The sequence below is a fragment of the Drosophila mojavensis genome, unplaced genomic scaffold (assembly GCF_018153725.1).
Source record: "Drosophila mojavensis isolate 15081-1352.22 unplaced genomic scaffold, ASM1815372v1 contig_277, whole genome shotgun sequence".
In the NCBI taxonomy this organism is placed as follows: Eukaryota; Metazoa; Arthropoda; class Insecta; order Diptera; family Drosophilidae; genus Drosophila; species Drosophila mojavensis.
In genome coordinates, this window is record NW_025318822.1 from 1,147,116 (window position 1) to 1,435,473 (window position 288,358).

A 288,358-nucleotide genomic window follows, 5' to 3' on the forward strand; every position below is an offset into this window, starting at 1 on the left:
TGTCCCTGTTGCCCGTCCGCCTGTCCCTCGTCTGTGTCCCTTTTGGTGTCTTTGCTTATTTTCTTATCCGTTCTTATCCAGGGGCCGCGTTGTTTGCGCAGGCGCAACCCAAACAAATCGATTTTCAACGCAATGCGACGTCCCTCGTTACCCATTCCCGCTCCCGATGCAGTTGCCATTCTTCATGCCTGGCTGACTGACTGGGCTGGCCGGGCAGGCTGGCTCTCGGTCTCGGGCTGTGCAAATGCACAGTGAGCGTGAAAGGATTAGCGATTATTAGTGGTAAAGACAAAACTGTGGCATATGCGAAATTGGGCAACTCCACTTAAAAGCCAGCTAAATTTTCAGTTCTAGATCTAATCTAATCTGATCTGATCTGATCAGCTTCTATGTGCACTTTATCTCTATGCGGAGTATTATTTCGCTTAGCCACAAAGCATCTCCATCACTCGATATTCGCAGTGGCCAACTGGCTAAGCTACCAGCCAACTATAATCCACACCTTGGCTTTATTGCCAATAATTTTTAGCATCGGCCGCAAGAACACGAACCGGAAACATAACAAATCATAAATTAAACCCTCGTTAAGCGAACTTATTGCACTTGCGGCCCATGCCGGGCGTCTCGCCCATGCGCCATAGCCATGGAACCGGACCAACTCCAGGCCGACCAGGCCAACTCGGCCCTGGCAGCATTTGCCTCTTTTTTTTTATGCCTTATACCTTTCAATGCGTTGCTGTGAGTTTTATTTTATGTTACTACTTGTTTAAATTATATTGCGCTATTAAGCGAATTTAATGAAAACGCTGCAAGGCGAGCGTGCGAAATGCTGAAACCCAAAAGCATAAGAAGGACAGAGAGAGGGAGAGGGAGAGTGGCGGCTCACCTGTGCTAGAATGAGACGGACGTTTTATGGCGGTCAGGGTAGGTGTAAAATAAAATAAAATTTCAGCAAATCAAGCTGCTGAACGGGGGCTGGGGAGGGGGCGGGCAATTGTTTATCCAAAACGAAGAGAAGAAGAAGGAGAAGAAAAAGAAAAGGGAGCTTTAGAGTGGAATTCGGTGAGTGGCACGGATCAGTGAGACCCGCTGCATGCCCCATGCGGAATGCCGCATACCGCACAAATTGCGCTTAATCCATTGGCATTTCATTATTAAGCAATTTTCTGGGCTCGCCGCGAAAATCAAAAACTTTTGCTGGCCAATTTAAATTTTTATGCAATTTGTACAAAAATGCTGTTACTTTTGCGCAAAAGCAGCATAATTATTTCCGAGAACAGGCTCTGCCAAAAAAATAAATAAAATAAAAATAAGAAGAGAAGAGACAAAAACCAAAACATGTCAACCAAAATCATTGCAGACGACACATTATCCTCACGGCAAAATGATGCTAATCCATCACAGACCCACGTCCCGCAAAATGTCACTTAAGCATGCGAGCTGAGGGCTGAGAGCTGAGCGCTGAGAGCGGTCAGTGGATCGATTCTCCAAGGGATATCATTTAAAAGGCGAATTTGTGTTCGCAGCGAGCCGGACAAGCTGATATGCCATTGTACTCTGCCTTGTATGGAGCGTTAACCAAGTGCGATCGACGATCAGTTATGAGATTTGAACAAAAGAACTTAACTGTAAACGAGGGCACAGATCAGACACAGCGAACAGAGCGAACGAACCGAGCCCAGATAAGAGGCTGGAGCCCTAGCACGACGCAAAGTCTGGCGAAACGTGAACGCTGATCGCTGAATACTGAATCGATCTCGTACTCGATCGGTGAATTATGCGCGACATCATTTTAAATCGTTGTAGCGACGTCAAAGCTAAACACCGATCAGGTCAGCAAAAACAAAATCGCAATGCCCATTGTCTGCTGAGTTGGCAGTCGTCGGGCTACCGCCCTAATTGATGCAGCACGGCCATAAATTGTGATCTGGCTCAACGATCGTTGAGCGGAGCATCGCTGCTCGTTCAGACTTCACCCAGATCGACGTGTTGGCCTTTAATGCGAACTGCCCAAAGAACGCCCAAATATTGCCATGAATACATCAGACATCAGACATCGGGACATTGGGCATCAGACATCAGTTTTAGGATTCGCCCCAGCATTTACCCTTTATTAAGTACAATGTTTTACTTGCTTTACTTGACTGCCCATATGCCCAGAGAGAACTCGACGCCGCGCGGTGCAAAGTAGCCAAGGATCACGTCCAGCCGTCCAAACAGAAGCTGCTGCTCCTTGATCACCAGGGGGTCGTCCTTCAGAAATAGGACTGTTTGCATCATGTACGTCCTGGGCGCGTTTGGCGCAATCGAGAACAGCTTCTGCAGCTGGCCCTTGGCATTTCTAGCGGATATGTCAAAGTAGAGCACGCACCCAGACATCTTTCCACTTTGCTTGGACTTCATCTTGATCTCGGCTCTCTGGCATTCAATGTCATCTTGAATCGAACTGAGGTCCACAGATATCACCAGGCACTTCTCTGTCATCAACGATTTCTGATTCACATAGTCGTCCCACAATAGCACGTTTTTCTCAACGGCCAGCTCTCGATCTAGGGATATGCCCTGTATATAGAGATTGGCCACACTGGGAAAGATTAGGCCATTCTTCACCAGCCACTTATCACGCGCGTATAGCACCTGGCAGAATAGGGAGTCCGCAAATAGGGCATGCCTTCAATAGATAATAACTGAAAAAACTTTAATTGATATCTATAAGCAAAGAATCCCTACCCCATCCACTCGGAGACTATTATATCCACTTTCCTCAGTCCACAGGGCAAGACGACCTGGGTAATGCAGCCAGTCAGCGGCTCAAAAACCTCCGCCTTCTCTCCATTCTCCAAGACCTTCGAAATACGTTTGGCACTTTGCATGTTGCCAATGGCAAAGACCTTCACAGCACCGGCCTCAACAGCCAAGATGCTCAGCAAGCCACTACGACAGCCCACATCCAGCACAATCTAGGGAATAATATTCTATATGAACTGCTGTCTATTAAATGACTTTAAAAGACCTTATCCTTGAATAGCATTTGATTCTGCTGGAAAAACTGATTGTAGACATTGGACACGAGCACATCCGATAGCATGGCTTCTTGAATATTCCAAGAGTCCTCCATTGTCCTCTGGAGAAGTTCTATTTATTGCAGATTACTAGAGTATCACGACTTAACAGCAAACATAATTTTAATTCGTAGGCAACACAGGGTGATTCATCAAATTGCTAGAGTTGGGAGTAAAACAAAATATTCGCTACGTGTCACGAGCTATCGGTACACACACAAGCTCATAAATATAATAATTAATAATAAATTTTAAAGATGTAATAAATAAAAATAATACTAAGTAATAAATATTAAAATTAAAAATATAATAAATAAAAATAAAAATTAAATAATATATATATTTGTTCGTATTCAAATAAAATATAATTGAAATTATGAACACAAAAAATATAAATACAAAGAATGAAAATAGTTATAGGAATAAATATTCCCAATAAATAGGCCCAATCTATAAATCTTCAAATACAATTCCCAAGCAATTTGTAGTAATAAATAAACATGTATTTATTAGGTGCTACATCCCCAAGGAACATGCATCCATATAACATCTTATCAGCTTCCCAGGATATTGGAGCTGACAACAATTAGTTATGAGCCAGTGAATGACTTTGATAACGCGCGATCTTGAGCTGTTTTATCAGCAGCACTTGTTCCCAGATGTTCCACACACTCACCGACTATCTAACAAGCCCTTTATTTATGAAAGACCTGACAAGTGCCAGCAATTCGATACCCAAATATAAGAATATTCCAGCAACTGGAACAAGACTAAGAATAACAATGTACAAATTGAAATGTTTTGGGCTGTCCGCTCGGCAGGCTACTTCAATGGCTTTGCCATTGTTTTGAAGTTGGTTAATGTGCGCCACAGGGTGTGCATAGGTGTTTGGTGTTGACCAATATCAAAGATTGGATCGGTCTAGGGCTCATTTGGGTCGCCTTTGTCTGCGCTAGATACTCCCCAATATATTATAATAATGTCCAATATTGTTGTGCATATTAATATCATGGACTTATAAAGCGATTTTATGGCATTTTAAAAACGGCCATTAACAAGATACATACCATGCACAAACACAAAGAGAGCTGACACCAAACCACCATGGAGAGAGAAACAGAGAGAGAGAGGGAGAGAGAGAAATAGAAAGAGAGAGAGAGAGAGACACACATGCTGAATGTCCAAAATTATAAATAGAGCTATAAGCGCATAGAAGGCGTTCATTGTGGACACCAAGGCGATAGCTTTCACAATTTTTGTATGGGTCTATCAATTAATTGGTGGATCAGACGCGACAGTCACGTTAACAGTTTCACTCGACTCAACTGAACTTTGAAAATCCATCTAGCTATCTATCATGTCAAGACTTGCCCAAACCCAGGCCCAGACCCAGACCCAGACCCAAACCCGAAATACCGAATGCGTGCCGAAATGAATTTGTTAAGAATGCTGTTAACATTCACAAATTTTATGTCCACTTTCTAAGACGGCTGTTTTTGGATGCCTCGGGCCATAATTCGATTGCCATTTTACGAGCTGTTTTATGTTAGTTATTAGAGATATTTCAACGCATTTTATAGCACTCAGCCATAATATATGCATTTGTTTATACGACCATGCTATTGAGTGTTCGACACGCAAATGATTGCTGTTAACTATTCAAGTATTGCCCATTATAGTTGTTCTGAATTAATAATATTCGAACTCATGTGAATACCGTTAACAGCTAAGAGAAACATCTATAGCTACCATGAGTTCTACACACTCAAACAAATTATATTTTAAAATTATTATTACTTTATAAAAAACTGAACAGAAATAAAGAAATGACTATACATAATTGAGTAATATTTTATTATTTTATTGTTTTAATCCCTTTTATGAGTTGAGTTTTGAGTGCGATCATAAAAAGTTTTCGATTATGCCGCCCATATCCCAAAGTGTTAAACAATAGCTCCGCCTAATCTGTAATATTTATGGTCTAAATTTAATGACTCCCAAAAACCACTTTCGCTGTCAGTCCAAAATATAAAATAATAAAAAAAATAAAAATAAATACAAACATAAATATAAAAACATAAATTGCGCAAGTTTGGCCGCAAAATTCAAAGTTCAGGCAAGCAAGATTCATTTAATAATTCCGGATATTTCTCTGAGTGTATCATAAAAATTCTCCATATGCTATCGACACAAATAAATGAGTTCATTAATCAATTTTGTCACAAAGTAACCATAAAAAAGAGCACCTCAGATGTCAATATATGAGCATAATAAAGTGAATATCATTTTTAATGCTGCAAACTTTTATGTTAATTTGCCATTTGGGGCATAACTTAATTAGCCGAGGGGCTGGGGGCGCGACGCACGGCCTAAAAAGTTGTTCGGCTTTTGGCACAAATCAATTAATGTTTACAGCCAGCAAAGTATCCAACGAAATGGGAATGGGACAAAGACTGTGTCCCATTGTTGATGCCACCCACTGTGCGCACGAGTGCAAATAAAAATCATAGACGCTTTGCATATTGAATTCGTTATTTCTCGTTGGTGTGGCATGTTTTTGATGGCAAGCCTTTGCTTGAGCAAACATCCAATTATGAATGATGACATCGAATCGTGTCGTTTTCACCTGCTGACCCATAGAAATTTACGACTTGATTATGCATTGCGACTGCAATGTGGCCCGACTTGGAATCGATTGCGTCTGTGACACATTACATGACAGTTATGAATTGTAGCAAGCGAACAATGGGCACTCAGGGGAGGGTAGATCCCCATTCGTTTCCAATAGGGGTTGGCTTCCTGTAACCGCTAATAATCGCATGTGTGCATCGAGCGCGTTACAATGGCCGTCAAAAAGGCGCAACATTAAGTACCTGATTGACCTATCAAATTTGTTGTAGTTTATTATGTTGCGATTGGTTACACTGTACAACAAAACAGGGGATTGACTGGAAATTAGCTGATTGCAAATGTACTCAGTATGCAAACCATACCTTTTATTAGTTACAGTGTTGCATAGTGCGCCATAAAATAGAGATGTGTAATATTTTGAATTTGCTTATCGTTGATTGACAATAGTCGCTTATTAAAAACTATCGATTAATCTTAATTATATTATTTATTAATTGGTCATTAAATGTATTTTAAATTTTATTTAGGGCTATTTTTATTTTTATGCTGACCAGTGTTCATTTCACTATAGAATTCATATGTCGAATCCACCTAACTTTATCCAATTAGTTATCGTGTTTGTTTTCCCCCGAGTCTGCATTCTGCGATCTCTAATCCAGGCAAATTTAATTGCCAAAATTTGATAAATGTTCGAGGACCAAATAAACCTGCAGACACTTGGAAGTTTTAATTAACATGCTATTGTTCTGCTATCATTTATCGAGCCACCCAATTGTGCGATAACACAAATGTGTGTGTAAATCTGTATGTACATATCTAGATACACACACATTCATATGTACATATGTATATGTATGTATGCACAGACTTCCGTTTGCATGTTTGTATGTACATACATACATACATTCTTATATTCGCACCAATTAGCTGTCCATGTTGGTACGATTGGAAAACGTCTGATAAATTAGCAAATTTTAATTTGATTTCCTAACCAAATTTCCGCCAAGAGGCTTTTGGCCATTTGGGCCGTTTCGTTTGGTTTTCCGTGGTCGCCGTGCGGCTGCAACGAATAAACAAAGTAAATTTATGGCCTTGGGCTGTAAGGCACACGTGTGCGACATGCCCACACATTGACACCTTTTGGTGGCCAGATCTGGCTGCCCCTGGCAGCGCACTCCTGCTCCACGTCCGCCGCACCGTGGTCAGCCACCTGCCATCCAGTTTTCTACAGTTGCAGGTCCCTTGGCGCGCTTTGTTTTTGTTTATGCTGGGCAGGCACAAGCTGACAATGCTCCATCATGTCCAGCGTACGTGCGGCCAAACAAATTACAGGGGCACTGCGTCACCTGCAGGAATTTCCAAGTCTACATTGTCAAATGCCATCAAAAGTTGTTGGACATGTCGTAACATTAATTTGACATTTTACTGCCCTGGACGTGGGCCAAGGGATCGTGCGAATGAAAATCCATAACCAAAAAAAAAAAAACCGAAAGGAGAGTGGAACGAATTATGCGTAAATAGTCAACTCGTTAAGAAATCTGTCTAGGCAACGTCATGCCCCCAGGCGCCCGACCGCAACGACACAGGACGGCTGTCAAGGATGCTGCAGACTGCAAAAGATATCGCAGGCAGATGATGCAAGCTGTTGGACGCACTAAAAGCTCCACAGCATAGCTGTTGCTGCTGCCAAATCTCGTTGCAGAGCTAGTGAATCTGATTTGCGGTCAACTGCAACAGCAGTTGCAGCCACAGCATCCGTCTTGTTAACCCAAATATATATCTGGCCAAGCTGCCACCACAGATGCTGGCAGTGTAACAACTGCGCAGCGATTAATTTGCTGCGGTTCAGATAATTTGTTAATATTAAACACAAGGAACACAGCAGCAACTGCTCCCTCGCCCTTCAATTCAGCACGGATCTGGCTGTTTGATGGCCAGCGCACTTTTTACGATAGCCATTAAGCTAAACTATGCCCGCTCTGCAGGCTGAAGCCCCTGTCCACAGGGTGACTCGGACTCTGCTGATGGCGCACAATTTAATGCGTTGCCATTTGAGCGGCAATCGAAACGTGTATCAGACGCTTTTTGATTAACTGTGCAGCACACACACACACACACACACACACACACACAGAGAGAGATTCTCTTTGTTTGCGTCACGCAGCGGCCATTACGGGCGCAAACACGCCCACGCGATAAACACAACTGCCCCGAAATCCTTAATTGCCACGTGACGCCGGATCGCCACAAAATTGCCACGAAGCTGCTGCAATTACCAAAAAAAGAACAGAAAAGAAAAGACGACAAAAATAAACTGAAAACATGTCCATCTGTATGTATTTGATAAATTCCATTTCAACTTTGAGCAAACTTAAACAGCGTAATTCAGGCGCTCTAGTCCGAGTCGCCGGTTATATGTGTGAAGGGCACAATCGCATCGTCCGTCTTCTTCTTCCTGGACCTGGTGGATGCGGTGGCCTGATTGCGGGCGCTCTCCACCTTCGCCTTGAAGTAGCCGTCATCCTCACGTGGCCGCGCCAGCGACTTCTCTGCATGCTCCATGGCCTCCCGAAATCCGCCGTATTGCTTCTGCTTCAGCTGGCCAAAGCGCACCTTGTGCGCCTCGAAGTCGAACAGCTGCGAGCCGCGCACCTTGGCAACGTTGCAAGTGCCGTAGAAATACACCTGGTAGATGTTGCCGTCCTCCTGGAGCACACGCGCCGGCCAGGCGCGAAAGCCACGCACCTTGGCGAACACAAAGTCGCCCACTTTGATCTGCTTCGGCTCCTTTGTCTTCTTGCGACCCATTTCTGTGCGAATCAATTGTGGCGTGGGGCAGAAGCACGTGAACTTGCGCGTTGCATAAATCTAATTGCGTATCGCCGGCTTCTGCTTCTGCGTAGGCGTTGCCAGACAGCTGACTCGCATGCACTGGGGCATTTTTTAGCTTTTGGATTTTTTAAGGTCCGACTACGGCAAAAATTCGAAAACAGTGGCAAGCTTTCAGGATTGAAATGGCTATTTTCAGCTTTTTTCAAGAATTTTTAAAAATTCCGTATGTTTACAATTAATAGAAAAAATTACACAATTAAATAATAATCGAGCACAAAAAAAATTTAACAAGTTTACAACTGCTTATTTACTATGCATTTATTACATAATATGATTTAGCCTTTTTTGCTTGCCTTTCGAGCCAGATCTGGCCGTTTGTATGCTGGAAAACATGGCAACACCGCTCGCACGCTTTCGGCCAGTGTTGGTAAGCGCGCGCCAGCTCGAAATTTGTATGCCAACCGAAATTTGGGTCAAGCCGAGTTAATGTTTTCTTAATAAGCTGATCAAGCCACAGCAAACAGGCAAGAGGCATTGCATTCGCATTCGCATTCGCATTCGTATTCGCATTCGCATTTGCATTAGCGTCTATTCGCGCACACATGCGTCGGAATCGCTGGGCTGGACAATTGTGTTTAAGGTTTTCGCTCACGTTTCCCGTATTATGTGAAAATTGGCTTTTTAAATTGTCGACTTGGCCAAGCCAAACGCAACTACACTTTATGGCCGGGCTTCGTGCTGCATTTTAAACCATGCGAAAATTTCCGCAAAAACCTAAAAGCGAGCTAGCCACATAGCTACATAGACCCTTCAACGGTCGCCCCCTGCCCAGCGGCTTGTTAACTCAATTATAATTATTGTTATGGCAAAATTGCATTATTTAACAGGCGTAATTGGCACTCTATTAAGTATGTAGATTAAACTGTAGCTGGGCGAGATGAAAGCACTCAAATGATTAAGACTTTTCGGCTAATGAGTTTTATAATCGACTGACTGATAATGATTATTCATTCACAGCTGCTGCCGCTGCTGCTGCATCTGAAATCCATTCTTGCACGGCCGAGGCAGAGGCCCACACCCACTTGACTGTCACTCGGCGTGACAGTGCTCAGAATTCAATTAGGAAAAGCAATTTACGACCCAGCCACGGGACATAATACTAATACCAGCAGCGACGACGGACACCGTGCCGGCTGGACATGAGCCCAGTCGTAGCCCGCCACAAAGCACATTAAGCAAACAAGCTGAAGGCGGCACGGGGGCATAAGCTACGCATGTAATTTGTAAGTAATTTTTTCAACTATCAACGTCCCAGACAAACGACGACAACGACAACGACGACGACGACGACGATGACGGCCACGCATTGTGGCAGCCATAACGCATTACAAGCCAGGGTGGGGCAGAGCTGGGGGCATGATTCAAGCAGGCAGGCACAAGCCAGTACGCCAAGTTGAAAAAATGAAGTAACGAAAGCATTGAATGACCAACTGAATGACTCTGGCAATGCGTATGGGAACGGGAATGGCCATGGCCATGGCAGGGACAGCCACAAAGCTAGGCATAAATTATGAATCATTTAGACGCTTCCTTATGACACCAAACCGAAGAAGCCACCAGGCTCTTGCGTCGTGGCCAAGCCAATTGCCCAGCTAGGCGAGCAGGTGATTAACAGACGACTGCAGCTACAGCTCTGCTCCTCACCTCGCTAGAGGGGCTAACGCATATTTATGGCATCGCCTCGTGCCTAGAGTCTCCTTGCTTCAGTTCTCTGCCATTTCATTGGCCTGGCCATTGTCGATGCTTAGGCAATACTCAAATTGATATCAGAGTCTAAATATATAGATGTACTTCCAATCAGCAATCCTATATATTCATATTAATAGTAAAGTAAAGTTCTGCTACTAAGCAGCTAGAGGATTGTTTTTACTCACGCACTTTCAGGCACCTTGCAACAAAAGACTTAAGACACGAACTTGGCCCGCAAGTCACATTTCCTGCGCGGCACGCAAAGTGCGCGAACTGCGAACACCTTCTGCATAAATTGCAATGACTGCAACTAAAGACAATTAAAAAACTCTCTAATTAAGTGATTAAAGCCGCACACAGACATCAAATTATGGAAATATGCGAGTCAATAAAACGCACACACACACACACATACACAGACGGCCACCACACACCGCCTCCCCCTCTCTGCACCCTACGCCCTGCTTATCGGCCATATGTGCTTGCAGTTTTTCCAGGAACAAACACGCTTTTGCATTTTAATGCCATACAAATGAGGCGACGAGCGGGCATGGCAAACGAGCCGCAGCGGCTCAAATGTGTGTCGGCCATGTGGAGGTGTCGCTGTGCGCGTGTGTGCAGGTGAGTGTAGCCAGCACGCACACACACACACACACACATGCGCACGCATTGGCATTGGCTTGTTTCTGACTAATAAATGCCTTTTTAATGAATAAATCACTCAGAGATAAGCATCTCTTAATAACGTTCATTTAAAGCAGCGAAAACAAAACACACTCCAACAAATAAACAAGCCACGCACACACACACACACAGTGGCACAGTTGCTTATGTGAATCGAAAGCAGCGCCCAAAGACTTGACTTGGCGTTGACTCTCAGCATTTACTTTGAGCTACTTTGAGAGATTGGCGCTAGAGACGCAAGACCTCGCCCTCTCTCTCTCTCTCTCTCCCTCTCGCTCTCTCTTATACAGTGACTGCTGTAAGTCACCCACTGCTGATGTCTGCAAGTGCCACAAATTTATTTGTATGTCTTCTTCATGTCAGTCCACTGGCAACTAGCGACAAGGACTAGATGAGTAGGCCTGACATAGGCAGCTCGGCTGTCACAGTGCTCCGATATGATTTTTAATAATATCTAGCCATGCGGAGCACATTGCCATGCCGAGCACGCTGCACAGGTAGCCAGGCAGCCGGCAGACGGGCAGACGGGCAGTCGGGCAGCCGTTCTCAGAGTTGTCCGTTGCCGCAACCATCAATGTCAATTAAATGTTAATGCCAAATCGGAGAAGCGCGCTGCGTGTGGGTGTTGAGCAGGATATGGGCATTGGAATGCAAGGTGTCTGCAGCAAATGAAGCTATCGCCATTCCAGCAATATACTATATGCGCATGTACACATATGGACAGGGTCAGGACCCCGGGCCTTGTCTATGGAAAGGCTGCCACAATTCACAATTCATGGGCCGGCGCGTAAATCTTCAACTAACGCCTCCCCAATGCAGAAATCTACATATTAACGCCACAGCGGAGCTGGAGCCGGAGCCGGCTCAATGGCAATGGACAGCGCCACAATTGCCACAGACTGGCCGGGGCCAGGTCTGCGACCCAAAACGACGATCATTTACTTTATGATCACTTGAAAACCAATCAAGCATAATAAATAATATCGGCGAGTGGGCCAAGTGGGGCGCGGGACAGGCAGCCGGATTGGAAATTGCACTCACACACAGCAAGAGGCAGCCAGAAAAAGAAAGAGATAGAGAGAGTGAGAGTGAGAGAGACAGACACAAACATATTAAATTATATTCACACTTTGGCCCCCAGAAAATGAAATGGTTTTAAATATGGTGGAAAGCCAAACAAGCCAGAGTCATGAAGCTGATCGCGCCGAGATCAGCAAACAGTACAACAACGTCAATGGTCAAAAAAGGAGGCAGGATGCGTTCTGGCCACAATCCCATCCACAGGCCATTAAGAATGCCTCTGCATTGGCAGACACACAGACCCCAGACCCCAGACCCAGACCCAGACCCAGACCCAGTCCCCAACCCAAACACAGACCCCACTCTCTCCACTCTGCACTCTCCAGCCATCCACAGCTCTGGCCAGAGGTGAGACCTGAACTTGCTCTCGCTCCGCGGGCAGCCTCAACCCAGCACGTTCGACATGGTCCGTGCAACGCTCGCTCGCTTATCATCATAACAATAATGTTAAAGTGGCAAAATGGCAAACGTTGCGTAAAATCCATAAAATTTATATGCACTCGCCTGAGAATCACATTTGTATCCCCACACGATTGTACTTCCGCTCGATATGCGATCAACTGTTAGGATAATGCGCACGGCCCAGGCTCGGCAGCATAAGCTAATTTCAATTATCTGCCTGTCAAATATATTGGGAATGAAGCGGCTTAGGGCTAAGTATTTATCGTTATAATTATGTTCATACTCATAAATATTTGATCGTTTTAGATATTGTGCAGAATTCATATACATGATGATGATTGATATGTAAACAGTTTCTACAAGCATACAAAATTATATAAAGAGTATATTATATAAAGAGTCTCGCTGTATAAGAGAGATCAGATTTGAGAGAAAAATCAAGGAATGAGAAAGAGAGAGAGAGAGAGAGAGAGAGATAGAGAATGTGCTACAAAAGTACCTTTCTTATAAATTAAAGTAGATTTATTATGACCCTCTACAAATAATATGTATATGTAGACTTATACTTATAATGGAAAGCAACTGCAAATAATGTGTATATGAAGATATGCAAAAGATTCTCCAAATCAATAGATTAAAAAGATTCAATCATATAACATAACCTAGAAACTGTTATCCAAGATGTAACTACTTTGAATTGCTGCTTTAACAGTGCCGAAATTTGTTACGTTAATACAGAGAAGTTGAGACAATATAAAACTCTTCTTTTTGCTTACTATTTTTTAACCTATGAAAATTAAATTATTTGTATTATATTAGAAATGATAAAATTTTTAATTTTCAAACCGGACGAATCAATAAACTATTTCATTTATTATTACTATTTTATTTAGCAATTGAAAGCAATTTTTTAATGAAATCAATCAGTAAATGCAAACTTTTCCATTAACAATATTAAAAAAGTAGTGGATAAAAACAGCGAAGATATCACTTCAATATAAAATATGTATAGCTAATGTAAAAAAAGAAGAAAAATAACTAAAATCCTTTAAAGGAAAGGCGAAGCATTTGTCCATACAAAACCAGACTTTTATATTGTTATTAATAAAACCCATAAGCAGAGGCAAGCTGATGTAATAATTATAAATTTCGTTGAAGCAACTTAACCTTTCTCAATTGCAATGCCTGGTCCACGGCTCAGGTACTGCCACTGCTCTGCTGCTGCTGCGAGTGGGTGCTTAGCTCCCAGCAGATGTGGAGCCAGTTGGCAATCGCGCCAATCGAAAACTGGTAAAGACAAGTTCTATGTTCAATGGGTAGACATTTTGCAGCAGACTCTAGATGCCGTCTGGCTCTCTCGCTCTGGCATGCAGCGCTAACTTTGGGGGCCAGCAAGAGTTTTTATTGTCACCAAGCGTTTGCAGGTTGCAGACTACTTGGCTAATTAATGGAGACGTGGCTCAGTTCGCTGGCCTCTTGAATTGGCAACGCCCCCAAGTCAGAGTGGCAAAATTAAGATATTAAAGGCAGTTATCAACATTGTCAGTTTTGTTGTGGCATCTATTTAATAATCCAGTTAGCATCAAGGCGAAAGCCACACAGAGATGATCAAAGCCAAGTAAACTTGTAGAGACAAAATTATTCAAACTCGTTTGAAACACCTCAGGGGAGGAGCCGTCGCAGCTTGGCCATAACAGAAATCAAGTCACAACTAATTTAAATATTTATACACAAGCCAAGATGAGACGACTGGCTTATATTTCGTTTTTGGCGATTAATTAAAGACTCATTAAGAATTTGTTTAACTCAAGCGATTAATTAAAAGGCTGTTAGACTTGGCAAAGGGTACACAAAGCTTTCGAACAGAGCCACGGCCCCAAACATGTGTAGCCATGTGTAGCATATCTCAGACAGCCCTAATGAATAGATTTGTTTGAAATTCGCTTTCGTTATTTGAATAAGCGCTGCCCTCTTGTCCAAAGTAAAACAAAAGACTTTGGCGACAAACTTGCTGCGGCAATTACAGCAACGTCAACATTAGCATATGTTTGTTAATACCCTTCTCGAGAGCCTTTTAACTCTATTATGAAATATGTTGCTAATAGAAGTTGATTTCGCTAATAGCGTATACTATATGTATTTGTATTCAGTATGCAAATCAAAACCTAAGAAGTTCTATTGGAATGTTTCTTAAATTCTTTCATTCCTAATTTTATTGTTGAGTTGACAGCCAAATTCTTCCCAGTGTTTTTTATGGCAATACAATATTATAAATTGACTAGATTGAATTTTTATATCCGAATTTCTGCATTATCACAATCTTTTTTATTTTTAATGTATCTTAATGTTCTAGTTTTATAAAGATATGTGTATAAATCGCTCACAGTTAAGTCCAATGAACAGAAAAGCACAAGTATGATAAGGATCTTTATAAAATGTTAAGCAACTTCATGATTACATTAATTTAAAATTATATTAATTTAAGACGCATAAGGAATACAAATCGTTTGCTTTATAAGTGTTCATTAGACTTCACTTGATCTGAGTGATTTTCACATACATCTCATCTAAATCAAACATATTTTTACATTTTCTGTGCTTAAATGGACACATAATCCATTTTATTTGGCTTATATAAAAATATGTACTATAAGAAATATAGATTGTTTATTTTTTTGAGCAAGCCAACTTAATATACAGTTAACTTAAGTCTGTGAAGATGACGAATACTTCAGCTCTGCGCTGCATGAAATGAACAAGGCTTGAAAAATCGTTTGCCAAAAAGTTGAAGCAGCGAAAGAAATTGAAATGTCAAAAAGAGTTAAAAAGTTGTCCAAAAAGAAAAACGACATATGTTGCAGCGATTGTTGTTGTTGTTGCTGTTGTAGCAACCCGCATAAATATTAACACATTATAAGCAACGCGTGCGTTTGAGTGAAAAATTAGCTCAGAGAGAATCCTACATGGTTGTTGTTGTTGCTTCGGCTGCTGTTGCTGCTGCTGCTGCAGTCGCTGCGTGGCGTAAATTATGCAAAGTCATCAAGTCAACGTTATCCAAACATCAATTGCTCGGCCTGGACTCTGTATGCGGCTGCTGCCTGGGAAAATTAGCATAAGCCAAGCGATACACGAATAACTTGGCCCGTAGGGCACTCAATTCTGCTGCAGTTCGAGCGGGGCGTGGCATGGGGCAAGGGAAGCAGGCATTGCAAGAATGCGTAGTCGTTGCCACATTGATGCAGTCACTTTGATAGCGCGACATTAGCAGCAATTTATATGCAAATGCGCCAATGCAGGCGCTGGGATGCGGCTGGAGAGCTGATTGATGATCCCATTTCATAAGATGATAGCGGAATGAGTGAGCGAGCGAGACAGAGCATCATTAATGCGAATCATTAGCGGTGCTCGGCGATAAGATCGGGTGCAAATTGTGCAGCGGCAGCAGCTATGGCTGCAGCATCATCATCAGCACCAGTCGTAACAGCGCTCGTTCTTCTTATTACGCCGCGAACATGATTTATAAATTAGTCTGCACTGGCTAAATGGGGCGGTGAGTGCGTAATTATTAATTGCCAATTAAAATTGGTTCAATAAAGATGTGATTGCCACGACAGATCCTTGAGCACAACTGAATATTTAGCCATAGCATTTAAAACTGCGTTACGTAAAATATTATCATTTCATCTTATGGTGCACATTTACACAACTTTTTTTATGCGTTCCATCTTATTAATTTACTCACAAAATTAATATTCAAATAAAGTTACCACGAGTTGGCAGTGCCGAAACTATCGTATGATATCGATATATTTAGTTACGCTGTGGCGGCCGTCGATGCCCGATATACCACAAATACCAGTTGTCCGTCTGCATCTGAAGTGAAACCTTAAAAGCGAAACAAAAACGATAAAAGTATGCAATAATAATTAAGTTACTTATAGAGATGACGGAGAACATCAATTTGCTTCGAGTTTTAATCAACTGTGCAGAAAAGGCAGCAAATATTGCCCGCGTCTGTCGTTCCAATGAAGATCTATTAGCGCTGCTCGTTCAGGAGAAAACTGGAGCCGAGGCCAACCAACGTTTCGAGCATGACTTTAAGACACTGGCCGATGTGTTAATCCAGGAAACTATAAGGCATGAGGTTGGCAAATTGTTTCCAGAGATGCGTGAAGCTATTCTTGGCGAAGAATCGACACACTTCACCAACAAACTTGGCCAGGAAATAGTAATAGCCGTGGGCGACACAGCAGTCGAAACTGCTGCCGGCCTGGAAGCGGTACTCGATGGCCATACGAAAGCAGCCGAAGCATTGGCGGCCGAGGTGCATCGGAACGTCGACTACGATTCAACCCTGGAAAACATTCCGGACCTACCTGAAACACTCGATTATAGTAATTTAGGCGTTTGGATAGATCCTATTGGTATGGTAAATATTTTAGCCCCTCCCACAGTGTTAATAACAATTGTTCAATTCCAGATGCCACTGCCGAGTACATTTCCGGCGACTCCATATTTACTGACTTCCCTGGCATCACTTCCACAGGCCTGGACTGCGTTACCGTATTAATTGGCGTCTATGAGCGTGATAGCGGTGTGCCTATAATTGGCATAGTCTCTCAACCATTTGGGCAGAAGTTGAAGGAAAACGTGTACAGTTCCTCCTTAAATTGGGGAGTCTGCTTGCCCACTCTGAAGTCCCACAACTGCAAGTCAGACTCAAGCGAACGTCGCGCGAATAGAAAAATTGGCATATTCTCCACATCCGAGAAGGCCGAAATATTACAGCACTTTCTCGATTTAAATTATGAACTGGCCTTTTCAGCGGGAGCTGGCCACAAAGCGCTAAAAGTGATCTGCAATGAAGCGGACATCTACCTACTCAGCAAAGGTTCTACATTCCGCTGGGATACATGCGGTCCCCAAGCTATTCTTCGCGCACTTGGAGGCGATGTGCTCGACTACGTTGCCAGCATCAAGCAGCAGCTACCTGTGCCAATAAACTACATCGACAAATCAGAATCAGACGCGGATTGGAAGCGCAACTCAAACGGGTTGATAGCCGTGCGAGATTTGGCGATCTTAAATGAAATTCTTAACAAATTCGCTGAGAACTGAGTGTTGTTATCAATGTTTATCCTCTTTGATATTGTTGTTGTAACTGAGCTGTTGATGTTTGTACCTTATAAAAGCTAAAACTGGAATGCTCTTCATTTATCGCAAACGGCAGAATTTAACGATCTATACTTGTCGCCCCATAAATGGGTGGATTTAACGCATTCTATATACAGACTTATTTATTTTATTTACCAACCTGTTTTTATTTATGATATATTAAACCATACTATAGCTGTACATAAGACATATGTACATAAATTATACGCAAAATTTTATAGTCAAAAAATAAAAATGTACATTTTCTTTGAAGTTTCTCAGAAACAAAAGTATCGATACTTTCAAGTTACTTATATTTTAAACATAATTAAGGCTTTTCCATAGCATCCAGTAGATAAGTTTGTAAGATAGTTAGATACGTAGTAGTTTAAATCAGCTCCTTCGACAATATTTCATTCAATATCGGAATTTTAAGGGTGCGTGAGTTGGGCTCCGGTCCTTCGAGCACATCACACACAATCTTATTTGCATCGGCTAGATACTTCTCAAGATGCACAAAAGGTTTGTCTTTATCGAAACCTGTAAATAAACGGGTTTTCGATTATTGAATATTGGTTGATTGTTAAGAGCAACGAAAACTCAGTTTTAAATATCATATACCATCGATAAAACATTTTGTGGCATACACACAGTGAAGAAGTTCGCTTGAAATCGGTTTGATCTGCTCTACGGGAACCAGTTCTACGTTTCCAAAGTCGCAATACAAAATAGAAGCTTTTTTCCCAGTAATCCGCTGGCAAATGCCTCGGTACCAGGAATTGTCTTCTGAATACAAGGTAAGACACAACTCACCAACCCTGTTCGAAAGAGTCCAATTGAAATAATTGATCAGCTGGCTACATTGCATAACTTACTCAGGTAAAAAGCCAGGCTGCAGTTTATCGTCGTCACTTCCAAGCTGGGCAACAAGATTGAGAAAGTTCTGCAGACGTTCAGCCTCCTCCTCGCTGTCGAAGAAACAAGCTGTAACGTATCCCAAGTTTTCCAATCCAACAGCATTTAAAATTATAACTTCCATATTCTCGCCCAGGGGCAAGAGACGACGTTCCAGGTCATTGTAGTAATACCGTTGGACATGCTTAGAGGACTTCTCACTATTCTCACTCTTGTTAGTCGGTGGTGAAGTTGGTGGTGAAAGTGGCAACGGAGGTAGACTAGCCTCCTCAACATTTTGAGTAACTGAAGATTTGAGTAGCTCTCGCTCAATTGCAGACACCTCAGGAAAGTCCTCATTCAAAGTGGCTGAGGATTTCATTAGGTCTTGCTCCATAGTGGATAAACTAGGTAAGGTCTCAGCCGGGGTTAGCTCGACTGCAGTAGGAGTAAACAACACTGGAAGCATGCGAGTCATCAATGAATGCGGCTCGGCCGTTAAATCAAGCAAATCGACAGTATTTCTATCGGAAATATCAAATTTCACAAGCATTTCCATATTATTTTCATACAGTCTCTTCAGTATCTGTAGGGCAACTGAATTCGGCGGCACTGCTTCTGGCGGTATGTTGCAGATGGTTTTTATTTTGACTCGGCAGTGGCTAACAGGTAGATTCTCAACAAACCGACAAGGCCTGCGTAGATTGGCGCCTACCACGAGATGCATGGAGCCAGTGTCAATGTTTCGAACACCAAACTTATTGCTGTCTAAAGAAACAATCTGCAATATATAATACAAATGTTGGATCGAATACAAATCGAAAAATGTTTTTATTTTTAACTTGCCTCGGCCCGGTAGTTGCAACGACTGGAGCATACAACAAGTACAATGTCTCCAATGCGTATCTCTTTAAAGTCGTCGACTGGCAGACATTTGGTTTCCACGCCATTGAATATATTTCCGTATTGCTTGCAGTGCACAGAGCTAATGCAGACCTCCTTGTAGTTGACAACGTGCGAGATATACACCAAGTCGTCGTTCTCAATGGGCTGCCGCCAATACTTGAGTCCGATTAGGTTTATTACACCCAGGAAGGACCTTGCGCGCACTGCGCACACCTGCTTATTCTTTGAGTACAGCGCTGCCTTTGCAGTGCGCAGCTTGTCTTTCTCCTTCCCCATCAGGCTGTCATTGTTAAACTTAATAGATAGATCCGGACCGCACTGCTTTAAGTGATTTTCTAAGGTGCCTGCCTGGTTATCTTCGAGGGTGACGGAAAACACGCGCAGTGGTAGGCCGACTAACTTACTGGGAATGTGGCACACCTCGCTAGTCAAAGAAATGCATCCCTCGTCCATCTCGTAAACCAAGAACAACCTAGGCTCCTCGATATAGTCTATCAGTAGAGCACGCCGATAGCCTTGATTAGTTCGAGCTGCCATATGGATGGTCGATGCGTTGTTCTGTGAAGGGACTTCCGTAAATAGCTCGCCAGGCAAATTCTTCAGGCTGGCGTTTAGCTCATCATTTATATTACTCATCGCTTTGAGTTGCAGCAAAGCTACTTGCGGTTCCTCGAGCAATACGTTACGGTGAAGAATCTTTACGACCTTCACTGCCGGTTCCACAGCCATCAATTCAAAGGGTAAACAAAGGGGAACCATCAATTTCTGCTTCAGTTCTGCCTGCTCTATACCATCGACTGTCTTCCTACCCAGCAAACGCAAAGTTAGATTCTTGTTGATCTGCACGCCCTTGTTGTTGGGCAGTTTAACCCGGAATGAATGAGCTTTGTATTGCGACATTCGCTGCACTGCCCGATAAATGTTCTGCGACATGCAAGAAACCACTGTGCCGTAGTCTATGAGGCGCACGTCAGCATATTCGGCGGACACATTCACCTTCAACACCTCGGCCCTATACATTTTGTGGTCAACAGCGGCGCCAACCAAGATGCCTGCAGATAGATCGTGAATTGAGAACGATTTCTGCTGCTGCATGCTGCGCGCAATGTTGTTGGTCAGACGCTCCAGGCTCTCAATATTGGCCACATCCATTACCCAAATGGGCCCTTCCGTTTCCATGCAAGTGACGCGACACTCGAAGAAATCATTTGTTGACGGCATCATAGAATTACGCCATTCTTGACTCCACTGACTTCCGCTTGATTCTCCAAATGACAATTTCCTTACCATAGATGCCAACTGTTCATTGGGATATTCCTTTGGAATAATTACGTTGTGGGCAGCAGCCATATCGTGCGCCACAGTCGCCATTGGTTTGATGGGCCTTATGCTAACTAAAGCGCTACAAAAAATCAAAAATAATTTAGCATTTATTTAAACTTTAAAGATGGTAACATTAAATTATTTAAAATTTTCATAATATGGGCAGTTGTGGGTATAAAGTATAACGTTTCTAATTTCTATTACAGTAATAGATAAGGTAGTAACAAGACAGCATAAACTAAATTTTACGTTAAAATTACTCATTCCTAGCTATTCCAGGAAAAGTAGTTAAGATTAACATTTCTAGAATTGCATACATACATATGTTTGTATGCATATGAATGTATGTATTTTGAATGAATTTTTTTTACACTTACGGCATCAAGGTGCAAATATATTTATGACGCTGCCAATCTTTGCGCTGGCACACGTCGTTGCAGTAGGGTTCTCCGCAACGCTGGCACATTAAGTTGGCAGAAATGCCGCAAATTGTGCACAACAGTTTATTAATGTCTACATCCATGATGATTGCGAATACCCGCGATGCACAGAAATAACGTTTCTGAAGTAAGAGACAAAGAGCACTGTTAATACAGAAGCGTGGAAAAATAATATGGCCGATATAACGGTTGTTCACGTGACACAAGCCCGAAAAAATATGTATGAAATCGGAAGCAAATAATACGATTGACAGAAATTGCAGAATGTGCACTACGCACTGTATTTCAAGTAACTGTAGAATTTGCACTACGCACTGTATTTTGAGTAACTCAGTTATATTTTAATTTAAATGCAATTTCTGATTTTTCGACAATCGGTGAATACAGACACGCAGAAAAAGAATATGGCTGATATAACGGTTGTTCACTTAACGCGAGCCCGAAAATTAATATTTATGAAATTGAAAGCAATTATCAACATGGACACAAACTATAGAATATGGACTGCCCACTGTATATTTAGTTATATTTTATTTTAAATATTTAAATGTAAGTTCTGCCTTTTTAACAATATCAGACAATTTAACTGCCGCAACGCTTCTTCTGTAGCTTCGAAGCATTTACAGCGGAAGTAAAAATGGCAAAGTATCGATACATTCATTTTTTCGCCCGCAATCTTTATACATAACATTTTACTCAACTGGCACTGTTTTATACAGCTGACTGTTAGCGGATTCTGTTATGTTATAATTCCGCCGAATCATTAACCATGGTTATTACACTAACCAGAGAACACATAGACTAGACAACTAGTGGAAAGCTTTTTGCACGCTTTTTTTGAGGCTTTAACACCCCAGACAGCTTTGGACTCTATGTGTTCTATGTCTATGTGTTCTCTGGTTAGTGGTTATTAGCAGAATGTAGGTATTTTAAAATGCCACTGTAAATGATGATTAATAATAAGTATTATTTTGCATTATTTAGAATTTAAGTTCCCATGACGAATTATATTAAAATAACTACTTGTTTTACACACACTCAATAAAGCTTTTTGGATTGTAAAGCTCAAATGCTTGCTAATAAAAGCATCTGGCAACTCTTGAATTGCAACGGCTGATACAATTCCTTTGGAAGTGCTTTAAGTTTTCAATTCAAATCAGACGTACACTCCACTCTGTTATTCATAACTGGACACCCTAGTAACGGGTATATGAAATCAAAAGTTAATTTGGCTCTATTTAATTGCCTGATGGAAAGGAAGCGAAAAAGAGAGCGTGATTGTGTGAGTGAAGTGCTGTCAGGACATTGTGTTGTTTAAGCTCTGTGTTCCTCTACATTAAGGCTGTTCCAGTGGTGACAAATTGTTTTTGGTGGAAGCAGTCAACAAATGAGTGATTTATGAACACACATGCGCACACATACATAGGCACATTTATAGTCACAGATGATAATTGCAGGCATAAAGCCTGATGCATGTCAAATTAACAGAAAACTGTTGTGCATATGCGTGTTTTATGTATGTGTGCGGTGTTTACAGTACGCGTAATTATTCATGCATACTAAGGTTACAGTTATATGTGTGTGTGTGCATGTATACATTGAATTCAATTCCCTGCATTCCTACATATCAGCACATGAATAGCTGGACAAAGTGTTATTAAGTAGCTTTCCATTGGTTACAGCAACAATGCGCTAATGATCTGTACAAACCGCGTGAGCTGTAGAGCTGCAAGAGTTGATAAAGCCTTCGGTTAACTTAAAGCCGAGCACGCACACACACATGCACACACACGCTCATGCACAGCGACACGTTGGTACACACACACACATACACACGCACGCACAAAGCCGCAAACAAACAATACACGTAGTGGCTTTAATTGCCCTGCCTCTGAGCAAGCTTTGGCACGGACTGCGCCAGCGGGGTGGGGAGCTGGCGCTGCCTGTCTCGTTCGGCGTCGCACGTTTAGCAGGCACTGTTGCTTGGATGGGATTTATGTTTGCTTTACATGCATGTTGTACAAACAATTTACTGTAACTGTGACATTCAAATACGAGCACACACAGACACATACACACATACATATACGAGCACCCAATTGGCGACCTCCATTTAACACCAAACGTGTCATTTGTGGCCATTTGCTCGTTGATGGTCCTTTCTTTTCCCCCCCTTCTCTGTCTCTTTTTTTCAGCATTTGCTTTACGGAGTTTTGCAGCTTTTGCGGTCTATTAAGTGGGCCGCAAGAGTAAATCAAAATGCGTACTGCATAATCTTTTTGTGGCCTGTGCAGCACTCGACGTATGGGTTATTTGAAGCACATTTTGTTGCCCCGAGTGTGCAACAAGCGTTCGTATAACATTTTCTGCTCAACTTTCACAAAGTGCTAACAAACAGATTTATGAGCTTTAAGCAAGCAATATAAACTGAAGTTCGTTATAACTATAGGAAAAGAGCGGGAAGCGACTCTCACAGCAGCCAAAGGACATGCAACAGTGCCAGCAACAGATACCAACGCTACATTGGACAAACACACAAAGTAAACTATGGCCGGAGCATAAGTTTTATAGAGTTACAGGCTGATAAATGCGCTATATAAATGTTATGTACAATCAAACTTTGTTTTGCTGCAATTTATCGAGTATTATTATTTGCAATTTAAAGCATTTTTATATGATCACATTATGATAATTCTGTTTATTATACCTTGATAATTTTTACAGTGCATCCGGACACGGGCAAGAAATTGTTCATATACATTGGACTAAAGCAACAGGAAGCCGCAAGGACAAACAATTACACAAACACACACACATATGTATATGTATATAGACAGTCATGTGTGTGTATGTGAATGGATAGGTTAGGAAGCGTGCCGCAGTGCATAAAGCTGTCTATCTAAGACTCTCTGCCTGTGTGCGTGTGTGTGAGTGTGTGCGTGTTCGTGACTTTGTTCGTCGGGATATGGGATGCTGAGCTCGTATTAAAAGCCCATAAAAAGTAACGTTTAAAAACCAACGTGGAAAGGAGCATCGCGACGCGCAAATACACAAATTAATAAAAGCCAAATAATAAAAAAATACACAAAAGCACGACAAACAGAACTGAAGAAAACACACAAGAAAAACACGAGTCATAAATTAAATAGAAACAACGAAAATTACTTACCCAAAAAGAGGCCGCCCAGCAACAAATGTGTCCCCTTTGCTTTGGCTGTCAATTTTTGTAGCATACACACAGGCGCGCTTCAAAAGGAGTGGGCGCCGGTGCTGCAGGGGGCGTGGCGGGACGGTGCGCCGACTGGCTGCGGCAATGGGTGCCAGCACGAATAATCTACTAGCGATTTATTTGTTGCTGCCATCGCAGTCAACGTCGACATCGCTGCCATAGCCACTGCTATTTTTGTTACTTCTTTTTCATATTTTTACTTACTTTCAACTAATGCCAAACGACGCTGTGGCAATGGGCCATAAAGCAACTGCTGCTGCTGCTGTCGCTGCTGCTGCTGCTGCTGCTGCTGCTGCTGCTGCTGCCTTTGCTGATGCTTTCGGTATTCGGCTTTTCTAGCTCGTCACCATCGGCGTTGGCGTCGGCGTCGGCGTTGGCGTCGTCGTCCTCATCGGCGCCGTCGTCGTCGTCGTTCTCGTCGGCGTCGTCATTGTCGCTGTTCGTGTGGCACAGTCGTGCGTTATCCTTTGCTCCTATCGGTTGTGTACGGTTGTGCTTGGCAGCTGCCTGGTGCGCCTACTACTCGCCAATTTGCTAACTTGGACGCGCGACACGTCCAGCGCGCACACCTGTGCGCGCCACTAGCTGCTGTTGCTCCGCCAGCCACTCGCACGGCACAAGACATTTTTAATTTGCACCCAAACTGCTCGCAGCTCGAAGTTATCTGCACCAAATTTAGCACGCGCGAAGTTTCTGTGTTGTTGTGTGTTGCCCTCTGCCCGCGGACTCTGCTGCTTTTGTTGCCGCCGCTGCTGCCGCTGCTGCTGTCGAGTGATTTTTTGCATGAAGGAAGGAGCAGAAAAATACAAAAAATCTCAGCTAAGTGTTTTACAACTTGAAGATATTAAGTTGCCCCGTTCGGTGTCCTGCGGCCACGTTACAATTCTTGGTAAGCATTTCTGTGTTCTTCTCTGGCCCAGAGCCCTTTAATTGTTCAAAACTTTTTGGTTTGAAATAAAATGTTCATTGTTTACATGAAATATTTAGCGTTTATTAAACACTTGATACACAAAACTCGGCGTGTAAGCACTTAAATAAGTTTTCGCTGTGCGGTTTGATGACTCGCATATACATATATAAATATTTATTGTACATAAGTATGTTATATATATATATATATATATATATATATATATATATATATATATATATAGATTGCAGCCTAATCTTAAAATCTATTTTGGTGCTCTCTACTCAAGTATGTGGTTAGGATTTGTGAAATTCATCCCTCGAGCTAACGATTTGCTGCCTTTAAGGAGCTTCCAAAGTATCCGAACTGACTTCCACGAGGCGTCACCTTGTGGCACCTGCTTGCTACCTTGCGGCGACGACAGCATTAACATGTTCCCTTGCTAAGCGCCTGCTGCTCGGTGCGTGGGTGTAGGCCGCTATTCACGCTCCGTCTTTCCACAATCAAAGCAGTTCCGTTCATTGTGTGGCTCGTGTTGTTTTTTCTCATTTCCCCGCATAAATTTTAATAGTTTTCCTATGCTTTAAATGGCCCGCAAATATAATGTCAGTCTCTCTCGCCTTATCTCACTTACTTGCCCTCTTTTTTCTCTTCCTCTGCCTGTCTGTCTGTCCACATTATTTGCCCTGTGTACTGTCTGCTTTGAAGCTTGCCCACTTTAGCTGTCAGTAAATTTATATTGTGGTCAGTGCCTAAAAATAGCATACGCCATGCACTTATCCTTGAAATGGAATGGAAATTTAAAAATAAAGCATATACAATTCAAAATGCCAAAAATAGACATGTGTAACCACACTTATACACACATATATAGGTCACAGAGTGAAAGCAAAGCAACAGATAAGGCGGAGAACATGAATTACATTTGATAACTTTGTTTACTTTTACAAATAATTTCTGCAATGATTAAAGCTTATTATATACGAAGTTTCTTTAATGGAGATGTGTATTGCATTTTAATTTATGTATAAGATAATGATACTTAAATGACAAAACAGTTACTATGATTTTGTTAATATAATTAATTTTTTAGGGAGTGAAAGATACATATAAAAAGTGGCATTTAAAAATAAAATAAAATAAAAGCTGTACAGAAAAAAATTATAGGAAAATGTGAGTGAGAGTGAGAGAGCTGAGGATGAGAAAAGCGTAATTGACACCAAGAGCCACTCTAATATATTTATTAATGAACAACTAATTATATAAAGCACTAGAAAATTAAGAGCCTTACTTTGAACGCAATTATGTATATTTAATTAAACTCTTCCTCTGGTCACTTCAAAATATTAAAAAAAAAAATATTGTGAAAGGCTATAAAAAGGGTATAGTGCATAATGTTCTTTAATTTAGGTCTGAATTAAAATATTTATTCACATATAACCAACTTAAGAATTTGCTAATGAAAAATTAACTCCCTGAAAAAAAAGACTTAAAAATAATTTTGAGCTCTTTACCATTGAACGCAGTTATTAAGCATCAATATGTTTACACATATAACGCATATAACGTAACACACATGATATAACAAGCGCTTACTTAATATTTTACTACCAGCATAATTTAATACCCATTGTAAGCAATTCCAAATCAGATTTTCCCCCACTAATCAGCTTTTGTAATTTACGTAGTAAACGCTTCTATTCGAGCGCCCCGAAGTGTGTGACGTGCTTATCACTTCTCAATTGGCGGCTTGTGTGTGTGTGTGTGCAAGTGAGCTTTCCATTAGCACTTTTCATTTTAATTAATCTGGCAAGTGCTTTTGCACTTTCGTTCGATTTATTTTGCATTACGATTAAGCAACGTGCTCTAATTCCACGCATCCTTCTCTCCCTCTCTCGTTCTCTCTCTCTCACACTCAATGAATTTTATTTGAATGTTATTTACCTGTGCTCATCGAGAGACCAAAAGGTTGTTGAAAACTCTAACAAACTTCGTAGTTTTTCGGGCAATTGACTGCCGCTTAGCCCAGCAAACATACTCACACACACGTACTCACACACAAATACACACGCACACAAACTGGGAAATTCGACTGCAAAATTGTTCGCCCACCTGTCTGCGTGCTCTACCGCAACCGTGCTCCACTTTTGTTGTTGTTGCTAAACAACCTGAGCACCTGCAATTGTATTTGACACAATTCGGTTATGTTGGTCAAAATTCAAGCTTGAAGCAAACAAATTTACCGACAATTGCATCCACTTATACGAATTTTCCAAATTTTATTTAAATGAGCTGTATCAGTTCGATTTATATATTTATTTAATCTACCGGTTGACGTTGTCAGAAAATCATAGAAAAGCAAATATCAAGCTACGATTAAGTTATAGAAGTTTTTAATCCGTTTAAATGCTACAAAGTGTAGAATTTGTATATAATTTTTTTTTTTTCACATCACACTTTTAGCAGTATCTGCTAAAATTGCTTTTGATAAACATTAATATTTAAATTTCAATAAACACTAAAAAAGAATTTAAGTTAAGTTCATATTGTATGAACTTATAAATTACTCATTGTTTTTTTATAGAATGCAATTAATCATTTTATAAATTGCTCATTGATTTTATTTAAGCTTGACTTTCGTTTTGTTTATTTTTAATAGTCTGAGAATATATATAATAATATGATAAAAGTCAGTGCTTCTTAAGCGTTACAAGATCGGCACATGATCTGATATTGAGAGCTTATATTAGGGGAAGCTTTTAGAAGAAATAATAATAATGTTTAATAGTGAAACCCGTTGCTGCTTAGGCGATTATTTATCATTACTCATGTATATATGCTTCTGCGAATTGTTTGAAGCAGAAAAGATCAACTATGCAATATAAATGGGCAGTCCTATTTCATAAAGTTGATCTCTTTTACATCCTGCTTATTTAAAACATGCTCACAAAAATCAACTCACCGTTTTATTCTTTACGTTCTACTTGTGAAATCTTCCGAAAAATTCACATTCCTTTACTCTCGCTCTGAATAAAAGATTTCGGCTCGGCTCTTTTCGCTTTTGAGATCAGTTGAACTATTCGTGTGATGCTCAACAAAAATGAGACTAAGTCAATAAATTTTTTTTTTTTTTTTTGGTATATTTATTTTAAGCGCTGAATCTGTACAATGCAAGTATAGTACCTTAACAACACAATTAGATTATTTATATAGGACCTAACCTTCTGATGTATTCAGGAGGACTTACAAATATATATTTACAAATATCCCTAAACTAAACTTATCTAATATTTAGTCAATAAATAACAAAGATGTTACTGCACTCGGTTTTCACATTCACGTACACATGTACACCTTCGGCTGTGTCCGACTCGCTCACATACCTATACATATGCAAATGACTTTTTGCTTCACTTAACTTAACCAAACGGTCGGAGAACAACCAAGGCATGCAACAGATGTTAGGTAAAGAAGACATATGACTTTTCTCGAATTCTCTTTGTTAATTGTATATTATAATGTTTTTACTGAGACTCACTCGCCATAATGAATAGTCCTTTGATAATCATATCGAATATTAAAAATATATATTTTGTCATTGACTTAGTTATAACATGCTGTATATAAATATTTATTATTCGTTTTTCTATTTGTTCTATTGGTTTAATGATTATTTTATTCAAATGACAAAAATATTTGTGTAAATTACGAATGACGTCAAATATATATTGTATTATACATTGCTTTAAAGTAAAGTAAAGTACGTAAAGTCGTAGTAGTCTGAATTGAGATGTAATATTCCGAAGGAATTGTGATACAAACTTGTATTCAAACTTTTCTTGATATATGATATATTAAAATAATATTGATCCATCAATCTTAAAAAAAAAATAAACTTCATAAGTTACAGCTATCTCATCTATATGTGAAACTTACTGTTATAGAAACAGTTTAAGTCAGCTATTTGACTTTGTCTGACACCTTTATTACACTAATGAAGATATTATGAGAAGGAAGAAGCATAATGGGTTGCCCAGTTAAGCTGGATTTGTTTGAGTTGCTGCTGCCAATTGTTGGCTCTGAAGTAGTTAATTAAGTGATTGGCTGATTGACGACTCGCCAGTCATTCCCTGGCGAATCGAGCAGAAAACGAGGATGTCTACGTCAGCACGAGTTGCTGATTTGATTTTCATTGTATCGAGTATTTAGTAATTAGTTCGTCTGCCTTGGGTTTTTAATTGGCCACAACATGTAAGAGGAAGCGCTCTAACAAAGCTATTAGCCAGCAGCGAAACAGCAAAAACAACTTAAAGGGGACTTACGAGTGAAGTGCTCTGTCGACTGCAAGTGCCAGGGTCAATTAGGAGACCCATAACGAAATTAGCCTTGATAAGTGTGCACTGCAATGAGTGTAAAATATGCAGTGGCAGGAGCAGGACAGCCGACGAACAAGCAGCTAGCAGCTAGCAGCCAGCAGCCAACAGTGGCTGCAATAAATGTGCTCCCTTCTTTGATTGATGGCCGAGCCAAGTGCAAAATATGACAAGGATAACAAGGTTACTTGGGGCAGAGCGCTGCACATATTGTTGGACTTGTGCGTCGTTTAATTCAATATTATGCTCCAGCTATAAATAGACACAAATGTTTATTCAATAAACATGCAGCGTACATCGTACGTACATACAAACATCGTATAGCCAACGAACATTCCTCAGTTGCCATGTGCACTGGAATGGTGTTCATAGAAGACTGCGTTCTTTGGCCCTAACTAACCTATTTATTGTCCAATTACATTAAATTGTTACTAACTAAACTAAAAAAATTGTTGGCAGGAGTAAGACGTATAATTCACTCTAGCTTATAAACAAGCAAGCACATATTGAAAATCTTAGCCCGTGAAATCTTTATAATAAGCATTGAGTCAAAGCAGAATATTCTCTCCTTAGATATAATTTTGATTTTATGTTTTTAGGACAAAAAAAGGTTTCCAAAATGTTGTCATAAAACGTGCAAGTAATCGTTAGCTGGGGTTAATATTGATTTTCATGAATATCAGGCAAAAGCAAACTTAACATTCACGTGCTGTCTGTTATGAGCAGACAGACAGAGGAACGGACAGGGGAGTCACACTCAGCTCAGGGCGAGGTCTTCTGCCTGTTAGAGAATACCCCAAATTCCCTGAGATTGCTTTGATGGTAAACATTCCAAAGCTTAAGCCAAGTAATCTACCCAAAAGCAAGCCGAAATATATAATTTTCTCTAATATATCTCTATTAAGCTAGAGTCTTAAGCCAAGTATATAATTTTTCAAAATGCATTGCGTATCAATCAAGGCAGCTTGATAAGTCTGCTGGCTAATTAGTAAAACAGTCATTTCTGCATTTTCATCAGACAACTGACGAAGTTCTCACAGACCAAAATCGTGCTCTTAGTACATACATAATTCAGAGCTCATTTCGCATAACTCATACGCACGGTAGTCCACGACATTTCGGTTGGCATTCTTAGTGCCGCACGGGCGCAGACAGAGGCGCAGCCTACGAAATGGCTGAATGATAAGCAGAGAGTCGAGAAGGCACAGAATGTGAACAATGCGATACTCGGGACCCATTGTAAATGTGTCGCCATGGGCGTCCGTGTCGTATGGCCTCTAATGGCTGCGCAGCCAATGGTTTGTCAGTTTGAATTTGGTTAGTCAAACGTTTTGCAACATTTGCTGCACGTTTCGGTTTTTGCGTCGATGTCCTGGCTGTTGGCTGTTGGCTGTTGGCTAAAAATACAAGGCCATGGCGCCATCATGTTTGTGTATCTGTGAGAAACACTTCATCATCGTAGCTAACCTGGCGTATGAATGAATAGCTCGACGGGCTACCGTGCCTGAGCAAAGAGATAACCAGAGCAGCGATCTACTGTCGCATTGTGAGTAGCAGCTGGTTGACTACGAGACTGACTGACTGACGGACTGGGTAACTGACTGACTGACTGCTGCGGTTAGCAGCAGCAGCAGCAGCGTTCCTACTGCTGCGCTTATCTAATTATAGCTTCATTAAGGCAGCTGTGATGAACTTAACGAGCAAATGGAGCGAGCCTTCGTAGGTAGCTGAGCTCAGCCAGCCATTCTCGACAGGCTGTTGCTGCTGGTGTTGTTGTTGTTGTTGTTATAATGGGGCTGGCTATGAAGCTCGACGACATGTTGCTAGCACTAGCTACCGACTCGACTTTGGTAACTAGGCAGTTTATTTATTTTCACCGTTATTGCTGACAATGTGACAGCAAGATAGTTTTATCCCAGCTCTGACATGCCTACCCATTTCATTGTATGATATGATGCTGATGACATTCTAATGATATTGTAATCAGGCTTAGCCTCAGCCCCAATTGCTGTGCCATACCAATAGTCAAATAATACTCATTAAATAATAAGTCCATACTTATAGTTGTCAGTCAACATAAATTGGGTTCGTTACCTCATATGTCTATATATGTATATAGATGTGTGGGTAGTTGTGTGTGTGTATGTGTGTGTATATATATTTTGTTGCCATTGAAATTTCGATGTCATAAGTATTTGCAGTCAGCCATCAACAGCATCAAATTGAAAGCTTTTTCTCACTTTGGCTACATTGGCAAATGGCAGCTCAAATGACGGCTGACAGCGCATGCACACACCCACGTACCCACCCACACTCACACACACCTGCAATCGCTTGTACTTGTGATATATTTTTTCCGTTCTTTTCGTGCTGTATTTTATTTGATTCACTCTCATATATCACAGACTCAGCTGCTCAGCTGCTCAGCTTTTGGCTTTTATTGTTAAATCGTTGGTTCAATTTTATATATATATATATATATATATATATATAATTTTTTTTTGTAGCTTCATTCGTCTTTTATTTTATTTTTGTGTTTTGGCGCTTCGCTTGACGCTGATTGAATACAAATACAAACGCAAATAGAAATACAAATATAAACAAATGTCGCCCACCTGCATGCAAATATAAACAGCATCTTTAATATGCCATCAACAGCAACGACAACAGCAGCAGCAATGGCAGCAGCAACAGCAACAGCAACAGCAGCAATAGAAGCAATAGCAGCAGCAGCAACAGCAGCAATGGCATGTCTGGGAACTGCTGTTTCTTCACCTAAACAAGCGATGCGAGAAAATTCGATTTTCAATAATTTTCCGCTTTTTTCCCCACTTTGCTGATGTTGTCTTTGTTGTTGTTTTTGTTGTTGTCTGGATGGTGCCATCATCCGATTTTGCTATACTCTGCACCCGAAATTCAAAACAAAATACTTAATGGCCCGTTGACAGCTTCTGCTGAAAATACCCTGTAAAAAGACAACTTAAAGCCAACCTTCACATTTTATGCAAAATAAATGTATATCGTGTATTTGATATTCTGACTCAATTATGTAAATTCCCTTTCAATTTCACTTAGTTTTTCAATACTCTCACAAAATTTCTCATAATTTTTAATCAATAAAACACAGCACTTAGCTATTAAGTGCTCAATGAACTGTTCTTAGAAATGGAGTATGCAATTTACATTGAAATTATAGGGTATTTCATTGTAATAGTTGTGGGGAAAGCTCTTGGTCCTCGGGCGTTTGGCCAACTCGACAGTCATTACCTTGAAATTCCCCATGGAGCATTTGACTTTAATGGCGTTGGGAGTTAAAGTATATTGACATGTTATGATGCGTGGCCAAAACAGCGGGTGTTTGCTCAGCCCATACCCCACACATGCACACGCACACACACACACACGCACACACTCACACACAACACACACATACGTTGATTGTGTGGCGCGTGTGTTGCAGACGTTTTACAAGCGCTGCGTGCGTTGCTTTCTAACGGTCGCTCAGCTCCATGGTGCGACCCATTGATCTGGTTTTTAGTCAGTTGGTCACATTTTGTTTTTCGTTTTTCTCTCAATATTAATTTAATCACTTTAGTTTCACAAGCCATTTTACGCCACGCGCATTCATCTCGCTCTCCTCTTTCTGTTTCTTTAAGGCAACTTCAATATCTCAATTTGTGGTTTTGATTTATTTTGTAACAGGAAATAGCGACCGCCAATCGAATAGCAGAGAAAAGCCATCAGCCCAGCGGGTCTCCTGCTTGTCTGATATATGTTTGTACTGACGTGTATTGTTCGCTTTGCAGCTGAGAATAACGTGATTTTTTTCTTGAAGCTCATCGTTGCCATCAGCCATCAGCGTGGCCTGTCAGCCAAATAACAAATATGTATGTATTCTCCTCTTACAAGCATTTTGCACAAATGCTGCTCTGTCTGCGCTCAATATGCTTGCCAGACCTTGCAAGGTCGAAACAAATAGAGTACGGGTGAGGAAGGCGGTGCGGCGGTGCGGCGGTGAGGCGGTGGAGTAAGTTAGGCATGACCTTTGCTGACAATCCGAGACCGAATCATATTATATACATATACGGAGCGCCAATAAAAGTTAAATTGTGCGCCGTATACCGAGCATTCAATATGGGATTTCATATTTGTGTCCTTAATATTTCATCAGGGCCGTGAAAAGGGTAGTTACCGAACACCGAACACTGAACACCGAACACCGGACACCGCGCACCGGGCACCGGGCACCGGACATATCGAAAGTTCAAATTGCTTTCCCCTCATGGATAATAGACAGCAAATTAAATTGAGCTCGGACCACACAAAGAATTCAACTCACCAAAATTGTTTTGCTTATTGAATTTGTTCAATCTTTACGGCATTGAAACTGCCCATATTTTGTTACATATCGGATAGACTCTTGCGCATTCCAATAAATTTTGAAAAGTGTATAATAATTTTTTATATGCATTTTGGCAACAGTCGTGGTATAAATTTCAATATTGATTTCAAGTGCAGAAGTTCAGTTTTCGTTTGGCTTTATATTACTTTTCAAATTATAAATAGAGGCAAGAGAAGAACTTTTTAGGTCTGACCGGAGCTGTTGGATATTACTTAAAACGCTTACATCTGTGGATGTCATATAGAGCTACAATTTAATCTACATATATATTATGATTAATAGGAGTAGGCTATAAATTATTAAAATCGATGCAGGAAAACAAAATCAAATTCATATACCATATTACCTTCAATTTCAACAGAGAATAAAAACTGGCTTAATGAAAAACTTTTTACTTATTAAATCCAACAGCAAAACGATGTGAACAAAATGCGACACAGAAAAAAATTCATAAAAAAAAAGCTATAAAACTTTTCCAGACAGTTGCTGACAGAAAATTAGCAAAAAATAAATCCCATTTTTTAATGTTCTAGCTTAATGCTTAATATATTTCCGAATCTGATACAAGCATATCAATATTATTTATTATTATTTCATCACATCATTATATAGCTAAACAGTCTATGTATTATTTCTATAAATTATTCAATTCACATTTTTACTTATTTTTATTTATATCAACGTTTTATCTGGCAATGGCAAACAAGTTTATTATAGCTTGATACACTGACGTTGACATTAAGCTCACATGTCTTAGCCAGAAACAAGTAGACAAATCGAGATAGAATAATCCGTTTTTATTTATGTATGCTATTTTATTGCTGAAGCGCAGTGCAATTGATGCTGTTATGCTTTTAAATATGAAATATTATTTTGCAGAAATTGAGTAAACTGTAAATATAAATAAGGAAGAAAGTGCTTGCAGAAAGATGAAGGATAAATTTTAAAGAATATATATATAAATATGTATATATTTATATATACGTATTAATATATAAATTTATTGTATACGTATTTATATTTAGATACTTTATCATTTTGACAATTATTATATATATAGTAAAATCTTTCAATTTTACCTTGGTGAACTAAAATTAGAAAATGTGAATTTCCATCTCAAATTTCTATATTGGTTAAACACTTCTCTGATAATAAATTGCATAACTTAGTTAGTAAAACAATTAAGAGCATTTAAGCATTTATAGCAGATGGAAAACGTTATTTGGAAAACTCATCAATTTCAAATTTAATAGACACAGTTTAGGTCAGGCTTTTTTTTTATTCTTTTTTGGCTTATTAAATATGCTATTTATGTGTAAACTGCGTGGGCTGTGCTTATTGGCTCTGGTCATAGTACGAAACACACTCTAATATAATCAAAAACATACAGATATTTACGCACACACACACCTGCATATATATTGGTATTTATAGGTATGTAAGTACTCGAGTCGATAATGTGCTCAATTTGGCAGAGCCAAAATAGTCGAAGGCGGCATATAGGCGCTTCTATTTAGCTGCCAGTGGGCTTGAATACAAAATTAAATATTTATTGAAGCGAAAGAGCCGTAATCAAATTCGATTCTCTGAAAAATACGTAATTGCCGCTAATGGCGGCAGCCCGTAAAGCAAGAAGAATCACATAAAAAGGAAAGAGAAAGCAGTGTGAGGGCGGCAAAATCAGCTTCCAATCAGACATTCATATAGGAACATACTTGGCATAAGCGAGCGCTCGTATGAGTGCGCGTGTAAGTAAATAAAATAAGTATAAAATTGCAGTCATATTAGGCATCAAAATGCCATAAAATGTGCCGGAGTTCACACACTCGAGTGTACTGAGCTACGTTCCGCAACAGCCATAAAAAGGCCATTGCCTAAAGAACAAAAGGGCTCCCAAGCTGGGCCGAGCCAAGGCGCACAGGGCATACGTTTTATTTTTGTTTTTCTTGTGGAGGAGGGTGGGGAGGGGAGTGGAGGGGTGTAGCTCACTTACATTTATAGCATATATATAGTATATATAAGCGCATTTGATGTGCAATGCAAATGGCAATTGACATTCCTTTCGACCGGCAGGGGAACAATGTCAAACCCAATCGAAGCCGAAGGTCGCGTGCCCTTGCCGCCATCTGATTGACTTGAAACGAAATCCAGACCGTTTCGTGTACGTGATGCCTCGATAATCATAGTGCCGCTGTAGCTTAGCTGCATCAACAGCTCGGCAAAGTTTTGCAAAGCCAGGACAGACTAGGACAAGCCATGTGGCGAGCCAGCACTCCGCACTATTTGCCTGCTTTGTGGTTGTCTGCAATTTTTCGCTTCGTTTGTCAATGGCGTCGCGGTAACTTTGTCCTCGCGTTTTCCTTCTTTGGGGCATGTAATCAATTAACACTAATGAAGCTGAGCATGCTGTAGCTGTGTCTGTGTTAAAGTTCTTGTTTGTATTGCATACTTTGAGGCACTGCAATCAGCTGCAGACCGTCTAAGCAGCGCCGGCACTGAAGGTCGTGGTCTTGGGCAAAAAACAAAAGCCAAAAAGTGTGTGCGCCTGATAGGCGCCCGTTCTCGGTCACGTGGCGCAGGTGGCAAAGCTGCAGCCAGGTAAGCATTCCGTCTGCAGCAGCAGCAAGACCAACCACTCGTCGCTTCCTCTATATACGCTACCTATGTACCTCTACATGCACTCTCACACAGACACACACGCACACACACACACTCGTACACACAATCAGCAGCAAAGTAACAACAATTGAGAAAAGTACTTTCCTGTCCTAGCTAGAGCTGTTTTCGCTCTGCCATTGCCAGAGATCCGCCCACATAATAAGAGCAACAGAGACTGCGACTGCGACTGCCGCTGCCGCTGTTGCTGCTGCTGCTGCTGCCTCAGTGTGCAATTGTTTGTGTCCTTGATACGGATGCTTCTTTTCTATTGTTAGCATGGCATTTAAAACAAAATGCTTTCTCTTTGGTATTCACATTCAAACCCAGCGGCTTTTAAAGTACGAACAGGTCTGCCTTGCCTGGCCCCGCCCATCGCCTCTGACTGCACCAGTGCATTTAAAAATACAAAATCATGCGGAAGGCAGAATCAGTGTGGCGGACACATTCAACGGGGCCAGCTGCTGTTTTGTTGCCCTTGTGGCCGTGTATCTGACATATGTATGTACATATACATATACATAGACATATATATGTATATACAAATATATGGGAATCCGTGTTAATATTCAGATGTGACCCTCACGTGGCCAAATGATCCGTCATCCGATTGCCGCTGAAATATTTCCGAGGCATTCACACTGAGCACACAGCACTGCGGAACACGTTTCTGCAGTCGCTGGAATATCATAATTTCCAGCGCTCATCATCATTTAATGCAAGTAATTTCCTATGCATTAAATTTCACAAAATAAACCTTCGTGCGTGCGCGCGTACGTGCGTAAATTTTGTGGTCATAGGCGAAGCGTGCTGTCCAAAACAACAACAACGACAACAACAACAAAATACAAACAATACAAAAAGGGAGGAGCCGTAATACTAAATTAAACATTGGCATTACAGCACAACAACAACGACACGGAGGGTGTACAAACACCTGTACCTGACACAGTGTCCGGCGTCGACTTCTTTGCACTTTAACATTTGTCAAATAAACTATGAATGCCGCCGCTGGCCGCTAAATAAGTATTATACAAATTACAATGGCAAACAACAAACAACACACTGAGGTGGCCCAACAGCTCCGGGAAACGCGTTCGCGCTGTCCAGTGTACTGGACCCACACACTCAGCATAAAAACTGCAAACAAGCTGAAATATTCAACAGCTTGCGCGTTGGCACAGAAACGCCGCCCTCGAAAGTAAGCTACGAAAAAAGCTAACGGCCCCGGATAGAGTCCATGCGGCGTATGCGCAATTTTCCAGAGTTGGCCAAAGTTTGTGATGGCACACGTTACACGACACACGGTGCACGATATTTTACTTACCTACCCTACTTTTACTTTTACTTAATTAACATTTATTTTCCGAGTTTTTTTTTTATTTTTTTTTTTTTATTTATATTTATTTTAAGCGCTGAATCTGTACAATGCAAGTATAGTACCTTAACAACACAATTAGATTATTTATATAGAACCTAACCTTGTGATGTACTCAGATATATATTTACAAATATTTTCCGAGTAGAAAAATATTTCTCTTCTTTTCACCTGCACGCATTTATATGAATATTCTGCTCATCTCTAGCAGCGATGTTGGCTCCCAAAATGTTTTGGTGTGGCTGCAACAGGCGATATTAATTAAAAATTGCACAAGTGGCATTTTGTTTAATATTTAATATTAGTTTAAAAAGGACAGTGGAGGTCAACCACGCACGACTTTAAGTTGTCCTTTTGCTGAGCTCTGTTAAAAATTCAATAGCATTTTTGCAATTGACAGCGAGTAAAATTTTCACGTTTGTATAAATATTGTCAAACCTTTGACTATAAACAATTTTCTGTCAGCTCAGCCATGCCTTGAGCTGATTAATTATTCCATGCAACAATGCGGACTATAAAGAGAAATATCTTTTAGATTTACACAGCTGCAAATATTTTAAATATTTTTATTGGGAATAATATTACTACTCTACTTTCCTTGGCATAACCCATAAAAAGTCGTTGTCATGCGAAATATGTATACTTTATAAATATTTAAATATTTATTTATTTTAGTCTGGCTGTCGTTGCTGTTCTTTGATGCGTCTCAAATGTGCATATAGACGATAAAATAAATCAATCCAATTTGTTATGCTAAATACTAAGTGGGCTGCCTTTTAAAAGAAATAAAAAGTGGTACTCAATGCCTATACTTGTTCAAAATGCAAAAAGGGTAGATTAGTTTTATATAAAATAAACACATATATTTTAAAGATTATCCTAATGAAGTTACAAACTGGATCGACTGAATTAGTCGTTTGAGAGCTGTTTAATTAATTAATTAATTAATTAATTCTTTAAAAGACCTATTACTGTTTCATTTTGGGCTTCATTTTGAAAATAAACTTTAAACCCTCGTTAAAAATACATACGTAAGTGTAGAGTGGATATGAAATGAGACTTTGTATGAACTGTGGACAAAAATGTATTTAAAGTTTATTTAGTGTAGTTGTACGCGATGACTACAGCTATAACCCAATTTTGCTTCTTCATATACAAATGAGTTCATATTACCTACCTCTCGCCCTTCAATTGAGATGCAAGAGTTTTCAGCTTGCGCTCATTTCTCGCTCTTCAATTTAAATTCAAGAGTTTCCCTTTTATGCACAGCTTTAAATATCTTGTTTATTTAGTTTTCTGGTCCTTGAATCCTTTTTCTCAGCCTTAAACGAGCATTATGCAGTCGGTAGGGTGCGACTGCAACGTTGCTGCTGACTTTTTGTTTGTATTTTGTTTTTGTTTCTCTGCTGAGAGCCTCTTTTACTTGCGATTGGTTCTGTGATGCTTGTTAAGCATCGACACGTGGGCTCGTTCATGCGTAGCAAGTTCAAATGTCACATTCACAGACACATTTGCCAACTGTAGAGCGAAACTGATTTGAATTCGCTGTTAGCCTTGCGATGGAACTTTACCTTCAATAAATGTCGAGCCTGAAATCAATCATACGTAGAATAACTTAAAGCCAAAACGGGTTGGCTGACACAGCAAAAGTTTTGCCCTTTTGCAGCAGGGAGGATTCTCCTTAGGTCCTTGAAATATATTTCATATTGTACATTACTGATCATTGTACATCAGATGACATTTGATTTGTCAACTGCCTGATGTCACTAAAATATATATGTGTATCTAGCTAAAGAAACAATCTCCTGGAAAAGGTAGTTCAGTTTTCTATACTAAATATATATATTTCTTAATACATTTGTCATATACATACATGCTGTCCTTTGTGCCTTCCTGTCACAGTGAGAAACAGGACTCAACTGCAGGACTTTGTGTTGCTATCGTTGTCATCAGACATGCGAAAGTGCTAAGCCACTGAAATATTTGCCTCAAAATGTCTCAATGTCTTGTTCAGCACTGTGTATTTGTGCGTGTGTGTGTGTGCATGTGAGTGTGTGTGTGAGTTATGTAAACTAAATTCAAATTGTGTACAAAAAATGTTACTCAGAAATTTGTAACGCGTACTTGAGGCCATTTTGCTGGCAAATGCAAATGTACCTATTGCTGCAATTTAAAATGTAAATGCCCGAGGCCAAGGAGATGGCCAATTTGCAGTTGGTCAGCAATCTGCATGCTTGTGTGCGTGCCGTAGATGCCGTGCCCCATGTTGCATGTGGCTCCGTCATAATCATGCAAAGCAGCACAAAACAAAAAAAAAAAAAAAAAAAGAAAAACTGCTGGAGGGTAGATGAATAATTGAACTGCTACTTCCGCACTGGCAGCTGATTGCCCGATCCAGTTCGCAGCACTCGCAAGGTCAAGGGGCACACTCTCCCACACACACACACACACACACACTCAGATAGATAGCAACACATACGCCATGTGCTGTAATTCTTGTATTTCATGGGCAGCCCCAAGTCTCGCTGTTCCCTTTTCAATTTGATTTATCAAATGGTCGCCATAAACCGAAATTTCCTCAACTTGTTCTCTTTGGCTGCCGCGACCTTTCGGTCCGCTGACCACAGCGGCTTTATCTTTGCATATTTCAAGGCGCCCAATTAGTTTCGATTCGTTGGCATTCGATTTGTTTACGCTTTCGGTTCGATTTGCTGTCGTTGGTAAGCAAAAATGTTCGCTTGATTTCATCTGTCCTTCTGCTCGTCCTTTTATCTGGCCTCGCCCTTTGTCTTTGCCATTTTTAGCACTCAATTAATTCGAATCTGGACAAAGACTTGGGCAATATATTTGAATTTGTGTGCCCCCGTTCCTCTTGCTGTCGCCCACATTCATTCAGCTGTGATAAATGACCCCAGTTCGAGAGCTCTGGGCGCACAGCTTGATCAGTACTTGGGTACTTTGCCAAATCGGTCTGTCAGCTAAGCCCCACTTTTGGGGTAAAATCAATTAGCGTAAGCAAAATCAGAAAAGAGAACTGGGAAATTCGCTCAAAAACTTGTGGTCTGCATTAATATAAAAAGTTAATTAAAACTGTCGAAAATTATTTTTAAGAACCCAAAGACACCGACACAAAGAAAGTAATTAAAGCCCAATATAGAACCAACCAAGAGCGTTTCGGTATCTCTAAATATTTCTCGAGTTGATCTGAAGGTACGTGTGTGTGTGTGTGTGTGTATTTATGTGTTTGTGTTTAAGTGAATTGCGTCTGATATCCAACGCAAACAGCTGCATCGCCCAATGCTCACCTGTAAATAAACACCGGCAAATTCAAATAAGCAAGAATAAGTACGAATAAATAACTTATAAGCCAACAAGAAAAAGAATATCCAACAATTGTGACGCAGGTACCCACCCAGGTATCCATTCAGGCTGCCAGTCAGCCAGGCAGCTATTCGGCCAGCCAGCGAGTCATTCTCCAATGCACCACAACAATGGGCAGCCCGTGCCACAGTCGGAGCCCAAGTGAAATGAATCACATCCCGTCACAATATGAATGGCGCGTCGTGTGACGACCCACTGACCCACCACTGCCCAAAAACTCAAGAAAAACCCAACACTGGGGGCAAAAAAACTAAATTAGTTGTAAAACTAAACGTATAATATATTAATATAAATATATTTATTATTAAATAGAGATTACGACACTTAAAAAATAAAAATAATAATATTTGAGATTGACGTCGAAATAAAAATTATTATTAAAATAATTTAGAAGAGGATCCCATTTTGTTCCTTTGGCGGTCACACATATGTTTTAACTATGAAAAAAAAAAACTGCTGTATTTATTTATATCTTACAACATTATAAACATGTATGTAGCTAATATTACACTGAGTCTGCACTAAAAAATACTTATCTGTGCCATTGTACATTGACCTTCTATACATAGAATGAATGAATCCCAAAAGCAAACAAGCTCTGCCAAATCCCAGATACTTTAACAACAAATAAAAGACGAAAAGTAAAAAAAAAAAAAAAAAGGAAGGAATGGAAAAGAGAAAGAAAAAGAAAAGAAAAGAAAGCGTAAAAAGCGTTCGCGAGTTGGCCAACAATCTGGACTAGGACTGGGACAGCGACTGGGACCACGGCCACGGAGTGAGTTGGCTGAGCCGAGCTGGTAACTGTGACTGTGGCATATCCTTACCTTGGGCACTCATGTTGTTGTTGTATGCCGAGGTCTGGGCCTGCGAACGGCAACCAATCTCAATCGACTTCATACATATTCCATTCCTCCGGCGACAACTCACCTCTCCCCCAGATCCACTGGGCACTTCTGAGACAGCTGCAGCTATTATGTTGTTCTTCCCGTATTGTTGTGAAGCATTGTCATGTGGTTGACAAAAGCACTTGGCAAACCACAGAGCAGCACCGCGTGACATATTTCAAGATTTTCATTTCGGTACTTCTATTTTTTTTTGCATTTTTTTGTTATTGATTTAAAGTTTACTTCAGATGTGGAAATGGGAAATGGAAAATGAAAAGCGTGCGCGCACGCTTTTGTGTGCAAGTGTCCTTGTATGCGTGTCGACACGAAACTCATTTACCTAAAGGTAGCGAGCACCCAAAACACATAACGCATTCCCATCAGCTTTATACTTTGTTAGCTAACAAACACAGACACACACACACACACACAGAGTCTGTCCTGTTTGTTAAACTTCAGGGAGTTCCAAGTCAAAGCCACAAATGTTTGCTTAACCGGAAGTAAATCAAAAGATACCCCACAAAAACACACACATACACATGCACACATACACATGCACGCACTAAATCACTTTTGTAGATGGCAACACTTTAGCCAAGAGCAATAGGATATTTATCTAAGAGGGTCTTGTCGGCCTACAACTTGGCCTTCTTAGTCCCTAATAACTTTTCTTGTATGTTTTATTTAAAAACCAACAAAAAATCACGCATTTCCTCGATTTTATCGCTTCAAAAATACATTACATTAAATTTAAAGGGTGAGTCGCAAATTGAATACATATTAGTCAAATTGTCAAGCAAATTCCGGAAGTAGGTTAAGACTTATATTTATCAAAATATAAAATATGAAATATAAAATATAAAATGTAAAATAAAAAATAAATATAAAATATAAAATATAAAATATAAAATATAAAATATAAAAAATAAAAATAAAATTATAAAATATAAATATAAAATATAAAATATAAAATATAAAAAATAAAATATAAAATATAAAAAATAAAATATAAAATATGAAGTAAAAAATCATTGCGCCTAATTACTTTGCCTTATTAAGCATTAAAATAATATGCGTGCTATACGAGTAATGCGGAGTTTAATTTTATGATCTACTACAATCACACCTTAAGCTAATTTCATTAAATTTAATTGCATTACATACTAATTCATCGTTTAGTTAATTAAAAACTAAATATAAGTACAAGCACATTCATGTTTCATTCTTCAATTTTGTGGGCAACATTAAATTGTTCATATTTCGCTCCCCATTCCTTGGCGGAATTTAGAAATTTCGCTGAATTGATTACAAGCCAGACGCTTGGCGAATTGCAAAAGTTTACATACGAGTCAGAGAGTTGAAGTACGAGTGTTGTAGATAATTTGAAAGTTGACGCACGCTAATGATAAGGATAAAACATTGACAGGCAACAGCTGTCGGTAAGCAGTAAGCGGTAAGCGGAAGGAAGTGAAATTTGGTCGCTTTTGCTGGCGCCACACAAAATGCTGCTGCCAACAGACACATTGGCGCTATTTATGGCAAATTAAGCCAATTGAGTTGAGAGAGATTACGCTGGGCGTTTGTAGACCAGCTTCGACAATATGAGATCTTTGTGTAGGTGGGAATTTCATTGGCTGCTCTCAGCCAAGGCTCAGCTCGGCTCAGCTCAAGTATTTTTTCCATTTTGTTTTTTTTTTTTTTTTTTTTCTTTTTCGTCTCGTGTTTTCGCTGTTGTTGTGTGCGAATTGGGTAGAGAAATGCCCGGGGGCTATAGAATTTACACAATGCCATCAAAGGCACAAGGTGTTTATGGGGCTGGTTTAGCATTTGCATGTTTCTACAAATTGTGGGCGTCTCGCCAAGTTCCCTGCGCAGCCCGCAGGCCGCAGATGATATTGTAGATAAATTGCTAGCACGATGTGCTTCATTAAACTGGCACAACAAATGCCAAATTGATACAAATCGAATGAGGATAGTACAAATGTAGAATTCAGTGAGGAAATAAATGAAATATGAGCACTAATAAATCGTCGATATCATTTCAATTGCAGACTTGCCAAGCGAACTTCTCTGTCAGCAATAAAAGGCAACAACGACAAATGACAGTTACAATCAGCATGTCCTGCGCAGCGAGCGCCCCTTACTGTGTGTATGCCATAGGGCAACGAGTCATCGGTGAATGGCAGGCCAATAATTGCATTGCATCCAAGGACTAAGCTCGGCCCCAACACCAGCCAGGCGACAGCCACAATAACGAGTTGCCCCACACCATGACACTCCTACGCAAGCTAACGGCAACGGCTTCGACGGCGGCAAGGACGCTGCTCGAGGATGCGGGCGCAGGGACGAAGTCACAGCCCGTTTACATGCCGCTGCTCCTGGAGGCAACGGCCACGCTGCCCTCAGCAGCGAGATCAACCTCGGCGGCTGCGGCAGCGGCAGCAGCGGCGGCTGCTGCTGCGGCTTCCCATGCGAGTTATTTGAATTTCGTTGCCGATGGACTCATCGATGTGGACGATGCCACCGGCAACGGTGGCAGCAGCTCAGTTTCCCTGGAAAATATTGCCGGCGGCCAGGCGCCGGACAATGGCAGCTCGGCCGCGACTGCCGCCGAAACGGGCAGCGCGCACCTGACATTCGTCATCGTCAAGTGTTTCATTATTGGTTTCATCATACTGGCCGCCATACTAGGCAACATGCTGGTGATTGTCTCCGTCATGCGCCACAGGAAATTGCGGTGAGTTGTAATCACATAGCCATAGCCAGGTGTTATAGCAATCACAAGTCTGATAGCTGTACTCAAAGTTCTCTATACTGCGAGTAGGTTGGTGCCTAGCTTATGTAGGAGTATTTCCTTGAGGAACTTAAAATTATGGAAAATGGCAATCCTCAAAATAATGGATTTGCCTGACTTATTGGGATTGACTTGAACCCCCTCAACCGAACTGTTGCTCTGAATATTATATTTCGTTTTCTTTAAATATTACTGGCGCGCACACACACATAAGCGCTAATACATGCACACACACACCCACATATGTAAAGACCGCAGTCTTATAGGTAATGAATATTTAAGTGATTTCAGTGTCCCTTGCCCGATCTTCATGAAATATTCCGCAATCAGGTGAATGATAAATGGCTTCATATTATTGCATAGTTTTGTTCGAAATTCTTAAATCAAACCATAATGTTATAAAAAAAGAAACGAAAATATCTATATATGTATCTATCTCTATACATTTTTATTAATCTCTGCTCTGTGTTCATAATCCCTCTCGATTCATTGTCAAATGCACACGCTAATATTATTGAAATTTTTTTCTGGCCATACATACTCAAATTATCTTTAAGCTCTTTCTCATCTTATAGTTAATAATAATAATTAATATAATAATTGAAGCAATTTCGATTTCATGTCTGATTAGGCACAATGACTATTTCTAAAACAGTATTTTTTAATACCAAAATAAATCGAACTATATTATCAATCTGGGCTTTTGTCCAGCCTGGCAACTATAATATATTTTATAATGCCCAACTTCCTCTGCAAAAGTGAATCGAAGTAGCACAATAGCAGCAACAATACAAACCATTCTCGAGCGTGTTTCATTCATTTCCTTTTTCAATGGTTCGACCAGCTCGAGGCGCGCTTTTCAATACTCGTTTGCTTCAATCGAACAGAGTATATTCGTTTAGTTGTTTGCTCGTTTCTGTCTCGTCTGCTCAGGCTGGGCTAGACATAAAAGTCTATATATGTATATGAAATAATATGCATATGAAAATAAAATAACTTTTGTTCACTTTTATAGCTGCAATAAATTCGAACGAGTATGCCGGCGTCAATAGCACCCGTTAGTAACGTGCTTCCACGTTTATCATTGAATTGTTGGCCACAAAGCGCCATTGTCATCATTGTCAGCGCGCGTATCAAGGACATGGCCAGGAATTTGTGTCTATGTTGCCTTTTTCGCACAGCCTTTGACCGCCGCCGGGGCGTTAATCCTGTGCGCCTTAGCGTCCATTAGTTTGCCATCATTTATCATATTTGGGCCGTTGCGTTGCGTGTCAAGAAATTTGTCAACTTTTCTGCTATGGCTCGCACCCATTACCATTCCCATGCCATTCCCATTGCCCTTACCCATATGTTGGCTTGTGTCTGGTTTATAACTTAACCGCCCACCCGTTGGCATACTTCTGTGCGGCACTGTCAAATGTCGAAAACGTGCGTAATTACATCGAATATGTTAATAAGATGAACGCATTTAAATATTGTGGCCTTCTTAAAAGGGCGCTCAGACAGACGTTGCCGGGTTTGGCATTTTATTTACGACGGTCCATATACATTTCGTTTTTTTTTTCTTTTCTGACAGCTCCAATAAGCCTTAATAAATAAGAGGAGAGTGTAGACGACTAAGAGTTTCACTAAATGCTGTAGACTTTACATAAGTAGCGTGAAAATAATTCTATAAAAGTTATTTATTGATTTTATTTATTATTTGAATAATTGTAGAAAATTTAAAATTTCATTCTACGTTTAATATTCGACAATATACATTTAAATATGTGTATGGGTATTTCTAGTATGGAAAAAAGGTAAACTCAAAAATTATATTTACAAAATAAGTCGAAGAAAGTATTAATACTAATGTCTAATAAATAAAAAAAAAAATATTTAAATAAATATTAAATATTTGTAACACATAAGCTACGTAGCATACCCTCACATCTCCTCATTTATTGAGATCAGAGTATTTTAACAACAATACTTACTCAACACTCTCTCATACAGTTGAAGATGTCACCCTGTGCCCTGTGTGTGTGTGTGTGTGTGTGTATGTGTAAGTGTGTGAATGTGTGGGTTACGACAGTTCTTCATAATTTCGTACGTGTTTCAGGCTCAAATTCATATGCTGTATTTGGCTGGCATTTAAGCTACATAAAGCGCACACACACTCACACTCACACCCGCACACCCACTGAACGGTCACGCTCATAACCACGCCCACACAAGAAGCCTTAGGGCGCTCAATGTCAAGGCATAAACCTTTTAAAGCAGCCCAAGAAAACGCTCACCTTGGCGACAGCCCAAGCAGACAGACAGAGAGACAGACAGCCACCTGACATTTAAGGGGCTCATTTAACTTTCGTAGCCTGCAAAGCTGCCTGAATTCTGTTGCCAGGCGAAATGCTGGTGTAGGAACTGAATGAAGGTAACGAAGCTCCCGAATGACTATTATTGCTAGCTGCATAAAAATTTGTATCTTCCCTGATGCTCTGCCTATGACCCATTTCAACTGTTTTGCGCCGCTGCGCAGTTTAAATCATTATGGCAAATTAGGCCTAATTATGCTTGACATGCATTCCTACTTTATCCTCTCGCCAGTGTAAATGTGTGAGTGTGTGCGTGTGTGTGTGAGCGTCTGTGCAAATCACAGGTGTGTGTCCAACTCAAGGCTCGCATTAAGCAAATTTTCATGCGATAATTTGAGCCTCATTTAACTCAGCCCCCACCTGTGTCGGACTCCGCTCGTAGCTCAGCCTTTCCCAAATAGATGGACGTTTGTGCGTGTGCGCTCGGCTGACTTAATATCCGGTCCACTAATTGAACCAACTTTCGCACGGCCCATTAAGGTGGAGCAAACTAAAAGTTCAGCTTGTCGAAATAAGCCCATATAAGTTATGTACTGCGCCAAGATAGAACGCACCCCAATATATTCTAATTACAATCGTGGTCTGACTGTGCTACAGAATTTATGCCGAAAATGCGTGTGAAAATGCATAAAGCAAATTCACAAATTATGTTTGCTGTGGTGCACAATCTTTTGTGAATATATGAATGAAATATTTTATACATACTAATCAAAGAAAATAAATAACAAATTCAATTATGATTGGCAAGCGAGTCCTTAAAGCCTAATCCTTTGTCATTATTGTCTATAATCTTAGCAATTCATTAAAAGAAAATTCGAAATATTTCTATAAATAATTGTTTAGCAGCTTAAAACAAATTACTTTCACCAATCAATACAGTTTACTTTGTTGCAGTCTCGCCTCTGGCATGAAGCCATTCACAGTTCACAAATTATCAACAATAAACTCAATATGAAAGTAAAATATGAGCAGGCTCTAGCTAGTTGACGTTGGCAGTCATAACAAGCTTCCCCATCAATTGCTGTGTTTGGCTAATGGCCATTAACAGTGTGTACTTTGGCATTTTAAAGAGCCACGTTAAAGTGCTGGAGGTCTGGAGCTCTGACAAGCTCATAAATCTAATTAAACTTATCATCTATCGGAATCGACATGGCTCCGTTTGCAACTCTTCTGGGCTGCCCTCGTCTCCTCGTGGGTTTTAATCGGATTTAAAGCGACGCCTCTCTTTGCTACTTATATTTTCAGTTCTGTTGTTGACGCTGATGTTTTGCCTTATGCCTGGCCTGGCACATTTCTGCGGTAGTTAAGGCTTGCCAACAACTGTCCGTTACTTGCCATGGCACTGCCCTCGTCCCGCACTCACCCTCCATGCCATGCCCCAGCCATCCCTGACGTCTGCCTTCCGAATTCTGGCATCACGGCTGCGGCTGGTTCCTGTGGGCTGTAATTAAGTTTGTGCCGGCTTGAACGTGAGGCTGGTTCATTGGCCTAGTGTAAATTGTGAGATATGAAAATGTAATTGCCTCTCGCTTCAAGCTCTGCCCATTAAAGCTGCAATGAGTTTTAGAGTTGCGCATACGCCATGTGTGCGTAATTGAGTTGAGCCTGGAGTCTGTGGGAAGAGTTTGTGGCATTCCGGCGCAAATAAAGCATATTATCAATTAATGCATTAAACTCCGACTGCACTCGCATGCTGCCTATATATGTATGTGTGTCTGTGTGTCTGTGTGTGTGTATGTGCGAGCAGAAGTTTCTGTCTCATAGCCACACAGACGAGCTATTAAGCCGATAAGCCGTACATGTGTATAATACTGACATAAATGTGCATTGCGCCAGGCTGATGATTTGCAAAAGTTTTCAAAAATTTGTCAACATTTCCCGCTGGCATCCGCTGCTGAAGTTAGTCATGCTCATCTCTCATTTACAGCATCATTACCAACTATTTTGTGGTTTCACTGGCGGTGGCCGACATGCTCGTTGCGCTTTGTGCAATGACTTTCAATGCTTCCGTGGAGATATCTGGCAGATGGATGTTCGGGTCGGTAATGTGCGATATCTGGAACAGTTTCGATGTCTACTTCTCCACGGCCAGCATCATGCATCTGTGCTGCATTTCGGTGGACAGGTGAGGCGGCAATTAGTCAAATATCATTTGGCAAACGTTTGCCAAATTATTCTCATCTCATTTCAGGTACTATGCCATAGTCCAGCCACTGGACTATCCACTCATAATGACGCATCGTCGGGTCTTTATCATGCTCCTAATGGTCTGGCTATCACCGGCGCTGCTCTCGTTCCTACCCATCTGCTCGGGCTGGTACACCACGAACGAGAACTGGAAATATCTCAAGTCCAATCCCCATGTAAGCTGACAATATATTTTCTTAATTTTCAACTGCATCACAATTCAACATTTCAACAGCTTCTACTGTCTATGTGTGCGTGTGGGCGTGTGTCTGTATGTGTGTGTGCGTGTTTGCCAGAGGCTGGCATGCCAGACATGCAGTTTGCTTGCCTCTACCACACATTGGCCACAAGGTGTGCCATAAATTCGTGCCAACAGCTGCAAGTGAAGCTGGCACATTGACTTTGGTTTAGATGCCAGACTAGAGCTGAGCACGTGCCCAAATCTCCTTAACACGAGACAATGCGCAGCAGCTTAATACTAATTAGTTAGTCAGCTAGTTCGATATACCTTCATACGGATAAACATATATGTATATACATATATTTTGAGTTATACCACAAGCTAAATATTGACATTTACATGACAACTTTATAGATGGTGGCAAGATAGTGGACTGTATAATTGCAAATTATATGAATCCCCTGCAACATATGAATATAATCTTCTCCTGCTCTTGCAAGTTCATTTACCATTAACACTTCTTCTCCTTCCATATGCATGCTTATAAGAGTCCAACTTGCACTTTTCCCATATCGCATACTTCCATTACGTGAGTCTATAATTTATATATTTTTTATCTCCGCTTCATCCCAGCCATCCTCTCAACGCATGCCAATTAATTCACTCTCATACTCTTTTCTAGCGTTTTTCTATTCATCTCTTGCACAATTCTTTGTACATTTTTCTCCGTCATTGTTTTTAAGTTTAACAATAATGCATGTTTTAACAATAAATGCATGTTTAGTAAAAAAAAAAAATGACTTGGCATCTGTTGAGCTAACAGGAATATTTCAGAATTTATTCTATCACAAGAAAACGACTTAATTCATTGGTATATTCATTTATTCCATTCCATTTAGATCCTATTGATGAATTCGCAGAAACTGAGAGCAAGAGACAATGTATATGTATAATCAATATTGATAGTTTGTAGATCTCTCGACTCAAGTGCATTTGCACCAATCAAACGATAGTTAGTTTCTCCTTTCTAGCACTACGGGCGCCGACTCAACAAGCCGAACGCCATGCGAATGAATACGAATATTGAGAGAGACTATGGTACGAATAAACCCGATCTCTTCAGATATATAAATCTATCAAATTGCGAATCTCTTGAGTCAATTTCTTGCAATGCTAGACGTAGCGCTGGTTGCTGAACTCCTGAGTTGCAGTAGTAGTAGTAGTAGTAGTAGTAGTAGTAGTAGTAGTAGTAGTAGTAGTAGTAGTAGTAGTAGTAGTAGTAGTAGTAGTAGTAGTAGTAGTAGTAGTAGTAGTAGTAGTAGTAGTAGTAGTATTACGCTTAATTTAAAATTAAAACTAACTTAAGATTAAAGACTCACAGTAGTCAGTAGCCCCAGTAGGGGCCTTCCTTCGGTTTATAAATGGAATATAACCCCACGTAGGAGTAATCAAGGGTCCTATGTAAGTGTTCTATCAATCTAGTAACCATGTTCACTTGTTAATCCAAATCAACTATAATCTTACCATATTCTTTTACCACTTTATCAATGACAGTTCAGGAATTCAGCTGCTATCTTAGCATATATATTTCATTTGAAAGCACTTCCAAGCCTTGTCTGCCAGAGTATTTAGTTATAAATGAGCTGAACCTGGACCTGGTTCACTCGAGCGTAACTCTATTTGCCTCACAAATGTTTCACATTCAACTCAAATAACATTTACACGCCAGACACGGCACGACACGGCGTCCAGCTCTGTTGGCTTAGACTAGAAAACTAGGAGACTGGGAGTCGCTGCAAGGAAAATAGATTTATGGGGGGTGGGCAGCAAAGGCATCTGTGGTGTTTTTACGCCTTTTTAGGTGCTCAGCCGACAGTTGGCATATTTATTACCGGGTCTGCTTTATTGGCCATTTTGCGACATGAACACGTCCTGGACCAGCTAACATATTTGTTAACTTCTCAAGCAGCGCCATGAACATGAAATGAAAGTGGCTCAATACCTGGCGCTGCTGCTGCCGTCCTTTCTGCTGCTGCTACTGCTGCGGCGTCTGCCTAACAACTGTTGCCAGCTGCTGATGTTGTTGCTGTGCGTTGTTATTGCGCAATACAAATGCTGATGTATAAATAAATGTAATTATATTTGCGTTTGCGGTGCCTGGTCCTGCTGTCTTGGGCTTGAGCATGAGCCAGCGCCAGTGCCAGCTCTGCCTCTGCCATTGCCTCTGCCTCTGCTTCTGTCACTGCCTCTGTCACTGCCTCTGCCACTGTCTCTGCCTCTGCCAGGGATTGTGCCGCCTGTGCATAATTTTCGACTTCACACAAAGCGTCGACTCATTGAAAGCCCTTTGCATACATTAGGCATTCAAGTTGAGCTTTAATTAGTTTAACTTAATGTGGTTGTCATTGTGCTTGTTGATGTTGCTGTTGTTGTGGGTGGTTGTTGTTGCTGATTTTGTTGTTGTTGGTGTTTTTCATAGCTGACAGCGACAGCACCGCGTCAACTCTCACATAAATCTGATTAGATGGCCTTGAGACAACGTTAAGTGCCTGGGGGCGTGGCTGCCTGTCATATCATAGCTTTAATGCATGCCATAATTGCTTCGCTTTTTATTGCTCTCGCTTCAGTGCAATAATCGTATTACGCATACGCAACGTTGCCACAAATTTTACCATTGTCTGTGCCATTCCAGTTGCACTCGCAGTTGCAGTTGCATTTACAGTTAATTGACTGCACTTTGCATATTATCACATATCACATACATTCTAGTGCCTATGGCTGACGGCTGCTGGCTGTTGGCAGCCCCATCAATTTGCTGCCGTTGTTTTATTTTATGAGCTCAACCATGTATTTAATGTGATTTATTTGATGAAATTACACCGTTTGAATTTCAATTGCCGCACTCAATAACAATGGGCGTACCGTAATGTAATTGAATTGCAGATATGTGAGTTCAAAGTGAACAAGGCCTACGCTATTGTGAGCTCGTCGATGAGCTTTTGGATACCGGGAATTGTCATGCTGTCCATGTACTATCGCATTTACCAGGAGGCCGACCGGCAGGAGCGCCTGGTGTACAGGTAAACCAAATTATTTGTTTGCCGCAATTAACGCTAATTACATGCTCCACGCAGATCCAAAGTAGCCGCCCTGCTGCTGGAGAAGCACCTGCAGATTAGCCAAATACCCAAGCCACGGCCCAGCATACAGGTGGAGCAGTCAACCATAACGACAATGAGACGCGAGCGGAAGGCAGCCCGCACACTGGGCATCATAATGAGCGCATTTCTGCTCTGCTGGCTGCCCTTCTTCTTATGGTGCGTACCGGATGTCAGCAGCTTGCGAAGATTTTCCAAATACAGATACATGCATATATACATAAAGAAACAAACAATTTAAATATCGAGCCTCATGCAAAGTCCTCTACAGCTCTTTCTAATCAGCAATTACACCTGCCAATCAAATTCTTAATTTATGTGCTCATTGCTCCGGTTATGCGACTCTTAAACTGTGTTGCTTTTTCTGTTTCGCCTAAACTTATGCAACGTTTTTCTCGCTTACTTCTTAGCCAAGTCAAGAAAAGTTGCAAAGCAAAAGTTGGCAAGAAAAGTTGCTCGCTTCGGCTTTATGAGTTCGCAATTATAAGCTAACTGGCCATTGGCAGGGCAGAGTTACTTAATAACTTGAAAGATAAAAGAAAGGAACAAAGAATACACTATGCATATTAAAGGCCCTCTGAGTGTCTTTCTGTGTAAGTGGAAAGCCGTTGTTTGATCCGGGCTGCTGCTTTCGCCTCTGCGAACAGAATATAAGTTATTTCTATTTAATATAGAATAATACATTTTGAAAGAATAACTTGCACGAATAATTATATAAATAATAATTATATTGAAAGTCGCTGCAGATGGCAACGAAATTTTACTAGGAATTCGTCTAATATGTACATAGATGTGATATGAAAGGTCGAAGGGCGCATATTGTTGCCGTTTTAATTTACGTCTGCCAAGTTTTCTTTTTATATAAACTTTTACTTTACAACTTTATTATTTTGTTTCTCAAAACTTATTTTGCTTTAAGGGCAGTAAGCGGAAAGTCTTAAATTTTTCTTATATAATTTATAATTATATCTACAATATATTTATGCCCTTTTCAGGTACATCACATTCACTCTCTGCGACAGCTGCAAAACACCGCGAATCGTGGTCGGCATATTGTTCTGGATTGGCTATTTCAACTCGGCGCTGAATCCAATAATTTATGCATATTTCAATCGCGATTTCAGGGCCGCTTTCAAAAAGACGCTCAAGGTAAGCTCACTGGGGTGGGGGCAATTGGTCCTATTTATATATTGATTGGGCGGGAGCTCTGTGTTAGTTGGCCATAGTCAAGTAAGACCTCTTATCAATACATATTGCTTTTAAATCAACCTTCGAACGAATACCCAAATGCCGCTCGCCTTTCGTCTTTCGCCCCTCGCCCAAACTTAGTGAAAATCAGCTACGGCAGCAATGGGAAGCACAAGTGCAACGGCAACAGCAACAGCAACAACAATAAACACAGCTGCAACTGCAACCGCAACTATAAAAGCGCCAGCATTCAGCGAGACTTAAGCCAGACTGCGCATACTTCGGTAGCTATATGAGTTTACTTGGAGCTGCATTGGCAACTAGTGCCACTTAGCTGTAGCTTGAGCAACTAAAACTAATACGTAGCATACATATTAGCTGACTGAGTCGACAGCCAACTTTAAACTGTCAACTGCAACTGCAATTGCAACAGCTATTGCTTGCCATGTCCTTGCCACATTTTTTCATTGCTGCGAAATTAGATAATGCCTGATGAAGATTTCTATGCACGACCTGCTTGCCTGAGCTATCTATGTATGCCCCTCTGCTCTCTCAATTGTCTTCTATCTCTCTTAAGCAATTCCATATATATATATACATATATCTGTATCAGTTTCTCGGACGTATCTAATGTACATACTTACATATATTGTAAATTGGTTTTCTATCTCTCTATCTTTAATCTCATCTATTCATCTTTTCCATGCACAGCTGGCTTTTGCCCTTCTAAAACGTTGCCTAACGCTCAACAAATGCTAAGAATGCCAAAATAAAAAAAAAATAAAAATAAAATAAAAAACAAAAACAAAAACATGCAAACAGAAATGTAATATTCAAATTGAAAAGCTTTTGGCTGATATAAGTATATCATACATAATATGTACATATCCAAATGTGAGTGTGTATGTATCATACTCTTTCACATACACACACACACTGCCCACACAGAGCACCTGTTACGAAACGGTCGCCACACAAACAACAACAAACACTTACGAATGCGCATATTTTGATGCTCCGAGTTTGTTTTGGATAAAATGTGGGCTTTGTTTCATTCCTTTTTTTCTGTATTTCACAGACTACTCTTTAACATCGCACACATTCGCACTCACATCCACACGGGGAGTCCTACTTGTTAAATGATTGCGCCATTTTATTTTGTATTTCACTTGGAATTTTCCCTTTTTTTTATTTTCGTATTTTTGCATTTTTTTATTTTTTGTCGTTTGTTTTCCGCAAATAAACTTGCTAAAGACATGTGCCCAGCCGACCACAGCCACAACAGAACACGCCCCACACAGCCTCAGCCCCCAACCTCCAAGTATGTGCCACTTTGTCTCTCTGTCTTTATCTATTTATCTCGCTCGCTGTGTCTGTCCCCAACGTCGTTTAAATATGCCTAACCTTTGACTACGTAGCCAGCATTCTCTCTACGCCTATTTACACTCATTTGGCTCTTGTTTATATATGTGCCCGTTGTCTTTTTCTTTTTTTTTTCTATTTTTTCTCCTGCAGAGCTGTTGCCCCAATGCGCTCATCAATTGTCGCACCAGTTTCCGGGCAGCTGGAGGCGGCCACGGTATAGGCGGCGGCCAGAGGAGAGCCAATGGTGCCCGGAACGGATCCGCTGAGCTGCCCAACTGTATGAACTCGACGGCCTCGTCGGAGATACAGATGAACGTGATGCGTGCTCGACAGTATGCGGCTGGCACGCCCACAACGACCGGCGGGGATCCGCTGCAGCTGCATCCGCTCTACACTAATTGAAGCATTTGAACCCTATTCGCTCTTTCAGCTCTTCTTCAGCTAAGTGTGTGCGTGTGCAGATGCTCAACACAATCCATGCCTAAAGGCAAATAGGTATTCCGTATATGTATTACTAATATATAAAGCTATCTACGCCCAAAAACTATGACCACGCTAAGCTACAGTAAAAATGGGTTCGAAACGAACACGACAATCCCACAGTAAAAATTGAGCCTTCAAAAGAACAAACAAAAAACAAAAACAAAAAAAACAAAAACAAACAAAAGAAAAATTGATGTGCAAATATATATATATTGATATATACATATAAACTAAAAGGAATATGAAATATAAAATATGAACAATAAAGACAACAAATTGAAATATTTACAAATTGAATTTAAAGCGAAATTGTTGGGCAACACCATTGAAAGAAAAGAATTGAAAATTCCTAGAATTGCCATCAACGATTTCAAGAGCAACATTTGATTGGCATTTAGTGCAGTGTTTATATATAGTTTACCTACCTATTTAATATAAATATATATATATATATACATACATACATAGTGTATTGAATGTTTGATATACGTATTGCTATTTGATGTCCCATAAATATTGATACATACGTGTAAAATGAATTATATAAGCGAAGAATGTCTTCTAACAGTACATGATGCTAACTAACTGTTCCCAAGTGAAGCTTAAATATATGGAAATCGAGATAGTGCATGTACTAAATATATAGATATATACATAAGTACTACATACATATATATATGTATACAATACCATATTTGTATGAGTAACATATCCACTGGGTCTATTAGCCAGTGTACTTGTAGTCTCTGACAAAAACAAAGAACAAAAAAACAAATATATATATATAAAGTGTGACTTAAAGTCTCATCAAAACAAAGCTGTTAAACAATATATATACATATATATATATTTGAGCATGTCGCATTTTTGAGCGCATTAGTTAATTGTTGTAGAATAGTAGCGCTCAAATACTAAATTAGTAAACCTTTAGCAGTTAAGTATATAAGTACCAGACGACAGACAACTAACTGTCGATACTCTACTGAAGGCTATTTACATTCCATTTAACAACTCGTTTCTTACGCCATTTGCAAATATTAATTTAATTGCAATTTTTTCTACTGCAAGTTTTTCTATCAATTTACGTATAAACTCGTATACTTCATATCTTAAACTTAAAATTATGTATATACAATATAAATAATTGATTTCTTACAGTTGTACTAATATTCTTTTTTAAATATGTTACATAAGTAATCAACAAATTTATAAATTCTTTTTATTATTTATTTTTTACATTATTTTATTATTAATTTTTTTTTAATGATTATTTTAAATATTAAAATATTTTTGTAGGCATATACAATTTACAAAATAAATTATAATATATTTAAATTTATATCATTTTATTTTTTTTTTTTTCGCCTGCTAAAATATATTGTATTTTTTATTTTATACAGGTTTAGGTTTTTTTAAATATTTTAATATTTTTATTTTGGGTTTTAGTAATCTATTTATATTTTTATTTTATATTTTTCACTTCTATATCGAAAAATATTTGCAATGCCCAGACAATCTTATCTATATATATTTTAGATTACCATCCAAAATTTAAGAAGGTGGTAAACTTCATTTCATTTCTCTTGCGGCTCTCCCTCTCACTTGGCTTTCATTTTCAACTGGCTGTCGCGTTCGCTTAGACCAAGCAAAGCAATTATTTACACAGTTAGGCTTATCAAAAACTCGCTTTGTTTGCCTTAAATATCAAATTGTTGTTGGTGTGTTATATAGATTTAATGCATGTACACTCAAATGTATATACCCACTTATATATCGTATATATATATGTATATATATGTATCTTTGGCAAATCATTGCCATTATCTAAAGCGCCAGATTAACGGCTCAACGCAATAGACAAATGAGTCTCCCATCCACCCCTCCCGCCCTCTTTTCTGTCTGCTGTCCGCGTGCCTGTTTGAATACTTTAGTCAATATTTATTTTATTTAACTTTGACACTTTGATTAAACATAGAGCCACCCATTCGACCTGTTATTTCGTTAAAAACTTAAATTGAACGTCAGCTAAATAAATGTTTACAATAAATTCAACTCTGACTAATTAAATGGTGTCAATTCAATTAAAAGTGCAAGAAAAAAAATTGCTTTAACTATTTATCTATTACACATATTATTTTTAATTGATTTATACTCGTAAACAATAATTTGTAATTTTCAAATTACCAAAATGCAGCCACATTTCATCTAACTTTGTGTAATTGGCCCGTCAACTGCTATTATTAACTAACTATTGACTAAGTATTGACTAACTATTGTATTGTGTCATTATGCATATATCAACCACAGCAGATGTTTATCAGTTATAGAATTTCCACTTATTTCCACTCAGTGCCAAAATCTGGCATTATTTATTATTATTTATGCAGATATACAAGTTTTACGATATGTTTTTATGATTTATGGCAAATGGAAATATGGCAGCAGTTAAAATCTACTCACTTCAGCTTGCAGCTCTTTTACCCAAACACAGAAGTAAACCTATGTATTATAGTATCCCGCTGCGCTCCCCACTTATGACTTCAATTAAGTCTCTTTGTTTGCCTGCAACCAAATACTCTTCTAATAAGCTCATCAACTTTATGTACCCTAACACAGAAGAAAACATATGTAGAGCTCTCACTACTTCTGACTTATATTTATTGCCTTTGTCTGTCAAACATTGTCTCCAAACGCTCAGCAGCTTTCTTATCTTTTCCCCCTACAATTTTACTTTTTCCTACAACAACAGTATTATTATTATTAATATTCACTTTACATGAAAAAGAAAAAGCAATCTTAGTGCCATAGCATATGCAAATATTTTATATAATATACAAAATTATTGATTATCCCATTTCTCCAAAAACTCTTTCGTATTTCTTGAAGACCAGCTGCTGCTGCTGACCTTAAATTTAATGCATCGGCCCCTATATTTGCTCTGGACAAAGGAGGACTCTCGGCGCTTAAGCGCATTGGCAAACACTTTAAATTTGAAAAGTCGATTCACATGCTTATGAAATCAGCTTTACACAGCTTTTTCACAAAGAGAGAAAGAGAGAGTGACTAAACGTTAGTGAGCACTAAAACCGCCATATTAATGCCCAGTTTGAGTAGTCAGCGTTTATTACCCGATTATCATTAATTTGCGCGAGTAGAGGGTATACCTAAAGCTGTACATTAATTATTCACATGCATAAGTACAGGTGTTTGTTTCCGTCTCTCAAAATACACAGCACAGGCCCCGATAACTGTTATCCGCTGCAAAAAATATCATTCTCTAAATGGATTTCAACAGCAAAAAACAAAACTCGTTTTGAGTGACACATAACTGAGAATATACTTCAATACACTGAGCATGAATGCAATTGCATAATCCAAGACGAAGCCGATTGCGTGGAGCAAAGACAGTAAAACATGCGTGTGCTCATTCTTATTCTATTGATCGAATCAGCTGGTTAATAGCAGCAATAACAAAGACAACAACAACAACAATGATAGAAACAACAATAACAACTGTCACTACAATATTATTCTTATTGTTTGTTGGCATGTTAGCTGACAGTTGCGCATGTGACTTTCAGTTATAAATAAAATATTTTGTGCAAATATGAGGGCATATAACTGAGTTATGGCAAACACACACACACACACACACACACACAACTAAAAGACACTGTGAATCGATCACAGTAAAGCTTAAAAGTATGCGCGCCGTCAGTCAATTGATAAGCACTGTCATACAGTTTTCTTTACATTCAAAAACAATTATGTTAAGCCTTATGTTAACTATATAAATATTTGTCTGCTTTTTTTTAAGTTATTAGCATTTGTATATGTATAACCTTATCATTATCGTTATCATTATCAGTATCAATATTATTTTAAGCTAAACTAGAATTTCTCAAAGATCACGTGCTGGTTTATCACAGCTATGCGGGCAGCTGGAGTTTATTTGAAGCTCTGTGGCTTGGTTGATTCATGGCAAATTTTAAATGGAATTTCCCTATCCCATTGCCCTTAAATACTTTTAGTGTCAACCGCTATGGAAGCATACACAAAAAAAAAAAAAAAAAAAAAACAGAAGGAATAAAATACGATGAAAGAAAACTAAGCCAAATGCAATCGTAAATGTCCAATAGCTTACGTGCGAAGATTAAAAAAAAAGAAAAAGAAAAAAAATTAAAAAGTAATATAATTACCAAATACAAAAAGAAATCGAAAAAGAAATGTAATTGTTAAATGTGTTTATTGTGCAGAATTGTTGATAAACAACCGAATATGTATGTATATGTATATGAAGAATTTATATAAAAAAGAAAACAAATGAAAAATGTTGAAATAATGAAAACTGTAAACAGAAATCGTAGTCATATAAAAAAGCAAACAAACAAACAGAGAAACTTACCACATCAGCTCAAAGTCAAATCAATTTAGAATTTGTAAATGTTTACAGGAGCAGCTGGAGTAGGTCTCAGTTGTGTAGTAGCATCGGTCAATTTGGGAATTGCGATATGGTCGAGTTTTAGATAAACATAGGAGAAGGTATGGAAAATAAGTGTCTAGCGCCTAGCTATAAGATAAATGTGTTAAAACGTGCGTTTCTCTCAGTGTACAATTGATGTTGCTACTCGGATAATGCAAAACATTGTGTATATGTATTGTATTTGTATATAAATATTATTTATGTATGTATATCAAATACATATGATACAAACTAAAGAAATGAAGCAATTACAATCGTATATTATATAATAATAAAATAAAAAGTTCAAAACATCAAGCGTATTGTCGACGTTAAAAACTCTTTTATATAAGTACGACGTTAGCTCTCTCCACAGGCTGATGAGAGGATGACAGAGTGGCAGGAGTAGAGATGATGATCTTGGCGACTGGCGACTACGTGACGCAACGTCATTACGAGTGATTGCCGTTGGTGTAAGTTTCTTTAAACTTTTTCTGTATTAGCTGATACGCGTTGTATACACTTTATATATATTGATAGATTTACGGCCGGCACAGTGTGATAACAGCCATTGAATCCAAACAAAGCGGGACCATAAAAGAAATCAAAGTTTAGTTAAATTTCACAAGCAACGAGATCAAAGCTTACCGCTCTTTCGCCGCCTTGAAGGACTTCTTGCGCTGCTTGAGACACGTCGCGTTCTGCTCGGCATCGGTTTGAGGCAGATCGTTGGGAGATATCATTGTAATATTGTCTGGATGGCAGAAGAATGCAATCGAGTGCCGCCCACGGGAGCGTATGTGCTCCTGCTCGGGTATGACGACGCGGTGTTGCTGCAATTGGAATGGAAAGAGATCATTTGATTGAGCTGGCATATTCGTACAGAGCTGTTGGCTTACCAGTGCGGGATATCGTTCCCTTGTCCATATGGACAAGATCTCGCCACAGTTGACTAATATGGCACCCGGCAAGTGACCCACACGAGTCCACTTTTCGCTGCCCGGCAGCTTCACCTCCAGGCCGCCCTCAGAGTCCTGCGCCAGCAGCGTGAAGGTGCCGTAGTCGACGTGTGCGCCACAGCGGATCACCTCGCCGTTGGGCAGCTTGTGCTCGGCAATCTCGCCATCTTTGCCATTGGCTTGCACATTGTCCGGCTCGTCCTCCAGGGGATTGCGCTCGGGCCGGAAGTCTGGCTGATCTGATAAGCAACGCTGGTAGCTGTACTGGCAACGGCCCTTGATGACCTCGTTCTGGCCATGGCCAGGCTCGTCGTCCACTATGGGCGGATAGTAGAGCATGCGCAGAGTGGTCATGTTGTCGTGATCGCCGGACATCATGCGCGAATGCTTTTCGAGGAAGAATGTGGGCGGAATGTCCAGCGAGACGGCCAGCGCCTGCAGTATAAAGCTGGCCAGGGCCTTGAAGTCATTGGCCAGTGCGCTTATATGATCCGTAAATCCGGGCAACGGCTCCTCTGGCAGATTCTGGACATTCAGTGTGCAAATGTTGAATGCATGTCGCAGCTCCGGTGTTTTGCCATCGAAGCGCTCGTTGCCCGGACTCACATAGCCGTGATTGTCGCCATCGCTGCGTATGTAGAGCTGCTTGACATCCGCTTCCAGGTCGACAAAGTCGTCCAAATGGTCCCAAGCCGTTTTCAGCTAAAGAGAGTCAGACAGAGTCAGATTAAGCATGACTGAAGCAACTGAGAATTGTAGCCACCTTTTCGTCAGAGATGCCATGGTTGACCAGCAGAGCCATGCCCTTCTCGGACAAGGCCTTCTGCAGCTGATGGCCCACGCGATTCACCACCGATTTGACGGGCACCTCCTCGGTACCTGTAATTGTGGAAATCCCATTAGAATCATGAGTTCAATGCGTGTACGAAATGGGGGCGAAATTGCTTTATTTTTAGACGATTGGCGTGAATAATTTCATAGAATTTTCAAAACTAATAACAATAACAGCTAAAGCCTCGGCCAGCTGCTGACAATAACCATACATCAAATTCTCGCACATCGCCAACGGTTTTATGATCCCCCATTAAAGAACAAAAAACTCAAACGTATTGGGACTATATGACGAGCCGCAGTAAATACTTTTACGAAGTGCCACACGCCCAGTAACGAGCAATCCACGTGCCAGCACAATAATCGCTAATTCGAATTTATAATTAAGTCTTACAGCGCGATAAACAGAACGAACGAAAGGCTGGCGGATGGCATAATGGAATCAATATAATATAAATGCGATTCAAGCAATCGAACGAATAGTTGAGTTCATGCATCAGACTCAATGCGGGCAAATGCAATACGAGCAAATGCAATAAAGGTAAATGCAATCAATTTCAATGCCGTTGCAGCGACAGCGACTTGGTTTTTCCAGGCGGAAAATCATAGAGAAAAATAAAACTGCCTTTCATAACAAGCGGATATCTGCGGCGCGTCGAATCAGAGATACCCTTTAATATTTTATTAATACTCTAATATGTATTATATTTTATGAAAAAATCTATAGGAGAGGAAAGTTAGAATATTTCAGATGACTGTCAAGCCTTTAAAGAATCTAGAATCTATATAGGATTTTATAAGAACTACCTTAATTTATGAATGATGGATGACATGACATAAGCTCTCTCCCCTCATATTACATATAGAGAGAGTATAGAGTATATATATTTTCAGCTAGCTCTAAGAGTCTCCCTCATAATACGTGACAAAACAGTTTTCTCCGACAAAGAGGTATAAAAATGAGCAAACTCTCAAGCGGAAATCAAGTGGAGGGGATTATTTATAAAGAGAATAAACTCAAGAGCTTTCAGGCACTGTAGCAAACAGTGTGAAGCAGCTTAGAGTCCAAAGTTAATGCTAAATCTTATCTCATTATACAACAAAAGAAACAACAGCAATCAGATATAAGGAGATATTTTGAATTTTAAAATATATATGTACATATATATAGTCAGATAGTAAAATTGTGATAGGGAGTGGGAGAGAGAAAGAGAGAGAGAAAGGGAGAGAGTAATACAGCAATATGTTAATTGCTCATTCCGCGCCAGCCATGAATGAATATTAACAATTGAGAATACATTTCCACACGTTCACGTTGGCGCACACGGCGTATAAGCAATCTATAAATAAATAATTGTCAATTTCAGTTGAACGCACAGCGCCGCCGCCGCCGCCCGCCTACTCGACAATCCGAACAGCCCAATCAGCCCAACCACCTCGACCAGCTCGACCACCCAGCTGGCCTAAGCCCCTAACGTAAAGCCCCATAGCACCCTAATCAACACCATGACGCACTGTTTTTCAGCTGATAAGCAGCAGGAGAATTCACGGTTAATAGTAATTACGTTGTATGCCAGAGTTATCAGTGCGTGTCGTGGCTCACTTTTGCAGAAAACAGATTTCTGTCACCAGGCGACAAATACGTACAGTAGTACATTTTAGTATATTCCATGGAACTTTTATTCAGTTCGACTTACATTCATATACTACATGATGATGAGATAGCCATGCGAGAGGGCAGGCAGGCAGCGAGCTGAATGGAATCAATTGAAGCGTAACGACGCCTTTCGATTTCATTTGATTAGATGTACAGAAGTGTATATACACACATACATATATATGTATATATGTAAGTACATATACGGACATGTAGCGTTGCTTGAGCTGACGGAGGCAGCGACACAGTCATTGGGGCCGACATTTGCTGTTTGCATGCACTTCAATTAGGCGCCAACTGTATTGTAGGCGCTTTTCAATTTGCGGCTGTTGACTGTTTGCAATTTTACAATTTTGTACAGCTCACATGCTAGTAGCTAACTTGCTGCTAATTTATCTATATTGAGGCTAATTAATTGAGTCAGCAGTCGACAGTCAACAGTGAGCTTTTGGCAGGAGGCCGGTTGAAGATCATCGCATTGCCACATGAGGCAATAGAGTTTTTGATTTAGCTGGCTTTGAATTTCTATTTCTAAATACTTGATTGGCATTAGAGTTCGATCGGTTGCCAAATTGTTTGTGTTTACAAATTGCTATATGCCATAAGCATTTTCGATATTTATGGTCTTTCAATTCGTTTCGATCTATAAACAAATGTCGGTGCGTTTCGCTTTGTTTTCTACACTCAGATTATTTTGTTTGTTATTTGCGGAATTTCTATTGGCATCGCGCCGGCTGTTTTTAACAGATACCCATTGCAGGCCGCTTCAGCAAAGGGTATACACATGTACATACATATATATATATTTATATGTTTGTATATCTATTTACTCTGACATGAGATATTTCTCTGCAGAGTTTTTCTGAATCGATTAATTTCATTTTATGTGTGCCACTTTAATGGGTATCTGGCATTTGGTTAATTGAAAAGCTAAAAATTGATTAGCTTCGCGTCTATTTTCAATACACGCATTTAATTAAAAATATATACTTGTATAAAGCGCAATTTTATATGTATACCCTCAAATGTCTGCACACAGCTAAATAGAATCGATTCATTCGAGGGGGAAAACCACATACATACAACTCTGACTATACTTATAAAATATTTAAATGGACACAAAAGTTTGAATTAGTCGAAATATTGATGGCCAAATAGTCGAGAGTGGGTAAAAAAATTATATGAAATATTATGCCTTGATTCACTGAAAAATGAACTAAATCAAATGTATAATGGCAAAAAAAAGGAATCGCTAGATCAATTATTTATTTAATTAATTAATGCAAAAAACAAATCTCTACCAAGTGGATTTCGAGCATTATTTTTGAATATTTCATACAGCGCTTTGGTGCTCTGAGCCAATATCGATACTTCGTATAAATATTTAATGTGTTTGCTTATAAGCGCTGAACATAGCGAACATAAAGAATATTCTGCGTAGAAAATTTGAAAAAGAAATACATAAGATCTATTTCAATTTAAAAACGAAAAACAGATTCTATTTTCAAACATTTTAAAATTATAAAATCGAATTTTCGACGTATTTGATTGTTAGATAAGACACAGACAGCCATGCCAAGCCTTTCAAAGTCTTGTCCAGCATTGATATAACATTTTGGCATCTGTTAGGCAACATATGGTTATTGCATTGCAGGCAATTTTTTATCTTTCAGAGAAGCCAAATATCTAAATACGAAAGTTGTTTAAATTGTTTTGCACTTTGGCGAATTTTTTATTTTTTAAGGAAAAACCATTTTGTCATTATTTTTTATAGGCGTTTGCTACATTTTATCTATCGTTGTTGATAACATTCTGCTGCTGTCATATGATAAATACCACATTAAAAAATATTTATTTGAATTGCTTTCTATGAATAGGCATATCTATAAGGGGCTTTCAAAAAGTTCACTTTACGAAATTTGGATCACTTCTGAAAGTCTTTTTATATTAACTAAATCATTTGCTCATGTCGTGCAGCACATTAACCTTCTTAGCTTATGCGAAAGTTCTGCCAACAGCTGTTTAACAATTGGCCGAAGTGAAATAAATTTCATTCAACAGCTGCCCAATGGCTACAGAGATAAAGTTGCCTAGTTAATCAAAAATACAGGTTAAAGCTAGATTTATTTGGATTTAAAGCGCGGCGCTAATAAAACGACCAGTTTGTTGTTCTTATTATCGTTGTTGTTGTTGCTGTTGTTGTTGTTGTGGCTGTGGTTGTTACTTGTGATGTGTTTGCCTGGTACTCAGCTGTTGTGACGATGCCGCATGTTTCAATTAAGTTGACAATGGACAGTGTGGACGCGGGCTTGGTGACGCAGCTGGGGATTCACTTGCCAAATGCGTCACTTTTCCGCTGACGTCGTTTGAAACGAGCAGCGGGCTTGTTTGTCAGTTTGTTACTCGGCTTGTCTTGAGCACTGTGTAAATATATAGCAGTCTAAACAACAATTCGAACAATGCTGTCAAACCACTGCACCGACCGAACGACCGCCCTCCCAGCCCCTGCCCACTGGCAGTAAATAAATGCAGCGAATATCGCATTCAGATATACTATATAAATATGTCAACACAAAATAATCAATTCAACGACTGCCAAGTCGAAAGCTAAATACGCTCGCTAGCAATCTGATAAGAAGATAAGTTTGAACGAAAACTTTAATCAACACATTTTGAGCATTCTAAATGTGCTGAATGAATCATAAAGGTGTAATCTTCCGACAGTCAATAATTAATTTTAAAAATAGCAAAACTACCCATGAGAAACCTTTCATTTATTGATTTTTCCATATAAACATAAAGCGAATTATTTATTTATTTATATCTCCATGATTAAGTATATAAATAAATAAAATACTTTATACAAGCTGATTGAGCTTAAAGTGTAAACAAAAATAATTTTGAAAACAATAATTGCGATTGTTTAGGAATGGAAATATTTTAAGTTGATAGATGCAGTTGCCTGAAAGCAAGCCTGATTATAATACCCACTGAAATATACAGTAAATAAGCTCAGCTCACCTAAATCAATACACTTTCTAGTGGCTTACAAATATTTTCCATACGCGTTACACAGTGCGCAACAAAAGTTAGGTACCCTTAACAAGTGCTTAATAAATATAAATAAAAATAAAAATAAAAAAGCCAAAGAAATCAAGTTTCCCAAATCAAATCGTAATAAAACTTGAATGTAAATATTGTGATGCAATTTGTTTGAGTTTCCGCACAGTTCGAACGAAGTTAAATTTGATTGCATTGGCATTGACTAAACTATGGGGACTACTTGATATGTCTTATGCATAGTTCAAAAACCTCTCGAGCTCGAAAGCAATTTAAGTTCCGTTGACACAACTGCGCTGCGACTGACTATTTACTCGATTTTTTTTGGGGGTCAATGGCTGAAATGTTTGGAAACAACGACGTCGCGCGAAGGTCAAGTGCTAATCCCAAGGTCAACTGGGCATCGCTTGGGCATGGCGCGGATGCGAGCTGCGTGTATAGCTCCCCCAAGCACATAAGCTGTCAATTTGTCTAGCAAAGAATGCGTTGGACGTGGCACCACCCAATGTGCTAAATACATGCTCGAATCGAACAGATAACTTATGTGTTAACAATACCAATTGGCGTGCTATCCATCTGTAATAAGTGACACCCCGATATAAAGCATATTTATATATAACATTTTTCTTATTGGGATTCGAAATATGCCATCAAATCATTTTGTATCACTATCTGTCAAATAACACTTGAGATGTCAGCTTGAAATTCTTCAATTAGTCTTTGATTAATTTGATTTTTATACTCTGGAAATGCGAAATCAGGCTACAATGGTTTTATTATGAAGTATGTACCAGGCAGAAGGAGGCGTGATAGACCCTATCATCTTGCATCTTGCATCGATTTAGTCCGTCCGTCATCTCTACATGTAATACGGATACATGATGTATATTTGAGCAATAGCAATATGTATGTATAATCTCTTTGGTAATTACAAAATATCAACACAAAAAATTTTTGCTGGCATTCAATTTATACACAAATTATAGTAATTGAATAGCCGTTGGATGATATAGTATATCATATACGTGCTGCATATTTATGATAATATTCCGAGATAATATGTTATTTGTTGTCCACCGATTATCAAAATTCACCAGCCATGACATAAAAATAATTGTGAGCCATTAACATGCTAAAGCCGCTTTAGTGCCCTATAAAGGTTTTGGGACTTACTATTTTATCGCTTTTATCACTAAGCCTTCTGATAAACATTTGCAAAATTTATGAATAAAATATTGATTAGTCATTCCAAGAAAACAAAATATTGATGTTAAATATTTTGTCATGTTATGTTACTTTAACATTGACTTAACATGCGGCATAAATTGTTGTGAGGTTTCAGGTGTCAGTTGCTCAAGTTAATAAATAAACCTGACTGCAATCAGTAGAAGCGTTGAACAAATTTAGCAACTGCAATTACTAGATACAGAGATCATTACGAAAGAATCTCAACCGCAACAGCAGTTGCTAATTATCCAGCAATGAGCAATGAGTCAGAGGGCAAACCATTCATTGTTGGAGCTGCTGGAGCGTGCTTAGCAACAGCAAATTTCGAGGAGATGAATAGAGCGCATTGTAAATTTAAGTACATGGATAATTGCCATGGGTGAGTCGCACTTACCGCAATGCGCCAGATCGATGATAGGCACTGCAGATCTCGAGAGCAGCGTATCCAGCTTATCGTCGCTTGTTTTTGTTTTCAGCATTTTGCTTTTGTGTGTATGTGTGTGTGTTTATTTATTTTAATAAGATGTGAAAATTTTGCAGTTCTTTGGCTTAGGAATTCCCACTGAACAGCTCTCGGCGCAGTTTGTGGTTCACTTTATCACTAATTTTGCTCGATTCTTTTCGATCAACTTTAATATGTTGGGCACTCGTGTTGATTATTGTGGTCTATGTCTTTGACTATCGAGCAACTGTAGTTTTACTATAATAATTTTAATTGTTATTACTATAATGAATATTATTATTATTGTTGTTCCTGGTCTTGTTGTTGTTTTGTATATGCCTCGCGTGGCTGTTGGCCAGCCTCACGTCAAGAGTTGGCAATATTTATTATATATAAAAATTTATTTATACATATAAATATATGTTCAAGAGGCAGATATCACATCGAAAATAAATAAGTATGGCTATCAAATCCAATTGGAAATGAGCGGTGGGCGAGGGGATGGAACGGGAATGGGAACGCGTATCGTACGCCTCGTGAAAAATCGCGCGTGTTTGCTATGAACGACGCTAAAACGAATATCAACGTTGCGCTCACGACGCGTTTCTCTGCTCAACTGATCAGGTATAAAACCGAGTTGGCGTTTTCTTGAACATTCCCCCAAGTTGCTGCGTCGCAGTCGCTCTGCCTCTGCGTCTGTCTCTGTCTCTGGCTGTGCTTATCGCACCTTTTGCTTTGCTGCTGAGAGAGAACCTTTTGATGAGAAATATATGTGTGTGTGTAAGTTTGTATCGTCGTTGTACTCTTGCATGTGTGCCGTAAGGAGATAAAATTTAATCAAATCAAAATTGTGATAAGTAAATTAGCACTTGCCATTTGTGCAATGCGGACGGCGGAAAACAGACGGCAGACAGTGCGGCGGTCGAGGTGTGCATTGGCTAAGCACGACATTTGCACTGAGATTCGCATTGCCGAAACCACAAGCAGCAGCGAGTGGCCTCAGAGTCTCATGTCGCATCAACAGGTAGCTGACAACTAGCTTGCGAATCGCGCTACTCAGGTACGCGCACACACACATTTGAATGTTCAAGCACACATACACACAATGGGCGTGTGTGTGTGAGAATGAGTTTCTTTGTGTATTTCTCTTTGTGATATTTATTCGTATGGCAATACAGATACTATTGTCAAGGTGTGTGTGTGTGCGTGCTCATGTGTGTGGTTCGCTAACACTGGTGCAAATGTATCTGACAGATCTCGTTTAACGGCACTCGCACACTTGGACTCAGGTGCTGTTGCTTCTGCTGCTGCTGTTCCCCTTGGCGGCGACCAGCTGAGCTCAAAACACCAAGCGTCGTGCCTTTTGCCTTTGATTTTGTTTGTGCTTTTGCTTTTGCTTATGTTTTTGTTTTCGTTTGTGTAGCGTCCATATGTGTGGCTCAGCTTGGTCTGGCTGTTGCCAGGCGGCATCACAGGAAACGCCAGATGAGCAGATGAAACGGCTATGCAAAGTCTGCAACGGTTGCATCTAGAGGGTTGGCAGCAGAGACTGAGGGAAAACTCCTCTAATATGTGTGAGTGTGTTTGTGTGTGTGTGTGTGAGTCTCGCTATATGTATGTGTTCATTTGTGCATGAGTAAGCGATTCTTTATCATTCGCGTTATATGAATACACAAAATTTATACAAATATATATATAAAAAAAAATCTATTTATAAACAAAACTTATACACTTATTCATATACGAATGAGCTGATTTGTTTGGGAGTTGGCTTTTTTTTTTCTTTTCAACAAAAACGCTTTCTTTTTCGCACAGATTTCATTTAACTGGTTCCAACGTCACCAAAACAATACAAAGCAATTCGATAGCAATGTTTTTGTTTTGTTTTTATTTCAAATCTGAGCATGTGTGTGTCTGTGTGTCTGTATGTGTGTGTGTTTCTTTTTTAATGTGTTTTACTTTTCACACACTTTCCAACATTTTGTAACACACACGCGAACGCGAATTTAACCTAAATACAGTACAATAAAATGCGCACGCCAACAGTTGAGCCAAATGAAAACCTATATACTACCTGGCAACAGCAGCCAGACCAGCAGCAACAACAACAGCAACAGCAACAGCAACCGCAATAGTAATAGCAACAACAACAACAACGTTGTGTCACTTACAACAAACAAAACGCAAACGACAACGCGCCAACGAGCGGAAGGGACGCGTCTGTACTTCACCACATTTTCGCCAACACTGCGAGGCGAGTTTTAGTTTGAAATACAATTTGCCTGCAACTTCAACATACATACAGATAGATACGTACAATTGTTAATACATATATATACATACATATTTACCATGTATCATACATACATATATTCAGATATGCTGGCATACTTTTAGTCTGTCAATGAAATGGGTTCGCTATGAAAGGGAATAGAAATATATGTAGATCGAAATCTAATTAATCTATTAATCAATATAATTAATTTTATAAATACTCAAAATTATTATTTAAAAAATATCTTACGATAATGAATGCAATAAAAACAAAATTAATTGCTTTTTTTTTATAAAATCCTTTTCCCCAAATGTCTGCTGTATTATCCACCATAAAAACAAAAACATTTAAAGTTTAACGCTTGGCAAACCCACATGCTGTTGTTTTGTGCATTAAAATTAAACTCTTTTCTCAGAAAATTAAACTTAAATACTTATACAAAAATCCCATCATAAAACGCAAAGCAGCTTTTTAAACTGACTCGGCTACACACGCACACGCCATCTAGCGAGAATATTCAATACTAGCTGCACATCATTGAATATCTTGTAGCATACTTTCAGGCATGTTGAAATGCATACGATTTGATTAAATTTTTTATTGTTTTAAAATCTATACATATTGTCATATTTTACACAAATAAAAAGTTTCTCAATGTACAATAATAATATTATTTTAAAAATGGCAAATAAAATTGCTGATAGTGACAATTTGGTGTGATGCCATCTGCTGTATGTCTTAGAGTTTTATTGCACGCGAATCAATAAAATAAAAACTACATACGTCTCGATGAACTAATCTACAATATTTGGTTCTATTATACTTGGCCAATACGTCGCGTGCCTTGCACATGCACTGCGCAATGGCAACCGTACAAAGACTGTTCACATTCTCATACTTGACTTTAAATACTACTACGAAACGAAACTTAAGAGCTAGAAAATGTAATATCCAATGTACAGACACCCAATTTGATCTACGATATACCTAAAAAGGGTGTGAGCTATGCCCCTTGAAATGGGTCTCTTCACAGTAGACGTGTACAGGCTATAAACCTAACTAACGATTGCCGCATTCGCATTTGGTGATCGTGATATTAAGGCAAAAAAATAAAAGCATCAACTGTAATCCTTTCTCTACTCCAACTTGGCCGCCAGCTTAGCCTGTGCCGCCAGCTTGGCCTGTGCCGCCTGCTTGGCCTCCTTCTTGTAGTTGTGCACATAGAAGGAGCTGAACATGTAGGTGAAGAGGCCGGCATTGAAGGTCAGTAGGGCTGCAATCGATTTGGGGAAGTTGCAGTTTGGCTGGAACTGGATCTGAAGCGTGTGCACAAAGATGATGAGGAATTGTACCTGGTAAGCGGGGGAAAAGAAAATGGTTAATAAAAAATATATACTTATTCAAAGCTAGAAGCTTACTATCTGGAGGATGGTGATGTACTTCTTCCACCACAGATACTTCTGCACTTTGGGTCCCATGGCCGAGAGCAGATAATAGGCATACATGATGATGTGGATGAAGGAGTTGATGAAGCCCAGCAAGGTGCCGTGGCCCCCGGCAAAGTACTTGACGCCGATGAAGGCGCAGACAGGCATCAGGGTGTGATGGTACAGATGGAGGAACGAGATCTGACGATCCTTCTTGCGCAGCACAAAGAACACCGTGTCCAGCAGCTCCGTGATCTTGGCAATGTAGTACAGCCAAACAGCACGCGCCATCTAAATAGAAACCGAGGATTTAGTCTATGTCAACTAACTAAACAGCTCGATAAAAGCTTACTCTCATGGAGATGGGATCCGTGGCATAGGTGACGGGCTGGCACCTGAAGTTGTAGTGACCGCCCCAGCCGCCCTTGTAGCCCTCGTAGAAGAGCACCCAGCTGAGCAGCACCTGGACCGCATTGTAGATGAGCAGCGTGTTCTTCAGCTCGAACGGCTTGCGATCGCGCATATAGCGCGGTCCGGCATACAGGCAGAAGTACAGGTAAGCGCCGAGAATCATGAACAGCGGTCCAGGTGCATTCGAGAGGAACCAGCTCTGTAAATAAAAAAATATAATTATATATACATATATATATTAAAACGTTCATCTCATCCAACTAACAACTTTTACAGACCTTTGTGCGCAGATCCTCGTGCTCCACGAAGAAGTTGACCATCTTGTCAACAATAGTTTGTGTCTCGTTCAGTCTGACCGACATATTGCCAACTGCAAGTACGATATGGGAAACGCAAATATCATCAGACAATTCTGCTTAGGATTAGCTAACTTATGCAAATACCGAGTGCTGTAATATTAGCACCTAAACTGTCTTTGAATCTATTTGATAAACTGATATACAGCGGACTAGCACGTTAATCATAAAGGTATACAAAAGTCTGACAGCCAAGGCGAAGCCGCGCCCTCGCTTAGCCCATGCGGCGCTATTAATGGGATGTTTACTATAAATAAGCATCATAGAAATATCATCAATTCATATACATTTTTATGATATATAAATATGTGTTTACTGCACTTGAGTGCACATTTTCTAGCTAATAAACGTACGTGTAAATTAGGCAAAACGTAGCCAAGTTCAATTCATATACATTTTTATGATATATAAATATGTGTTTACTGCACTTGAGTGCACATTTTCTAGCTAATAAACGTACGTGTAAATTAGGCAAAACGTAGCCAAGTTTTGTGGCATTAACCTTACTTGATTTATGCTTAATCAGTCCCTTTTATTTCATTTTTTTTTTAAATACACTTTACACTCTACGCCTGTCTCAGCATTATAAATGAATTCTGTTTTCCCATACAATGAAAATGTTTAAAAGCTTTTTTGTGGTTGTGGGTAAAGACTAAAGTTACACGCTGCCGGGAATGCAAGCTGCACAAAACCAAAGAAACATTTAAGAATACAGAGCGATACTCGGCAGAGCGACGAGCCAATACCCTGGCTATATACTATATCTATAATACTATAATACTCCTATAATAGTATTGCTGTTGTTGAAGATAACTTATGGAGATTTGATGGCATGACTTACGCCGCGAGCCATTCAACCCTTTTGTCATAACTACTGGGTATATACACATAAGTTCATGTATAGAGCTCGAAACTGGTTTGCAGTCGTATGCCAAATTATCATTGTTGCCGCTGGACGTCGATTTTTATTATCATCTAGTTTTTGTGTGAGCTGGGGATATTCCAGAAAAGCCAGCGAATCGTGGCAGAAGCTGCCGTCAGGAGCAGGATAGTTCAAGGACAGACAAGCTCGAGGCATTGTTCCCAGCGTGAGTGAGAGACAGATAGAGAAAGAGAGAGACGGATGGGGAAACCAGTTAGTGGCACATCTATATGTGGCAGAAGGGGCACGATAATTATAAGCTAGCTAGATGCAAGATAAGAGCTCAAACAGGTCCTTTGTCTCGCTGACTCAACTGCTTTGATTGCCTGCAGTTTTGCACGCACTGCGGTTAGCGGCCAGCCTGGCAATTTGCGGTGGCAGAGCTGCAATCGGGCAACCAAAATTGAGCTTACCACAGCCTTGAACTGTTTACTCATTTTGGTTTTGGTTTTTTTTTTTTTGTTCTTTGGAGTCGCACTTTGCATACCATGCCATGGCGCAATAGCTGCACACACACTCAACAATTGCCATGTATTTTGGGTAAACAGCAGCTATGACAAGTCTTTATTATATTTGCTGAGAAATTATCATGCTGATGCCTGCTGCCTGGTGCCTGATGCATGGGGCTGCCGCCGTTTGCCGTTCTAATTACGCGGCACGCTCATTTGCCGCCTGCAACTCGGCTCTTGACACTCGGCAGGCGATTCATGCAAATCTGCCCGTCATTCTGCACTAACTGAAACGTATCAGACCGTGGCCCAATCGAAACGAGTTGGCCCCCATTTTTGTGGCCAGTCATCGTTTGTTTGGCAAGCCGCGAGAACTTTGTTTTCGTACGCTCTCAGCCCGACCCGACACGTGCATTGTGTCTGCATTTCGCCTGCTGCCACAATGGCGTTTGGTCTTCCATCGGATATCGACAGAATTAAGCAGCCTATATCGAATCTAATTTTCTGCGCTGCAAGCACCTCGCGACAGCCCCACAGTTCAAATCATGTTTGGCAAGAGTTAATCGATAATCAGTTAAGTGTTGCGAAAATACCCATTCATAAGAGTGCACGCCCCTATGTATTTAAAGCTGTCGACTTTTTGAACAGTGTGAAATATGTGTGCTATCATAGGCAAACCGGAATACGGATTAAACATTGTCTTCAAGCTATTTTTATGCTTCTACATTAAAAACAGGCGTGGCTGTTGTCACATTTGATCTTTAGCTCATTTCACTGAATAATAAAGAATAAATAAGATGAACTGAAATGAAGGAAATAACTGAAGAAATGAATACATAAAAAATAAAACATTATTTAAACCTTGGTGTTAACTGTTCTAAATAAAAGTTAATCATTCGTAAACTGTGCTTTAATCAATTTACATATTATCTCCATTATGTTAAATACGTTCATGTTTTCTGTTCACATTTCACGGCTGCCAATTAGGGTAAATGAGAATCTTTACTTGGACAGTAGGATGATAAAATAAGGTAGGCAATTAGTAGGATATAAATATACTAATTATTTCATTATCCATAAATACGTATTACTTATGTTAATTCAGTTATCAAAATAAATCATTTGGTATTTGCCAAACTTGTTTTATCTAAAATCTTTAAAAAAAAAGAGTAAAGTAGTCTTTTTATTGTAATTGCACATCTCTACGATGGAGTTTATTGTTTTCTAGAAAATTAGCAAATTTTTCCATATAGATATAGCAGCTTCTATAGTGAGATACAGAATAACTTTATTTCTCCTATAACAAAAGTGCTATGCTGACTGAAGGCGTATCTTTAACAAATATTTAATAAAAATGGAGAAAGAGAGAGAGAGAGACCTTGGCTCGAATGACATATGGATATAGAATAGATTGGTGAAGAGAGCGCTATCCAGATGATAAGCAGTTCAGATATTTGTTTCACTCAAAGCCTAGTATTTACTCGATAAATTGCCTTAATAGGTATTGATATTTCAGACAGTTTGAAGATATATGTTAAAAAAATGATTGCACAATAAAACCGAGAATGCTAAATCTCATTTATTGCCAAAAGCTTCCAGGCGTTACCATTTTGCACATGCAAAGCTGGCTGTTTTCGGGAGTGGACCTGTCTAGTCTTGCCTTTCAGCTCTTTAAAGGCATCGTCTAAGCTATCATCATTGTATAAATCAAGTCTAAACCTGTCCACATACAGGTACATATGTGTGTATACATACATATTTACTGCACACATTTGTCGGTAAATATACAAACTGATGGCTCATTCTAGGCAAACACCTCCGAGAACTTATGCTGTAAATTTTGCATATTTATTTATTTAGCTATTAATTTCCTAAACCTGAGCAACGTTCACATGCAAATTAGTTTCCATGTATGTATGTGTGTGCGTGTGTGCGTGTGTACGTGTGTGTTTGTGTGTTTGTGTGTCTTTGTGCGGCATTCCCGAATGCTTAAACGCCTCAAAATAGTTAAAGCTGCTGCTTTGCATATGAATTCTATAATTTGCTCATCCCGATCATTTTCGAAAGGTGGTGCCGAGAGTACATGCGCTAGCCCGCCCACCACACGATGCTCTATAAATATTTGCAGGTGCTTTGCATAATGTTGCAAACAAGGCACGGCAAGGTGATCGCGGCCTAGAGATTGGTCCGTCAATTAGCGTGGCTATTGCCTAATCTTGAAAATGTAAGTAAATAGGAATTTTGTTCGATACCAAACTGCTCGTGCTCGCTACTGTTGCTGCTGCTGCTGACGTCATCAGCGCCGTTTCTTATTATGCGATAACCAGCCGGGCTTGATACCGAGCGATAAATTCTAGACACGCATTCGCACAAAAGAACCAAACCTATATTAATATTCTGATTTTTTCCTCGTTTTCTCGGACTTTTATGTACACTCAAAGCGTGCTTCCAGCTTTGGAAGTGGCGCACATGTCATATGGCTTTCAGCCATTCAGCTCTGATGGCGGCCCAATGCTCAGACCATTCAATTGATAAGAGGCCGAGGCGAAGGCTGCATAGCTGTTACATGCGTCGCTCTCTATTGATACGAAAACTCGTCAAGTCATTGGGAGCTGATTTCTTGAATAACATTAACAATAACAACATTGAGTATGTGTGAGCGGAAGATACCCAGTATTACGGGGCCAGTAATTAGCACTTAGTGGAAGTCTTATATAGTAAATAATTTATTTATATGTTAAGTAAGCTGATTATGAGGTCGAAAGACGCATAGGATCGTTGACTAGACAGAGAAGATATCAGAGATGCTGCTATACACTGAATACCCATGCAACCAATACGCTCTGCTTACCATTTGTACAGGGTACAACACAACAATCAACAAAATGAACAAGTGCAACGCATAAAATTAATCAGCAGACACAATGTCAGTGTCGGCTCCAGCAACATATGAAACGATCAAGAGGCCAGCCAAAGATTGGTGCTGTTGCTGTTGCTGCTGCTGTTGCTGCTGCTGTTGCTGCTATGGGCAACAGCAGCAACATCAACAGCCGCACCAGCAATGGCAACGCACTAAAAATCGACCACAAGGTCGTACATTTTCGAGGAAACAAAACATAATCGAGACTAACTGATCGGCGTATATGTCTCCCCTTGATGATGTGTGGCCAATGGCCGTTTGCCAATGATAGCTCCATCGTTAAGATCTCCCTCTAACCATTATCATTGATATGTCTATTATTTACAGCATCGTTTTGAGCCATATTGGCCAGCCGCAGCCCACAAAGAGAATCCAAATTTATTGACAACGCTCTATGCAAATTTTTGACGTCTTATTGAAACTTGATTTTTATTGCATTTACTATATAGATTAGTTTAGTTTTTTCTCTTTTTCTCTTTTTTTATTGTAGCGCGCTGACGTCGCCTTGAACTAGTGCGTATACGTTGACTAAAACTAGTATAATAAATAATAATGAATTAAACAAATACCAACATATCTTTCACTCATATATCAGTCCATAAACGATGTCAAGTGTTAACACTTCCGTGTGGGGTTAAGCAAATGCAACAATCTAATCCCTTTTTTTTTTTTAGCCAAGTAAATATGTGTAGACTACGTGCGCTCTAAATGGTATTTATAATGAGCAGGAAAAATTTCCTAATAGATGCAAGGTCTCGCAGCTGTTCAGTCAGCGCTTAAATATGTTATTTATTCATGTTTCACTAAGTGCCTTAAATGGCTAATTCAATAGAACGAAGATTTTATTGTCGCCGGCTAAGGCAATATAATTTGGCTTTTATTTATTTGACTAAATTTTACAGCTACCCATCGTCTCTCCAAAACTGAAATTTATGCAAGTAAACTGACGAAATTTCCTCCAATCGACTGACGACATTGAGTTCTCACTTCCGCCTTCCAGTCTGATTTTATTACAGCTAGTTTGAAGCCCATATCGTAAAGCTGTCAATCGAACGATCGGCTACAAATCCAGTTTTTACAATACATTTTACAGAATATATTTCAGAATAATTTATGTATGTTCCTATCAAAATCTGATTATCAATGACAAATCTTGAATATATTTTTTGTACAGAAAATTAGCTTAATTATTAACCCACTGATCTACATAAGTCGCAATTGACGAAAATCTGTTGAAATTCCTCAACTCATAATAGATATCTCTAATCTTTGGCCTGCCAAATTTTTATTATATTTTGTTGTTGATTTATCTTAGCTCCCTGGCTTTGTGCTTTACTGTAATTAGAAGCAATTTGTTAATAATGTTTGTCACCTTCAAAATGAATTAAAATGTTAATTTGCATTCATTATTTATAAAGTGTGCCCCGTTAAATACAAATATTTTATGCCTGATTTTCAACCTATTAAAACTTCAAAACGTCACGTTTGATAAAAAAAAAAAAAAAGACAATAATTATAGAATATTATTAATTTTGAATTATTGCTTAAAATTTTAAAAACTTTCTATTCGCAATAATATATTACGCGTTTCATTAATATCCAATCAATTAACATTATGGACATTGCGCACTCTCAACAAGTTCAGAGTTCGTTGCCTCAGTCTTTCGTTTAATATTGGCTAGTTGTAAATTTGCATAAGTTAACAGTAAATAGCTGTTAATTGCGACACAACTAAAGGCAAACATCTAGAACCTACAACCTACAATCAATTATCGCACCGGCACTCAAACAGCAGAGATGTGCCTAAGGCAAGTATCAAAATAAAACACAATTATTAGATGCTCCAAAGGGACTGCGAATGCAAAGGCAATTCGCAGCCATAATCAAAAGGTGGCTTTAATGAACAGTCATCTATCTGCTGGCGACATCATCATCGTCATCAACTCTTATTAATATTATTGTTTAATATTATTGCAATGGCAGTTGGCAGTTGGGGCTTTGCAGTTGCATTTTGACAAATCATTTGCTCAATACCAAGGGTGTAGCGATTGACCGAGTCATGCGCAGTACGTAGCTAAATCAAAGGGGGTGGGGGGTAATGTCAATATATAAATAAATATATATTAATATATGCTTTAGACATTAGCCAAACTTCTGGCCTCCAATATTTGGCGCTGTCATCGTTGCCGTGACGTTCTGCCCAGCCAGCTTCCCTTGCTCTCTTTGGGTGTTTCACCTTGCCATTATTGTCAAAATGTTGAGCGACGACCGTGGCCACTTAGGCAAATGAAGTCAAATTTGAAAATCAGCCGGGTACAATAAAAAAAATAAATTGAGAAACTCAAACATAGTTGAAATGCAGATGATTTCTGCGCGAAGGTGTGACCGACCACGCATGTGACCCCAATTGGACGCAAAATTAAAAATACTATGTCACAGAGTCGGAGCCAGAGCCAGAGCCAGAGCCAGAGTCGGAGCCAGATGTCACCAAAAAGACCACAAGCTACACATAAGAAACTGTGTCGCCCAGCGCTGTACTTGGCCAACGTGCGAACGGATGTGCAGCACAAATCTTAGCTGTTAGCTATTTGTTTTCGTTTTCGGTTTCTCTAGCTCCCTCTCCCTCTCTTTCTCTCTTTCTGGGAGTCTTTCTCTCTGTCTCTCCCTCTCTGCTTGATAGTAAGATAATTTAACTAGCCCGGCAGGCAGGCGGTCGTGCTGTTTGCGCCAAGACAACAGCTATAAAATCATAAATAAATAAATTGCGCGCATGCGTTACCAACGCGACGTCAGCGCTGAAGCTGAAGCTGAAACTGAAGGGCACTCGGCCGATTTTACAAATGTGAGAAATTGGTTACAGTCCGGCCAAAAAGTTTCGATTTCATATGGGGGTACAGACAAGACATTCACGCATTTATTTGCGTACTGAGTAAACAGTGTATCTTGCCTTTTAGCACTTGGTGGCCGCTTTTTCACAAACCTCGACCAGATTGCTCCCAAAAGAAAGATATATACCTACATATATACATATTTTGTCGCTTTTCACGATGATATAATGAATGAAATGAAATTGGCATCTGCCCAAATTATGTGTGGTATGTATTTACAGCATTAACATCAAGTTGTTACTGTTGCGTGGTTGCATCGAGTAAGTCAACAATCGACGATCGACGATTAACGATCATCTGCCGCAGCTCATTTCGGTTGATCAATCACCGTAAAGAAAAAGAAAATCATTTACATATCAGTGATTGACTTCAGTGATTGACTCGGCTGCAGCTCACGACTCGGGCCCCAAGCCTGACCACCTCTACTCCTCTACGACATATGTATTACAACTAAAACTTTAGTTCATGTTGTAATCTGGTTTCGGAGATGCCCAAGCTGTGTTATTTTTGTTGTTTCTCTTTTGTATACAATACATTTTCAGGGGAGCTCGAAATTGGTCCACAAACACGCGCGACTCTTTCGCAATGAACCAAAGAAAACAAAACTGGCTCAGTTTTGAAACATTGTTGATATGAAATTTCGATTTAAACGCATCTCGTATTCATATTAAATTCATATTTTTTAAAAATTCATATAAATATTTTAGGTTTTTCTTTGTAAGTTCTGCACTTGCCTTTTGCTGTATTCGGATTATTAATATTATATACTATATATATGTATATCGATTTATATATAGTGGCACGACACTGCACACGGCACTATTTGAGAGCACAGAGAATCCTTAAGCGCGCGTTTCGTTATCCTCGCACAATATTATATAAATTTGTTATATCTATTCTAAATTCTATGGAACACGCGGCGCTTCACAACAACAGCAGCAATATGAGGGATATTAGTTTTGCCAGTGGGGCCAACTTCACGCTTTTGCGCTTACTTTGCGGTTAAAGCGCCGGCAACAAACTAAGCGACATCCGGACGCGACAAGCCGTCTTCTATGCGCCGCTGCAAACACAGACACACAGACACAGGTGCACACACACAACAGACTCGATCGATCGGACACGAGACGAGGGCCGAAGCCGATCGCCGATCTGTACCAGCTCGTTAATTTAGCCACAAGAATGTATGTGGCGACCGCGTCAGTTCTGTATAAGCGAACAGGTAATCATTCGTGTGTATGTGTGTGTGTGTGTATGATTGTATAATAGCTCATGTGTGTGTGTGTCTTTGGTTATGCTATTGGCATTGCATGTTTTTGAGGGCATGTGTTCTAGGATTTTATAATATTAATCGATCGGACCCTAAGCTGCACACAGTATTATAAGGTAATTATCGATCGGTGATTAGCGTTAAGTATATGCATATACATAAGTTATTATTAGAAAGCAATAATTTCTATCTATTGTTGTCGAACGTTGTAATTATCAACGCCTTCAATGAGTCTGTTTTTTTGTTTTTTTCGTATAATTTTATTGCAATTTTACTGGCGTTTGACTGATTGAGTATGGCATAACTTTGTCATATATCTTCGCTGACAAAGTAGCAGCAGCCAGCTTCCGAGCCCTACTCTTGGGCTGGAGTCGAGTGGACCAGGCAGCGCCCACAGGCAACGCTAAGTGTGCAAATTATTGTGCAATTTAATGGCACCAAGAGGCCACAACCACAAGACCAAGCCAAGCCGACTGCGACTAGGTGAAACCGCAGACAAGGCAATCCAAAACTTCCAGTGGCCACTTGCAACTTTAAGCAACGTCATCAATAAGCTGGGCCACGGTGTCATTATGTAGGCGCTGGCATGAATATGACTGCGACGCGAAGTGCTCAGGCCCTGCCCATTAGAAGGCACCACACTAGAAACAAAGAGAAGTCCACAATGGCTGGCATTTGCCACCAGCCAAAGAGCCAGCCCCACAATGCGGCGCATGCTGCAATTCGGCACTTGCCGGAGTTGCCTTGGAACCCGTTGGTGTTAATAACTCAGAGAGCTCATAGCGGCTGCTGATTGATGTGATGTGTCGACTTCATAAATAAGAATTTGAATGCATTACTTTTAATTTCGATTTCATTAACGATTCATTCATAGATTTTTGAGCAGCGCCCAAATCGGATTTTGGTTACGTTTCAGCTTCCGCAATTTTGAAGGTGAAGCCCAAGTTAATTATGCCAGGCGCGTGTGTGTTGTTTTGCTCGTAAGTGTGTATGTGCTTGCCCAGCTCAGAGAACAATATTATTTTTTTGGATAGGTAGGAGGGGGGGATTCGTTGGCGTCGTACATGCGTTTCATTTCAATTACCAAACAGCTGCTAGTCACACTTTTGTCGTCAATGTGCGCATAATACCATATAGAGGTGAACGAATTTTGACGCGTGCCTCAGCTGCTTAATCTGTGCGCCTAAGTTTAAAGTGTGCCGCTAGTAGCATCACTATAATAATATCATATAAGCCTGATTGAATCATCTGAACTGGTCTATGGCAACTCGATTTGGTTTAAAATCGAAAATCGCTTACAGCATTTGCATATGTTGTGCTCTTATCGAGCATCAATTAAATCAGTTTTCAACTCAATGTCACACGTTGGAAACAAAAGACTTAAGACACAAACTTGTGTACAAGCTACCATGTGTGAGTGTGTGTTTTTTTTTTTTTTTGTGTGTGCGTTTGTGTTTTTTGTACCCCGCTATAACGACTCATACGATTAGTGAGTTTTTTTAGTTTATTTAAATAAATACACACACATACACACATGTGTATACACCCATATATCTTATAGCATCTTTACAAAACATAGAATCGGACAAAAATTGGCAGTCCGCAAGCTGCCAAGCTCGAAGCAGCTCCGAGGCGTTTTCTTTTTACTGCTCTGTCCGTCTATTATACGCTTTTAATGTTTTTGAACTTGAACCATAACTTGACTTCTTTCCCATTTGATAATATGAGCTCACTAATTGAGATTACATTAAAAATCTATTTATGAGCCATATTAAATGGCGGGATTCAGTGGAGTGAAAAAAAAAAAATAATTGAGAAAAAAGCAACTCGCAATTGTCACGCTGATTAGAAGTCACACACACACACACGGACTTGCAACGACTTTGGGGTCTATTCAGCCTTGACCATAACACTTATACGCCAAAAACCTTGAAAGACTCAAGTTGATTACCGTTGCCTCTGACTGTCTGTATTATTGATTTAGACGCATGAAATCGGCTGAAGAAAACCCATTAATAAAATCATAAAATCAATAAAATTCAGAGGGTCTTGAACTCCATGCACAGATACCGACATTGAACTACGCATTGAAGATCTATGCAGCTTCCGAGTTGCTCAGAAAGCATATTTAATATAAAAAACAATCAGAATTAAATACAACGAATATGCAATGCCCTGACTGAGTAAAAGGCCATAAAAGATAGAAGGAAAACATTTGGAGAAAATTTATATGATTTAATTGAAAATTGATATGCATGGGTGCCTAGACCTGCTAATTGAGTTACTAATAGACCTCCTAATGGATTTGGTAATCAAAAACATCTAAAGTCATCTTGATTCAAATTTCATCCCATTCACATTTTCAAGCTACACGCATTCAGCATGCCTAAGTCTTGATGCCCAATGCTAGGTCTATATAATGATCCCATTTGATTGTCGCATTAAATATAATGAACAAAATTATAGCTCACGCGTATCACGTACAACTTAATTGAAAGTGAAAGCCCAAAATTTTTGCCAATTGCCATGTGGTAAGCGCTGTTCGACTTACATCATGGACCAGCACGAGATTTACAATACAATAGTGAGCTATAACTATTATATGTAGTTATAAGAGACCGAGAACAAGTTCACCCTTCGCCGCAGGCGATGTCCCAGATAAGATCATACACGACTCTAAGTTTAGCCTCATGTTTGACCTGTATGTAAAACCGAAAAGAAATACCTAAACGCCAAAACGAAAATGTTTTATGCATTTATAAAGCTAATCGTTTGCAAAAATTTTAATCGGATGAAATAACTGTAATTTGTAAACAAATCTCATATATGTATATGAATAAGCTTTCAGCATCAATTTTCTCTATTTCTCTTGAATAATTTATACTGAACTTGAAATGTAAAAGAAATACAAACTAAGTTCTTTGATACATAAGTAGCTGTTACTAAGACATTAATAATTGCATAATTAAGAATGGTGTTTTAAAAAAAATTATATATATATGTATATATGCTTAATGATCTATCATATTGTCAAGAAAGACGAGAAACTTGAAGTAGAACCAAAAAGAGCTGAATAATAATAACAGACTGGCAAGTCAGATCTAACGCAGTCGATCGAGTCGATCCGGCGGGTCAAAGTCAACTCTTGAGCCAAATTTTTGCCAGTCATTAGCAAGCAGCGCGTTGCCCTCGATGTCTAACCCAAGACCAAAACAAACAAACCGCCAGTATATGAACTAAACTAGTAACCCGGTCGCACTTGCAGCCAAAGATTTCGATATGACGAAGCTGGAAGGTGCGCATTAAACTGAAGTAATGAAGAGCATCAATTAAGAACATCAGCATTAGATGAGGAAACTCGTCTACGTTCTGGCCCGTTGCGATTTCACGTGAGCCAATATGTTTGCCAACACATCAGGGCCTACTTCACCTTGAGAGCCTAAGCGACTTCAGTTAGAAGCAAAACCGAACAAAGCAAACCAGCTTTTAGTCAAAACTCTTTTAATGCATGCAGAACGCAATATTTCCATTCGAGTTATACTGACAATAGATGATAGAATGGCATGGAATAGAATCTAATCAGACACATTGATAATAAATAAGCAACGCCTTTTATAACAATGTTTATTATTTTATATTTTGATTCACGGAAATACTATTGCTTCAAATATGATTTTTTTTTTTTAATTTCTGGATTTGAAGGCTTAAAGTTAAGTTGCTAGCTTGGCCTTATATACTTTATAATATTTATACCCTTGACCGCAACGCATGTTTAAATGCTTTCTTAAATTTTCTTTGCGATATCTCCAAAAGAAAAAAGAAAAGTAAAATATCAAATTACAGCATTATCAGCAATGTGTACGAAATATTCAAAGATTATCGTATAATTCTAAATAAAAATATGTAAAAGATAAATTTTATAAATAATTATATTAAGCTACTGCAGATTTCATTCGATTATAATAAATGTGGTTTTCCTAAGTATTTAATAACGTAAGTTTAGCAATCACCATTCCGGAAATAGATTATACTTCATCCATCATGAATGTTGGCTTTTTGTATGAATCCAATTAACAAAGAACAAATGCGTACCGAACGCTAAAATGGTTGCATTGTCAAACGGCGCTACGTCTCTCAGTTTTGGTGCCTGTATGTGCAGATGGTTTGTTTTCTCGGGAGTGCGCGTGTATGATTGTATGTGACGATTGTAGTTTTTGTAGTTGCTAGATTCTTTAGAATGTTATAGGCTCGATTGGCACGGTGCATTCGCCGACTGTGACACGATACATAGCCATTTCCGAGATGCCATGGTAATGCACAAAGGCTGCCGCTATTACGAGCACATGGAAAATTTGATGTGACTGAAACTGTTAAAGGAAATTCATTCGTGAAACTATCAATTAATATATATGAAACAAAATAGAAGAGAAAGCACACATACCCAAATATCAAACTTGCCGGGGAACCAGCGCTCAGGGACGCGAAGAGCATATAATAATGCACCCAGTATATAAAGCAAGCCTGAAATCAAGCAAAGAATTGAGTAAACACATTAAAAAGTTACCATTTCTATCACTTACCCATTAGTATAAGCCAGCCAAGACTAGCGCGGCTAATTTGGCTAAGCCAGCCCTCCATGATGCTATAGTGAATGGCCGGAATGACGCCAGACAGCCCAAAACTCATGAATACTCCAGCACGTAGCGGACGCAAAGCGGGCTCCGAAAACTTATCCCACAGCGAGACAATGATAGACAGGCAGCCGAGCACACAAACCACAGACAAGTATATCACCTTTGGCTGGTAGTGACAATAAAAGCCATAGTAAAGCCACGGTACAAAGGAGCCCATTATGAGTAACGCAATTCCACAATAGTCCAGTCTTAAAATAGAAATTAAATTTCAATTAATAAATATTAATAGATAAGGGAATGGGTCTGGGGCTTACTTGGAAAACAGTCTTCCAATCTCTACAGAATGGCAACTTAATGTATGAAAAGCGAACGAGAATCCCAAGCAAATAATGGCGCCCATAAAGAATGTGCCGAATACCAATTTTTCTTGAAATTGTATCTCAACCGTGGGACGAGACACAAAGTAGAGTGCGACGCCAATGAAAGCAATGCAACCAAGCAGATGTGTCCAGATGTTGCCAGTCTCTGTGTGGACGCGGAATATTGATTTGAAGCATGCGCGGAACGAGGGTAATGGCGGACGGTGACCGCGATGCAGGAAATCATTGTCCTGCAACCATTTGGGCAAGTTCCTGTAGTGGCAAACCTTCCAGCTGGCTTCCCAGACCTGCGAACAAGCAAAATGTTTATGAGCATCACGAAATTGCATTGCAAATTATATTTATATAATTGATTTATACTTATTCAACCAATAAGACTGAAATAAATGAGAACAATTTGTTAACAAAAATATTAGTATATTTATTTAAAAATTAGGTGAGCTTGCGTTAGTTCGATGTGTAGATACATGATGATTTAAATATACATTTTAAATGAAATGAAACAATAAACAGCCAGTTTTTATTTGCTTTAGCCTTCAGCTTACCTTGCGCACAAACTCTTCGGCCTGCTCGGCGGCATTGTGTGCCAGCGCACCCAGATCGATCTCATCTGAGAGTACACCTGCCTTTAAGACTTCGGTCATCTAAAAAATAAATGAATGTGATTAAGTTCTAACACAATCGGAAACTGATTAAAAGCCTTAAAATTAAATACATTTAGCAATTCGACTAACATTGATTTCGCTTGATTTTAATTGATTTGAGTCTTCATAGGGTTCTTGCTCAATTGATTCAGATTCCTGAGTTCCGCTAACGTTAATGACAGCATCAAATTCAGCCCGCGACTGTGCCATTTGGCAACCAATAAAATTTGATTCGAAATAATGAATAGAATATAATTTGCACAAAAAGGCAAGTTTGTACTTTGACGCGCTTCTCGCTCGCCTACTGTTTTTTAAATATTGTGAACAAACTTAAAGCGGAACCAGAGAAAGGCGAACGAGGGACGCGATAAGATAAGAGTGAGCAAAATTGATAGATGAACGCAAAATTCTTATCTGCGTCATATTTGTTTTAGTATAGCTTTTTTACGTTTCTGTTTTTAGCTTTTTTGTACCTTGTCGGCAACGAGCGCCCAAATCTAGTGCTCGTAGCCCAATGCGCACCTGAACCCGCAAAGCGTGCAGACAGCAATAAGTTATAAATATATATATTTGTTAACTGTATATACAGGTGTGGGTGGGTGTTTTATCGAAGAGAACTCACAGGTGGCTGCCTGGCGAGTTCAACGATATGATAAGCTCGGTCGCGGCACTCAAAGTGCGAGCAATCGATTGCAATACGAATGCTCAAATACATACATATATGTATATTGTTATATATTATATATATTTTGCATAGGCAACAGTGGCCACTGGGTCAGACGGAGATAACGGAGCGCGTGCTGGGGCAATTTAGTCTTGCATACAGCTGATTGTGGCTGTGACATTAAACTTACCTCGGCCTCTATCAGCTGAGTGTCCTCTGGCGTCGAGGGCAGCGGGCAACCGGCATCATCTTCTTCAACGAGCTCATCGTCATCCTCGAGCAAATCTAGATCAAGGCCACTGGGACTGAGAGAATCCTGTGGTCCCCAGCCACGTCGTTTGCGCAGTATCATTGACACCTGTTCAAAAATATCCTCATCCACATCATCGGCAGCGGGGCTCTGCGCCACAGGTGTATTCGTCATCTCTGCCGACGAGGCCAAGCCAGAATCCTGATCGTTGCCGCTGGGATTGATGCTGTTGCTGGCCGTCTCCTTATCGCTGCCAGTGCTAATGCGCTCCAGCAGATTTGTAGAGGATTCCATCACAATTGTCTTAGCCTCTAAACGAATGAGCTGAAGGAAAAACAAAAAAATATACAAATATAGGTATTATTAAAATTTAAGACAAACTTTTAAATGGAAAATTTTTTTTTTTTTAGAAATTCGTATACACAGAACACACACATCTAAAATTTACAATAACACTCTAAATCGAGAGTTGAAGAATCATCAACACAACAACAAAATTTACATCTTACAAATATCACCGTAATTCGACCTTTGTTCCGCATTTAATTAGTCTCATCCGTGAATATGTATGTATGTATGTATATATACCAGTGCATGTGTGTATTTACCTGTATTATTGTTAGTTGAACATTTAGTTGGGGCAGGCAGGAAAGAGGTGTGAGATGTGGCGAAAGCAACAAATTACTAGAGCTATACTGCTGTAAGCTGTAGCGCTTAGGTGGCAATTAAAATATTTAAACCTTTATATAAGACCCTCAACAATTTTCGTCGCCAAACGCGTCAGGTGGGCAAAGAAAATTTTAGGATGAATAGAATCACCATTACTGGCTTGGAATGTATCCACTTTTGTTAACGTCATTTAATTAATATTCATATTAATATTCAGAATATTTCATCTTATATGCATATTTTCAAGGTTTTTGTGTGGATACTGGATATTTTTATCACGTTAAGGGAAACTTCGTCGACTTCAAACCTGAGCTCTGTCTTAATACTTAAGCGTATTGATAGAGTAACGTTTATGTGTTTTTTATCAACTTACCTTTTTCCTTACTATCAAATATGATGGGCTACTCCGTGGGGGAAACGATCCGTATGGAGTGCAAACGGAAAGTTTTATTAAAAAATTAGGCCAATTTGCGTTTTCCTCCTTCTACAATATATAAAGAGTGTGGCCATACATCAGTATCTGGTGCAGCTTATTTAGTTCGACTTCAACTTATCGATGGTCGGTCGATATCTACTAAGCCTTTTCCATTCTGAACTAAATTTGTTTTATACATCTTATACCCTTTTAATATTATGAGCACAACTTGAACTTGTAAGCAAATAATATGTATTTAATATTAAATAACTTCACCGCATTGCCTTCCAGTGCTGGAAAGTCTAATGAATGTTTTTCGGTATTTTCCACGTTCCAGTTTGCGGCCCTACTCAGCTCAAATAAAAACAAAGTGGCTAAAAATAAGATATACTACATAACAAATCGTACTTCCTAACTTATGTGATAATCTTGTAAAATATGATAGCGTCAAATAAAGTCATCAAACACATATGTAATTTACTCTTTGTTAATTTATCGATTGTTATTTAATATGCTAATTGTTAATCGAACAGCTGTTACCAACAACCAAAACAAACATTAAAATTTCCGCCATTTCAAAGAGAGTTCCCGCTCTTTTACTATTTTCGATACGGATCGTGATCGGTCGGAGGCGTGTTAGTTCGGGAAATCTGTCTTACTGTACAACAGCTGCATTTCCTCATTTTTGCAATTTCACGAATAGCTTCGTTTGAAGATCTGCATATAGACTTACTTATAGAATACATATATTTTTAACGCACAGATTCTAGTTTGGCAGCGATGATGGCCACAGCAAAAGGAAGCGCATCCAATGGCCGAAAGTACGCTGAGGGCACGCAGCCTTTCACAGTGCTAATTGAGGGAAATATTGGCAGCGGCAAGACGACTTTCTTGAACCACTTTCAGAAATATGACAAGGACGTCTGCCTGATCACAGAGCCCGTTGAGAAGTGGCGTAATGTGAACGGTGTTAATTTGCTTGAAAAAATGTACAAAGATCCACAGAAATGGGCCATGCCCTTTCAGTCATACGTCACACTAACGATGCTTCAAGCCCACACGGCAGCCACTGACAAAAAATTGAAAATCATCGAACGCTCCATTTTCAGTTCACGGTAGTCCGAAAATGATGAACTCTAATTTGAATTCCAACTAACTTTATTTTATTGTGGCAGGTATTGTTTTGTTGAGAATATGTACCGCAATGGATCCCTGGAGCTTGGCATGTACAATACGCTGCAGGAATGGTACAAATTCATTGCCGAGTCGATACACGTGCAAGCTGATCTGATTATTTATTTGCGCACTTCGCCTGAGGTAGCATACGAACGCATACGACAGCGTGCACGCTCCGAGGAGAGCTGCGTACCCCTTAAGTATTTACAAGAATTGCACGAGCTGCACGAGGATTGGCTAATACACCAGCGTCGTCCACAACAGTGCAAGGTTAATTAAAGACGAATTTATTCGCGTGGTCATAAGAGTTGCTAAATGGCTTCTGTTTTTCTAGGTCCTTGTGCTGAATGCGGATCTTAATCTAGAGAACATAGGCAGCGAATATCAGCGCTCTGAGACGAGCATTTTTGACGCAATCTCTGGTGCGCAACAGAACCAGCCTGCAGCTGTGCTCGTGTCGCCCAGCAAACGCCAAAGGTTATCCAGTTAACGAAATGGTTTAACACGAGTTGGCTAATGACTCCATTTTAATTTGTTAGACTGCGATAAGTTAAATGCTAGTAAATGGAATCGTAGCTGAAATTCGCCAATTCTTTTAACGTAGAACGTAACTTTCCTATTTCACATTTATTTGTAATTCCAATATACATACATATGTACGTTTCAATGTGTGTGTGTGCACGCAGAAGATAGTTTAATTTGTAATTCAATTTATGACGCCTGCAAACCTGCTTCGCTATACAAATATATATCAACTGTATGTTTTATAAAACTAAACTCTAGTCTAAGCTAAACTATTTAATAAAAATATATTCGCCTATTAATTAAGGTTTATGTATCTTTATGTATCACAAAATGTATCTCAAGTAGCTGCATCTATTTAACAATCGATCTCTGCGCCGCCGTTTTGTAGAACTGCCTCCACACGCCATGCCATCGTCTCGTATAGCTGCTCAATCTTGTTGACCAGCTCCTGATCGCTGTGCCAGATGTCGTAGAGCACCGATCGAAATTCGTTGACATTTTGAGGTGCCTGATCCTGTATCTTGGGCTGTATTATGTTCATTAGTTGCTCCAACAGATTCAAGTCTTTGCAATCACCGCAGTCCGGGCCCAGCAATGTGTCCACATATATTTCCTTGGGCATTGTGCCCATCGTAGACTTGTGATCGTCCATGTTGAAGATATTGCGCCAGTCCTGCACGGTCCACTCCGCATGAGCGCGCGCCCATTCCAAGCGCCGTTGCCGAACAGTCGCACTCAGGGTCCTGTTCCTTGCCGGAGACTGGCGCGCCCTAATCTCACTGATGCGTCGTTGTAGAGTGCGCCGACTGACCTCAATGCCAAATTGAGTCATTAGCTCGCGCTGCACATCTATGGACGTGTAGTGTGGATGCTCACTCAGCATCTTCTCCACCAATTTGCGATTCTCGAACACCTTCGGCCGTCCCACCTCTCGTCTATTCTGTAACTCCGGCAACGGCCGCAGCTTTAGCTTTGGCATTTTGCTATTGCTAAGTCCCGTTTCCGTAATGCAGCTGACCACGCTCTCCACATCACACTCCAGCATTTGTGCGATTTCCTCGTAGCTATAGTTATCCTTCAATGACTTTACAATGTTCCTCGTCACAGTATCGAGCACCATCGCGACTTGTTGGCCGTGCCAAAATCAAAGATCAACTGCCTTAGCTTCAGACTCAGCGGCATCTTTATATATACATATATCTGTTTGTAGTTGCAGGTAAATTTAAGTTTAACTTGCATCTGCTTGGGTTTATGACGTGCAAGCTGTCGAGGATTAACTACATATTTTATGACCCACATTTGCAAGCAGGTAATAACGGTTTCTACTTGATCCAGCCAACGTATACGATTTTTCAGAGGTCCGAAACTTGGACAATATTTTTGTCCAGATTATTTTTGGACCCTTGTATTTTCTGCACAAATACAACGATTAGATGATTAAGTCTTCCATCAAGTCAATTATCTCCTTAGAGAAGATCAGCATAACATTAACGATCGAAGTGTAACAACATTCATGCCTGATTCATACAAAAAGACTCAGATTTGGAATTTCTTTTCCGTACTTGCCATTTAATGTGAAGACGATTTCATGTTGACGTATTCGTAGAATTACAAAAATAAATGTAAAAAACTTGTACATGTGAGTTAGTTATTTCTACAATAGGAAATGCATCACTGCCAAATGTCAAATATTTTTAAAAATATATATATATGTTTATATATGTATGTATGTAGGCCAGTTATGTCTTTTTATATGCACACATTCATTTGCGACGACTGCCATGCGAAGTACTACTATTCATATTGTGCCAAAGGCCTCAAGGCCTTTATAGAACGTATAACATAGAGGGAGGGCTGGCTTTTAGCTGGGCACTAGTGTGTGTTTAAATATAAATGGAGGAAAGGCAACCACATAAGCTCTTAGTGAGCCCATCTATATGCCAATGGGTTTGGGTGAGGATTGTTAGGGTTAGTAGCGGTAGCTCGATTGGAATTATACAATTTAATAAATAACGATAAAGTATGCCTAATTGGATTCCTACATTCATGTGGCTAGGTTTTGATTTGTTTTTGTTTTGTTTTTTGTTGTTTTGTTTTTTTTTTTTTTTTTTAGGTTTTTGATTGTTTTTGTCCCGGCGCAACCAAGTACCAAGCAGCTGTGTTTGATAATATTCTGTCGTTTGTTGTGGGCGCCACGTTAGTCATCAAGATCAATATCGGAATCATCGGAGTCATAGCCGCCGCGTATTGTCTTCTGTGCGCGATTTATGAACGGTTTGCGCTTAACATCTGGTGGTTGCATTAAGTCACCTTTGTACTCAATGGCGCCTGAGTGGGCGATGCGCCATTCAAGCATCTCTGTGGAAAAGTCATCGCAGTTACCCAAATCGGTGAAACCTACGATGAAGTCCTTGGTTTTACTATCCTTAACCAAAGCTATTGTTGGCAGCACTTTGATGCGTAGACGTTGTGTCAAGAATGGAGTCTTCTCGGCGTTCACCTTGCAGAATTTGGCCTCTATATGCTTGGCAGCGAGTATTTTCAGATGCATGTCGACAATGCGACTGCGTTCAGAGCTATCTCTATAAAAGTGACACACAATATTTGGCGACTTCTTGGAAACCTCGAAGAACTCCTTCTCATCGGCTAGCTCAGAATAGGTGCCATGACCCTAGAAGAAACATAAAATTAAAATTAAAAACAGAGATGGGATTCTTTCAAACTCACGTTTCTTAACCACTCCTGCTTTTTATTGTTTAGCTTTTTCATTTCCTGTATGCGCTTCTCTCGCAGGGCTTTCAAATCATCCGAGTCAAAGCTGTCCAGACGATCGATCTCCTGATCCAACTGCTGCTCAATCGCTTGTGCCGCAGCAAACAATTGATTTTCCACTATTTGCGCCATGTCTCCAATGTGTGTTCGACTGTGTAGGAGGTGCACTTGCTGCTGCTGCTGGTGGCGACTATATTGTATCTATTTTGACTGCTGATGCCTGATTGTGCTTGTTTGTGTGTGTGTCTGAGCAGTACGCACTGCGTGTTTACGTGTGCGAGTGTTTTACAAATGTTGTTTGGTGTATGCGTGTGCATGTGTGTTCATGTGTGTGTGTGCGTGTGTGTCCGGCATAAATGAAAGGCGTATCCAAATGCAGATGCGTCATGTTTTGTTGAAAATTCAATAAAGTAACCAACATTAATACAAAAGAACATTGTATGTGAGCTGAGGTTGCCATAAATCATACACGGAGCAAATACTTACATTAATTTCACACTGATTTCATTGATTTTTAGAGAAAATTCGAATAGCTTATTTATTAGCTGTGTGGGATGTCGATTGTACAAGTGAATCGATTACCTTCACAATCGGTGTGGCTGCATTCTGAAAACATAAAAATGTCGAATTAGTTGTATGACACACAAGAAGTATTTAGCAGTAAAAGACGGAATAAACATGTCATGCCAGCCCAATCTTCATGTTGTTTTACACCAAAAATTAAGCAGCTAAACAGCTATTAGAAATTAAAATAAATGATAATAATAAAAATTTAAGACACTAACCGCACCAAACAAAAAATTGATTTGATATGAGCTCACTAATATTTGCTGATTTAAGACGACTTGATGATTGTTTTTATATGCCGGTGACACAAATCTCCCTGTGAATTTAAACATGACCTATTTGAAAATAAAACTTGGTATTTTTATGTACGTTGTATGTGTGTATTTATAAATTACTGCCCATTTAGTATGGTAAGTACAAATACAGTATGAATATGTATAATTTTAATTTTTCAACCGTTACCCATTTGAATGATAAAAATTCGAAAATTAGCCTTTTAATCTTTCCATTAGTCCTACTTTGTCACGTAAGCTCAAATCGGGGTGCCGACTGGAATCTTAGAATAATTGTCTAACTTTAATAATTGTTGATCACTTGCACATAATATCTAATATTTATTCCATTCCCTTGGTCGATTGTAATGGTTATGCAGCTAGTCTAAAGACACTTTAAGCCCGATTGACTGACGCGGGACGCATTTTTGTAGTGCGCGCTTTATTTAAATTTGTATAAAAATGAATCACGTTGATAAAATGATAAAAAATTAATCCCATTAATGCAACTTTATCCAAGTACAAGTATTTATATATTTTTTCTTCCATATAATCAAATATAATATTATATAGATGTATCGGTTACAGTTAGCTATAAATTGTTTGATGTATTGTATTCGAATGGGGATGCGATTGGATTGTCTACTCACTCTCCTCATTATCTTCTACAGACCGCTCCAAGCGATTGGCTAATTTAAAATAAAAATTAATAAATTAATAATTAATACATATAACTAAATTTTAACTATTTTTCATACTAAATGAGTTTGTTATATCCTCACGAATGGCATCTGTTAAATTGGTAGCTGCTGCGGTAAGTTTATCGATCACAGCTGAAATACAATTCAACATATCGTTTCGTTGATGTTCAGTCAATTCTGAAAATAAATTTAGTTTCGAGTCCCAGAAATATAAAAGTTTTCCATTCTTGCCATTCGGTGACAAACAATTCTCCAGCTCTATGAACATCTGCAGGAAAAGAATGAATTTTAAAAAGTATATATTTAGTATATATTTAGTGATATGTGTATAATCCTCACATCGATCAATATTTCATGGAGTTGTTTGGTTTTCCAATAATTTGTTGGCCTCGCATCTATTTGCCAGAGTAGTAGGGTTTTGATGTAGTAGCTCTTCAGGGTGCTAAGATTTTGCTTTGAGTCGCGAAACTTCTTCATAAGCCTGATAACCTCCTTTAGTTTATAATTGCCTTTCAGCATGGCGCATTCGGCCTCATCGTAAGAAGCCCTAAAAAACACATTGTTGCCCTGGAATTGCTTTAAGGGCTTCGGAATCGCGCTCCAATGGGAGATATTTCGAAAATATTTCCAACGCTCTTGGGCCAAAACACTTTGTTCTGCTTTCAGCCTGATGGCTGGCACAAAGTCCACAGAGTACTTCATATTGCGCTCATTAATAAACAGCGTAAATGCCGGTCCACATCGCCTATAGACGAGTGGCGTCACTTTACCATCGACTTCGATTTGTTTATTCATCTTATTCAAAGCTCGCGTTACAGCGCCGTTTATCAAGTCCTGCAACTTGTTCTCGACCAGAAAATTTTGACGACTCACGATGTTCTTCAAATTCACGAAGGTGACTTCATTATGATGTTGCTTGTGCAGCACTTTCAGCACATTCGTCATGTCCAGGATTACATGGCCAGCTCTAGTTTTGTTCTCTCTCACAATAATCTTGTCATTCTCTGGAAATGTCAAGTGCAATACCAAATCAAACTCATCGGGCTTGGTCACTTTCAGCTTATCTGCGTAACTTCCTGTGTGTGGAATACATAGAGAAGACGTAAGGTTAAGGATAAGATGAGAAGGTCATCAAGAGATGATAAACGTTTCTATAGACCACACACCACCTAGCTTATGTCCGCATAACCATTTCCCCAGTGGCTCCTCCTGCCTTAGCATGGAATAAAGCTGATCACGTAGCCTGCCATAGTGATGGGTGTACGATCTTCGATTTGCGTCAATATTTATAAACTTTGCGTTCAATAGCTGTAGATGTTGCTCCAAATTGGCCATTTTTGACACGCCAATTGCCTATATCGATCCTCACTTGAACAAAGCCAAATGCAGACTAAGCGCGGCTGGTAAACAAAACAAGAGAAATATCAAATATGAGTGCTCTATTCAAAACTGCTCGCCCTGTTCAACATTATTTATACTTTATGGGGTCTGTTTCGTTCTCCTTCCTTCTCCATTTTACATACATTTTCATAAACCACTATACCCTGATTCGCATTTTGAATGGGTTCGGCGTATAAGAGCCAATGAAATTCGAATACAGTTATTGTTTACATATGACATAAAAGCTATGAAATGAGTATAGCTTGCTTGAGCTTCACAGAAAATATTAAATAACATAACAGAAATATAAATAACAATTTTACATGGTAAACATTGAGTTGAAAATCAGAGGCTACAACAGCTAATTGGGAATCCCCCCAATACTGTTGAGCTTCAATAAGCCTCTGTCAGTCAGTCAATCAGTTTTTTCATTTTCAATATATTATTGATCGAGTTCATTCACAAGAAAAGCAAAAGCCAATGCAAATACAAGAAATGCTTTTGAAATCTGATAATTGATAAGAGTATGAATAAAACAACTGATGCATATATACACACATGCATGTATATATATTCACATACATATATCTCTGATAAGCCCATTGATCTGTTGAGGCCCCCCAGAAAGTACTTGAAGATGTTCATAAATAAAAATGTTTCAAATTCTTTGCATACAGTTGACATTTTTATGAGCGCTCTTTACGATGCCAATTAGAGATGCTTATCCGGGCTTTGAGCGGATTTCGCTGGCATAGACTCCCCGTCGCAGTGGTCCCCAAAATAAACAAATTAATGTTATTATTATTTGCGTATACATGGGCTGCGTGTTGCCCTCAAAATGATAACGTACGTTGGGTGGCAGCTGAAGAGCTGTCGTAAAACTCTCCGTTCGATAATCGGGATCCAGATAATGGAGCGGCCTGGGAAATATAAGGCCTGCACACAGCCTGGGGTGCACATAGTGAAAGTGAAATTGACGAAATGATGAAGTACCTGCTAAGCGCCATACTCCTTCTGGCCACCGGTCTGCAGCAGATCGAGGCGCACGGCATGATGCTGAGCCCGCCGAGTCGGTCCTCGCGCTGGCGCTTCGACGGATCTGCGCCACAGAACTACAACGACAACGAGCTCTTTTGCGGTGGCTTATATGTGGGTCACGCAACCAGTCAAAAAAATGCTCCCTGCCCAAAACTCACATTCTCTACTTTTCATTTCATCCATGCAGACCCAGGAAAACAATGGCGGCAGATGCGGCCTGTGCGGCGACAACTTCTCGGCTGCGCAACCGCGCCCCAACGAGATCGGCGGCCAGATTGGCGGCAATGGTGTCATTACCAAGAGCTATCCAGCTGCCAATGCCATCACAGTTGGCGTCAAGATCACCACGAACCACCTGGGCCACTTTGAGTTCCACCTGTGCAACTTGGATGCCTTTGGGGGGGAGTCCGAGGAGTGCTTCAATCAGCATCGCCTGCGCTTTCCCGACGGCAGCGATCGACTTGAGATCGGCACCAAGGCTGGCGAGTTCGATGTGACCGTCATCCTGCCTGAGGGTCTCACCTGTCACCACTGCGTGCTCCGCTGGACTTACGTGGGTGGTAAGTGTACTGCTCTGCTGCAGGTATATCATAGACATACATATTTATCCATTTAACATCTGTGCAGCCAACAACTGGGGCAACTGTGGCGATGGCACTGGCGCCCTGGGATGTGGTCCCCAGGAGACCTTCAAGAACTGCGCCGATGTGAGCATCTACTGGGGCCGCAACATGCTAAAGGAAATGGCCCGTTCCGCTCCCGTTCCTGCCGTGCCAGAGGAGATCGACTCCGTAGAGGCTTGAGTAGGGCCAATGCCTGAACATTTTGTACTGAAAAGAAGCCAAATATTCAATTAAACCAAAGTTGTTTACTGTCAGCCTATATATATTTAAACAAACTAATTAAAATGATAATCGGCTTATCCAAGACATGAACCGGAACATCAATTGGTACATTGACCTAAATGTTGGTATTTTATTTATACCTTAGAGTTCAATTGATTACCCAAGACATCCACCGGAATACTATATTCGACCCATCTGTCGTTCTTTATACCTAAAATTTAACTTGCATTGAACTGCTTTTTTTGCGTAGTCAAGACACACACCCAAATTATTTTACAAGCAAACTTGCTTATCCAAGACATAAATCAATCATACATTCAAGGACAAGCTTAATAGAATATCCTGACTCTTTATTTATACCAAAGGTACCCAAGACATACACCAGAATATAAATAGAAATTGGAATAAACGAATTTATTGCTTCTATTTCCTCCAATTATTTCCACCAATTATTTCTTCTAAATATTTCTTTAAAGTATTTTCTCTAAGAATTTCCTCTAAGAATTTCCTCTGAGAATTTCCTCTTTGATGCTTAGCTGAACGGACATTGAATAGTTGCTTACACTTCACTTCACTTAACTTTACTGCACTGTACGAATGACTGAAGAAATGCTGCCGCTGCAGCCCTTTATATAGGGAGACTTTCACTCAAACACAAAGTCGACCTCAAATGTTAAGCCCGGTGCCAGGTCGGGTTCGTTGCAGCCGAGCCTTAAGTGACCAATGGGAACACTCTCTACTCTCTCCGGCTGCTAGCAGTTCGTTTTACTTAAATAAAAACACGAAACGAATACAGCTGCACACTTCTGTAGTCCTTCCGTGCCTCTTTCTTTTATTAGCCAGAGAGGGAGAGAGGGAGAGGGAGAGAGAGAGAGAGAGAGAGAGAGAGAGAGAGAGAGAGAGAGAGAGAGAGAGAGAGAGAGAGAGAGAGAGAGGGGGGGGAGAGAGAGAAACGGAGAGCCACTCTGTGAGATAGACAGGGACACAGACAGCGAGTCAGATATGCAGACAGACATACGAACAGATCATAGAGATCAGCTTTAAGTGACCAATGGGAACAGTCTCTGCTGCTGAAAGCAGTCGAGGTTTAAGTGACCAATGGGAACACTCTCTGCTGCTGTGAGCATTCTAGCATAGTTATACTTAAATATAAATACGAAATCAATACTGCCGCATACATATAGACAACTTGAATGATCATCTTTAGTTCCTCTGCTTCCCTATCTTTTGTTAGGCGGACAGAGAATAAGAGAGACTTTTGTAGAGTTCTTCAAATACTTATTATACGTGGTGAGCAAAGAGACGCAGAGTTTTTCCCCTAAGTGTGTGCACACATACACTCATGTTTCATGTTTGTATGCGTGCATTCTAGCATAATCCACGAATCACAATTGTTATTCAATATTATTTGTGTTGACTTTGCATTTGTATTTGCCACTGCATTAGTTTCTGGTTCCCTTGCTAGGCACCCCGACTAGAATTTTCTTACTTTTTATACCCTGAACCCATTGAAAATGGGAAATCAGGGTATAATGGTTTTGTTGAAATGTATGTAACAGGCAGAAGGAGGCGTGGCAGACCCCATAAAGTGTATATATTCTTGATCAGGGCGACGAGTTGAGTTGATTTGGCCCTGTCCGTCTGTCTGTCCGTCCGTTTGTTCGTCTGTCCGTATATATGAACGCGTCGATTTCAGAAGATATAAGAGCTAGAGACTTCAAATTTTTTTTTTAAATGTCCATAATTAAAAATCGATAACTCATCCCGTTTTTTTTATCGATAAAAACCCTTATCGAAAACCAGTTATAAAATTATATCTCCTACACCTTTATTGTTAGAGTCTCCAAATTTTTTATGTATGCTTATATGCAATTTCGGATTTTGCTAAAATTTACCCCCCCACCCCTATATCCCCTCACCGTCATGTTTGTAATAAGCGTATTTCAAATACTAGAGACTTGTGCTTTGGCAAATACATGAATATCTATGTTGTAATCATAATCTGAACGTTTCATGAAGATCGTATGTCCACAAAAAAAGTTATTAAACAATTAAGTTCTCATAGTAAGCGCACACTGCAGCCCATGCGTGGGTGCTTGTGTGTGTATGTGTTTGTGTATGTGTGTGTGTATGTGTATGTGTATGCGTCTGTGTGTGCGTACGTGCGTGTGTGTGTGTGTGTGCGTGTTTCTTGTGTAAGCTGAAAGACGCGAAAAATGATTGAAATAGCTGGTGCTCCAAGGGTTCAGGGGATCTCGTAGTCGAGCAGTCTCGACTATAGCTTTCTTACTTGTTTTTTATTAATCTGTGGTATAGATATCATGTATGTAAAGGGGAAGATAATCAAGCGACTCAGTTCGCAAATGGGGCAAAGCCATAATGATTTGTTATTCATATGTATGTATATAATGAAATCACAGTTATAACTCGCTTATCGACATTGGTGGCAATTAACTGTGAATATTGCTTGAAAAGATCAATAAATTCAGAAATAATATTAGTTAAAATATGAATTATATCAATAACAGTTTCTTCTCTCGAATATCCACTGTACCTAATATAACCCAAGATTCTCCTATATTAAAGCAATTCGGATATGTCAAATCATGTCGCAAATATTTGTTTTGTTTATATGTGTCATCGTTGTTTTGGAATGGTTCCTGTTCCCAGATATTACGATTCTGCAAAAATTGGGCGATTGTAAAAGCCGATAGAAGACACCGATAAGTGGCCAATAACGGTTATACGATCGCTTTGACGGTTGATAACAGGTGTACCAATTAGAATCAGAAGTCTTCACAGACGATAAGGCCTAGAAATGTGCAGATATATAAGACTCGGTGACTGGGACTTGGAGACCAGTGAAAAGAAAAGTTGAAAGTGAAAAGAAATGATAAGCCCCAAAATTATTTCCACTATTGCGTTGATGGCGTTGCTCAGTTGCCTGGTGAGGCAGGCCGAGGGACATGGCATGATGCTGAGTCCAGTGGGTCGATCCTCTCGCTGGCGCTACGACTCCTCAGCGCCCCAGAATTATGACGACAGCGCCTTGTACTGTGGCGGCTTTTGGGTAAGTGGACCTCAGCTCTGCTCCAGCGCCAGCTATAGATTCCCTTTTGCAGAAACAAACCGAAAACAATGGCAACTGCGGCCTGTGCGGCGACGACTACAGCTTGCCCACGCCACGCCCCAACGAGCTGGGCGGCAAGTTCGGTGCTGGGGTCATAGTCAAGAGCTACATCGGCGGCGGTGTCATTGAGATAAACGTGCTGATCACGGCCAACCATCTGGGCCACTTCAGCTTCCACCTGTGCAGCCTGGACGAGTTCGGCACCGAGTCGGAGCGCTGCTTCGACAAGTATCCCCTGCAGTTCCCCGATGGCAGCACCAAGTACTACATTGGCTCACAGACCGGCAGCTACGATCTGAGCGTACGGCTGCCCAGCGGCCTCAGCTGCAAGCATTGCGTGTTGCGCTGGACCTATACGGCGGGTAAGAGTTGCTATTTACATGCAGAGATATAGACTGAGCTCTAGCTGCTACCTTTCTCTTCAATTCTTCTTTTATATATTTTTAATATTGGTTCGTCTTTCATTAATCTTCAACTTAGGCAACAACTGGGGCATTTGCGAGGACGGCAGCGGCGCCATGGGCTGTGGTGCCCAGGAGAACTTCAAGAACTGCGCTGATATCACCATCTTGAGCTCAGCTCGAGGCATTATTGAGGACTTGGCGCTGCCAGTGATAGTGCCTGAGGCAGAACCAGAGCCAGTGCCAGTGCCAGAGTCTGTGGCATAGCCAGCACTGCTGCAGCCAAATAAAATCTGTAAAATCTCAAAAAGTTGTTAAGTTTCTTATATGTATATGTAGAGAGAGATAGATAGACCTTTCTTATGAATGCATTTATCATTTTATTCAATAAATCTTTTTTTATAATATATGTATGTGTATATATATACTATGTATAAACTTTGTTGCTTGTGAATTTGTTTCTGTTACTGAGTTCGTCTGTGTGGGTGTGTGTGTAGGTGTTTATGTGTGTGAGTGTGATTGGCTTGTGCGAGCCGTTTTTGTTAATTTATAAATTTTGTTACTCATTTTGGCGGCTAACCCGTGCATCTAATGACTGCAGCCTGTTCCTGTTCCTGTTCAAATGCAAATATCCTGCATCATTTTGTTGTACATGAGAATTGTGAATGGGAGGAGCTTGGAAAATGTGCAAAGGTCGCAGAGGGCACTTGGCTCTCACTCTCTGCCTTTGCACTAAATATTCAATATGAAATATCCGTATGTATGCTAATGCATAGTAGATGTACATGTATGTATATATATGCCATTGTATATATGTATATGTATATATGCATATGTATATGTATATGTATATGTGTGTGTATGCAATATTTGTAACTTGTTTGCTCGCTTACAACTAGGTTCACAATAACTGCTTAGTAATTAGGTTCACAAATAAGTTCTGTAAATGTTAATGTTAATGTTAATTCTTTCTTACAAAGCGTTCAGGTCGTTGGCAAATCAAAGAATCAATTATCCATAATATCCATTAATTCAATTAAGTAATTTTGCTACTGTCGCATCCTCGACTCGAGTGCCTCTGCTTAAGAATTGTGCAATCATTCACTTAATATAAGCACACGTCTGCGGCTAAATATATTTGTTTAACAATTAACCAAACAAATCGCAAACAACATTTTGCAAAGTTGACTTTCTCTCTTGGGTCTATTCACTATTTTTGTTTTTTATTTTTTTTTTTTTATTTATTTTTTTTTTTTATATTGTATTTTATCGTTTAAGGATTGCCACTAGTAATTTCATCAAAGTGTTAGCTCTATTTGGATTAATGTTCGTTAAAAACTCTTGTAACCCCAAAAAAACTACTTAAGTACATATACATTTCCAGATTGTTAAAAACTATCAAAACAGCTCGGCTCGTATTTTATTCTCTCCTCAACCCATCTTCTTTGAAACGGTGCGAATTGTTCACAACTGAATTATTTTTACTTATTTCTCTTTTTTCCTTTCTTTCATAATATTTGTTGTTGTTTTGGTTACGAGTGTTCTTAAAAGCCTTTTTAAAATACAGTTTTTGTTTTTGAAAAAATATAGTACATATACATACGTATGATTTATACACTTCCAAATCTGGTTTCTACAATAATTTTTGTTGTTGTAAAAGCACGTTGTAAATTTTGAACAAGCTTATGTAAAGTTTACTCACATTTTCTTCTTCTTATTCATTTTTATGTTTTTTTTTTTTTTGTGATTTTCCTTTTTTATAAATAGTTAAATATTTTATATTGTTTTAAAAAATTTAACATTATACAACACTATTTGTTTTTTTTTATACCTGAATTTTAGAATTTTGTATCCGAAACGCCATTTTTGCTTTAAGTGTGTGTGTGTGTGTTTGTGGGTCATATTCAAGTTTTGTTACTTTGTGTATTTTCTGGTAAACTTCTTCTTAAAAAATTTTGTCAGGTCGAAATTGTTTGTTGCCAAAAGTTTCTTTTTCTTCCTTGTATACTTTATGCCTTGTATTGTATAAGTTTGCTTCTTCTTATTCTTGTTGTTGTTGTAAACTAGAGCGTGTCAAAAGTTGATTGGTTGTGATTTATTTATTTTACTTTCGTTTGTTTCTTTTACATTTTGCGAATTGCCAAAATATTTGCGGCTTGCGCTTATCATAATTGACGAATTTCAATGCCGACAGAGTTCTGGAAGGATGTTGATTGGATTATCCGTAGGCTGCTTAGTTCATTTTTTTTTTTGTGGATTGGGTCTATTAAACTAGCTGGTTTGTATTTTACGTATTAAGTTTTAAGTTGTATTTTGTATACATATATATACATATGTATATATATTTGATAATATTTAATCATTGGCACAAATTCGCTATCTGAGTTGCTGTTTCTTTAGCAGTTGCTTGTTCATTAGCCTGGGATTATGTATATTGCAAAGTTTTAACAAAATTATTTAAATTATCTTGCATATATTTCATGTTTTTTATATTTATTTGCTGTTGTTGTTGTTGCAGCTGCTGTTTCACTGTAATAATTCACACGTCTCGTTTGATAAAAACTTTGTTTTATTTGTTTGTTTTGTTTTGCTTTTTTTTTTATATAAACATTAACACACTAAAATTTAATTATTTTTATCATATAAAATTTTGTTTTCAACTATATTCATAAAAAAAAACATAAAAGCTAAACGAAACTAGTTTGTAAATTATAAGTAAGTGCGGCTTTAAAAAGTTGTAAATCAATTCAAATTGGATTTTAACCTTTCTTCTCTTTATATATATATATATATATATATTTTTTTTTTTTTTTTTTAATAACTAACTATTACACAAATAAGAAAGTGTGTGTGTGTGTGTGAGTGTTGTGAGTTGACTGTCAAATTGAAAGAACTGATGCAATAAATAAAGCAGAAGACTTTCATTGTAAATATAATTATGCTCTACATAAGATTGCAACCAAAAGGCGCAAATTATCCCGTGACAGTTGCAACAGACACAGCACGATAAGTTGAATGCACACACACCAGATAATACAAAGTTGCTGGCATTTTGCGTCTCATAAGGTTGGGCCATTTGAATTGTGATTTGTTTAAAGCTTGTCTACGAACTAATTTTACAAACTAAACAGATGTTGGTATTGGTATTTGTTTTTGCTTTTTGCTTTAGTTTTCGTCTCTGTTGAAAGCCAGATGAATATTTAAAATTAATTGCAGTCACACACTCTATTTATGAAATAATATTAAATAAGTGACGCTACAAGGACAACTAAATTTAAACATATTATTAATAGTAATGGTAATCATAAAAACAATTAAAACATTCATAATTCAAGTGTATATAGATATATATATATATTGCAGCAACAGTGGAAGACAGTTTTCTCTGGCTTTTGCTTTTTCCATTTTTGTTTCTTTCTTCATTCAAGTTGATCAATTTGTTGATTTCTGTTTCATTATTGCTTTTTGCTTTTGCTGTTATTCTTATTGTTGTTGTTGTGGTTGTTCTTCAATATTTATGTGCTGTATACAATTTAAACATATAAATTTCATGTAAATCATAAAGAAACAACGATCTAAACTAAGCTAATTAATTATATAAATTAGATTTGTTTATTCAAATTAAATAGACAACAGTGTAAAAAATAGGGCCAGATTAATAGTAGAATAATGTACATACAATTTAAAAAATGAAATGTTTCCATGAAAAAAAAAGCTGACAATTTAAAAGCATTTTTACGTGCGGTTTTTGTTTCTCTCGAAAACCTTTAAGACTAATTAAATATATATATATATACATATACATAATATATATATATATATATATATATATATATATATATATATATATATTTATTTATATATATATATATATTTTGTATAAATATATATAAGTATGGTACAATACAACTACAATTTCGCCACACCGCTTACAAATTGTGTTTTGTTATCGATTTGTGTGTTTTAAGTTCATTTTTATACAATTCTTTTTTTTTTTTTTTTTTTTTTTTTTTTTTTTTTGTTTTTGTTGACTTGTGCTAAATACACTTCAAAATTAATGTGCAATTCGTATTGGGTTTGTTTTTTGTTCTTAATAATATTATTTCTTTTTGCTTATATTCATTGTGTTTGCTTGTTTATTGTTGTTGTTGTTGTTGTAGTTGTTTGTTGCTTGTTCGCCTGTAAATTAATAACTAAGCCATTATACAATAATGTTTCCATACGGTATATACTTCATATATTCTTCAAAAAGTTCTATCTTCCAACTGGTAACTTCTTCAATTCTGGATTTATTAAGCTGCTTAATAAATTCATTCCTACTCTCTTTCCTTCTCTACTGTCTCTCTGTCTCTGTTACGCTTGTAGTAAAAATGCCTATTGCAATTAAAAATTTTAATATATATTATTTTGTTTTTTGTTTTTTTCATCTCTTCGATTTTGCTTTGTTTCAATATAAACTATTTCTGTTGTTTTTGTTTTGTTTTACTTTCACATGTATCTCATACATGTACAGTATCTATGTGTGTGGGTGTGTGTGTTTGGATTATTTGTGTGTGTGTGTGCGCTGCTGCAATTATAAATTTTGTTATCCCTATTTCGTTTACTAATTTCAAGTAATTTGTCACTCGCAGCTCGATCCACTCAGATCCTGTTATCCTGCTAAGCACCGACCTTTGAGCTCCTTTAAACGTTTCCTGTGTTGTAGACAAGTTTATTGCTGTGGTTGCTGTTTCTATTGTTGTTGTAGTTGCTGCTCCGAGCGTCGTTGTTGCTGTTGATGTTGCCTTTGTTGTTTCTATTAGTGTGGCTGGTGCATACCTGTCGCATAATAATACGAAAAAACATCTATACAATGTTTTCAGAATAGAAAAGGGGAATTCAAATTAACAGTTTACAAAGAAAACCAAATGGAGAGGGAAACGTAAAAGGAGGGAGAAAACTTGGCTAAGTTGGGAATATTTTAACGTTTTTTTTTATACCCTGAACCCATTTTCAATGGGAAATCAGGGTATAATGGTTTTGTTGAAATGTATGTAACAGGCAGAACGAGGCGTGGCAGACCCCATAAAGTATATATATTCTTGATCAGGGCGACGAGCTGAGTCGATTTGGCCCTGTCCGTCTGTCTGTCCGTCCGTCTGTCCGTCCGTCCGTCCGTCCGTCTGTCCGTATGTATGAACGCGGCGATTTCAGAAGATATAAGAGCTAGAGACTTCAAGTTTTTTTTTTAAATGTCCGTATTTACAGCGCGGATATCGAGTTTATCACTAAAAATCGATCAATCATCCCGATCTTTTTTTATCGATAAAAACCTTATCGAAAATCAGTTATAAAATTATATCTCCCACATCTTTGGAGCTACAGTCTCCAAATTTTTTATGTATACTTATATGTATTTTATACAATTTCGGTTTTTGTCAAAATTTACCCCCACCTCTAATTCACTCCCTCACCCTCACATTTGTAAAAGGCGTATTTCAAATACTAGGGACTTGTGCTTTGGCAAATACATGCATATCTATGTTATATTCATAATCTTAAAGTTGCATGAAGATAGGCCATCCAGAAGAAAAGTTATTAAACAATTAAGTTCCCATAGTAAGCCAACACTGAAGATAATGCGTGTTTTTGCGTGCCTACGTATATCTGTGTGTGTGCGTGTATGTGTGCATATGCGAATAATTATTGAAATACAAGTTGCTCGAAGGGTTCAGGGGATCTCGTAGTCGAGCAGTCTCGACTAGAGTCTTCTTACTTGTTTTTTTTTTTTGTAAATTGTGATATAATTTTGATTTATACATATTTGCCATAATGAAAGGAAATAAATCTATCTGAACTGTCTTCATTGATAAGAATATTCATATTAAGGTATCTATCATCAAATTGGAATGAAAATCGTGTGAAAAGTAAGTTGATATTAAGGAATCTATTAACAAAACAGAGTTTGAAAAGTAGGTTGAAAATGTTGGAAGGGCATATAAATAGAACTATATACGTATAGTTAAAAGATAATTTATATATTTAAATATTACATTATCTGCAGAAGATAATGAGTAATAAACTAGTTAAATACTATCTATATTCTGCTCCTTTCACTGCGACAATCTAGTAAATCAATGGAAACTTAAATATTTGACTATGAATATTACATTCTCTAGTGCTCACAGATCTTGATATACTTTTACATGCACTCTCTCAGTGCTCAGGTGTTGCATTTCGTCAATTACCTGCCGACCCTCCAACGTTTGTTTGGCTGTTCAGATTGGCGCTCAGCGTGGCCGATGAGGGATTGGAGTCGGATGGCGTGTTGGGACCGGCCGAGTGCGGCGTCCTGGGCGGATGGCCCATGTTCTTCTGGCGCACCTCGCGTATCTTTAGCTGCAGGTCCTGCTTGCGTGGGAACACATCAATGTGTTTGGTCTGTAAGAGATTCACAGCTTTTAGCTTGAGATACAAATGATTTTTCTCTAGTTACACACCTGAAAAGCAATGGTTGCCTGAGCGGATGGGAAGACGCCGTGCTCGTTGAACAGTTGCATAACCAGATTGCGACGCGTTTCGAGGACCTTGCGGTGTCCCTTTTCGCTGACATCGGAGCGTGCGCTCTGCAACGGCGTTTTGGGTGTGCGCGGCGAACGGCCCGCTTGATCGCCGGTCTCCAGTTCTGCAGCAAATGGATGATTAGTTCCGGTTGCGTTTGTGTAAATGTGCGGACTACTTGGTCTTAGTTTACCTCTCAGATCATTGTTGAAGTCGGCGCCAAAGAAACGCTGTGTGGTTGTCGGCGGCGCCGATGCCGGCTCATCAATCGAATCATCTTCGCCCGCTGAACGAAGCAAAATTTGTATGAGAATATGCATATATGACTATATAACAGAAGTCTTCCTAGCGCATACGTACTTAGTTTTTGCACCGGTGGCTGCACGGCATTCTTTTTGCGATAGTTCGTGCCGTAGACACGCGGCGGCGACGGCACAGCAATGGCGCTGGGCGATTGGCAGTCCTCCGGCTTGAACTGCGGCAGCGCCTTGTACTTCTTCTCAAAGTCCAGTAGCACACTTTAAGGTTTAAGGAAAGGTTCAAGGTTTAGTTCTACGTAAAATGCAATGGGCGTGTCCCAACTTACTTGTTAACTTCATCGCTCTTCTTCTTGCGCGACACCACGGCGGGTGCAGAGGCCGGCACGCACCTAATGGGCGACTTGGCAGCCTGACTGTTCACATTGTTGCCGTGGATCGGGGGCGACAGCGGCTGCTGCTCGTCACTGTTGGGCGTTGTCGTCGATGAGGTGGGCGTGGGCAGGGCGGAGCTGAGGCTGCTGCTGTTCACCTCCATCATTGTGGGCGAGTGCAGCTTGCGTCCAATGTGCTGGCCATTGCTGACGCCTCCATAGCCGCCCGTGCTGCTGACCACGTTATCCGACTTGCTTTGAGCTGCATTTATGGACAGAAATGGATTACAATTGTCATTCAATAGAAATATCCAGCTGCTGGCACTTACATAAGTTCTTGCGCCGCTGCAGCGGAGCACATCCCAGCTGCGCTGGCGTCGGCGCCAGCACGAATTGCTGCTGGCCATCGGTGTCCACCTCGACATCCACGTCGGCGTCCTCGGCAGCCTCACTGCTGCCGCTGCGCTTGCCCGACGAGTCCGGCTGGGCGCTGTGATGATATGTCGCCGATTTGGGCGTCGAGGGCATCGACTTGAACGAGGGCGAGCTAGCCGGCTGCTGCTCCTGGCCGTGGCCACTGGCCGGGTAGCCGTGCAGGCGCAGCGTCGTCTGTGCCACAACTGATGGCAGTGGCGGCGGCGGCGCACCCTGCACTCCCAGGCCGCTGTTGTGCTTCTTGAAGAGGTAGCCAGGCGCAAATGCCTCCAGCTGCAGGTGCTCCAGACCGGTCGAGCCCTGCTGGTGCGGCGGCGGCAGCAGTGGATACTAAGGATAATGCAATTGAAATTCAGTGTTAGTCAAAGGGCACGGTAATTAAGTCAACCTGCTGCACTTACCGGATGGCCCATGGTGAAGAACATTTTCTGAGGTGGCGCCGGGCCGCCAGAGCCAAGAATTTGCGCTGGCGCCGAGGCGGGCGGCGTGGCAATGTTGGCGGCATGCCCCAGGCTGACGGCCGCCGGCGAGTTGGGCACACAGGCCTGATGGGCTGCGGATGAGTTGGAGTTGATCATAAGAATGGTGGTGGCATCGTTGTTAATGCTATTGCTGTTGTTGTTGTTGTTGTTGCTATTGTTGTTGTTAATGCGTTTACTATGATTATTATTATTATTATTATTATTGTTGTTGTTGTTGTTGCTGTTGTTGCCGCTATCGACAGTTGCTGTTATGGTTAGTTCATTGGCTTTATTAGTACTATGATTTGTGGCCCCCGCTGCCCCCGCCGCCTTGGTTAGCACCGTCAGCGTGGGCGTGGTCGTGGTAGCCGTTGTGCTCAGTATCCGCGTATTGGCCGGCAGCGTGATCTTGTTGCACGCATTGATGCTAATGAACGACAACGGACGCAGTGTTGCGCCCGACGTGGACGCCGCAACATGTGTCTGATTGTAGCTGTTGACGTCGGTGATTAGCAACATTGTTGCTGGCTGCTGCTGCTGTTGCTGTTGCTGTTGCTGCACAGTTGTCGCCTTTATGGACACTTGTTGCTGTCGTTGTCGCTCCATCACATGCTCAGCACTGTTGTCGTTGTCGTTGTCGCCGCCCTCGTCATCATCGTCGTCGTCGTCGTCGTCGTTGCCGTGCAGCGTGTCCAGCACCAAGGCGTCGTACAGTATGGCTGCTCGTCCGGTGGCCTTGTTGCCGTCTTGCAGTGTCAACAGTTTGCGTATTATAGACGTTGTTGTTGTTGTTGGTGGTGGTGGTGGTGGATGGGTATTAGTATTGTTTGTTGTTGTTGTTGTTGCCGTTGTTGTTGCAGCAGCAGCATTATTGAAATTATTGGGAAATTGAATAAGTTGCTCGTTACAGTGACTAGTTGTTGTTGTTGTTGTTGTCGATGATGTTGTTGTGGTGTTGATGGTGTTGGTGTTGGTGGTTGTTATTGAACTTGCTGTTGTTGTTGTTGTTGTTGTTATTGTTGATGGAGATGGGGTTAATGCTAATGTTGATGTCTGAGCTTTTGAGCTCTTGAAAAACAATGGCGGCGGTGTGGTGTGTTGTGGTGTAACGGTTCTTTGTTGTGTGCGTATGATAGTAAAATGATTTCGCGGCAGCGACGCAGCCGTCGCAATGATCGTGGACGTCGGCGTCGACGTTGGCGTCAGCGTCGGTGTTGGCACGCGCGTTATAACCGTTGGCGGAGTCTCGACGCGCCGCTGATGCAGATGCTTCAGCTGCTGGTGTGGTGAGTTCGCCGGCTGCAGCGGCGTCAGCGAGCGGACTATGGTGAATTGCTTTCGCTTGAGCACTGACGGCAGCACCGTGGGCATGGGAGTGACTGCCTTGGGAATCGCATACGGAGCAATTTCATCGAGATCTGACGTGACGCTGGCCAACTCTGCCATAAATTGCTCATCGTCTTCATCATCATCATCGTCGTCGTCGTTATCTTCTTCGTCTTCGTCGTTGTTATTGTTGTTGTCTTCGTGGATCTCTTCATTGGCTGCTGCAGCGTCCTCGTCCGTTGCTAGATCGGTGCTGGGATTGATTATGTCTTGTTCTTGTTTTGGTTCGAGTTCAGTGGCTTTTCGAGTTTCTTTTCGATGAAATGTGCGAGAGACAGAGCAGAGAAGCGGGCGATGTGTATAGGTGACAAAGTGGACGTACGTGTGTTTGTGTAAGTGTGTGTGAGAGGATTATGCAAGCGTTTTGGAGAAATAGAGAGAAAGATGTTATGCATAAGGCTTTCGTTATAAACAAAAAACTAGAACCTCTTAACATGAGCGTCAGTCGGATGCGAAATGGGCGAGGTGAGGGGCGGCGGGTGGTTGGGTTTAATTTTGTCTTTGGTATACAATATACAAAAATTGATCTCAAATCATATAACAATATTTATAGCACACAAATCATAGTCGAAAATAAAGCCAATATTTCTGGTAAATACGAAACTAAGCAGAAACAACAACAAAAGGACTTCAACGGACTTGTGTAACAAATAATAATAATAATAATAATAATAATAATAATAATAGTAAAATAATAATTCAAATTAATATAAACAACTAAAATCGCATTTCGTCATCTAAATCTTGCTCTAGCTGTAAACTCACCTCTCACGTCTGTGGGACTGCACAGGGTGTGCGGCAAGGGATAATGGTATTGCTTCTGGCTGAGGGCCGTCGCTATTGGCACATTGAAATTGAAGATGGCGCTGCTGGGCGGCGGTGCGCTAATTACGCCCCCAGTGGGCGCGCCAGCGCCGCCCCCATTCAGCTTGTATGGCGATGGCGGCTCCTGCTTGATGTCCTCCTGCTTAATGTGCGCCTGCAGCTGCTGCTCATCCGATTTGCAGCCAGAAGAGCTGCTGCCCTTGGGACTGATGGGCATCGATTTGAAGGCGCCGCCTAATTTATTGCAAAGAAAAAAAGAAGATAAGAAGAGTACAATGAGCAACTGTCGCTGGGTCAAGAGATTTTCTTTTTGTGCTTGCTCGCCTGTGGGTTGGAATGGTGTTACACCGATTGGATTCTTGGGACTAGTGTAGTGCGTGTACATGGGCATCTGCGGATACGGCAGCATGGTGCTCTCCAGTCCCGGATGCGCCTTGATGGCCTTCGGCTTCAATGTGATCTCGCGCTCTGCGCTAGACGACGGAGCGGACATTGTCTGGCCATTGCAGATGTTCGCATGGTCTTCCTGAGTGCGCTGCAAAAGGAGAAGACAATATGAATATAAGGCATATAAAAATGGAGGAAGGGGTCTATCTCACCTGTTCCGCATCCGTTTGGAGCTGTTGCTGCTGTTGCTTGCGATAGTCGTAGGGCGTGTCGTCCATGTCCAAATCGTTGACCCGCTCGAGGCACTGCAAATCCAATTTCTTAGCCGGCTGCTCATCCTCAACAACGACCATTTGCTCGTCCTCATCGGACTGCAGCTCGTTCTTCAGCTGCTTGGCCTTGCAGTTGCCCTGCGCCTGGCCAGCAATGGTCGTGGGCGTCTCGTCGCACGCAATGTTATACGTATCGATGGTCAGTGGGATGATGTCGCCCTGCAGCTCCGTAGCTTGGGCGCCGCCACTGCCGCTGCCACCGGGCGTGGAGGGGCACATATCATCCAGCGAATCGGAGCCATCCACCGAGACGAGACGCTGCTTGCTATCGGCTGTGTTGGCATTGCCCGCGGCAGCAGCGTTGCCCTTGCCACCCGATGTTGAGGACTTGCGGCGATCCTTGGAGCACCATTTCCAGTCCGGATGCTGCTGGAAATGCTCATCCTTCATCGCTTTGGCCAGCTCATGATACTGGGCCTTCTCGTCCGGCTTCAGTGCGTACCACCATTCGCCCAGTATTTTGCTAACCGTTCGATTGTCCTGGTTGGGATGCTTCTTGTGCACCACCTTGCGATGCTTCTTCGAGAAAATCATAAAGGCGTTCATCGGTCGACGTATCTTCTTGCCAGCTGCTGCCGTGGACTGCTGAGGTTGCTGTTGCTGCTGCTGCTGCTGTTGCTGCTGCTGTTGCTGCTGCTGCTGCTGCTGCAGCGCACTGAGCGACTGACTGCGTCGCTTGGCCGCCGACGTCGCCGGCGCACCGCCAGCACCATCGCTGGAATCATGGCATTCCTCCAATTTGCGTATGTTGCTGTTGTATGTGGGCAGTCGCATCGTTGCCGTCGCTCCCTTCTTGCCATTCGAAATAGCTGGCGCAGAGGGCGTGCTCTCGAACACATCATCGTCCAGCTGCTCATCGGGCTCCTCAGCCTCGTCCGTTGCACTGGTCGAAGCGGTCGCTGCTGCTGCTGCTGCAGCCGCCGCTGCCGCTGCGGCCACCTTGGCATCGTTGATGGAGCAGTTGAGTGGCTTGCCAGGCGACGACAGCGGCGCGGGCACAACCAAATGATTGTTGTTGTGATTAAGTGGCGAGTGTTGTTGTTGCTGTTGTTGCTGTTGCTGTGTTGATGATGTGGTCGACGACAACTGCTGAGGATGGTGCTGCTGCTGTTGCTGCTGCTGTTGCTGCTGCTGCTGCTGTTGCTGTTGATGGTGCAACATGGCCACGCTGTAGTTGCTGTTTGTGGTTGTCGTTGTCACGGCAGTCGACGGAGTTGCTTTGGTCACGGCTGGCATCTGCGGCAGTAGCTTTTGCCATGGACAGCTAGCCGCATTGTAGCCTGCAAGGACATGAAACGATAGGAGATCCATGAAAATATTATAATTAAGGAAAAGACTTTCTTATAATAAGGGTCAGTCAGCTCTAATGCAAACATTAAAGCTATGGGTGGGTCTAATGATTCTTCGGTATTTAGAGATTTGCACATTAAATATTCAAGGAAATTCTTAATGTTTTAAAAGTATATTTAAAGTCAACAACTACCTATAGTTTTCTAAAAATATTTAAGTTTACATAATTATAAATTATATATGTAGAATTTTGGTTGGAATTCCTTAGACATGTTTAAAGTCTCAAGAGTAAATCTGAGAAATTTTCACTAATAAAAAATTAGAAATAAATAATTTTAAATGAACATATTTTTTATATTTTTATTTAAACTAAAATTTTAATTTAAATTTACTCAAAATATTTGTATTTAATTTTTATGATTATTATTATTAATATTTAATAATATAATAAAATATATCCCAAGATAAATGATGTATAAAATATTATTATTTTCATCAAAATATATATTTTTCTTATGTAAATATGCATAAATTAAAAAAAGTCCCAAACATCCTTTAAACTGATCGAAATTGAATCGATAATTATATATCGGTAATAAGGGGAAAACAACTTCCTTATCGATCGAACTTGTATCGCCCTACTTTAATCAGTCGACAAGTTCTAGTTAAGAGTCGATTGGGCACTTACCGTTTTTTGGCAATGACTTGTCCTGTGCCGTCGTCCCAGCCACTGCTACGGATGTGGGCGTGGTTGGCGGATGTGGATGAAATGCGACCGATGTGGGTGGCAGCGGCGGCGCCGGTTGCTGCTGCTGCTGATGTTGTATCGGTTGTTGCTGCTGCCCAACGGAAACAGCCAATGAATTCTGCGAATGAATGTGCGACTGTTGGGCAGCATTCACAATGACAGGATGAAACGTTTGATGGCCGGCTGTGGATACTACAACATGTTGTTGTTGTTGCTGTTGCTGCTGCTGTTGTTGTTGTTGCTGGCTGCTGGAGATGCGTATGACGCTGGTCGCATGACCGTGACTGCTGCTGGGCGGCGCTGGTGGCGCTGGCAGCGCATTGAGATGAGCGGCAGGTGGTTGTTGTTGTTGCTGTTGTTGCTGTGGCGGCGGTGCATGCATTACCAGCGAAACGGCCGCCGTTTGTGGCGGTGGCGGTGGCGGTTGTTGACTGCTCTCCCAGCCATTGTTGTTGTTGTTGTTGTTTGCGTTGTACAATACCGGACTGGGTGTTGTCTTCCATTTGCTATCCAGCGGCACAGCAGCAACTGCTGTCACATGCTGTTGCTGTTGCTGCTGTTGCGACTGATTCGCAATGGGCGTAAAGAAATTTTGCCTATGATTAGACACGTTGACCGGGGAGTGGGCGATGGCGTTCAGCGGCGAGGCGCCAGCATGATTCACGGGTGATGTATACGATGGCGTTGCAGAGCGCGAGCTGCTCAGTGACACTGCGGAGTGAGAGAGTAGAAGGCACAAAATGAAAGAGATAGAAAGAGTGGAAGACAGGGAGAGGGAGAGGGGTAATTGTTAGACATTTGTTGCAAGCACAATAGTTTTCATATATAGTTATTATTACATAAGCACTGTAAATATAATTTAGCGCCCAGCTCAAAATCCTGGAACGCATTCATATTCGCTGCTGTTGCTGCTGCTGCTCCTCCTCCTCCTCCTCGTGCTCCTGCTGTTGCTGTCTACTGCGACTGCCGCCTGCCGTTTCTCAGTTAAGAACAAACACTTTGATTGGCATCACTTTCGGCACATATTTTCATTTTCTGTATTTAATTTGCTTGAAAACTTTTTGTCGTCGTTGTCACATTCGTTTTGTCTGCTGCATTCGCATCGGTATTCACTTTTTTCTTCTTTTTTTTTTTTGTATTTTATTTTATTTTATTTTTTTGCTTTTGCGCCGCTTTCTGTCTTCTTGCCTTGCCTTTGACAGTTTTCAACATAAAATGCGACGACGACGACGTCAAAAGAACAACCAGCAAGCACTTCAACTGAGCGGCCAGCGGCAGCATAAACTGAGCGCCGCTCTCTTTCTCTCTCTCTCTCTCGCAATCGTTAGTTGTGTTCGTTGGCTACGCTCTCATGCGCTCACTCGGTTTTTGGGCTCTTTGGGATCACGCTCACACTCACGCTCTTGTCGTCCATGTTTGTTTACCTGTTGTGTCGGTCTGTGCTTTGACTGTGTGGGTGCTGCTGCTTGTCTGTGTTTCTCTCTCATTGTGTGAGCGTGTGTTTACATATGTGTGTGTGTGTATGCGTGCGTGTGAGCGCGCTCTCTCAAGTGCATTTTTGTTTAGGTAAAAACGAATCACAGGCAGGGCAAATAACGAGAAAAGAAGAATCGTTGCGATCCGCACGCAGCGCGCTTTTGTTTCGGCTGCGCAGCATTGTTCGTTTCAAGTGGCTGCGACGCTGACGTCGCGTCGCTGCTTCGATCGCATGCAGGTGCATTGGAATGCGTGCGCGTCGCTGTTGCTGTCCACGTCGGCGTCGACGTCGCTGCGTCTGCATTTTACGCTTGCGTGTAAATCACGCTGCGGTCACACTTTCAAGTGGCTAGCTAACGTTGTTGTTATTATTATTGCTATTGCTGTTGCTGTTGTTGCTGCACGCACACCTCAAACAATAGCACCCCTGATCAGCCACGGCCCCGAGAACACCTTAACAAAACCAACGACCTTTGCCCAGAGCGCTGTGCGTGTGTGTGGGTTTACGTATGCATGTGTATGAAATGGTCAGCAGCGGCGCTGCCATAATAAAACTTTATGATAGGCATTTTTATAGAGAATTCGAAATGCATTCGAAACAATGTGAAAGTCTAGGCAACACCGACAACTTCATTGCACTACAAATTAGTTTGAGGTCTTCCAAATTTTTAGTATTCTTTACCTTTCGAAAGTAAGTCGTAATTGTTGTGATTTAAGTTAGAGAATAAATCTAAAATCTATCAATTAGTCATTAGTATTTGCTCAATTTGAATTATAAACATGTTTTCCATTATTTATATTCTGGAATATGATATATGATGAATACGCTTTATATTGTATATAATAGATATATCTAATAACAAAATTTTGCTTTTATAAATTACATACAAATTTAAAATGTTTTTTTTTTTTTTTTTTTTTTTTTTTTTTGTTTTTATACATATTTTTTATATTTCTTTAATCAATTTAAGGTATTTATCATATTTTTTATATATATATATATATATTTTATATTTCTTTTATCAATTTAAGGTATTTATCATATATTGGATTTGTATTATTTTGTGTATTGTATAAAAACATATATTTAAATATATATACATATTTCTAAAGAAATATTCGCAATTCAAATTGAGCAACCATTACTTAGTTGATTTCATTTTAAATTTTAATTAATTCTCAAGTTCCATTACAGCGCATTTGAAAGTCGCTCGTGCCGAAGCTAAACGCATATCTGCAGAAGCGCCGTGGAAAGCAGGCCAGAGAACAGCCTAGATGCAGCGAGAGGCTGCGCTACACAGTGATCTTAACTGTTTTGCAGCTGTGTGGGTAATTGCGTGAACACAGGCAGATTAACAGCTAAAGCTGGCGCTCATTTGGGCATTGAGAAGGAAACTCAGCTGAGGCTGGGAAAGCCAGCCTTGAAAATGAATGCGAGCTAACTATGAATAAATTTCAACAAAAAGAACAAAATAATGTAAACGTGTTGCTTTTATGATTCCAGTTCGAATGAGTAGTAGGAGGAGGAGAGTCGACAGCGACGGCGCAGCGGTGTCATAAAAAGTCAAGAGGTGTGAGTTGCACGTACCTAACATGGCGGCCACATCGGTCTCTTCCTGATCATACCGACCCGTGACCCGATAGTTGGGCGATGTTTCCGAATCGCGAGAGTTGTCCTCATCGTTTTGGGTTTTGCTGCTCGAACGGCTATCACTAAAGAGAGAGAGAGAGAGAGAGGGAGAGAGGGAGAGATAGATAAAGAGAGAGTCATGTTAAATATATATATAGAAAGACAGAGGGAGAGAGCATCAGCAATAGCTGAGCTGGTAAAGCTGTTAGGTTTATAGCCGCACCTGAGAAAACGACCCGGCCCCGTTGATGAGGGCAGCGCATTGTTGCCCTTCTGATTCAAATGTCTGGAACAAAAGCCGCGCCGCTGAGATTCTTTCATGCACAGCGTGCAGAGACGTCGCCATTGCTTGCCATTGTACTTCTTGCGCACTCCGGATTCCGATTCCACAATGTCGCCCTTCTTGAAGCGATGCGGCGTCGTTGCCTGAGATCTGTCAACGAAAATATTCTCCTTAATACACGTACACACACTCTCAAACATTGATATCCACATACATACACCGTAGATTTGTATATGTATGTGTGCTTGTATGTAATTAATAAAATTGCATTAAGGCAATGCTCAAAATACTTTAGCCAACAGGCTACAACCGCAGACAGCGCAGTCGACGCAAGCAGCGCTATAGACATGCCACTCTTAATAAGAAGACTCAAGAGAACATTGGCAAAAATTCTAAATATAACGGGAGTATTATATTTATAGATTAATATGATTGCGGTGCGCACAGGTGCAGAGCCGTTAATACCCTGCAGCTAAAAAAAATTGAGCGAAAGTTAGGATATAAAAAGATTGTTAATAAATATAGTAAACGAAATAACAGTTTCCACAATAGACTCAAGAGTATAGTAAATAGAAAATCATATTGGTTAATGGATATATATAAAAGAATATTAAATAGAGACTGGCTTAGTATACAGATGACTCCATTCGTTAAATGATATATTCAAAGAATATTAAATATGTATTTATCTATAAAAGATTCAATTCGTTAAATAAAATTTAAATATACTCAAAGAATATTATTGACTGTTAATGAGAAGAGTGTCAGAAACTATTCAGAATGTTCTCTGTATACTCAGAAGTTAGGAATGCGCTTTTATAATGTCCAGTGGTAAAATAAATATTAGTGGTTTCTTCCAAGAAGTAAGATAACTATTTCATGATAAACATGAAATATTATGCAAATGAAACATTTAAAAATATCGAAATAATAATTCACAAATTTATTTCTAGGAAACTCTCATTAGCACAAGAGCCAAACCCTTTCCTCTTCTCAACATTGCCGGCCTACCTTGGTGTTGCTGGATGAGATCGTGGTGTCAGCCTCTGATCGATTAAGCTGGATGTGCTGCCTCGACTCTGCATGCTGCTGCGCTTGCTGCAAGCGCTCATCTTCTCGGCATCCACGTCCCCGGCAGCCGGGGAGTAGTCGATGCCGACGCGCTTCAGCTCATCATCGGAGTCGTAGTCGTCGTAGCCGCGCTGCTGCTGCTGTTGTTGTTGCTGCTGCTGCTGCTGCTGCTGTTGCGCTGGCGATGGCACATGCATTTTCAGTTGTTGGTGGTGGTGGTGCTGCTGCTGCTGTCCATTGCTGCCCGGCGAGATCACAATGTCCGGCAGTCCATTGGCCTGCTGGTGCTCCACATGGCTCAGAGGCAGCGGCGGCGGTGGCACTGCGCCGCCCTGGAACGGCGACGTTGCAGCCGCTCGATAATACTCATGTTTCTGCAGTCCTCCATGACCAGCTGGGGGCGTGCTCGTGGGCAGCTTGCCATCGTAGCGTGTTGCCACAAAGGCCTTGGAATAGACGCCGCCGGTAGCCGGCTCCGATTTGCGTTTACCGCTCACAGTTGGCGTTGCCGCTGGCGCCAGCTCGTTCAGCTCATCCCACCAGGGCGGCAGCAGCAGGCGCAAATCAGCTCGACGCACAACTCTCGTATTGGGCTGTAAGAGAGGAGCCAGGAAAGGACAATAGAAAATACAGGTACTGCATATATATGGATGTATGTAGCATATATACGTATATGTAATAAATTATCCATTGATATCAGTGAATCGTCGTGGTTTCTTACCAATTCCTCATTGATCAATTGCACGGTATATTGCTTGGTTCCCTGGTTGATATCCATAATTATGCCCTCCACATAGACGAAGTCAACGGTGCGTCCCTCGAGACTTTGGCGCACACAGACCCGAGCGTCCAGCGTGATCTGTGGGAGGCGGGGATGATGCATTAGCTGATGGTCTTGAAGTGTGTGAGAGTGGGTGAGTTTAGTACTTACATCTGCCATGGGTGGGCTGGCGTCTAGTATCACATTGTAGCGTCCCTGCTGCAGCACATCCTGATACAGTTGCTGACCAAATTCGGAGGCATCGAATTTCACGAGTATTGAGGGGGGCGTTGTCGTGGGCGTGGCTGTGCCCTCGTGCACTTGCTGTATTTTGCCAGGTGCATAGCACTTGCCAACTTTGGCCAGGACACGCGTATTAGTCCATTCGCTGAGATCAAGTAGAGCAACAGGTTCGTGTTGTTGCTGTTGTTGCTGCTGCTGCTGCTGCTGCTGCTGTTGTTGCTGCTGCTGCTGCTGCTGTTCCTGTACATGTTGCTGATTGTGTGAGTTAAAGCTAAAACGATGTTGCCCCTGTTGGTGGTGCTGTTGATAGTAGACGGGCGTGTGTGTGCGCGAATGGTTGATTGCTGCATGACTGTTGCTGTTGCCGCTGCTGTTGCTGTTGCTACTGGCAACATGTTGCTTGTAAGTACTGGGCGCATGTTGCAGCGGTGAGGCGATTATAATACGTTGCTGCTGCTGCTGCTGCTGTTGCTGTTGCTGCTGTCTGATCTCATTGCTGTTGCCGGCGCCTGCACCTGCACCAGCACCTCCACAATTCATTGCTGACGGTGGACTGACAATCATATTGCGCAAAGCTAACGTATTTTGCTGCACGGCAGCAATATTGCCATTGGAGAGCGCATCGCTGTTGCCATTCGTCTCGGCGGGTTTCTGTTGCTTGTACAACGTATGCTGTTGCTGTTGTTGCTGTTGCTGCTGCTGTTGTTGTTGCTGTTGCTGCTGCTGCTGCTGTTGCTCATCTTTGTCCAGCTCAGCTGGATCAAATTTGCGCTTCTTGGGATGTTGGCGCGGCTGTGTGGGCTGCTGAGGTGTTGCTGCTGCTGCTGTCTGCAGCTGTAACTGTGGCTGGAACAACACATGTTGCTGCTGCTGTTGCTGAGGCTGCTGCGGCTGCTGCGGCTGCTGCTGCTGTGTATCAACTGTTGCTGCTGTAGTTGTTGCTGCTGTTGTTGTTGTTGCTGTTGGTATACCGGCGGCTGCAGTCGTTGGTATAACCATTGTATTGGCGGCAACAACAAAATGTTGCTGCTGCTGCTGATGGAGGTGTTTATTTGTTATGACATAAGTTTCGCCAGCGGCAACTGCTGCTGCTGCTGCTGCTGCTCCGGTGTGTGTTGCTGTTGCTGCTGTTCCATTGGCAGCGCTGAGCATCGTAGTTGCTGTTGCTCTCCTCGTTGTGGTCGTTCCAATTGTAGCAGCAACATGTGTGTGGCTTCTTCTTGTTGCTGGCGTCTCGTTGCGTTTGTTCCTAATATTGGCTAGTGTTGGTCGGCTTATTGCTCTCGCTAATACAATAGTTGCTGTCGCAATTGCTGTTCTTGTTGCAATTATTGTTATTGTTGTGCAACAATGGCGCTCGCAGCATTCGCAACATCATTTGGCATCACCGTCTGCAAATGGAAAACACAAATTGTTCATTAATCATGTGAAGTACTGTGGCAGCCATCCGACTGGTCGAAAACCCATTTCATAATTAGTGCAATTCACATCCTGACAATTCTCTGACATCCTTCGGCCATTGGCGCCTTTTGCCGGGTCAATAAATTTCAATCTCTGACCAAAAATACGCTGCGATACATACAAATATACACATACATATATAACTTGCTATGCCTATATGTTTGTGTATGCGTGTGCAAGTTATTGTGTGTGTGTGTGTGTGTGTGTGCGCTACGTCGACAACGGAAACATTTTAATTTACACAGTCGTCCAGGCGTGGTTGGGATCCTGGCGTAGGAGGCGTTTTTTCCTCTCGCGCAAAGAGTAAAAATAAAATGCTCGTATAAATGATACTTGAAACATTTTATACCAATGCCCATCAAAACGCCCACACAAATACACGTACACGCACACACACATACCTTCAGACTCATCTGCACAACAGCTCAGTACAGTTGCATACAAAGTCCAAATCATCTGGCAACCCCGCACAGAAAGAAGCAAACAGCTAAAAAGCTCGACAAACCAACTTGCCAGACAGTCAGACGTTGCGGGCGACGTCAAGTACAATGGGCCGTTTGGTGGTATTTTTGTATAAAATATATAAAATTTGTGACTTGCAGTTAAGCATAGGAAAATATATTTTACATACCGAGAATAGATGTATTTATATATTCACAATCAATCAATAATAATCGATAATTATTTTCAATCTATTTTCATTTTCGATAAATTAAAAAAAATTAAAAATTCGGCTTACTTAAATTTTATTTGAACTAATATTTTTTAACTTTTCATATTATTGACAATATTTTTATTTTAGGGTTTTTGATATATATATATGTTAACATAAAATTATAAGTCTATTCTATGATGATATCGTGTTTTGCGACTAATGTTTTTATATAACGTAAATAATTTCAGTAACACCGCAAGTTCAATTAATTTAAGCCTTAATTCGAATAGTTAGCTCCACTGTGCTTCGCTGCTGCAGCCTCGACTTTGACAAACTTGTGCGTCAGGCCTTCGACGAGTTGCCAACCACCGTCCACCGCCCACCGCCTACCGCCCACCTGCCGGGTAAAGAGTGGGTCGACAGAGGTCGGTCGACTTATATTTAGATTATTCGTTTGCACACGCCGACGCCGATGCCGACGCACAGAGTTACCAAGGAGGAAAAACGAATTGTGGTTTTCACATAAAAGACTATATTCAATAGAGGCAGAAAGCCAGTAATCAGTGTGCCGATAAGAAACTAGTTATTCAAGAACGAATCGCCAAGACAGGTGCGTAGCTACTTGATTGACTATTTGTTGCTATTTGCTGACTTAAGCAGCAGCCATTATTAAAATTCATTAGAATTAATATGATATAATAGTGATATCATTGAATATCCCTGCCTATCTAACTTTCTCACCACACACTCACACATTTAAATACGAATATCTGTTGCATACTCCCAGGCTGTACGTAAATATCTGCCACTGCACGTGCATGCATGCATGTGTGTGTGTGTGTGCATGGACCTTTACGTAAGCTGCTCGTTAGACAACTGCAGCGTTACCGTATTTTCTCAAAACCTGTGCAAATCGGTTTATCATTCACTTCACTCAAAACATTCAATCTTTCTCTCGCTCTATCACACTCGCCGCTGAGCTGTGTGTGTCGGCGTAATTGACGGAAATAACTGCCACGCCCATTGTGGGCGATGTGAATCAGCACGGCAACAACGTGAAAAAAGTGTTATACAAAAATATAGATGGAAAATGTAACATGGCAACAGGATCTATCGTAAGACGTTGTTGCTGCTGCTGCTGCTGCTGCGGCTGTTGCTGCTGTGAGGGACAAGTGCAATGATTGCTTTATTTTTATTTCATTTCTCTCTTTGGCTTTTTACAGCTTTTCTTTTCATTACTGTTGGTTGCCAGGCTGAATCGCCTTGCAGCTGTGTGGGTGTATAAGAGAGAGCGAGCCAGATAGAGAAAGAGAGAGCGTTTCTTATGCTGCGACTGCTTTTCATTCTCATTCTCTCTCCTTCTCCCTCTTCCTCTCCCTCTCTCTCTCGCTCTGCCTTTATTATTGTGTTTTGCATCAGCTATGAAGAAGCTTCTCCGTTTTATTGGTCAGCGTTCATAGGTAAAACAGCAATCTCTGTTGATTTTCCATGCCTGGGCGGGAGTTTGCTCTGCTTTGCACTGTAGCCGATGCGTGCTTAAGTAAATCTACCGTACGCCCGACTGGCTATTTGGTGTGACCTGCCCGGCTGCACTCCGCCGCCTTCTTTTCGAATGTGTCCAGTGCAACCAAGCCCGCTCGTCTGCCAATCATTCTGGGCTTTGCGTTAGCTCAGCTTCTGATACACTGCCGTTCCGACAGAGTTGACCCGCCCCATAACTGTTTGCACACGCTGAGCGAGTGTATTGCATTTTAACAAAAAAGCCTTTGGAGGAGCCCATGTTTGGCCTGCATATAACGGTTTCATTCTGGCCCCCCAAACCGTTCTATGTGCATAATAATTGAGGAATGATATACGTGTGTACATACAAAACATGCTTATTTATTTGGCCACTTCTGTTTCTGTTTGTGGCTGTGGGTCAGTCACAGTGCGCTCTATTCATTTCATGTTTTGACCATAGACCAAATTGTGATTATGTCTGTGTGTATTATTACAATTATCTATTCATTGTGCTTGGCGCCAGTCCAAAAAACCTGCGCTTGTCAATTTAAGTCGCTTCTATGCCCTGTAATTACCTAATATGATGACTGGATGATTGGAAGATTTCCTCAATGGTAGAGAGACTCAAAGAAATCAAGCAGCGCGTATTGAATACTCCATGAATATTAATATTCATTTGATTTCAACTAAGTAAAAGCAAATATAGAGTATACAGGGTATCTTACAGCACGGCATACTTTGCTGTTATAGCATTCATAGTCATTATACAACTGCAGTTGACATGGGTTCTTTGTTGCTTTTGCTGTTGTTGCCTATAGACATATTCAGATTTATGATATATAAATGCACTCACGCTCGTTACGAATGTGCGATTGATCTCAATGCAGTCATGATAAATTCTAAGCAAAGCAATTGCAGACGTAGCACACGCTTACACACACACTCACGTACACGTGCATATGTGTGCACACATTGTGTGTGATATTAATTTGTTATGAGTCGTATGAGTCGTAATTAGACTAGAGAGTTCTTTGAACCTTAACGGTAGTTGTTTTCGTATCGTGTTTTGGCGCCAAACGAAAGCGAAGCGAAGAGCAAAAGTGTAAATTGCACTCAGATAGACGCACAGACGGAGAGGCGCAATCGCTGCGCAAAAGAAAAACCAAAGCAGAGCCAAAAAATGCGAGCCGCAAATTAAATGCAGACGAAGCGGAGCGTGCGTTGTAGGCGCTGCTGCTATCGCTCCTTGCGTCCATCCTCCTCCCCATTTACACACTGCATTCGCCGCTAACGGCGCTGCGCGCACGCACTTACATTGACATACACACGGGCATACATGCATAAGCACACACACCCATACATGCATACAGGCGTGTACACGTACAGGCAGAGCAACGGTAGCAGTCTGCCCTGTGCTTGGCTGCTGCAAAGTCAGTAACCCCACTCGTTGACAGCGGCAGCAAACAGCAACAACAACAAAGGCAATGGGAGCAGCAGCAGCAGCACTAGCCGAAAGCGCGAGAGTGGGGCAGACAATAGCAGAAGCGGGAGGAAGCCAGAGAGAGAGAGAGAGAGAGAGAGATAGAGAGAGCGCGAGAGCAAGAGCGAACGCTCAGTTAGCATGCGAATTTGTGTGCTGTGATTTTTATGTTGTTGCCAACTCGTCAGAAGTCCTCCCATTCTCCATACAAACGACTGACGTAGCAACAAAACTCTTAGTCATTCAAAGCATAGCAAAATGGAAAAACTGCAGCGCAGCAGCAGCATTATCAAGTGAGAGTGAGATGATGATGATGTTGATGTGCGCAAATGTTTTTGAGGGACGGCGAGGGAGATCATCTACAGGCGCCGACCAAAACACACACCACGCTCGCCCACTCTCCGCATCTACACCTCCACCTTCAGCTCCTCCACGAAATCCCCCACCCAGCATCAGCAGAGCACACCCCACCCTTGAAAACAGAAAAGCGACAACACCGACGCCGCTCATTTGCGTAGAGTAAACGCAAACAAGTCGTGTATTATTCGTCCCATACGAGAGTCACACACATGCCCACATACACACGCGCACGCATGAATGCAATCCGCGGCGGCGGCGGCGGAACAGCGAGAGAGATAGAGAGAGAGTGAGAGAGAAGTTACTTTGGCGCGTGTAATGGTTACAAACAGTAGCTGTGAAAAAATAGTGTATATGCAAAATCAGAGTGTGTGGTAATCAATATTCAGATTAGCCGCACGCCTAAGTGATGTACGTCCAAACTGTTATTGGGCCCGTAAACTCTTCACATATTGTAATTTTAACACAATTAAGTCGTCGCAGCGGACACAAATATGTCGACACGTTTTATTAGCCATCAGTGTAGGTCAACTCGTTGCCTGTGAGCATGCAGTTTTATTATTGCTTCCCCTGCTGCTGCAGCAGCCTTTTACTCATTTTTAGCTTTTTGCCATGGCGTAAATTATTCGTATGCGCTGTGTTTGAGCTTATGTTGTAGTTGTTGTTGGCAAGTGCGGGCCGTACAAGTCGAAAAACAGAGGGAAAAAATTGAAAAAAAAAAAAAATAAAGCTGTATAGAAGAATGAAGACTGCCAGGGCGGAATGCGACGCTGATTAGAGGAGCAGTTTGGGGGTCGCAGTGCACACACAGCCGGTGCATGTATGCGTGCACAAGCGCATATGAATGTATAGGCGTGAGGGATATTTTGCGTGTGTGTGCGCTGGTCGGCTTTGCCTGCCTGGTAACGAGTATTGCGAGAAAAGTTAACTAAAACTTGACGACAAGGAATATGGCCGTATGGGAGACGTACGCGAAGTGCGATTTGTACAACCAGCCAAGGATTGTGAGCGGACAAAGGCAACGACGACGACGACGATGACGATGGCATTTGAAGGTGTGCTGTGCGAGTTTGCTGATTGCAATGGCTAAAGATGAGATGATAAAAAGAAAAATGCAAAAGAAAATGACATTCGTGGAATACTCAACAATTGAGCAGACTAGAGATACCCATTGCTAATTGCCTACATATCAAATTTATTTTTAAAATAAAAAGCTACAAAAAATTGTGTGCAATAGTTTATTAATTATGTTTTAGTAAAATTAGTAGTGATAAACCAAATCAAAACGTATATAGTTTTACTGTATATAAATATTGTTATATAATAATTGAATTTACTAATCTGGCTTTTTTTTTTTTTTTTTTTTTGAAAATATAATATTTAATTAAATAATATGACATACTTTCATTTTGATAATTTATTTTCACTTTATATACCTTACAAGGACATTATTGATATACTGTTTTTCTGTATATACTAACAACTCTTACTAATTCATCGTAAAAACAGGGTATTCTTATGAGCGTACTCGCAATCGCGCGTATATGAGAACTTTAACGGTAGCGATGTCTACTCACAAATTCTCTGAATCTTGATTACAATTACAGCAATGCGGAGAACAACAACTAAAATAGCAACAACAACAAGAAATCGTTGCCGTGGCGCTTGCTTGCTTGTTCATCCTCGTCTTCCCCTTCTGCTTCTACTTCTTCTTCTTCTTCTTGCTGATGCTGCCCGTTCGTTGCTCTAATTGGCTTTAATGCATTTCGATTAATTTGCGCTGATGTAGCTCGAAACTGTAGCGCACATACTAATTAAAATTGTTGTCCTAGCGCGCAAAAGAAAAAAGAGGCAAAAAATCATTCTTAATAGCAGATCGCATTGTGTATTGCGTCCCATGACCGCCTGCCGCCCGCTCCATCCCTAGATATTTCCAGTTAATTGCAGGCAATGCCATTTGGTACATTAAAACCCAAACAGCACTTGAGAATTATCACACTTGAATTGTCGCAACTTGGCTATGGATCATAGAGCTATATATTTTTTATAGCTGCACATTTATTCGCAAGTATATACACATGCATGTGTGTATATGTGTTTGTATATATGTTTCTGACATTTATGATAAGTATTTAATAAGAGATTGCAATATGTTCACTGGTTCGTCTTCTTTGATTCGATGGAGCTCTCATTTGAAAAAAAATATACAGTTGTTAAATTGAATAATAACAAGAAATACATTATTCAAAAATATATTAATATGCTTATAGTTTTAATGTAAATACTTTGTGATTTTCTATAAAAAGTAATACAAATTATTTTATCCTAAAACTTTAAGAGCTATTCCAAATTAGGACCAAGTGAATTTAATGCTCCATTAATAAATATTAAAGCATCTTAAGTATGCACTATATAAACACTTCTAAGCCACAAAGAGAAAATAAGTCCATAGCGTTGCGAAATGCATTAAAGAAAATACAAAATTGAATAAATAACGATGCGAAAGGCAGACAGGAAGAATATCAGACGATGATGCAGATGACGATTTATGCTGTACGTACGTATGTATGTATGTATATATGTATGTATGTATTAAGGTTTATAAATTTAAAGTGGGAAGAGCGAGAGAGCAAAATATGGCGCATAAAATTTGCATTAAATCATTTCATATGCCTTAAACTGAAACGTCAAACGGTAGCCAAAGCCAAAGAGCTCCACAAATTGGAATGTGTTGCAAATTTCAATGCAGTAAAAGCCCATGCCGGCGATGAGTCGAAAGAGAGGAGCGAAAAATGCGAAAGAGTTGAGCGCAAAAAAAAAGTATAAAGATAAACAAAATAAAATGAGTTCGACAAGAATAAACATAGTTGCGTCGTTTTGCTTTTGCTTTTGCTTTTGCAGTCGCCGTCGACGTAGCCGCTGCTGCTGCTGCCGCCACCGTTGACTGGTCTGTTGACGTACTGAGCATAACAGTGATGCTAGCGTGCTGCTCATCGTATGCCTCTCTGCCGCCGCAGGCATCGACGCGAGGTAACGTTGACGCTGTCAATAGCTGAGCCACAAAGCACAACTGGAGCTGTGCTTGAGCTCAGAAGGAGCGAGTGAGAGCGAAAGAGAGGGATTGAAAAAAAAAACAACGTTGTTTACAGGCGACAGCCATAGAAGCAGCAGAGCAGCAGAAACAACAACAGTGCAAACAAATGCATTAACTGTCCAAGTTTCGCATTGTTGTTGCTGCAGTTGCTTTGTGCTGTTTTCTGCTGATGAAATTGATTTTAAATAGGACACAAAACGGATCAATTTTCCATTAGCCCAAGAAACAGCAAACAATAATCAATAATATAGCCGAGATATTCTGCCTGCGCAACAGCCAATCACCTGTGCTTAATTCAAATCTGGCTAAATATGAAAACGTGCCTCATTGGAGAGTTGCGTTAATACTGAATAAAAGACAAAACAGAAGATAAACAGCTTGATCTTATTTTATGCTGCAAATTCAGCTGATTTGAATGCTAAATTATATATTTGTTAAACATTCGAATTTCTACTAAATTATGTTTGCTAACTCAACCTTTTAGAATATAGACCCTAATCACGCTTAAGCCCTATATTTGACTAGCATTTCAAGGTATAGCCATAACTCATTACCAATCAGAAATGTTTCGATATTTTCAATGGCTTTGGAGTAGTAACTGAAAGAAATTCATTTAGAATTAAAATTGGTCTTAACTACGTTCCAATGGCAAAATGTGCTGCCACTTAAATAATTTCCCAGCCATTTAAGTTCAGGTGACTTGGGAGGGAGAACCTATACAATTACAATTAATTATAATGCTAGGAATCGGGAGTTCAAAATCGATAGCTGCCGAACAAATGTAGTCGAGTCGATGGGCTCCCACGCGTTGTGGGTGTGAAATGTGACAGGTAATCTCAGGTATTATGGCTACTGGTGAGCCTCGCTTAAATTATTAACATTATTGTCTTTAGCCGGGGTGGCAACTCTGGTCAATTCTGTTAGCATTCTTGCATTTTATCAGCACACTTATGCAATGCCAAATGCCATTAAATATTTATGAAAAACAAGAAAAAAATCAAAACAAAAAAAAAAAAAAGAACACAAATCTACAAAGTTTAAAATAAATGCGTTTCGTATATGTTATTTTTTTTTCACTGTTCGTTTTTTACAACATGCAAATTGCATTTGATTGAGCTCTAAATGCAAATTTCTTGCGCTGCTGTGTTTTGATTTCATTGTTATAAACGCGTGCGCGCTTTAAATGAATGTGCAGCAGCAACAAAAACAACAACAACGACAACAACAGCAACAGCAACAGCAGCATACGGGTATTTATTTAGTTTTTATTTCTCTTATTCTGTTTGTATTTTTATTTTTTACTTCATTTCCTCTCTCTAATATTTTGCATTGTATAGAAAATGTGGCTATTTGAAAATGAGCCACGCCATATATGTGTGGCTATATGTATAAATAAACGAACGGGCGGATGGACAGACGTGTTGGGCTGGATGATGCCATATGGATGACTAAACGAACAAGCGAATATACACGCCGAGGCTTTTATCGCACACATCGACTGCACACGAAAAGCGCCGTTTAAACTCAAAGTGCAAAATAGTGAAACAAAAAGCCTAGGCGATTTAAAAGGTTCTAATGAGTCAGAGGGAGAGAGAGGGAAAGGGAAAGAGAGAGAGAGACAAAAAGAGGGAGAGAGAGGGGAGGGAAAGGAAAAGAGAGAGAGAGAAATAAAGAGAATAGAGAGAGAAAAAGTGGAGACAGAGAAGAAAGTGTGAGGACACATGGCGATAGAGAAGAAGAGAAAAAGAAGGGAGAGAGAAGGAGAGAGAGAGAGAGAGAGAGAGAGAGAGAGAGAGAGAGAGAGAGAGAGAGAGAGAGAGCAAGTAATGCATTGAATATATATAAGTACATATTAAAAGTTCTTCTTCTGTAATAATAAAAACTTAAATTTAAAATTTAAAAATTCAGTCATTTATTTAGATTTAATTTAAGTCAGTTAATAATTTTTAAAGAATGTTTAATGTATTAATAGAAATTATAATATTTAAAAAAAAATTATAACCTTTTTTAAGAATTTTAAAGGTTTAAAGGTGCATAAAAACAAAATAATAGTTAATAATGAGTTATCATTATACAGATATATATTTATATATATACATATATATTTGTGATAATAACAAAAATGCCAGGAACAATTCTTTTCTCTTCTCTTAACTGCGAGTGATGTCAAAATGAATTCCTAGGAAACTTTGGAATTTAGTTTATGAAATTTTTTAGATATGGCATTCAAAGAGTAAGAGAATAGTTTTGGAATTGGTTAACTTGTTTGCATTTTATGAAGGGGAGAAGGAAGGTTTTCAACATATTAAGCGTTGCGCATATATAAAGTTTAGGGAAGAATATTAAGGAGCACCCTAGAGTTATTTTACTTCAGCACAAAGTATACAGAGGAAAAGGGTCAGACTTCCATCAGTGGGTCCTTCATAATTTTTACCAGAAACTTCATACAAGATTTTGTAATTCTTACTGTTAAAGTTATATTTAAATAAAGACAAATTGATCTCGAATCAATTATATTTTATCGAATGCGAAAGAGTTATCAACGATTAGATATTAGAAGAGGTGGCCAATAATAGGAATATATATTTATCTCCCATTTTCAAGATATAAAATATATATTTATAAAAATATTTTAATTTACTTAATAAAAATAATTGAGTAATGTATTTGAAAAGATTAAAATACAAATACAAATACAATACAATTAGTATAACAATTAGAAGTTAACTAAGCAATGGTAAATCAGAGCAAACTGTGCTCAACATTAAGTATGGTCAAGTTCATATTTATTGCTAGAGCCAACTTTCAGAATCGTGAAGTACTGTGGAAACTCTCGCATTCGTATAGATATAAATATTAAACATCTTGTCTCCACGCCTTAAATACTGGCAGGATACTCAGTTTCGTCTCGCCCCCGGGAACATTCCAGATGTCGACGAGCATTTGCATAAAATTGATTTTTTTGTTAGCAAATTAGAGAAGCAAATTGCTAACAGGATGGCTCTGGACCAATGCGCCCCCTTTGGGACCTGTCAACGGGAGCCAGCAGCAGCATGGCTGCTGACTGGCTTGGCTTAAGAGCTTTCGCATTGTCTGTATTGTCTGAGCAGTGTTGTGTTTGTGGCTCCATTGAAATATTTTAATAATTGGATTGACTTATTAAATTTGGCAGCGACATGCTCAATGGCCTATAAACTTTTCTCTGCCGCCCACCGATCGGTTTATGGCTGCATATGTTTCAATTTACGCTCAATAAATAAATCAATAAACCCTCTAGTCAAATCCGGCACAACCCGAGCCAAGCCAAGCCACGCCCCCGCAACGAGTCACGGTTAAACTTTATTATCAAGTTAAAGTTCGATAGACAATGCTAATGAGGCGCATGGAAAGAAAAGTTGCCTCAGAAACTTTCAAATTATCGAACAGAGGCGTCGAGCATTGTTTGTGTGTTTGGCTTTATTTCTATGTATCTGTGTCCAAAGGTGCGTGCCAGCTGCACTAAAAGCTCATAATACAAAAAGTTGCTGCCTAACAAATTGTCGGTTAAGCAACACTGGACAATAATTATTTTGCTACTACTGTAAAGTGATATGATTCGAAGACGTAAAGTTTTAACAAAGAAAGCTTTTGCACTTAGATAATTTCAATTATAGTTGGATTAGACATATAGACGAACATAAGAGCCAAGATTCAGCTTTAATGTTGCCTTAGTTTTTAGCACGAAGTAAATATATTCATTTTATATCTATTATTTTACATTCTTTTTTTTGATTTGTATTGATTTAAGTTTAGGCAATTTTAATTGCAAGTTTTTATAAAAAAAAAATTAATTAATAGTGGTTTTAGTTAGATATTATAGCAAAAACTAAATAAAATGTTATAGTGGGTAAATAGTAAAATTGTCTATTATAAGGATTACAAAATTATACTACCTTATCAATCAAAGAAACCAAAATATATGATGTATTTATTATTTCAATAAAAATGATATCATAAAGTTCATATTAAGACTAACATTACTGGGAATCATATTATATTCATATCATAAAGTTCATATTGAGACAAACATTACTGGGAAGAGAACACTAATAAATAACCAACAAATTAAATGAGCAATTCGAATTAGAGTACTAATGATAATAATATATATTTAAGTAGCAAATCTGGCCGAAAGTTAGGTGGGACATTTTTCAATAAAAAGATAATAAAGATCGATAAAATCAATATTTATATTTTTTTTATGATATCCTTCTTGCTTCTACAAATAAATAACGAGCTTCAATGCATCTGCATAAACTTTTCAGCATTCTAGCAAATTACAAATATAACTTAATGTTGCACATAAATATGTACTATTTCGTTGCCTGTTTAGAGCCTAAATAGGATTCGAAAGTAATTTGTATTGATTAATAGTGACTGACTGGCTAAGCATATTAAATGGAAGTTAATATTTAATAATATCGCCTATGCCCATTTAGTGGGTATTTATGATGGGGCTCAAAATGGTTTCTGGCTTTGACAAAATATTAATGCGCAATAACCTTAAATATAAATCAAACCCTCTCTCACCAGCTAAAGAGCGTGAAACCCTCCAAGAACTCGCCGCAACATCAAACAACCCACTTACACACACACACACACACGCACACACACACTGGTTGCATATATGTATATACATTCCTCGCGCACACACTCACATGAGACTCACGCGATAAAACATTTTATGAGGCCTATATATAAATATATATACCCATACACACACACACACATTTATGGAAAAATGTCAAACTTGATATGTACATAACAAAATTGTTGTTGGGGCAGCTCTGAAATGCGAAAAAAGGAAGCAAAAAGCATTTCAATTGGCAAGAACAACTAACAAGCACACAGACAAAGGCGACAAGGGAGAGGGAAGGTAAGAAGGAAAAAGGTATCTTTAGAATTCTTTCTTAAGTAACCGCATAAAACGCTTACACAGCAGCCGTCTAAAGCGATGGGGGCTGGCTGCAAAAGCTTGAAACCATTTGCAATGATTAGGGTTACCATCGCCCATCGCCCATCGCCCATCGCCCATCGCCCATCGCCCATAGTCATAGCCCCTGGATGGTTGCTTGCCGAGACAAGTGTCAAAGGCAGGCGACAGCCCCAGTGCACATTGGGGGAATGAACTATGAACTACTCTGCACTCTTCTGTTCACATTAGGGAACCCTTGGAACCCTTTCGCAATTGATTTACATAGCACATGCTTTAGCACAAGCCTGGCAGTGGATGATTATGTGGCGGGTAGTTTTTACTAATCACACATGGATATATATCAATTTCTTTTCAAATTTATTTAGAGCACGTGTTAAATTGGGAAAAGAAGAAGCTGAACAGTTAGTTTGTAGGGGAAAAGCCTATATATAAAGCAATATATATCTGCTCAAGTATTGAGGGTCATATTCTCTAAGGAAAATCATACTTCATTATCTATAACTAAGAATGAGACTCATATTTCATTATTTATTGTTAATAATGATAAATTCGCTTCAATGTTCAGCTCGCTGATTACTCAAAAACTAAAAATATATATAGGGAAAAATTGAATTGATCATTTATAACCTTTCTTGTCCTTAACCTCTGTGAAAATATGAAGTTAGCAAATTTCCGCAATCACCTTTAATGTGTTAATTGCCTTAACGTTGCTGCGTTTGCATGCCCAGAGGCAGGAACATTCTCAAGGTCATGCTACTAGCATCCGGCCATTGACAGTTCTTGTGGGTATGAGTGTGTGTGTGTGTGCGTGGTAGGTAACTAAGTTCCCGTTATAGTTGCCACAGTGGACAGGCATAGTGCCAGTTGCAATTAGCTATAAATAACGAACACGACGGGTCCAGAAACTTGGCGAGGTTTTGGTTCAAATGCTACTTATAAAAAAAAAAAAAAATAATAATAAATACATAATTATGAAGTAACCTAATTAAATAGGACCATAGACCAGTAGCCTTGGGCAGAAATTTGCTCCACTGAGTGATGCGAAAAACAATTTCAAAGTATGTAAACGTGTTATAAGTGGCTAACGACCAAAATATTTTATGCAGTTGGAGCATAAACTAATATGCTTCAACTTTATTAATTTAAGCATCCGCATTCAAAAAACAAATACAATTAAAACCCGTTAAATGTCGCACATTCGATATGCAATTATATAAATCTAGATAACAAAATATTCTATATATCGATACTTATATGCTTTGTATGTTTAGAGATTATATTGCCATTACTCAGAGGTCTATCTCTCTCACTCTCTCTCTTTCTCCCTTGTGTAAGGGCAGCTAGAAAGCTACAGTAAAGCAGCGCTCAAAAGTCAAAGTGTGTAAAGGTAAATAGAAAATCGAAATATAATATCATGTAAATATTTGACACCACTTAGCAAATGCGTGTGCGCACTTTGTTCATTTTGTTTTTGTGCACATTAGTATACCCTTGACTCCAGAGAGAGAGAGAGAGAGAGAGAGAGTGCGAGAGAAAGAGAAAAAAAAAGAGTATTATGTAGAGAGTATTAGAATCTTAGCTCTAAAAAGTTGTATACGTATTTCTATAGCGTAAATTTCTGTTTTACAATTTCAGTTTTAAGCTCTATTTCAGCAAGGGTATTTGGACTTCGGTGTGGTAAATCAAGCTAGTTCTTTTGTATGCTACTTTTTGTTTTGCTTTTGGTTTTGTCTTGATGATCTATGGAAGATACATATAAAACTGGGCGAAACAACAAGGAAAACATAAAAACAAATTGACGCAAAACCTGTCACTGTGTGTGTGTGTGTTATGTGTGTTGTTGATCCAACTTTTTGTGTGTTCGCTGCTGCTATTTGGAGGAGCTGTTTCCCTGGGGCTTGTCAGTCTATATATTTTACCACAATGAAGTGAGAGGTGAGCCTAGTGTGATGCCTCGCAGTTGTTGTTGTTGCTGTTGTTGTTGCTGCTGTTTCTATGTCTGTTTCGGTTTCTGTTTATATAGCCACTAATTGATTGTGCCTTATCTTGAATTTCAGATCGGAGCACGAGGCACTAAAAGTGTTTGCTGCTGTTGATTTCGTTCAAATGATGCGTCGAACGAAAAGAGTTCAGCTACAAAATAATAAATAAGTCAATCGGGTGTACAATTCCCAAATAACAGGGAAGTATTATTGCCTTTTCCATCTGTTTTGCTAAAAAAAAATAAAACAAATAGTTTTAGCACCCGTCACAACGTGATATACATAATAATCTCTAGGTCAGCTATTTAAGTGCTATAAGAATGTCAAGCAGGTCCCTTCAAGTACAGATGAACTATAGATTTTTAGATATCTCTGCCATTTTTAAAGGCATTTGTGTATAGCTTAGTTCTGAGTAGATATCTGAATGTTAAACAGAACAATTCTAATATATATATATTATTTCTGATAAGAAAAAGTTTTATCGATAGATATTTTATCTCAGTTTTTACGTTTGTTATCAGAAATCGTTTCTACAAGATATTTTACAGACTCAGATTGAGTCGATATATAATAAAGCAATAAGATTAGATTTTCATTTAATTAGAACATAATTATTACAAACATTTCTTGGATAGAATAAACATATATGTTTTTAATATTTCACATAGCCTAGCATATGCATATACCAATTTTTTAAATTTGCTTAAAAATTTTGTTTTACTTTATTTTATCTACCAAAAATTGGCTTAACAAGATTTTTTTACTGAATTTTAGCTACCAAAAGCTGTGCGTTTAACAATTTATATATTTAAGCTGTTTATTTATTTTAATTTTTTTTAGTTTATTGGATGACCCCAGGAAAAGGCCTAAGCAAATAAGCGCGTCGAAATGGAGAAGTCGAAGAAAAATACATACACATATATATATATATATTTGTATTCAAGCCTACATAGCTTCCCTTGGAGTTAATATTTTGTGAGGTTTTGCTCTTTTCTTGCTGCATTTGATAATGTCAAAGGCCTATATAAAGTTGGCCATGAAGGACGTTGAAAAGGTCAAAGGATTGCTCATTTGATTTGCGCAATCTCGACACTTGTACTAAACGGCCGATATTATAATTTTCAGTTAGTAAACTTGATTTGAGTCACGCCAAATCTCGATTACACAAAAGACCTTTTTGACATCGTGCAATAGATGAAAAACTTGTTCCACACGTGGGTGAGTCAGTTAGCCAGTTAATCTTGGCCAGCCATTGTGGATGGAGCCCAGACGCTCCAGCCAAACGTCGCGACGCGTTTCGATTTCACAATCTCTGGAAATTGAAATTGAGCTGCTGTTCAAATCGAGTGGGTTACGATACGATAAAAGTATGTTGAAATTGCTTTGCTGATTGAATCGAATGAATACATTATCACAGACCTTGACAAAGAGGACTAATTAATTATGAGAGATGTATATATTTACCTATGAGCGCAGTAGAGTATCTGTATTCTGTTCGTGTAAGTAGTATAAATACAGCTGTCAAAATTACATGTCGAATGAGTTGTAAATATGTCTTTGAATATATTGGCAAACTGATTAGAGCAAGTCATAAAAATCCAATTAATTTATGCATACTCAGATGATGCTAGAATTAACCCAAAGTATTTTAATTTTAGGTTAATAACTAATTTTGTAATCATAATGATTTTAGATAGGTTTTAGGCTAATGGGAATATCAAAATCTCTTTAGAATGTTGTATAAGGGCTGACACTATATCTCTAAACTTATTTTAATATATCTATATTAGCAAAGCAAAGCATTAACACTCAAAAATTTATACACAATATGATTTTGACTCCGATTTTCTTTATAATTTGTTTATACGATTAACTCTTAATTAATTTGAATTGTAAGAAAATCTAGTTATTGAAAGTAGTTGAATGTAATGTAGCCACGATTTTAAATTAGCAAATTGAAATATTGTGCGCTGTTTTATGATGAAAACTAAATTTATTTAGTTTATAAGTTCTAATTAAGAGCTTAATCAATTAATTATGCAGATTTTGTTGTGTAAGAGCATATGCATAGTAAAAATGAGCCAAGTCATAAGCAGATTTTCAGATTAGCCTTAGGTCATTCGATCTCTTTTCACAAATTCGTTAACCCAAAACAATAAACGTTAACTCCAAAAACCTGCGCATACTTATATATGTCAATGTGTGTGTGTAAATGTATGAGTAAATCAGCTTCTGCTGCTGCAACTGTTGCTGTTAGCCCTGATGGAGGCACTTGTCTGGAGCCCACGCTTGAAGCTCAACTAAGCATTAATTAATTTCATTGAATTTAATTTCTTAAGCTCTCATGGCATTGTGCTAATAGCATAGATGATTCCACTCCCCTAGCCTGCCCCACCACGCCCCCAACCGGCTTACTATGCCACGTATACCCTGTTTGTCGTGTCATAGTCACAACATTTTGTGTAGGCTGCTCTCGGCGCGCCTCAATCTTTGGCTTAGCTTGGCTTGCTCTGGGCTCGGTTTGGGGTTGGGTTTGGATCTGGGTCTGTCCGGGGTACCGGTTCATGTGCATGCGTGGGCCGGCCGGTTCCTATATTAAATTACAACAAACGCATACACATAATATATATGTGTATGTATACACATATATATTTATTCTCTCGGAAGAATTGTGCATGTGGCCACATACTACAAACGTAGTAAATTAAATGTGCAATCACGAAACCCAAGCACGCCGCTGGCAATGCTATAGTAACTGATTAGCTGGTTAAAAAACTGTGCATGTGAAAAAAAAAAAAATAAAGCAACTGAAAATATTGTTGATGCATGTGAAAAATACAATAAAAAAGAATGCAAAAATAAAACTGACCGAAAAGCAAAAAAAAAAAAAAAAAAAAAAAATAATGTAAAAAAAAAATGAGAAAAAAAAAAAAAAAGAGTCAACAAAATGTGCACGGAAAATCAAGGTTGCACTTGAGCCACATAAGGAACGTGCCTATGTAACGCCCCAAAGTTCACATAACTTCAACTGAAGTTACACATCCGAAAGAAAGATAAAAAATCGCGAAGACTGTAAACTCTTAAGCTCATCAATTGCAAAGATTCGAAATATTAGGCAATAGATATGCATGTCTAATCAAATTGTAAACATTAAACTTTACTTTTAAATAATATTTTAATACATTTTGTTTGGGTATATATAATACCTATAATATATGGTTATATATAGCGAATGTAAATTTTAATAAAAATTATTATTCGCATGCTATTTGATTAGATTACGTGTAAACTTCAGACCTGAATTTAGTAAATCTGCTCATCGAGATTTCTCGACTGAAGCAGTCTGCTCTGTCTGTATATTTTATATATATACATAGACACGAATATATTTATTTTCAGTTCAGTTTATATAAATGAACTTAGCTCTATATTCTAGACGAATAATTGATTAATAAGCATTTGTTTTATTTTCTTTATATTTTTATACATTTGTTTTCATTTTTAATCGAAAAAAGTTTAATCATCAGCAGATTGAGCTCACGACTGAGCATCTGAAAATAAGCGGGTCTTTCTTTAAAAACCAATTAATTCACATTTGCCGCAATTGAGTAAGAGTAGAAACCAGACTCTTGGTAACCTAATATAAATATATTGAGAAGTATTTAATATATGAAATTAGCGCCAACGATTGCAGCTTGAAGAAAATCAAAGTTTGCAGAATGTTTCTAAATTAGCAATATATAAAAAAACTAAAAATAATCTACAATAGCATATGAGCATTAGAACCATTTCAAAAACTATATAAATGAAGCTAATCTTAAATATTATTAACTTTACTCATAAGTTTACTCGTTTTACTCTCAATTTTTACTAGCGATAAAATACATAGATATAGGCATCGTTTTATATTAGATAATCCTCTATCGATGCAAACCCACAAGATCCGGTTCAGTTTTTTTTTCGATTTGTGAACAATAATATAATTGTTTTATAGTTAAATCTTCGATCTGTCCGCTGACAATCAATTCCCATACAAAAAACTCATTTAGTTTCCAAATAATATTAAGTATACTCAACCCACTCTCTTGGTTTATCCAAAAACAGCTCGAAAATGTCATTAAGTTTTTCAATAAATTACCTGAAAAATAAAAGAAAAATATATTGATTAGTAATTTATGGCACATATAGTTCACAATGCGCTGGAATTACCAGCAATAGCTTAACAGTTCGGTTACGACATATTGTTAATTATACTACTACAGCACAAGAGTAGTAAATTGAAAAGACAAAGTTGTTTTTATTGGTGACATTCTGGCGGCAATATTTATATATTTATGTATATATACGATTTCTTTTCCTTGGCTGGCCATCACAACAAACCGCAAAATACCTTTTAAGGCATGTTTTGTATGGACTTCCAAGAAATTTGCAAAATAACTTTTGCCGCTTATAATTACAGGCTGTGTTGATTTAAATACTTATGTATGCATATACACATATTTTATTTATGTATGTGCAAATATATATGTATGTATATATAGTTATATTTTGTAGATTTTTGCATACTTCTCATATAATAAGGCAGCAGCTGTGGCTGGCATATCGTGTGCCTGAGTGAAACTTAACACAGCTAAATTTGGTCAAAAGACATTTGACGGGTACAACAACATCAACAACAACAACAACGGCAATAACGAGTACAACTATGTTATAGATATGTATGTCCGATACATATATTTAATCTTTATATAAGTTATGCATACACACACACACACATGCAAAGCAAATATGAACTCTGACTGATGGCGACAAAATGACGCCTTCTCACTTTGTGTTGTTGTTGTTGTTGGCATTGTTGTTGTTGTAGTGTAATTGAGTGGCGCCAACAATGTATAGCGTGTAAAAATTATTATTCAGAAATCCCACAAGTTGTAAAAGACTATATTTTATTACAAAAAAAAAAAAAAAAAAAAAAAAAAAAAATTAAACTTTCATTGCTTTTTCAGGCAAAAAGAAAAATATGTTCAAAGTATTCATAAATAGCCAGAATACAAATATTTTTGCCACTTACTGACTGACCAACTTTCAGATAAATACCAATGTAACCATAAACATGAAAGTAAAAATAAAAATTCCTCAATGTTTACTTTCCATAGAATCAGTTCGTTCAATCTGATTTACTCTGATTTATGAATTTCGCAACAATATATATATATAAAATTTCTGATTTATGAATTTCGCAACAATATTTAGATATAAAATTTAAATGAATTATTTGTTTCTTTGTAATATGATAGGATATATTCTGATATCTGGGTCGGTAATTAAATTGAAACAAATATGTTTTTGCATTTGACTGTGAGAAAATTAAATTTATATTTGGGAATTTTAGTACACAATTACTATATTTTTTAAATTATTACTATATATTTTAGTTATTTAATTTTGCAATAGTGAACTACATTGTATACACAAGTTCATGGGATATTTACAATTCAGTTTGTCATAAACAATTCTGATTGGTCACTTGTTTATGATCGACAGCTGAATAGGTCTCAATATTATACATGTGTATATTCATAGTAGAACAGCTGAACAACTCAATAAAACGAGTCGTTTATAAACGTCTGAATAAAACAAATCGTTCATGAACGATTGAATAATACGCAATTAATATTATTCATGATCGACCTAATCATTCACGGATTATCGAACAGGTTCAATGGTTTATTGAAGTCTATAGGAAGTTAATTTTAAATGTTTCAAATATTATATCAATTTTTTATGTTGGAAAACTTTGCATTTTGAGTCAAATAGAAATAAAAATTTAATTAAATTGCAAATCGATCAATTGAATTTAAAGTACATTTTGTGTTAATAATGCTACAATGGCTAAGTATTTCATGAAAGGCATAAAATAGGAATGATTTTGTATACTCGCGTTGAGTTATTTTTCCGGTATGCAAAAATATTTATTTTCATCAAAAGAAACCAATATTCAAATGAGGGAGGAAAAAAAAAACACTAATTCAAGCGAAATAAAGAATGAAAATATTTATGTATTAATTTATTTATTTATTTTCTTGTATCGCTTTGCCTTAATTTGTGTGAGAGAGTGAGTGGGGAGAGAGAGAGAGAGAGAGAGAGAGAGAGAGAGAGAGAGAGAGAGAGAGAGAGAGAGAGAGCGTGGGGTCGCGGCAATTGGTTCGTTGGCATTATTTACGCAGCATTAAAATGTATTAAGAATTTTGCTAAAATATGTACCCACCAGGTGGGTGGGCGGTGTTCGGTGGTGCCGCTCCGCGAGTGTTGACGCGTGTAGAGCGCACAGCGCACCATCAAAAACAGACGTCAAAGGAAGGCAAAGATATTGAAATGTTTCGTCCAGCGATTAGCGCATGAATGAAAAATCACACATCATTGCTCGCACCGAGTGTTTCGGCTTTGATTCTGCTGTTGCTGCAGCCTTATCGATAACGCTAAAAAGCGTAGATATGAATGGCTACAGACACACACAAATACATACATATATAGGCCAGCTATATCATTAACAGTTTTACTATTACTTTTCTAGTTTCGTTTCTTGGTTGCTATTCGACTATGAGCGAGTATTACGCTGTCGGTTGCACCTGTTCGGCAATGTTTCTGCTTTTAATTATTTCATCGCAAATTTTCTTTATACATTCACTGATTATGTGCTTGGCGTAAAAATAAAATCAATATACGCTATACGGAGACATAAAATAGAATTGAAAATGATTCAAGATAAAATGCATTTGTTGCTGTTGTTGATTATTTATTTATTTATTTTTTTTTTTTCGTTTTTGTTTTTAGCAAATTTATAGATAGACACACGGCTCGCCGGCTGGCGTAGATACATATAGTCATTAAGAGAGTGTGTGTTTGGCTATATCAAAACAAATATAGTTATAAACAAACGAATATGCCATATGCCATACAAAGATGTGTGTATGTGTGTGTGTGTGTGTGTGTTGTTTGTATACATATAGAAAGCCCACACAAACACAGATACCACTGTATATATAACTATGTGTCTCTATGTATATTTTGTAAAAATGTTTTATTTTTCAGTTGCTATTTTATTTTTGTCGTCGTCGTCGTCTGGCAGCTTGAAATAAGTTTCATGAATTAAAAATGAACGAAACGTGTTGTACGTTCCAGATATACACATTAAATATACATAAATACTTATATATTATTTATTTATTTTATTTATATTTTGCACGTACATTTTCGTAGATCGACAATATTATTGAGAATATTTATTATTTATTTTGTTATTATGTGACTGTCATATATTTATTTTACTTAACGAATTTGTTAGTTTTTTAGATAACTAATTGTTTTATTTTTATAAGACTTCAGTTAAATTGTTTATTTAATTAATAAAAAATTTCAGTTAATTATAATTTGCACACTTTGATTATAATTCAATTCATAAAATGTTGAACCAAAAGGTTTATTTAATTTATTTAGCATATTCATTAGCTTTACATAATTCATTATATTTACTTTAAGAACACTCTAAAGCTTTTTCCCCTTTATTCTGATACAGTTTATTTACGATTCGAATACAGCGATAATGGCCATAATTGATTAGTTTAGTTGTGTTTCGTTCTACCTTAACGGCTACCAGAATTCGTCATGCTGATCGTCGAAAAATTTCTTGAATTTCTTGGCTTTCTGTGCAATTCATAAATAAATAAGTTTTAAAACCGGTTGCACACATACACACACATATATTTTCAGGCAAAGAACGCGTCGTACCAACTAAATCAAACTACCAGAGAGCCGAATCAAAGAAATGCCGGATGACGTTGTTCCTGTTGATGTCTCTGGTGGACTGACTGACTGCACAATTGTTGGCAATAACAAAACAATTTTTATATAAGTATTACGATAAAATGTGTGAGCATGTGTGTGGTGTGTGTCTGTATGTGTCTGTGTGTGTGTGTGTGTATCGACTCTCATTCCTTTAACACATCACGCTCACGCAGACACAACTCTTTGCAGTGCTTTTCAGGTTTGCTTTTACGTTTTTACGCGCGCGCTTCTAAAAGAATTTTTACGCATACGCTGCCGACGATAATGATGATGTTGATGGTGATGATGATGACGATGATGCGAACGAAAATGATGGTGGCAACAACAGATCCCAGTGCCAGTCCAGAATCGTGGAGCTTCTCCACATTGCCGCCACGCCCCCCAGAGCCACAACGAGGAGCTGTGGATGCGTTGCGACGCGCATGTATCTAGATAAGCAGACAGGGCAGCGTGCCACAGCGAAGCAAGCAAAAAAAAAAAAAAAAAAAAACATTGAGCAGTTGTAAACGGCAATGACTGACTAGCAGCTACCCTGGATGCATATATTTGTAATACACTCGATTGCATATAAAAATATCAGAGACTATATTATTCGTATAAAGTTTATTTAATTTAATGCTTGCAGAATCTGCATATCGATAGGATTTAATTGACTTTCTTTAAAACGTAATTCCTGCAGCAACTATTGTATTTTTTTTTTTTTTTTCACATTTCCAAAACTATTTTGCCAATAATATTATAGTTTGAAAATATGGCTATACAGCCGGCCGATCTGACAAAGAAAATAGCACCATATGCTATTGTTGACATATCTCTCTGTTCTCATTTAGGCTTATTTGGCTGCTATAACTTTAAGTTGACTCTCGCCTTCTTAATTTATTTTAAATAAATAAATATATTATTTTTTAATTAGAGAATGAAAATATATAATACTTTTACAAAATAGATTATCATATTATTATCGAACATTTAAGGGAAGGTTTTTTTTTTGACATTTCCTACAAACAATCTCATGTTTGCTTCACAAATAAAAGTCCCTTCATTCACATCACCTCTAGGGTATCACAGCAACAGCAAACGACGGGTTGCTTGGGTCCACTAACAACACTAACGATGCCTTCCTTTTGCTTCTTGTTGTTGTTTCATTAATACATTTTTTCCTCTTATTTTGTTGTTGTTGTTATTATACGTTGGCTTCTTCATCTTCTTCTTATGCTTCTTACCAGGCAACCAATTTTTGCTGGCCGTGTGTATTTTTTACGCGCATTTGTTTACTATAGATACACAACAAACAACACTCACACACACACACACTCACACTACACGCATGGACAGCGATATACACACAAATGGCCAAAGTTTTCGATGCGCTACTTAATATATGTACACACACACTTGCACACGTGCACACGTATATACATACGTGTATACATTAAGCTTAAATAATACCAATATAAATAATGGTTGAGCACAAAAAACAACAACAGCACTGCAGAAGAAGAAGAATTACAAGTAGTAGAAGAAGTAAAAGAAGAAGAATTGTAAGATTTTGTTGTTAGTTAAAAAACAGAAATCCCCCCCAAAAAAAAAGTATCTAAACATGTTGCAATCGTTCTTCAGCAGATACTTTGGAGTATTTACTGCCGCATTTAAGTGAGTTTTGTGTCCATTACATAAAACCGAAAGTTAAAGGCCAACTACGATAATAGCCAAGGGGTACGCTATGCGCGCGTATATATATATGTGTGTGTGTAGTTGCTACCGTTTCGAGAAAAAGTACACACACGGCTGCAGTTCGTTTCGAATGGAGTGGGAGGCTGGTCGGCACATGGGCTTATTTACCTTTCAAGTGGAAAAGCAGGAGGTGGTAACTGTATATATGTGTGTCCACATACACACGTATGTGTGTGAGTGGGTTCACTTAAGTGTTCCTCATGCTTATTGTTTACCTTACGATTTAACAGGTAGCTCGAAGCAGTAAATTGTGTGTGTGTGTGCACTTCTACCCAAAAACCCCCAACTGACGGGTTCATGCTAAGGAACTTAAGTCCATACCCTAATTAGATGTATAAACCTTACAAATGTCGACGACATATGGCGGCTGAGTTGGCATGGAATGTGCAGTCAATCGTAAAAGTGCTCTAAATGGAATTAACACTAACCTTTGGATAGAATAACAAAGTATATTTCTTATCAAAATACACAAATTGAATCAGATGTCGTATACAACTATTGGGTGTTATCTCTAATCTTAAACTGTCATAGTGTCGATCATCTTTCTTTTATAAGATGTATCCTAAAGTGGTTTTTTGTTCTTTGATAATTCCATTAGTAACTTAATATTACGAGAAATCTCAGAGGTTAAGTAAGCTGTAATAGGTCAACAAGTTGTTAATTTAATAGCTTCAAGTTAATGTACTCAGCGATTCGAAAAATTCCCTTTTTCACCCACACACTCAAGCAACAAGATAATCTTATATAGATTTCATTTGCATTACTAAGAAACTATAATGTATAGTTTAATGTGTACGAAAGAATATTGGAAGCCGAAAATGTAAAGCAGAAACGTGTCTATTATTATTGGTGCTTAGCTTGGAGTTGACACCACTTTGTCTTGATATAAAGTAATTTATTATATGATTTATTGGCCACTTGATTGATGAAGTCGTTTCGAGTTGATTGCACGATGATTTTATTGTTCGACTCATGCATTACTCTGTTTGCGTTCGAAACCAACACGGCTACAGCCAAGACCGATACCTAATATATAGTTCGCTAGCTCAGCTCAGCCCAGAGTGATTAATATTGGGAGATTAGTTAGAATCAGCAAGCGCTCAGAGAAGTAGTAAACAAATGTGGGTAGCAGAATATTGCATAGGAGATAAGCGGATGCTCCTAAATATAACTTAATTTGTGAAAATCGAAATGTTAATAAGTAAACTCCATTAAAGAAATTGTTTAAAATAAATAATAAGAATTTCTCATTAATTCCGATTGGCTAAAAGATAAATATATTTATTTTTAGCCTTTTAATGATAAACATATATTACATATAATATTAAAAATATACATCTTTGTTTTATTATGATTTAAGACTCTTCAACTCTAAAAAGAAAACACCCCTCTATATAGAGTACAATGAACTTTTTATCAGTGTACAATAATAGCTGCAGCAAGAAAGCAATGCAATTATAGTTTTCAATCGACCGCAAGAAATTGATTGCAGCCCATTCAACTAAATAATTATAATATCTATGTTTAGATCTCATTGAAAGTTCTTGGTAGACATAAATAAAATTAATATCGAAAAAGGTCTTGCTATAATAAATAAAAATACTAAAGTAAAAAGATAATCGTTATAGAAGTTCAATAACAAAGTTGAAATTAGCTCTTAGTTTTATAAGCACCGTTATATGATATTTCCTAACTACATATATTTGGGCGAATGCCATATTTATCAATACCCTAAAAATGTTATGAAATTATCAGAAAGTCATTAAATAAATTCTAAAAAGAAAAAAAAAAAGAAAAAACCAAAAATGCTTTTTTTTTTATTTCTGTTTAATTTTACGCTTTAAAAAATACATTCAGTTATTGAAGTGACAATCAGACTATAAATATATTTAGAGCCATAGAAAACCACACCTGATTTATGTAGATTGTCATGTTAGAACGGAAATCAATAAAAATGAATAGGCGGCGAGGGGCGTGTGCTTGAAAAAGTCGTAATTCTAATTGTTGTTAAACGCATTTATTGCCATCAAATCGAAAAGAAAAAAAAAACTTGAATATGGCGTGAAGTGGGGGAATATAATCGAGAGCTTATAATAAAGCCAGTGCTGCATACACACACACACACACACACACACAAAGTTTTGCAATTTTCATAATGATGCACAATTTGCATACGTGAATTTGAAATAGTTTAGTCACCGCGCAAGAAATGTTGTTCGATATCTTTAGAAATTGCATGTGTTGTGCACACACACACACATTTAACATGTGTATACTTTGAGCACTCACTGTATAACAATTGACATCCAAACAACGTATTAATGAATAACTGGCTGCCACAACTCGACTACAGCGACAGTTTAAAGCTTATTACCGAGCAAAATAATGTACAACTACTGCCGGCACTATAATGGCTTTTATATATACTTATTTATTTATACGTACAACAGCTCGTACTCTAACATATGTATATACGAATGTATATAGTTAATATATACATACAAATAATATATATATATATATATACATATTATATATCTCATGAGTGTGCACAGCACTTGAAATGGCAAATGAATGACACCGCTGCGTACAAATGAGCGACCAACTGACTAAATGACTGACTGACTGACTGAATAACTGACTAACTGACTGACTGTTCGTCCAATCAGACGCCACGCCGCACGACAGACGGACGAGTTAAGACTAATCAGGCCCCCGCGCCATATATGTATTTATAATACTATGATATGGCAAGGCAACAACAGCAACAATAATGCTTTAAATGCCATATCAGCAAAGAGTATTGCTGACTGCAAATTATACACTGGCGAGGGCTGTTTAGCAAGTTATGATTAAAGCAATTACTGGAACAATCTAATCTAGTTGACAACAACAACAACAACAACTGAGACTATCGAATTTATACTGATTGAGATTCATCGCAAGAGATTTCGTAATCCAAATTGTTGTAATTAAATTATTGAGCTGAGTATTTTGTGGGCTTGTTCAATGCAATCTGTGGAATTGTATTAAACTTGTTTGTATTATACGTATTAGTATATATATTACGAGAACAGTTTTATTTCCGCAATATGCCGTTTGGGATATTCTGATATTTTAATAATATTAGTTATTTTTAGAATACTTTTATTTGTTAGTATAATATGATGGATGATCTTGGTTAAGTCAAATAAATTAAATTCATATATAAATATGTCTAACTTATTTGCATTGATTAGGAATTTATGCAAACTAAATGATTTAAAGAAAGTTTACTTAAAGCAAAACGGAATAATATTTAAAGTAAATATATTTATATATAAATATAAAAACTTGATTTTAGGTATGCGAATAAAAAGGAATTGACACTAAATACATTTGATTCATGACTTAGTGATCCACCCATCAGTAGGGCAAAACATACCGCTGCTCAGTTCAGACAAATACACACACACGCACATCTACACACACATAGTCTCTGTCACCATTAACCGCACTTTTATAGATAAAGTAACAGCCGATTCTCAACGGCACCCAACAAAAAAAAAAAAAAATATATATATATATATGTATATATATATATACACACACAAACGGCAAGATACTCACAAACAATCACACAACGATAATCGAGCAAAGTTGTTGTCAACAAGTTTACGAGGCAACCGCTGGAGTCTTTACCGAATTAGCCATCTCCCCCGCCCAATCACCCCCAATCGAACCACATGGCCCATAACCATGTGCGAGTTTCTTTTGCTTTTTAAGCATATCTTAATTTCGAGTTATCGCTGAAGCTTCGTTTGTATTTAGTTTTCGTTTCGTTTCGTTTTCGTGTCTCTGCGTGTGTATTTTAATATTTTATTTATATTTGTTGTGACGTGCCGTGAGTAATAAGTATAGATATGCTATATGAACCAATATCCATATACATATATATATATATATATTCTATACACAAATATAAATATAAATATATATATATATATGCATGCATGCATATGTATGTATGCATACCTGTATGAAACGTGTAGAAACCCGTATACAATTTTTTTTTTTTTTTTTTTTTAGCACTGTGGCGCTTTATAGCACGCACAACTCGGCCAAGACGCCAAAATAGTCAAGGAAATCGCTTAAGCGCTCTGTAAGCTATATATACATATAGATATACATATAGATATCTGTTTCTTTATATTTATATATCTGGGCATTTGTATGCACAAAACTGATGATCAGTCACTAAACGAGCAAAGTTACCATCGAAATCATTGAGGTTACTTTTGTACAGCATTTTATTGACTCTTTTGCATGGCTAATGTGTAAACGCCTTATTAGAATTTCAATTTAGTTTAAGGCATTTGCTGATTTATAATGTTTGTTGAATTTTATTCATTTTTTGCTTGCAATTGAATTCTTTATACGAAATTATAGATAAAAACACAATTGACTAGATTTTCTTCAAGATCTTGAAATCCATTTCGAGTTGTTTGTAAATTAATCTAACTATAAATTATGTTAGTTTCATTGTAATCGTTAAATTATCATATAGTCTTCTTAGAAGCTTTTAATCTCCGATTTGCATACCTCAAATAATTTAATTTGATTCGGAATTAAAACTATATACATTTTAACACCAACTAATATTTGCCAATATTTTCCTCATTTATATACGAATTTGTATAAATAAAACTTTTACTTCATTTAATTTGATTCGCTAAATTTTGACATTAATAGATTTTGTCGCATTTTCATCTAGATCACACGAATTGCTTAATATACTCAATCTAAATTCCCTTCAGCTGAGTGCAAAAGCAGATTGGATGTGAGAGAGTCGATGAATCTAATTTGCCTGAACGAATTATTGATTAAATAATGAAAACTTGTTTGGACAATTCTAGACATTCGTATAAAATATTTACCAATTCCTCAGTTTTAATGAAAAATTCATTAGCAAAATGTGTTTATTATGAAAAAAAAAAGGTTAGATAATTTAATTGCATGTCTTACTTAATGATTAGATCATTTTTCTATTGCAATCTTGATTTATGAATTCTTTCAACAAATGCAATATAAAACTTGCGATTCAATTGGTGAAATCGTTTTCAAGTGTTTGATGTAGGTGCAAATTTTTAAGTGTATTAATAGGCGTTTATCTATATATAGGACAGAATACACTTAATACTTGAAAATGGAATTTGCCGTCTCTGTTCAGAGTTGAAAAGCTACTGAAAACAATACATTTTATGACCCGAGCGCCTTTCATTCATTTCGCTACAGAACAGATAAAACGTTATAATAAATATATGTATATAAACACACACAATTATCAGTAGATGTGAGCATGTGTGTGTGCATATACATATATATAAACGAGTGAATGATGTGCTTTTCATTAAGAATAAATTCATCGCATGTGTGTCTATATGCTTAGGTTTGTTTGCATTACATAGATACAAATGTACACACGTTTATAAACATATATCAAATATATATATTTATGTGGCAGAGTATAGAGTTAAAGAAGTTGAATTATATTTATAGACAGAGAGCGCAATTCACTTACCCTAACACTTGGAGCTTAATCACATTAGAATTTGCTGAAATATATACGAATTTGTATCTTAATTCTATGTAACATGTGTGCCGGAGTTGGCATGGGGTGAGAAATACAAACAGATACAGCCATGTCAACGTATTTCAATTCAGAGAAACTGATAGCAGAAACCAAATTGATTGATTGATTGACAGAATGACAAACAATGTGCCAGTATTAACTTGATTTTCCGTCTGTCTTCAATTGAGCATCGTAGTCAATAAAAATCGTTGTACACACGGAACACGCGTCCATACATACGTGTGTATATATACATATATACTTATCTTTATACATACCCTATACCTAAAGCACATATGTATGTATGTATATACATACATACCTACTCAAAGTGTTTGTGTACCGGCAGCTTATCATTATAAAATACAAATTTAAATTACATACGAACTTATCAGCGTGTTTTCTTTCGATTGTTTCATTTGCTGCCTCTATATAATTCTTGATTATTTCATTTCATTTCACCAGTTTTTTTTTACCTCTTCTTTTTGATTTGTATTCATTGAACATATTCCAGATACACATATGTATGTAAATATGTATATGTAGTATATATTTGCATAATGTGCCTTTAAGGCAATATTTGTTTGTGCGTATTTCTTTCGCCCAGGCGAAATCTCTATAACCGAACAAAACAAACATCTGCTAATCTGTAAAACTATTTGCCAAATCGCAGAAGTGTGTATACTATAATTAATTGGGTGTGTAATTGAATGCCTTGAAATAGGTACCTCGTAGTGGTTTATTTGCTTTTTTCAGAATTGTGAAAAGTTGCGAAGTCACAGACTCGTTAATGAGTTTTCTATCCACCTTCTGTCGGTCCTTAAACCGATTTAATTTATTTTCCTGATGAAAGTGTAAATAATATTTTATGGTTTAACAAGGATTTATACAATTGCATGCAATATAATATAAAATTTGTATATTCTCTTGCAATTTATATATAGCTCAGAAATAATTGATGCTTTTTCCGACTGATACGACCTAAACTGCTCAAATTGAATAAAATATTTAAAAATTTTTTGCACATATATAATATTCAAAAATATATCATAAATTGGAGAATATATAATAATTGAAGATAAAATTAGTAAAGTTGCGAGTTGTACGAAATAATAAAAGAAATAATGCGTCAGTTAATACTTTACTTACATACATATATATCTAGAATAGGCACTTACTGATTAATTAGAAAACATTTTAAAATGAACATTTTCTGCTCAGCTTATGAATAATTCAAGTTAATCTAAATTAGAGGGAATATAGCTGAATATGAGTTTTTTATTCTACTTATAATTAAATAAAAATAAAATATATTTTTTAAATCGTAAACATTCCATGCACAGTGTGCATATTAATTATTGCCAAACGTAATAAGATTATTATACCCTGAACCCATTGAAAATGGGAAATCAGGGTATAATGGTTTTGTGAAAAGTATGTAACAGGCAGAAGGAATCATCGCAGACCCCATAAAGTATATATATTCTTGATCAGGACGACGAGCTGAGTCGATATAGCCCTGTCCGTCTGTCCGTCCGTCCGTCCGTCCGTCCCTCCGTCCGTCCGTCCGTCCGTCCGTCCGTCCGTATGAGCAAAAGGATCTCAGAAGATATAAGAGCTAGAGAGCTGAAATTTGGCATGCATACTCGTGTATACCATAGGCAGTACGAGTTTGCTTTATTTTTTCGATAACTCATCCGATAACTTTTTTATGGAGAATAATCGAAAAATCGACATGGTTTTTTCAGCCTAGTTTGAACACTTTTAAACTTGGAGACTTCAAATTTGCGTTGTATATAGAGTTAATGGACACAAAGATTTTGTAATTTACAGATTTTGGATACCACGCCCCCTTCGCCCCCAATTTGTAAAAAACGCATTTCAAGTACTAGAGACTTGTGCTTTGGAAGATCGTGTGTCTACAAAAGAAATTATTCAACAAATAAATTTTCATAATATTGCCTACATTGCAGCGCAGCCCAAGCGCAGCCGCTGCTTACCGCGCAGTTTGCAGAGCGCGTGCTTATAAGTGCATGTGTATGTATGTGTGCATAAAAGAAGTGCAGAATGATTAGAATATCAGCTTGGAGGGTTCAGGGTATCTCCTAGTCGAGCAGTCTCGACTAGAGCCTTCTTACTTGTTTGTATTATAATTGGATGATACAGAAAAATATTTATGATGATATATACATATATGCATATAATAAATAATGATCTCTCATTAATAATATATTTTTAAATATAAATTATACTGTATTTACAGGTGAAAATCAGAATATAAATTTAAATATTAAGATGGGTATGTAATGCTTATTTATTATTTTACCCCTTGTAGCTATTGATTACCAAATTTGTAAGCTAAAAAATGCTGTTCATATTTAAGGCATAACCTGAAAGCCTCTAACCAAATTTTGTTGTTGCTTTATTATTTGGCTACCGATCAGATCGATGATTTCCTGTATGTTTGTGGATTTATATTACAGCACATTAGACGAAGACCGGTTTGTGAAGAAAACCAAATTCCATAATTTATGATATTGTGCTGGCAAACATTGATTTTTTGTTTCGTATTATTTGGAGCCGGCATTTGAAACAAGTTTCGCGTTTATTTTGGGATATTCTAGGAAATGTGCAGCAAACTCGAATTGAGGCTCAAAGACAAGACCCAGTAAATGCTGCCTTCTGATATACACTTTGTTTTATTTATTTTTTTTAAGATTTTATTTTTGAATCAAGTCCCTACCGGCTTATCAACTATACAAAGAAGTATGCATATATATATGGGGAGAGAAAAAAGAGAAAACAAATAAAATAGGGGCTTTTAAGTGTTGTGAATAATGCTCCAATGCTAATGAGGGCGCGCGCTTACTCATCGCTGAGCAGGCGGGGGTAAAGGGGAGCTGGGGGAACAGGTCAGCAGCCAATAAAAGGAGAGTATAAATAGGCATAACGCATGCCTCAAATATTTATGCGTACGATTTATAACACAGAGAAGCAGCGGCTGCAACTGCTACAGCAGCAACAGTGGCAGAGGCTTAAAATGTTTGTAGATAAAAAATAAAAGAAAAAAGACTTAAGCAGTGCAGACTCAACAAATGCCCTAAGTGCTAGAGAAGGCGACAGATATACATGAAAGAGATTTTCATAAATTTAATTAGTAGTGAGTTAGCTGCGTATAACCTGATTCTCTGGGTCTCTGCGTGATTATATTATTGAAATTCTCCTAAAAAAAAAAGTATCGAAGTTATAGCAGAAACCAAGCATATAGCAAACCACCTAATACATCGTCATAGTTACAGGGTATCAGAGGCGCAGCCATAAATAGAACTAAAGAGATTGCAACCAATCGCAAGTTGGAGTTTGGCTCCAACTCGAGTTCCAGTTCGAAGCAGACAAAGAGCAGCCTTTGTGCAAACAAACAAGCACACACGCTCACACACATACATATATTCTAATACGAACGTTGAGCCGATCGCAATAGAAAAGACGGAGACTATGTTGGGATCGAGCGACAATGGAGAGCAGGTCTGGTCTCTCCTGTCAGTCAGTGAGTGCCAGCTTCTAGTTTCCTTCTTCAATATTCCGGTTCTGGCTGCCAGCCATAGGAGAAGAGAGAGAAGGTAAGAAAGAGAGAGAGAGAGAGAGAGAGAGAGAGAGAGAGAGAGAGAGAGAGAGAGAGAGAGAGAGAGAGAGAGTGAGGGATCTCGCAACAGAATTATTGGGCGACAGAGTCAGACGTATGTAATTAATGATCCCGAAAACGCTGACAGCAGCGCCGACTGAGATTGTTGGAGTCTGCAGAACGCATGATTCGGGTTATGTTGAGTGAAGTCTTTAGTCTTTAAAATGGAAAGATGAAACGAAATACAGGTGCGGATTAGGGTCACTCAGCATGACGGAGACTGGGGAGCACCATAAACTGTGTGATTGAGTTTGAAAACAGCCGAGGACTTGAATAGGGCTACAAAATAACAATAAATACATAAACAAAAGTTGCATTGAATTGGATTTTATGATATGAACTGCACTTTAAATGCTAATGGATTGCCACAATATTTACATATGAATTGGCAAGTTGATTTTGTAGACGCTAAAAAGCAGATTTAAACCAGGCTTTGACTATATTCCTGGTTTCACTTTTAAATGTGGCATAAATAGTTTCATTAAACTCTAATCCAAGTTGTAATTCAAAATATTTATTCAAGGAATTACATGCATTAAGTACCACGAGGGCAATGAATGGAATTACCGTGGCTCCAAACGTAAACTTGAATCAGAAGTACAACAACTATGGAGGTTGAATGTTGATTCATTTCTGTAAAGTTCTGAAACAATATTGCTTAAGCATTTATAAAACTAAAAGTGTTGATAAGAGAGAACTATGACTGATGCTGATGTATCTCAACCCGTTCTCTCTCTGCATAATTTGTTGAGGTTTTCTGATATTGTGAAATTATTATTATTTCATTGCAATTTAAGAATCAACTAGAATTAATTGAAAAAGGGAAAAAACATCAAGTTCTGATATATTTTGATATATCTAAAAGTAAAAAAAAAGCCATGTCTTTTATGTTTATTTAAAGTAAATTCTTTAAAATAGTTTATTTTTAACATATAACATATATCATATTTTGGAAGCTACTATTTTGTTAACATTCTCATTCTAATATATTGCTTTGCTTGAAACATATATATATTTACACACACATACACACACATTGGAGACACATCAAGATTTTTGTGGAGAAAAAGAAACACATTATTTACAGACTCCAATGGTCGAAATGTGGTATAAGAAGTTGTAATACAACTGGTTGCTGTAGTATTTGTAGAATGCTGCGGCGGCCAAACGAGCAACAATGACAACAACAACAGCAACAAATAAACGTATCGACAAGTTACACGTACTACAAAACAACAACAAGAATGTCAGGAGCTACGGAAAACGGCAACTAACGCAATGTGAAACCGGTTCAAACTTATACAAACACGAACGTGTGTATTTGTGTTTGTGTGCAGCGCACAGATCCAAACAAAATGACCAAAAGCCAACAAGAAGATGAAACGAAGAAGAAAAGCACCAAGAAACAGAAGTGCGAGAGGCAGCGAAGGCGACGGCGACAGCGACAGCGCTTACGAGTTATACACGCTCATATGTAATCGCCGCCAGCGTTACACACACACACACACACACACACATATGGGCACGTGTGTGTGCGCGTATATATAAGCACTAAAGTACACAGAGAGCATGCGTTGGCAACATCATATAGGCAGTCGGCTACCTTTTTTTTTCGTTTAGTTGATTTTACGCGTTTTGCTTTTCATATTCTTGAACTTCAAAAAAGAAAGAAAAAATAACACACAAAAAAACAAAAAGAGGCAAAAAATCGAACAAAAACCAGCATAAAACAAATAAAAAAACAAAGTAAAAAAATCATCAACAACAACAACAACGCATGGCGTTGTCGGCAGCCAAGCTGTCAGACAGCTACTGGTGTTAAACGTACATAGTACATACTATACTATAGTATGTAGTAAACCAACAGCAACAACAACAAAAACAACAACAGCGGCAAACACAATGGCGTACAAACACACTCTGGCATACATACATGCATACACCTACACATACATACATCGAAATGCCCAGAGGCAGAGGCTCACAACGCTGCGTATACGCTACGCGATGCGTCGCTGCTTATCGAGACTGTTTTTTTTTTTTCTACTTTTTCTTTATTTGTTTTTTATTTATATATATATATTTTTTTTTACTGCTGCTGGTTTTGCCGTAGTCTCCCCGTTGCTGATGTTGCTATCCGCAGCTTACGATGGAGCTAACGCTGGCTGCTGATTGTGGATGAGATCCGCGCAGAGACTTGAGGGCCCAATGTGCCAAGAGATCATTTGCTGCTGCCCTCCAGCCATAGACATTACAAATGATACTCAAATCAACGTGCTATAGCGGTGACGGCGCACTCTTAAATACCCTTTCCCAAGCAACTATTATATATTTTTAATAACTAATATAAAAACAAACGGAACTTGTTAATATTCCAGCTGGAACTATAAAATATATTTTATATCATAATAGATACCTTAATATTAGAGCAGAAAATGTTCAGCAATTCAGCTGTATGTTTAACTCTTATTTTATAAAATTCATTTTCTACAGATCGCATATACCCTTTCGCTATGCCTCTTAAAGAATGCATCATTTAGTTGATTTACTACTGTCTGCCTTTTGCTGTCGGTTCGCTGCTTCGTCTTCTTCTTGCTGTGCCTGTTCATATGATGCCATGGGCATTTGGACTCGAGCATGAAGTTTTTCTTTTTTCTTTTTTTTTTTTTCTTTAGAGTCTGAACAACAAAGCTCATCATACACATACACATATACCAAAAGACCATTACAAATGCTTTTCTTTTCATTTTGTGTTTATATTTCTGTTTTATTTTTCTTCTCTGTCTGTCCGTCTGGGGCCTGCGTGATCTTGTTTTGCTTGGGATTTAGGCAATTTCGAGTTTTTTCTCATCTGTGATAGATTGATATTGAAGTTAGGCATAACATATATATACATATATATGCATGTATATATGCATATAGATGTGTACATATGTATATATTTGCTTTAATGATCTTGTGTTGGCAATGTAAATAATAATCTGTTGTCGAGGATTATACGAGACGCATTGAATAAATATATGTTTTTGTAGGTCTAAGTCGACAGCTCCAAGGCTTTAACCAGATTAAACATATCATAAATCTGTTTATATATATATTGACATAATTTAAATAACTGGAGGTGTAACACTTAAAGGCGTACCTAAAATACGGAAAAGAAGCTGACAATGTTGAAATTTTTAATTGCTTTTTAATTCATTAATTTGAGACTCAAGGAAAAAAAAAATAAAAAATAAAATAAAATAAATTAATTAATTAATTGATAATAATAATTAATTTAAAATATTAATGTATAAATGTCAAATATCATATATCGTTTTGATTTCCTACAATTGTTCATTTATTTGATTTAGCAATGTGAGCTCTAATTTGTTTAAGTGTAGCTGAGAAACTTGCAAGAGACCATAGACCATAAGCTCAGCACTTGTCCTGCCATAAAAGGCTCGAAAAAAATAAAAATAATAAAAAAAAAATAATAATAAAAAATATCAAAACGTGCGCCGTATAATAATCTCTTTATTTTTTCAATCACGTTAAGTTAATAGAAGAAAAGAATGTTTAAGTAAAATACTTTAATATATACAAGATGCACGAAAATTGTATAGGGTACTTTCAAGCGTGCGCTCTCAATCGAATCGTTCTTGATTATTATTATTATTTTTTTTTAATAACTTTTTTTTATGCAACGACGACATCGGCGATTGCGCCGAGTGTCGCAGTCGTGTCTGGCGATTGTTTTAAATTTTATCAATGTCTGTGAGTGTGTGAGTGTGCATATGCCAATTGTGTTTATATGAAACAAACGGTTTCTTTTTTGTTGCGAGATTCATTAAAATTCCTAGAAACTCGACCACTTCGAATGTTCTCTAATTACAAACGATTGCAGTGTGGCAACAACAAAATACGAATTGTTGCAATAATTTTTTGTTGCAGTTTAATTTTCATGTATTTTTATTTTTTATTTTTGCATTGCCAAACAGAAGCAGCAATCAAACACACACATACACTGAAAGGCATTCGTATAAGCTCACAGAAGAGTCAATCAAAATAATTACAGCAGCAACAAAAACCCAATTGGATAAAGAGCGAGTGAGAACAAAAACTCAAATAATAAATGTCAATTGAGCACGCGTTGCTCGCTTGCCGTAGCCTGATGTACATATATGCTGTTATTTGCCACTGGATTACTGTCATTGTTGTTGCTGTTGCTAAGTGCATTTGATAATTTACTGCTAATTATCACTCACGCACAATCAAATGTAAATTAGAAGGAAGACAGAGTGAGAGACAGAGAGAAACGATACACAGAATTGATGCAGTTGTGTGTGTGTGTGTGTGTGTGTGTGTGTGTGTGTGTGTGTGTGTGTGTGTGTGTGTGTGTGTGAGTGTGTGAGTGCTAATTATACAAGCACTTGCACACACACACACACACTTGCACACAAAACGATTGAGTGAGTTGCACAGTGGTGCGTAGGCTGATGAACAATGATGAACCCACACTGGCAGGAAATCTATTTGCATTGGCCTCCAATTGCGCTTTTATGCTTTGTTTTGCTAATTTGAAATTTATTCTAATGAATTGTCACTGTTGTTTCACATGCAAATATATAGAAATATACACATCTGTGTAAGCAAGAAGAATTAAAATAACTGACTTTAAGTTCGGTAGCTGCTTTTAATAGTTAATCGAATAGTCACCGTTCTTCGTTAAATATACGTATGTATGTAGATAATCTGTGCATTGTTTCCCAGAATTTTTACGTTTTTATCTATTTGTTTTTTTTTTTTTTTTTTTTTTTTTTTTTTTTGTATTTGCTTTAAAGCTGACAAGCTGTTGCGGCTTTTGTTTTCACCACAATATTATGCGAAAATTGTAAAACGAAAAAATAATAATGGGAGATAACAACAAATGGACAAAAATTAGTATTGTTACTATAATTTGTATGTTAATAAAACACAGACAACAGCAACAACAATAATAATGACAATAGATTAGTTAGAACACCAAAATCGCTATTTTTTCGGTCACACTCTCTCTCTCTCTCTCTCTATGGCCTGACCAGCTACAACACAAAGCAGATGCACTATGGTCACTCTATTTTATCCAGCATGAGTGAGCAGACGAGCGTGAGAGAGTGCGAGAGTATCACTATTTACGCCTGCCTATGCGTGTTTGTGTGTGTGTCGCAACGTAGAAATGAATGAAGCGAACACTGTCGACGTCGCTGCCGCTGCCTGTCGTAATAGCAAGTGCAAGTTCCTATGCTTATGTGTGTGTGTGAGAATATTTTCGCGTGTGGAAAAACAAAGAATGAAGAAATTTTCCAATTGGCAAATATACAATACAAGCCCGACCATTAAGAGAGAATAACACAGAGAGAGAGCTGGCAAGAGAGACAATTTTGACTGAGCATTTCGCTTACCGTTTGGCTTATTGACGTAGGCGTCCGTCTGCTGCTGCTTCTGCTGGCTGCGTACACTTATGTTAGTCTTTATTTGTGTGTGTGGTTTTCGTTTTCCTTTTTTTTTTTTTTTTAGATTCTTTTTCACTCTTGTTATTAATTCTGCCCAGGGGCTGCGAACGTTGTGGTTTTTGTTATGCAAAATGATAGAGAATCATTTTTTTTTTTGTGTTTTCTATAAATATTTAGAAATTATTTAACTTTGCTTCAGGTGCTCCCGCTGCCACTGCAAATCTGCACGAACACACAGTTGTACAGTTATAATAAATAAACGTATGTACTAGGCGTGACAGTGTGTTTATTTATAATTTAAAACTGGATGGAGAGGTTCAGCACATTAATGATATTTGTATCTTTTATTTTTATTTGTTTGACTGCGCCGCGCTGCTCGCGTAAACAGCAAAACAACACGACTGCGACTGACGCAGCGACGACCACTTTACCGTGAAAAATTTTCATTCATTGAGGAAAATTGAAGTGAGCGAACGAACGAACGAGCCAACCAGGCGAAATAACGAGCGAGTGAGCAAGTGAGAGAGAGGAACGACCACGACACGCAGCAGCTACATGTGACAGTATTTGTTTGTGTGCGCGTGTGTGTGTGTGTCTGTTTGTGTTTGCGCTCGCTAACCGTGTTGCCAACTCAGCAGCGCTCACAAAATGCTCCCAAAACGAGGCACAAACATTTAACATGCAATTTATATCAGAATTAAATGTTATTACTCTTATTCGTTTATACGCCAAGCGGCAAGCGGTACTCTCCTCCAAACCCAACACTCACACTCGCACGCACACATTCACGCACATAGTGAGTGGGAGATAGACTCTTCACTCTAGCCATTAAACAGACGGCGCGTCGACACTGGCAGCGGCACGTGTGTGTGAAACGTAGATGTGTGTGCGTGTGTTTACGGTTGCTTTAATTTTTTTCTCTCTCGCTCTCTTACACGCGCATTTCGTTTTTGCTGCTTCGATTCGATTTTCTTATTGTTGTTGTTATTATTTAAATTACTTATTAATTCAATATTCTGCAATTACCCACTGCATTAAATAACTTGTCGCTAGCTGTTTTTGCTCACTAGGAGAGTAAATTCACACACATACTCATACAGGCACCACCGCGATATTATATTTTCTTGTTGCTACATTTTTCACTTTAATTCTGCTTTCATGTTGCGTTTTAATGTTCGTACACTCTTTACATTCGCACGATACTGTTGTTGCTGATATGTACATACTTTGCTATGTATGTATGCATATACATATGTATTTTGAGTTGCCAAGTGTTAGAACAAAACTCAATTGTTGCTAACTACCACACACATACGTATGTTCACACCACGGATGTCTCTAGCAAACTGAATCGCAGTGGCAACTCTAAGCCGACGTCATGTAAGAAACAAGAAACCGAACTGAAAATACCAAAAACGCGTCGGAATATACTAAATGCGTAAATATTTAACGTAGCCCTGGAATATCTAAAAATATTGTGTACATTATTGAAATTTAATTAGCTATGCTAAAGTTGAAGTTTTAAATTAAATGTTATAATTAAAGGTATGCTATGAAACGTCACAAATAATGTTAATAAACTATTTTGCCTGGCGATGAAATATAAAATGAAATGTGGCAACGCTGACAAATCAAATATTCTGGCGGCATATTTAAATGTACGCATATATAAGAATTTTTTGTATTATTTGCGAATAATTAAGTTATATTTTACATCAAGAAATTCGAATTCGAATTTCTTTTTGATTAATTATATGATATTTCTGGCATAAGATATATTTAAATGGCAGCTCGTTAGGTAGAAAAAGTATGACCGTTTGCCGAAGCTCGATGTTGGAAAGCTTTTAACCGACATCAATTCAAATAGTTTTTGTTTTTTCCTAATGGAAATTGAATACTATATGTATTTGTAATTATTGCTAAAAGAAATTTAAAAAATAGTATATTATATTTGTCATTTTTATTTGAAATTAGAAAATATTAAATAAACAATATACGGAAGAACCGTTCTAGCTCTCTATCAATGTCTGATCAATAAGATATATTTAAAATTTCAAGTCTATAGTTCTTGTCGTGCGAATTCGTGCAGATGGAAAACGAATACAGCTAAAACGAATATAGCTATATATTAATTTCATATATAATATATGGCACCAGGCACACCTCCTTCTGCTTATTACAATCATTTGGATTAAACAAATATACCCTGTAATCAAATGTGCAGGGTGTAAAAAAAAAAAAAAAAAGCTTAACAATCAAGAACTACGCATTCGGGTGTAATCGACTGACATAATATCTACTGAAGTGCCAACAACAGTTTTAATGGGCGAATCCCAAAGAAAGAAAATTTAAAGAAAATCATCTGTGAAATATTCATTTTTTCTTAGCTCTAAGAATGTTTAAGCTTATGATATACATATGTATTATATTTATCAATCTGGGGTTATCATTAACTATTTATATAGTATATAAAGTATGTAATATATCCCTATATTCAAGCGGAATGGCAGAAAAAATTACATTGTACAGAACTAATATGCCCATTTGGACTCTGTGGGCGGGTATAAAAACAGCAATTGCTTAATACGTTTATTTTTAGACAAGTTTTTGATCTTCTGTCTGGGATAAAATTGAACTTCGTCGTCGGCTTACCTATATATATATATATATATATATATATATATATATATATATATATATATATATATATATATATATATATATATATATATGTTACACATGATATCGGGCATATCGGGTGTGATTGGTGCAAAAGACATTCATCACATTTGCGGGCAAAAGTTTTTAGATATTTTTAAACCACTTAGGCGACCCACGCAGCTGCTGCCTTCTATTCTGCTTTATGCTTCAGCTCGACATAAATTGCGCATACGTCATGTAAGCCGTAGGAGAATACACAATTTTACACCTTATGTGCATTGTTGTTGTTGTTGTTGTTGTGAAACTTTTGACTTTTATGCGGGCGGCAAAGTCAGTGCAAAAGAAAAAAAGTCGCAGCTATTAGATGTAAAATTTAATGACTCGCATCGAGTAAATTGAACGTGAGAAGTTGTTGAAAAATATGTTGAGCACAATTAATTAAAATTATGTGCTGCAAATTACAGCAGACATCTGTGCAGGGGAAATGTGTTTATGTTACGTAGTTATATTAAATACTGAAAATTAATACTGATTAAATTAAAGTATTCAAGTATTTAATATCTGAATATAATAAAAAATAATTAAATATTTATGACGAAGCGACTGTTAAACATTAAAATATTAATAATAATAAAAAAATTAAAATATGAGTATAATTAATATATGAATAACAATTAATGAATTAAATATTAATTTTAAATACTAATTATATGAATGGAAATTTGTTGTCATAATATTTTATTTTAATTAATATAATTTATTTGATATTTATTTTATGTATATTATATTTTAAAAGTAAAATAAAAAATTTAAAAAAATTAAGGTGAATGAAAATGAAATTAGTTAATTAAAGCGAATAATATAAATAATTACAACACGAAGCTTTTAAGAAAAACGGAAATTCAAATTATTTTTTAAGTACATATAATAATAAATAAATTGAAATAGTAAAATAATCAAAATATGAATCCCAATAAATTCATAAATTAATGAAATTAATTAGATACTACAGTAATGAATTGAAGATATTTTTATTTATCTTGAAAATATCATCTGTAGCAATGAGATATCTAGCCATAAAAGTGTGTACCATGTCTATGTGACAGGTACCATATAAGCCATTGCTTTAAAAGCACACACACGCGGTTTTTATCTTTCAATTTAAATAAAACTTTCATCCATTTGGGCGGAAAAACAACAATTTACATATAGGCATTTCTTCCCACGTAAAACACGCTTCAGATTCTCCCAGAGTAGGTCTGAGCCTGGCCTGCCACATCTTTGATCGTTCGTGTTGCATTTCGTCCCACTATCGTTTGCCTCGCTCACAGGTTGCCCGCCACACGGCTGAAATATCTCTTTGTTGTGTTGGTGCTTTACATTTGTATTGCTTACATTTGTAACAAACCCGCACCAAGAAACTGCTTAGGTATGCTGTAATTATTTTGATTTATTCAATAGCACTTCTGAAAATTAGAAACATATAAAAACTGGCAATATACGAAGTGCACATAACATTATGAGGGTCAAATTGGTTTGGGGAAATTATTCTTCAGCCCAATAATCATCGTAATGTTCCATATACTGATTAATAAAATCTCTGTGGGTGTAAATGTCTGTGACTTCAATACTATTCGAGCAATTATCTGTATCTAATCCACGTTTTGCATGGCTCACCACGCCGTACAAACAGATGAAGGAACTGTTTATATATATATATATTTTTTTATTTATTTATTTTTTTTTTGGTAAAATTAATGTTATTTAATTATTGTTTACTTCTATGGAATTTTAGTGTTTTAGAGTTTAAAACATTCTCAGCAAAGCCTATCTTTTGTTTCTTTAATTCGCATTTTCCTCGTATTTTTCGTATCTTATGGCGGTTCAACTTTTTATATTAATTATCAAAATAAATATAATATAAGTATTATATATTTTCAAAGAAAAAATTTGGTTGGCATATATTATAATGTAAAATGTATGAGCTGATGATTCCAAAAATGTTTTTTAATGCATTAATGTTAATACAAAAAAGAAAAATAAATAAAAATAAATAAATAAATAAAATATTTAAATTTTCAGTGATTATAGAAAATGTTTTTATAATCTTTGTCTACTTTCTTGCGCATGCTAAAAGTGAGCAAACAAACATGTTTTGTTATTACAAAGTAAGGAGAACTCAATAGACCACGACAAAAGAAAGTTAAATAAAACAAGTTGAAAACTAAGACATACTCTTTTCCAACCCATTCAATGCCAGATTTCCACAGTATAAATAAGAAAGTTTTTCGCCGAGAGGGGGAACATGAAAAGCAAACACAAAAGCAAATTGATGGCTGGCTAGGGGTATTCACGTGTGTGTGTGTGGGTATGTGTGTTGGTATGTAGATAGTAGGAGTTTGGTATCCCGACTTGGTATTTAAAATAATAATCATAATTTGCTACACCTGTCGTCAACTTTTTATGCGTGTCATTTACAATGGCAACGACAATGTTTTTGCATAATTCTCATAAAAAGTAATTTGGAAAATTTCCAACAATAAAACATTTAGAATAAAAAGGTCCTAAGTGTCAGCTTGAGTATGCGCCCGACAGATCGGAAGCACGAGAGAGAGAGAGGGAGAGACAGAGGGAGAGAGGAAGAGATAGGGATAGGTGGAGAGCGCTTCTATCCAATCATAAAAAAACTCATATTAGGAACTAACGAGTTCCCCTATAAGTCGGCTCATCAAAATTACGGTATATCTGCTAGTTAGTTGAATTTTCAAATTTCACAAAATGATTGCGTAATACGTTAAGTCGGCAAATTACAAAAACTTGCAATGAAAATTAATCAAAACAAAGATAGCTATAGAGAAAGAGAGAGAGAGGCATAATATAGAATGACTTGACATGAGAGAGATATGGAACGAGGGATAAAAGGGTAGATGAGAGATAGATAGAGAGATAGGGAGAATAGGAGAGATAGACACAGAGTTATAGAGTGAGACAGATAGGGAGGGAGAGTGGAAACCAGAAATAGATAAAGGTAGAAAGAGAGAAGGGAAGCCAGAGGTGTGAGTGAGATATAAATAGAGAGAGAGAGAGAGAGAGACAGGCAGAGAGATAGAGAGAGAGAGAGAGAGGAAGACAGAGAGCGATAAATTTAGCAAAAGTGAAGGAAGGATGTAAGTGACATTGATATAGAGGGAAAGAGTGAAAGTCGAAGAGGCAGAGAGGGGGATAGAGACAGAGAATGAACAGCTTATATGATTCAATTTATTTTATGAGATATACAATGAATCGATAATAATTATTTTTTGGTTAGTCAGATATATTCAATTTTTCCATTTCCTTTTTGGGAAACTTATTTGTGAAAGAGAGCAATATAAGGAAATGGGATAGAAAATGGAAAAGTCCCTAAAGAGTGAGCAATGCCTGGCATAAAATTTGTATTCGCCTTTTCTATTTATTTTTTTATATTTAAAATTATGACGCTGATGTAAATTAAATGTAAACAATGTTTGATTTTAATTGAAATAAATGTTAAACATTATTATAAATAATTGAAAAAATGTCATACGGGTATATCCGTTGATTGAGATATTGGTTAAAATCAAATACAGTCGACTCTTGTTATTTCAAACCTGCGTTATTTCGAACCTCTCATTAATTCAAAGTTACCACTCAGTAATTCGAACTAAAAATCATTGCTAAGACACGGTAATTCGTACTCACTCGAAAATTCGAAATATTTTAAGAGTCCCTTGAATTTCGAAATAACGAGAGTCGACTGTATACATACATCTTCCATAGTTCTTAGGGCCATGAATTCGAAAGCTTGACAATTCTAATCTATAAACAAATTGAAGTTCTCTTAAAGCGTGAGCGAGTATTATGCAGTCATTCTTGTTGATTTTTGATTTTTTATTTGCTATGGGCAAAGATGACAAGCAATCGCAATAATGAATACCTTAAATAATGGCAACATAAACATGAAAAACGTTGTTAAATTATATAACAGCGTAAACAGCAACAACAATAACAACAATGGGAAAGTGTTGAAAAACGTAAAATTGCAACTTTATTTTAGATGCGGAGCATCCATTAAAATGGCTCAACATATTTCAAGTGTGTTTAATTTTAAATTAATTATGCCTGCAAGCAAGCATGTGAGAGTGTATGAGTATGTGTAACACACAGACACACACACACACACGCACACATACTCTTACATCAACACAATTTAAATATGTAATGAAATTTGCGCATAAAACTTTAGCTTTGGCAGAGCTTAACTTTCAACAAAAAAAGAAAAGAAAAAAATATAAAAAGCAGCAACAAATAACATGTAAAGCAGACGTCGAGAGTGAGAGAGAGAGAGAGAGAGAGAGAGAGAGAGAGAGTGTTCGACTAGCTAATACCCTGTATATTGATAATGTAGTATGAACTGTTATTTAAATATATTTGATAATATTTTAAGGAATTTGTATGCCTCACTAAGAGCTGAAAGAAAATGAAGCTTTCATGAATATGTGGACATTTAATCATTTAAATCTAAGTCTGTGCTCAATTTATTACTTTGCTCTTATTTCTTTATTATTGTTAGTTATCAATGTCAGTACTTTAAGGTCTTTTGCATACACTGCTTTAATTTGATTATACCCTGTAATTTGCCTGTCTTTGAGGGTTCAGTGGGCAAGCGAAAAATGGGAGAGCTAACATAATAATGTTCGTAGTCTCTTTGGTCATGTCGCATGCAACAGCAACAACAAACTAAACAGCAAAGCCTTTGGGCTGAGGGCCAAAGAGACAGCAACAATAACAAACAGTGGGCCGTTTAAAGTGTTTTCTATATACATATACATACAGTGTATATATGTATATGCTTAAATTGCATTTTTTGTTAGCTGGCAATTTAATTGGAATAGTTTTGGACAAACATCAACTGACTGGGGCTGCTGCGGCTACGGCAGCTCCATGGCTGTCCACTGAGCTAATGCAAAGGCATTTCCCGCCAGGCATTAGCCGAGATTCAACTTTTAAGGCATGTTTGCATTCGCCAGCTGAACTCGGCTCAATAATGGTTGCCATGCCCTTGGCAACCTTGAAAGGCATGCAACACATGCACCTATCTCGCATGCCCCTCTCCCCCTTCACCCAATTGCCAACTCTTGCTGCTACCCATTGTTTTATTGGGCACATAAAACTTTATTTAATAACCGCTGCATGCTGCGAGCCGAGAGCTGCGAGCTGGCCATAAAAAGCAGCTATTAAAATTGCAAAACAGAACGAAAAGCAGCGAATGAATAAACGAAAACATTTAAAATAAAATCATGCCTGAGCCCTTTTAGTTGGGCATGGCAATGGACGAAATTTATAGTCTTACAGGCTTTATGCATTCCCTCTCTTTCTCTCTCTCTCTCTCGCTCTCTCTCTTTCTCTATCTCTCTCCCGCTCTGATGTGTCAATGAGGACATCGCCTGGCCGAGTGCTGTGGCAAATAATAACGTCAAGGTTTTGATTGAAAGGATTATTGTTATGATATTTTCATTTCGACTATAAACCATTTGATTTATAGACTTGTTTTTCGAGAAACTCAACTGAAGTCTTGATGGCAGCGGATATAATCAAAATTTTTGCATTTTTTCTTAAATAGGTCGCAGAGGCAAGACCTTAATACGGAACTACATACTATTAAAGAGTTAAGGTCAGCTTCAATTAGATAACTGCTTTATGAATACATCAAGATTAGACTTATCTATATGTATATCCTATATAAAGAAGGACATGCATATGGAAGTTGAGAGTTGATTTTATTATCAATATGATAATTAGTATTATCATAGCCACATAGTATATAGTATAGTATTACATTATAATTAACTATAAACTTTAGCTATAGTTTAGGCAGATGAAATAATAGTATCTCGTTAGTAATATCAAAGAACTTAGCTGTATTATTTATGTATAATATAGATAAATTCCTTGATCTGCCTGTTTGTTGTCTGTCTCTTCTCATGGCTATCTATGGCTATAAATGTAGTAAACATTAACTACAATACCAAGTTTACCTAAGTATAGCCTATTTCATTAATTATTATGCAATTTATACCATTCGTAATATGCAGCTATATCTATACTGTACTCAGGTACAGGGAGAGCAAATAAAACGGGAAGCTTCAATTGCTGCCCCTACAGATCTAAGTCATGTGCCTCTCTTATCTCTCATAATTAATTGTTACGGTGATATTGGTATCGTTAGCCGTGCTCCAAAGTTGTCGACCATATGTCCCCATGAGTATATCCTTCTATATAAGCTTATTGCTCAATGCAAATTAGAGCAAAACACAAGGCCAGGACTTAGGATGATAGACAGGAATAATCGACGATATTTTCATTCGAGAAAATAAATATAAATATGAAGATGATCTTTTGTTATCTTGGCAAATTAACTTGAAGATTTCCGGGTGCCAGGTATATAGTTTTTGCCAAATTCCCACATTATAATACTAATTTTTATTTTTATTTTTTTTATTTTTTTTTTTTTTTTTTTTTTTTAGCCTGAAAAGAGTTTAAAATAAATCTTAAAAATTTAAGTTGAATAATATTAATTCATTAATAAATACTCGTTCGTTTCATTTGTTTATTTGATGCACTTTTTTTATTAATTCTTTATTTTGGGTTTACGTTTCATTATTAGGACTTAACATTATTAATTTTTTATATTTGTAACTAGACGATTATAAATTTTGCCGTAAGTACATTTATATATATATTTATATTTATTTTTTCATCTGTTTTCATTTTAATTGAAAGTAATAGAACAAGCGAACAAAATGTAAATTAAAATATTAATTTTGAGTGATTAAAACTAAGCTCTTTTTTGTTACAGTTAGTTTCATGTATGTATATGTATATGAGCAAAAAAAAAAAAAAAAAAAAAAAAAAAAATAGAGAGAATACAATCATGAATGTTGCAGTCGGGTGTTACCGACTGTGATATACTCATTCATGGCCAAAAATTGGCCACACTTTCAATATTTTTTATGGAAATCAATAAAGTAAGTTAACAGTAGTTAAGTCGTTAAATTTTCTCAAGCTCTAATCCCAATTTGCCACTCTTCCAATTGGCTATATCTAGAGTCAGAACAGAATCTCAGACGGACAGAAATGTGGACATTGCAAGCAATATACTCATTACACTTTCGTGAATGAGTAATAAAATTAATTTATTATACAAACTAAACTCTCGAAATGTGTTTTAAGCACATGAATGTAATTAATTTGACTTTAATCCATTTTTTGTTCTTATTTTTTTTAATAATTATAAATTAATTGCCAAGCAAAAAAATACATAAATATATGAAGAGCCAGCTAAATTGATTGCCTGTTATTGAAGCTCAAATTAGGGCGAATCATAAATCAATTAAACACAACTTGAAAACGCTAAAAAAAAAATTTGCTTTTTATGCATTTCATTGAGCCACTTTTTGTTTTCTCATTAAATAATGAACTATTCATTTGCTTTGATTTATTATAATTTTTGTATTATTACATGAATTGAATGCAGTTTGCGCTGAGCTTTTGTTTAATACTTGAATTGTCTGCATTTGGAATTTTTTAATATTCTCTTTACGTTTACGTTTCTTTTTTTTTTTTAAATTTTTTTTTTTTACTTGAAGTAAATAATACCACAATTTAGTTTAAGTTTTCATTATTAATTTTTGTTTTTTGTTGCTATTATATACACTGATAAATTTCGATTTAGTCAATGTGATTTCCAAATCTTCGATCATTATCATTTATCGTTTACATTTATATATATTGGCTAATTACTCTTGCTGAATGGTAGAAAAAATGGTGTGCTACACTTAACGATAAAATATTCCGATTTATATACGTATGTAGCTTGACAGACACGCCATATTCTTATATTCAAATACATGTAATTATATTCATTAAATTCACAACGGATCTAATTGTTAACTAAACTAAACATTGACTAACATCGCCCGCTAATCGACTATATATATTTACAGTAACTTATCAACTGACATATTTTAACTACATTTTCTACCGCAATCTTATGGTTCGCTTAACAAAGATTTGATATAATTTTTGTTTTTCATCTCCATTATTTGTTTCTCCTTTTTCCGCTTTTATATTTTGCTTATTTCGTAACTCTCAACCGTTGCTTAAACTATGAAAATGTTGTCTTAAATCTAAACAGAGCTTAGGTGCAGTCTAGTAGTTTACGAGTACTTTTCGGCCTAATCCGAGAAGTTTTTCTCGTCGGAGAAGCGCACATGATGCTGCTGCTTCAGGCGAACGCCGGCAGCGTTAGCACCCGAACCGCGCTTTTTCAATGTCGCCATTTTCACAATCCCGTTTCCGTTTCCGTTGCCGTTTCCATTGCCGTTTCCATTGCCGTTGCCGTTGCCGTTGCCGTTGCCATTGCCGCTGCCAGAGGCTTTCGCATTGGCACTTCCAGCCGTCAACGTTGGCGACATAGTCGCCGATGTGGTCGTGGATGCGGGCGAGGGCAAGTTGGTCCACTGTTCATCGCAGGAGCAGTAGCCGCGCGCCACATCCCCGCCCTCGAGCGCCAGAGCGTGAATTTCTCGCTTGAACTTGAGTCTCCTCAGCTGTAGCTTATGCTCTATGCCATTCACTGCACTAACGCCACCGACACCACCACCACCACCACCACCACCGCCACCTTGCCGTGCCGTAGCCACTGTTGTTCCGTGTGCTGCATTGAGTTGGCTGTCATCGGGGCCGTTCAGTTTTTGCGCCTCTTTGAGGGCATAGAACTCCTCAGGCGTTTCGACACGTAAAGTCTCTATGGACCTGTAAGTGGTAGAAAAGTCAAAAAGAAATACGAATAAAAATCTGTGCTTGGCAAAAAGAGAGGTAAAAGTATGTTAATGCCTGGCTAGCAGATGCTTTGGACTTGCATCTGTAGGCTAGAGAATAAGGACTTTTGCTTTAAGGTCTGTGAATATATTTTTAAAGTACTTTGTCAGTTTAAGCTACCTAAAAACACTTCAGCTAATATACCCTATTTCACTAATTTGCAATGGGCAAAGCCTTCAAAACGACTTTGGCTTTGTATAATTGCAAACCCTCAGTCAAATGGCAAACCCTTCAAAATTTGTTTGACTCCGTGAAAAAGTTAATTATGAACGAATAAAACATAACAAAAATAAAATATATATATACAAAAATATAATAAATATTAACTACGATTGCAGCACGGGCAAACGAATTTTGATAAGGGTCATCAAAACTGCAGCTAATTAATTATATTTCTAAAAAAAAAAAAAAAAAAATATATATATATATATATATATATATATATATATATATATATATATAAAACTACATGGCCAAATAAATATGTGTGCATAGAAAATTAAAGGCATCCATTTTCGCTTAATGTGATGATTTGATTTTTGTATCACATTATTCAATTACTAAATATTTATAATAAAAATATACATATGACATACGCAAAAACATTTATTAATTATATTTACTAAATTGCATCAAAACAAACATTTAGAATGTTAATCAATTCAATAATGATAATAATGTATAACATTTCAGAATTTAGTTCGTCAATTTAAAGCGAAGTATGCCTGAATATCCTGAACAGCTCACCCACACTCCCCTTTCTCCCACTGGGCAAATTTCTGTCAACAGGCAATATCAATAAATTATTTGTTATATTGGATATACATATTTCATTCACTTAATGCTTCTTCCTTTCATATAAATTTCATTTTATTTAGCTATTTTATATTTAGTTTAAATTTTATTTATTTTGTTTTACATTAATATTTATTATTTAGTATTTATTTTTGTTCATAGTGCCGTCGTGACAACGAAGACAAATTTCTTGGTCAAAGTTTCAAGTTGAAATCAACAATTTGTGAGTTATGAAACGCTGACGCCACTTAGCACTGGGCTATGCAAAGTAGCCTCTGAATAAGCACAGCTCTTAGGTATCACCGATGACCTTTGGATTGTTTGCTGTTTCGCTGCAGGCCCACTTCTCTGTGTGTGTGTGTGTGGGTGTTTGTGTGATGCTGTTCACTGTTCACAAAGTTTACGAGCTATGTTTATGCACAAGTTGCCTTGAGAGCTGCCATTGCCACGCCCACGCCCACGTCCACGCCCAAAAGCACGCGCTCGTATAGACGCGACTGCTGAACCACAGACTCAGTCAGCATCGCATCACTCTGTTCATTTGTGCCTGGCCATGAAACGCTTTGTTCTTGCATTTATATCTGTATGCATGTCTGTGTGTCTCTGTGTTTGTATGTATATATCTATCTGTATCTGCAAACTAGTCCATTTGGCGCTGCTTTGCATCGCATACTTCATTGCGCTCTGTTGGCGTTTTCCATTATGCTTTTGTATTTGGTTTAAAATTCAACGGGAAATCTTGTACAGCAATGCATCTATCTAGTTTGTCCCCCAACGCCCATTCCTGGCCACTTCTCCCACACCTCGCCCTGCCTTTTTATACTCATTTTTTTTTGTGCGTGCTCATTTTTGCACTACAGTAAACTCAGTTTGTGCCTGGTCGCGAGAATTTATGCAAAGAAAGCGAAAAGTGCAAACTAAAGTGCAGCTACAGAATGCGCGGCTGCCTTTTGTTTTGTCCGCCTGCTGCCACTGCTCCTGCTCCTGCTGCTTCTGCTCCTGCTGCCGCTGCTGCTGCTGCTGTCAGGATGGCATTTTCCGACGGCTCCTCGCATCTTTCCCAACTCTCCTGGGGTGTGGCCTGCTGCTGTACGGCTGAGCGCACAATTTGCCGCAGATTGCCAGCAGGGGTGGCAGAAAGGGGCGGGGCTAAACTATGTAGGCGTTCGTCGGTGCGCTCAGACTTGACTTCAGATACACTAAAAAGCTGCAAAACTGAGCAATGCCCGTAATGCAAATCTTAGCTACAATGTGTGCATTGTTGAGGAACGGGAAAGAAAATATTCAGCATTTGCATGTGTATGTGCATGCGTGTGTGTGTGGACCATCATTAACGTATTACACGCGTGTTTGTGCAGCCACTTTGCATATCTTGTGAAGAGAATAACGAGCATAGACTAAGGAGGAGGCATGGGCTCAATTTAAAGCTGTTCACAGTGAATCCGTAATAAGAAACTCTTTGGAAAATTCATGCCAACATAGCTGAGAAAAGTTTTTACAATTAACTTAATTGAAATGTAATTAGCTTGACTTGATAAATACATTTAAAATAGCAGTTAATTAAATTGAAAGCTCGTCAAAATGGAAAAGAAAATATTCAATGAATTCAAACAGAAAAGACATCAATTTCTTTTACTTGTGACACTTTATTGAAGACAGCTTAATGGATCAGGAACTATTTGATTTCTATAAGTGAAGTAGATTGGAATAGATGAAGTCATTCAATGCAGCTAATAAAAATTGGCATGCAGGAACTTGGATTTTTTTTTTTATTTTATGTACATATTAAAAGAAAGTCTGATACTCATATAGAACTATGCATAAATAACCACATTTAAAAAGAATAAGTAAAATGTGCGAGGAGTAAATTTTGATTAAAAATGTATATAATAAATAAACAAGTTTACAAAAAAAAAAAAAAAAAAAAAAAAACAGTGCTATAGTTTTCAATATAATACTATTATTAAATTTTTTTTAAACAAGTTTAAGTTCCATTACATTAGGTACGAATAAAAAAATATACATATTTTATAGAAAATTTAAATAAAATCTCTGTTCCTATAATCCTCTATTTAATAATTTATACAAATTCTCTGTTACTATAATCCTCTATCTAGGGTAAGTTAACGAATATTTAATCGACATTCTATTATAAGCATACGTTAATCAGGCAACTCCAGTTAATACCTAGCATGTCGGCCAAAGTCTTTGCAAGCTTTTGGACTAATTACCAAACACATTTATCACACAAGCTAAATACCTATCTATATATGTATGTATATATATATATATATATTTACTTTAATTAAATTACAAAAAAGACTTTTCACCACATTCCTACAAGTCTCACCTAAACTTTGGCCGAGAAATGTGTGTGCTATTAAATATATAATTTAATAACTTTTGCGAAGAGATCTGAATGAGAGTATATGATTTATATATGTGCCTTAGTACAATAACTTATGCACATCAATTTGTATTTAGCTAATGCATTAGAGTATGCATTGCTGTATGTGTAACTAAAATGAATCGATATGCTTTGAAGACGATAATTCTAGATAATTAATTGGGTTTCGGCAAGCTATAAATTTCAGCTTAAATAAATTTAAATTCTTATGTTAATCACCAAGCCTGCAGACTTTAACTTAACTAAATATATATGCATATTAAATATTCAAATAGCTTAAATTAAGGCGTTTATTAATACAGATTTATGTATGCATAAATACAGCAAGCGAAATGCGAAATTAATCTTTTCTACTAATTGACGTTGATGACGACAACAAACTCATTCAGCGCTGCTGCTACAGACCAAGCATGAATTTCTTGTTATTTGATATTCACTCAGAAAACAAATTCCATTGAATTGAATTCGATAAACGTTCAGGTTCAGGTTCAGGTTCAGGTTCCTGCATTGTGAAGATGGTGCGGCAAGTCATAGCAATTGATAAATCAATTGAGCTTTAGTTGAATTACTTTTGATTAAAGTGTGTCTTCAACTGGGAGCGAGCTTTACTAAGTGCAAATAGAGAAATGAAATGCTTAAATTAATGCTGAATAAAAAAATGGAAATTGTTGCTCAGAAATATTAGCTGACTTATTTAGTAAAGATTATTGTCTAATAAAATAAATGCAGTACTGAAATAGTTCAAGAGAATTTTAAGCCTTAAAAGCATAATTTTATTTAGCTAACTACTTTTATATTGGAAAGACTTTGTTTATGGTATGCAGACCCCTGGAATTCATTTATTAGACCCTTTCTCTCTAAACACTCTGAGAATAAATTCAGTGAGCAGCCGAATCGCCGATTGGCGGAGCAAAGAGTTTGCTGCGTATGTATTTGTATAAATACGAGAGCTATTCTCGCTAAACACATTAATAGCGTAAGTAAATTGAGTAAGTGTATATGCATGTGTGCTTTCATTAACTTTTAAAGTCACTTGGTCTTAGTCTCATTGTGTTAATCGTATCTCTCCTTAAATGATATTCGTGAAAAGGGCGAATCGTGAATATTTCAACTCAAGTCGCTCAACAGAAAATAAAACCGAAAATACACGAACAGAACCTTGTATAGAGCGTACAAAATTAAGTGGTCCACTCCTATTTTCAAGCTCTGATTCATAGTTAATAAATTTCATTGAGAGCTTTATTTTTACATGTTCACAAATTGAAATGAGTATATTGGTGTGCATTATCTTACATGGTATTGACGAGCACCCTCTGACGCTCTCAAGTGGGCTGTGGGTAGACATTGACGTCAACATAATGGAGTGTAGGTATATGCGAAACACACTTGAGATTGTTCAGATTACATGCCGTGGGAAACCATGGCAATAGACATATGCTATTACTCAAGAAATTCTAATAAAAGACATCACTCTTCGGAGGGTAATTTCTCTCTCTCTCTCTCTCTCTCGCTCTGTATATATATGTATATAAGGATATTGTATGATATTTTAAGCGTATATGCTCTTGTGTGTTCTCGTTTGATTAAGGGAGTGTCAAGATTTTCATTTAAAAATTTGAATTATATATGAATAAATTTAATTGAAATGTTAAGCATAAATACGTTTAATGGCTACAAAAATATTATTATTAAAATATTATTATATTTTCGCCTATTGATACAACACTATATGAATTTTAAAGAGTGCTATGTGAGTATATAAATAATTCAGCACATATTCCCTCATGTATAACTACATTAAAAGGCAACGCTTTAACTTCATTTCAATTCTCCATATAGTATATTTTTTTCTGTTAAGCCAATTTGAAACCTTTGCATCTCACTAAAAAATGACTGTAACTATTTTAGATTTTTTCTTTTGTTTCTATGCTTATCAGGGAAGTAGCTCTTTCTGTAGCGACCATTATTTAAACAAGTGCCAAAATATGCACAGCTGGCAACAGGAAGAGCTGAAACAAAGTGTAAGAAATAAGGAAAATTAATGTTTATTGTGCTCTTAGCACATATACACTTCGGCAGAGCTGGTCCAAAGTTTCCGCTGCTCGTACACAAGTGTACCCAACCCTATATATGTGTGTGTGTGTTTGTGTATATATTTGTGTGTACCCGCCATATATGGCGGGTGTAAATTTACATAAAGGTTACCACTTGCTGCTGTTGCTTTTTTCTTTGGCAGGAAAATTGCATTTCCCCGAGCACAAGAGCAAAAGAGAAGAGCGCAAATGTTAATCAGCTAAAAGTCATGAAGGTGGCTGCTGCTGCGTGGACTACAGCTACTTTTGGCCAGGTGTAAGCAAAATGGGGCAAAAAAGAAGCAAAAAAATGCTGAATGAAATGCAAATTTAATTGTATGCCAGCTGAATTAATGGGCAGCGCACAAACTTGAGCATCCGCCAGCCCAACAACAACAACAACAAGAACAGCAAGCACAGCCACTTTTCCGGTCTATGGTAAACTTAAGTGGACAACGTGGCATGCGGTTAGGGTATCTGGGTTGACATATGCCCATCGACTACCGCACGTCTGGCTGCCTTTGATCGGTCGGTAAATGTCTTCTGTATCGATGGCAACCGAATTTAACAGCATTATTATTATTATTCATTTATTCAGCAATTGTGCAATAATTTTTTTCAGTGGAAATAGTTAATAAGCTATGTAGAAGGCAATTCTTTATTTTAACTAGTTACTATCAGGATTATATATATTCAGGTAATGTTAAAAGTAATGTAATTGAATTCAATTTATATTTATAATAGATTTATTTATATTTTTTTATATTATAGTTATATATTATATATTATAATTATATAATTTTATATTATAATTATTTTTTCTATATAAATTGTATTAAAATAATTATAATTTTATGTAATTTAATTTCTACTATTTATTTTATTACTATTTGTTTTTTTTTGCAATTAAAAAAACTTTTTTTAATGATTTAACATACGTATTTAATTAATTTATTTTATTTAATTATTCATTATTTTACATTTAATAATATTTTATTAAATCAAATTCTGGTAAAATTCTAAAATAATTTGAAGTATGTGCTGAACATATTTTGTCAATGCTTTTAAGAGCTGAATCAGTGTTACCTCTCTATTCATCTCAATTCTTACTTCCGACAGCCTGCTGCTACATGTTTTATAAAGATCAGACGCTGTTAATTTTTAATTTGAGTCCAGTTATATTTATGAAATCATCGAATGACTTTCATATTTGATTTTGCTTGGCATGGCACAGTTATATTTTTGTTCAGCTGTACAGCTATTAATTTGGAAAAATTTTAAATGAGGAACTGAGAAAACATTAACTTTTTTGTTTGGTATTCTTTGGTTTGTTGCAATGTCAAAGTTCATTCGACTAGGATGTCAACTTGTCCGTTATTCACACGACTTTATTGCGATATTTTTTTTAGCTGAAGCGTTGTTTGTGTTTTTTATTTATTTTTGTTGTTGCTCTTCACATTATTCCATGTCAGCAGCTGTGACATTTGAGTAAAGGGTCTGTATGGGAATTTCAATTCAATCTCTTTTATTTTCATTTATATGAAATAAAAGAACAGAATTTCCATGCATCCACATTCGTGTGCCATGCCGTTTGTTATATTTAATCAGCACAGGGGACATTTTATTTTTTTCCACCATCATGTCAACCTTGTCAATTGCCCAACCATAAGGGCTTAACATTTTTGTCATATTCGTCGGCACCGTTGGCATTTTAAAGATGCACGACGTAACATACATATATGCATATGAAATATGTTGAAATATTTAAAAGAATGCCGAGAGCATTTCATTGTATGGGGTTAAGGTATTGAATGTATATGTATGTATACATATGTATATATGTAGTATCGGTTACTATGGGATTTCTTGATGCAATAGTATTGAGAAAAACTGGCAATGCGTACTGATCGGTTGATTTAGTATTTTAGTGACAATTAAAGGATTCATTTTACTAAGACAGAGACAACTCGGCTGTCGCTGGGTGAGAGCGAGAGGGCTAATTATGTCCTTCACACAGGGTCGCTATGCTTTCGATTAACTAGACTATGTGACCAGTAATAGAGGTTTTTATAGAAGAGGTGAGAAGCTGTGGTGAAAGAATTAACCGGGAACTCGTTTGTAAGCACAGTTGTAATGGAAGCCAAGAAACGTAGCGGCACGACATACATATGTATATGTGTAATAGTTTCACTGATGTGGACAAATTTGAAATCTAGCATTGAGGAGCATAAAGTTACCATAGACATTTCTAGCAACTATTTAAGGCATATCCGCACTCTGAAACTAGTAAGTACAAAGAAACAGAATCAAACAGTATAATTTCCAAAAACATATTTTTAACAAATCAAATAAAAACATGACGAAATACACATATGGGTATTATCTGGTTGAAGCCATGAAGGAGCTGACTCCGCCCACCCATTCATATAAAATAGTGGCAAGAGCTCTCAAGAATATCAATAGCAAAGGGAAGCGCAAATACAACGAAGAGCAATTGTACAAAGCTCTGGATATTGGACTACGATTTGGCATTATACGGGAAGTCGACAACAAGTATTACTTATATGAGTACGGGCGTTTCAGTGCGACAGGTGAGATCATGTATGACTTCAACAAGAAACCAATCGACGCTGTGGAAGCTCACAGTGAATCTGAATCTGGGCACAAACTAACATTTCCAATGAAACGGAAGTGTCAGGACGATGGTACCGATTCTATAAAGAAGTCGAAGCTTTGTTAAAATTTTGTTTATTATATTATTTTCGATGTGACAAAAATTGTTCAATGTTTAAAGTCAGAAATTAATCCAGTTCGCTTGAAATTAGATTACCAGTTTAATGAAATGTAAATTAAAAGAAAGAAAAAAATAAATGAAAAATAACTATTCAACTTAAGTCAAAAGACATTGTTTTAATAACAGCCTCGCTCAGGTGAGTGAACTCATTCTATTCTCATGCCTTTTCAGGTTTTACCCTTAAAGTACTCGTGTATCAGCTGCCTAAGCTGGTCAGCCTAAATGTTAGCTTACGTCCACCTTTGTGTTGGTCTAGATGCAGTGGCAGTAATTATGCCAGCTGCAACTAGACGCCTGTTGCCTACGGTCAACTTACCCCGTTGATGACTATAAGTCCAACTCAAAGACCGACACCTATCAGACGCGCATCTCGTCGATGGCTGCCTGTGGCACTTGCTGCTGCTGCTGCTGTTGTTGCTGGGACGCCGACAATGTGGAGCTCATGGCTAAGCTCTCGCCGTGGGCGCTCGACATGTGACCGTGCGAGTGGGCGTGTATGTGTCCCTTGGAGGAGCTGGGCGCACTGCTGACTCCGCTGCTGCTGCTGCCGCCCGATGGCGTCTGATCGAGCAGCATATTGCCACCGGGCCCGGTTGAACCCATGACAGAGTTGATGCTGCTGTTGGTGGTGGTCGTTGTCGATGAGGAGGCAGTACGCATCGGTGGGCGTGGACCACGTATATAGTGGGGCTGCATGCCCGTCAGCACCGCCCCGTTCGGCTGATGTTTACCAACCTGCTGCTGTTGCTGCTGCTGTTGTTGCTGCTGTTGATATTGTTGTAGTTCTGGAATGGAGATAGAGCAGGGAACTTGTAAGCTACTTATGTCGTTATGCATATGTCGGCATATTATCGAGCAAATGTTTGTAGACGAGCGGCGAAGCTAGCAGCAGCAGCGAATGCCACAGGCACAGGCACAGCCACAGCTTCAGCCACAGCGACAGCCGCAGCGACAGCACCAGAACAAAAGTCAATTTGTGAACAACAACAGCAACAACAAAAACAACGTTAAACATTAAACACACATCGTCATCGTTGTCATCATCGTTGCCTCATTGCCGTCGACATCATCATTGGCTCTGCTCCGCTTTTTATGCCATTCAATTGCCAACCAGTTATTTTCCTCTCTAGCCTGCTACCGCTTTCACTTCCCTCCCTCTCTCCCTCACCCTGCTCTCTGCTGCTGTTCCCGTTTACACTTCATGTCGCTCCACTCATCGTTCAAAAATGGCAAATGTCTGCAGTTATTGACGCTGCTAATATTTTGATGTTTTCCCTTGCCCTGCGACCGCATGTCAAATAATGTGACACTAAGCCCTCACACCCCCTTCCAACCCACAATGCCCACTCATATGCAATATGGACTACCATCACTATCTCTCTCGCTCTCTCTGTCTCTCTGTGTGTGTGTGCGTTAGTTAATTTGTTTGCTTGCTCTATAAATAGAATGCACTTTTATTGCCGAGCTTGCGAAAATGTCAAGCAATATGAAACGTCCTGTCGACTAATAAGCATAAGCGACAGACAGTCGCGCGCTGCATTATAAAGTTGCTGATGCTAAACTAACTGCAGTAATTAGTTGCCAAGCACAAGTAATTAAATAACGCTGGCGATAATTTATATATATATATAAATATGTGTGTAAAAGACTCTTGTTAAGCAATTACATATGAATGATGATGAAAGGAAAAGAGAAATTATAATAAAATAAAAATAATAATAACGTTTAACGTTTAAAACGTCATATTTAGGTATTTATTCTTATTATTTTATACATCTGCTGTTTAGTTTATTAAATAAAAATTAGTTGGGCTGATACTTCAATTATTTATAAATAATATATTATTTAATTTTGCTCATTTCAAATTCAGTTCTTTGGTGTTTCCTATTAAAATATTTTGTATATATAAGGTATATACAAATATTTTACGTAATATAAAATAAAATAAAATTAAAATATTTGACAAATTTTTGTTAATTACTAATAATGAACTACGCTAACTGTAAATATATGTATATAATTTTTCCAAAATGAGTGACAAAATATAAAAGGAATTTTTTATTACATTAATATCATGTAATAATGCTAATTAATATATATTATACAATAATTTTATAAATTTTTTTGGAACACCTTAGTCAGTCAATAATATAAGTAGATAGAATTACTAACTGAAATATTTGATTTGGTTATTTGATAAATAACATAGCCATATATACATATTAAATGTTATAGCCATCACTATTTCTCAGCGGATACAAAGTAAAATCGTGGGTTACAGCCATGCCAAAATCAACTTATCGCTGTGTGTGTGCCTGTGTTGTGTATCTGTGTGAGAGCTGTTTACTTTGAAATGTATTTGTGGGTGTCTCTCCAAGGGCAAATAAAGCCTTAATAGCCGCACCTTAGAGAGCTGTCCAATTAAAGTCAATGGATACTTAAGATGAGGCTAGAAAAGGTGGCCAAAGTGGATGCTAGCTTAGCCTAAGATCAAAGCGAGCAGAGGCTTTATATAAGTAGTAGGTAAGTAGTGGCCATTTTCTAAAATCTACGCCCATACACACACCCACACATAAGCACACACACACACAAGTACACTAAAGCAGAAACACGTGCTGTTGCCCAAAATGCATAATAGAGTGGATGGTCAAAGGAAGTACTAGTTAGAGTGGCAGTACGAGAACAATTTCATTTTTGGGGCCCGGCGAGAGTTGCCATCAATTCAGAATATGAAATTAACAGCGGTGCGTATGCGTAATATGCGCAATGAAGGCAAACGGCTGAGCTACGTGTGAGTCTGTCTGCCTGACTGTCCATTTGAGTGTATATATGTGTGCGTGTGTGTGTGTGCCTTCATGTATACGTGGCATGCAATAAATCTACAATTTCCCTGCATTTTGTTACATTTTGTTGGCCAAAATGCGATCCGCGGCGAAGCAAATATAATTTCCATGCGCGTCACTTACACGCATTGTTGTGCAAGTGCAACGAATTCGACCCGCATGCAATTAGAATGCAAATGCTGCAACAAATGGCTATAATAGAATTGAAAATATATTGCGCTTTCGCTTGGCCCAGCACAAATTCAAATCTGACAGCTACCGTCGGTGTGCCCCACCCCCACCACCGAAATAATGTACTCAAATTTTTTGGGCAAAAAGTAGTTAGCGGATGTTGATTAGTATGAAATGACAAGGCCGGATATGCTGCATACATAACGCGATGAAAACAGGGCCGCACGCAACGCTCAACTTCAATTGGCAAACGTGACATGGACATGGACATGGACTCAGTTGACCACCGCACAGGGATTTGGAGCAGCGCACCACTGGCCATTAACCACTCGCCGATGTGGCATTGCGGCTTGCCAGCGCCCTTCGCAACTAAGTGGCCCAGCACAAGTGCAGCCAATTGTGCATTGTGTGTGTCCTCAGAGGAGCGCATGTGTCTCGTGTGTGTGTGTGTTTCGCATTAATGAGCTGTCCCCAGTAAATTTGCTGATATCTATTCTTGTTTTCTGCTTTTTAACTCTGAGCTTAGCCATGCGCTGCCAGCAGACTGTACTGCACATCAAAGGGGGCCAAGACATGCAATTTATGGCAAACTATAGTGAAGTGGACGTCGAACAGCTGCGCTTAATGACCAACAGCACTAGAGCTCAGAAGTTTTATATCGCTCGAGTAGCCTGAGTAGAGGAGAAGCAAATGGAATATAAAGAAAATTTAATCAGTGGGATCAGCTATCAAGAGTTAAAGGGAAACCCAATCGAAACTAAGCTTTACATATGTAGTAGATATCATGCGTCACTTCTACATATATATAAATTGTTGTTTCTTAAATTAAGTAGTTTTAATTTGATTAACATTAATTTTAATTGAAAATGTGTTTTAGCAAGTAATATTATATTATACATATTATATGCTAAGCAAACGCGCCATACATAAAATAATAATAATTAATTTATATATATAATTTATAATTTATATATATATATAAGTTAAGCGCTCCCGTACTAGAGTACTAGTGATTGGGGGACGCTGTGTTGGGTTCTTGTGAATATATAACAACTTCGTGTTCAATGAAATAATATATTTTATATAATTTGGAATATAAACTGAACTAAATCTGTTCAACTGGTTAGGTTCTCCCCTTGAATGTCTGACTGGACTCTCCAGCCTCCTTAGATTGTCGAAAGTCTTAACTTATATATGTACATATATTTTCATATATTTTTGTTTGTTTTTTTTTTTTTTAATATTCATATACTAAATCAATCCCTGCTATTCATTTCCTTCTGTGTCTGTTTCTCTTTAGCTCATCTGATACTGCTACAGGTAGAGTTCCATTTTCTTTCTAGCAAATAACTGATGACTGCTTCAAAATGTCCTCAAATAAGTGTTTTTTCCAGATGCTCCAGATGCAGAAAAAAGTCAGCGAGCAGCCGATTGTGTCGCTTCGTCAACGAGTTTGTTCACGATCGACGACATTTGTCTTATTTCGCAAGGTCTTTTGTGTATGTATTGCTATGTATGTGAGACTTACGTTCGCTGAGCATATCGATGGCATTCGTCTGAAAACCTATGGCATTGATTTTATGAGTTATGTAACGCTAATCGCATCCTCTCTAAACGATTTTCCTTCAAAGAATGTCACAGTCACATAGTTCAACTCAAGCCGCTCAACAGAAAACAAAATCGAAAAGAATCGTAGGCTCTTGGTCGGAGCAAGAACTTATGATTAATTTGCGAGCTATAATTAAAAATTTGTTATGAAAATCTAAAATCCATTATAAAATCTTTAGCAATCAAATATGCCTTTACTTTATACACTATACTATATATAATATTGAATAACAGAAAGCGTCAATCGACTGTGGAGTGCCATTATTGAGTGGCTTCATTGCGAATAGATGATATGCAGTTATTTAGACCGCACACATAAACGGCTAATGACATTCAAATTATCAATCGCTCAGTCAAAGTGTCAAATGAGCTAGCCATTTAAAATCAATTGGAGCGCCAGCTATACAAATGGCCCAGTGCCAGGCCCGATTAGCATACAATTTCAGGCTTCTCAGTCAAACATAAATCAGAGCGAGTGACTACTGACTGGACCCGCCGAGCACAGATACAGCCACGTAACAGGGCACAACATACGCTTGGCAAGTTCCTGCCAGTTGGCAGAAAATTGTGCGTAGTAAATCAGTCAGACAAGGTGAAGCTTGACGATGGGCCTGGTGGAGCGTGGCAGTGCGGCAGTGCGGCAGTGCGGCAGCAGCAGGCGAAAGCAGTATAAAACATCTATTTTTCAAAATGCAATTCGAAGAAATCAAACGGATATCGAGGGAAATTTATGTGCGTCTATTTAGCTTTGAGCTGGGCATTGAGCGCACGAGCGAGCAAATATTAAGTATACGCAGTGTTAACGTTGACAAGCGCTGTTTGTGTGCGTGCGTGTGTGTGTGTGTATGTGAGTGTATGCAGGCAAGTAAGCAACACAATTAAATTGGATTTATGGTGCGCGTGATTACAAAATGAAGTTAATGTGCATGTACAAACACAATGGACAAAGAGCGAACTTTGAGGAACTGGGCGTCAGCAGAAGAAAAATGGTTCTCGAACTTTTTGAGTGCACGGAAATCGTACCTTGTTTGTCATGTCATCAATAAACTACACGACGAACGAGCAGCAGATGAACAAACCCAGTCAAGCCAAGCCAAGCCAAGTCAAGCCAAGCTATGGCAGGCCAAGCCAGGCCAGCCAAACAGATACAGAGGCGAAAGCAAATTGAATGAGCATATTAAAAATAAAAGGAAAAGTAATATACGAGAATATTTTTGCGAGGAAGTGCCAAGGAAATGGAAGTCTGCACGCCCAACTGGACATGTTTCACTTATAAGCAGCAGCAGCAGCAGCAGCGACAACAACAACAACAACTACTACAACAACACAATCAACAAACTGAGCAGCGAAGCGCATCAATGAAATATTTATGAGTACCCCATGTAGATTTATGTATGTATATGCTGCCTGAGTGTCCGAACGGCGAGCGAATTGAAAAATTTATTAGCTGGATTAGCCGCTGGGCTGCGCTGTGCCACTTGGGTTAAAGTTGTTCAAGTCTGCTTGCCGTGTGAGCTTTACGGAATATTTGATACGTCGACAGCCGCATAAGCTGCTTTAAAATGTAACTACATGTTGTTAACTTTTGTAAAATTAACCACACACAAAAAAAAAAAAAAAAAAATCAACCAAAAAAAATCATTAAATTTACAGCATCAGTTCAGCTTTGAATAAACTAGAATAAATAACAAATAGTCCTTAGCATTCATGTACATAAGCATATAATGTATGACAAAGGTGTATTATTCTGTAATTCTTTAACTAAATTATTTTATTTAATAGTACATTGAATTTGTTGTAAAATTCGTGTTCAGTTTGATTTAGCTTTTATTTCTTCTTTTATTTCTGATCAGCTATGACAAATATGTAAGTTTAAGTTTATTTATGGCTGCCATAAAAAACTCATGAATTGATATAATTAATTAATAATATATAATAAAAAATATAATAATAAAAATGATTAGTTATAAATTACCTTACTTTAATTTAGTTATTAAAAATTGAAAAAAAAAATAATATATTGCAATAGAGTAATTTAATTTAATTACAAAATTTTTAAATTAAGAAATATCAATAAATCAGCAAGAATTGGGGACTTATTATTCCTTTATATTATTTATGATTATTTTATATTATATTATGTATACATATATATGTATATTTTATATCTTATTATACATATTTAAATTGAATATGTAAAATATCTTCATTGATTGAAAGTAGCTGAACATAGATATAAAAATTCGAGCCTTTTCTTCAAGTTTCTTTCAAGTTTAGTTGCTTTGTTGTTCCTCCAATTTGGTGCAGTAAAAATGCTATGCTGTTTGTATAGTAAATGAGAGTAGTAAAGTTGCGACTGAAAAGTACAATACAATCCAAGCATTTGAGGCGTACAAGTTGACTGGCTAAGCTGGCTCATGACTAAAGCCGAGACCTTTATTACATCAAATTGTCTGTCTTACTCAACCACAATGGAGAAGCCAGCAGAACAACCGGCAGCTTCTACTGACCACTAAGGATGCGGCAACGCACTGTGCCGAGGCAATAAAATAATATTGTTTTATCTAACTAGCTGCGCAGTGCACAGCAACAAAGCGGAAGACGGACATGAGGACAGCGACGAGGCAATGAATCGGGACGGCCATCCGAAATGGGGGTACAAAACTAACATCCCTTGGCGAGCGAGTAGCGAAAACTACATGTATAGGCAAAGTGACATCTGTATGCCCGCAGCTCCATCGTCTGTCGTTTGGCCGAAATCATCAAAGCGAAGACCAAATAATAAAACTAGGGAATGCGAAAGGAAAACACAAAACTGCGGAATCAGAAGCCACAATGCGGCAAACAGATCGAATAATGCTCCGCAGCCGGCCGGGCGATGGGCGAGTCGACTTTGCTTTTAGGCTGAGACTGAGGGCAAACATATGTTCATGGCGTTGGCATAAATAAGGCTGAATGCGGCTAAGAGAGGCTGAGAGAGGCTGAGAGAGGCTGAGTGTATCCTACTATATGCGCCATGCGGTTGGCTTGCAAATAGATTTTTCATCATTTATTTTTGTCTTCTCTGCGTGGCTCACACGGCGTATGCGTGATAAATGTGTGTGCTGTGTGTCTACTGTTGAAATTTCAATAATAACATTTGTATGAAGCTGTTTATGTCCTCGTGCTGGCAATGCTGGCGTTGCTGGCGTTGCTGCTGATGGTTGACAATGTGGATGACAATCACGTCACATCTGGGTCTGAATTTAGCTACCCTCATTGCTCGCTCTCACTCTCTCTCTCTCTCACTCTCGCTGTCTGTGCTTCTCTTTTTGTCTCGCTTGTGTACTTGCTTGTACTTACTCGTGTTGGGCTTAGTAGGCGAGTCGCGTTTGCCTTTTGTTTGCTGCTTTATTTTTATTATATTCATTCGTCCCACATTCTCTCACCCCCTCTATCTCTCTCTTTCGCACACACACCCGTATGCCCACACATGTCAGCAAAAATCGTTTACGCTTCATTGTTTTACTCAATTTGGTTGATTTTTGCTGGCGGCTTTTTATTTTTTCTTGCGGCTGCTCGTTTTGGCGTCTTTTGAATTTACTGTGAATTGTATGCAAAGTTTTTGCCACGTTTCCAACATATCAATTGAAAAGTGTTAAAAATAAAAAGAAATATGAAATAGCTTCGCTTTCAGTGCTTGACTATGCAGCTATCGCGCCCATTGACCGAAATGATTATGGAGCCAAAAGGCAGCCGATGGTATTTCATCGATTGATTTATACACAAAGAGCTGACTGCTGAAATCAACTTTTCGGCTTAGTCCTAAGTCGATAATCAACGTTCTTGCTTAGCCCAGCAAATAAACCTCTGGCTGTCTTAACTAAAATAAATTGGATTTCTTATGACTTAAGTCGGGGTTTTAATATTTTGAATATGCATTCACTCGATAAACAAAATATGACAAAATGAATGGAGACAAAGTGTCTGGTGTTTTGTATCTGAATGTGTTTGATCTTAAGCCTCAAATATAAGGCTGCTCTATCGTAACTGAACAAGAATTCAATATAATTAAATTAATTTTCTTCTCTCATGATTTCTTTCTTTTAATTTGTCAGCCTTGAGCTTGAGTGCGACAGAGAAGGAAAAGTGATAATAATAAAAATGTGAGCCGACAACGTAATATGCTTAGTGGATTTAATTATAATGCCAAATGCGAGCGGCTCTCAGGAATTATAAACATAATCTCTATAAATGCTTTACGCTTGAGCGATGGTTGAGATCGGGCTAGTTCGAGTCAAGCCACTAAGCCTAATGAGGCATTAAACTGCCGTTAAATAACATAAGCGCTTTATATAATCCAAGGGCTTTAGATAGCAACAACGACAACAAATATTAATGCGCCACTTGAGTGCACAGAGTCACAGGAAAAATAAAAATAAAAAAAGAGACGAGAGAGCACAAAAATCGAGTCAAGACAGGCCAAAATCTCGGGACAAGCATTAATTACGCGAGGATTTTCGCGCAGACACAAGCTGTAGTTGACTTTAATATTTATGGTCTGCGCAAAGAAGAAAAATGTGCTGCTTGAATAAATAACTGGCTGGAATGCCGAGCCGAACCGAGCCGTGCCGTGCCGTACCCTGCCGATGGCAAACAGCTGGCGGGCAATGGCAAGGAATGCGCCCACGCATAATTATACGAAAATTCGCAATAATTATAAATAATGCAGAGCGCGCTGAAAATGTTAACGCAGTGCGAGCAGTGCCAGTCGCCACATCCGACAATGCCAGCACCTGCTGCCAGAGTCAACGATAATGGTGAGTTCGGCCCATCGGCCAGCAGCATCCCCAACACTCCCGCCACCCGAAATCAGTGAACACCCACTCAGCAACAGGAAAACATTTCCGGTTCCGTTAAGGCGGCACGAGCTTTGGCTGAGGCGCGTAAAATTAAATCAGCTTTGACAGCGCCAACAACAAGTGAGCACGAGTGGAAAACACGCTGCTGATTATATTTCCCAGCAATTTCGCTCAGGTTGACGCAGTGGCAAATTCTATTTGAGCTTTTCACAATTTTCTCAGTGCTGCGCTTCTCGCATAGCAATTAGAGCAGAAGATCGAAGTGCATAAACCTGCTCAAGTAGCTAAAAGGCGAACTATCGCCCCATGCACAGTAAACAAATCTCTGCAGGCTTTCTCAACTGGAAGCCAAGGATGAGAGCTCTCGACTGCTGCAGCTGCTGTAGGCTGTCGCTGCAACCATAAAATCAGCGAAATCAAGAATTTAATGTCAAATGACTGTGACTACAATATATATTTTAACCTTAATGAAGCTTATCGAATCGCGAGCAGCAGATGCATATATCTCTTAAGGCTTGGGCTTATGGGACTTTAACATGTGAGAATGTGTGAAAATTAAGCAGATTAAATGCATTTGCACTGATGGAAATTATTAAAGAAACGTAAATGGGAATACCTGATTTCCCATTTACGTTTCTTTAATAATTTCCATATTTATATTTAAACTATAAGTATTTTAACTCTTAATGTGAGTTGGTTTCGCCTTTTGAGAATATTATTGAATTTCTTAAACTACAATATAAATTTTGTACATATATCAATATACTCTTATAGGTATATACAACATAAATTGAATGTTTATAGATTCAATAGAGAAATAGACAATTTAGATTGCTTGGAACTTGCAGTGGCCAACTACGAGATACCCTGTATATAAGCTAACATAGCTTACTACCTTCAGCATTTTATATCTACTTTCTAGCTTCTTCTAGCCATACATACAAAAATCATACTCAGTTACACCTGCAGCAGAGCACATATATGGACATATGTATGCATTCACATGCCACGTCTGTCCCTTTCATCAGTAATCAGACCTGAGTAAACACGATTTCAATTCTTATCAAACACAATTCAACTGTAACTATGATTTCATTAGTAGAGCTCGCAATGAATGTATGCGTGTACGTGTATTAATTACAATCAGTGATTGTCTTTTGTCAATTGGCCACACGTTTCAGTTCATAATTTCTGTGCCATTAAAAGAAGTTCACTTAGATGTTCTGCATCTATCTGTTAAACTGATTGAATATTAATGAATATTTAATTAATTTAAAATAATTTTTTTTTTATATTTAAAATACCAACGAAATGAAACATGTGTAAAATATACATTAAGCTAAATGCAAAATACGCTCTATTTATATACTTTTATTTTTAAATTAATTTTTGACTGAATTTCGATATATTTTTTAATTTGGTGAATAAATTTAGCTATTGTTTTTAATCGATTGCTTGGAAACGGAAATAGCTACGGATTATTAAAAACAAACTTAATCTGCACGTGCCATAATTTCAAGTCTCTAAGGCACATAGAGCGGGATTGACTCGATTGCTGATATCAAGCATACTTCAAATTCGCCTACTCATCCTGCCTGTTATATATTTATACTAGAATATTAATATTTACCATGTTTCATGGAATTTCGAGTAAATATACGCTATCTAATAGTTTGTCAGAAACAGAACTTTGTCATTTAAATTGTGCGCATATGACTGAAAAGCGAATCATTTCTATTTTCTTCCTCCTTGTTGTTGTTTTTTTTTTCACACGATTCAATCTCTGTGCGGATTTAATAACATTTTCTGCCACAGTGCACGGAGTGCCGACTCTGTTGGCGGTAATTTGATTGCCGTGAAACAGACACATCCATAACAATACAATAAACAGATACACACACCCACACACATGCGTGTAAGTCCACCCACTGCAAAAAATCTGTTGTTTTGCTTATCGCATGACCATTTCATAAACAGTCGATAAACAAAACAAAAAAAAAAGAAAAAATTGCGAATTGCCCACTCGGCCGTTACCTGTGCTACGAATTTGTTATTTGTTGCAATGGATTGCTGGAATTTTATTTATGACTAAAAATGTCAACGCCAGATGCCCAGTCCGCCGTCCAACCTCCACCCCTGGGCGGGTCGACCTCTGCGGGTGCCATAATAAAAATAACATAATACACTGCACAGGGCTACGGCACCCGTTGGCCTCGCTGCTCCTTCAGGGCCATGGCCTGATTGCTGGCTTGGCTTTCGCTTTATTGTGCAAGGGTCGCGCATTAAACTTACAACAGTTTTATGCGGCTTTTTATTGTTTTTTATGCGCAAAGTAATAGCCCCAACTGTAAACGTTTCATGACTCACTGTCTAGGCAGAAAACTATATAAAAAGCATATCGGTAAATGGGCTCCTGATCGAAATTGAAAATCTAAACGTAAAAGCACGCCAGGCTACGTAAGCGAAATGCCGTCCGCGGCATTTATCGGACCAATCAAATTTATCAGATGTCACGGCAGCTCAACTGAAAATTTATTGTTGCGGGCATATTTTTTGAAGTGCCGTCACGACCTCCATGGCGTGTGGCTCCAGCGGAGAACTGTCGATAAGTTGCGGCAACTGCACTTCACCATTCTTCATTTAACAGCTCATCAAACAAAAGCAATACAAGAAAAGGCTCTGCAGCAAAAAAGAAAAAAATGCCAACTCTCGGCTTCCGACTGTTTGCTTACCGGTTGGCCGTTTCATGTCAGCCATAAATATTATTACAGTTGTATGTTTATGTTTAATACAAACTGTATGTATAAATAACGAAAAATATGCCTCAAATATGCATATACAGATATAAGTACATAGTTAATTCAGACCCAGCTCGCCAGGTGAGTTGCTGTGCTAGACTGAGCTCCAGAAATACTTTTCCATACAGTTTGTCTACTTTGAAATATGTGTATTGCTTTTAAATTCCCTGCAATTCCGAATGGAAAATCAAAAGGCAAAAAAAAAAAAAAATAAAATAAAAAAAAATAAAAAAAAATTTATATTAAAAATTAAATTTGAGATTTTGAGATTTGATATAAAAATAGTAGACAATAAGCTCACAAAGGGGTTGCTGGAGTAAAATATATATATTAAATAATTTTATAGCATACTTTTATGGGCATCATTGAAATGACACTAAAATATTATTGTTGATGTTTTTGTTAATTCTTTTTTATATTTTATTTTATTAAAGCCATACGGGGTAGTTTAGTAACCCCTTTGTGGGTTTTTTTGCTTTTCATTCAACTTGTAAAGCTGCCAATTAGGTAGTAAAAAGCCTGTTTAAATAATATAAAAAAAAAAAAAAAAAAAAAAAAAAAAAAGCTTCATATTGATATCAAATGTAAAAAATAATAAATTTTGATTTGTAATTCCCTGGAATTCTGCATACGAAATTAACATATGTGTATGGATATTGAAGAAGTTATATATTTCTATCGCATAGTTTTGTGAGCAGCATTGAAATGAAGCTTAAAATACTTATTCTGCACTGATAATATTTAATACGCATAGATATAAGATTAAATAAAAATAATTTTAATAATAAAATTAAAAATAATTATAATAACAACAATAATAATAATAATAGTATTCATAATCACAACGTTAGCATACCCTCTAGCCTGTCAGCCCTACACAGTATATTTCCGTGAAAAACTTGGCAATCAGTGGAGCATAATTTGTACAACAATTTCCGTCGTGGCCATCAGCTAAGCAGGGAATTGGATTGGACTGAACGGATGCCAAACTAAAGCTGGTTCCACTACCAAAGCCGTAGCCGGACACACGGATGGGCTACGGGCTTGGAACGGCTCGTTTACTGTCTGCCTGCAAAACTGTGGTCAGAAGTCGCAAGTGCGTTGAACTTCAGCGATGCGTAAATGTTTTCTCTACCCTGGATTCTTTCTCTGTGTGTATGTGTTTGTGTGTGTGGGTTTATTCTCTTTTTGTGATTTTTGGCTGTAGTTTTGCGTTTTGCGCCGTAGGATATTTGGCTTCCCATGGACAGCGCAAGAATAACGTTACTTGGGCTCTGTGGCTGATTAGTACAATTTCAATTTTCGCGCGGACATATTTGTGCATAGCCAGGGGTTCGGTTTATGGTCTTGTCAGACCCCGTACAAAGGTCACTTTTGGTTTGATTGAGCAATATTTTTTTGTTTGCTTGGGGTGATTTTGCAGGAAATTTATGTGTAGCTGGCGTTCCTTCACAATGTTGCCCCGTCATTCATTTTTCAAATATTTCTTCCTCATCTTTTTTGTTTGCCTTTTCTTTTAGTTTTCTTTTTCTCTGTTTCTTTTTTTTTTTTTTTTTATGATGAGCAACCTAACAAGCAGCCATACCACCAGCTGTGTTTCCAATAGCATATTTATAAACGTAAGGTATACGGTGTATGGTATAAATACATTCATATTTATTATGCGAGTCATTTCTTAGTGACAGATTGAACGCTGAGCGTGCCTCTTTCGAAAGCCTAAAGATATATTTTTAAAGGTTATACTCTAAAGGCTACTGATTAGAAAGACTGCGTGGGTTTAGCTTCTATATCACAAGCTGCCGAAAAACCTATTGGTTAGAAATTTGATTATTTAAAGTGGAGCAAAAACTTCTGTTTTTTAGATGTTTTGAACATTTTAAATTTAGTTTATTTATTTATTTATTTATTTATTTTTTATGTTAATCAGACCTTAGAAGTATTCATTTGAATATTTATAATGCCCACGATTGTAAATCTCGGCCATGTATTTAATCGTCTTTTATAATTTCATTTTGAATTATTTATATTTGATTTCCCAGGTGCATTTTATGCTCTTACACACACGTGCTCTTCTTTGAAATCATAAGCTTATTCAATCACTTCGTACAGAAAATATTTTCCTCTCACACTCCCTCTCCCTCTCCCTCTCCATCTTCCTCTTTCTCACGCTCTTCCTGCGGTTTGTGCTTTCATTCAATTTGAGAATGTGATTTTTTTATATAGCGTTTTTTAATCGAAAATAAAATGCAAGCTGTGCGCTTTTCAGCCAGCAGCAGGAAGACGTGCGCCCGCAAGTAAAGTGGAACAAAAATGAAAAACAACTCATAATGTAATGAAATCTTAACGTATTATGGTCTGATTGCTACCTTGGTGCAGTATTGTTTGGATGCCCTATGCTACCTCCCATCTTGTGTGTATTTGTGTTGGTGTTTGCATTTTTGCGGCGAATGCTGCACGTAGCACTCGAAAAGAAAAGCGAAAACGTGAAAAACCAGAAAACACTTTCATCTTCTGGTTGGCCTGGACTGGTCTGGACTAGTCTGGGCTGGGCTGCATCAAAAAGCAATTCGCCCAATTGCATTTGCAGCTTAAATCTGTTGCGGGCTTCACGAATAAGTTAGTGCTGAACTCACCTGTAGTTGGATTGTGTCGATTGAGATTGCGTGGCAGTGTCATGCAGTCGGTAGTGGCGCCACCAGGGCTGGAAGTGAGGAGGACATTGCCGCGGCTGTCCACCAGGGCGGTGCCGCCACCTGCCAAATTTAAGGCGGCTGTGTTGTTGCGTGCATAATTCAGAGCTCCGGAATGGTGCAATTGGCTTGCCTTGGGCAAAGTCATTAGGCCGGGATTGTAGCTAACGCTGCTGCCTGACACAACAACAGAGGCGCCACCACCGACACCGACACCCACCGCTGTGCCAGTCACATTGCTGTTGTTGCCAGCCGCACCGCCAGCACCACCGCCTGAGCCGCTGCCGCGTCCAAAGGTCTGGGTGCCCCCACCACCACCCATGCTCTTGATTTGCATATGCTCGCGCTGTTGTTGCTGTTGCTGCTGCTGATGTTGCTGTTGCTGTTTGGTGCTGGTGCTGTAGGTGACATTGGCCAAGTTATCCGAGGGCTTAGCGCCATCCATGGCCATATTATTCAGCATGCTTCCACTGCCGCCTGCCTGTTGTGCTTGCTGTTGTTGTTGTTGTTGCTGCTGTTGCTGCTGCTGCTGTGTTTGCAAGCCCGTGTTGGCGCATATATGCGGCGGCGGTGGCTTGGATGCCTCGTTGGCTGCTGCGGCGGCAGCGGCGGCTGCCTGCAGCAGCATGGCGGCCTGGCCACTCTGATCCTGGCCATGGCTCTCGACATCCACAATCACATTGGCGCTCTGCGAGTGGCCCATGTGATAGTGGGCATGCTTGATGGGCTCCGGCGGATATGGTACCTGCTGATGCATGCTGCGCTGTTGATACTGCTTCTGCAGCGTCTTCACCTCCAGCCGCGTCTTGTCGCGCTGGTAGTACACGCCCGCAAATATCAGCACATTCAATATGAGCAGGCTGCATCCGATGGCAATCGTTACGCTCAGCGCCGTCGAATACGCCGCATACCCGGCTGCCTCGAAGCCGGATGCCACGGTCTCCGTTGAGGCGTTCGCAAGTGTTGTCGGTGCATATACGCCGCCTCCTGTGCCCGTGTAGTTGCCGCCAATTGGTATACACGTTGTGTACATATTGTTCGGTTCTACGGTCGTAACTATAGTAAGAGAGAGAGACAGAAAGAGAGAGAGAGAGAGAGAGAGAAGTTATGAGTAATTGCGTACCATTGTTGCATATTAATATGTTGCTGTTGTTGCTTCTTGTTTGTCGCATGCAGAAAGACAATTACAAATTAGCCACCCAGTGGCTCGCATCGTATGCGCAATCTAGTTCCCTTGGCTTAATAAGCATATGACGCGTACGCCTGTCTCTATCAAATGTGAATCAAGACGCATTGCACGCATCATGCGCCTCTACAAATTCAAATTTGATGCCTTACAATGTTATTTGGGATTATTAGCCTACAAACCAAAAGCTAGAGCTACATATATATACTAGTTAAATTTTGCTAGCCCCTTGGCTACCTTAAGTTAAATATATGTATATGTTGGTCGACGGCCTGAGTAGTTGCTTAGTAGTCAGTTGGTTAACTTAAGGTTAAAATAAGTAAATAAATAAATATAATATATATTTAAATAAATAAAGAAATAAATAAATAAATAAATAAAGAAATAAATAAATAAATAAAAAAATAATATAAATTATGAATTTCTGTCAAATTTAAAACCATAAAATTAAATTATTTTTATTTTTGTCAATGTTTTAGAATTAGAATATTTAAATAATCTTTCTCATCTCTTAAACCAGAACGACTCACTCTGCGCAGCTTGATTTTCCATCTCGCTCGCACTCATACAGAGTGAGAGTCAAGCTCACTCGTATTCTATACAAAATCACATTCACATACTAATACAGCTCGCTTCACCAGCAGCTCCTGGATATCTAAAGACGAACTTCTTGAAAAATTTTCAGTGTTTGTGGGCTGTTTCCAATTTATTCAAAAATATTTTAGTCCCACTCTTCCTTGATTAAAAAATTTTTAATTAAATTAAAGCTCGCTTTCAATCAAGGCACTATTCTTTATTCTGTTACTCAAAAAATACTAAGAAAAAATTTCGATTTTTGTTAAGGCATATTTGAATATTCACACGTATATTTTTCCATCAGATATCTGCAGCAACATCAAACTATTTTTCGTCAAGTAAATATTTTATTTCCAGTTTTCTTGTATTCCGAAAAAACTCTTAGATCTTCATCAGCTGGCAATACAGTCGTATTTCTTTTATGTCAGGCTGGCAGGTAAGCTTTAAATTGAAATGCAAACACCTGCGAAAAAGCGATGTGCTTCACTGCTTTTGAAGTTCACTTCCTTCAAAATGTATTTCACAATGTGCTCGAGTCTTCGAGTATTGTTTTGTTATTGTTGTCGCTTTGTTTCTTGTTATTTTCCTCTTGCTTTGTGTCTGACTGTCTCGTTGATGTGCCTCAAGTGCTATCTACACTTGGCATTGTTTTAAGCCAAGACTATATACACTCTCTGATGCATGCGCCTGTCTACGTGTGTGTGTGTGTGTGTATTGAGTGTCGATGTCGTCTGTCTCAAAAGTTTTGCCTTTCAATTTTCTGCATATCAAACAATTCGGCAAAGTTCTGCACGAGATTAAAGACTTGGGCACGTATTTGCATAAATATTTAGACAATAAAACAAAGTGCCATAATAAGCATTCTCATATTGTTGTCCTCTTTTTCAATATTTCGTGAGATTCTTCACAGCTGCCAAGTGGCAACTGGCTGTCGAGAGGTTTTCAATTTGCCTTTTACAATGCCATTCAATTTGGCAAGTTTTTGTTGTCGACTCTTCGCCAAATCAACTAATCCGATTTTCGAATCAATCAACAAAAGTCAGTATCTGTGCTATGGGAACATTATAAAGTTTATTTATTTTTCACACCTTTTCTTGACTCACTCATATTTTTGTTATTAATAATTGAAATCATTGAAGTTGTATTTCCAGTAATTCAATTTCACCCGAAGGTGAATAAGCAAGTCGTTTACTATTTATAGCCTGACATTTGCCCCTAGGGCATTGAGTATTTACAATTTATGATTAGGTCATTCTTGGAATATAAAATTGAATCATGAAATTCATGAAGAACATAAAAAAGCGTACACAGCCGGGCTGGTTGGCCGATTTTAGGGAAAAATAGCTAAGAAACAGCTAGGTATTTTTGGCTACAGCTCATTTAAAGAAATTTTGTTCATTATTTATTATTTTTATTTATCTTAACTGGCATATAAATAATGCTCAGTACAGCTCAGTACAGTTATTTGAACTGCAATAATTCTTAATTAGTTCTATAAGTATATATTATATAAATAAATGCTATTTATATATGTCATATATAGTAATTTTCTTATTTTTCCCAACAGTATTATATATAAATTATTTTTATATTTGTCATATATAGTAATTATCTTATTTTTCCCAAAGGTATTTCTAACCCTAACTTGTCTATGCACAGCGTCAATGGCCATTTGTGGACCCTCAACCTGTCACTTGACAGACTTAAGGAGCAAACACTTTCGGCCCCAGCATCAGTTCGTTTGCAGTTTCATGGCTAAATGGCCTAATCAGATAGCTTGCGACCGCAGTTAGAAACACATACATAAAAGAAGAAAAAGTCGAGCTATCGTAATTTGTTAGAGCATTTCTAAACGGACCTTAACTAAGCTTTTTATCAAAACGCTCCATTTTGCATTTATTTTCAAGTTGAAATACGCTATTTTTGCCATGGGTAAATGTTTTATTTTAATTCCTTTTAATTTTAATTTTTATTTTAATTTTAGCTTTCGTTTTATGGCAAGCACCGAGCGCTTGAGTTAAAGTCACAGCACAGAGGACAACAACCACCGCCCGCCTGCTCTCTCAAGGACCCTAGATAATTATGTACGAGGACACACGGCCGGCGTAGCTTGAGTCAGATAACTAAAAGCCCGAAGCCCCAAACAGAGATTGCCTTGGCCTGGTGCAGAAACAGAACCAGTGCCAGAGCCAGAGCCAGTGCCTAATGCCTAATGTGCCTTTAATTAGTGGAATGACAAAAAACCAACCATAAAATCAACTTAGGCTGCACGTGGCCCTCCCGTTGCTGCCCCAGCCCTGGCAAGTGAAATGCTCGGCATGCAAAATGTTCGCAGTGCTGCGTAGCCTCAATTAGATGACCTTGCTTCAATTAAATATCTGCCCGGGCAGCCGAGGCGAGCGACTGTCGTTCCCCCTGCGAAAGGGGGGGAAATATCTAAACATTTAAGAAGCGATTACCTCAAGAAACGAGCAACCAGCTCCGAGGCGTTATTTCAATTTGTGTCGACTTAATCTAGCTTAGAGTTTGACATTTCATCACCGAACGCCACCTGAAAGTTGGCTAAGCCTTGAACTATCAGCTCGGGCCGTATGCAAATGTCAAACTCAACAACCAGCGGCATTTCGTGTGTTTTTCTTGCTTTTTCCGGCTTAGCTGCTCTTGGGCACTACAAACTTTTTGTGATATTCTGCTGCTATCTTATATATTTTCATTTTCTCAAAGTTTAGATAGTAGATTAAAAGGAAGTAGTTTCAAGTATGAGAATACATATTTAAATGCAATCTTAAATCAATCAATATAACGGGCACTAGAAATAGGCTTAGGGAAATCTTTTCGTTTCTTATTCTATGCAAGCACATTTCAAGTACAAGTTGTCGATTTTAAGCTGCAATAGAAAACATTCTTTTACAATGGATTTTCCTGAAAATCCATCACACATGCGTAGAAATGTGTGCGTCTATCTGAAGGCACGTAATGCACAATTGAAAGAGATTATTTTTTAAGACATGCTCACGTGAACAACTTGAATAGCACAAAGATAACAATGACAAAGACAACAATGTTCCAAGTAGAAAACTAGGCAAAGTGTTTAAGCGTGCAAGGCTCGACTAGCAGATACTCTATAGTCAACGATGAGCTGTCATTGAACGAAAATGAAATAATGAAATCATAAAGTGAATATCTTGAAGTTTTGCAAGTAATTTATTAAAGCTAATCCATTATCCTTATAAATCCTGTGAAAGAAGAAACTTCTCTTCTTCTATAATAAATTGGATTGACGTCAAGAAAGTCAGAGTTTTATGACTTATCGTTGCCATTATTAAGCTAGAAAGATTTTGCGTGCAGCTTTAAGTCAATTTAAACATATTTTAGGCACAACACATTTACTTAATTGATTGTATTGTATTTTATTTTTTATCGACAGCAAATCTTTATCCGCTATCCCCCAAAATTCTATCTATGATAGAGTAATTCAAAGCTAATTTTTAAGAGCTGTTGACGCACGATCACTTGCACGAATCGAGCTATGCAGAGTTTCTGATTTCTTAGAGTTATGAGCGCTGGCTTAGCACGATCGCGCCGCTCCGCCTAGAGAGCCCACAAGAATGCGAAGATACGAGAGAACAACGAGACTGCAAACTCTTTGCAAATATAAAATCTTTTACAAGACCCACTGCTCTTAATCAGAATATTCAATAACAAATTAATCATATTCATTTTCAATGTTACAGTCGCAAATGTTTGCTACCTTCATAGGGTGTACAGCATCCCATGTGCTTATCGCAAAACTTTTTTTATGGCCCATACTAAAAGTGGGAGGAGAAAAATGTGCAGCTCGACAGTTCAACACATTTTTCATGCTTTTGCCACCGACTTCAACTTCAGCTGTTGAACTGTTTTTGCAGTCTTTCGTTTTGTTTACAGAGAGTTTTCTTTGTGGATATTTCGGTCTTTAGTTGCATGTTGGCTGCGCGTGTTTTTATTTTCATTTCGTTTTTGCATTTTCGCATCAACTTTAGCTCGCTTGCGTTTGTCTCTGGGCCAAAGTCACGATGCTGAGGTGCCAACAACAGCAACAGCAACAACAACAACAACAACAGCAACGATAACGGCAGAGACAGTGACAAACCAAGGCGCACAGTTGGCACAGTCAGCGTAAATGAAAACCATATCATAGTGTGTCGCCATGATACTGTTGCTATTGCTATCTCTCTCTGTCTCTCTTTGCCTCTGCCTCTGTCTCTTTCACTGCCGTGTTCTGTGGCCTAGCCTGGCTTTTAGCCCGGCCGCCAGGCGCTGCGCCCTGCACTGTCAAGCTGACAGCTGTTTGTCGCATTTCAGGCATTTCAGCCATTTTATCATCTTTTGCTGCTGCGTTCGCAAAGAGTTTGCCTCAACCCTCTCAATGCTTTTTCGTGAGTTTACTTTGATGGGGCGGATTTAGTTTTGCAGCCTTTCCTCCTCTCGCACTAATTGAAAAGAACATTTTGTGTATTCAGACTGCCGGAACACCCTACTCGCACCCTCCTCGCACTCACCCAACCACAAGTCCTTTTGGGCGCGCCTCTGCTGTTTGTTCTCTCCAGATATTTTGTCTCTATGCCGATGTGGTTGCTGCTTTGCCTTTAAGATACAATCATAAGTTTTTCCGTTTAGCTCAAATGTAAGTCAGGCCTTGAACCCAGCTCGTTTCTTATTTAGAAAGACCTTTAAACTCAGATTTCTTGATTGGCATTCTAAAACATGTACATTATGAAAGTACATCAGATCTTCTATCGTTCTAGTTGGATTTGCAATGAAGAAGCAATTATCTATTTTGTTTGACTATTGCAACTTTGATTGCCATATTTTGTGGGACGTCAAAGAACGCTGGCACTTCCTAAGGTACCCGCAAGTAATTTGTACAGCAGCTAAGCCAACACTCCGATAACTTTTAATTTGCACAACTTGATGGCAACTGAGCCCCAGTGGAAACTCACACAGCTGCCACGCCTGAGGCAGCGGCACTGTCAACTAATGCATATTGCATTAACCGACTTAAGCGCACAGCGAGTAGCAAGAATTTCGCTTGAAATTGACTGTCTTTAGTTTTAACTTTGTGATGGGCGAGACGGGCGGAGCGGAAGCCGCTGCTTGTTTGAGTTGCATTCGACTTGCAGCGCTGAGCAGCAGAGCTTAACTCGAGCTGCTGTGTGGACAGCGAGCGTATGAAAAACGCAAGGACCATCAACAAAGTTTGCTGTTAATTTAGGGTAAGTGTTGAATTAGTTTCCCAGCGAGTTTTAAATAAACTGGTCTAATGAGTTTTTATACCCTGAACCCATCGAATTGGGTTAACATAGAGCGTGATAGTTACTAGAGTAAAATTATTGAAAATTCTTATTTACGTCCAAGTTTGGTTAACTTGTCTAACAGTTGGCATCGACGTTTAGGGTATCTTTTAGTTGAGCATTTTTCAATAGCCCAGCTGGGGCGCAAAGTAAATAGAAATAATGCTTAAGTAGTTTGCGTTTGCAGCAGACGCGTCTTAAGATCAACACAAAGGACAAACCCCAAAAGCAATGTAAGCCAGCAAATTGTTGAGCCTTTGTCGAGTGCGATTCGCACAATGGACCACATGAGCGTTGGCAGAGAGAGAGAGAGAGAGGGAGAGAAAAAACGATACTCGGCTACATTGTAGACAGTGGTAGCATAAACAGAGAGCAGCTCGAGCAGTCACATACTTAATACAGATTACAGTTGAGTGCATTTTCAAAAGTCAGCACTCGACACAATATAAATTCAAAAGCCAAAAGCAGCCCGCCCGGACGCAATTTCAATAAGCAATGGCACAGCTGGGGGTCGAGAGCCGGGTCAGTTGGTCACACAAACGGAAACGTCATGGCTGAGGCTCACATATACAAAATGCCAACTTTGCAATTTGCAATTTAACTTGAGGGACCACAAGCTGAAGTAAACACAGCCTCACTTGTCCCAGCCGCTCTTCAAGTAAACAACTTTACACACACTCCACACCCCACACACCTAGCCCCAACTCCACACAGCTAAAGTGTTGATTTTGAACGCACTTAAGTTGGGGGGGGGTGCCCGAAAAAGAAAATATCAAGCATTTTGGGCAAAGATTGTCCCCTGAATTTCGCATTTGACATAACGTGCACAGCCCTTCGCCAGGTCTCACATGGCGTATGCGTAATATTTGATTTGTTTCCCTTACTAGTTAGTTATTAAGCTGTCACATGTGCGCACAGCTCAGACATTATCATTTGATTTACGCAAAGGCTACAGCTAAAGCTCAAGCAGAGGGCAATATTTCCAAAAACAAATTTCATGGGAAAGGAAAAGCAATATCCGCTAGTCACAGATGATTTAAAATGTAAAATCTTTAAGAGTTTAGTTTTTGATAAATCCCCTACTCAGTTGCCAAATCGATGTCTATTACTAGAAAGTAATTTTAGATACCAGAATATGACAATTATTGATAATAATATTGTCAATCTATTTTTGATAACCCAATTCTCCGCTGTCATAAAGAGGAAGTGTGATTTGTCTAATGGTTTACCTATTGACTCCTATGGGACTTTCAAAAAATTGATTATGTAATATGTATTACTCATAATTATCGCCTTTCATCATACTCTTATTTAGTTTAGTTATTTTCCATTAATGTATATATAATCTCCATAATAAATATATATATATATATATATTTTTTTTTAATTATTTTAAAATATTAAATTGCTAAATGCGGAACATCTTAGCGTAAATTAATATTTACTCTAGAATGTGCAACATTTGGTAATATGATAGAGAGAGTAAGATAGAGATTACTTCATCTCTCAGTTGAATTTAATGTCGAAATTGAACAACAGTGAGTTGTATGGATCATATTTCAATTATTCCACGTCGATTCAGCTAATTTAATTTAAGCTGTGTTGGCTATGTCAGGTAGCAAACTCTGAAACACATATATTGAAACATCAACTGACTTCAGGTCCGATGCACAATTGTATCGCTACGGCTTCAGGCGCATTGCTTTGTGTACCTTTGTCAAATTTACTTATTAAATGCCAACTACAGCAAACACAAGGCAATCCGCATGAGTTGAGTGGGGCGAGTTATGATCAATTTGGAAATACCCTGCGGGCAAATTATTTCAACTAAAATGACAAGTAAATAGATTGCATACAAATTTGTGACTTGACAATGCCTGCAGCAAGGGTTAGTAACTCCCGCTATCTATGGCAATGTAAATTCAATTTAGATGTTTTAGATTTAGGTGGGCTGCTTCCGCCTCCGGGCACAAGGTTTCACATGCCAGACATGCCTTGAATATAATTCGCTGATTTCTTTTTGCGCCTGAGAGCGGATGACAAGCCCAGCATTCTGCTTAATGCTCAACGCTGTCTGACTGATTGTCAGAGGCGCAGCAGTGATAACCCATACGACCGTTTGGCATTCTGCTTGCCACTGACAATTACAAAAGACGGCTGTTACCCAGCAGATGTCATGGTTGAGTCAGTTGTTACTTACCCCCCAATATGCCATTCAGATAGGTCGAGCCATTTAGGCCGCGTCCCTTCTTCATCATCAATTGCTCATCGATAAGCAGCAGGCGCGACGAGGAGGACGATGAGGAGCCAGATGAAGACGATGATGTTGCTGTGCCTGCTGAGAGACCAAATGGATCTGGCTTAACGGGTCCCTCGTACAATTCCATATCGTCGTGATTGCGAAACAGATTGTGCCGGGCTATCACATCCTCCATGCCAGCACGATGTAGTTCGGGTATCAGGCGCAGCCAAATCGAGAGTTGGTGAGCCCGAAAGTGATTCTTAATGCGCGGCTTCATGCCTTCAAGATGGCCACGATACGAGGGCACCAAAATAGAAGAGCAAACGGGAAACAAAAGCGTTAATATACACAATTTTATTTCTATGTCATGGGCGGCATTCATGCATACAAATTTCAACCGGTGTTAACTACGTCGCCTACCCCACCACCCCCCACACCCCACACCCCACACCCCTCTCGTCGACCAGCAACTGTTGCTGTTCTGTTTGTTATTGAGGGGCACTTTCAAGACATTTGCATGCTACTAGCTGAGCTGAGCCACTTCGCAATTGAGGACACCTCTCATCCGCATTCACCTGCTTGTCTAGTTGGATGTCTTGTTTATTTAACTGACTGAGCTGCTTAATTTTTGATGCCGTCAGTTGGGTCACACGCTGCCGGTCTTAGCCCATTCGCTTTTCTATTTTGTTTTTATGTAGCCTCCTCTACGGCTTCCGTGTCAGTTTGTTTATAAAGCAATCAAATGATATGAAATACTTATGGGGCGTTGCCTATGTACAGGGCTTAGCTCTTTGATAAAACTACTTAAAAGTCGCATATACTACGGGATGAACTATAACATTTTAAGAGACTCTCAATGTATCAGCGTTTGGCCTTTAATTTATATTTTATTTAAGCGACATTAATATTTAATGGTCGCAGCCAAACATAAGTGCGAGGATGAATAAATAAATATATGTTATATATCATTTAAATGTATTGAAAGGATATTCGTGCCACTTTGCATATAAAAAGGAAGAGGATAAGAAGCATACGAAATCTGTGCAAACGATTCGCTCCACTGCAATTGACATGTCGTCTATAGAAGTCGCTGAATAAATATGGGTGATGCATAATTTACGCAACAGAACTTTCAACTTTGACTTCAATGGAATGTATGTGTGTGTGTGTGTGTGAGTGGGTGTGTAGGTGTATGCGCGTGTGCTAACATTTGTGCGCGTGCAGCTGTTCGCTGTGTATTCGCATAATTCGATTTCGATTTCAGGTTTTCAGCATTTCAAATCAAAATTCACAATAATGCGTGGTCTTTGACAAACCTCGTGCAACTACATCCATTGTGCGTTCAAAACAAATTCCAGCATTGTGCGTGGGCGTGCGGTGGGCGTAGGTGGGCGATATGGGTGAGATGGCTTGAGATGTCGTTTCTGGTCTTGCGTTTTCAATTAAAATCAAACAGAAATCGAGTTATATTTTTAAGGGCGCAGCGGGGCGTGTGCGTGCATGTATTTGCCAACTACACTTAAGTGGATTTCTGTGACATGGATGTGGACTCGATATGAAGTAAAATACACGTGTTGGCCTCTGCAACTGATTTCCATATACATTTTATCGAAGCCTTATGAAAGAAGGAACTTTTTTGTTCTCTTTTCCGGCAGATACACAGATACCATCTGGATAAAGGGCTTTCAAATTTCATTAGAATTGCTGTAATATTTTGCTGTATTGAATTTGAATGGCTGTCTGTCTCGGCTGTTGGTGGTGATAGACACACACGACGTGTGACAAATGTGAAGTTAATAACATTTGCGCACATTTAATATGACGCGATGGCAACATTCTTAAGGGCACAGACAGCTTTATATGCCCGACGTTGTCGGATACTCTACAAAAGGAACTAGTGGCATATCAGCAGTGTAGAAAATCTAGTTTGATTTAAAAAAAAATATTGTAAAAATTTTAATTCAATAATATTTTTAAATGTCAAATTTCTCTAAATTGAATACAGTCGAAGTCCAATAATTCGAAATGGCAAGCGGATCAGTTTTTGATTTACATAGAAATTTAAATTATCGAGAATTATTGCGAACGATTTTCTTTCAGGGGGAACTTTTTTTTCGATTAATCGCGATTTTTTATTTAGCTGGGCTCGAATTATCGAGACTCGACTGTATACATAATTTGTATAATCCATTTAGAGCATATTTCAGTCGACTTGCATTGCCCGTTGCTCTCATTTGCTGTGATAGCAGGTGCCCTGCTTGTGTTATCTTCAGCAGGTAACATTCAACTGCCACTCGGATATGGCCTTGTTTAGCCGTACATTGTACGCCGTGCACCGTACGCCGTCTCGCACAATTGTAATGCTGTAATTTTTTGCGCTCCCACTTGACACCACTTCCACCATCCACTTCGCAGCAGACCCGCCCGCCGCCCGCCGCCTGTTCGCCTGTATGAGCTTTATTTTTTGGCTGCTTTAAAATTTAAATTAAATTTGATTCGCATTTGCGAAACGAACATTTTAAAGTATCTTGCAATTTGTTGCTTTTATCTGGCCATTCCAAGGATTCCATGTTACCGTGTTAATAATTTTTTATGGCACTCATACATTGCGTGTCATTTGCGTCAATTTTATACCCTATCAGCATAAGGCAGCCATAAAGGGCATATGAACTAATTTGAAAATGCAAACAATGCCTTTCTGCTTATCGTCAATGTCAAATTTGTCATTATTTAAGGATATTTGATATATGTATAGGATCTGTGATCTATCTATTCATATTAAATTAAAGATTCAAAATTACTTTAGCTCCCAGCATAGTCTTTCACAAATACTAATCCCATTACTACACAATATTAAATATATTTTATTATATATTAATATGATATACGATATTGCATTTTTTTTTTAAATAAGTTGAACAAATTTATAATTTTTTTTATTAAATATTTATATATACAAATAATAAATAAAAACAAGTAATACATTAAAAATATATATAAAAATATTTTTAACAAAATCATAAATAAAGTAAAATAAATCGCTAATAATCATAATCAACAGTAATTTGTACACATCTAATCTATAATTTGTAACCTATGAAAATTGCCTCTTAATAGGCAACGTTTGTTATTTTCTCACCAATTTCCAAATACTTTTGATGCAATGGATCATAATTCTCCCAAGTGATGCTGCGAAAGCGATTGCGTTCCTTTGAGACGGGCAGCACAGAGTCCTGGCGATGATGTTCGTTCGGGTTGCTAAAATCGGAAGAGAAGGGGAAAGGGAGAAGGAAGCGAAATATGCACACTTTAGTTGAGTATTTCAGAGAATATTCGTTGCCCGCTCCGGGCATTTTGTTGTCTAAGGGAAAAGTCTTCAAGTTAGGTTTGTTCGCTGCATAGGTAGTCAGGCAGCAGGTGCCGGAAAACTGCTGCTCAGCTGTCCATGGAAGCACTTTCCTTTACTTTACTTTCCTTTCGCACACTGACAATCAGTACTAAGTGATGCACACGAACGAGAAGTGTTTAGAATAGCAGAAGCACTGTCGCTTGGATGACTTGAATTACGGTAAGTGGCTAAGCACTTGGATGCTGTGTGATGGGGGCGGGGGAATCGGACAGGCAACGGGCCAATGCAACTACTTAGCTTACCCGGTGCGCGCAAAATTCGTCCAGTATATCATGACGGCCTCTGACAGCGCCGTCTCCGACTTGGTGTAGTTTTGCGGAAAGTGGCTGAAGCCATCGACGAGCGGTGCGCCAAATATGTAAGGCAAGTCCTCGCCATGCACCGTGCCCATGCGCTGGGGATAGTCCCCATCCTTGGTCTGATAGTCGAACACATAGAAGTAGCAGCGACCCGCGGGCTGCGTAGACGCCGCCAAGGTCGAGGCGGCGGCACTCGCCGCTCCACTGGGCGTCGCCGAGCTCACCGGCGGCGGCGAATTGGCCGCCAATATGTCCCCAGTGCGCACTATGGGCGCCACGAACTGGGCATCGGATAACGCGGCGACAGCCGTATCGCGCGTGTTAATCGGATGCTGTGAAGTGCGATCCCAGTCCGTGTACTCGTTGACAATCTGAGAAGCAGAGACGAAATTGATTAATTCACAATAATAATGCTGCCTATTGAACTATTGATGTCAGTTATTTAAGCCACTCAATCACCATTTGCCTTTACGCTGGTTATTTTCTCATTTTCCTTAGAAACAATTTATTTCTGATATGCAATTGTCTTCCAACATATCCATGAGTATCTCGATATATAGTATTAAAATTGATTATAAAGATTATTGCCTACAAAGAGGAGCCATGATGTATTGATGTCTGACACTTGAAAAGTTTTGTCTCCGGTGCAGTTTTATAAACATTTCGTTCTGGTTGCCTACTCAGCCCCCAAAATCTTATGCCACATCCGAGCGCGTCCCAGTTTGAGTAGATCTGCAAACTATGTTGGCGTAATGCATGCACAATTCTGCTTGTACAGCAAGTCAAATCCTGGCAGGATTACAGCCGGATTTTTGCTGCTGCTGTTGTGTTTTGTTTTCTGTGGCTATTATTATTTTTGCCACGATGTGTGCGGCTTTTAAAAGGGATCACACAATGCATATGCGAAATCGATGTCATGTATAATTTAAGGCTCGAATTGACACAACTATTTGGTTTTTTGTTTTGTTTTTTGCATTAGTTTATATTCTAAATTCACATATAAATGGAAAAATACATATATAGAAAACAAATAATGAATGTACATCAAATATTTGTTTAAGTTTCAGTTTGCTTCTTATTTGATGTATAAATTGTTTCATTATTAAAGTAAATTAATTTTAACTGAATTTAAAGTATTTTTGAATATCGAAAGATACAAAGTAATGTAATCAGTCAGCAAATTAACAAATGATAAAATATTCTTTAGAATTTGCCTAAAATATTCCTTATGCAAATTCATCTACTCAGAGTGTAGTCATCATATACATATTAAGAGTTCCATATATGTATATAATTCGGAGAGTTTTGCATTCACATATTCTGCCTACGAATTGCTGTTAATTCATCTCGCTGTCAAATACTTATATATATAGAGCAGAGAATTTATCATTTCTGCAGATTCATTTCTTAACCCTCGGAGCGAAGTGCTTGACGTGGTATTTACATGAATGCTATATATGCCATTACTGAATGCATTATAAACCTCATCGCTGAATTGCAGCGAGCTTGACATTTGCCGGCGGCAGCGCACGGGTATAAAATGAAGTAAAATAAATACGAATGGTGTGTATGGTGTGTGCTATAATCGTGATATATGCGTTGGCAATTTACGGCTCCTTGATGTATGCATGTGTGTCTGTGTGGGCTTTAAGTGCAGGCACACATACAGAGAGGCACACACACACACATATACAGAGAGACACGAATACTTGGTTTTAATATGGCAAATGGTGACAACGTCGACTGGCGTTGATGAGGATGAGGATGAGGATGAGGAGGGATACGACTGATGTTGTTGTTGTTGGATGCTGCTGTAACTGCTTTCACTGATGCTGCTTCTGCTGCTGTTGCTGCTGCTGCTGCTGTTGCTGCTGCTACCGTGATTTGGGTTAAGTGTAGTCTGTATGCTTTTAAGTAGGTGTGTGTGGCACATATATAGATATACATATATACATCTACATACAGATACATGGCTATGTACGAATGCAAGCAACAGTGTCCTTGCCAATGCTTACACAAATACACACACACCCCCACCCACACACTCACACACCCCCACCCACACACATACAAAGTTATAACAGCCTTACACATTTGCCAAATAAAGCGTGTTAATGTTTTGGCTGCAATGGCGTGTTAACTGCCTTCCATTTCGCTCGCTTGCGCATTACAAAACAAGAAATGAAAAAAAAAAAAAAAACAGAAGGAAGAAAAAAACAAAAGCTCATATAAAATAAAAACAAACGAGATATGCAAAAAGAAATAACAACAAAACACAAAATAGAATAATATGTTGAAAAGCTGCAGTAACACAAAGTAAAATTCAGCCTCCATTTGTGTTTATTTGCTGTTGCGAATGTTACTCATACGCACTGTGTTACGTACGGGCACTTATAATTACAGTAACATCGCGCAAGCGAACATTTCAATAGACTTTTTTTTTTTATTTGCCTCACTTATGCCCATTTTTTGTTCTTCTTTTTTTTTCGCTGTTGCTGCTTTTTATGGAAAATGTGTTTATATCGTGAGTTTTTCACGCTAGTTGAAGGTTGACCATAGAACGATACCTTCATTTAAATAAAATGGGTGATTGTGTAATGCAAATGTTGACCTTTATATATATATGTTTCTCTCGTACATGAGTGTATTGGTAATTTTAACTAGTCGAATATTATCGCAGACTTTTTAAATCCTTCCTTCCCGCCTCACTCCTCATGCTCTGAGACAACATTTTGTATAAGTTGCGATCTAAAGTCTGCAAAGTTTTTGGTGAAATAGGAAAAAAGAAGTAAGTCCAGCAAATAAACAGAAAAGTCGGCAACAATCCCAAATGGAAAGAGCCACGTAGTAAATAAGTAGTCTGGAGATAAGGTGCACCACTAACTGATTCCAAAAAGCGCCTGTCGAGCGAGCCCGAACAGGGAAACCCACTGGGAAGCTGCAATCTGATTACAAGATTTATGTGACGGACTGCAAGCCGCAGACCTCGAGCCGGAGCCGGAGCCGGAGTCGGAGCCACAGCCGGTTCCGGTCCGGTCCGGTCTGGCAGTTTTTGGCAAGGCAAATGGTGAAGTTAGCTGAGAATATTTATAGGCAGAGCGTACTTACCGTATAGAATATCTCATTGAGATGGTAGTTGTAAGCGTTGCGCACATAAGTGCGTATAATTTTATCTCGTCTCTCGCCCTCGAAGCCATTCTGTATGTCGTGAGCGCTGAAGCGCCAAATGGACTCGCCCGTAACAACGCCGAAGAGCACATCATAATGGCCACCAATGTTGGCCGTGGCCGCGCCTCCTCCAAAGTAGCCAGAGCCACCGCTGAAAGCGGAGCCACCAGTGCCGGATCCGCCGCCATTGCCACCGGCTGACTGGGCGCCAGCATCGCCTGCAGAGCGCTTCGAGTTGCGCGTCATTAAATCATCAATATCGAGATTGGAATGTCCGGGTCGTATGACAACGCCATCAACCTAAATTAAAATTGGGACCCAGAGGGAAATAGATGAAAAAAAAGGCGAAAACAAATGAGAAAACCAACAGAAAACAAAAATGGGCAGAAAAGAGAGCATTCAATTGGTAAACCTTTCAGAAGCAGCCCAAAGCAAGTGAAGTAAGTAATAAAGTCCATTTAGGCGAACAGATGATCGAAATCAGCGTGAAAAAATTTCAACTTAACACACACAAAATAGCACAAAGGACAGAACAACGAAGCTACTCGAGCAACTGACGCAGAAGTACTGCAGCATCAGGCCTCTGACCGAATAGGCAATAGGGATACGGCATGGGATAATAGAAAGTCATATCAACTCGATTCTTTTGTGAGCGCTTCAATTGAGGATAAGCTTACATTGTATTGCTTAGGGCTGCTCGAAAAGTTTCTAAAACACATTTTTTTCTCTTTTCATATGTTTGAAAAAAAAAAAAAAAAAAAAAAAACAATAATAAAAATAATAAGAAAAATATTTTTTTTTTTTAAGGAAATGAAGAAGTCTCTTACTTTTTCTTGTAAAAAAAAAAATCATGTTTTTTTTTTCAATTTAAATAAAAACTAAAAAAGTCCATTTGCTTCCAATATAAAAGTAATAATCCTTTAAAGTAATCTCTTTTTTGTTTGTAAATCAATTTTTTTCTCTTTACATAAATATATAAAAATAAAAATAAAAATAAATAAATAAATGCTACAAGATTTTATTAAAATTATTTTTTTTTTTTAAAGTTCTTACAGAATTATTCAATAAATAATAATCTATTTTTTAAAGAATAAAAATAGATATTTTCTATTAAGAAATTAATGATTTTTCTTTTCATTTATATCAAAATTAAATAAATCAATTCGCTGCCAAACTTGTCGCCAATAAAAGTCTGAATGGATGAACTTACGGATGGGCCAAACGATGTTAGGAAGTTGGGTGCCTGTATATCGGCGGCATATAAGTCCTCCAGTGGCACATCCCGAAGGCAGTCGACAATTTGCTCGTGATGCCTGTTCAAGTCCTCGGGAATGGTGCAGTTAACCTCCTTAGCCAGCTTAATGGCGAACAGGACTGGATCCTCGACGAGAGCCCACGATGAGTACGCCGATCCAGACATCAGTATGGCGCGATGAAAGAGTCCGCGCACCATTGTGGGCGAGGTCATCAGATAATTGATGCAGGCGGCGCCCGTTCCGTGGCCTGCTAGGGTAACAACGTTGGGATCGCCGCCAAACTTTTGTATATTCTGCTGAATCCAATGGAGCGCTGCCATCTGGTCCATGAGCCCATAATTAGCAACACGTGCATGAACATGCGGACTGGGATTCGCATTGAGAAAGCCTGTCAGACGACGATGACCAGGGAATTGTATTGGGGCCACAGACAGATGAATTGCAATATGCTTACCCAGTATTCCGAGTCGGTAATTAAGCGTCACGACCACCACTTCGCCATAGCTGGCCAGCACGCTGCCATCGTAGGGATTCCCACTGCTCCACTCGAATGACTCGCCGTGTATGAATACAATTACGGGCAGCTTCTTCTCATTGGCGCCAGCTGCTGAAACAAAGGCACCAAAATGACACAGCGGCAGCAAAAGCAAATTTTATGTAATAAAACAGGCCGTTTTTACGTATTAGCGATTAAGCATAAATCCTCTTTATGAATAAAAAAAAAAAATAAATAAAAGTATGATTATAAATTCAGTTCACCTAAACCAAATTATTTGAATAACTTTTCAAACTTTATGTTAACAACTGCACTTCAATAAAAAAAAAAAAAAAAAAAAAAAAAAAACAACTGTAGTATTATTATTATTTATTCGCGCACAATATATTTTAGACAGATATTATGAGGGTCCGCTATTGGTAAAATAGGAGTATCATAACTTGGAAATCGTGGAGCCTTTTATATAACTTACTTCGATGTATGGTATATTTGAGTTTTTAGCTTTTTAATTTATGGAATAGATTCGGTGTTGCTTAATCGAAATAATTATAATACTACGAAATATATATAAATAAAATAAACATATATATGTACATTAAGGAAAAAGAACAAAGCTGCAAATTTGAATCACAAATTCCAATTTGATTTTGTACTGCTCAAAATAATCAGCTGCATATTTAGTTTAAAATGTGTTCAGAAAATACGAGCCATTTTTATTTGTATAAAATGATTCACATCATTAATTTTTACTATACATTAGTCGAGTTCCTATAATTCGAAATCGCATGCATTTTTCGATTTATCGCAATTTTGAAATTATTGAGACTTGACTGTTATATTATAAAATTGGTGCATCTACATTAGAGACTTACCATTAACAGGCGAAAATATATTGAGGTATAGGCAATCTTCGGATTGATTTTCTAAAAATGGCAGCAACCTTTTCAGGTACTCCAGGCGTCCCTTTGGCATCTTCTCCAAGGCGGCGGTCTCATTTTGTATATTGGGCAACCGTTGCGGGCAAACGGGACTGTATTTATCAGAGATACGTATTCCGTCCCACGGTGCTGGAGCACGAGTTGGACTGAAGCTACAGTGCATATCGAGAGATTTGAGAGAGATGGTTATAGATCTTTAAAATTCCATTTACTCTTTGGGGCACGTACCGGTTTTGTTTGATCGGAGGCGTGGCATAGGGCACGCCCAAGAACACTTCCACTGATCGTAGATAGCGAAAGTTGTCCAACGGCAGAATCATTCCATGTAAGCGTCCATATCGGGTCTGCACGATCCGATGTCCCGGTCGCGCTCCGTTGTAGACATCATGCGTGGAGGCTGTAGCGTGATCAAACCAGCCAACTGATGCAACCGATAATAGCAGCATCAAGCGCAACAGGCGCAGCTGCAGCATTGACCGAGGGCAATTCCACATGATCTGCGAGTCTCGATTCTCCTTAACGAACTTGAATATCGTGGAATTGTGTTGTCAAAGCTTCCGTGTGGAATACACTATCTATAGTCGACTTCTTGACAGGCGTGGCCTTGATTGTCTGATTTCAAGTGCATAGTACTCATTTTTCAATATCTTTCTCGGAACTGAAATAGACAAAAATTTATTATATACATTTGCTTTTATTTTAAACTATATATAGTATATAATCTAGAGCTATATTAAAGACGGAACGAGTATAAACTTTTGCTGATTAGCATGGCTCCAAGGCCGAGCTGACTCTTATCGTGAAACATTTCTTTCGGCTTCAGTTATAATGCCCAGCTTAGATCGGTTGATCTCGCGCAGTTTGGCAATTTATTTCAAGTTATTAAAATGCTCGCTCGCAAATTTGTTATATTTCTCTTGATAAAACTAACATTCGGCTCTCCGTTTCCCTTTGAATGCGAAGAAACTGGGCAGCAAATAGACTTAAGCTTGGCCTGTGACGGTTTTCGTGATGTCCGTACGGCAGCGATGAGTCATTCATGGTGTGCAAAAATTTGAACTATTTCTATTAACAAATAAAACGGAACCACACTCAATCGTCAAGGACTTGCAAACAGATCAACTTTGTGCTATATGCTTCGCATTGCGGTAATTAAAATAAGTGTGAAGCATAATATGCAACTGATTTATACGACTGGGAACTTCAACATCGATGCTTACTTACTCTTGATATAGTAGCTTATGTAATAATGTGAGTCAATTTCATCTCAACTGATGGGACAATCTCAAGTTTTCGGTTTTTTTTTCAGGGGATATACTACAGACCCCATAGGTGGGGACATAGCTCTGATTAAATTGCAGCGAAGTAACAAAGACGGTCAGATGGACACAGTTGAATCAACTCAGTTCATAGCCTTGAACATGAATATATATGATATGGGGTCTGCCACTCCTTCTTCTGCCTGTTACATACAATCCTCATACCCAGATTTCCTATTTTCAATGGATTGAAGGAACAAAAATAATAAGAATTTTAAGCAATTTTAAAGAAAAATATAAAAAAAAAATTATATGGTTATATAAATTCTGTATTTAAATTAAAGTCAGCTCCGAGTGCACTGAAATTCACTACAAAATAAAAATAATATACAAGAGAAAATAATAACATTTGGTACTCTAGTGACTAATTCACTTTTATACACTGATATAGCGCTAAGTTATTTCAGAAATATAGCTTGTCCGATATTTCATGATCCAATTGGCGCAAATATTTATATTTATTATATATGTTTATTTTTTGGATGCCGGAAGTGTTGAATTTAAATAGCGACGGAACGGATGGAGCCAGTGAGCGCTGATTACCACGAGGCATCAAGGACGAACTTACTCTTATTGGATTAGATCAGTTGAGCTCCAGCAGTTGCACGAATTAGTTCATAAAATGTGCGTTCGTATATTTATTATGTTTCTCTTGATTAAACTAACATTTGGCTCTCCGACACGGAAGCTAAGCCGCCCATAAATTATATGATTGTACAGTTTTCTTGTAAGGTCAATACCAAACTAGTGCCCTCCAAGGCGAATAATTCCCAATTGCAATGCGATAATAAGGAATGGATAAATAAAGGCTTCGACGAGGATATAGAATGTAAAAGTAAGCGCGATTAAATAGGGAAAATAGGTACTTTAATTAACCGTTCTTTTATCTTAACGTAGAGCAATGCGATGGCACCCAAATATACTGCTACGACGTGCTAGTCCCGCACTGCTTCAATCCGATTGCAAAATTGGTTCGCGGAAATCGCCAAATCCATTGAATGTGTCATGTCAAGAGGATGGCACCTGGACTGACAGATCAGCGTTGAAGGACTATTGCACAGAGGTTTGCGGCAACATTGAGGCAAAATACACATTTACAAGTAAAAATGTTCTTAAGCTGTCGTCTAATTTGTCACCCTGGACGGTTCCGATTTACATATCGAACGGAAAAATCTTCAGTCGTCAATGCATTGGACCTCGAACAAAAAGAAACTTGGTGCTGACTGCTGCGCATTGCGTTTATTCGAAAGACTCTGGAAAGATTCGAGTGGGCAATGCGACATCGGTGCATACTATAATGGACAAAGACCATGGTCTAGATCGAGTAGATCGCATAACCATCTATGGGTAAGTCAATTTCAGCTCAACTTTTGGATTAATCTCATAATTCATTCCATTTTCAGGGGATATACTACAGACCCCTTAGGTGGGGACATAGCTCTGATTAAATTGCTGCGAAGTAACAAAGACTATGTTCCAAAAGTGATTTGTCTGCCTTGGATTTTTAATATTGATTAAAATCCAAGCATGCTGCTCAACATTACCGGTGATATCGTTTCATGGGAAACGTCTGCTAATCTAACCCTAGCAATTGTCGAGATAGTACCGCAAGACCCGCAGCCAATGTCGGATTTATTTACCGTAGAACTCAGAAGTTATTTTAGTATATGTGCGGGAGACAGTGGAAGTGGCTATATGGGTGGTTGCCATGGAAGATATTCCCAAAACAGTTCCTTCATCTGTTTGTACGGCGTGGTGAGCCATGCAAAACGTGGATTAGATACAGATAATTGCTCGAATAGTATTGAAGTCACAGACATTTACACCCACAGAGATTTTATTAATCAGTATATGGAACATTACGATGATTATTGGGCTGAAGAATAATTTCCTCAAACCAATTTGACCCTCATAATGTTATGTGCACTTCGTATTTTGCCAGTTTTTATATGTTTCTAATTTTCAGAAGTGCTATTGAATAAATCAAAATAATTGCAGCATACCTAAGCAGTTTCTTGGTGCGGGTTTGTTACAAATGTAAGCAATAGGCAGAGTGGTTCAGTTCAAAAAGCGACGTCTGTCCTTCTGTCCGTCTGCCATACGAGAAACCGCTACTTGACATAATATGTATAGTTGTTTTGACGTAACATTAAATTTTAAGGAAAGTTCCCAACGCTGCTCTAATCATTATTGAAGTTGAATTTCGACGATATAGACTGCAATGCGAAAAGTACTGTACTTTCTCGATACATTACGAAAAGTGCGGCCTCTGCCCAGCACGGACACCTTAGCCAGCACCAGCACAACTAAAGAGATATTTCAGCCGTGTGGCGGGCAACCTGCGAGCGAGGCAAACGATAGTGGAACAAAATGCAACGCGCCCGATTCAAGATGTGGCAGGCCAGGCTCAGACCTACTCTGGGAGAATCTGAAGCGTGTTTTACTCATGTGCAGAGGATACCGGGAGCCGCAGGCAGCCATAGCAAATTTTGAGAATAAGGAAGTCCTGGTAGATGTGCTGGAGGCGCAGCGATTTGTGCGTGACGTGTTTGCGGCCATGGATGTGCCGCATGAGGCAGCTGGCGAAATGGCTGATGCTCTAATTGCTGCCGACTACATGGGCCAGCGGAGCATGGGCATACATCAGCTGCCTGCCATTACGGTGGACCTGCACAACCTTACGATCGACCCACACATGCAGCCGAAGGTGCTGAGCGAGCGCGATGCGCTGGCCCTGGTGGACGGCCAGAATGCGCCGGGGCCGGTGGTGGCCAACTATTGTATGGACTTGGCCATGGATAAGGCTCGCAAGCAGGGCCTTGGCTACGTGGCTGCATGCCGCTCCAACTCAATTGGGCTGGAGTCGTGGTATGCCAGTCAGGCGCTGTCCCATCGCTTGATCGGCATCTGCATGTCGAATGGACCGGCCACCCTGGTGCCCAATGGCGGCGTTGAGCCTTTGCTGGGTCGAAACTCGATTGCCTGTGCGGCGGGCAGCACTCGCGAACAGCTCCTCATGGAAGTGGGCATGTCCGCCTATCCCATTGAGCAGCTGGAGCTGGAGTATTCCAATGGGTATTTGCACGACTTGCCCGACAATGTGGCGCTCAATTGCCATGGCATGCCCACAACCTGCATCGTCGAAGCGTTGCGTGCCCAGCGTCTGCGGGCCTTTACGCCCGAGCATAAGGGCTTTGGATTGGCCGCCATGGTGGATATACTCTGCGGGGTCATGACTGGGGCCCGATACGCATCGCAATTGCGACGACGCGGACTTTTTAGCTGGGAGAGGGAACAGGCTGACCTGGGCCAGGTCTACATAGCGATAGATCCCATGCGTTTTTGTGTCTCCTTCGAGGAAAGGCTCGCTGATTTCCATCAGCTGCTGCGCAGCGTCATACCGTGCGATCCTGCGCAACCTCCATGGCTGCCAGGCGACAAGGAATTGCAGCATATGCAAATGGTGGATGATCAAGGCGGGATACCATTGCTGCCCTGCACAGTCTCCATTCTGCAGGATCTAAGTGATCGTTTCAACATAGAGCCGCTCAGGATTAACAATATCTCGAAATAAATTTTATATGTGAGCAGATGGCTATAGAAGTAATATCAAATCATTTCACTAAAGATTAAATTTCTCCGTATAGTACGAAATTCAAAATGATTTAGAATTACACACTCCCTCTACATATATTTAGAGTGAAATAAATCATTTCAATAGAATATATTTTAATTGTTCTCAGAATCATCTTTCCAGTAACTTTTGGAATATACATATATAGGATATGCATATATAACTTGAAGGCAATTCTTGAAACAATTTATCACTGTCTTGGTCTGCCCCAAAAAAGAATCAATAGTATAGTAAATCTATAGACGATAGACTTTAAATGTTAATATTTATTTATTAACTTTTCTGCTGTAATACTGTAGGAGATTTAAAATTTGCTTATGCGCTGTACATTTTAATAGGGGGTTGTCTATCCTAGTATATGTTCCAAATTTAGTCATTAGCCTATCAAAGAATAAATTTGTCTCTATTATTTATTTAATATGTAATAATTATTATTTATTTAATATATAATAAAATTAATATTCTAACTAAGTATATGTTAAAATTAATATTGTAACAAATGAAATTATTAAGTGGTTATTAAGAAGTATTAATTATTATTAATACTTGTACTTTTAATATATCTGAATATTTAGCAAGTCCAAGACAATCGTCCTTATTCCTTTCATTGCTTATTTTTAAACGTTTTGCATGTTAAGAAAGCGACAGAAAAAATACGGATTACGGTAATTTACGCAAAATGGGAAGTCGACTCGAATTTTAGCGAGGGAAGCAGAGCACCTGCCGTTATTAATATTGCTGTTGTAATATAAAACAAATTCGCAGAAGGCCTAATCAATAAAATGAAAAAGAAAAAGTGGAACATAAAGAACATAATACATGAATAATTTGAAATCGACGCAAGCACAGCTCATTCGCCTCATCAGATGACGCGGCGTATGAGGGATAAGCCTAAGCGTGTGTTTTGGAATTCTTGTAAATTATGGCACCTTCCCTTTGACAGCTTGTATCATGCGCGTCATCGATAGTCCCCAAATTACTGCTGCTTGGCGCTGCCTCACCTGGGCATCGGATTCGCCGCATTTACCGCCACCCACTGATGCTGTGCACGTGACTGGGCCGTCTGGCAGGACGGCGCTTGGACTACTCATATTGCTGCTATTACTGTCGTCGTTGTTGTTGTCGCTGTCTAGATTTACGGCATTATAATCGCTTATTATTTGTGGCAATGACAAGTGAAAGTCGAGACGAGTCTCGGCAGCACAATATTGGCGCCTAGGCACACACTTTTAACTAATTTATCATCCTTGAATTGATTTTTGGTCCATCGACAGTGTGGCATGTAAGAAAACAGTTGATTGATATGGTCAAATGATGATTATTGCAGTACCAATAAATGTACTTCCCCCTCACAGCAAAGAGCTGCCAAAAGTCGACAGCCTCATAGGCTTTCTATCAAGCTTTTGGGTTGATGAAAGTACACAAATATACCAAAATTATACCAAATTTAATACACTGTTTAATTAATGTTTGTTAAAAATAAAATACTAAACAAAAACTAAAATAGATGAAAAAAAGATATAATTATTTGTTGGAATTATAATAATAACTAGAATTATAACTTAACCGTAAAATAAGAATTTAATTGCAGCTATAATATTGTTAATCCATTTGAAAAAAAAGTTTTAATTATTTGTTAAAATTACAATAATAATTTCGTGAATTTTATAATTTTACCGTAAAATCAGAATTTGACAGTTGTTGTAATATTTTCATTATATAATATTTCATTATATAATATTTTCATTACAATCAATTGGTCAAACGACATTTTTCAAATTCATTTTATTTAAATAGATTTTTGCAGTTATTTTTAATTTACAAAGCCTATTTGATATAAAAGGGCAAAATAATAATCACGAAATGAGTCGACTGTTATAAACAATCCTACATTCTCATTTTTCAATCTTTTCTGCTCTTTTAGAAAGATATAAATTTTTTAATATTTATATTTAAGTCGAAATGTTTGGCATTAGGAAACAAAACAATGCTAATAAAGTTCATACTTTTATTACCGAATTCGAACAAGGAAACAGTTAGGAGCTTATGTTTATAGCCATAAACGAATGGCCTTGAAATTACTGTTAACATGAATCGCATTTCTGATTCACAAAGCTCTGGTAAATGTTTTTGACAATGGTTTGCATTTCAATGAAAATTTTAGGTTCATTTCGCTTTGTGCTTTGTGTTCCGTCTGCTTGATTTACCTTGTGTTAATGCTTCCTCCAGGCGAACGCATATGAAAGGATCTGGCTTCTGGCCCTGATGGCCATTGCTGACGCCAGTGCTTTTCTTTTATGGCAGCTGTCAGACGACGTTGTTGTTGCTCTTGTTGCTCTTGTTGCTGCCTTTCGATAATAGTCCACAGATCTAAGGCTGGTTGTTGTTCTTGATTTTATCAATGTCCGGTCGCAGCGATAACAATCCTTTTATTTCAAGTCGTATCGCGTATCCTTATTTATATTATTTTTATTTTTTCTTGTGCTTCAGTTATTATTATCATTCAGACAAATATTCGCACTTTTGCACACAAACACACACACACGTGCAAACATATTTGAGCAACGTTTTGTATTATGAAACCGTTTTCAAATTTTTCCGAAATTATCTTTTATTGCGTTGCATTTTCTTATGGATTTTTATTGTGATTATTATATTCTCTGAAGTTAATTTAAAAATAAATAAATATTTAACATTGTATTGCAAACAATTTTGGAAATAAAAAAAAATAAAAATAAACAAAAAACAATAAAAATAAATATAAACAAAATTTCTCGACTCTATAAAATTCTGAACCCACTTTCAGAATTGTTTAAAACGCACAATAAAATATTAATAATCAATAAAGTTACAATATTTTCAATTTTCAATCAGGTAGTGAATATCCTTAGAAGTCAACTATAAAACAATCTGTAGCCATGTGCGCGTTCTTGGCCAACACGTGCTTTGGCTGTTGCTCCGTTCGCGTTTCGGGTTGGTTGCCTTTGGCGTGCTGAGTTGTTGTCTGGGCAGCGATTAAAGTTGCATGCGAGGCACAGGGAAGCAGCACACTCGATGTGGCATGCAATTGCTTTAATTAAATGCAAACGTCAATGACCGGAAAGTGGGCTGGCCGAGTGTGTGTAAAGTGCTCAGGCGGGGGTGGACAATGCCATTGCCTGCATACTTTTAGACGCCAGCGCGAAGACGGCGCGAGCCAGCAGCAGGCGGATGCTGTGGTGACGCGGCTTTGTTACGAAAAAGCTAACGGTAACGGCAAAAGAAACGGTAATGGTAACGGTACCGGCAGTCAGACGCGCCTCAAAGCATGAAGAACTTTTTGGCCATTTGTTTGAACGCTTTAGTCGCTCGAGCAGCTGGCCTTATTTTTTTCTTTTCTTTTCCATTCGCTAGTATTAGCCGCCTTGTGCCCATAAACTACACACAGGCACAGATATACGTACACACACAAACACACACACAGAGAGAGTAATACTCATACAAAGATACTGGCCTCATGCACGGGGGCTCAGTTGTGACCACGACGCCCGAATGAATTCCAACGACTGAAGTTGGATTCTTGAGCCAACGGCTTCAGAGTCGACTGTCGAACGGAAGCCACAGCAGCAGCAGCAGCTGGTATGTGGGTTAAGTTTCAGAGAAATTGAGAGCGAGAGTAATACGGAAGCCGAGCAGAAGAGCGCACGCACACGAATGGAAGTGGAACGCATTCAGCGCAGCGAGCTTTCGCTCTTACGCTCCACTCGGTAATCGTTCAACAGCTGTTCACCATCGTTTCCATTTGTTCGCCTCTTTGGCTTTGCGACCTTCTCTCAGCAATTTCCTTGCCTCGCCTACCGATTGCGAGAAATCAGCCGTTGGGGCAGGTAATGGTTGACGACCCTCACTTGCGTTGCTTTGTGTGCATTAAAGCATTTTTTCTGATTAATTTGACAAATCAAGTTTACAGTATGGGGATTGCGAATAGCGGGATAAATCTGACAAAATTCTATATTATGTAATGACAAAAATGTTAAATGATGACGAACTTCCAGGGATAGCTGTAGGAAATTTGAGCTTTAAATATTAAAATGTTAGACAATGTTTGTAATATTACATTTATAAGTTACTTAGGTTATATTAAGCAATATTTATGTTATATATATATTTATGATCTGCTTTATTTCTTTCCTTCAGGCTGAATTTTGATGAATGTTTGAAATGTTAACGAATCGTATATCAATATAATACACGCTTTGGTGCATATTATGCCAGAGCACGAATAGCAATCCACTTAACCACTTTAAGACAAATTTCTATGGACATGTAAGTCCTTTGGGCGCCACCTTGCCTCGGAGTAGCCAGCACTCCTGGTCAGTCAACAGCTTAAATCAATGGCAACGAATCGAGTATTGCGGGCCAAGCGTGCGTGTAATTTGACCACATTCTCTGCTCTGGCATTTTGAAGTCCTGTCAGATAGCGGACAGACAAAAAGTTCAAGGAAAATCACTGTGCGGGCTGCCAAGGACAGCACATAATTGAAAGCCAAACATAAAAAGAAGGAAAGCGAACCGAAAGAAAAGAGCAAAGTAAAAAAATAAAAATAAAAGAATAAATAAGTACGAAAAGAAAAGATAATCGCATCGCATATATCAATGCGACTATTTGGTATGATAAATTAACGATAAATAAATATACGAAGACGCTGGCAGCGTTTGTAAAGGAGAAAAGCATTTGCACTTACTTTACAATTATTACACATACGTCATGTAGTCCACAATGCGTATATACTTTTGGCTTATAAGCGGACCCAAAACTCAGCATATATTAATGGGTGTGTGGTAAGATGCTTCGGTAGACAGATTAAGACCCTGACTAAAACGCAAACATAATTAAAAAGTTTTTCTTTTTTGTTCAATTTTGGATGAGAAAAGCCAAAGACCATCCGGCCTTCTTAAGCCCAGAAATGCTGCGGCAGCCACATACGAAAAGGCACGAAAAGCCACTTTTGATGACGCATATAGCATACAGTATACATAGTCATATATAACTGTGCGTGTGTGCGTGTGTTTCTTTAATTTATGGACACATCAGAGCCGGGGATTAAAACCACGAATTGACAAAGTCCCTCAAGCTTTTGTGTTCAAGAAGTCCAAGTTAAGACGGGACTCGCATTTTCTATACTTTCCTATACTATTCGGAATGTTTATTCGTGTCAAAGGAATAAAATATAATTACTTATGTGTACTATGCTATCCTATGTGTGCCGATGCAAATTAATTCTTCTAATTAAATAAGTCGTATCTTAATTGCTTAATTCGTTATGCTAAGGAAAAAATTGTAAATGTCTTAAAATATCTCTGTTGTACATTATATTTATTTATTTATTTTTTTTTCTTGCGAGTATTTATTAACGTAATGAATTTGGGTTAATCTTATATAAGTTAAGCGCACCCACACTAGAGTACTAGTGATTGGGGACGCTGTGTTGGGTTCTTGTGAATATATAACAACTTGGTGTTCGATGAAATAATATATTTGATACAATTTGGAACAATAGGTCTGAACTGTGTCTGGTCCGAATATAAACTGAACTAAATCTGTTCAACTGGTGAGGTTCTCCCCTTGAATGTCTGACGGAACTCTCCAGGCTCCTTAGATTGTCGAAAGTCTTAACTCTTCCCCATCTAAATATCTGCGTCCCGCAGATCAGGGTGCATATGTCCATTGTAACGATATTCATCCAATATTAATTGTCCAATATAATGATAATTATCCAATATAAATTGTCCAATATAATGATTTATCCAATACGATATCCATCCAATATAAATTGTCCAATATAATGATAATTATCCAATATAAATTTATTATCCAGAGTCCATAAATTAGCATAAAGAGGGCCATCGATATCCACCTTCAAGTTAATTCAAAGCATTCATAGTTCCATACATTTAGTATTCATTTGTTGTTATGACAAACATCCAACATTGTAAGCGCATTTATTTCATTCCGTCTGGCATCTCGGAAATCCCTATTGCCATGAATGATCGAAACTAGGAGGGATATACCACGTGTAAAATGCTGTGGATGCTATGGGTGCTAAAGAAGTTAAGGAAGAATATAATTAAATGTGCATTTTCCTTTTTTTCCTATTTTCTTAAATCTGATTTATGAAGAATTTTTCCAGTTTTTGTTTTGTTGATAATCATTAATTCCACGAGACATAGTCCCGTTTAGTCCCCTTATGAAAACATCTAAAGCTCTATCTCTATATGATTCTATTAATGCGGACAATACTACGACTCATTGTTCGCTTGTTTAAGGCCACAGTCCGGCAATGACGAAATTTCATTTAATTCAAGCTCCGAACGTGGACGGGCCAGTGAGATTTGTTGTTCTTCTATTAATAAAGACTTATTAGTATCCTTATTTTCCAATTTATCCACTTTATTATTCAATTGCTTCAATTCTCCTTTTAGACTTGAAAATTGATCGGCTAACACCGTTATTGCCGCGCTTAACCCTTGCAATGTTTCATTTATATTTTCCATACTGCCTACGAATTTAAATTATTTATTAGCAAATTAATCTCACTGTAAATGTTATTTTAAACAAGAGCATTTTTTTATGACTTACTCACCCGTTACCTGGTATTTTTTATTCTATTTATTTATATAATTTTTATTATTATTATTATTACCTTTTTTAGTAAGATTTCTTTTTAGGTTTTTTTTATTTTTTCGTAAATTTTTCAAAAAATTTTTTTACTTACGGCTTGAGCTCGGTGCACAAGTGAACTAAATAATTTTAATGTCGGAAAACTTACTTACTATTCGACTCGATGCAAGGCCTACTATGTTATCAATTTAATTTTTCGACTTAATTTTTCTACACTAAATCAGTTTTTTCATTGTTTCCAAGTTACTGCTATTTTCCGTTTCCAATTGAGATAAGAAAATCATATTAATCGTCTTGCGGAATTCCTTGCTGTGGAGATAAAACGTTAGTAATGTTCTAACAGTCTTTGTAAACACAATTTTTTTAACACATTTTTTTAAATTGTTGATGTGAATATTTATATTTTGTGAATATATTTCTTTAATATATTATTTCATCGAATTACCAATTGTATTATTACGTGTGTTATTGTTTTGTCTGTTGTAAAATTATTTGAATTATCAATTTCTAAGTATCTTTATATGGCACTGTCTCATTTTCTGGTTTCTCTCTTGCATTTATTGCATTTGCATTTATTTATTTAAATAATTCATATTTGTATATTTGCATATTTATGCTTTGTTTGTTGAGACAGGCCGCCTTTTAATTTTGTTATATTTTCAGTGCTTTAAACTTAACTCCTTTTAATTTATACGGAAACCCATCATTCAACACAGGTGGAAATTGTGACGTTTATTTTTTATCATATTTGTCTTACGGCAAGGATTTGAACCTCGATACGAGAATCAATCTGTACCACCATTTAGCCTGCAAAATTGTGACGTTTATTTTTTTATCATATTTGTCTTACGGCAAGGATTTGAACCTCGATACGAGAATCAATCTGTACCACCATTTAGCCTGCAAATTTCTTGTATTTCGTTTTAAGGATCGTCTCTACAAGGATTTTGCTACGATTTCTTTTATGTTATAAAATTGTCTAGCTCTTGCTAGAAATTATGTTATTTATTTTATTTTAATGTTATGGCATGGTGTTTCACCCATTACTTTGCAAATCACAGAAGTACCACTTAATTTTGCCAACAATTGTCCAATCCAGCTTTTAGATTTGAAACAATTTATTTGTACTTGCTTTTTTATAAGTTATTGTTATATTTTGTTATTGACACGTCACGTCACCATTTTCCTTTTGTGAAGAATGTGGGTCCCTGCTCGGGCGCCAGTTAAGCGCACCCACACTAGAGTACTAGTGATTGGGGACGCTGTGTTGGGTTCTTGTGAATATATAACAACTTGGTGTTCGATGAAATAATATATTTGATACAATTTGGAACAATAGGTCTGAACTGTGTCTGGTCCGAATATAAACTGAACTAAATCTGTTCAACTGGTGAGGTTCTCCCCTTGAATGTCTGACGGAACTCTCCAGGCTCCTTAGATTGTCGAAAGTCTTAACTTATATTATATAGAGATTTTGACTAAAGCAATAATCAAAAAGAATTTTTGTGATAAAAGGTTCTCATAATTGTTCGTATTATGTTAATAGAATTTTAGTACACTCTGATTTTGTGAATGGTATTTTACAATAATTTAAGAGCTGAGGCTTGTACATAAGCCTTTTTTGCTATACACTGAATGAATACTCTATACTTTATTGATAAGTGTTGTGCTTTACATTAATATATTTTTTTTTAGTTGGCTCCAGTATTCCAAAACATTATATTATTATTGTAAGTAAATGTTTTGTTTTTGTTTTTGTTTTTTTTTTTTTTTTTTTTTTTTTTTTTTTTTTTTTTTTTGAATATAAATAATACTATTCAACATATATGTATTTCCTTATCATAGAAACTCTATAGTTGTTTCCTTTTGCTTTTTTGGGGTTTGTGTTTTGCTAGCCATTGCTTGAAGGTCACCCGTAAATAGAATAATGATTATGATAAATGTTTTGTGGCACATCTAGGCAGCGCAGAGCGTAAGCTGTGGGGCCCACTCAAACAGTTGATTTATGTGGCAAAAATTTGTTACCGCGACAGCCGAGAGCGGGACTGAAATCAGTGCTGGGAAAATCAGAGCGCGAATTTAACAACCAAACGGGTTTGTTACAAATTAAATTTTTAATTAATGCCATTAATAAGAGATGGGCCACGCGAGGGGCGACAGAGCAGCAGCAGCAGGAGCAGGAGCAGGAGCGGGAGCAGGAGCACTCTGTGCACTGTGAAAGAGGGCGGCCACAAAATGTCGACATGGAAAATTTAACGCGCAATTGAAGTTTACAGCCGCAAATTGTTTGCTGGCCTACAGCGATTTTTGGCTCCGAGGCAGCCGGGCCGCAATGCGAAACTTTGCAATTTGCTATAAATTGAAAAGCGCCAGAAAGCAGACAGACAATGCGCGCTTAATGCACAGCCACAGACTCAAATCACGAGCAGCACTTTAATTGTTCATTATGCCAATACAATTTGCTTGCAGCTTCATAAAAGATTCAACTCGAAGAATTTGCCATGGCTTGCACAGTCTGAGGCAGCAGGCAAAGATGCCAAGGCTATCAGCCAGAATGGATCAGACGTGAATTTCGTTGCCACAAAAAAAAAAAAAATAAATAAATAAATAAAATAATAATAAAAAAAAATAATTAGGAGAGCGTGTCACATATTGAGAAGGGAGACTTTCCTCTTTTTATTATATGAAAAGTGAAATTTAGTAATTGGCTTGTCAAGCGGCACAAGGGCTTGAGACTGTGCTAAGGGAAACTTTAGTGAACACATAGTTCATTTTTTACGCCATTATTTGTTTGCATAGTCAACAGTATTGAAATATTTACCTTGCTGCAGTTGGTGGTCTTAAAAAATAAATTCAAGCACAGCTGGAATTCGATTCAGAATTTATTGTGGCCAGCGTATATATTTACAATAACTGTGGCACTGTAAAATATCAATTTTATCGTTGTATGCAAATGATATAAATTGTTCATAAAAAGTCTTTAAAGTCTTGTTTGATTGCCATCATATGAAAAATAAAAAATAATAAATAAATTATGCGAAAAATGGCAACACACATACAAATTTAATGTACATGTATTTTATGTACAAATAAGTCGAATTGTTGTTCAACTTAAAATAACTTTGTCCGAAAAAGTATTGGCATAACTAAAATGTTTTGTAAATTCAGATCTTAGAAAAAAAGTAATTGAATTTACAGAATTTATATGGCATGATAATATACACAAATTTATCGACAATCATTTCCCAACTATTAAAATATGCAATAAATCAATATGGAAATAAAAATTATGATTTACGAGATGACAGCAGAGACCGCTAACAGTTTCAGCCCCCCAGCGAGGCGATAATGCGTCCATTTCGCCAGAGTCAGAGTCGTAGCCAGAGCCAGAGCCACATACATATATGCATAAATAAATAAATATAGATGTATGTAAGCACACAAATGTAGTATATACTTACGTCGGTCCGCATCGACATACCGACATGTGTAATATTTATAGCAGTAGCAAATGCGAAATGTTGCGTATGCAAATGGAGCCAAGTGGAAGGCGACAAGCACTGACTGAGGGAGCTCGCAATAGGCAATAGAACATGCGAGGAATTGTGACCGAATAGCGCTACGAATTCTGGGCTCAATATTGGCTGGTGTTTCCGCTGGGGCATTTGCTTATTGGCGCACTTTGCTTCTTTTACGGCTGCACGAATTTTTGAGCAGCTTCACTTCCGGTTATAGCATCCGGAAATTGCAACTGAAGTGCACACACGCACACACTAGCGCACACTCACACTAGCGAACTAACACAATGATGTGGCGGCATATGTATGGCATTTGTATGCAAATTTCAGGCGAATGATTTTCATATGCTTATATGTGTATGTATGTACTGGGGGCACCACGGTGCGTATGCGTGTGCTCTATGCCTGCCTGCTATGCGCTGCCAAAGGCGTTTTCAGTCTATTTCAGTTATTCGCTTGCATTGCCAACCTTCGTGCCTGTTCCTATGCAAGTCTATGGCCTCCCGGACCCAGTTCACAGGCGAACATCCTGCTTGAGGAACATATAAAAAAAAATGGCAAATTTGTGGCTGTGGTTGAGTGATTTCTGGTTGCGGCCAAGTAGATTCAGTTTGCGCCAGTATGACCAAAAAAAAAAAAAAAAAAAAATACACACACACACATTTGCATATTTTGTGCTGAGAGTCCGAGAATCTCAAATATCCGCTGAATTTCCATGAAATCTGAATGCTTCAGCCAGATGAGCCCGACTAGGAAATAGCACTACTACATTTGCTCTCTGTTAGACTATAAATAGTATTGAATGCTAGTGCTTGAAATCCTTTAAATTGTTTTACTTAAAGTTGGCTTTCTATCAAGAAGCGGAGACATCCTCACAGACCAGCAGTATACAATATTGCGCTAAATGCTCAGCGGTATGCTTACAGGAATTGACATAATTTAGAATATGGAAGAGCAGCCGGAGCAGAGGCTGTTGATGTCGAGCATGGGCTGAGAAATACGGGGACCAGTCTGAATGGGGCTAATAAATGTCCTCCGACTGCCGCAAGAACAAAGCGGAACGGAAAAAAAGTAAATGGCAACAAAAGTAATTGTGAATGAGGCGTGGTGCGTAACGCCGAGTCGCGGCCAAGAAGAAAACGCCGATGTCGTTGCGTCGTCAGCATAAAAGTTTTATTAAATGATTAAGCCAAAGCGGCCGCCCGAAAGTAGGCAGCGATATTTGTCAAAATTTGCTTGCACACACACACAGACACACACCCACACACAGATGTGAGGGACTTTTGAATTTGTGATTTCTGTCGCTGGCCGTCGGTCGTCGTTCCATGCCATAGCTTATTAAATTTAACACTGCCTTCACTTTCATTTGCGTCCCGACGAGGCGAAGCGAGGCCAGGCGAGTCCAGGCGACACTCATGAATTATTCAGTGCGTAGTCCTTGATCCTTGCAATTTCTTTTGTCTTTGCGGCATCGCCTGGCCGTCAACAGTTGCCTCATTTACCCCCCAGCCACATCTCCTTCTTTATATTCTTGTTATGGCTGCTCTTAATTTTCATGTAAAAAATGCACTGCAATTTATTTGAATGGGCTTTTTGTTAAAACAAAAAATATTTCCCTTCTCTGCTTGGCTGAGTTCGGTGCTCGAAGTTTTTTCTGAGCTCATAATCTTTGCATAACTTACCTGTCTCTGCCGTGTTTCGGCCGAACCTCTGTGTCCCTTAAATTGCATTCAAATGCTGCGGAACGCTCCTGCATATATGCATAAGCAATGGCTGTGTCCTTTGCGCGTCCTCGCTCGCTCGCCGCGTGCTCGGCCAAAGTTTAATTACCTTGAAAGCTTTGCATTTTCCGATGTCACATAAACTTAATTGTAATTTTATTTTGTGTTTTTTTCCTTATTTTTACATCTTAACTTGGACATCTCAAGTTATTATATAGACTTGATTGAACGTAATTAACTTTTAAGTCGTCTAATTATACGCAATTGGCAATAAACTAAGTAATCTCAAGGCACGTAAAAGCTGTTTAAATATTATTATCGATTTATTTATTATTAAATAATTTTAATTTGCATTTAAATTAAGTATTGATGCAATGCACTGCATATTAAATTCTGGTCGCATCTGTGCATGAAAATAAATTTGAGAGCAGAGATTGCTTTGGTTCTTCAATGAGTTTGTTCGCGGTCGGCGTTGGCCTTTTTGTATTATGTCGCTCTGGTTCTTCCCCAATCAGAAAGCAGAAAGTCTTAGGTATATGTATTGGTATGCATGGGAGGGTTCCGCTTTCGAACTCATCTATAGCATATGTGAATTGATTGTGTGCATGTGTATGTGAGTGTGAAGACTGTTTGCATTGCTTAGTCTGAGTCTCATTGTGAATATGTCGATCGTATATCTCCCCAACGATGTTCGTTAAAAGAGCATCATACGAATAGTTCAACTCAAGGCACTCAACAGAAAACAAAAACGAAAAGAACCGAAGGCCCCTGCTCAGAGCGTGAGTGAACGAAGAAGAATTATTCAGTTGATTTCGTGAATAGAGCGTTGATAATAGAGAGAAGAGAGAATAGATTGTCAACTATTATTTGCAAGCTTTGATTTAAAGGTTTAGTTAGAATCAATTAGACTAAAAGAAAAGTTGTTCACATCTACATTTTATTATATTATATTATTATATTATATTATATAACTTTTTTTTTTATATACATAATTTATATTAATATATTGTTATTCTTTATTACTTATTTTCTTTGCTAAATTTAATGGCTGTCAAATATTTTTCATGCTTAATATAGAGCAAAGATAAGCCATCGTCTAGTAAAAACTCTGGCTGTCTGTCCGCGTGTCTCCCCTGGTGGATATTAATGTTCCTGGTTGATGGCTGTCAAATGACAAGCAAAAGTTTAGAGCAGCGGAAACAAAACTGACGCAGCCTGAAACTTCCGCCTAGCGGCCATGTGAAACTTTGTGGGTTTTGCGTATAAAAGCGGCTTGGCCCTCGTTGCTTTAGCCAAGATTAGGCGAGCACTCGAATCGTGGCGCCAGTTAACGGTGCACAACTTGAGCTTATTTCCGCTTCCGGCCGCTTGCTGACTACAATTAGCATGCGCGCCGCATATGCAGCAGCCACGCCCACCAGGGCCACTTGCTCGGGCGACGCCTGTCGAGTGTTTGGGGCAGCCAACAAAAGCCTTTGCATAAATTATGAGCAAAGCCGCCAGATAAGTGCGATAAATTATCAAACACCAAAAGAGCTGAATGCAATCTGCTGCAGTTGCCCAACCTTTTTGCTCTTCTCATACGTTGACTGCTCTCTCGATGTCTTCTCCACACACACTCGCACACAGAAACAGACACATACACATACGCTAATACACTTGGCATTAGAGCAGCGCCCATGGGTTTTGCTTTGGGTGTCAAAAAAAAAAAGAAACACAAACAATGTCCAAAGCACACACCCACAACATACGCATACACACACACACACACATATATCTATTGTCCTTTGTTTTGTCTTAAGCAGGCTTTTAATACTCATTGTTGTTGTTGTTGTTGTTGCTGCAGCTGTTGTTTTGTTGCTAATACCAGAGCCTGACAGGAAACGGAAGTTTCAACGCGCAGCGGAAATTATTGTTTAGCTTTATTGTTTTGACTGCTTTAGAAATTTGTTTGCCGAATCATTTTCATTCATTCAGTTTCATCGTTTCGTATTCAAGTCGACTGCCGCGCCCCCACGCTATTGCCCCTCGGCTGCGTTCCTCGTTAGTTTTCACCGCCTAATTTTCTGGGCGTGTTTTATGCCTGCAAATTTATAGCTAGCAAAATGTGGGACCGGCGTTGCGTGTGAACATCGCCCAAGCTCACCCACGCACACACCCACACACACATCCAGCATATACACAGTTAGTGCCTAGAATAGACTAGGCTAAGCTCATAAACATTCCGATTCATATGCAGACATGGCTTCCAGGCACACTTAATGCTCGCCACTTAAAAGTGCTCCCTTATGAGCGATGAGCTCTGCGAGAATTGCCTAGTGTTTGGAATCTTAATAATATACGAATTTCTACACTGTATATCTAAATTATTATGGAAAGAGAAATAAGTATTAGAAGATCTACAAGACTATTAATATCTATGTATATTATAATAAATGAGTATCGGCTCAAGATGGAGGGGATTCGTAAAATAATTTTCTTTATTTATATATTTTTTAAATACAATCTCAATTTTCAATAAATAGTTTATGAATGAAAGTACATAATAATAATATGATATAATAGAGATTCTTCATCAGAAAATGATTTTCGTAGTAGAGAATTTCTACTTCGTGTCAAAGAATCGAATATCGAGACATCGCATCGTGTTGATGCATAAAATATAAAAAACACTCAAGTCTATTTGATAATCCACTGCGAAGAGGCTTAAAGAGTAACGTTTTATAAATACGTAAAGTCGCTCAGATTACCATCGAGATTTAGATGGAGTAAGACTCTTGGCATGTACATGTGTGTATATATGTGTGGTATTTAAATGAAAGATAGAGAAACGACTGTGTTCTTCGGGCGCACGCATCGAGTCGACATATTCTCATAATATTAGTGTGTAGATTCAAAGAGTCTAGAGCAATAGTGTTAGTGTGTGTGTATGTGTATCCTCTGAAGCGAAGCTGTCGCCGAGTGAGTGTTTATAGCGAAGCTGTTGATGATAGCTGCTACTAGAAGGAGCCATCTCTCTGTCGCTGTGGCTGAGTATAAACTGTTGGGTGGGTAACTCGCCTGAGCGTTTCCACCGCCTTCAAGATAACAGAGTAAAACAAAGGATGGAAAAGTAAAGAGTTGTTTTTATGCAACACTTTTTGTTATAAGGGCTCCGCCAAAAATAAAGAGTTCAATCATTTGAACTGTGCTTCTGGAAAAACTCTCTCCTTAATACTCAGAAGCCACATGACCAAAGCCAGACCTGACCGTTAGTAAAAGTGCATGAATAATAATGTAATATTTTCAATTGAAATTCAAATTTGTCTTGAGTTTAGTCAAGGCAAGGCAAATGCAATGCGAAAGAAAATGAGATGCGAGATATGCCTGATTTTGATTGGCACACGAACGAATCAATTTCGGAGCACAGACAGTCGCATTGATTGATTGCAGGGAGGAATTGGAAAAGAGCGTATGGAGAGCAAAGAAGCTGGCATTGAAGTGCATTAAACTCTTAAACTTGTTTGCAATTACAGTGAGAGCCAACCGACTGAAGCTAGCTGATTGTAACTGACAATGGATGCTAAATGTGGCCCACGTTCTGCATGAAATTAGTGAACTTAATGGGCAGGCTGTCTCTCGCACAGCGCAAATTGTGAGGGAAACAGGGTCAAGCCAGAGACAGCGAGAAAAACAGGCACGCAAACATGCTGCACTTTAAGCTATTTAAATATTTATAAAAATGCACACATGGACCTAAGACTATATTGGAGAAGCGTAAGAGGGGCAGAGAGGCGAGATAAAAGTTGCATTCCCATATCCCGCTTTCCCATACTTGAGCCAAATTTCGTTTTCAATTTGTGTCTTTCGTCTTTGGCTGTGCGTTTCGGCTGTCGCAAGGAGAGCTGTACTAAATGTGACAGGGCGTCCGTTCTCATCCCCAGTTCGGTTCCGGCATTGCCAGCGAAGGGTCTCGGCCCCTCTTCAAGACTAGAGCAGCCTCTTCAGTGCGCGCACTGACATTTTCTTCTATTACAAAGTCAGCAGCGCTGGTCCATCTCAGCTTCCATTTGTGCTCTGCGAGCTCGTCTGTCCTTTGTCCTTTGTCACTTGCACAGTGTAGCAGCCAGCAGTTGGCAACGCTATGTATTTTGCACCACTTGACATCTGTCTCTCTCTCTGTCTCTCACACTCTCTCACTCTCTCACTCTATCTCTCTTTCTCTGTCTCTTACTGTTTGCATGCTTACACTCTGGCCGTATTTATTTGCCATTTCAACTTGATCCAATTGTATTTCAGTGTCCTCATTTGTGGCTCAACAGTGTGATACTTTTTATTCGCAACATGTGAAATGCATTATTTAAAATCATTAAAAGTCATTAAAAAGATTTCACATTGTACAAAGTGACAATTAAAGTGCAATCTTCTTATATGTGTCGGTAGTATTACGTAAGTAGATAGGTCTACAGGCCTGTTCATATTCGAGGAACCCATATTCGACGGGTCCATATTTTCCTTATTGTTATTATTATTACTATTTTTTTTTATTTTGTCGTTTATCAAAATATAATTTGGTCTGCCTATTATTCACAATTTCACAATCATGACATGCTACCATTATTTTATAAATTTAAGCATATAAATAAAACAATAATAATCTTACATTTGATTAAATCAATAATTTAAAATTTAAGTCTTAAATAAGAATGAATATTGACTGACTAGGAGAAGCACACAGGTCTGCAAAGAACTGATATCTGATAAAGCATCCTCTGTACATATATGGAAAACTACATACTATATATATAAAAGAGAGATCTACTTCCCTTCAGAATTAATTTAGTTCATTAATTTAATCATAAGTTGATCGACCGCAGCAGAAATCTCCATCATGACAGCCGCTTTTGCTATGAGGATGCGAGGAATGAGAACTCCATTGCATTATCTGGTGCAATTTATGTCTGTCTATAAATAACATCAATTTTAGTCACTTCCGATGTGCAAAAAAAAAAAAAAAAGAAGAAAATAGAAAAGGTCGAGCTAAACTTACAAAAGAATTTCTATTGCTGCGCCATCTATAAACTGTGAGCGAAATTCAAGCATACATATGTATATATTAACCTAGTTACGGCGACAGTTATCCGCTTATTTAACTCGACGGACACGGACGTTTGAGCTGCAACAATATAATAACAGTAACAATATCAACAACAACAACAACAACAACAACAACATCAACATCAACATCAGCAGCGCCACAGCAACACCAAGAGCTAACATGAATCTATGGCCAAGCACAAATAATGGCGTTTACATTTGATGCATATAAAATACCAAAGAGTGTGTCATGTGTGCGTTTGAGAGAGACAGCAGAGAGAGTGAGAGTGTGAGAGAGAGAGAGAGAGAGAGAGAGAGAGAGAGAGAGAGACAGAGAGAGTGAAAGAGAGAGAATACCATTTATCCTGATACAGCATGCAGTTGTGGACGTTGGTTGCATTGTGGGTCGCTTTATGGGATTTACCTATGTTTAACTTGGGGCGTAAATTAAACACGGCAGCTGCTGACATGCGACGATGGATCGGCACAACGATTGCTAAAAAGGGCTGACGAGGGGAAATATTTGTGCCAGTTTTTATGGAGCTGCAGATAGTGGCATAGCTCACAGCATATGCCATAGGTAATTTATGCTCAAAACGCGTGCTGCTCCACAACCTGTTTGTGTGCATGCGTCAGGATACGTTTGTGTGTGGGTGTGTGTTTGTGTGTGAACTGACTTGTATTTGCTTGAGCAAAGCTATGTAACGGTTAGGTCAGTAACAACAAATTTCCCTTACGTTGGCTGTTGTAATTCTTTTTTGCTAAACATTATTAAAACAAATGATTTTTATTTATTTCTCCTGCTCGCTCTTGTATTTTAAATTTATAAATTAATGGATAATCACTTGACATTACTAAATCGAGTCTCTACATCTCTAAATATATTTTATAAATTTAAATTACTATTATGATAAATTGTTGGAAAAACTATTCTCATTCAGTCATACAATTCTACTTGACTTCATTCACTTTGCCTACAAGATTTTTGCTGTAAGTCAACTGCTCCTCATTTAAGGCTAGAAGGCTGCTGAATATTTGAATATTTAGAAAGGTATTTAAGTCCATCTGAGGTCTTCCACGGCCATCCTGCAGTTGTTAAAGAGCTAAGCTAGTGCCTTACACAATGTCACAGCACAGGACTGCAAGGACATATCGGCTGCATACCAATGAGCTGTCAAGCACTTGTATTACATCAAAATCCGAGAACGGAAGTCTTCACGGATGCGGCTCCTAAATGATGTCCTTTGTTACCTGCCCAGGGGCCAGCGGTCGGAGCGTGTCAGGTCGCTGGGTGTAGGGCGTGGTCAACGGAGTTGTACGAGCCACAAAAATGTTACACAGACACATTGATTGCGGTCTCGCTCGTTTATTGATTTCTTTAAAATGCTGCACAGTTTCCGCTCATTGAAAGTTTAGGCAACAATTTAGCCTGCAGCTTCCGTACATTGTGTTGAGTTGCGAATAAATTGAACTGTTTAGTGTTCGACGGACGTGGCTGGAGTCTCCATGGTGATGTAAATACATTGTGGGTCAGCCTGCATGCGCCAGCTAGCTGCAAAAATAAACAGAACAATATAAAACAGAGCTGCTGAACAATACAAAAACCTAACCGAACACAACAAGCTTAAACATTTATGCTTTCTGCCGCATGCGAATATGGACGATGATTTATGCATTTCTCCTATGTGCCACATTGTTGAAATCTACAAAGGACTCATACACACACGCACTCATGCATACAGCTGTATGAATTTTCGGTATACATATTCAATTCACAGACACAGACACAGAGAGTCTGCTTTATATGTATGCAAATTTATCGACATGGGTTTGAATTTGATATGAACAGTCGCCCCAATCCGAGGCACACACAAACACACACACATGTATGTATCTTGGAACTGCATCAGCCGATAGTTGCACGCTTTCTACGCATTAATCGGCAACATTTTCAAAGCTGCTTAAATCATGTTGCTTTCATATTACAAGCTTAGTGCATAAATCTCGCACAGCTGATGCTCAAAATAAACATTTAAATATTGATAAGAGTAAAAATATAGTTTATTTAAATACGACATTTTCGATGAAAATTGCTTTGTGGATTTTAATGCATTTTTTTTTTTTTGTAATTCTAGCTGTCTAATGGGTTGCGTTTTAATGCTATTGATTTTTTGCCAGAAATCAAGTAAATTGAGTGCATCCGAAATAAAAACAATTTAAAGATATAAAAAAAAAGTAATATATTTGATATGTCAGCATATACTTTATAATCTCTGAGAGATCCTGTATAAAAGCCTGATTTTTATTTTTATAAAATACATATATAGAAATTTTATTCTACTGCACCATATTTATCAGTTGAATGTCGGTTAAAGTGAATTCAATTAAACAATAGCCGAAGAATTTTATAGCTTAGATTTATTATGTCTTGTATTAATTTAATGGTAAGGGAGCCTGCGCTAATCAAATTGTTGACCAGAAAGCTGCTTCTGATTTGAGGCAAAAGTAAGGTAGAAATGCTACGTGGTTGGACTGATGGAATAAATGCACTCGCAGCCAGGTAATCAAGCAAACCAACCGCGCAACAGCAGCTACAACAACTAATACAGCTGCAGCTCTGGTAATTTAAATGCAGCGGGAAGTGGATAGCTCTGAATCCATCCACATGGCCATGGGTCGAGCTCGCCTGTTTGCCTTGGCTTGGCTTGAGACTGAATGAAATTAAAAGCAAATGTCAGGAAAGGGCATAAGCGCTAAATTCAATTTATTTAGCTCAGACTGTAGCAAGGCAAAAGGCAATGGCAAACGGCAATGGCAACATCAGCAGCAACAGTAGCAACAGCAACAGCAATAGCAGCAGCAGCGGCAGCTGCCACTTGCCCTTAGAGTGGCTGCCTTCCATTTACTGCAACTTGCAACTTGGCTCGTTGTTCCACCGGAAGTTGCACAGCCCTACGCTGTACGCCAATTTGAGCTGCGCAAGGAGAGACGTAACGTAACGCAACGTAACGAAACGAAACGAAACGAAACGAAACGTGAAACCGTTTCCATCTACATAATGGGATCAATTCAATTATAAAACCAGTTTGCCCTGCTCTCACAGCGCCACATCGTGAACCATCATCCTATTCGAGTCCTAAATCTTCCATATTCAGACACTATTCGGCGTCATCCTCGTTGATGTTGCTGTTGTTGTCGCCATTGCTGTTGCTGCTGTCGTGTTGCCGTTTTCTAGATGCGGTTTACGTTAGGTGTGCGATTCTGCCGCGCACCCGCTGCCCTATGATGAATAGCCTCAAATGGATTTGATTCATTTAACTGTTGCCGCCTGGCGTTGCGAATATTTTGTCTGCTGTTGCACACAATTTGTGCAGAGCGAATCACAACGTATTCAAAACAGCAGCAGCAGAAATCAAATTGCCGAGGCTGAGAGTGTGCTGAACGGCTCGATACCTTATAACATGCTCGCGGTTTGGGCATGTAAATATTTCCAAAAGGATTGGAATTCTTTTCACGGGCCTTATAATTCAATATTGAAATCAAGTTTATTATATAATTGACATTTCAAAGAATGAAAGCAGCACACCAATAAAATTGAGACTTTTAAATAAATAATATTGTTAAATTCGGAAAATAAATAATTCATATAAATTTGTAAAATATTTAGTATTATCAATACAAATTTTTTAATTACAATCAAATTTTAATTTTTTTATATTCTATAATTATATTAGGTTTTTATTTTATTTTTTTTTTTTATTTTAAAAATAATAAATAATTGAACTAATATTTCTAGGCATGATACGTAAATATAGTATTTAGTATTGCCTTAATTTAAGTTAATTTTTGTACAAAATCATAATTAAATTTTTAAAATAGAAATTATAAAAAAATAGGTATATAAATAAATAAATAAATAAATAAATAAAAGTTCGAGTTAAATAATTTTATTGCTTAAATAAATAAGCAACTCAAGCATTAATAGAGATATCCGTTGCGGGACATATATGCTAAGCAGATTTTAATATATATATAAATAACGTTTTTTCTAAATTTAATTTAATATGACAGAAAATCGTAAGTTTTAAATTATCAGCTTTAAATGAAAAGGTATTTTATTTGGCAGACGTTGCGTATGATTAATTAACTTAAAACTCTGCTGCTGCATTGCACATACGACACGAGAGCCCGTCGGTTTGAAGAGTGTGCTTTATCCACTCTTGCCACACTCAAATGGGCTTCAGCACCAGGCGGATGCACCAAAGACCATACAACTATCAAAACTGTCTTCAGCAGCAGAAACTTTAAACTTGCTGCCAATATGATGTTTTCTCTGTGTGTGTACGTGTGTGTGTGAGAGTGTGCTTTGAATTGCTAAAGTTTGACTGAAGCCCTTAGCCCTGGTGCAGCCACCAAAGTTGCTTTTTGTGCGGTTGCTCAGTCAACAAAAACCAACAGCAGCAACAACAATAGGCTGAGGCATGCGCAAAAAACATTGCTCGCCTGCTTAGAAACAGTTTTCAAGTCAAGCAGCTATTTTAATTGATATGGCAGCGTCATTGTTGTATTTGTTGCTGTAACTCCAGACACACACATACACAAAGGCACACACACACACACACAGACTGGTATATATAAATACTTTGTCACCCGCAGCACTTCCAGCCAGTTGAAAGCAGCAGGGCATATGCGTGCGTGTTTCTGATTGCTGACTTGTTTATTATAAAAATGTGAAGCTGCTACGCTTTTTTCTCTTCTTCATCGTCTTCTTCTTCTTCTTATTTGAGTCTAACAAAATAAAGTTCAAAATTAATTTTGAAAGTTTTGACCATTTGGGTGAGTGTGTGTGTGGGGGCGACGTGTATGAGTCGCCTCCCTCAAACAGAGCAGAGCTCCAACAGGGTCAGACGGCACCCCGGGTGGCTTTCACATTACGAGCATATTTATCGGCCTAAAAATTCTTGATGCCATGATTTGTTGTATTTCTTTTCATGTTCCACAAATTAAGCGTCTTTTCGTTCAAGGCAACAGCGTTCCATTTAATTAGAAAACATTTCGGGTTGCGTTCTTATTCATTTTTCCTAGCTCTAATTTGAAATTTTATGCGCCCCCTAGCGGTGAATGGAGCAAACAATAAATAATAAATAATCGGCAAAGCGCTCTTTATACATTTGTCGCCTAATTGGAATTCCACGTAGATATCTCAAGTCGCACCGCACTGGCTGAGCAGTGTTGCGCTACGTGACACCGCCTTGAACAGGCTGAGTAGAGCTCGGCATTCTTGACAGCCTCGTCATGCGCGTGCCTCTCATAAACAACATCGCAAACTATTAAATTGGCTAATTAGGCGGCTGCTGCAGACTCCACCTCAAATTATGCACACACGCATCGCCATCAAGATGCGCCGCCTCTCCTGGCCCATGCATATGAAATGCTGCCCCTGCACCCTGCTCTTGGGCATAATTTCAGCTGACGCATAAAGAGCTCCAAGAATATGCGCAACTTTTATTAGACCCTCTTGGGTCTGTCTACAATATATTTTATATGCTAGTTATGTATGTACATAAAATTTTATAACACATAATTAAGAATATGCCTTTTGGATGTAGATAGAAATATCAGCTTGGGGACAGCACTAATTTACATTATTATAATTAATTTTTAGTTATTAAAAGAATATATTATCTATAAAAAAAATTTATATAATAAAGTAAAATTTGAAATAAAATAAAATTAAAAAAATAATAATAATAAATAAATAAATAAAAAATAAATAAAATAAAAAAAAAATTGAAAAAAAATTTTTTTTAAATAAAAATTAAAAAAAAATATTTATAGTCATAATGATAATTAATAATACAACAAACATTAAATCCTTAGCTACAAAAATTAATAATATATTTAATAAAAAGTAATAATCTCCTTTAAAAATATTGATAAAATATATATTTTATATGAATTTATATATTTTTTATCATTTTATTTTTTATTAAATAAATAATTCAGTTTTTGGCTATTGAATGTTGGTCAATCAGGAATCATCAAGGAACAACTGACACAATTACAAATACCCAAACATTTTCGGGTCGAAAAGCACACTAAGTTCAGCCGGAATTCAATCCATGGCTACAATTCAGGCAGCCACAGGTTCTCTTGGTCGCTTTGGGCCCAGAAAGGTAGACAGCACAAAAAAATTTACCATACATGGCAATTAGCACGCAATTCCGGACGCAGCTCCCCGGGCCAATTGCACGGCCATCGAAATCATGCCGGCAACGCGAAAAGTTGCCAAAAGGCAGGATTGGGCGCAGTGACACGTCGAGAAGGCTGCGTTTATAGCAGCGCCCACTGTAGCGTTCATAAAAGGTAAAGTCAGGTAAATCGAGGGCCTGACCTGGCATAGCAACTACCGCACTTTCAATGCGGTCCCGGCTCAAGTTGTGAAATCCCTCAGATGTAGGCCCATGCAATTGCCATTGGTAATAGCGGGTGCCGGGGGCAGCGAAAGCGCATCATTTTCCGAGCCAAAGGGACGTGCTCCACAGACAAGTGGGGCGGGTGGGTAATGTAAACCACCGAGAACCAATTATGGCCACGTGGCAGTTGAGGTGAGTGAGCCCGGTGCCGGCCAGCAAAGGTCGGCACAACAGCTAGAGCCACGCCAAGTGGGCGAAATTCTCAATTGGTAACCGGAATCCGGAATTGCACCACCTGTCCATCCGCCGAAATTGTTGATTGCGTTCGCTTTCGGCAGCTTTTGTAGCTCATCTACCATATTGACACAGTGAGCGCACCAAACTCGATGCCTTTTGCTGTTAAATCGATAAATATCGATATATTGAAATAACTTCAAGATTGTGAATCTATAACTGTTTATATATCACGCAAATTGTTGGAATATTTAAAGTTCTGCTGGAACTGGAATAAGTTGCCCTAGCATACAGAACTTCTCCTAAAAGACTAAACTCTGATTATAAATTAATGTTTACAATAAATTGGCTATATCTTCATCATCATGTCATTTATTATTTATGAACCCCTCCACATTGTTGTTCCCTTTCGAGTGAAAAATTGTTATAGATTTGGCAGCAAAGTGGATCATTAGTCAGCGTAAACTAATATGGCCTGCTTATCGCAGGCTCAGCTCTTTACTGGTTTACCAGCATTGTTCTGCTAATCTCGGTGCGAAGGAGCCGGACCTAGGGGAACTCAGCTTTTCGGTTGCTTTCCCCTAACGAAGCTAATGGCTGCGCCAGCTCCATTCAAATGCTGTGGACCGTTCACGCACTCAATCGAGCAGTGTGGCTTGACCCGAGCACCAGGACAGGTTGATTTTTGAGCCCAAGGTTGAGTGGGTCGGGTGGCCGGTGTAAAAAGAACTGTGCAAGTAAATGGAACATTGTTCGGAGCTCAGTCAGTTGCACAGCTTTGAGTTGATTTTGATTAATTTGTTTGCGTTCACTAAGCAATTTGCACGCGGCGCCAGCATGGGCCGCAGGACAACCGACTCTGGCTCGACCTGCTCATAGATGGGACAGATAGCAGATAGAGTTATAGCCAGGTGACGGCAATGGACCAGAAACAACTCTGTATGCTTAACACATTTGCTCAGCTGCAATGCGTATGTTTGCGCATTGCGTGTTGGCCAGCAGGTTCAGCAGAGGAGCAGCTCCTCTTGTTTGCCTGGCCTGGTAAACGGAACGGGGGAGGAAGGTGGGGAGGAAGGCGTTCTGCTTTGAGCCGGGCAACTGCAGCGGTCGGAAAACGGATGTGCGCACATTTGTTAGCTGCCAGGGGATTATACAACAAGCGCCAGAGTATTTACCGCTGCTATGAATGACCCGGCCACGCCCCTGCCCCAACTGCAGCTCCTCCACTTGTTCTACTCTGCCCTGGTGCTGTTTGCCAGCTGCGATATAGATTGGGGTTTGCATCTACAAATTGCCACGGCGCTGCATGTCCTTGCCATTGCACTGACAGCAGCCTCACCCGCGTGCTAGACAATTGTTAACAATGTAGTGCCACGCCCGATTTGCCCCCTCTCTCGCAGGACCCATCAGAGCTGTCAAGCTGACGAAAGTGAATTGAATTCACGCGCTGCAACAAATTAATATCATATTTTTTGCACACATACACAGCTACACACATTGCAAGACTTTTCACGAAAATCTCTTTTTAACACTCGCAGCTGAAGCGCCGAAAAATATTCATCGATAAAGTTAATCACGGCTAAAAAATTGCTGTTGAACTCTGAAAGTATATTCAATATAAAATTTCTATCTTAAAATAGGTTACATTAGCTCGATTATTAGACTATGGCATACCCTATAAACAAAAGCAAGTCAATAATGAATATTGAATAAGCATAATATATGTATTTCTTAAAGATATTGACAACAATCGGGAGTCAACATAAAATGAATTCATTCAATTACTTTGGTCTACCCTAACCGTCTATTCCTGCATACTCACATCTATATATATATTTTCGTACAGGGTATTCTCATATTTTGCTCATGATATTGCTGTTGTTGTTGTTGTCGTGTCCAAACTGCCACTTAATTAATTTTGCAGCCATCAATTGACGGCAACACCTTTTCTATGTAAAGTTGAAAAGAAACTTTGACAGAAACAGGAACTTTTTGCCTTTAGCTTAATTTGACTTTGATTCATAGAATTTTATGCGCCGTCCCGGCTTGTTAAAGTTAATTAATTACGAAACATACGCGTTTTCCAATTAATTACGTGAAACGAACAAAAACTGTAACGTGTTTTGAATTCAAAACAAATTTTCATCAATTTTTTTGTATCAATAATGCATTTGTTTTTGTTCATTTAAATTCAGAGCGACCCAAAGACTTTTTGAAACTTGAAAATTGTTTATTCAAGTGAAGTTTACAGCGCTTTCGCTAAAATTTAAGAGGAGCAACACCGGGGAATTTCTAAGAGTTCCTTCATATATAAATATCTTAATAAAACGTGGTTTCTTTCGGCTGAAATTTATTTCAATTAAAAATGTAATTTGGGTCAACTATATTTAGAATGCACTCAGCCTTCCATCGCAATTAAAATAAACTCAAATGAGCACTGATTCTTGGAACTACGACAGCAAGTATGTAGTCGATATGAAGCGAAGCTTAATTTCTAGATAGCATTGCTTTGCTATAGATCAAACGCAACTGCCTTTTCCCATAGCGAACATTTCGCTAATCAGCCACAGCACATTTAAACTTTGTTGTTGCTGTTGCGGTTGTTGTTGTTGTTGTTACTCACCTTTCTCTCTCGACCTGCTGGCCGCAGAGTAAATGCCGATAAACGCTCGTCGGAGCGCATAATCAGGTCCCGACGCAGCGCGCTCAGAATGTGGGTCGTGCAACGTGCCGCAATATTTTTGAGGCAGCGCAAGAACAAATCGAGCGCTAAAATCAATGCAATCAATAAAAGTGTGCCACACCTCGTCGGTCGCCACGGGACGTACCAGCTGCTCCTCCTGCTACTGCTCCTGCTCCTGCTCCTGCTCCTGGCGTGCCATGTCAGTAGTCTGTCCACCCTCTGCGCGCACTACGACTGCGACTGCACTGCGACTGCTCTGCTCTGCACTGCCAATCAAGGCTGGCGTATATAGTCGTATTCATTTTCTATATACTGCAGCTCTTTTTCAGGTCCTGGCAGGAATTGCCGGCGTCAGCCTGCGGCGGCAGGGCAAGTCGGCGAGCTGCGACGTTGACTGTGTGTGTGTGTGTGTTTTTGGCCTTCGGTTTGCAATGCTGTTAAGACTCAGAATTTGTGTACGCACACACACACGCACGCATACTGATGTACAAGCATATGTGTGTGTGTGTGCATGTGTAAAATACACACCTGAGACAAATTTCAGGTAAACACACTTGAGTTGCCTAGCGGCCCGACTGCCTAGCAGCCCGAGTTCCTGACTGCCAAAAAAAAAAATGCCCCAGCAGCAACAGTAGCACCAACAGCACCAACAGCAGCAGCAGCAGCGACAGCGGCAGTCGATTCGATGGCGTGCCAAGGACACGTGAAGGATTCAGATTCATTTTAGCGCCACAGGAGTCTGTAAAGCTATTAGTAGCTTTGCTTATAAAGATCGTCAACCGGTTGCCTGCTGCTGGTCCGTTCTCTGCTGAGGTCGGCTCCGACGGCATCTAAATTAAGATAAATGTGCCGTTGCCTAGCAGCTTTGGCCCGCACACACCTTATCGATGTCGTCAGCCCCGGCCCCAATCGAAAGTGGCACGTGGGAAAAATGAAAATGCTAGCGTGAAATATTTGATGACACTTTTCCCCGCCTCGCAGTTCCTTGCATTCAAATTTATATAAATGTTGTCTATTTGCGACGTAATTTGTTTTGCGGTTAAAGTGCCAGCAGTACTTCAGTAACCACGCCCCTTTGTCCCCTTGCCACCTGCCCCCTTTGGCATTTGCCACAGTCTTAAAGACCGCGACACCATTTTAAAGGCAGCTGCAGCTGTGTCCTCCACTCCATTTGCATTCGCATGTGCGCTGTGGCAAAATGCGTTCCAAGGATTATTTAAATATTTGTTGATTTGCATAGGAAAATGGCGTGCTGGCGGCGCTGCACACCTGGCAATTGCTCCTAGCACCTGTGGGACTGCTACACTGACCAAGTTTCTGACTGGGCTGCAGACGGGAGGGCTCGACTCAGACATGCCTCTGACACAGGCCCAGAGCGGCTGTAACCAACACTGGAGCTCAGTTTTAAATTCAAGCACACACATACAGAGATGTAAACGGATGTGTATGAATAAATATATCTTAACTGAATAGGTTAGACATTCGTCGAAAGTTTTATGTCTTTAACGAAATAAGTTTAATGAAATAAGTTTAATAAAAATATATATACAAGAAAATATATATACATTAAGATATATGCATATACATATGTAACTTAAGACAATATACTATCCATATGTAAGTTTTATAACAATAATTCTGCAAGAAATTACATTTTTTCTTTACTCTAATCAAATGAATGTGATTTGCCTGCAATGGCTTTAAGCCAGCTTTGGTTTTCGCTTAGCTGCGTTTAAAATTGTCAGCTTTGGTGACGTTGCATGTGTCTTGCAGTTTAAACTTGTGGATGTCAGCATTCCATGGATGCATCACGACATCCTGACATCTCTGCATCGAGTTTCATCCGCGTCCGTTACGACCGGCTGAGAAATTGTCACGCAAACTGGACACGCAGCGCGGATGCGGACATGCACCAAATACGTGCAGCTTCTATCCGTCTGTGGGAGAGTGTAGGTAGTCCCTTCATTTCCTGGACTCACTGCCGGGCACTGGCAATGCAATTTCAAAATATTTTGCATATTTGCAAATAATTGTAAATGGTCTTGTATGCAGCAGCTGGCCAGATTTTCACAATCGATCTTTTTACTTGTGAGTGGCTTTTTTAGGAATTTAAGTTGGGTTCGGAGAAAACTCTTAAATCGATCTGGTGTTGTATTTACTTATTTGTATAACTATTTTTTTGTTTTTCCTCTCAGCTTTCGTGGTCTCGTCTGCATTCCCCATAACAATCAAAAATCAACGTCATTTCCATGAGTTGCGCTTTCAAAGATTTTCGGCCAAGCTCGTTTTGGCATCACATGCAAATTGAATGAATGTGAATATTCGACGCATGACTCGAGAGCTACGACTTTTGCGAGGGCAGCCACAAATGGTATTGTGTATATGTTAAGATGAAATTTTTGAGAACTATCAAAACATTTTTGTAAATAAATAAATAGGAATATATGTAATTAATATATATATATGTATATATTATCTGCAATTCTTTTATTATATGAAAGTTAAATTACTCTAATATACAAATAGGCCAAAAGTTTCTCAGATAAAAAATGACTGAATAAAAATTCAAATTTGTCGAACATCAATTATAGTTTGATGAATCATTGATCGACGTTTATAAAGTTTTATTGCCACCCACTAGAATGCTGAAAACTGCTTCGACTGCGGCAACTTTTATAGCAGCCGACGCATACCAAATAGGGCCACTTACACATGCAGCTAGCTGTATGCCAAAACCTGACAGCGCAGAGGTGGAACAGTTTCGGCATAGCAAACGACTTGCATCGAAGGTTTTTGACAGCTGTCATTAGGCTAGACTTCTGCCTGGCAATCTATTCAGTTTGGCGTCAGTTCCCCGCTGCTAACTTTGCCGTCCCTTATCACAAGACACAGACAATTAATTTAAGCCAACACCTCAAAGACGCAGAGAGAGAGAGAGAGAGAGAGAGAGAGAGAAAGAGAGAGAGAGTGGGATAAATAGAGTGAGAGTGAAAGGGTGGAAGGATGGGAGATAAAGCGAGCGCATTTCATTGATGGCTGAACACGAGAATTGCAACGTGCAGTGGCTTTTGATGGAATGTGAGTGATAAAACTCACTCGATGCGCTACGCTTGTGTCTTTGAGCATATTGGGAATCTTCTTATAAGGAATTAAATTATAATATGGAAATTAAATTCAAGGAATTAAATTATAATATGGAAATTAAATTCAATTTCGATTGTAAAAATTTGTTTTCAACTTCTACATATTTTGGAATAACTCTTGTGAATCTTGAATCTAATAAATATCTTATTAAAGACCACATGTAGCAACATTCACAGTCGTTGTTGTCGGATCTTTTAAGCCCTTAGCATTCGCCTGCCTAATTGTCAGCCATTCCACTGCCAAGTTATCAGCGTGTAGCACAGGATTATCACGCGCGCTTGTACTTGGCTTGTTGATAGCTGCAATTGCAGCGGGAAAAGCACCAATGTGCAGTCAGACTTGCCATGAAATACTTTACCAGCTCTGCTCCAAGCAAGGAAAGCTGTTTGACTAAGCACGGCATCAAGTGCCAAGCTCTACCCTAACTAATATTTTAGTCTTCAATCCTGGCGCAGTTGCAAGTCTGTTGGGTCTGTGCGAATTTAATTCACTTGTGACTTGAGAACATGTTTTATGTCTTTGGTACGTGGATAAGTGATATATGGATAACATGAATATGACTTTGTATAAAAGGTCAACTCCAGCAGAGTCAATTTAATCATTGTAAATATAAAGGACAAAGTCTAAACAAATAATATAAATATATCAAAATATATAAGTAATAATATAAAATATATATGGGCTAACAAAAATAATACATATATACAAAATATCAAAAATATAAAAAAAAAAAAATTAAATAATTTATTTTAGATCAATGACAATGAATTGGTTATAAAAAATACAAGTTATTAGCTATTCCGCTAAATTAATATTCATGAAAATGTTTACATGTCAGATAAATCACAGAGAAATTCATTGAATTCACATGGGCCAAGCAATTATTAGCACATTACGAAATGAGCAGATAAATCAATTTGAATTCGGCATCGAAAGAGCGCATTTCAATAACGAATTTGGCTCGCTGAAACAGATTTTGCCGGATGAATGCAAATGATGCTGAACTGTGTTCAGTGGCCTAGCACTGCATATGCGAGTATATTTAGAGCTGAGGCAATTGTTGACGAGTTACGAGAGCCGTTTGCACATTGACATTCAATGTAAATCCTTTTCCCCCACGTAATTACAATTAAAATAGATGAGCCCAGCTCGGCCTCGGCTGGCGGGCTTCAGGGAGGGCTCGGCGGGCTCAGCGCGTTAATTGTAAATTTATTGAGGGCAATAAATGTCAGCGGATCTTGAGGTTGTCAAGGCTTCCAACGCCTGCACATATTACGACAGTGGCCACTGGACTCTGAATTAAATTGAATTGTGGCTTTGATTCAGCGAATGACAGTCAGAGATTAAAATGAATCGATGCATCGCCAGGCAGCAGTTGCTTAAATATTTTCCATACTGTTTGAAACGGTAATTCAATCTTAAATCAGCTGAACATTGATTCACTTTCGGGCCCATAATGAATACCTTTGTGAATACCAGAAACTCTTTGAGAGCAGGCGCGGGTACCATATGGGATACAATCGCTCGATGCACCGCAACAGCTTCAATTCTTTTGGCCAACGTTAAGCAGATTCAGTTGCAAATATCGCCGAACCACTGAATGCAATTAACGAGCTCCGAACTCCATGGAAACCCCGAGAGTGCACAGTCAATTGTAATTACGTGCAATAAGAATAACATTACCATGCACGCAGCTCACCAAATGGGATTAATTAAAATTGTTGCATGAACCGCATGTGCGTACGATGTAACGTCAAGAAATTTGAGAACAATTGAGAACTGCTCTCCTTTCAATCGAGCCAGTTTCATGTATGTTATGTATTTGTATGGGAAATGATAAGAAAAGGTATGCTATATATATTTCATTAGTAACTCAAATGGCCTCTTTTAAAACTAACAAGTAAGAAAGCTCTAGTCGAGACTGCTCGACTACGAGATCCCCTGAACCCTTGGAGCAATAGATATTTCAATACTTTTTCGCGACTTTCAGCTTACACAAGAAACACGCACACTTACACACACACATACGCACGTACGCACACACAGGCATACATACACACACACGCATACAGACACACATACACACACACACGCATACATACACAAACGCATACACACACACACACACACACACATACACACACAAGCAACCACGCATAAACACGCATGGGCTGCAGTGTGCGCTTACTATGAGAACTTAATTGTTTAATAACTTTTTTTATGGACGTACGATCTTCATGAAACTTTTAGATTATGATTATTACATGAATATGCATGTAATTGCACAAGTCTCTAGTATTTGAAATACGCTTTTTACAAAAGTGAGGGTGAGGGGGTGAATTTAGAGGTGGGGGTAAATTTTAACAAAAACCGAAATTGTATAAATTGCATATAAGCATACATTAAAAATTTGGAGACTCTAGCAATAAAGGTGTAGAAGATATAATTTTATAACTGGGTTTCGATAAGGTTTTTTATCGATAAAAAAGATCGAGATGAGTTATCGATTTTTAATGATAAACTTGATATGCGCGCTGTAATTACGGACATTTTAAAAAAAATTTGAAGTCTCTAGCTCTTATATCTTCTGAAATCGACGCGTTCATACATACGGACAGACGGACAGACGGACAGACAGACGGACAGGGCCAAATCAACTCAGCTCGTCACCCTGATCAAGAATATATATATACTTTGTGGGGTCTGCCACGCCTCCTTCTGCCTGTTACATACATTTCAACAAAACCATTATACCCTGATTTCCCATTGAAAATGGGTTCAGGGTATAAAAACATAAAACATATTAAGTCAACAAGGCGTTTACAGTAATTTATATTCGGTCGGGACTTAAAAATAAATCGAATAAATGAAACGAAAAAATATATCGATAAAAATGTCAAAAGTCACTTGAAAATGAAAAAAGCCAATTTCTTACCTTAAAGCTGAAGTGCTGAGCTTTGATTATTGAAAACGAAAAGAAAGAAAAAAAAAAAAAAGAAAACGTCCCACGCATAAATCAAGTCATAAGCTGTCTCTAGATTATTAATATGCTCAGCAAAAGAATTTCATGATTTATTGGCATTAGACAAACGCCAAATGTGCAGGTCCCAACTCTGCTTGGCTATAGGATTAGCAGGAGGCGGCAGCAAAATGCCACAACGGATAACAATCAAGCACACAGGTGAGTGTGTGTGCGGCCATGTGTGTGTGTGTGTGTGTGTAACAAGTCAATTTGTAGTGCAAATTTGCTCAGTTTATGCAGGCACAAATCATTTTTGTATGCTGCACGCTGGCCACAGCAGAACTGCGCGAATTTTAATGAATGTTCTGCCCCAAAAATTGTGTGTACGCTCGTATAAGTTTGTGTGTGTGTGTGCTCCTGTATTCCCTGTGGCAACAGAGCTGTACGGCAGATGTATGCAGTAGCCCAAAAGCAAATGTAAATACATATGTGAATTTCTGGCATCGAAAAAAAAAACTAACTAATAAACATTTTCGGTTTCCTATACTTATAACATTTTTTATCTCTTCAGCTTTGTTCAGATATTTGATATTTTACATTTACATATTGCTTCAACTCTGAGAGTTTTCTACTTCTGCTGTCTGTCAAAAATTCATTTTTATTTTACCCATTTTCATTGGAGCATGATGAACACAGAAACAATATTAGTTGGGGTCAACTAATCATCGTTGACTTTATAAATTTTGTCTGCTTTTCAATCATATCAAAATGTTGATATAATAATCATAATAATATAATATCACTTTTACTATATACATATATAGATATATATATTATATATAGTATATTATATATATAATATACTCTTATTATCATATCAAAAATATCTCCCTATTGGAGCACTTTTTAAGTTTCACCGAGATATATTCAGTGTCACGTAATCTCTCTCTCTCTCTCTCTCTCTGTCTCTCTCTCACTCTGCTTTCGAGATTCGTAGGGCATTTGGTGGTCGGTCAACAGCGGCGTATTCAGTTGGTACATGGATTTGTTGCCTGGTTTTGGTTTTGTTGCTAAGACTCTTAACTGGCGTTTGGCGCAGTTGGAGTTGGGACAACAGCAGAAACAGCAACAGTAACAACAACAACAACAACAACAAGAAATACAAGTGCAACCTCGACTATGGTTCCGGGCTTTCGTTGTGGTTCTGCTTCTGGGCTTATTATGATTGCAACAAGCAAGTTGGCTGGCAATTATAGCCCGGGTCGCCTGAGCACTAACAGAGTGAAACGGGAAGAGGGAGTGAGGGAGAGAGCGATAGAGAGCGAGAGAGAAGAGAGAGGGGGAGATGGAGCTATGTAGGTTACGAATGACTGTTTAATGCGCTTGCTCTGGTGCCATTTGCCACAGTCCCTTGTTTACAGTCCGAGGTCTCGGTGCAATTGAGCTTGAAATATGTTTGAAGTGCTTGCGCCCATTTGCAGGTCCTGGCGAATATTCGGCTTTGTGCAGATCACAAATGCGGTGCTCCAAGTGCCAGTCGCCCACAATCCGCTTAAGAACTGTACGCACCTCTGCTAACGCTTCAACGAAAGCGACAATAAGCAAAAAAAAAATATATATACATATATATGTCGAGTTTCTGCTCGATATAAACTGTTTCATTTACTGTGCAACGAGGGGGGAGTGAAGTATCGAAATCGCTTGTAGCTAAAGTTTAACCACCGCATTGCAGCTATAAATTGTTACAAAGTTTCAGCAATTAGGTAGAAATATTTTGTGTTAGCTCGGAGCTCGGAGCGCTGAGAGCTGAGCTGCTCTGCTAACCGCATCACCGAAAACAACTGCAATGTGGCTAGCACAAAATAAATGCCCTTGCATGTTTAAGCCAAATAATAATAAAGAAAACAGCTGTATTTGCCATTGTATTTGTTGCTGCCATTAACTTTGGCCTGATTGCCAGCCCCTCGCCCCCTCATGCACCTCTGCCACCACACCCTGTGCTTGCCTGTGTTTCTTTGGAGAATTCGTTAGAACTTATAACCAACAAATAAAGCTTAGGCAGCCAACGAACTGGACAGGCGAAATGCTAAAAACCACTATAATAGGAAGTGAAATTAGCCAAACTGCAGAGATAAGCCAAAATAGAAATTAAACAGATCATAAAGTGCGAGTGCTGGCATCAGCTTTCTATTAATATCAGGCCAAGTTGTTGCCAAGGCAACGGTAAATTGGAAATTGTGGCTAAAATATCCAACCCAAGGAAAAAACATGGTTAGAAGCTTGAATATTAATTTGATATATATATTTATTAATATTTCAAATGGGAGAGAAGTCTTCTTATTTTTTATTCTTTAATTAAAAACAGGAAAATCTAAAGGAAGTTTTGGCATTTAATTTATTCAAGTGTTGAGTAAACAATGAATGGTAAATATGGCTAAAATATTATTTATGACTTGTAAATATTTGTGATAAATAATTGTGACAATAATGACAATAAAATTGCCAAATAAATTTTATCGGGAGAGAAAGTCAATAAGTAAACAAAACAAAAATCGTGCAGCCATTAATTTCTAAACAAACAAAAAATTAATTCAAATGATTTATGACAATTTTTTAAGCATATAATCACAGCAACAATGCATCAGTTTAATGAAATAAAATAAATACGATAAAGCGGCACTAAATATATGAATAGTAATATAATAATGGTAGTTAAAACAGGGAAGACTAGAGCTACCCTATGTTGGATATTATAAAAAAAATAAATGAATCAAAACTTTAATTGTTGTAGTTTTTCAAGTTTAAGAGAGAAAATAGAGGAAAACACATATGTATATCGTATATAGGTGCCTGTCTCTATTTTTGCAAGGAAATGAATGCCTCGCTGCTTAACTACAGGGTATATCGTTCAAAAACAAAGCACTTCAGTGCAATGCCATCGCTATTAATAAAAAATATAATAAATTATCATTGAGCGGACGAAAAAATATTACTACATACATAAATTAGACAAATGCAACAAATTGACCAACAGCTACAAAAACAATTTGTTCATACTACGCCCACAGATGCTAAGCACACACACACACAGCAAGCGGAGAAAGTCAACAATTCTCATTGTCAGCTTCGGCTTTGAGCAATAAATTTTGCTATCAGAGAAAACTTTTGTGGAACGAGACGAGAAGAGAACTATTTGTAATATAATGAGCATTTGTCTGGCCATGTCTATGCTTATAGCATACTCTTTGTGCGTATGTGTGTGAGTGGGTGTGTGTGTGCATTTGGTATGTTTGTGAACTGCTGTGCTTATTGGTTGCATCAATTGTCAACATAAATAAAATTAAATGTTTATCCCTGGTGTGTAGCGAAGACAGGGATAAACTGACAACTGTCATACACACATTAACAGACAGACAGAGCGACAGACACACACACCTGTCGGTGGCTGTCAAATTGACCATTTCATTTCATACAAACACATCGTTTGCTTGTTTCTGCCCTCGACAAGTGGAAATTAAATACAATTTTCGCACGCACACACAGTTGACTGGGTCACGGTCTATCCCCCTTATTCTCTCCCTCTCTCTCTCTCTCTCTCTCTCTCTCTTTCTCTCTATCTAGCCCTCTTAGGGAATATAGGAATTGCTCCAAATCGCCATAAGGTGGCATTACCTTTTACCAGCCACGCAAAATTTCCATTCGCTTAGCATAGCATATTTGTTTAGTCACCTTTACTTAGCTCGCTGTTGGCGGTTTTGCCCTTTAGTGTGGCCTTAAAAAAGATGGGTACACTGTTACAAAGAAAGTGTAACTAATACTGTCTCAGAATTGTAACACATGCATACGATAATAAATTAGAATAGAAAGGAGGCCAGTGAAAATACAGCTAATGAAACTTAACTTTCATTTTTTTTTTTTCTTTTTTTTTCCTATTTTGTTCAATAAGAACTAGATATTTTAAATTTATAGATGTATGATATTCTATTTTCTAAAATATGATTATATGATATGATATGATGATGATATTGATGAATTAAGTAATACAAATAAATTTAATTGAATTTTTTTCCATATTGATAACAATCTCAAATCAAGATTTGTACTGTTTTGTTCAACCCTTCCAATATACTTGCTCTGGTTTTTGTCAGTGCACACAATCAGTTCTCGCAAAGTATACTCTGGGCATTTGAACGAGAGAAAGATACAGTGAGAGAGAGAGAGAGAGGGAGGGAGAGAGAGAGAAAAATGTCCTTGACATTTCTTATGCTTATCGTTGTCAGGGCAGGCGTTGAAATTGTAATTTGTTTAATCTCAGGTGGGCAACGAGCAGGCACACCGAAGACAAAGAAATAATGCTATACATCGCCATGTGTGTATGGGTGTTGATGCTGGGGTACGACTCTATTCGGATGTGGTCTTTAGAGGTACGATTGGGTGTGTGAAAACCACTTAATCCGCGCGACAGCTGCGTCTGCGGTCGTAGCATGTTTTTCCTAATTAACAGCTGAATAATGCTAATCCAATGGGAAGGCAGCAAAGTACATTGCGTGGCAGAGAGCAACTTGATGTTTATATTAAAATTAATTTATTTATTTATTTCATATTATATAAATTACATTACCGAGTGGCCCGCGATGCGTTGCCAAAAATATAAATGTACAAATCAACTTTCTTTTAACTAATTTGTTTTTGGTGTAGTTGCGTGGGTGATTGTTGATATTGGTATTGGCGTGTGTGTGCGTATGCGTGTGCATGGGTGTTAATTGCCGTTTTACATGTGGCGCGTGTTGCTGAAGCCGCCATGGCCCGCCTGGGAGGCACCCTTGTTGTAGCCCATCTGCAGGTTCAGCTCGCCCTCATGGGCGCGCAGCTGCTCTTCGGTGAAGGTGCGCTCGTTCTTCTCGGCCATCTTGGGGCCCAGAGTGGGGCCAGTGAATTCGGGATGTTTTTGTGTCTATCGAAGAGAAGTTATATTATTCGGAAATGCAATTTGGTGTGCCGCTTGGCTTTCAGGCAGTCACTTACAATGCGGCCCAGGGCGTAGAGCGAAAGGGTCACTTGCGGAATATTGCGACGCTCGAAAAGATCGGCAGTTTGGAAAATCTCTTCCTCGGGCACGCCGTACTTCTTGACCGCCGCCTGGAAGCGCTGAATGTTCTCCATCAGCTGGAAGTTGGTGCCGCGCTCCTGAATCTTCTTCACGGAGCCGGGGGCTAGCTTGTTGATCAGCTTGCACAGCCAGACGCCGTCCTTGAGGATGTCCTCATACTGGCCGCTAGGCACCTTCTCGCCGAGCACGGCGAAGACCCAGTTGAGCACCTCCTGTTCTTGTTCCTTGTTGCGTGGCTGCAATAGAGTAAAACGATGCCATTAGCTGTGTATCTCGTCAATCAGTCTCTAGTAATTGCAGACAATTTGGCAACACTTCAATCGCCCGAGCCCAAATGAAAAAACTGCGCGCAATTGTCTAAAAGAAAACAGACAAATCTCACAGATTGCCCACATTCAGCCGAAAGTCAACAGCATGGAGGCTTAATTTTGCTTCCCTTTTTTTTTCTTTTTTTGCACTTAGCAAAAATGTGCGATGAGGCAGCTTGCGGTCCGCAGGCAGCTTTAAGCCTTGGGTGAATTTCCCTTAAGCCAAGCAACCAGCTCGGGCAGCGGGCATCTCCCCTTTGCCCACAACAAAGTGAAGCACGAGAATGGAAATGGAAATGAAAACGAAAATGAAAACGAATAAATGTACATTCATTTTCCAATTAATTAATTTCGATTTTAATGGCGAGCCACGTGAAAAGCTCAAGCGATACCGTAACCGAAACCGCGGCCAGCGCGCACAGACGTCGCAGTTTATGTGACACTTTTCGCTGACAGCCAAAGCCACTAACCGTTTAATTGAAATTTACTTTGTGCGCCCGGCTGAGAGAGCAACGCCTCGCTTGGGTCGATTTGTGACTGGCAGAGTGCGTCCGTCCTTTCCATTTGCGACCTGTGGCCCTAATTAGGCCTATGAAAAGAAGTAGGCGGAGCTAAAAGGATTTCCTCGGAACTCTAGGAGCTCTAAGAAAACGCATAACAATTATCTCTGCATAAAGCTAACCCGAAATATATCAAATTTTATATAGAGAGGAAGAGTAGCAAAATAAAAGATCGAAATATTTAAAGTAAATGTAATTTTATAATAAATTTTAATCCATTGCAAGAAACATACAAATATAATATGACAGCCTGACGGCCTAAGATGAGTTGACAACAAATAAATCCCACTCAATGATAGAACTACTCTCATCTTAAATATATAGATAAGAGTAGGAATCAATCAGTTTTACTTAATATTTTAGCTTAATTCTTAATTCTCTGCTACAGAAACTTCAAACGACCTATTTGATGTGGACAATACTTTATTAATTGCCCAACGTGGCACAGCAAGGGAAATCTAATTAATTTGACTAATTAAACCCCCGGCCTGGCTTCATTTTCATTTTGGATATTTAAACAGCATGGCGTATACGCAACAATTGACTGATTGAACAATGTGAATTGAACTCCCATGGCAGCAGGATTTGTTAATACATATTTATGGCGAAAATGTTGTGATTTTTAGTTATTATTGTGGCCTTGTTCATTCATACATTGAAAGCTGTCATTTGATTTGTGGCCAGCCATGAAATTAAAATAAATTTTGCCCGCACTGTCAAAAACCGAACCGTCCACGAAACTTCAAATATTGGGTTGGGCTCACAAGTGGAAGTGATTCAAAGTCGGCCAATATTTTGCTATGTATTACAATATATGTAGATCATAGGCATAAAAGTGCACAAATAATAAATGAAAAATGTAAAGCTGAATTGAGAATTCCATACTGAAGTATGTTGTTTATGTTGTCGCTATTATTATATGCATGTTGGCTCAGGCGGCACTGATGCATTACCATATTTTGCGAATATTAATGCTGCATTTCAATACTTCTGTGTTATTATTCGTTTCATCTGCATATACATATATATGGAATACATTTTATACATATATTATTTATTTATGGGCTTGTTGGGTCGATATTTCAGTTGGAGCAGAGCCACGCTTAAATAGCCGCCAATGAAGCGAGGGCATTTTAATGAATTGCACATCAATTTGCATTCGCTGAGGCTTCGATTTTAATTTCTGCGAATTGACGGAGTTGGGTGGGTGGCTGGGTGGGGTGTTCGGTGTGCTCTTGCCCTTTTTTGTTTTGCTTTTAATTTTTAATTGAATACACAAACACGAAACTAACGAGAGTGCTGTTGTTGTAGCTCTGCAATTATTAATTGTTTTTCCAATGTTCAATTTTATTTCATTGCTGCTACTTTTATTGTTATTCACAATTTCACAGACAGCTTTTCACAGAGATAGTGATCCGATAAGTGCAGCAGCATATAACGAGTCGTTGAATTACTGAGAATTACGCTGTAATTTATGAGCATATTTATTTATTCAAGGGTTGCAGCTATCGAGCTTCAAGAGTCTCATGAGAGCAGCTCAAAAATACGAAATGAAAATTGCCCAGTTAATTTCAATTCATTGATGCAATAATTAAAAGAAGACTCAGCGCTATAATTAAATTTACACATAATAATATTCTCAGCTTATATATGCTTAATAAAAATTTAATTAAATCATAATTGAATTTAGTATATTAATTATACATTGCAATTATTTGTTTTTCATTTGATTTATGAATTATTCAACTTTGCAAAGAACCAAGTCAAAGTTCTTAGCAGTCAAATTTACGTTTGAGATATATTGATTCAATAACGAATTATCATAATAATGAAGAGTTTATACTTGGCAGTTAGCCTTCAAGGTAAATAAAATACCTTAATAATTTAACTGATTTTTGTATATACTTAAAGTGTTTGTATGTAATTTTAAAGATGTTAAATCGAGTTCAATGATGTTTAAAAATACACATGTGGCTCTATCAATTTATTTAAAATAAGTTTATTCAATTCGCTTGGGAATTTATTTTGCTTGCATCTCTCTTAAATAGTCAGCACAAAGGCATGCCTTATAATTTGTACATTTTCCATAGTTCTCAAAACTTTATCAAATATGAATTCCACAGAATTCTGCATGCATTTGACACGCCCTGTGTGCGAGACCAACTGGCATTGCCTTGATGCTGGGTACATGGACAGCAGCCGTGACCTTCAAATAACCCCCAATTTCTGCTGGCTGGCGACCCGTTTTCGCTTTACACTTTTCAGTTTTCAGTTTTCTGTTTTCTCTTTTCAGTTTTCAGTTTTTTTCAGCTGTTTGCCTTTTTTCGGCCGCTGGCATAAATAAAAATTTTCATTTCAACAAAAAGATAAACGTTCATTTTTGCGCTCTTTTTCTCTATAATTTTTTTTTTTTTTCTGGGCGCCAAAAAGTGTTGATGTTGCTTTGTTGCTGTTGTTGTTGCTGCTTTGTTATTGTTGTTGTTATTATTTCAATTTGTCATTTGGAGCAGTGCCAATTGGCGACCGCCACCCAACATTAACCAACCAAGCAAATGAAATAAAAATGTGCATTCGGCGCCCACACGACTAAGCAGACCGTTCAGGCCATTATAACATTGGCTTGGTCGAATTTAAAGCGGGTATATACGATCGCCTCGAATGTGTCAGTGAGCAAATCTATTAAAGATTTATGATTCCTTTCCGGCTAAAGAAATTTCATACTTTTCGCTTAGCATAATTTCAGCCAGAGCTGTAGAGTGCTCACATTGTGAATGTCTACACAGAGCAGGCTCCACTGTACACATAGTAAGCAGTTTATGTGTTAACAGCCAGAATTACATTTAATGTTTGTATTAAAACTTTTTATATTGTATTTGGATTGTTGCCATTGAATTTTTCAGATGCCGGTCAATAATTTTCCTGGTTCGTCCTTGCTGTGCAACATGTTGTTTGTGAACAATAAACAAAATAAGCAAAGCAATAAACAAATTTTTATACATATACATTTAAAATATAATGCGATCTCTTAAATACAAAAAGAAATAAAATATTTGATAAAATAACTAATTAGTAAATCAAAAACTCATATCAAAAGTAAATATATTCTTTTAATAATACGTATCTTTTTTATTTAAATTTTCATAATATTTGAAGCATTACTAATATTTTAATATATTTTTGTCTTCAGCATTTAAATTTATTTTATTTTATTTGTAGATTTACATCCCATTTTTTGTCAAGTTTATAACAACAAAATAATTCAAAAATTATCCGCAATTCTTCTTAAATTTATTTCATTAAAATGAAAAAGAAAATTTTTATATACATATATTAATAAAAGTCAAGAAACTTTACTATTTGCTGATACTACTATTTACCAAAACTACCATTTATCAACACTACTATTTACTGATACTACTATTTACCAATATTAACTGATACTACTATTTACCAACACTACTATTTACCAACACTACTATTTACTGATACTACTATTTACCAGTATTTACTGATACTACTATTTACCAACACTACTATTTACAAATACTACATTTCCCAACTCTACTTTTTACTCAAACTACTATTTATAAATCGCATATTAGATTTTCTGCTGACGCAATGACGCCTGACATGTTCCACAACGAACTCATTCAGAGAGCTAACGATTTATCTCTTCCGACTGGTAGGTGTAATAAGCCTACAGGGGGCAGTTGCTGGCCCCAGCCCAGGGCCCAAATGTCAACAAAGTGATTTTTTATTTTCATAAACAAAAGCAAAAAAGCGAAGAGGCGCAAAAATGATATATGAGTGTGAATTATGAGCCACAGCAGCTGCCCAGTGTGTGGGTGGCTCAACATAGCTCATATATGTATGTATAATGGCACGGGCATGCGGCGAGCAATGCAAAGGTCGCTTCTGTATTTATTGTTAATTGACTGTTTAAATATTTAATCAATAAAAGTTTTTAATTGAATTCCCAAACATTGCATGCCTTGCATTTGTGTGCGCCTATAATTGCTTACTTAATTAAACAAAAATCAATTGAAATATTCGCTTATGGTACTAATTAAATGTGATTTCGCATTCAAATTAAAATAATCAGGAGATATGACCATGCTCGATGCCTAATTGAGTGAGCCAAAGTCTAGCACTATGGAAGTATATTGAAACTAGAAATATTTGATCACTCAGATTGAATTAGAAAACATACATCATTTGCATATTTAGATTTATACTTATAGAAGATATTTCGAAATTGACTCAATGGGAAGAACAAAGAAACTCGATTCATATGCCATTCTAGTACATAGTGTATCGCTTCAACGGTTTGTTGTATTTTTAAATTGCTTACAATTTTCATCAGTACGTGACTTTAATGAAATTTAAACAATAAAATATGCATTATATTCACATAATTGCTTTTGTGTGTAAATATTTAAATGTAAATAAGCAAAGTGCTGGCCTACAGAGGCCATTGCATCATGTTTCAATTTTAAACTGCTCTCACTTGAAATTTACATGCCAAATAATTAAATCAATTAATTGAAATTTATTATAATAATCGGAAATATTTTTACATGTATATGTACTCATATACGTATATATATGATTTATCAATAACGTAAAATTTGTTTATATTAATATTATATTTAATTATTTCGAAATATCTTCCACACTTTTTGTTGAGCTCATTTAATTATTCATAATATTTAATATAATTTAATATTAAAGTAATGTAATTATTCAATTTTGAGAAAAGTCTAGAAGTTCGTGTCCAAACATACATATATCTTTGATCTGTGAGTATTCACTAAGGCGATTTATTAAACTTCAAATAAACATTTATTTTTAATTCTTTTACAAATGTCCACTTATATATTTAAAACTGACATTATTAAGATCGATGAACTAAAAACAGCAACAGCAACAATTATTAAAAATCACACTCGAATTGAAAATATCAATAAATTTGCATATTAATTTGTTATAATTTTTATTTTTATAATTTATTTTAATTTTTAAATTTATTTTTATTTTTATTTCGTATTTAATTTTTTAATTTTTATTTTCTTCTTGATACTTGTTTTCAATTTTGTCCATAATAAATTATTTTGTTTGTTGTAACACTTACAGCCATTGTTCTGTTTGGTTTGAAAAATGCAAAATTGAATCTGCTGAGCTATGCGCGACTTTTGCGATCAAAATTGAATTTTCGACTGACGCAAGTTGCTGAAACAGTTTTCCATTTATCCTAAGAGGCCAGAGATAATTTAGGAAAATGCTGAAAATGTGTTTTTTTTTTTAGGTTAGCCTAATGCCACTGCCAGCAGCGATGCTGATAGCGACGACGCGACGCGTTGGCAGCGACGCCAGCAGCGACGCCAACGCCAACGCAGTGTTTGGCACTAGACGCCGATTCGACTGTTTCTCGAATGCCAAAATCGCCAGAAATAAAGCCAATGTAGGAGGCACACAAGGCTGACAAACAAATATAGATATGAGCAGCGGAAGCTCTTTATGACGTCACAGCCCCAACAACAATAGCAATAAACTATTACAAAAATATGAAATTATGTAGAAGTGTGGCAACATCTAATGCCAGAAAACGAAAACTATTTTCCTTTCGCTTTTCTGCCCCACCCACAAATCGACAGCAATTTGCCAACAAATTGCCATGTACTGAGTGCTCATTTGTATCTGATAGATACTGGGAAATGTTTGTGCGTGGGCGCCTCTGTCAGATGTCAAGTTCAGGTATATTATACATACATATATACATACATATAGTATCTGCTGCAGCTTCTAACTAATTGCATATTTTTGATTAATTAGCGCACGTTTCTCACACTTGCAGCTAATTTCAGAGATGACGTTGACTTTGAATTCGTATATTTTTATGGCACTTTTTTCTTGAATGTCACTTAGCGAAAAAATGCGTCAATTTGCTTTTTGCTTATGGCAAATTTCTTGCTGTTCACGCTTCATTTCAGCCAAATGGACGCGCTCCACATGAAGGCCGCGCGAATAAACTTGTAATTTCAATTAAAAGTTTTCTCTGACATTCAGAAATGCCAACCATTTCGCTGAATGTAAACATATTGCAGAGGTGCTTGCCAGCCAGGTCTACACAAACACACACCCACACGCTCACACAAACACACACACACAGGGGCATGCCAACGAGGTGCTGGAACTTTGTCATTCCATTTGTTTATTTGAAAGCAATTAAATTATCTAGCAAAACATTTTGATCAAGTTCAAGTTGAAGTGCGTCGCCATTGAGCATATTTTGAGATACTTTCACAAACAAATATAAACAAAGCATCTGGAGGCACATTCGTTTCATCTACCACCTGAAGCACATAAATTTTCACACCTCTGACGTTTATTTTCTATCCAAGCTGAAATATATCTATTTGCTTGCTGCTATTGTTGGGCGTCGGTGGCCCGCAACAATTTTTCAATTTCAATGAAACATCAAACTGAACCGAGGCGAAATGCTGTTGATATAGTTGTGAGTGGTGAGTTCTAGCATTATGACTTGATTCATGGACATCATTTTGTTTTTTATTTATTTTTCATTGGAGATAAGGCCATCAATGAACCGCAGTGCAAACTAACGAGCATCTGCTTCCAAGTAAATTCAGATTGGGTTTTTCGGCTCGAACGAATTCATATACTTATGGCATATGCGTATTTTTATTTACATATTGAGATGAATTGTAGTATTTATTTATAGCATATATATTTACGTTAAGCTCCAGAGATTTCCACTTGAAAAATCTCCAGTTTCTTGCATAAAAGCTTAAGAGTCACGTCAAAGGATTACATATATTTATGAGTTTAACTTGGGTTTGCCTTAAAATCTCTTGCCCAAATGAAACTTTCTCAAGGCAATCTGAAACATTACGGAAACGTACATTTTAATAATATTTATAAAATTGAACTTTACGCTGAAGTGACATAAATTAGGCATAATTCTTTTGACTTAGACCAAACCATTTTTAATGAAAATGCAAAAGGGCGAGGAAAACAAATTTGAAAGCAACACCTACGTAATGGAATTTTCATACATAGATTGTGGCCAACAGCTGCCAAGGCTGCAATCAAAATTAATTGAGCGACTCAGCGCTCAGTGCCAGCTCATGTGTGTGTGAAGATGTGTGTATGTATGGCTATGCACGCTTGTGTGTCAAACTGAAGGCGTTCACGTGGGCGACCTACAAACATCTCTATATATACACATACATATATAAATTTATGTATGCCGATCTGACAAGTGGCGATACGTCTGTCTGTTTGTTTGTTTGATGCGACCCAAAAAAGCCAGCAAAAATATTTTTGTAAAAAGTATTTGATTTATAAAAACATTAAAAACTATGAATAAAGTATAAATATATATTGTATAGTCTGACTATGCAAATGCTCTATTCTGCTTAATGTATTTAAAAATCAGACATAAAATCACGTTATATTAGAAAAAACAGAATTAAGTAGATAACTTAATTCTTTATAAAATATAAGTAAATGTTAAAATAAATGTTAAAATACTTGTAACTCTCTAAAATATTTATTGCACATATTTCAATTTCGATTATGTGAAATGTATCGAAATACTTTTAATCACTCCCTAATGCCAGGGTATTTAAGTCGGTCAGCAGCTGCCTTGTGCTTTTGCTTAATACAAACAACTGTTGCTCATAAATAAGAGAACAAATTGGCTATACAAACAAGAGACGGAAACAGAAAAGAAAACAAAGCCCTGCACAGCGCTCGCCCCTCCTGTCTCCGCGCTACGATATTTGTCGATAATTATGCCCAAGGAAAACCGCACTTGTATCGAGGTCAATTGAGCAAGGGCCATAGCCACAGATATTTTTGGCACCATCTGTATAGAACTGAATAAGTGCATATAGATTTTCCATTTTGTTTTCACGAGTCGAAAACTGGAAATATTTATGTTTGTTGAAAATAAAGTCTATTAAAATTCTTAAATTTGGCTATTTGGAAAATTAAATTAAATACTGAAAGAACTCAAAATTTTGTATTCAATAGAAAGAACATAAAAAGTGCCAATAGATCAATTGAGTAAATAACAAACAGCTTTTAAATGGCCCATCAAACAGCAGAGCTTCCATTTATATATATCTACGAGAAACTATCACATTATACAAACAGCTGCGCCGCAAGGGCCAGATAGAGGGCATAACGGTTTTGCCCTGTCCAATATTTAGCATCAAGATGCGAATTTAAATTCAAGTAAGCCCCATAGTTGTTGCTGCTGGCACTATCTGCTGACTTATGCAGTGTGGCCTTTTCTTTCGAGCTGCGACTAAATAATTCCCCCCCCCTCAGCACTCTCCACTCACCATGCTGGGTGCGAATGTTTATCTCTGGCCGGCGCCAGCAACTGCAAGACGTAAAATTTTCAATTTGAATAATTTCGCGGGCATATCTGGTGCGGTATTCGCATACCCATTGAAATTGAATGGGGAATGGAGCGTGCAACACAGTTGAGGAACATATTTCTGATTGACAGCTGACAGATTGCCAAAGAAATTTGTTCTGAATTTAAATACGAAATTCATAGTTGAGAAATAAAATAAATAAAAATTATATTCTAAAAATATATATAATTTATAAATAACAATAAATATATATTAATTATTATTATAATATTAATAGTACATAAATAAATAAATCTATTTATATATATATATATATGTATATATATATTTTTTTTTTTATTTTTTATTTATTTATTTATTTTTTTTTATGTATGTACGAATATACCAAATATTTACTTTAAATTATGGAATATTTCAAATGATCTTTTTAGATTACTTCATTCAGGACTTAAAGGGTATGCTCTACTGTAGCACTCACAGCTAAGCAACTTTTATTTGTTAGATTTTAGTTTGCGCTGCTGTTTGGTTCTCCTCTCGGAGCTGCAAGTCCAGTAAAATACTTGAATAAATATTAAAAAATATAAAAGATAGCTGCAATATATGCAAGCTGCAGGCAACACGCAAACAATTTACGATCTAAGCTCATATATGTAAATACATAAATATATATACATATACATGTATATGTATATGTGTGACACACGTACACACAGATATTTGTGTTTGCATAAATTAGAGTTTGCTGTGTTACTTGAGGCAACATTTTCCGTATCTGTATCTGTGTGTGTAAATGTATCTGTATCTGCTGTTCAGCCAGGCCTTTATATTAGATTTTACCCCAGGCTGTTTACCAATAAGTCGCACCATTTGCATTGTAGATTTGGGCCGCACTTTTGTCTCCCCATTCCGCGAAACTGCAGCGAGTAAACAATTTGTTGTATCATGTTTTGGCTATTAGTAAACATTTTGCTGTGTTTATTCTCAAAATTTGCCACCCATTTCCGCCGCAGGCCCACGCACAGTTCTTTCTATCTTTTTTTTATGCTCTAGCACAATTTTCACGACAGCTGCCATATGTTGCCGACTGGCTGCGGGATCAATAAATACAAATTCACTACATTCGCGACATGCATATACATGTGTCTATATATACATGTTTTGTTATGCTTTGTGCCAATTTAAAAAATAGCTAATTTTATTGTGTATCTGTGTTTTCTTTTTATTAACTTTTCAGTTACTCTGTGGCTTATTGAATTGTGAACTGGAATGAATACTAACAGATATTAATTTAATATTATACTATAACTATACACGATTTGTCGACACTTTAGATATACTACATAAGCATATATATACAGATTTTTCCAAATAAACTGTAAACTTAAAAATTCCAATTAGTAAAGTCTTTGATCCTGAAGAAGAGCAAACGCACAGAACGAAGAGCACAATGAAACATATGTGCGTATGCAAATGAAATTTGCTTGTCTTTTATACAAGTGCATTAAAATATAAACATGAAAGAGCTCTTTTCTCTCCAAGCAGCCTGCCTGCCGTGTTGCCTCGGAGAATACCCTTCTTTGGGCTGGCATCCCACTCTCAGTGTAGGTGATGGCGACTCAGCTAATGTGTGTGCGTGTGCGTGTGTGTGTGTGTGTTTGTGTTTGTGTGTCGTCTTTGTAATCACTTTATTTTGCATATGTGAGCGCTGTTAAGTGTATAAGCATTCGAGTGTCTGTGCGTGTGTGTGTGACAGTGTACTTTGTAAATAAATTGCAAAAATATTTTAAAGGTTGCCAGAGCGACGTCGCTCTCGCTCTCGTGTCTCAGCTCCGGCTCCAGTCGCTTCCCGAAATGAAATAAAACTAAGGACAGCGGCAACAGAGCTTGCCAAGGCAGGACAGGGCAAGGCAAGGACAAGACAGACGAAGGCTGGGGATATCAAGTTGTTCGAGGATTTGTAAAATTTATCGTAGACATCATTATGCGACTATTTCACTAGCTCCCGCCCACACGCTCGCATAGCCTCCTCTCGCTCGCTCTCGAGCTGGGCAACAGCAGCTGCAACATGCAACTGACGCTCGTCGGCTGAGACGGGGGAGCAAGTGCTGGCATTTTTGCATTTTACGTTTTACATTGGCAAAATTGTTCTTAAAATGCAAAAAAAAAGGCTACCCTAAATTATTCAAAACATAAGCCATGATATATAATGCGCACCACTGTGCGCCCCACTGGGCGGGACTGCGGTGGGCGGGCGATGGCTTGCATGCTTTCAAGTCATATGCTCCACTGCAGCACCCTTCAGCTGGAGATATTTAGCATATATGACATTGTGAGAATTTATTATGCATTATTTTCTCAATATCTAAGCTGAAATGATATTATCTTTCGAGTTAGTTAAGCTTTGAGCTGTGATGTGAAATCGCTGCTGAAATCAAATATTCATAAACTTGATTTAGGGGATTACAATGCATTTACCAAGTCTTTTATTTGTGAAAATTTACTTAAATCAATTTTAGCTTTAAGGCTGCTCCATGTTAAAAGAAAATCAATTCTTGCCTAGGTTAAGTAAGCCAATCGATCGGGGCATATTTATTAGCCCTCGTGATTGCATTGATCTGATTACAATAAAGACATTGTTCTGTCGAACTTTTATATGCGTTTGTCGAGTTGATTAAAAACGATAACAAGGAGAACGTGCTGCTGACTTTTGGGAGCGCATGTAAAGCGTATTAGAATAAACGCAAATAAAATATGGCCTGACCTGGAGATCTGCAAGATAATACATTTGCAACGACCGCTGCGGGTCCCTTCTCAGTGCTTGGCAGCCATAAAAACGTGCAAAATGAATCATTATAAATAACAATAAACGAGACGTAAGCCATATTTTACCCATAATAGCTAATAAAACACACTGAAAGTGGCCAAGAGCAGGCCAAGACAGGCCAACAGACCAGCCGACCAACCGACCACCAGATCTGGTAATCATGGAAACATAACAACAGCGGCATCTCCATGTCCGACTACATTTCAAATGATAAAGGAATGCCACAAAAAGGTTGTGCGCCTAACAATAAACCGAGTCGACATGAAAATAAAAGCGAGAAAAGCAGAAGAGCAAAAGAAATAACAGAAACAAAAGCAGAACACAAAACAGACTAAAAGCTAAACAACGCCTTGACATTCAAGCTGAACAAGAAAAGGTCCCTGTCCAATGGCATCCGCAAAAAATGACCTACGATTCCTTTTTGTGCTCGCTCAGGCGCCAAGCCATGCATCTTTACCTTCCGGCTGGTCACGTGGCCAGGACGTCAGGACGCCAGCCCGCCAGGATGCAATGACCGACCACTGCTCCACTCTGATCCGCAGTGAGTGCGACTGTTGCTCGTATATTTCACGCTCGAAAATCTTTGGGGTCACACAAATCCGATTTACATGCAAATAAATAAAATTCATGTCGAACCTCGAGTTGCAGACAATAAATTTTTGAGTGCGCTTCACCAACGCCGCTATCCGAGAGAAATATAAGAGGGAGCACGAGAGAGAGAGTGAGAGAGAGAGAGGGAAGAGCCAAGCGAAAGCGAATGCTTAGGTAAGGTTAAGCTTGAGGGTTCTGGCTACTCAGCTCTGCTTTCATTTGTTGACTTTCGCTTTCAGGTCAGCCCTAGCTACGCACTGTGAAATTGTTTCTATAATGAATCAAATATGATTTGCCGATTTTCCACATCCCTAAATAGCTCAACTCCACTTATTAAAAGCTTTGCAAATAAATAGAAAACCGAGTGCTTGAAAATCCCAAAATATGAAATTTTTGGCGAGTTGGTAAGTGCTTAGCTCATATTATATTTATATTTTTATATTATTTTATGTTTGTAAAATATAAAGTTTGATTTCAAATAAGAAAACTTAAATGAAATGATAGAAAGACAAGCTAAATTTATTTCCAAGTTAATTTCCCCATTATTTATTTCTCTATTACCAACTCGTTTTCCACTATTTCAAAGCAATTCCAATTCAGTTTATAGGAACAAAATTTTTGCTGTTGACAAATTGCGAATCTGGGAATTGTTATTAAACAATTTTGATGTATTTCTCTTGCTTTTATTTTCAGTTCATGAGCGTAAACTCTTCATTAAGGCAGAACGCAATAAATAATGCAAACCATTTCAATAAACTCTCGCAATTCCTTGGGCGCCGACAAAAATGTGGGTACTGAAATTTATGCGCCTAATTTACCGGCCATAAAATGCGAGGAAAACTACGGTGGAAATAATAAAGATGGCAAAATGCTGAACTACGCCAACTAAAACAAAGAGCAGAAATAAAAGAGAATAACGGGCCAACAATATAAGAAACGATTATTTTTTATTATTTTAAAATTGTCTCCAATGGAGAGAAGCTGCATAAACAGGCGAGCAGGCGAGCGACAGTTGACAGCGCTGTTGCTATCTGCACGATTTTTGATGTTGCTCAGGTAACTGTCTCTATGTGTGTGTGTGTTTGTGTGTTTGTGTGTGCTGTGATGAGAATGTAAATTACCCGGAAAATGCGACATATACAGTAACAACAGCAGCAGCAGCAGCAGCAGAAGGAACAGCAGCAGAAGAAGGAGCAGCAACAACAACAGCAACGCGCATATCGCATCAGCTACAAGGAGAACTAGCAGGAGCAGGGTTATGGCGGGCAGGCGTGGCTGTTGCCACAAATGGCTGCCGCTGTCAACTAAAGTGTAAAAAAATGGCAGCTTGAGCGCTGAAAGCCCCGGAAGCAGCCCACACTGGTCTCGAGGTCGAGAGCTTGTCTTCGCCCTCTCCCTGCCTCTGCCTGCCATGCCTGCCACGCCTGCCACGCCTTCCATGGCAAACAACAATGTAACATAATGGCGGTAACATTGAGTGCCTACATAAGTCCTTTTAATTTGAATATTTTACGGTCGCAACTTAGGCCAAGGCACCCGCATCTGCGTGTGTGTGTGTGTGTGTCCCTGTGTGCAGGTATTGGAGTGTGTGCTCGAGCTGCGCTCAAAACGTGGCTAACAATATGAACAACTAAAACAGCCAAAATCTTGAGGACGTGTTGCAATTGTCAAGTGTCGGAGCCAACTAGAGGCAACTCAGGTGTGTGATCCATGCGCGTATTTGTGCGGCGCAGCGACAGCCGGAAACGGATACGGAAATGACGGCATTGCGCACAACGTGAGCTTCTTGTAATCACCAAAATGAAATATCGAAGTTATCGCGGTGTCGCTAATGTGACGTCTGCGCCTGCACTGCCCTGCCCCACCCCACACACCGCCGCCTCTCTGTCAAACGGCATGAGCCCTGTTTTTATCGTTAAATCCTCAATGCGTATGTGAACCCCCTTATTTCGTAAGCCCTAACAGGATTATATATTGAGCTTACATAAATGTCTTTAAGTGGGAAAGCTGATATTACAACATTCTTAAAGGTAGACTTTTTTTTTTTTGTGTCTATTTCTAAAGAAAATATTTCATAAATATTGAATAGATGAGATATGAAATATCAGAAATACTATATTCAAAAATAAATATATATATCTAACCTATTTTGTTGTTAAATATTTAAAGCTATCTCAGCCATATTTCTTACCAAACTTCAATTTAGACTCTTCAAAATTCAACACGTAATATTTGAATTGAATTTAAACTGACAAATGAATGCGTGTAAAAAGCCAAAATGTTTTTCTAACAGATTGACGTAAAGTGTCCTTTGGCAGGAATCTTGGATATCAGAGCGACCTAAAATCAAAGTCAGTTGGTTGCCAAAGCGACCTGGTTGGGAATGTTGGCAATTGGTTTGTGAGGCTCTAATGTCATTGAATTGGCAAAAATAACAAGCTCGGTCTATTCATCAGGGCGAGTGCTGTTATGTGGGTGCGTGTGTGTGCGTGTGTGTGCGCAGGCTTTACATATCAATACCCAATAAACGTTAGACAAACAATGTGGAATGGGATCCAGCGGGAATTCAGCCTGCTCGTCCAACTGCAAATGAGGCATGTGAGGACGTTGGGGAATCAGAAATTGCCACGCAACCAATAAACGTATTCATCATACGCTACGTAAGCCGGATACACAATAATAATAAAAGAGAAAAGCCCAAAGAAATACATTGAAAAGTCAAACAGCCAGCGTCAACTTTCCCCCGCACTCCCCCCACGACTGTCACATTTTCGTTGTTTGCTACGGCTGCCGGCTGTTTGTTATACTCATTCACGAAAGTGAATCATTATACTCATTCACGAAAGTGAATCAGTATATTGGTTTTGTGCAATGTCCGTCTTGCTGTCCGTCCGTCTGTCCGTCTGTCCGTCTGTCCGTCCGTCCGTCTGTCCGTCTGTCCGTCTGTCCGTATGAACGCAATCTATTTCGGCGCTATTGAAGCTAGAGACTTGAAATTTGGAACACATACTCGTGTATATCTCCGATTTATAAAGTGTTAAAATTTTCCCGATCCGCCCACTAGGGGCGTGGCAAATCGGAAAATGCATTTTCCGATATACCAGAAATCATGTTTGTTGAAGAGCTAGAAAGCTGAAATTTGGTATGTAGGGCCGCGTTGACCACCCAAGATCACAAGCTATGGCGGATATATCTACGCCCATTGGGGGCGTGGCAAATCGGATAAAACTGTATCTCCTAAAGTTGTAAACCTAGAATGCTGAAATTTTGCACGTCAGCTAATGGTGTGATTCTATGAAGTCTAAAGGTAAAATTATAAGTCTACGCCCATTGGGGGCGTGGTAAATCGGACCTGAAGATATAGTGATTTTTTAAATTCTCCTATATTTTGGACACTATTGATGGCAGAGACCTCAAATTTTGTATATATACTCGGACTGATCACCCAAGACCAAAAAGTTTTGTCGGATATATGTCCGCCCACAGGGGGCGTGGCAAACCGCAAAAGTTTATATCTCCAAAAGTATAATAGCTAGAAGCTTCAAATTTGGATAGTTGAGTTACTGGTAGCCTTCTCTATCGATTCCCCAAAAATAATTTTTACGCCTCTATAGGGGCGTGGCATATCGAAAAATACCCTGTAATTTTCACATTTCTTGAAGGTAAGCATTCAAACTTTGCAGTTAGGGTACCGTTATCTCTTTCTAAAAACTGACCAAAAATGAGGTGTCTACGCCCAGTTGGGGCGTGGCAAATCGGAAAAACCTGTATATTCTACAGTATTAGAGCGAGACTTAACTACTAAATTGTTGATGGGATGTGAATGAGTATTCCGCAGTCGGTAACGCCCGACTGCAACGTTCTTACTTGTTTTCGACTGCTCTCTTGCAAACTGTAAAGTGTAATAAAACGTGTTGCGAGAAGTCTTTCGAGCTATGTATTTAATCACCTAAAATTCCATTGCACTTACTTAGACTAGTAAATCAGAGCTCTACAGGAATAATTGATTGATGGACAAATATTTCATTACATTTGAGTATATGTTTTAAATAAATATCTTATAGGCAAATGCTGCTTTAAGGTGCTGATTCAATTCGATCAACTACGCGTTTGTGCTACATATAAGATTTATTGCGTTGCCAGGAGACAATTGTTTAATCAGGCTTACGACAATAGTCTTAAGATCTTAAGTTTTAAAATGTGCTTAAAGCCTTTCTCGTCCATAGTTACCGTCGCTGGTATTCTCTTTAGTCTTTAGTCTAGTTTCTTGTGTGCTCGTCCGAATCAGTCTTTCTGTAAATATTTTCAGTTACTCTTTTGTTTCGGGCTTGAGTTCGCATTGCCCAGCTGTGTTGCCTAGGGCTTGAAGACGTTTTAAATTGTATCCTTTCGGCAATTCGCGCCAAGATGTGGAGGTAGAAAAAATAAAAATAGAGAGAGAGAAAGAAAAGGAAGTGGAAGCGGGAGAGCAAAAGAGATAAAGTAAGAGGGCTAAGCATTTTCCGTTTTAACTGTACGTTTTCAAGAGTTTTTCGTATACGCGGCGTATACGCAATTTGGTCTTTGCCTCCGGTCCAACTTTAATGATACTCAGACTGAGTGAGTTTACGTTTACCCTCTCACGACTGCGACTCCTCGGCTATAACTTGCGTACGCTCATTTAGCGCTTAAATACATTTCGTAGAAGTTAGTAGAAGCCGCTGATTAATTTTCCATGGCATTTTCCTCTACTTACATTTCTCTGCGCTGCCGATGTGCATATCAACTTAGTCTGCCTGCGAACAAAATAGCACCTCGAGATTTGTTAGTTGTAATTAGGTTTTTTCAGGCATTCATAAAGTGTAGCACTTGTTTAATTAAGAAAAGAATGCCTGAATACAAGCGGTAAATGCAAAAGTCTCCCTGCAAAGGCTAATTGTATAATAAACAAGATATTCAAAGTTAGAAAATCAATTTGAATAATTCCACAAAATTCTTTTGAAACTTTTCAATTTGTCTTTAAGCTTCACATGGAAACTGTCGCAATTTGTGGCCAATGATATTCAGCTGGCCGTATATCAAGTGAACAGGAAAGAAAGTGTAATCAAACAGAAGCTCGACATAGACGCAATGCAACTGGAAGTGCATGTGCTGCAAACAGGAAACAATGCCAAAAATGCAAGTGTAGACACTCGGCTCATGGAGCGATTCAGTCAACTGCGAAATTTGAAAATAATTTACAGAAAAAACTTCCATGCGACAGATGTCGGCCAGATGTGGTCAGAAAATATGTGCAAATGCATTTGCCAGCATTGGATTCGAAGGTTCGAAGGCTAACAACAGTCAGAAACTGTCAGAGCTCAATGAGCCTGAAGTGTCCTTGATGCCAAGCAAGTGACAAGTGTTTGCCTAGCTAAATGCATCAAAAACATTTGGGATAAAAGCTGCACACGAATTTCTCCTTCCTACATATTTCAGGGTGAATTCAATTTGATATAAATAAGTTTGTGGGAATAGTTGATGGTCAGCATTGCTTGAATTTATAAGGGAATGTATTTCTGTTACATGCATGCAAGTATAATATACATATATAATAATTTATTTTTAATTTACAACATTTCCCCACTTTAATCTCTTATTTTTTACTCTTTCCAGCTACATATACGTTTAAGTTTACGTAAAAAGGTCACAATTTCAATTTGTATTCTATTCAAATTTGTATGTATATGTTTATTAGTAGCTTAGCAGATATTACTGTATATAGATTTAGTGATTTAAGCATATGAAAAATATTTAAATTTTTATATTTTGCAAATGAGCACAACATATATTTAAATACTTTTAATGAGAAACATCGTCGAAACGATTTTATACCCTGAACACATTGAAACTGGGAATTCAGAGTACATTGGTTATGTTAAAATGTATGCAAGAGGCAGAACCCAGAGGCCAGAGGCAATCAGGCTTTATTTTATAGCAAACGCATATACATGTATGTGTAATTGTGTACGTGAGCAGATAACAGCTATGCAGTGTATTTAGCCAGAGCTCAGGGTATCTCGTAGTCGTGAAGAATGTTTAGCATTTCACATTTCAATAGTTCATGTCTCTAGCGAATTTTTGCAAATTTACATTTTGCAAATGCTACACAAACTAAATTTAGTTTGCTTAATTCAATAATAATATTTTGCACATAAATTCATATTGTTTTCCTTTTTATTCTCTACAGTTCCTTTAATTCAGCCCCTGGGGAATTCAATAAAATTGTTTGATAAAGTTTATTTGAATGAGAAGAATTAAATGAGGTTTTTCGTGTAATAAATTATTTAACAAATGCGCTTCAGGCGGACAGAAACTCCAAGATATTAAATGTAAATAATATGTTTATTGAATCCACAAACTTCTGTAAATGTCAAACTTTTAAGAATTTCATTATTAAATTATTCAGCATCAATGTGCGCCGCCCTATAATTTCATGAGATTAAGTTGATGTCTGTTAAACGTGGCCGACACGCCTCGCGGTACGCACTAAGTGCATTAATAATGCAGACATCGGGCCGACCTCCTGCTGATACTTCATGAAGTTAATGACTGGCGTGAAAATCAATTTGATATTTTATAAGCCAACTTTTGCATTGCAATAATTTCGCCAACACAAAGAGGCAAAAATCCTAACGCTTTGTTCACTTTATATGCCTGAAGAGCAACGGTACTTTGAGTTTTACACGCTGCTCTTAAATTTGAGTACCTTGAGGGGGAACTGACTGTACGCTGGCTGTACGAATCAGAGAATGCAAGTTAATATATATTTTTTCTTTTACGTATTTAGTTTAAATTTTATATTCGAAGTATAAGTAAAATTCCAATTGAGTAATTTCAAATAAATATTTAATTATCTGATACGTGGATTAACGATGGCCTCACTTTTCTGCGAGATATCTAATGGTTGTATCGGAGGCATGTGTGTGTGTGTATGGGCCATATAAATGCAAATGGCTTATGAAAATAATTTGCCAGTAAATTATAAATTTATGGTAAATTGCATATTGAGGAATTTTTCATTTTCGGGCCATCTGCCGGTGCCTCTCAGTCGGTTACATTCTTGTTTGCAATAAAGAGCGACACCTGCCCCGCCCCGCCCACCAGCGCACCTGTCTCACGTTTTCTCTGTGTTGTCTGCCTCTCTCTGTGTGTTGTCTGCCCGTCGGCAGATGTAAATTTTTATTTCTTATCAGCCTGATAGCGTTAAATGGATTTTTTTTTTTTTGTTCTTTTTTTTGTAAATAATTGCGTGTTTAAGGTGAATTTTCTTATATGCCGGAAATGATTACAGACCAAAGTATGCGACGTCGAGTGCTAAGAGACGTAAATTAAATAAACGCTTCTGCTCCCTCTTCACGTCCCATACTCAAGGCGTTGTAATAAGCAGGCTCTCTGCAAAGGCTTAAGTGCCACTCCCCCACACCCAGCTCCTCCCTGAGGAACCACACCTGCGTCGTCTTAATGTGAGTGCCTGCGGTTCTGCCACAATTGTAATTCATTGTAAATGTGTAAGAAAAAAATATTTTAATGAAAGCTTTTGCCAATCTTCAATAGAAGCGAAATGCATTTGTATTGCGTGATGATGGCGGTACTAAGTGCTTTGTAAATTTCGACTCACGCCAATAAAGAGCGAAATGAATTCTCTAGACGGGAGAGCTGAACTGGGAGAAGCGCCGAGTCCCAGCACATCTTTTGTTTGAAGCCATCTAGTCGATATCTGATTCATCTCTCACAGAAACACCCGCGCTCATTGGACCATTTTATTCTGTATTTAATAATATAATATTTGAAAGTGTGCAGATTAATCCAAGAGCTAAGGTTACATAAATAGAGACAGGCAAATAAACAGGCGGACAAACAGAGGCTAGAGCAACCCAACTATGAGATCACCTTATCTCGCTTAACACATTTAAATTTAATAGGATCAGAGTATACAAAACATAGTAGCATAAATTGATGCATTAAAGCATTTGAGTTAACGTTCATGCGAGAGCATTATATAGACCTGATTTTGAGCTGCTAGAGCAGAACTTGAAGCTGAGGGCATAAGAGCGGGAGCATTGCTCTCACAGTCCACTGCAGTGCTCGATCTCCTTTTGCTTTCTCTTCCTACTATGTATGTTTATTCAGTAAAATAAAGACGTTGCGCAAAAAAAAAAAAAAACATCATGGCGGTCATGGTCACTATGATAGGGAAGGAAACCAAACATGTTACAGAAATTTTGAAAAATATATTGGATCTGTTTTTATACCCAACAATAAAAAAAAAATTAAATAAAATGAAATAAATAAATAATAATATAAAAATAAATATTAAATAATATATAATAAATTAAAAAAAAGAATAAATAATAAATAAAAAAAAATTAATAATAAATAATAAATAAATAAATTATAATAAAAAAAAATGTAATAAATAATAACTGAGTCTTCGATTCACGTTTTACTGATATACATTGAATAATCTTAAAATTGATATTAGCAATAGAAATAACTGCATTGATTCTGCAATAGCCCTCTTAAATTGACAAGTATTGAATGAGCATATTCAAGCTGGACTAAGATGATCAATAGAGGACAACATTTACTTGAATAAAAGCACTCGCAACATTTGCAAGCATGGCCAGTGGTCTGAGAGCAATCATCGATTGGCTCTTCACTGGGAGCCGACCAAACGCACTTGAATGGACTGCGTGGAGCATTCCAGTCGGTCTTTTGGTGCGCCGACCTGTGCTGCAGGTCGGGCAGCTGGGCAACTGTGAGTACTGAAGACGAACAGAGACTGGGACAATGGACATAGCTCTGATTTACTCAATACGTGGAGCGCCTTTAACTTTTGTTCTGCTGCCAAAGTTTTTGCAATTTTCCATGCTGTTTGCAAAATGAACGAAGCAAGAAGCAAACAAACAAATTGCCAAAGAAAACTTTTACGTTTTACGTTTTGTGGAAATGCAATTTTGTGTGCAGGGCGAAGGTGAAGTATGTTCTGCTACCTTCAAAAGGGCTTTCCAAGTATTCCTTTGTTGGTCATTAAATTACATTTAAACTTCTTTTAGTTGAGTTTGTTTTGTAATTTTTTTGTTCTTTTTTTCGGACTGTCTGCCTGAGTTCTTTGTGTGCAACACAATTTTTTTTTTTTTTAGCCTTTACTTTACTCCCCTGATAATCTTAAGTAGCAAGTACTTTATACTCTATGTGGGAATAATACCAATTTTAATATTGATCGCCGAATCACGTCTATAAATTGACAATAGAAAGATAAAATAAAACTCTCTCACTATTTTATTAAAACTTATCCATTTGCTTTCAACTCTAAAGTAAATTATTCATTCTCCTTAAAATCATTTGACTATCGCAAATTAAGTCCGTACCAGATCATCTATAAATTGCAGCCTCATTGGACAAGCATCACAATGATGTGCTCTACCTCTCTCCCATAGCCACAAATTCTTTTTTCTATTCACTAATTACGTCTTTTGCCTATTGGATGGTCTCAGCTTCCTTGGCGTTGATTACAGGATGACAGGCGCCTGCTGGTGTTCATTAAGACCATTTGCAAAAATCATTTTCAGGAAAATGCAAAAGGTGCGGGGCAGAGAGTTGGCGTTCAGTGAGAGAGGGAGTGAGAGACGGAGAATGAAAATGATTCGAACGTAAAACTTAAATTAACATACTTAATTCTGTGAACACACACACACACACAGAGGTAGAGAGGCAGTGGTATACGCAGCAGGAAAATGAATTGCGACAATTGATTTTCAAGTAATTAGCACTTATAAAGTCGACGCTCGTTTGGCCAACAACTGTTGCCTCTTAACGTGTGCAGAGCGCCTGCCCCCGCACCTCAGGCAATACTCAAACGGTCTCGATGCGAATCTCAGACGTTGGCAACATTTGTCAGGAAGTGCGTTAAATTTTACGGAAATTGGCGTTAATGAAAATGCCAGCAAGCAAATAGTTTCAATTACCGAACATTGCCTGCCACCCAGGCTGAGACGTTACGACGTCTTGTGTTCTTAATGGCTTTATGCGGCGTATACGTGATTTCTGTTTATATATCACCAACGACAACATCTGCTCATCGACTTTATATATATAACTGTTATATATATGTATATATGTGTGTATGTATATATATAATCATTACTTTTATGATTGCCTGCCGCTCAGTAAAGCACTCTTCAAATTTTTGCTGTCCTTATGCTCCAGCTATAAATTTACTTAACCAAGGGAGGAAATCGCGGTAATCTATCCGGGAAAGGCTCAAGATTGAATGTGCGGTGCTCTCGCTCGGTGTCAAGGATTTCAGTACCAAATGAGCCCCTTAATTATATCAGTTGCTCTGTGTGAGGGAGTGTGTGGTTTTTTTTTTTTTTTTTTACCCCCGATTGGATATGGCATTCTTGAGTTAAGATAATAATGAAATTAATGCTGCTCGCTGGGCTATTTTTGCATGCGCATGTGGCAGGGCTTACTCGCATGCGTGCTATTCAAATAAATGTCAAGAACAGACAGCTCTCACACCGAGTCGCCAGCGCCAGCGGCCCTCGTGCTGCCAATGGCACAGGCATGGCCTAAGGGCCATACTTCAACCGCACTTGTTCACGCAACTGTCAGTTCGCTAAGCGCAACATACAGACAACAGGCAGACACACACACATACATACATGCATATGTCGATGTACATGTTAGATACAGATACATGTACGCAAACATTAAGTGCACTTGTCATGTGTCGGCCTTTGGCTGAATTGGTTGTTGTTGTTGTTGCTGTTGTTGTTGCTCTTGTGCTTTTATTAGCAGCTCTCGTTTAGACAAGTGACGAGCTAAACTCTAATTATTTCTGCGATATGCATAGGCCAAACTATAAGAGCACTTAACACTTATGCTTCTTTTTGTCAATGTCTAAATCAAATACAAGCAAAAAAAGCCATAATAGCTGTTATGAATCTAAATCGAATTGATATGCGATACGCAGATAATTTTGCCTAAATAAACCAATGCATAGCTTTAATATTTTGAGCAGCAAGTATTCATTGGCAATTAAATGGAACCGAAATCTGCTCTTTAAAGCGGCATTTGAGATTATATTAATGGCAGCCAATAACAGTATCTTTATTGTATTTCGGCAATTTTAATTCAAATTGCACTGACTGCCAAGCCTGCCGCTCAGGAGATGCGAAACGATTGCAGGAAGCGAAAATGCTTAAGGTTATCTACGGGGTCATCATTAACCGCAATCAGCGCGCATTTTGTGCCAAATGACAAACAATAAACGATTCTTTGTGCGGCAGGTGCACGGCAAAGCTGCGGCCTGGGAATTAGACAGAGCAACAACAACAAACAACAACAAAAACTTGTATTTAATCTGTTGATCTGCTCATGTGACAGGCCTGCAAAGCCGTGGAAAAAGCAAAGACGAAGGCGCTTTCTTTTCCGCACTCCAACTTAGCTGAACAAAATTTTAAGACAGCTTAAGTATTTTTTTTCCACACAACGTTGAAAACATAAGAAAAAAGTTCAAAAAGTAAGATAAGTAAAGGAAATTGAGTAACAGCAAAGTCGCTTAGCTTTATTAGCTAATTGAAATTAAGAAAATTTCAAAATTTATAAGAAAATCAAAATGCAAAATTTCATTAAAAATAAACACAGTTGACAAAAAATGCAAGTAAAATCATATAAACTTGAATTATATTATATATATATTGGCATGTAAATTTGAGTTAAGAAAAAATGAAAAACTATTTGCAAATTTTCATTTAAAGTTTACATCAAACATTATTTGAAATTTTCCATTTAACATGTGAGCTGTTCAAGCTAATAAGCCTCTTTGAAGTTAGGGCATGCTATAAACAAAAGGGGCGTGTGACTTTGTTTCTGCACGGAGCAAGGCTACGTACGTACAGCTGCAGAGTGCGCCAAAGGCTCTTTGCTGCTTTGGGCTCGCCAACGCCTTGCCCTTGCCCCCTTGGCTACCTTGGGTTCTGGTTCTGTGCCGTCAGCGGGTCCGTCCGCTTACCTTCGACGCCTTTTGGGGCGCAAGGAACTTGCCAAGTTGGTCTGCTGAGGCAAATGCCACAAACGCTTGCGGCAGAGGCCCAAAAGTTTTTCGGGCTTGTTGCGAAAAACACACGCGGCGTGTTAAAATCTTATCAACAAATGCAGAAGCCTGAGCGTACGTGTGTGTGTGTATCTGTGTGTGTGTGTATTAAGGGAAATTAAACGCAAAATGCGTTAATCATGAGTAGAGCTGAGAGAGTCTTTTCTTACACAACGCAATTTAATTTGCGTTAAACGAGCTCACTCCGCTGATTAAAGCAGCTGAGTCTGGTCCTGGGCCTCGGGCTGTTGCGCCTAATTTTATGCAACAAGAGAAACTTTTACACGCGTCGTCGCCTGGCATGTGTGTATGTGTGCGTAAGTGTGAATGTGAGTGTGTCAAAAGGTAACTTTTGGGTAAAAGTTTCTTCCTCAACGGCAAACAATGGCAACAAAATAACAAGAGCCCAACAAGAATTCGGGGATATGTGCCTAATCCGGACTGACAGCCGCACGTATCCAGCCAAAGATAAGAAAAGTGCAACTTTTTCTTCGGCGCCCAGAAGGAGAACAGCAGAAGTGCGAGCGAAAAGTTTTGATAAATTACCCGAACCGAGATAAGACCATCAAGTAAGCATTATTAACATTGTTTGCTCGCAAAAAATATCTTTATATTGCTATAAAACGAATTTGTATTTTAAAGACAGATCAATTTTGTTTATGATATAACTTTTTCATTATTATTGTCTGATATAGCTGTCATAATTTGATTATTATCTACAGATGGCTAAGGGGTTTAAATAATTATAAAATCAGTTTTGGCAGCAATAGGCTCTAGAGCAGCAAATTAATTTATTATAATGATATTCTTTAGTTTACAGAAATAGTAAATGAATAATCTGTATTAACTTGACAAGCAACTGTATACAAATCTTTGGCTTTATTTTTTATCATTTTCTGATACAGTTTAAGAAGGCTAAATTGCTTTACTAACTCAAACTCTAGAGAAGCTAACTAATATCTATTATAATAATTTTCATTACTGAAAGATTTTAAAAGCTAAATAATCCAAAGATTATTCATTTATAATTTCTATAAACTAAAATCTATTATAATAATAGTCTTTAGTTTACAGAAATTATAAATGAATAATCCCTGCAGTATTTAGCCTTCTGTCAGTATTTTAGTATTTTGTCAATGTGAATCAGTCTATAATTTATTTTCCCCAATTTCAATTGAGTTTCCATCGAAAATTGCATTTCACCTAATTTAACTTTTAATTCTAAAATATTTTATTCCATGCGTCGAATCATTCTATTTGATGGGTGTGGCAAACCGGAACCGTGTTGAAATACACGCGAGCCAACTTATTTGCAGTGCACTAGAGGAAGTTAATGTCAACGCTTTTGAGTGCAACATCCGCTGGCAAAGGGAGTTTATTTGTTTAATTCGGTGACACCGCCGGCTCGTAGCTGCAGCCAAAGCCCCAGCAGCGCCTGCTGGCTTTTGTGTGGAGCGTTTGTCAGTGATGCATTTAGTTATTGCCTTCATACAAAGCGCACGCGGCTGCTGATGAGTTTTTGAGCTGCTAACTCAGCAACTCCAAAAAGCTACAAATGCAACCACGCACACACAGACACAGATATATCCGACCACACACACTCTCCCTACCTCCCTCCCTCCCTCTCTCTGTACTCCTTGCACTTGACAAACTAAGCACACATATTATTTACACTTTTGAACGCGCAACGTTGCGTCACGTTGAGTTTGCCACGCATTTGCGCCTCGCATTTTATGAATTCATTTCCGTTCATTTACGCCTGATGTGACGTCGACGACGAGTCAAGCCGAGACTCCGACGTCAGTTAGTAGAGCCTGTAATTAAGTTAAACTGCCTGACGGCGAACGGGGGAGCCTCAGCGCGTTTTATAATTCAAGGGGCTAGACCCTGCCTTTGCGCCGGGCCCCAAGCATCTGCAATTACATTTGGCCCCCATCACAAAAATGTGCTGCCATTAGATAGAGCCGGGCAGAGGTCGGAACATTGTTTCGGCAGGAGCCCGGCGCAAAGCGGGTTAAGCATGCACACAACTTTGGCCACTGACACTCTGGCTAGAATGCAGAAGCGTTTGGCTGAATTTCGTATATCTACGTTGACGACTCTTCTCGGGTATGTGGCATGTACATATACAAAAGGTGTTGGCGTTGAGTGAAGAGATGCCAAATTAATATTTAATATGCCAAGTTCATTAATAAAGCGAAATATTTGAGGTACTGAGAGAGCTATGCAGCAAAATAAACACCGTTTCCATTAGGCAATTATATGATGCAGGGACAGGTATGTACTGAGATTTTATTCAGAACATTTGATGGCACAAAACATTACGCTACAGATGCTATATGATTATGGTACTTACTATTAAAAGTTAAAAAACAAAATTTTTTTAATCTGAAGGATATAATTTAATATGTTGTGATTTTACATACTCTACAAAACACTACTACTTATATCAAAATTAATTTAAAAAAAAAGTTTTATACATTTTAATTAATTATTATTTACATATAATAGAAAACATAGAGTTTACGACAAAAGCTGCAATAAAACTATATTAAAAAAAAAAAAAAAAAAAAAAAAAAAAAATAGAAAACATATTTTTTAAATGACAAATATAATATAAAATTATATGTTTTGTATTTTATACATATATATATTTAAAACTTTTTTAAACTAGATTTTGTTAAATATAATATATAATATTATATGCTTTGCATTTTAGTTTATATTTTATTATTTTATACATATATAATTGTATTAATTAATTTTCTTTTATGCTTGATAACACATTATACAAATTTGTATTATTTTCATTTCCATACATAAAATTTCGCAATGCAACGAGTACGAGTCAAAGTTTGTATTTGCTTTAAGTCAGTTAGTTTCCATAAATAGTTATTCTCTGTTTTATGCGTATTGTGAGAAAAGCAAAACTTTCACTCAAGTTGTATTCTGTGAGTGCAGGGCGTAAAAAGTAATTTATGTGGTGGTGCAGAGATGAGAAGAAATATGGCGGGGGTGGTATCTCGGCAACAAACGGCTTTGTATAAGCCGCAACAAAAAAACGCGTCACACATGGGGCATTATTAAACCCATCCAAGGACTGATAATTGTGTAGGTGTGTGGGTGTGTGTGTGTACGTGCGTTCGTCAGATGAGCGTTAAGGGACAAAGGCGTAGAGCAAAATATTAATTAATTTCTTTAACGCGCGCTCGAGCACCGCAACAGTGAGTGGCACAATACTGTGCTGTGATGTAGCAGCTCCTAGAATTATGCTATAAATATTTTACTTGCCATATTAATACGATGCTGGCGACAGGGGCAGCAAGGGGGCTGCTATCTTAATGAATTTCAATATGGCGTCAGTCAGCCCCAGGCGCTGATACAGCCAGCTTCCCTCCTCGCAGTGGGCATGGCTATGTCTGCCTCTGTCTCGGTTCGGTCATGTGTGCGGCTGCTTGGAAAATCCTTGATATCCTTGCACTTGATGGCTGTTAATTAAAAGCCGCTTAGAAAACTGTCGCCCGGACGAGTCGAAAGCCTCGTTGAGCGAGCACTCGACAACTTTTAAGTGCCTTCAAAATCGTGTGCATTACAAATGTATCCTCGAGTGGAGTCTGTCGCATTCCGCATGTGGCAACTTATTCAAGACACAGCTACTGAGCCCTTGTTGCCTTTGATACCCCATATAACCAAATTATTCTTGTGTGTGCTCAAGCACCGCGAACGTTGACTTTTCTTGTCTGCAGCCCAAAATTTGTAAAGACGAATGCCTCCGTCTCTTGTGGTCGAGACAGCCTTGGCTGACATCTTGAGCTGGTCGCACACGAAATGTCAACTTGAAGTAGCTCGCAAGCAAAGTTTCATTTGACTGCAACATGACAAGCACACAGGGAGAGAAAGAGAGAGCGAGAGGCAGAGAAAGGATCACACAGTAATATTTATATATATGTGCACACAAATGTGTTGTTGTACAATTAAATGTACATATTTATATAATTTGAGCACTCAGAGAAAAATTGATGAGGTAATTATCATGCCTTTACCTACCCTACTCGAAACTAGGATATATTTAGGTTTCAATCCACATTGTCTGGGCAAATGCGTATTTAAAGCATTTGGAGAAAGTATTCGTATTTTCCCTCATCCATACGTATTTTAGCATCTGTTTCAGATTTGCCCAGGCTTAGCCGATTGAAGAGCAACAAAAAGTTAATAGTAAACCGAGACCTAAACAGACTGGCCAGACATTTCAATTTACAACAGACTCTTTGCGACCGTAACAATTACCCTACAAAGAAAGAAAAAAATCGAGAACTAGGCATGACTTTGGTTTTGGTGTTTCTCCTTGGCCGAGTCACTGGGCCAGCCGCTGGCTGGGCGCCCGCCAAGGGCTTCGGCGGCAAATAACATTACGTTCCATTATCGGCCAGACGGCGGACACTCGGTCCGAGCAAGTGAAGTGGCAATGGGCGAAAAGGGGCTCATATTGAAGAGTAGTATGGTCGGAGGAGGGGCAAGGGGGCCTCTGACTGCGCTGGCCGAATTCGCATACCAAATAAAAAGAGCCACAAAATCCATTCAGACACCGCCAGCGGCAACGCCTCTCAGGCGGAGCCATTTTCCAAACTTCTCGCCCGAAAGTCCCTTTTAAGGCCGCGCATAAAAGTTACTTCCTGTCGCCTGGCGGCACAGCAGCAAAAAGACTAACAAAACTATTAAAATGCCGGCGACACCACACACCAGACCGAGCCAAATACATACATATATATGAACGTACGTATGTATATTTATATATTATTTATTTCGTTCTACCCATTTGGATATATGTATGTATCTGAATGGGACTGTGTGCTTACGGTTTTATTTCGTTACATTTGGATTTGGTAGTTGTTTTTTGAGAGGGGTGGAAGGGGATGAACGCTGTGTCTGCGGGCTACAACGGAAATAGAAATCCTTTAACGGGGAATTGTGAAATAAATTTTTCACTTTACCACGTCCCATGCAACTGGAGCCGCCTGCAGCTCAGCCGTGCATGTTGCCCTAATGACGCGCAGCGCCTGTTGGGCTCACTGCCCATCCCTCACCGACCCAACCCCATCCCCCACCTGCGCTATCCTCTGCCTAAAATGGACATTTTGTTTTGCTTTTAACTGTTAGCATAGCTGCAAGTGGAGCTCGATGTGGAGCTGGAGCTGGTGCTGCATTTGGCAAGCGACAAAGTAAATGAGCGTGTGCCCGTGTCCGAAGCCCGGTCAAGCCTGGCTCTGTGACAACTTTATTTCAGTTTCATTGTTGTTGCTATTGTTGTGCTGCGCATTAAGCTGGCTTTGCTATTTATTTGTTGCATATCCGCTCTGGCTCAGCCATTAAGCCCGAAGCGTGCGATACTTACAATTCGTGCAAACGAAATTTTGTTATGAGCCCCTTAAATATTGAGACTTAGGAATTTACATATTGGACAAGCGAGAAATAACCGAAATTTCCCAACTTCGCATAAAAGATTTAGCTTTAGATATAGAGCAGAATAAACGGGAGCAGCATAGCTCGCAAAAATCCATTGACTATGCCTCGATGTCTGAAAGAAAGTGTATTTTACTAACTCTTTGAGAAAATAATCAGAGAGCAGACTGGGCGTCGGTTCTTCAACGAACTTGTTCACGATCAGCCAGAAATCGGATTTTACTCAGACTGTTTGGTAGAGTCAATTGAAGAAAAAGTTATTGCATTCGCTAATCACTTCAATAGCGTAGGGGAATTAGGTGTGTGCATGTGTATATGTGAGACCGATTGCAGAGAGCTTTAGAGTTATTTTCTGATTTAGATCGAGTGTCATTGTACCGTACATGAATTGTGTCGCTCCCTAAATGATATTCGTTTAAAGAGCGTCACACGAATAGTTAAAGTCGGGGCACTCTACCGAAAATAAAAACGAAATGAGCCGAACATACCTGCTTAGGGTAAGAGTTTGCATGTGATAGTTTAAGCTGATATACATAAATATATAAATAAATTGACACAGAGTAATATGTTATTATATTTTCCTATAGTAATAGTAATAGTACTCATAGATGTAGTAATAATAATAGCAGCTGTAACATTATTAATATTAGTCATAAAAATAATAGTAGCTGTGATAGTAAACTTCCAATGATTAGAAGAATTTAATATTCTTTTTGGCGAAGTAACGGTAAAATTTTCATTTTTTATTCATAATTTTATAACTTTGGTGAACTTTTTATGTAACTCAATCGCATAGCATACCTATATCCTCCTCCTCAGCTCAATGGCTATAATGAAAACAAAACAATAAAAAGGAAACAAAACATATAATTCGAATTTATTTTGTAGATTATATTGAAGATTTTCACAAATTCAAGCTGATGCTCCTCTTATCTAACTAAGTAATTCGCAATTACATTGTACTTACGAAATTCCCCGAAATATTTGAGAAAACAATCGCGGGAAAAAGAGAACGCCCTCTCTATTATGCGAGAGCTGTACACGACGATTTATCTAAAGTACCAACAAAATATTTAAATTAAATTTTTGTGCTACACGCGGCAGCTTAGAGATTAATATAAGAGGAGAGCCTGGTCAGACGGTGGCAGCTGACAATCACCGGGAGGGAGATCCACCTGCCCAACTAGAATGGGCTGAGCAACGCGTGGCACTTAATTTAGCAGATTTACATAAGAGGTGAGGCACCCCCCTCGAGCCCTCTCAGCGGTGCGGCTGCAGGTGCAAGTCAGCATGAGAGCCGATGTCATTATATATTATGTGGTGAATGGCTGGCTGTCAGACTGGCGGGATGTCGAGCTACAGGAGCCACAGCCGTGGAGTGCCTCCGAAAACTTTGCATTGGCGGTGACAAAGTTTTGCGCAGAAAACAAAACAAAAATTGTTTGGCATATGTTTTATTTTTATTTTTTTTTTTTTTTTTTTTGCTTGGCTGTTTAATAAAAACAGGAAATGCGCTTAAGCTATTAAAAAAGTATTTATAAAGTATTCCAAGGCAGCCAGCCCTCGAGCCGAAAGTTTTCTCAAGCACTGCAGGTGTGCGGCCCTAGCCAAACATGGCGCTATGCTACCTTATTGGAGTCGGGGACAAGCTGCGAAAGTTCAGGCGCAAGATAAATTA

General features: G+C 38.4%; 19 protein-coding genes and 1 long non-coding RNA gene across 43 annotated transcripts; 7 read left to right on the top strand and 13 right to left on the bottom strand.

The window, feature by feature from the left end:
• Positions 1-2,054: 2,054 nt before the first annotated feature.
• Positions 2,055-3,209, bottom strand: LOC6574023 (protein arginine N-methyltransferase 1.1). Its single transcript, XM_002000045.4, has 3 exons — positions 3,014-3,209; positions 2,731-2,960; positions 2,055-2,671 (listed from the first exon to the last, which is right to left on the bottom strand). The coding sequence occupies exons 1-3, from the start codon at positions 3,116-3,118 to the stop codon at positions 2,137-2,139; spliced, it is 870 nt and encodes a 289-aa protein (XP_002000081.1). The 5' UTR covers positions 3,119-3,209; the 3' UTR covers positions 2,055-2,136.
• A 2,598-nt stretch (positions 3,210-5,807) lies between these two features.
• LOC26527888 lies at positions 5,808-7,472 on the top strand. The gene is given in 3 exon segments (XM_032728150.2): positions 5,808-5,825; positions 6,864-7,055; positions 7,057-7,472. Coding segments are annotated over 3 exon segments (318 nt in total). The 3' UTR covers positions 7,165-7,472.
• A 531-nt stretch (positions 7,473-8,003) lies between these two features.
• On the bottom strand, positions 8,004-8,622 carry LOC6574024 (hepatoma-derived growth factor). The gene has a single exon (XM_002000046.4). It carries the CDS (start codon positions 8,499-8,501, stop codon positions 8,088-8,090), a length of 414 nt encoding a protein of 137 aa, XP_002000082.2. The 5' UTR covers positions 8,502-8,622; the 3' UTR covers positions 8,004-8,087.
• A 7,659-nt stretch (positions 8,623-16,281) lies between these two features.
• LOC6574025 (inositol polyphosphate 1-phosphatase) lies at positions 16,282-17,887 on the top strand. Its single transcript, XM_002000047.4, has 2 exons — positions 16,282-16,864; positions 16,921-17,887. Exons 1-2 carry the CDS (start codon positions 16,384-16,386, stop codon positions 17,556-17,558), a joined length of 1,119 nt encoding a protein of 372 aa, XP_002000083.1. The 5' UTR covers positions 16,282-16,383; the 3' UTR covers positions 17,559-17,887.
• Positions 17,829-21,796, bottom strand: LOC6574026. 5 transcript variants are annotated; one of them, XM_044008293.1, is made up of 6 exons: positions 21,718-21,793; positions 21,095-21,279; positions 19,335-20,796; positions 18,470-19,269; positions 18,216-18,412; positions 17,829-18,134 (listed from the first exon to the last, which is right to left on the bottom strand). In XM_044008293.1, exons 1-6 carry the CDS (start codon positions 21,775-21,777, stop codon positions 17,983-17,985), a joined length of 2,856 nt encoding a protein of 951 aa, XP_043864228.1. In that variant the 5' UTR covers positions 21,778-21,793; the 3' UTR covers positions 17,829-17,982. The 5 variants fall into 5 exon arrangements, with proteins under 5 accessions (XP_043864228.1, XP_032587276.1, XP_002000084.2 ...); XM_032731385.2 differs by having other exon boundaries at positions 21,649-21,793; XM_002000048.4 differs by having other exon boundaries at positions 21,547-21,793.
• Positions 21,797-24,831: 3,035 nt separating this feature from the next.
• LOC6574028 (octopamine receptor beta-1R) lies at positions 24,832-56,281 on the top strand. The gene is made up of 8 exons (XM_002000050.4): positions 24,832-25,275; positions 44,421-45,106; positions 49,448-49,645; positions 49,712-49,883; positions 52,832-52,968; positions 53,023-53,205; positions 54,042-54,195; positions 55,750-56,281. Exons 2-8 carry the CDS (start codon positions 44,640-44,642, stop codon positions 55,999-56,001), a joined length of 1,563 nt encoding a protein of 520 aa, XP_002000086.1. The 5' UTR covers positions 24,832-25,275; positions 44,421-44,639; the 3' UTR covers positions 56,002-56,281.
• A 4,457-nt stretch (positions 56,282-60,738) lies between these two features.
• Positions 60,739-70,976, bottom strand: LOC6574029 (1-aminocyclopropane-1-carboxylate oxidase). Of its 2 annotated transcripts, none has more exons than XM_015167231.3 (6): positions 70,892-70,976; positions 68,673-68,978; positions 62,267-62,382; positions 61,444-62,205; positions 61,193-61,377; positions 60,739-61,066 (listed from the first exon to the last, which is right to left on the bottom strand). In XM_015167231.3, the coding sequence occupies exons 2-6, from the start codon at positions 68,755-68,757 to the stop codon at positions 60,997-60,999; spliced, it is 1,218 nt and encodes a 405-aa protein (XP_015022717.1). In that variant the 5' UTR covers positions 68,758-68,978; positions 70,892-70,976; the 3' UTR covers positions 60,739-60,996. The 2 variants fall into 2 exon arrangements, with proteins under 2 accessions (XP_015022717.1, XP_043864199.1); XM_044008264.1 differs by having other exon boundaries at positions 68,673-69,002; positions 70,892-70,961.
• A 749-nt stretch (positions 70,977-71,725) lies between these two features.
• On the bottom strand, positions 71,726-81,393 carry LOC6574030 (elongation of very long chain fatty acids protein AAEL008004). Its single transcript, XM_002000052.4, has 5 exons — positions 81,103-81,393; positions 73,112-73,203; positions 72,775-73,032; positions 72,414-72,713; positions 71,726-72,347 (listed from the first exon to the last, which is right to left on the bottom strand). Exons 2-5 carry the CDS (start codon positions 73,193-73,195, stop codon positions 72,132-72,134), a joined length of 858 nt encoding a protein of 285 aa, XP_002000088.2. The 5' UTR covers positions 73,196-73,203; positions 81,103-81,393; the 3' UTR covers positions 71,726-72,131.
• Positions 81,394-85,549: 4,156 nt separating this feature from the next.
• On the bottom strand, positions 85,550-89,441 carry LOC6574031 (adiponectin receptor protein). 5 transcript variants are annotated; one of them, XM_015167234.3, is made up of 7 exons: positions 89,253-89,441; positions 88,151-88,534; positions 87,198-87,296; positions 86,587-86,939; positions 86,219-86,520; positions 86,080-86,159; positions 85,550-86,005 (listed from the first exon to the last, which is right to left on the bottom strand). In XM_015167234.3, the coding sequence occupies exons 2-7, from the start codon at positions 88,502-88,504 to the stop codon at positions 85,871-85,873; spliced, it is 1,323 nt and encodes a 440-aa protein (XP_015022720.1). In that variant the 5' UTR covers positions 88,505-88,534; positions 89,253-89,441; the 3' UTR covers positions 85,550-85,870. The 5 variants fall into 5 exon arrangements, with proteins under 5 accessions (XP_015022720.1, XP_043864180.1, XP_043864179.1 ...); XM_044008245.1 differs by lacking the exon at positions 89,253-89,441 and adding an exon at positions 88,819-88,933; XM_044008244.1 differs by lacking the exon at positions 89,253-89,441 and adding an exon at positions 88,592-88,612.
• Positions 89,442-89,628: 187 nt separating this feature from the next.
• LOC6574032 (deoxynucleoside kinase) lies at positions 89,629-91,247 on the top strand. 3 transcript variants are annotated; one of them, XM_002000054.4, is made up of 4 exons: positions 89,629-89,766; positions 90,058-90,409; positions 90,470-90,740; positions 90,805-91,247. In XM_002000054.4, the coding sequence occupies exons 1-4, from the start codon at positions 89,733-89,735 to the stop codon at positions 90,958-90,960; spliced, it is 813 nt and encodes a 270-aa protein (XP_002000090.2). In that variant the 5' UTR covers positions 89,629-89,732; the 3' UTR covers positions 90,961-91,247. The 3 variants fall into 3 exon arrangements, with proteins under 3 accessions (XP_002000090.2, XP_043864182.1, XP_032589625.1); XM_044008247.1 differs by lacking the exon at positions 89,629-89,766 and adding an exon at positions 89,860-89,954; XM_032733734.2 differs by lacking the exon at positions 89,629-89,766 and adding an exon at positions 89,861-89,929.
• Positions 91,248-91,294: 47 nt separating this feature from the next.
• LOC26528466 lies at positions 91,295-92,442 on the bottom strand. Its single transcript, XM_015167236.3, has one exon. It carries the CDS (start codon positions 92,113-92,115, stop codon positions 91,351-91,353), a length of 765 nt encoding a protein of 254 aa, XP_015022722.1. The 5' UTR covers positions 92,116-92,442; the 3' UTR covers positions 91,295-91,350.
• A 101-nt stretch (positions 92,443-92,543) lies between these two features.
• On the bottom strand, positions 92,544-94,373 carry LOC6574033 (thioredoxin domain-containing protein 9). Its single transcript, XM_032733741.2, has 3 exons — positions 94,254-94,373; positions 93,723-94,027; positions 92,544-93,666 (listed from the first exon to the last, which is right to left on the bottom strand). The coding sequence occupies exons 2-3, from the start codon at positions 93,897-93,899 to the stop codon at positions 93,193-93,195; spliced, it is 651 nt and encodes a 216-aa protein (XP_032589632.1). The 5' UTR covers positions 93,900-94,027; positions 94,254-94,373; the 3' UTR covers positions 92,544-93,192.
• A 728-nt stretch (positions 94,374-95,101) lies between these two features.
• Positions 95,102-97,078, bottom strand: LOC6574034. The gene is made up of 5 exons (XM_002000056.4): positions 96,786-97,078; positions 96,474-96,707; positions 95,647-96,383; positions 95,365-95,575; positions 95,102-95,295 (listed from the first exon to the last, which is right to left on the bottom strand). Exons 2-5 carry the CDS (start codon positions 96,640-96,642, stop codon positions 95,249-95,251), a joined length of 1,164 nt encoding a protein of 387 aa, XP_002000092.1. The 5' UTR covers positions 96,643-96,707; positions 96,786-97,078; the 3' UTR covers positions 95,102-95,248.
• Positions 95,376-98,654, top strand: LOC122757041. 2 transcript variants are annotated; one of them, XM_044008249.1, is made up of 3 exons: positions 95,376-95,420; positions 97,913-98,285; positions 98,353-98,654. In XM_044008249.1, exons 1-3 carry the CDS (start codon positions 95,391-95,393, stop codon positions 98,526-98,528), a joined length of 579 nt encoding a protein of 192 aa, XP_043864184.1. In that variant the 5' UTR covers positions 95,376-95,390; the 3' UTR covers positions 98,529-98,654. The 2 variants fall into 2 exon arrangements, with proteins under 2 accessions (XP_043864184.1, XP_043864183.1); XM_044008248.1 differs by lacking the exon at positions 95,376-95,420 and adding an exon at positions 97,647-97,836.
• A 2,842-nt stretch (positions 98,655-101,496) lies between these two features.
• Positions 101,497-102,368, top strand: LOC6574035. Its single transcript, XM_002000057.3, has 3 exons — positions 101,497-101,640; positions 101,693-102,062; positions 102,181-102,368. Exons 1-3 carry the CDS (start codon positions 101,497-101,499, stop codon positions 102,366-102,368), a joined length of 702 nt encoding a protein of 233 aa, XP_002000093.2.
• Positions 102,369-105,690: 3,322 nt separating this feature from the next.
• On the bottom strand, positions 105,691-161,800 carry LOC6574036 (putative transcription factor capicua). Of its 7 annotated transcripts, XM_044008356.1 has the most exons (19): positions 161,676-161,800; positions 160,399-160,612; positions 120,528-121,990; positions 120,318-120,455; positions 119,537-120,189; positions 118,466-118,675; positions 118,201-118,325; positions 115,077-115,847; positions 112,979-114,378; positions 112,704-112,914; positions 112,320-112,613; positions 110,109-111,805; positions 109,602-110,037; positions 109,228-109,534; positions 109,002-109,159; positions 108,835-108,927; positions 108,581-108,765; positions 108,329-108,521; positions 105,691-106,946 (listed from the first exon to the last, which is right to left on the bottom strand). In XM_044008356.1, exons 3-19 carry the CDS (start codon positions 121,749-121,751, stop codon positions 106,900-106,902), a joined length of 8,142 nt encoding a protein of 2,713 aa, XP_043864291.1. In that variant the 5' UTR covers positions 121,752-121,990; positions 160,399-160,612; positions 161,676-161,800; the 3' UTR covers positions 105,691-106,899. The 7 variants fall into 7 exon arrangements, with proteins under 7 accessions (XP_043864291.1, XP_043864292.1, XP_043864290.1 ...); XM_044008357.1 differs by having other exon boundaries at positions 105,691-106,919; positions 160,399-161,800; XM_044008355.1 differs by having other exon boundaries at positions 160,399-161,800.
• A 10,053-nt stretch (positions 161,801-171,853) lies between these two features.
• On the bottom strand, positions 171,854-222,433 carry LOC6574040 (neuroligin-1). Of its 6 annotated transcripts, none has more exons than XM_015167240.3 (13): positions 222,327-222,433; positions 221,091-221,543; positions 214,159-214,588; positions 213,865-214,082; positions 212,951-213,100; positions 212,451-212,884; positions 211,181-211,540; positions 208,016-208,443; positions 207,504-207,622; positions 204,323-204,643; positions 194,971-196,083; positions 180,393-180,861; positions 171,854-171,942 (listed from the first exon to the last, which is right to left on the bottom strand). In XM_015167240.3, exons 3-12 carry the CDS (start codon positions 214,422-214,424, stop codon positions 180,434-180,436), a joined length of 3,837 nt encoding a protein of 1,278 aa, XP_015022726.2. In that variant the 5' UTR covers positions 214,425-214,588; positions 221,091-221,543; positions 222,327-222,433; the 3' UTR covers positions 171,854-171,942; positions 180,393-180,433. The 6 variants fall into 6 exon arrangements, with proteins under 6 accessions (XP_015022726.2, XP_015022727.2, XP_015022728.2 ...); XM_015167241.3 differs by having other exon boundaries at positions 212,951-213,103; XM_015167242.3 differs by having other exon boundaries at positions 212,951-213,103; positions 222,365-222,430.
• LOC6574041 (uncharacterized oxidoreductase YjmC) lies at positions 217,380-218,982 on the top strand. The gene has a single exon (XM_002000063.4). The coding sequence runs from the start codon at positions 217,471-217,473 to the stop codon at positions 218,821-218,823; it is 1,353 nt and encodes a 450-aa protein (XP_002000099.1). The 5' UTR covers positions 217,380-217,470; the 3' UTR covers positions 218,824-218,982.
• A 2,273-nt stretch (positions 222,434-224,706) lies between the features above and the next one.
• Positions 224,707-226,173, bottom strand: LOC116804736. Its single transcript, XR_006356963.1, has 2 exons — positions 225,639-226,173; positions 224,707-225,528 (listed from the first exon to the last, which is right to left on the bottom strand). It is a non-coding gene; the product is annotated as an uncharacterized LOC116804736 (long non-coding RNA).
• A 29,693-nt stretch (positions 226,174-255,866) lies between these two features.
• Positions 255,867-262,514, bottom strand: LOC6574042 (myophilin). The gene is made up of 3 exons (XM_002000064.4): positions 262,408-262,514; positions 256,324-256,644; positions 255,867-256,252 (listed from the first exon to the last, which is right to left on the bottom strand). The coding sequence occupies exons 1-3, from the start codon at positions 262,411-262,413 to the stop codon at positions 256,070-256,072; spliced, it is 510 nt and encodes a 169-aa protein (XP_002000100.1). The 5' UTR covers positions 262,414-262,514; the 3' UTR covers positions 255,867-256,069.
• Positions 262,515-288,358: the final 25,844 nt, after the last annotated feature.

Coding starts and splice junctions, on each gene's coding strand:
- LOC6574023 (XM_002000045.4), bottom strand. CDS start 3,118: ATGGAGGACTCTTGGAATATTCAAGAAGCCATGCTATCGGATGTGCTC. Junction 2,961..3,013: donor AAATGCTATTCAAGGATAAG/GTCTTTTAAAGT, acceptor ATTATTCCCTAG/ATTGTGCTGGATGTGGGCTG. Junction 2,672..2,730: donor ATAGTCTCCGAGTGGATGGG/GTAGGGATTCTT, acceptor TATCTATTGAAG/GCATGCCCTATTTGCGGACT.
- LOC6574024 (XM_002000046.4), bottom strand. CDS start 8,501: ATGGGTCGCAAGAAGACAAAGGAGCCGAAGCAGATCAAAGTGGGCGAC.
- LOC6574025 (XM_002000047.4), top strand. CDS start 16,384: ATGACGGAGAACATCAATTTGCTTCGAGTTTTAATCAACTGTGCAGAA. Junction 16,865..16,920: donor CGTTTGGATAGATCCTATTG/GTATGGTAAATA, acceptor GTTCAATTCCAG/ATGCCACTGCCGAGTACATT.
- LOC6574026 (XM_044008293.1), bottom strand. CDS start 21,777: ATGCTTCGAAGCTACAGAAGAAGCGTTGCGGCAGTTAAATTGTCTGAT. Junction 20,797..21,094: donor TATATTTGCACCTTGATGCC/GTAAGTGTAAAA, acceptor GATTTTTTGTAG/CGCTTTAGTTAGCATAAGGC. Junction 19,270..19,334: donor GTTGCAACTACCGGGCCGAG/GCAAGTTAAAAA, acceptor TATATATTGCAG/ATTGTTTCTTTAGACAGCAA.
- LOC6574028 (XM_002000050.4), top strand. CDS start 44,640: ATGACACTCCTACGCAAGCTAACGGCAACGGCTTCGACGGCGGCAAGG. Junction 45,107..49,447: donor ATGCGCCACAGGAAATTGCG/GTGAGTTGTAAT, acceptor TCTCATTTACAG/CATCATTACCAACTATTTTG. Junction 49,884..52,831: donor ATCTCAAGTCCAATCCCCAT/GTAAGCTGACAA, acceptor ATTGAATTGCAG/ATATGTGAGTTCAAAGTGAA.
- LOC6574029 (XM_015167231.3), bottom strand. CDS start 68,757: ATGCTGAAAACAAAAACAAGCGACGATAAGCTGGATACGCTGCTCTCG. Junction 62,383..68,672: donor CATCGATCTGGCGCATTGCG/GTAAGTGCGACT, acceptor CCACAATTACAG/GTACCGAGGAGGTGCCCGTC. Junction 61,378..61,443: donor GGGAACGATATCCCGCACTG/GTAAGCCAACAG, acceptor TTCCAATTGCAG/CAACACCGCGTCGTCATACC.
- LOC6574030 (XM_002000052.4), bottom strand. CDS start 73,195: ATGTCGGTCAGACTGAACGAGACACAAACTATTGTTGACAAGATGGTC. Junction 73,033..73,111: donor ACGAGGATCTGCGCACAAAG/GTCTGTAAAAGT, acceptor TTTTATTTACAG/AGCTGGTTCCTCTCGAATGC. Junction 72,714..72,774: donor CGGATCCCATCTCCATGAGA/GTAAGCTTTTAT, acceptor GTTTCTATTTAG/ATGGCGCGTGCTGTTTGGCT.
- LOC6574031 (XM_015167234.3), bottom strand. CDS start 88,504: ATGGAATCCTCTACAAATCTGCTGGAGCGCATTAGCACTGGCAGCGAT. Junction 87,297..88,150: donor CTCAGCTGATAGAGGCCGAG/GTAAGTTTAATG, acceptor TTTATTTTTTAG/ATGACCGAAGTCTTAAAGGC. Junction 86,006..86,079: donor CCGGCAAGTTTGATATTTGG/GTATGTGTGCTT, acceptor TTCCTTTAACAG/TTTCAGTCACATCAAATTTT.
- LOC6574032 (XM_002000054.4), top strand. CDS start 89,733: ATGATAGCGTCAAATAAAGTCATCAAACACATAT. Junction 90,410..90,469: donor CGCTCCATTTTCAGTTCACG/GTAGTCCGAAAA, acceptor TTATTGTGGCAG/GTATTGTTTTGTTGAGAATA. Junction 90,741..90,804: donor GTCGTCCACAACAGTGCAAG/GTTAATTAAAGA, acceptor CTGTTTTTCTAG/GTCCTTGTGCTGAATGCGGA.
- LOC26528466 (XM_015167236.3), bottom strand. CDS start 92,115: ATGGTGCTCGATACTGTGACGAGGAACATTGTAAAGTCATTGAAGGAT.
- LOC6574033 (XM_032733741.2), bottom strand. CDS start 93,899: ATGGCGCAAATAGTGGAAAATCAATTGTTTGCTGCGGCACAAGCGATT. Junction 93,667..93,722: donor AGCAGGAGTGGTTAAGAAAC/GTGAGTTTGAAA, acceptor TGTTTCTTCTAG/GGTCATGGCACCTATTCTGA.
- LOC6574034 (XM_002000056.4), bottom strand. CDS start 96,642: ATGGCCAATTTGGAGCAACATCTACAGCTATTGAACGCAAAGTTTATA. Junction 96,384..96,473: donor ATGCGGACATAAGCTAGGTG/GTGTGTGGTCTA, acceptor TTCCACACACAG/GAAGTTACGCAGATAAGCTG. Junction 95,576..95,646: donor TCCATGAAATATTGATCGAT/GTGAGGATTATA, acceptor CTTTTCCTGCAG/ATGTTCATAGAGCTGGAGAA.
- LOC122757041 (XM_044008248.1), top strand. CDS start 97,669: ATGATGAAGTACCTGCTAAGCGCCATACTCCTTCTGGCCACCGGTCTG. Junction 97,837..97,912: donor TCTTTTGCGGTGGCTTATAT/GTGGGTCACGCA, acceptor TCATCCATGCAG/ACCCAGGAAAACAATGGCGG. Junction 98,286..98,352: donor CCGCTGGACTTACGTGGGTG/GTAAGTGTACTG, acceptor ACATCTGTGCAG/CCAACAACTGGGGCAACTGT.
- LOC6574035 (XM_002000057.3), top strand. CDS start 101,497: ATGGCGTTGCTCAGTTGCCTGGTGAGGCAGGCCGAGGGACATGGCATG. Junction 101,641..101,692: donor TGTACTGTGGCGGCTTTTGG/GTAAGTGGACCT, acceptor TCCCTTTTGCAG/AAACAAACCGAAAACAATGG. Junction 102,063..102,180: donor GCGCTGGACCTATACGGCGG/GTAAGAGTTGCT, acceptor TCTTCAACTTAG/GCAACAACTGGGGCATTTGC.
- LOC6574036 (XM_044008356.1), bottom strand. CDS start 121,751: ATGCTCAGCGCTGCCAATGGAACAGCAGCAACAGCAACACACACCGGA. Junction 111,806..112,319: donor CAGTCCCACAGACGTGAGAG/GTGAGTTTACAG, acceptor TTCATCGAAAAG/AAACTCGAAAAGCCACTGAA. Junction 108,928..109,001: donor GCCACCGGTGCAAAAACTAA/GTACGTATGCGC, acceptor TGCTTCGTTCAG/CGGGCGAAGATGATTCGATT.
- LOC6574040 (XM_015167241.3), bottom strand. CDS start 214,424: ATGTGGAATTGCCCTCGGTCAATGCTGCAGCTGCGCCTGTTGCGCTTG. Junction 207,623..208,015: donor ACGAATTTTGCGCGCACCGG/GTAAGCTAAGTA, acceptor TTCCGATTTTAG/CAACCCGAACGAACATCATC. Junction 180,862..194,970: donor TCGACACAATCCAACTACAG/GTGAGTTCAGCA, acceptor TCTCCATTCCAG/AACTACAACAATATCAACAG.
- LOC6574041 (XM_002000063.4), top strand. CDS start 217,471: ATGCGAAAAGTACTGTACTTTCTCGATACATTACGAAAAGTGCGGCCT.
- LOC6574042 (XM_002000064.4), bottom strand. Junction 256,253..256,323: donor TCTACGCCCTGGGCCGCATT/GTAAGTGACTGC, acceptor TCTCTTCGATAG/ACACAAAAACATCCCGAATT.